The sequence below is a fragment of the Pelobates fuscus genome, chromosome 1 (genome assembly GCF_036172605.1).
Source record: "Pelobates fuscus isolate aPelFus1 chromosome 1, aPelFus1.pri, whole genome shotgun sequence".
Classification (NCBI taxonomy): domain Eukaryota; kingdom Metazoa; phylum Chordata; class Amphibia; order Anura; family Pelobatidae; genus Pelobates; species Pelobates fuscus.
In genome coordinates this window covers 354,846,395-355,134,752 of record NC_086317.1, presented here as the reverse complement: position 1 = coordinate 355,134,752, position 288,358 = coordinate 354,846,395, and the positions used below count along the sequence as shown (strand labels likewise).

General features: G+C 41.1%; 1 protein-coding gene across 7 annotated transcripts; it reads left to right on the top strand.

The window, feature by feature from the left end:
• The first annotated feature begins 46,198 nt into the window (after positions 1-46,198).
• LMO7 (LIM domain 7) lies at positions 46,199-187,970 on the top strand. Of its 7 annotated transcripts, none has more exons than XM_063425884.1 (36): positions 46,199-46,341; positions 48,486-48,560; positions 78,212-78,282; positions 94,685-94,754; positions 124,921-125,027; positions 144,091-144,121; positions 144,265-144,378; positions 146,331-146,529; positions 149,656-149,908; positions 150,172-150,360; positions 150,709-150,990; positions 151,406-151,567; positions 152,221-152,904; positions 153,543-153,572; positions 157,600-157,717; positions 159,668-159,810; positions 160,468-161,095; positions 161,750-162,016; positions 163,381-163,495; positions 164,030-164,191; positions 165,280-165,458; positions 167,221-167,278; positions 169,268-169,324; positions 172,420-172,445; positions 172,910-173,014; positions 174,486-174,578; positions 174,764-175,155; positions 175,222-175,287; positions 176,053-176,103; positions 177,123-177,175; positions 179,278-179,436; positions 180,491-180,701; positions 181,243-181,527; positions 182,878-182,986; positions 185,003-185,105; positions 187,885-187,970. In XM_063425884.1, the coding sequence occupies exons 2-36, from the start codon at positions 48,492-48,494 to the stop codon at positions 187,905-187,907; spliced, it is 5,664 nt and encodes a 1,887-aa protein (XP_063281954.1). In that variant the 5' UTR covers positions 46,199-46,341; positions 48,486-48,491; the 3' UTR covers positions 187,908-187,970. The 7 variants fall into 7 exon arrangements, with proteins under 7 accessions (XP_063281954.1, XP_063281960.1, XP_063281965.1 ...); XM_063425895.1 differs by having other exon boundaries at positions 46,200-46,341; positions 165,361-165,458; XM_063425890.1 differs by lacking the exon at positions 169,268-169,324.
• Positions 187,971-288,358: the final 100,388 nt, after the last annotated feature.

Genomic DNA, 288,358 nt, shown 5'->3' with positions numbered 1-288,358 from the left:
GTGTGTGTGTCAGTATGTGTGTGTGACAGTTACAGTGTGTGTGTGTATTGCAGTGTATGTGTGTGGGGGCAATGTTTGTGTATGTGGGGGCAATGTTTGTGTATGTGGGGGCTGTGTATGTGGGGGCTGTGTATGTGGGGGCTGTGTATGTGGGGGCAATGTTTGTGTATGTGGGGGCAGTGTATGTGTGTGGGGGCAGTATGTATCTGGGGGCAGTGTGTGTATGGGGGCAGGGGCAATGTGTGTATGGGGGGGCAGGGGCAATGTGTGTGTATGGGGGGGCAGGGGCAATGTGTGTGTATGGGGGGGCAGGGGCAATGTGTGTGTATGGGGGACAGGGGCAATGTGTGTGTATGGGGACAGGGGCAATGTGTGTGTGTGTATGGGGGGCAGGGGCAATGTGTGTGTGTGTATGGGGGGGCAGGGGCAATGTGTGTGTGTGTGTGTATGGGGGGGCAGGGGCAATGTGTGTGTGTGTGTATGGGGGGGCAGGGGCAATGTGTGTGTGTGTGTGTATGGGGGGGCAGGGGCAATGTGTGTGTGTGTGTGTATGGGGGGCAGGGGCAATGTGTGTGTGTGTGTGTATGGGGGGCAGGGGCAATGTGTGTGTGTGTGTGTATGGGGGCAGGGGCAATGTGTGTGTGTTTATGGGGGGGCAGGGGCAATGTGTGTGTGTATGGGGGGGAGGGGCAATGTGTGTGTATGATAAGGATGGGGGGGCTTATAATATGTTTTTTTTTTTAATTTAATTAAAATAAATATATTTATGTCCCCCCTCCCTTCTTACCTTTACTGTGAGGAGGGGGGGACATCTTTCTTTCCCTGGTGGTCCCAGTGGGGATTCATTGGTGGTTCCATTGTGGAGTGAACTCTAGCCCGCGCTCCAGGGCTAGAGTTCACTCTCGGGAGATTTGGAGCGTTGCCGTGGTTACCGCGGCAACGCTCCAAATCTCGCGAGAGGAGGACCCGGAGGAGCTGCTGGCTGAGCTTCCGGGTCCTCTCTCTCTCCCCTGCCGGCTGTCAGCACAGTGCCTGCGGACCGGGGAGGGAGATCTCTGATCTCCCCGGTCCGCAGGCACATTGCAGGGCTGGCACTTGGGCAATGCCAGCCCTGCACTAGCCGGCGGGGGGAGAATCTCGGGGGGGGGGCAATTGCCCCGTTGCCCCCCCCCTGGATCCGCCACTGGCTTAAAGGCACTTTACTGTAAGTATTATTGCTGTGGAACTCTGTTATACACACAGACACATCAACAATATGGAGCTCCTAGAAATGAGGAGCATTAGGATAGACAAGAGGGACAGAGGGATTTGGGCCCATCACTTTGCCTATCTCTGGTCGCACATGACGAGTACATGTTACAAAATGTTACAGACAATGGACATCCGGTGATAGGCTTAGAGTATTGTCTGATGCTCTCAGCCTATCACTGCTGCCCCTTCACTGCTTGTGGTACTAGCTCAACATAAAAAGTGCAGCAAAGAAGAGGCAGCAAATGGGACACTATTTCTGTGTTAAAGAATTTGAAAACATATAACACTAGAAATTAAAGAAGTGCCAGGGGACCATCTCAATGAAGTGGTTCGGGTTTGCGAGGGGTGTTCGTTTAATCAGTTAAACCAGTTGAAGAAAAAACAAACATTGCAACTTAAATAGAACTAGCAAAATTTATACAATTGGAAATTCAAATACCTGTCAACTTAGAGGTACCGTAAAAAAACATAAACACAATGTCTTTTCCATATGGAATATGGGTTTGTAGGTTAATTACACACTTGTCAACTATTAGCATCATCAATACACTTGGATGTCTGTAAACTTTACAAACATTAAAAAGGTGCTGCACATTACTGTTGTCACTACTTTGTTCTCAACTCGACAGAATGAGCCTATCAAGTTCGACATTGCAAGTCAACAGTAAAATCACACTTTACTCTGTTTTGAGCTGTTACTAGCAGAATAAGGTCCGCGAAATTTGGATTGCAATTGCTTTTAAAACTGTCTCCTGATACTGACTGAAAATAAACTTCATCAATGGGTTACTGGAGCTAGGTTGTAATGTAGGACACAGGCACATGTAAAAAGATGTCATTTTTTTCTACTTAAACAGCGTCAAGGACCAACAAGGTACACAAAATGTTGAGAATTATGGATTGTTAATACATCCAGATACATTTTCCCCATGTTTCATTTATATTCTTCTTGTTACTGAACACTATTTCTCGGACATTTTTTAGAAGATTTGGAGAAGCCACCAGAGGTTGCATACAAATGCAACAACGTTCTCCATTATTTAGGAACAGTTCAGCAACTACAGATGTTGCAAAGTATGCAGCTTCTCGTGGATAGAGATTCAGCAACTATGTTCCATGCACTATAATTGCTCTGATGCAAAGCATCAAAACTGCTTGTGGTTGGAGTCTCCTGATTTATCCTGTCACTCAATTGTCAGTATAGAGGCCTAAATATATCTAAAAATCTAATTTTTACATGTAACCGTGTGTGTGTTCCTATTACACTTAACACAGCCATGCATTCAAGATGCAGATTAAGGGCGCACACTGCTTACAGTTGGGTACAACTGTTACTCTCATACCCACTATGTGTTTAATTTCCAGAAAAGAACTTACAAACAGTTTATTTCTTGCTGTCATGATGAACAGGCGTCTTCTGTATCCTGTGAGCAATACTAAAAATAACATCCATCGGCGCTATAGATGACGTCCCATATCCATGGCAACACAAACATTAAAAGGCAGTGAATACACACTACAAATATTAAGTAACCCAAACTTATAGCTGCTCATATAGCCGTTATCATTCTGCTGTCCTTACCATCATAAACTGATTTATTTTGTAGGGATTTATATAAAATGTACAATCTCAGTTCTCATAAAATGTAAATTAAATAATTACTAAAGACAACTGTGTTTTATGTTGGTGTGTTGCTGTCTGGAAATGAAGATATAAAATGGTTTCATTACAGTCATGTTAATGTAGAATTAACGTTCTATTAAATGTTTTTCTGTCTCTTTTTTTCTTTTTCCTATTGTGGTCGACATTTTGCAAGCTCGTTCTTAACGAACCACAAGGTGATGTTTTGTGAAAAGAAGTCTGATACGTTTTAAGATCTCTGAAGCCTTTTTTTTTTCCCCATATATGTCTTGATTTGACATGTGTCTCCTGTTTCAACCCTTGGGTGTTTGAAGGGAATGCTCACTAATGACATCTCACTGTTGAATTTAGAAGTGTACTTAGTTTACTCGACAAAAATGCAGAACTAGAAAGAAAACTAATTATAACATCTTAAAAATGCTTCACAGTTAATTGTACATAGTTAATTGGTTTATTTTAAGACTAAACGTTAGTATTCTACAGAATTAACATATTCAAAAAAAACAACTATATGTCAGTTTGGCCCAGGCACATTAATTCCATCATACTGAAGACTTTTTATTTGAATAAGCACAACATGACAATGTGTCAGCCTCAGGTGGACTTTCTCAAGTCAGAAGTGACAAGCTGCACATACAAAGTCCAGGCACCAACACCACTTCAAATCACTGAAATTGTGCCTGCAGTAACCCTCTTAATGGGAATTGGTCTGTCTCAATTATTTTACATGATTAAAAAAAAAAATACTACATAAGAGATTTACTGATTGTCTTTAGAAAGACACAAATGCTCTTCTATGCATTTAAAATCAAACATGGTATTTTAGAGGGATGCTTTGAGTACGTCTTTTCCCAGATAACCTCTAGAGCCCAGGATGTATTGAAAAGCAAAATCTGATATTATTTTTATATTATGCATGAACACCAATTTCATACACGCACACAATATCAAATGTAGCATTCAGATACAAAAAGTGGTTACATACCGCATACTACATAGACAAAAATTTTTCTCTGATGCTTGCCTCATTACCCTGTTCACCTGTTTCGTCCCTTTGTCCCACCTTTTTCGTCCCTTTGTCCCACCTTTTTTATAGTGTCAGCCACTAAATGGCTCTGCGACTGTCCAGGAATGTTAAGTAGCGGAGGCTTTGTTACTGAATTCCTATATAGTGGAGATTTGTATTTGAGCCACTGGCAGTCCTGAGCAACCTGTTACTTACTTCCTCAGTTTAAAATGTTTATGAAAAACGAAACCTCACTTCACCCCAAGGCTGTATCATTAGTCCTCCCATGTTTTTAGTTGTCATTCCACGACTTGGTTTCCCTGCATTTGAATGTAACACCATTACTGACGTGCAAAGAAAGCAAAACATAAACAGTGTGACATTGAAAAGAACTTCAAAGGTTCAGTATTCCCACTAATTGCTTAGTGTGACCTTTCATTGTTTAATTTGTTTTCATTTTGCAGATTCTTGAATACTTCGCTGAAAAGTATAGTCACTTCAACTCCATTACCAGCTGAGACGTTTGTAATGTCTTTGTGTATTTTCAACTTATTACAGACTTTTAAAACACTATGTATGCATATCTAAGGCATGTTTCTGCTAATTAACACATAACATTTTAAATATATAACATTTTTACAAAGGTAGGAAAAAAACACACTGAATGTTTCCTATTCCACAACAGGATAGTTAAAAAAAACACCAGTACTTTCAGCATGCTCAATTGTTGAACAAATTGTGTATTTACAGTAACTAGAATTGCAAAACGTAGATCAGCTGAATTGCCAGAAGAAAACACCGAAAAAAGTTCAAAATAAATTTCAAAAAATTAATGTTTTTCTTTCTCCATTTTAAAAGCTGTGACTGGGACCAGCAGGAAGGTAAAGACACCACCATAATACTTACGCATTTTGTGCCTCAGGGGCACTTCATCAGAATGCGTAAATGCGTAAATGCGTAAGCATTATCATGATTGTGCCTTCCACCTGCCACTGGTCCTTTGAGAGTCAGATTAACCATAAGGCATTATAGGACCCAGGGCCAGTCTTGGCCCGTAACTCTGACTCTGTGTGTATGGGGTCCATCTCTGAGCTGGCATGGAGAACAACAGATCTCACTACAGAGCTATGCTCCCGCTGGTGGATCTAGAGGCAGAACATCAGGGAACAGTGTGGCCCCTATATCCTTCCTGTGCAGCAGCACTGGAAGGAAGTGATGTCATGGGCAGGCGGGGCAGGGGAAAATTTCTCCCCAGGTCGCCTAAAATTCTAGTCATACTGGCCGGACAGAGGTGGCTCTCTAATTAGGTGCGCTATGTGGCCGCCTAAGGCTTCTCGCTGACCAGGCCTTGCAGCTGCCTGACTTGCCTTAAGGCAAACTGATCCATTGGGTCCTTGGCCCTTGGCCCTTGGCCCTTGGCTTTTGGTCCGTGACTGCCAGGTTTGGGGGTTTTCACTCAGTCTGCCCTAGGTGAGAGAGACCCCAGCACAGCATAGGGTCTGCAGCTTCGCCAGCTTCACAGCTGCAGACCATGTGGTAGAAGTCTCAAGAACTCAGTCAATCAGAGCATTGCTGCAGGTTACCATGGCAATGCTCTGACACTTTGAATGAGACCTCTACCACATGGTCTGGTGGTCACCTCGGCATGCAACGGAGTAGCAAGGACCACCAGGAAGGGAGGCCACACTATCAATCTCCCACACACTTTTACCCCCAACACACTATGACCAACCCCCCACACTATCACCCCTCTACACTGTTACCACACACACTTTCACCCCCCACATACACAATGTCACCATCCCCACACACTGTCACCCTCCAACACACACACTGTCACCCCCCACACTGTCACTCACCCTACATGCTGTCATCTCACCACACCACTGGCAGCCTCTTTTACCAAGCTACACTTACATTAACCACTAAACATCCTGTCACTATCACTCCCTTCAACCATATCACACACACACTTAGCTCCCCCAATCCTGTCACACACCTTCTCTTGGACTGTCACACTCACCCCTTTCACCTTGCCACAGTGCTAGAAACACTCAGAAATACACACAGCTAGACACACATATGTATGTCTGTATTTGTCAATGTGTGTGCATCATTGTGCATGCATGTGCGTGTATAATAGTGTGTATATTGCCCAACCCAAATTTTTATTTCTGTTTGCCATAACCCCTTCACACAAGCACTAATGTATACACGACTGCCAGGCTATGCAACCACACCACAATTGTGTATAAACGATTAACATAATTGCAAATTAAATGTCTTTATTGCAAATTCATTTACTTGGCAAATTATGCCAAAACTACAGTCAGAGAGCTCACAATACAGTGGCACAGGAAGCCACAACAATCCAAGCCTTTGAATGACAAATACAGAGATCAACTCTCTGTGTCCAGTGCTGCAAGCCTGCTTTTCAATATAACTATAGCTGCTTAAACACACACACAATGCAAACCCTATGGATGGAGGTGGGAAGGGTGGCCCATAAGCTTGCCCATGGTCCATTTCATATTAAAATATGGCCCTGCACTCCTTATATGTGTATGATAGTGTGTATGGCAGTATCTATCTATGTATTTGTGTGAGTGTCTGTATCAATGTGAGCATTTATAAAGGTGAGTGTAACTGTGAATGTATGCCTCTGTGTGAGTGTAGTGTTTGCGTGAGTGCTCCAGGTTCTAGGAGTGAGTGCAAATCTGGCATCCTGTCAAGGGCCCTGGGTAATTTTAATCCGGCTCTGAGTCCAAGCCATGGTTTTTAACTTGGAACAATAAATGTGTTCATTTTTAATTTTATTTTGCACTTTCTTGGTCATTGATTTTCTTCCCTGATCTACGTTTGACAATTCTAGCTATGTATTCAGGACCTGCTACAGCTGAGTGCATTTATTGAGCGGACAGGTAAAGGGTAAATTCAGAAAAAAATAATAATATATATATATATAAGTTTACCGTAGCCATTTTTATTTAGTTTTCTCTGTAAATAGTTATTCAGCCAAATCTAATTTTCTACTGAGCTTTAAACATGGCAAATTAAGCTCCATTGAATTTATAATTTTGATTTAAGTATTTTAAACCAAAATTGCAAGATACCATTTTAAAACAAATTCCATAAGTAGAGATGGGCAGGTAAAATGTTTAATCGACATTATAAGCACAATAACTTTTAAGGAGTTCCATTTTCCTGTTGTGACGGAGCTCCCGGTACCCCAGCTGGGTACCTCCACCAAATCCGCTTCCTATCCGCTTGCAGAGACCCTGGAATGCTTCTGCTCCAATCGCCGCAGCTTAACTGGGGTCCTTCTGGTGCTTTTACACCCAACCAGGCAGCAGCTCTCCTTCCAGGCTGGTATCGTCCCCACTGACTATTCCGCAGAAGCTCTGCTTACAGTGATTATAGTTATTGCCTTTACAAAGACAACTGTGGCTCTCAGGCCTAGCTCTTTTGATTTATCCCAGGGCTAGAAGGATCCTGCAACCAACAAACAGGTCAGAAGACTCTATCACTAAGATCCCTACAAACCAACCAGGACAACATTTACAAAAGGAACTGACATACAAAACTTTACTTTTCATGAGACTAGCCCATATGATGCTCACATTAAGCTTACCGTGACAACTCAATAAAAATACAAACACTCAAATCACATTAGACAACATACAGGAACTTATAAAAAAAAAATTACATATTTATAAAGGGGTGGGAAGGACAATAATTAACACAAAACACTTCTCCTGCTTGCAGAAATAGCAATATCCAAATCAACCTGCAAATTAGCAATTCTTGCTATTCAGGTAGTGCATACAGCGGTTGCTAGATCCTTGCAACCAACAGGTGGTGCTGTACAGGATCCACAGCCCTATCCACCTAGTTGATTGCAAGCACTAGCAATACAGGAGAGCAAACTAACATTTAACACTAAACAATTACATTACACACACTCTGCACCTACAATGGGTGCAGGGTGACTAAAACATAGGAAAAGTCCCGCAGCCTACATAAATAGTCTGCCTGAAGGTCCAGGTGATGGTGACTACTGTCACACCTGTCATTCCCACTTCCTTATAGTGGGGGGTGATTTGCTAATTTCTGAGTCATTATATACTCAGCCTCACTTACCCCTCACTTACTCCTTTGTGTATTATAAGAAAATTATGCTTTACCTGATAAGATTCACATTTGTTTTTTTATGCAAAAAATAAATAATAAAAGGGATAGTGTTGTTAAAACTGGAATATACTCTTTAATCTTTTAATACATCACATTTCAGCAGTTGATTCAGTCTGTAACATGGTACCAACTTGAATTGCCAGTTTTTAAACATATGATACTCAATTGTCATCTTCTGAGCATTCTTGTAGATATCCAATCACAGTAACAGCTAATTTAACAATAAACTTTTGGATTTAGCTCACGCTGGCAGTTATGTGCCAAGAATAGCAGCCAATTTCAACCTGCCAAGCTGAGACAAAATTAACATCCGGAATTAGGAGCCAGCTATTTGACCGTCAGAACACAGAGTACATAGACAAATCTAGAATGTTTACATAACAGTAATATTGATTTATCTAGAATCTAAAATGGTCCTTATGTACCGGTACTAGAAACTCACCAATATATATGTTAGTTTGTGCATGTTTTACCATGTTAAGCTATTGGATAAAGAACCATCCGTGCAACCTTATATTTTAATTCATTGTCAAATTAGTTTTTGGTCTCTTTCTCTGTGATGATTGGTGCTCACATGTATGTGCCCAGCACCAATCACCACAGAGACAGGTTGATCTTTGGACTTGCAAGCAGTCTTTTCAAGAGCAGTACCTGAAAGTCCTTCTTTTTCATGTACTTACCAAGTGCCATTCTTGACTCTCTGATTAGCAGGCTTTATAGATGAAACTCCAGTTGTGATAAATAGTTGTGTCATTTTGTCTAATTGAAATGAAAGGCTGCAGGGACATTGCTATCGCACCACGAATACATCAGTAAGCTGAAGTCATGAAGGAGCCCATAATGACTCTTTAACACAATTATTTGAAATTTGAAACTATGTAAAGTATAACATACGTACCCCGCTAACTAACCAACTCCCCTTAAAAAAAATTAATCATTTATTGTATATGGAACTGCCACACCTCCAAAATGTGATTATCAGCCTGACATATTATCACACTAAACTGACTTGTAGCCTCCTAGCTGGCTCCACTTAGGATAGACCATGCAGAGAGCACTGCTAAACAAAATTAGGACAATGGGACAGGATTTCATGAGCAGACCTTGCAGTAGAAACTACCCTTACTTGCTTATACTATGCAAAATCTGACCTTAGTAAGGACAGCGGGTGAGTACTACATCAGTCTTAAAAAATGAAATGTTTTTACAAATTCAGGACAGTTTATAAAGTAAATACTATCTAGTAGGAATAGTGTACACATTATTATTAAAAATGGCTGGACAAAATGTCTTCCAAGTTTGTGTGGAATTAGTATGTTCACTCTTTCACCCAATGTTTAACCCCTTAGTGACCAGACTGTTTTTCAATTTTCTTACCTTAAAGGACCAGGGCTCGTTTTACGTTTCTGCGGTGTTTGTGTTTAGCTGTAATTTTCCTCTTACTCATTTACTGTACCCACACACATATTATATACTGCTTTCCTCGCCGTTAAATGGTCTTTCTAAAGATATCATTATTCTCATTATATCATATAATTTACTATAAATGATAAAATATGATGAAAAAAAACACAAATAAACACTTTTTCTAACTTTTTCTAACCCCCAAAATCTTTTACGCATCTACAACCGCCAAAAAACACACATGCTAAATACTTTCTAAATTTTGTCCTTAGTTTAGAAATACCAAATGTTAACATGTTCTTAGCTTTTATTTGCAAGTTATAGGACAATAAGTACAAGTAGCACTTTGCTATTTCCAAACCATTTTTTTTTTTTCAAAATTAACGAAAGTTAAATTTAAACACTGAAATCTGTCAGGAATCCCTGAATAACCCTTCACATGTATATATATGTTTATAACAAGACAACCTAAGGTAATAAACCTCGGGTATTTTGACTCTTTTCATGCAACCATTTTACCACCAATCTATGCCAAAAAAAAAAAAAAAAAAAAATAACTGTTGATTTGTTTTGACACACACAGCAATATAAGAGTACATGTACTGAGAACTTTAAGGGTAACTGCCCAAAGAACACCCCAATATGTGTTCAGCAACATCTCCTGAGTACAGTGATACCACCTATGCACAGGTGTGTTGGGTTCTAAGGGGCTAAAATACCTTATTTGGGAGGTGCGCATTCCAGTTTTAAAACCTGGAATTTTCACAGCTGGTCATCATGCACCCATGTCCTATTTGGGACATTTTTGAAACCAGCCAATATAATTTACCCCATTAAACCATATATTTTTGAAAAGTAGACACCCTAGGATATTTCAAATAGTGCTATTTTAACACTTTCCATGCACTTATTTAACCACCAGTCTTTGTCAAACTTTTGGATAGTAATTTTTTTATTATTTTTCACACACATTCTACTTTCGGGATGGATTCTCAGCTCCTGTTATGTGTTACTGCCAAAGAACACCCCAATATGTGTTCAGCAACATCTCCTGAGTACAGTAATACCACCTATGTATAAGTGTGTCGGGTTCTCTGGGGGCTAAAATACCTTATTTGGAGGGTGCGCATTCCAGTTTTCCAACTTGGAATTTTCACAGCTGGTCATCATGCACCCATGTCCTATTTGGGATATTTTTGAAGCCGGCCAATGTAATTTACCCCCATCAAACCACAGACTTTTGAAAAGTAGACACCCTAGGGTATTTCAAATGGTGGTATTTAACACTTTCCATGCACTAATTTTACCACCAGTCTTTGTCAAACCTTTGGGCAGTCATTTTTTGTGTTATTTATCACACACATTCTACTTTAGGCATGCATTCTCAGCTCCTGTTATGTGCTCCTGTTACTGCCAAAGAACATCCCAATATATGTTCAGCAACATCTCCTGAGTACAGTGATAGCACCTATGCATTGGTTTTGCTGTGTTGTTTGGGAGGTGCAATGCCAGCTGACGTGTTTTTCAAATTTGACATATCTTCTTTGCCTATCTTCTTTTTGGGGGCCTTTTTAGATATCCCAATTTTTTTTTGCCATTTGAAAAGTTTACACCGTAAGGTATTGTATATGGAGTGTGTTGATGTCTTTGATGCAATCATTTAGTCAAAAAATTGGAGTAAAGGTGTGGTGGTAATTTTTCAATTTTCATTTTTACACACACATTGCTTTTTGACTGTGATTTAGGAGTGAGCTGCTGGGTAGGGCCTCGCCCGATATCAGGTATCTGGTCGGTGGAGGCCCAGTTCCAATGGACCTTCCTCCAGGAGTGTAGCGATGCCTTCTGAGGTGCCATGCCATCTGGTTTGCGGCTTGGGCAGGAAATACCCGTAGCAGGTACTTGTGATGCTGGTGCCTCCGTCTCTTTAAGGTGGTGAGGTGTTTTTCAGATGGGCGCATGGCGGCGAGACAGTGCGGCGGCCATTTTAGCTTTGGAGCATCGGAGTGCGCCTTGCAGGCCTCGGTAAGGATCGCCTCGGTGCCCTCCAGTGGGGACCGGGATAACCCCCCCGGCCCAGAGGGGGGGAGGAAGGGGCCCATGAGATGCGTTCCAGAGCTGTTGTGTGGCGGTCAAGCAAGCAATTAGGCAGGATGGCGGCCATCCATCCCGCCTTTCTCGCAGAAAGGTTGCAAGCTCCAAAGTCCTGTATGGCCGTGTGGCACCAAGACTCCTGATCTCGGAGCCTGCTGTTGTGCCCACTTCAGCTCCGGCTCAGTGATCTTTCCCTCCGGCTCGAATAAAAGCTGTAAGCCTATGTTATTAGTCGAAGAGGCCTATTTCTGCAGGAGCCTCTCCCTCATGCGACCGGTCAGCATGGCGGGCAGGCCCCGCTCCCCCGATAAAAGCTTTTAAAGTAAGTTACATCTGATTAAAAGTGAAAACAAAATTCATAAAGGCTGTGTCAGTCAAAGCCTGGGGGTCTGGCAAGGGCTGCATAAACAGAAACAAAAATTATTTAGCTCCTAAATGGCAGTGGCCCCTCAACAATAAACATCCAGGCATCCTGTGAAAGTGGTCCTTGCTTTCCCGAAAACCGACTGCTCACTAATAGATTCCTGCTTGCCAATAGATACCCAGGCTTTACATAAAAATGGCTCCAGCTCACTAATACACATCCAGGTATCCCAATTAAGAGGCACCTGTTCACTAATATGCTCTATGACAACCCAATGTGGAAAGTGGCCCCTACTATGAAATAGATGTTCATGGACCCCTGGAAAGTGTCCCTTGCTTGCTAAAAGATTCACAGGCACCCCAGGAATGTGTCTCCTGCTGACCAAAACATGCCCAAGCCACCTGGAAAAATAGCCACTGCTAGCCAATAGTGTCATAGACACCCCAGGAAATTGGTCCCTGCTCACCAAACCTGACCAAAAACTCTTGAGAAAGTGGCCCTTGCTAGCCATTAGACTCCAGGGCGCGCCTGTAAATTCGGCAAAAAACTCTTTCCTAGACAAAGTGGCTTGCCTGAATACTAGTTAGGCAAAAGCCTTTTACCTAGACAAAACATGTATTAAAGTCAGATAACTTATTATAATAAAAGCTAAATAACTAATAATAGCTATTTGCCTATTCAGAGGCTTTCTGCCTAAAATCACTATTTGAATATACCTTTGTAAGAGAATTTTTAGGTCCTCCTTATGTAATGAAACTTGGCAAAAACTATTTAAATAATTTACCATTGTAATGAGAGCTCTTTGTTTACAGCAACATCTAAATTTATTGGGTGATTTATTTTGAGAAACATGTATTTTTATGGCTTATTTATTTATACATTATTTATATTGATACATGTATATATATATATATATATATATATATATATATATATATATATATATATATATAAGATAGAATTGACAGCACTCCAAGGACTTCTTCATAAAAAATAACTTTTATTGTTCCAAAATAAAATATCAACGTTTCAGTCTAGCGATTCTAGACTTTCATCAGGACATATTACACATGCATACAGCTCCTCCTTATGTACCCACACTAAGCAATCAATAAACTCACCCCTCCTGGGTCTGGACCTCCCCTCCGAGCGTCCCGGATCATTTTCGCGCCGAAAATGTCGGGCGCTATCTGATGATGTCATCGTGCGTCTTTACGCATGCGTCATGACGCTTGCGTCACGACGCTCGCGTTACTGCGCATGTGTCATTTCTGGAGCCAGTCGTTTACATTGGGTTACTATGGGGACCAGATACCAACAAACAACTACAGGCATAAGTTACACTCAAACCTCAAACAACTCCATAGATTCTGACAATTCATATCTATGTTACTTACTGCATTCAAATTAAAAACAAATTTATACTAATGGCCAGAGATTTAAACAGTCCAAGCCTAATGTATCCAAACTAGATTTGCTTAAAGGGACTATGGCATATATTATGACTATTGGACCGCATAAATTGAACAGAGCTGTCCCAGTTAACTGCTCAAAACCAACCAACTCCTTTCTTAAGTCCACCTAAACGTCCTATCTGCAGTACATATCCCGTACCACTCCATAGCCACAATATATTACACATTTACATATTTACATATTTACAGAGTCACAGATTTCCAAGTTTCATATTTCATATAACTACATAAATCTCGGCTAGTCATGCCTATTGTCTTAGTCTCCAAGGATCACCACTCCATATGCTAATCAAGAATCCTAACAAATATGTCAGTTGGAAACTATTATTGAGCCTCCATCAAGTTACTCATGCGTCCGGAATACGAACCCCGGGGTTACACTTAATAAATGAAAAAACCTTAGGGTCATCCTATATCAAGCAACCGTAGAAGAACAACACCTTTCTATCTAGACGGTGAAACCCAGAGCCATTCCCTCTGATGCATTCTGTATTCCAACATACATTTCCTATGTGGACCTACATCTTCTAGGAACAAACTCATATTCAAGGGTATATCAAAGTAAGGGTACCATGCATGTGGTTCTCAGTCATCCAACCAAGACCATCTACATTTTCTATGTACGGTCAATGGGTCCTTGTCAGGGTACCTGAGGTCTCTACCTCTAAAAGAGGTAGAGACTTAGTAGTTTATCCGTCCAAACGAGCTGTTTCCTTCGTTCCTCGCGGTTCATCCAGTCACTTAAACACCGACCGCGAGGAATCCACATCCTTTTCTAGCGGGACGCTCAATACGTGACGTCATGACGCTATCACGAGCGACCAGCCACTCAAGTGTCCGATATCCAATCGGTACTTGTCAGAGGCGTGTCTACCATCCGGAGCCAGGGTATTTAAGCTTACTTCTCACTTCAGCTCATTGCCCTGTCGTGGTTCTAGCTTGTCTAGTCACTCAGTGCTCTGGTATTCTAGTTTGCTCTATTGGTTTTGACTCGGCTTGTTGTACTACCCTGCTTATCTCTGTTATCCCTTGACCCGGCTTGTCTCTCGCTTATCTGTCTTCTCGTTCCCTCGACCTCGGCTTGTCTCTGACTATTCTCTATTACTCTCGGTACGTTAGTCCGGCCATTCTAAGGCCCGGTATACGTACCTTTCCACTCTTTGTACTCTGCGTGTTGGATCCCTGTCCCGATCCTGACATTACGACAGGGCCAATGGATCCTGCAGGTACAAACAGTCAGCTTGGTTCTTCTGATCCCAGGTTTGACGCCATGGAGCATAGGATGGATCAGATGGCTCTAGCACTACAGGCACTTTTGTCTCGTGCTAGTAACCCACCTGAGGAGACACGTACTCCTTCTATTTCTCCTGCAGTCTCAGGTCTAGAGGTAGCCACTGTAGGTGCTTCTTCCCGTATTACCCCACCAGTACGTTATGGCGGGTCACCGGAGAAGTGTCGTGGCTTTCTGAACCAGATTAGCATCCATTTCGAATTACAACCCCGCTCTTATCCTACAGATAGAGCGAAGGTTGGATTTGTTATTACTTTACTCATTGAGAAAGCTCTGAGATGGGCCAATCCTTTATGGGAGAATGATAATCCACTAGTCTATAATTATAATGCCTTTGTAGCTGCGTTTAGAAGAACTTTTGACCCTCCTGGTAGAAAGGTCAATGCAGCTAGATTACTGTTGCGCCTTAGACAGGACGATCGAACACTTGTGGATTATGCACTAGAGTTCAGGTCCTTGGCGGCAGAAGTTAAGTGGAACGAACAGGCTTATATAGATGTGTTTCTGAATGGGTTATCAGATGTAATTCTTGACGAGGTCGCTACTAGAGAACTCCCTGAGAATTTGGAGGATTTAATTTCTTTTATATCTCGTATTGATGAACGCCTAAGAGAGAGGCAGAACACTCGAGATAGGACCCGTAGACCCTCCTTTAAACTAGCGCCTACCTTTCAAAATTCTGAGTTCGAGGACTTACGTATTTCTGAACCTATGCAGATAGGCAGTACTCATCTCACAGAGAGGGAGAGACAGTACAGAAGAAGGGAGGGTTTATGTATGTATTGTGGAGTCAGAGGTCATTTACGCCTAAATTGTCCTAATCGTTCGGGAAACGCTCGCACCTAAGTTTCTCTAGAGGACAGGCCTTGGGTGTTTCTACTTTGTCCTCTATTCACAACTACAAAGAGTTCAGGCTTCTGTTACCCGTTTCTTTAAAGTGGGAAAAGGGAGTAGTCAAGACTATGGCACTAATCGATTCTGGAGCTGCTGAGAGCTTTATAGATCAGGGTTTTGCTGCCAAGCATGCTATTCCATCCCAGTTAAAAGAGACACCACTGGCTGTTGAGGCCATCGATGGTAGACCGTTACTTGAGCCTGTTATTTTCCGTGAGACCATACCGATTAACTTAACTGCTGGCATCCTACATAGAGAGGACATATCCTTACTGCTCATTTCTTCTCCGTCTATTCCCATAGTCCTGGGGTACTCCTGGTTGAGGAGACATAACCCTATTATTAATTGGGAGTCAGGGGAGATAGTTTCATGGGGACAGAATTGTCAAGAGAAATGCTTGCGGAAGGTCTCACCTCTCTGCTTAACCAACACCTCGGCTAACTCTGACAATCCTACAGAGACACAAATTCCGTCTCAGTATCTAGATTTAAAGGCAGTATTTGACAAAAAGAAAGCCGATACCTTACCCCCACACAGGTCCTTTGATTGCAAAATTAACCTACTTCCTGGTACCATGCCGCCCAGAGGTCATGTATACCCGTTATCTACGAAAGAGAACTCAGTTCTAGAGGAGTATATTCACGAAAATTTAGACAAGGGATTCATTAGGAGGTCCTCCTCTCCTGCCGGGGCTGGATTTTTTTTTGTTAAAAAGAAGGATGGTTCTTTAAGACCTTGTATTGATTATCGAGGCCTAAATAAGATAACCATTAAAAATGCCTACCCGATTCCCTTGATCACCGAACTCTTCGATCGTTTGAAGGGCTCTACAATTTTCACCAAGTTAGATCTCAGAGGGGCATATAACTTGGTGAGAATCCAGCAGGGACATGAGTGGATGACGGCATTCAATACTCGATATGGCCACTATGAATATACAGTTATGCCTTTTGGGTTATGCAATGCACCAGCTGTATTCCAGGATCTGATAAATGAGGTTCTTAGGGAATTTCAGCAAGATTGCGTCATTGTATACCTAGATGATATACTCATACATTCTAGTGAGATTGAGACTCATCACAAGCAAGTCAGGAGGGTTTTGCACAAGCTTCTCCAGCATGGCTTGTACTGCAAGTTGGAGAAATGTAGCTTTGATCAAACCCAGGTAACCTTTCTCGGCTATGTGATCTCTGGGGAGGGATTTAAGATGGATCCGGATAAGCTCCAGTCCATTCTAGAGTGGCCTTTACCCAAAGGTCTTAAAGCCGTACAGAGATTTATTGGTTTTTCTAATTATTATAGGCGCTTTATTAAGGGTTATTCTTCAATTATCGCACCTATCACCAATATGACCAAACAGGGGGCTGATACTAAGAATTGGACTACTGAAGCTCTTCTTGCGTTCAAAACTCTCAAGGAGCTTTTCGCTTCCGCTCCAATTTTAGTTCACCCCGACACTTCCCTGCCTTTTCTACTTGAGGTAGACGCATCAGAGACTGGTTTAGGTGCTGTCCTATCTCAAAGGTTGGGTGTTGATAAACCATTACATCCATGTGGATTTTTCTCTAAAAAATTGTCTGGTACAGAGAGCAGATATGACATTGGTGACAGAGAATTACTAGCGGTTATCAAGGCTTTGAAAGAGTGGAGACATTTATTGGAAGGTACATTACATCCTGTTACCATTCTAACGGACCACAAAAATTTGTCTTATATCGGAGAGGCCAAGCGTTTGTCCTCCAGGCAGGCTCGTTGGTCGTTATTTCTTACCCATTTCAATTACGTTCTGACTTACAGACCTGGGTCAAAAAATTCTAAAGCCGATGCGCTATCTCGCCAATATGAGCCTTCTGCTTCAGTTGAACCACTTTTGTCCTCCATTGTACCCAAATGCAATATTATTGCTAATACCAGTCTCAAAATCCATTCTCCGCTACTTGACCAGATCTTGAAGTCACAACATCTGGCACCCGGAAACACTCCTGAGGGAAGAAACTTTGTCCCTCCTGAACTCCAACTGGAGCTCTTACAATGTTTTCACGAAAGTAAAGTAGCTGGCCATCCTGGTATTCGCAAGACATACTCTCTGATATCCAAGGATTTCTGGTGGTCTTCACTACGAAAAGATATTGAGGAGTTCGTCGCAGCTTGTGAGACTTGTGCCAAGACTAAACAACCTCATACATCTCCTTGTGGTCTGTTACATCCCTTGGACATTCCTGAGAAACCTTGGTCCTGTTTGTCCATAGACTTTATCGTAGATTTGCCTGCTTCCAAGAGACAGACTGTTATTCTCACGGTGGTGGATAGATTTACTAAGATGGCCCATTTCGTGCCATTACCTAAACTTCCGACTTCTCCTGAATTGGCAGAGATTTTTGCGAGAGAAGTTTTTCGCCTACATGGGATTCCTTCGGAGATTGTTTCTGATAGAGGTTCTCAATTTGTCTCACGTTTCTGGAGATCCTTTTGTTCTCAAATGGGAATCAAATTGAACTTCTCCTCTGCCTATCACCCTCAGTCTAACGGAGCTGCTGAACGCACCAATCAAAAGATCGAGCAGTATCTACGTTGCTTTGTTTCCGAACACCAGGACGATTGGGTCGGTTTGATTCCTTGGGCGGAGTTCGCACACAATAACCTTGTTTGTGATTCAACTCGCTCTAGCCCTTTCTTCATGAACTATGGCTTTCATCCTTCAATTTTTCCTTCGGTTTCCTCTTCTCAGGGGATACCGTCGGTTGATGATCATGTCGCCAACCTGAAGAAATTATGGGATCAGACTCGGCAAATTCTGTTACATAATTCCTCGTTATTCAAGAAACACGCTGACAAGCATAGAAGAGCGGCTCCTGTCTTTGTTCCTGGGGATAGGGTGTGGTTGAGTACTAAGAATATTCGCCTAAAAGTTCCATCTATGAAATTTGCTCCTCGCTACATAGGTCCTTACAGGGTTCTCACTCGTATCAACCCGGTTGCGTATCGCCTTGCTCTGCCACCTGCCTTACGCATTCCTAACTCTTTTCATGTCTCCTTGTTGAAACCTCTTATTTGCAACAAATTCTCCTCTAAGGTTTCCTCACCTCGTCCTGTTCAGGTGGAGGGTCGGGAGGAGTACGAGGTCAGCTCCATCATTGATTCCAGAATTTCAAGGGGAAAATTGCAATATCTGGTCAACTGGAGGGGATATGGTCCTGAGGAGAGGAGTTGGGTACCTCAGGAGGACGTTCATGCTTCTCGCCTTCGCAGAGCATTTCACCTCCGCTTCCCATCTCGTCCCGGTTCCTTCCGCCCGGTGGGCGTATCTGAGGGGGGGGTACTGTCAGGGTACCTGAGGTCTCTACCTCTAAAAGAGGTAGAGACTTAGTAGTTTATCCGTCCAAACGAGCTGTTTCCTTCGTTCCTCGCGGTTCATCCAGTCACTTAAACACCGACCGCGAGGAATCCACGTCCTTTTCTAGCGGGACGCTCAATACGTGACGTCATGACGCTATCACGAGCGACCTGCAACTCAAGTGTCCGATATCCAATCGGTACTTGTCAGAGGCGTGTCTACCATCCGGAGCCAGGGTATTTAAGCTTACTTCTCACTTCAGCTCATTGCCCTGTCGTGGTTCTAGCTTGTCTAGTCACTCAGTGCTCTGGTATTCTAGTTTGCTCTATTGGTTTTGACTCGGCTTGTTGTACTACCCTGCTTATCTCTGTTATCCCTTGACCCGGCTTGTCTCTCGCTTATCTGTCTTCTCGTTCCCTCGACCTCGGCTTGTCTCTGACTATTCTCTATTACTCTCGGTACGTTAGTCCGGCCATTCTAAGGCCCGGTATACGTACCTTTCCACTCTTTGTACTCTGCGTGTTGGATCCCTGTCCCGATCCTGACAGTCCTTCATCGATAGCTTGCGGGACTCACAACATTAGACCCCCAACACATGTTTTACTCGTCCATCATCGGGGTGTTACTCAGTCGGCCTGTCCCCAAGGGTGGGCCTATGGGTATGTTAGCCCCCCATCTGGAGTCAGTGCAAAACTGTCTAAACTCAGATGTCTGTGGAGACCACCAGGTTGGTCAGAGAAAGACTGATAGCGAGTATTTCTCATTCAGACCTTTGGGTGTAGTTGTTTCCAAAGTCCTAATCCAATATATTTCTCTCTGTAGGAGCATCTTCTTTCTATCGCCTCCTCGTCTTGGTGGTGGTACTTGGTCAATCGCCATCAATTTAAGGGTTGTAAGGGCATGTCCAGCTTCCAAGAAATGTTTCACCACGGGCAGTTCGGAGCCATTGTCCCGGTATGCTACCCTGATGCTTGACCGGTGGTTTCTAATGCGTTCCCTCAAAGGCAGGTCCGTTTTGCCAACATAGGCCAATCCGCACGGGCATGTCAATTTGTAAATGACAAAGTCACTGGTACATGTGAGGCGATGTCTGATGGTATACTGTCTCCCCGTTAGAGGGTGTGAGAATGAGCGACCGGGGACCATGTGTCCGCAAGTGACACATCCCAAACAGCGATAGCAACCCAAATTGCTAGTCACTTTTTTGGTCTCATAGCAGTGGCGGGGATCCGTTCTGACCAAGAGATCTCTGAGGCTCTTATTCCTCTTATAGCTCATCAACGGTGGAGCTGAGAAGATATTCGGAAGTGTGGTATCGTTCCTAACTGCCCGCCAGTTGGCATTCACCGATCTCTTCAGTGCTGGGGATGCTGTATTAAAAACGGTCGGAAACACCAAGCGTTGGCTTTTGGTGTCCGATGTAATCTCCGTCTGATTGCATCTCTGCAGGGCACTGTTTAAAGTTGTTACCTTGTATCCCCGTTCCAGGAACTTCTTCCACATCGTCTGAATTTGTTCTTGAGCTCTATTGATATCTGAGTTGTTTCTGTATACCCGCAGAAATTGCGAATAAGGCAATGATGCCTTAAGCGGATTGGGATGAAAACTGTTGGCATGGAGGAGTGTATTCCGATCGGTCGATTTAGTGAATAAGGTGTATGCTATTTTGTTATTGTCTTCAATGCTCACTCTTACATCCAGGAAGTCAACAGTCGTGGGACTAGCTGTCATGGTTAACTCGATGTTAGGACTTGCCCTGTTGATCGTTGCCACCATGTCTGTAGCTGTGTCCAGGTCACCCTTGATGATGAAAAACAGGTCATCGATGTATCTCCCATACATCAGTATCACGGAATTGAATGGTGTCACTATATGTTCCATTTCGAACCTGTACATGTAGCAATTTGCGTACATGGGGGCCATCGCCGCCCCCATCGATGTCCCTGCCAGCTGACGGTACCACTTTTGCTCGAAGCGAAAGTAGTTGCAGGTTAATACTGCTTCCAGAAGTTCTATTGTGAATTCAATGGGAGGGCCTCGATAGTACGTTGATTCGGCCAATACCAGTCTCGTTGCAGCTATACCTTCCAGATGTGGAATGACGGTATATAAACTTTTAACGTCACAAGTCAGTAACATGATGGGTTCAAGAGGAAGTTCGATACTCGAAATTCGTTTTAAAAATGTAGGAGTGTCCTTCAGACATGCTGGTAAGTTGACTACTGTATCTTTCATTTGGAAGTCCAGCCATTGAGCGATCGGTTCAAGTATCCCTTGTTTCGCCGATACTATAGGTCTTCCCGGTGGTTTCTCGATGCTTTTATGTACCTTGGGTAAGGTATACAAAACGGGGGTTCTAGGGTTGCGTTGTATCATAAACTCATAGAGTTCGTTGGACAGGAAATTCGCTTCCAAGCCTCTTTTCAGTATTTTTTCAAGGTGGCTCTGCAGTTGTGCCGTCGGGTCTTTAGGAATCTGTACATAGGTATGTTGATCTGAAAGTTGGTGCAGTATCTCCTCTCTATATTGTACATAGTCCATCACCACTATGCCTCCACCCTTGTCCGCAGGCCTTATCACTATTTTATCATCATTAGATAGTGATTTGATTATGTCTCTGTCTCTAGTTGTGCAGTTGGAGTGTACCTTCCGTTGTGTTTTAAAGATCATCTTGGTTTCCTTCTCAACTGATCGGAGGAATGTTTTAATTGTGGCCTGATTTGGTAATGGGTCAAACGAGCTTGGGGGTTTAAACTTCGTTTTTTTATCCGCTTCTACCGCCGGATGGTTTTTAAAGAAATCCTTCAGCCGCATTGTGCGTCCAAATTTAAAAAGTTCAGTTTCCCATTGTAGCTGATTAGGACCTGAAGTGGGAACAAAAGACAATCCCATACTCAGTAATTTATATTCATCAGGGAGAAGTTGTCTAGACGATATATTAAATACTGGTCTTATTGTTGGGACCGTGGAGGTTTCCCTCTTGCCCCAAAAAAAGGCACTCCTACATTTTTAAAACGAATTTCGAGTATCGAACTTCCTCTTGAACCCATCATGTTACTGACTTGTGACGTTAAAAGTTTATATACCGTCATTCCACATCTGGAAGGTATAGCTGCAACGAGACTGGTATTGGCCGAATCAACGTACTATCGAGGCCCTCCCATTGAATTCACAATAGAACTTCTGGAAGCAGTATTAACCTGCAACTACTTTCGCTTCGAGCAAAAGTGGTACCGTCAGCTGGCAGGGACATCGATGGGGGCGGCGATGGCCCCCATGTACGCAAATTGCTACATGTACAGGTTCGAAATGGAACATATAGTGACACCATTCAATTCCGTGATACTGATGTATGGGAGATACATCGATGACCTGTTTTTCATCATCAAGGGTGACCTGGACACAGCTACAGACATGGTGGCAACGATCAACAGGGCAAGTCCTAACATCGAGTTAACCATGACAGCTAGTCCCACGACTGTTGACTTCCTGGATGTAAGAGTGAGCATTGAAGACAATAACAAAATAGCATACACCTTATTCACTAAATCGACCGATCGGAATACACTCCTCCATGCCAACAGTTTTCATCCCAATCCGCTTAAGGCATCATTGCCTTATTCGCAATTTCTGCGGGTATACAGAAACAACTCAGATATCAATAGAGCTCAAGAACAAATTCAGACGATGTGGAAGAAGTTCCTGGAACGGGGATACAAGGTAACAACTTTAAACAGTGCCCTGCAGAGATGCAATCAGACGGAGATTACATCGGACACCAAAAGCCAACGCTTGGTGTTTCCGACCGTTTTTAATACAGCATCCCCAGCACTGAAGAGATCGGTGAATGCCAACTGGCGGGCAGTTAGGAACGATACCACACTTCCGAATATCTTCTCAGCTCCACCGTTGATGAGCTATAAGAGGAATAAGAGCCTCAGAGATCTCTTGGTCAGAACGGATCCCCGCCACTGCTATGAGACCAAAAAAGTGACTAGCAATTTGGGTTGCTATCGCTGTTTGGGATGTGTCACTTGCGGACACATGGTCCCCGGTCGCTCATTCTCACACCCTCTAACGGGGAGACAGTATACCATCAGACATCGCCTCACATGTACCAGTGACTTTGTCATTTACAAATTGACATGCCCGTGCGGATTGGCCTATGTTAGCAAAACGGACCTGCCTTTGAGGGAACGCATTAGAAACCACCGGTCAAGCATCAGGGTAGCATACCGGGACAATGGCTCCGAACTGCCCGTGGCGAAACATTTCTTGGAAGCTGGACATGCCCTTACAACCCTTAAATTGATGGCGATTGACCAAGTACCACCACCAAGACGAGGAGGCGATAGAAAGAAGATGCTCCTACAGAGAGAAATATATTGGATTAGGACTTTGGAAACAACTACACCCAAAGGTCTGAATGAGAAATACTCGCTATCAGTCTTTCTCTGACCAACCTGGTGGTCTCCACAGACATCTGAGTTTAGACAGTTTTGCACTGACTCCAGATGGGGGGCTAACATACCCATAGGCCCACCCTTGGGGACAGGCCGACTGAGTAACACCCCGATGATGGACGAGTAAAACATGTGTTGGGGGTCTAATGTTGTGAGTCCCGCAAGCTATCGATGAAGGACCCATTGACCGTACATAGAAAATGTAGATGGTCTTGGTTGGATGACTGAGAACCACATGCATGGTACCCTTACTTTGATATACCCTTGAATATGAGTTTGTTCCTAGAAGATGTAGGTCCACATAGGAAATGTATGTTGGAATACAGAATGCATCAGAGGGAATGGCTCTGGGTTTCACCGTCTAGATAGAAAGGTGTTGTTCTTCTACGGTTGCTTGATATAGGATGACCCTAAGGTTTTTTCATTCATTAAGTGTAACCCCGGGGTTCGTATTCCGGACGCATGAGTAACTTGATGGAGGCTCAATAATAGTTTCCAACTGACATATTTGTTAGGATTCTTGATCAGCATATGGAGTGGTGATCCTTGGAGACTAAGACAATAGGCATGACTAGCCGAGATTTATGTAGTTATATGAAATATGAAACTTGGAAATCTGTGACTCTGTAAATATGTAAATATGTAAATGTGTAATATATTGTGGCTATGGAGTGGTACGGGATATGTACTGCAGATAGGACGTTTAGGTGGACTTAAGAAAGGAGTTGGTTGGTTTTGAGCAGTTAACTGGGACAGCTCTGTTCAATTTATGCGGTCCAATAGTCATAATATATGCCATAGTCCCTTTAAGCAAATCTAGTTTGGATACATTAGGCTTGGACTGTTTAAATCTCTGGCCATTAGTATAAATTTGTTTTTAATTTGAATGCAGTAAGTAACATAGATATGAATTGTCAGAATCTATGGAGTTGTTTGAGGTTTGAGTGTAACTTATGCCTGTAGTTGTTTGTTGGTATCTGGTCCCCATAGTAACCCAATGTAAACGACTGGCTCCAGAAATGACACATGCGCAGTAACGCGAGCGTCGTGACGCAAGCGTCATGACGCATGCGTAAAGACGCACGATGACATCATCAGATAGCGCCCGACATTTTCGGCGCGAAAATGATCCGGGACGCTCGGAGGGGAGGTCCAGACCCAGGAGGGGTGAGTTTATTGATTGCTTAGTGTGGGTACATAAGGAGGAGCTGTATGCATGTGTAATATGTCCTGATGAAAGTCTAGAATCGCTAGACTGAAACGTTGATATTTTATTTTGGAACAATAAAAGTTATTTTTTATGAAGAAGTCCTTGGAGTGCTGTCAATTCTATCTTCTACATTTCTGCCGAATAAGCACCGGGCATTCAATTGGAGCAAACAGTGAGTGCAGCACCTTTCGAAAAAAATTTATATATATATATATATATATATATATACACTAAAGGAAGTTCCATTTTGCAGAAAGTGGCATATGTACAGAGTTACTGTAGTGTTACTAATGAACAATTTGCGTTAACAGTTTAACTCTCATAACGCTCATCCTGCAACGGGAACCTATGTGCCTGTCTGTCCATCCATCAGATTATCTATAACTCTTTCTATTGTCTTTGTTTTTTAATTCTTGCTGAAACAGTAAAACATATGATCTTTAAAGCTGACTTTTATGTTTTTATATTTATATTATGACAGTATGAGGACAGTAATATGCAGGCTGTAATCAAAGTCTTATATTGTGCCCACTTCCATTAGACACTGGTTGGACACATCATAATTTCAGCAATTTATGATGAAGTTAACTGAGCTGCCTCAGTTTTGTGCCTCTCCTACAAGAGTAGATATGCTTCATTTTCCTGCAGCTCTTTATTTTCCTGCAGCAGACTGTCTGGGCAAGGGAGTACAAATTAGTAGAAGTGCAATTCGTTTCGGCCTGAATTTAAATTCGGATGAATTTTGGCAATTCAGACATTCTGATGCTTCCGAATGTCTGAATTACCGAAGTGACGAATTTCCGAAGTGCTGAATTTCCAAAGTGCCGAAGTGCTTCGGATTTCTGAAAAGTGGCAAAAGAGGAGAGGGAGGGAAAATTAAGGGAATGATGACAGGAATCTTACCCTAACCCTAGCCCTAACCCTATGCCTAACCTTAACCCTTACCCCAACCTTCCCCTAACCCGAGCCCGAACCCTTACCCTAAGTTTCCTCCAACCCTAACCCTACCTCTACCCCTACCAATAACACGAACCCTACTCCTACTCCTAACCCTACCCCTAACCCTTACCCCAACTTTCCTCTAACCCTACCCCTAACCCGAACCCTAACCCTTTGTCAGGGTCTTACCTGAGTTGGGAGTCTGTAGCGCAGATATGTTGCTCACCCTTGCAGATAGCCACAGGCCGAGGTGGTCAGGTAAGAATTCACCTGGCCGGTGGGTCTGTGCACGGGGGCTGTGCAGGATGCAGTACCAAATACGCAGGACAGGCAAGGACTGAACCAGCAGGATAGTCGAGGGATAGCCGAGGTCAAAGGATGCCAGAGGTCAGGAACAACGAGGAGTAGCCGAAGTCAAGGGATGCCAGAGGTCAGAATAAACGAGTCAGAAGCCGGGGTCAATAACACGAAGCAGATGAAGCAGGAACACTGGTACGAAACAGGATCACAAGATCAAAGACTTGACACTGAGCACAGGGCGAGGCTGGGTTTAAATACCCTGCTGATGACCGATCAGAGTCAGGTGAGACACAGCCAAGTCAAGGTGCAGCCCCCGGTGTAGTAGCCATGCCAGGATGAACAGGACCGGAATCAGTAGTCTCTGTGTAAAGCTGCTGTGGCTCAGAGGCAGAAAGCAGGACTAGGACTGATAAGTTCCCCGGTTCAAGTCCCCTGTTGGGAACTCCAGGAGCGACCACGTCTGGCTGTCTGTCTAACAGGTGAGAACCCTGACAGTACCCCCCCCTTTAAAAACGACCTCTGGGCGTAAGTAGGTCCTCCATTGAAACAATACACCTCTCCAGGGTCACTATCAGAATCCAATGAATCCCCATAGTCAAAGTCCTCAGCGTGGAATCCCTTAATAGCTTGGGATTTCCCAGTACCAGCTTCTGGTACGGCTGAAGAACTGTCCAGGTTTTTTAGGTTCCGGGTACAGGTGGCAAGCACTTCCACAACTTCGGCAGGAACAGTGTTCGTAGCTAACAATGCTTTTTCGAACACTTCAAGGTCTTCTTTACGGACCGTAGTGCCATTAGAAGCAATGGCACAATCCACAGGTAAATCCTTTTCAGGTGGGCAGGAAGTAGCGGTGGTACCACAGGAAGTAACTTCGCCAGTAGATGCAGACGGCTCTGGACCAGGGGGTGTAGTTTTTGCCATGGAAGCCAAGCATGGGCAAGAATAACGGCTCCCTTGTAGCTTTTTAGGCTGATATGCGGTGTACACTGGACGAAGGAAATTATTACCCAGTCGGAGAGCTGGAGGTCTAGGAGGGCGAACAGGACAAAGCGTGATGAAATGCCCTTTTTCTCCACAGTAATAACACAGACCATGGCTTCTCCTTCGGTCCCTTTCCCTGGGTGTGACTTTGCAGTGGACAAGTCCTATTTGCATAGGTTCCTCAGGGTCAAGTGGAACACAGGATACCTCTGGAGTTTTCCTGGGAACTGGATCATAAGGGGGCATCACTGGGGTGTGGTGATGGTACTCGGTTCCTTGGTTACGAAGACTCCGCGATTTTTTAGTACGTGGAGCTGGCTTGGGCATAGTGTTCTTGCATTGTGAGTCCATAGCAGTAATAAAGGATTCCCAGCTGACAAGGACAGAACTCTTCGTCTGCAACATTTGGTGAGCCCAAACTTTGATGCGTCCAGACAACAGGTTGATAGCCGCTCTGACCCTGATGAATTCTGTGGCATAAGTTCGAGGCTTTAAAGAAAACAACACCTCGCAATCCATCTTGAATGACTGAAAGGACGTGCAGCTACCATCAAATCTGTCGGGCATGATGACAAACGGTTCCGGATAAGCTGGTTCCGGGGCTGGATGTACTGCGCCTTTAAGAAATAAAATTTCTTGCTGCAGCTCCGAAACAGTCTGGGCCAGGCTGGACACTTGCTGGAGTGAGGGTGAGCACATCACTGCGGACTCCATATTGGTCAAGTCTTTATGTCAGGGTCTTACCTGAGTTGGGAGTCTGTAGCGCAGATATGTTGCTCACCCTTGCAGATAGCCACAGGCCGAGGTGGTCAGGTAAGAATTCACCTGGCCTGTGGGTCTGTGCACGGGGGCTGTGCAGGATGCAGTACCAAATACGCAGGACAGGCAAGGACTGAACCAGCAGGATAGACGAGGGATAGCCGAGGTCAAAGGATGCCAGAGGTCAGGAACAACGAGGAGTAGCCGAAGTCAAGGGATGCCAGAGGTCAGAATAAACGAGTCAGAAGCCGGGGTCAATAACACGAAGCAGGAACACTGGTACGAAACAGGATCACAAGATCAAAGACTTGACACTGAGCACAGGGCGAGGCTGGGTTTAAATACCCTGCTGATGACCGATCAGAGTCAGGTGAGACACAGCCAAGTCAAGGTGCAGCCCCCGGTGTAGTAGCCATGCCAGGATGAACAGGACCGGAATCAGTAGTCTCTGTGTAAAGCTGCTGTGGCTCAGAGGCAGAAAGCAGGACTAGGACTGATAAGTTCCCCGGTTCAAGTCCCCTGTTGGGAACTCCAGGAGCGACCACGTCTGGCTGTCTGTCTAACAGGTGAGAACCCTGACACCCTTACCCCAACTTTCTTCTAACCCTACCCCTACCAATAACTCAAACCCTACCCCTAACACTACCCCTAATCCTTACCCCAAATTTCCTCTAACCCTAACCCCCCTAGTAGGGTTAGGGGTATGGGTAGGATTAGGGGTATGGTTAGAGAATTGCTGAAGTCTCAAATTGCCGAAGTCCCGAATTTCAGAAGTGCCAAAGTGCCGAATTGCCAAAGTCCAGAAGTGCCGAACCGAACCAAATTTTTTGCCTATGCACATCCCTACAGATTAGTCTTGGTTATTATGTATAGACTGACGCACCATCATATGGGAACCTAACACCAAGCACATTATTATAATTTATATAGCACTAACATCATCTGCAGCACCTAACAATCATGGAAAGGAAAGAATTAATGGTGAAGAAGGCATTGAACAAACAAGCTTGCAATCTATGAGAATTTAAGGAAGGCAGATATATATCATCACTGTAATAAAAAGGTACTTGAGAGCAACAAGTGCCAAATACACACACCACTCCCTGTGTATCAATAAGAAATGGTAATACTTACCACATGGAATATTTGCTACATACACCTGTACATGTACAGGTGTATGTAGCAAATATTCCATGTGGTAAATTCCTATAATAACAAAAAATAGTACATAGTATAGACTGTATATACAGAAAAAAAGATGTAGAAGTGATTGAATACACTCACGGATTCCAGAGCCGTGCCAGGCTCTGTATATAATGCCCAAGGGTGCCTCAAAAGGCTATATGGAGAATCTTGAGTGATGTCCCCCAAAAGCAGGAAAAGCAGCAAATGATGATATAAAAATAAACAAATTTATTGTAAATAAAGTTTAAAAAATGACTGTGCAGGTCCCATATGGTGACACACGAAATCACAGTAATGCAGACGCGTTTCAACTCAGTCAGCGTTTTCATCAGTGCATAAAACATCCAGCTTCTGTTCCTTTTTAAATTCGCCGCTTTTCTGATTGCCGGTCACGGGGGCGGAAGTACGACTGACCTGCGTCTGATGTCACTTCCGGTATTTCGGCGCTCATTTTTCGGCTTGATTCTGTTCAATACATTTGCCCAATTGAAGCAAGGGGCTCCATATTGTAGATGGGCATCTTGCATAGCTTATAAAATGCATACATATGGACAGTAACTTATAATGTAGAAAATGACATAGTTATTTATACAAATAGCGGCAGTAGTGCAATAATGCATATGAAGGGGAAAATTAATTAATAAACAACTTGTAAGCACATAATGTCAGTTCGGTTTAATTCTGTTAGTTCATTTGCCCAAATGAAGCAAAAGGCTCCATGTTAAAAATGGGCATCTTTCATAACTTACAAGATGATAGTAACTTGTAGTATAGAAAATGACATAATTGTTTGTGCAAATAGCAACAATAATGCAATAGTGAAGAATAGTAACTTGTAGTATGCACTATTGCATTATTGTTGCTATTTGCACAAACAATTATGTCATTTTCTATACTACAAGTTACTATGCACCTGTTTTTATGTGTGAAGAGTTTGTCCTCTTTTTTTTGTTTTTAAGTTTATAATTGGCAATTTATAAATGATTCTTGTTACACCCCAACCTCCAGTGGCCAAAAACTAACCAATGTAACAGGAAGGACATGTAATGCGTGCTGAAAAGAAAAAGGGATCCACAGGATGCAGAATAATGCTGGGGTGAATTGTTCTGGGAGATCTTAACAGCTGAATATGACTTTATAGGAGGTGTTCCTCTGGAAACAAGGTTGAGAAGTTGTCACATTGCAATATACAACCAGCTATACTAAACACCATGATATTGGTTTGCAACCACAATGCCATTCCCCAGGACATTTACATCACAGACATATGTTGGGAGAACAAAACATTCTACAAGACCTGAAACATTATAAAACGAGAGTGATCATTCCATTTATAGATCTACAAGGAAACAAAAAAAACACACCATTCTACTAGGATAATATTCATTGTTACTACTTATTATTATTACTTATCTTTAAAGACCACATCATTCTATCAGATCAGGAAAATTACATTCCAATCACAAACTTACATTTAGAAATGTGAAATTTGACCAATGGAACTATAAAATCTAGTGGTAGACTTACACTGAGAATGCACCAAAATAATGTACAGTTTATTTATGCTTCTGTGAGTACAAAGTAAAGTCTTATAAGAAATATAAATTGTAAAGGAACAGCCTTCCACCATGATAATGTACACTTGACTCTCAGGTTTAAACTTAGAAAGGAGATACTGTTCTAATCTCCGAAAAAATAACTTTGAGGATATACAACACTCTACCAGTGGTACGTGCAGTCTAATTACAGATTTACATTGAAACAATTACTCATTTTACAATGTGAAAGTACATGACTGCTGACCCTCTCCCTTTTTATCTTCCGTTACCCTTCCCCCCAATAAAACACAGACAACCAAATTGTGGGTAAGGGCAACGGCCACAGCTTTTATTATTAAGCCAGCATAATTTAAACCAACTGTCAGCTGCTGGGTTTTCCCAGCAGACAGCTAACACAACAAATCTTCCAGATCCTCTTCAGCCTGAAGTCCGTCCTCAACCAGACCAGGCTGCGACTCCCCAAGCCCGTCCGGGCACTGCTCTCAGTTCCACTTGCTGTCGAAGGACAAACCGCAGCTGTGACAAAAGAAACAGAAAAGAAAACACACCAAACACAACACATATAACCATAACATATCCCGTGTTCACACCAACCCAGGGAGGGTGGGCGGGAAACAGCACTGCTAGGTTCCCTCAGCGTGCTCTCCAGTGGTCTGGTAAGTATTTCCCAGTGACCCCGGTCCAGGTTCATCCCAAACATTGTATAATTTTTTTGTCGCCATGGCAACCTCTCCGGGCAGCAGTCATGCTCCCCCCTCCTTATCCACTCCGTGGGTTGGCCTTGACTGCTGACCCTCTCCCTTTTTATCTTCCGTTACCCTTCCCCCCAATAAAACACAGACAACCAAATTGTGGGTAAGGGCAACGGCCACAGCTTTTATTATTAAGCCAGCATAATTTAAACCAACTGTCAGCTGCTGGGTTTTCCCAGCAGACAGCTAACACAACAAATCTTCCAGAGCCTCTTCAGCCTGAAGTACGTCCTCAACCAGACCAGGCTGCGACTCCCCAAGCCCATCCGGGCACTGCTCTCAGTTCCACTTGCTGGCGAAGGACAAACCGCCACCGCAGCCTCTCCCCTATCCCTGGAGAGGACTGCGTCCCCCCGAAGCCAGCGCCTGTTCAATGGCTGACTGTAATCCCAAATTAAATATATCCAGCCCAATTTCGTTTAGGTGGACCCCATCAGCCCTCATTATGTTTGCGTTGTTCCCTTCCAGCTCCACATGACGAGCCACAAAGCCACCCAGCCTACGCACAAAACGTGAAATCATCATGTTGAACCGACGCCTGCCGCGCTCCACCGCCCTGGCGTGTGGCAGCGCCCCCCAAGTCGGCCGAGGAATAACTTCGGACCACACCAGTGTGACCTCGATTCCGGCCGTATGGTCTGTGCTCAGCGCGCCTGGCCGCCCAATAAATAAAGGAGTGACCGATGATCCAAACATACCGGGGGGAACCTGAGAAGAAACAACACATCATAACTACAAACAGTCTATAACAGATGAGGACGTATATACTGTTGAAACCTGCGAGAATCCCATCGACCCATGCGCTGAATTGCAGCATCGGACAACCCTACCTGCCGCGCCTGTGTTGCTGCACCAATCCGGAAGGAGTGGGGAGAGTATCCCTTATCCTCTATGCCCAAAGCCCGCAAACTAGCCTTAAAAAAACTGGAGAACTGAGACCGAGTTAAGACTGACCCATCTGCGTGAAGCAAGAAGGACTCTGCAGCCTCCGGCCGTAAACGCGTGTATTGACCTACCAGCGCCACAGGACACCACCTACCCCCAGTAGCACCAATGCTAACCGACCTCCCCCGACCTAACTGATCTGTTTTGGACTTCCGAATGAAAACCTCCACTCCACTCTGCCCTATGTGAACGTCCCCCCTTCAAAGAGATGCCAGAGCCCTAGTCGACGCGGCCACCAACTCTCCTATCCGCAGCGCGGCGTAAAAACACAGAGAAAAGGCTACCCTGAAAAGCAGCTCTTTGAAGGAGGAGAGGCACACCGCAGAGAGAACCCCACATAGATCATCCAATAGGTGGACGGACACTGGCCGTCTACAATCAGGGACCCTTTCCTTCCTCCATCCCCGAAGCACCCTCTGGACCACAAACTCTTTTGAAAGGTCCTCCCACCCCATACAACGCATCAGGAAAGAAAGAGCCGCTAAACTACGTTCCACCGATGCCACCGAAGCTGCACGCTCGTAAGGAGGACATGAAAGCCAAAGTAGACAGCAACCTACCCTCAGAGGAGTACAAACCGAACTCTCCAGCATAGACCAGCCACCGATCCCACACTGCCCGATAGGCAGTCCACGAAGCGGGAGCCAGTGATCTCCTGAACAGGTCTGCTAGGTTCCGAAATCGAGGGTCCATAAGCACGTGGGACATACCAGACCAGCTTCCTCGGCTCCTGGAGCGACCTCACGAAAACGGTCCCACTGAAAGCGAGAAAGAGAGTCGGCAATGACATTAGACACTCCGGGAACATGGATTGCTCGGAACCAAATGTTAAATTCCAAACAACGCAGAACCAACCGGCGTAACAAAGCCAATACTGGAACCGAGCCAGATGATAAACGATTCACCACATGGACCACACTCATGTTGTCAGTGCGGAAAACCACCTGCCTGTTCGCGAGCTCCTCCTCCCACAATTCCACTGCTACCACAATAGGGAAAAGCTTGAGAAAAGTCAAGTTACGTATCAGGTCCGCCTCGCGCCATGCAGCAGGCCACGGCTCCGCACACCAACGTCCCCGAAAAAATGCCCCGAAGTCCAGGGAGCCGGAGAAATCCGTAAACAACTCCAGGGCCACATTAGATATCGCTTCTCGACGCCAAAATGTCCGACCATTGTACCCTGCGAGGAACTCACTCCAGACATTCAAATCGTCCTTGAGCTGCTTGGTAACCCGAATAAAATGATGTGGAAGACTAATGCCGACGGTACCCATAGGCATGATCCGACATGCGAAGCTCAAGTGGCCCAACAGGGATTGCATCTGACGAAGCTGCACCTTCCGCGCACCCTTCACCCGATCAACCATGGTAGTAAGGATCCCCAATTTATCACTGGGCAAGCGAAAGACCAGACTGATGGAGTCAATCTCTATACCCAGGAAGGAAATAACCGCCTTCGGGCCCTCTGTCTTGTCCTCAGCCACTGGAACCCCCAAATCTCGCATAACTGCCTTAAACTGTCCCAACAAATATTCACATCGCGAAGAGTGAGCCGGACCGACGAACAGAAAATCGTCAAGATAGTGCAAGAGGGAAGAAAAACCTGACACCTCCGATACGATCCATTCCAGCAATGAGCTAAAAACTTTTAAAATAATAACAAGAAATCGAGCAACCCATGGGGAGGCACATATCGTAGAAACATTTCCCCTGAAACTGACACCCCAACAAATGAAAACAGGAAGGGTGAACTGGGAGCAGCCGAAAGGCCGATTGAATATCAGACTTAGCCATCAGGGCCCTAGGCCCTGCTTCCCGAACGAGATCCAGAGCCCGATCAAAAGAAGCGTATCGGACCCGACTATCCTCCTTCGCAATCCCGTCGTTAACCGAAGCCCCCGCTGGAAAAGACAGGTAATGAATCAGCCGAAACACCCCCGGTTCCTTCTTAGGAACGAGGCCCAATGGGGACACCCGCAAATTATCAAACGGAGGAAAGGAAAACGGTCCCGCCATCCGTCCCAAGTCCACTTCTTTTTGCAGCTTAGCCGCCAGAATCCCTTCCTTACCCCGAATCGAGGACAAATTGTGCGCAAACGACGCCTCCCCAGACGGAGTAAATGGGATCCTAAAACCGTCGGTGAAACCTTCCCAAAGCACCCGCGCATCCCTATGCCTGGAGTACCGTGCGAGCCACGGAAGCAGTTTTACCACCCGTACCGGGGTCCTCCCCCCGAGGAGCGTCATCCTTTGATGCCGTCCTGGGGAGGGGTTTTCCTCTTCTAAAACACCGAACCGCCGGGTGAGCCCCACCACAGTGGGAACACTCATGTTTAAATCGACAACTGTTGTACCAGCTGCACTGACTCTCATTGAAGAGCCAGCAGATGCCCTTCTTGATCCCGGCCGACGCTCCACCAGGAGCGCCTGGCGGCCGAAGGAAAGGACGATGAGGCTGGACAGCACGGGGTCATGAGAAGCAACCAAAGGTTACCATCTTGCATGCCAAAATGCATGTGCGGTCGAACCGCCATTTTTTGTCTAAATTGCTGGTCGTATTTAAACCCCATAAACTTTATAAGCCCCCCAAATTAAATCCAAATAAGAAAACAACGACGGGGCCCGCTCTAGAAACCTCGTCGACAAAATACTAGCGTAAGTTGCAAATCCTTGCAACCAATTACCGAAGGTACGGGGGAGCTCCTTACCTTTTCCAATCTCCGTCGCCTCACCACGTCGCGGTCTATCAGCGGATTCCCTATCAAACAGGACTAACGATATGAGGTCCACATACTCAGCCTTCAAGATTTTCTCCCTCACCTCCAGCGACACATGCATCCCTAGGGGGGCTATGTCACACACCGTCCCCCCTGCAGTACCCTCCATAGAACCCAATGGAGGGGTCCCCGAGGGAAGCGAAGCGTCCTGCGCAGCTAAGCCAACCTGCCCTAAGCGATCTAATACTAAGCGCAGCAATTTTATGACTTCCCCTGTATTCCCTTGTTCCAGCCCAGAGACCCCCTCTGCCCCTAACCAAGCGCGTGCGCACTCCAACTCACGGTTCTGGAGCAGGGGTCTCTCCATCAGCTCCACATCCGATCCATCCGTCAATATAGGTCCTGTGGCCAGCCTGCTGGCGGCTCACCCCCATGGGAGCTCCAGATCTTCTGGGGTGGGTGTGTGGAGGGGAATCCTGCGTCCCTCCCTCCTCTGTGGCTGCAGAAGCACCTTCAGGTCTCCTGGGGTTATGAAGAAGAGGGGAATCCTGCATCCCTCTCCTCTCCCTGGTGGTCCAAAAAGGCACTGGCGAGTTCCTCTGCCGGCCTGCTTGCACCCGCTGGCCATCTCCACTTTCGGGGGCCAGCGGTGCTCCGTTCCGGAATCCCCAGATCCATCTTCACCCGGACTTCCGGGTTCGGCAGTGGCCTGTGACATCTGCGCTCCTTGACCCGCAGACGTCACGTACGCGCCACCAGCGTTCCGACGTGCGGCGCCCCGCCTCTTCCGGCGTGCGGCCGCACGCCCTGACGTCACATCCGCTGCAGCCGGAAAAGAAGGGTGAGGACTGCGCGACCTCACCTCTCCCACAGCGCCATCTTGGGATCCGCCATCTTGATGACCAGGCCCCGACCGGACCGTCCGACGCGTGGAACACCTCTCCCCGCTCCTTCTTCTTCGGGAAACCGGATTCCTCCGCAGGGGGCCAGCCTCACTCGGCCCCGGACAGGTAGTAGCTGGTGGCAAAGCCCTGGCTCTCCGCACCGGACTGGGAGACAATCTGGATGGCGGCCTGGAACGGCGGGCACGAAGTCCTCTGGTGGGCCCCGACCCCTCTTGAGACTCCTGGGTGTCTTGGACACTGTGAAGCAGCGCAGCATAGGACTCTGCGCCGTGTGTCCTCCGAAAGGCCTGCAAAATCGTGAGTAGAGCCTCTCTGGGCATGTCAGGGACATGAGCCATGATGTTAAGTTATTAACTGCAGTGGCAAAATTCTGTAACAGCAGTTTTAAAACACTAACAGCAGTTTTTTCTTTTTTAAGGTGACCAGAAACAGCACTGCTAGGTTCCCTCAGCGTGCTCTCCAGTGGTCTGGTAAGTATTTCCCAGTGACCCCGGTCCAGGTTCATCCCAAACATTGTATCAATTTTTTGTCGCCATGGCAACCTCTCCGGGCAGCAGTCATGCTCCCCCCTCCTTATCCACTCCGGGGGTTGGCCTTTCTAATGATAAACCTAGATTGTGGTAGAACAATGCTTGATATTTGCTACTGGACTGACATTCCCTTGTAGACTTGTACTGAAAAAGAACAGTGTTCAGCAACAGTCTAGTGTTACTTTATACGGTATTTCCTTGTCTCTCACCTCTATTATATTTACCCAAAAGAATGTCACATTAAAATAAATGTGGAATGTTTTCCAAATTTTCTCAGCATTTTCTCAAGCTCAGGTGAAAATGTCAAAACACTCGCACATTACTAGCTGATACCATAGAACATTATGCCTACATACATACATACATGCAAAGAGCCAAAGTGTTATTAGAAAAATATTGGGCATTTGAACGAGTAAGTCTGTATTTCAAATTTTAATGAGCCAAAAGTGGCCAGCATCGTTATTGTGTAGGAGTAAAACTTATATACTTACAATAAATGTGAATTATACCAACAGTTTTTTTCCAGGCTAATGCATTATTCTGTAAAAAAAAATATTTAGCAAGTATATCGCAGCAAAACTGTTTTAGAGCAGAGAATGATTGACACAGTACTAATTAAGTACTTAATACATTCCAAGCAAATGAAAATAAATAAATGTTGGCAAATTAATTAGTATGTTAAGAGTCATACCGTTTAATCTAATGTCAATCAAACGACAATTATCTAACAAAAATAATGATGTTGTAAAGGTCAAAAAATCATTGAGTACTGTAGTTTGGAGATTAGGGTTAAACAACAATGATAATTAAACGTGTTTCTAGCTTTAACTCTGTATTATTCATATGCAGTGTATTGCTATCATAGATTGACCACCTCAATATCAGAACTCCTTACATATATTTGACTATGCATTTTTGAATATAGAGAATCATTTCATGTTTATAAAAGACTCAGAGAGTGATCCAACCTCTTTGTGGTACACCGCACTTGGGAAATATATAAATCTATCTATTAACCCCTGAAGGACCAAACTTCTGGAATAAAAGGGAATCATGACATGTCACACATGTCATGTGTCCTTAAGGGGTTAAAGAAGATTCATTACAAAAACTGAGCAGCAATGAACTGACAACTGTAAAAATATTTCATTTTGGAAAAATCTTTATTTTACATCTTTCTTACAGCTTACGGCCTTTTTGGTCCCGAACACAAATATAAAGGTGGAAGCCTGGAGTTGTGGGAGGCACTAGGTTTGACTATTTAAAGTATTCACCTCCTCTACCCAGTAACCATAGCTTGATTGGCACAGCACGTATTCCACCCTCAACTCCCAATTTTCAAAACACTTTTCTAAACTAATTCCTTCGGCACACCTCAACCGACTTACGTATATTACCCATGTTACGTTTATTATGTTATGTTTAATTCATAGAGCTAACGGCCTTTTGTCTCTCAACCAATATATATATGCGCGCGTAATTGTAAGTAAACTTATCTGAATATATAGCCTTTAAATCCTACACTAAATGTTATTTCATATTTTTAGATAAGCTTTTCAAATCATTTTTCAAAATATTCAAATATTCAAAAAATATATTGCATATAAAAATATATCAACGTAATTAAATATTAAAATATGTCTCACAATATTAAATGATTTGCAAGCGTATCCACAAATATTAAAAATCTAGGCCAATGTATGAAAAGAACAGTTTTATAAAAAGTTGGGACTTGCTGCAACTTGAATATCTACAACCTGTGTTTTGGATTCCTTTTTGACTGTTTAAATCTTTCTCTTTGTTCAGGTGTCAGTAAAATGGTGAGATACCCATTAATTGGTTTATTTTTAAAGTTAAAAGATATTCCATTTAAAAGATTTGGAGTCCTGAAAATAGAAATGTTGACACTGATTACAGACAAAAAATACTTTGTCCTCGATTATCTGCCCAAGTTATCTGAAGATGTTTTGTCCTTGTGTGTATATATATAGCTACATTATCAGTGTAAGAAAGCATTCAATAGCTACTCATGCTGCATTTCTGCAGTAGCTCAATATCTAGAAATCTCAAAACTGCCTTTTCTCATAAATTCAACATACTTGTAAATCTTTATACAATGACTAAAGAGCAAAAATGTGTATCATGCCAAGATGGAAGGACTATTTTAGAACTTTTAATTAAACAATTTTTTTAATTTATGATCCCGCATTGGCATTAGTAACTTGGCACCCCCCCCCCCCCCCCCCCATGTTGTATTTCCTTAAAAAAAACACATCATAAATAAGTTAAAAAATAACTGCAATCCAGTGTCGGGTAAGGTTCTCCCTGCTGTCTTCCAAGTGCCGTCTGATGTCACTGCTTCCTTCTCCAAGATCCAGTCAAATGCTTTTCATAGGGAAGGACAAAGGGTTGGACTTGTAAATAAAATAAAATAAAGAAATCAGATTGCAGGTATCTTTAGTATCTTTACATGTGGGGAGACCCAGGCCGCTACAGGATTTGTGTTTGGTCAGGACCTCATACGGGATTCTGGGTTGTTTGTGCGACCAGCTGAAAGTAGTAAAGAGTGGCCTAAGCTTGGTGGAAAAGGGCTTTGGTATAGCGATGGGCAGGGTTTGAAATAAGTAGAGTATCTTAGGGAGAGTGTTCATTTTGAAAATGTTTATTCTGCAGAGCCAGGAGAAGTGCAGTTTATGCCAAGCCTGTAGGTTTTTAGAGATGGATTGGCACAGTGGTTCATAGTTCAGGCCCACTGACAAGCGTACCCCTAGGTATGTGATGGCTTTGTTCGCCCATGTGAAGGGAAATTCTGATTTTAGCCATGTACACGTATGCGGAGCAATTCGTAGTGGAAGGATTTCCTTTTTCAAGAAGTTGACTTGAAAGTTGGAAAGTTTGTTATATAAGGAGATTTCCTCCAGGAGAGGGGTTAGTGAAGTGTCAGGAGATTGTGTGGTAAAGAGAAGGTCATCTGCGAACGCTGAGATTTTATACTCTGTGTGTTGCATTTGTATACCTTTGAAGGAAAACTAGTTTTGAATCAATTAAAAAGGAAAAAATGAACAGACACTCAATGAAACAAAAAATCAAAGCCATGTTAGAAGCTTAACTTTCTTTGCCATCCTACAGTGCAAATGTACAACGATAGCTAGAAACATGCCATTTACATGAATTGCTACTTAGATAAAGGATAATAAGTAATTATTTAACTAAAGTATTAAAAATCTTCTGTGCATGCTTTGTGAACATCCTCATTTACATAATTAGTACAATCTGGATAAATTGATTTTTTTTATAGAAAGTCTACTATATAATTTAATGAAAAGTTGGAAAAATAGAGAATAGTAAAAGAGCAAAAGAAAGAAATAAGTGGCATTCAACTAAAAAAACAAAAAAACATAATATGTCTTGGGGGATAGTTACACTTGGGAATGTATCAAACAAGTTTCCATTTGCTTGCTCCATTTAAGGGGATTTTTTCCATTAATATTTAGCATGGTATTGCTACAAAATGTTTTAAGACAATCATGAACAAAACAAGTCCTCCCAACTACATACCTCTCAACTGTATTGGATTTAGAAGAACAATTTCATTTTTGGAATGCATACCTTCATTGACATTAGCAAAACATCCCCAAATGTTTATCAGAAGAACACCAATAAACATGTTTGCCCAATATAGGACAATTGTGTCCATGAGAGAGGGCACCAGCACTGCTTTGTACACTTGTACTGTTGGTTGTCTGGCCTGCATTACTATCTGCCAACGTATCAACTCACCAATTTGACATTGTTCCTTACCATGCCTCGCCCATCCTGATAGTATACTGCTCAATGTTAGGAGCTATGAAGCTTTTATCATGCCAGCTTTGTTGATATATGAGTTGAAATGCCACCAGAATTTCACAAGTAGTAGTTATTTTACCATCAGCCATTTGTCAAATGCACTAAATCCACCAGTAGGTTCAGGCCCTTCATTTCCTTACATGTAGCCCTACCCAGCATGAAAGAAGTAAAAGGAATATATTGGAATACCTCATTGATTGCTCTTTGCAATGGGGATCTGCTGATTACTTTGTAAATAATGCACAAGACACCAAGGACAGAGGAATTGCTCATAACAGAGATATTGTGAGTCAACAATTATCCCTACAATGGTTACCTTCACCAGGAGTTATTACGAGTGTGACTAATCCCCAGAATATAACATTGCTCTGTCACATGCCAGCCTCAACACCCTGTGTCCTTCACCCTCATAATCTGGGAGAATTCCTAAAAGAAGGTTCAAGCTCATACTCTGAAGAGAAAATGTCTCCATTCAAGAGGATATATCTTTACGAATTATTCACTTATTTTGATAACAAAACAAAACGTGTCCTAATCAGGTACCAAATTTTTGGTGTCAATCAGAGCCTTAGAGGGCAGTTGGACCTTCCAGTTTTAGGCCTATAACATAAATTAGTTTTTTAATGTCAGAATGGCACAGTACAGCTTCATTATGATAGGTGAAGCAATGGGTATGATTATTTGTAGCATAGTTCAGTTGGCACACTAAGGTGTTATTAATGGCACAATTAGATTTAATGGCTAGACAAAACATTTACTTGTGACAGAATTAGGAAAGATCGGTATGATATAGTAAATAGTAGCAGCACATATGACTAATTAGTGGTTAGTAGCTGTGCTATTGCATGGGTTATTTAATGGCACAGCAGAAGAGTATAATATTTCCTAGTTGTGGTATGCTAGTTAGTGATTAGATGATCTGTAAAAGTATAGGGCTAGTTAACTGCACAGCATGGGACCTTAATACAGATTTTTTATTTTAGCTGTGATACAGTATATGGTTGTTTAGTAGCATGACAATAGTGCATATTGCTAGTGAGTGGTTGGTAGTTATAATGCAGAACATGACTGGTTAGGTGCCCTGCCTGGACAGAGCAATAGAGTGTCAGAATAATGAGTAGCGCATATAGTAGCAGTGTCAAAGTAGAAAGTTTGTGAGTAACACAGTGTGAAGTATTAGTTATTCAGAACTGGATTGGATTGGTGATATCTTTGTGCAAGTGGTCAGCACATATCAGCAGTAATGTTGCAGTCTCAGAGTTGGATATCATTTGACTGATTAATAATGCAGCATAGGGACAAGCTATGGCTGAACAGCAGTGGCAGAACTGGTGGTTTCCATTTTGTAGAGCAATTTAATATTTTGCTGTTTTATTAGAGTACACTAGCTTGCCAGTAAATGCAATACATCAGGTCCAACCACATTAAAAATGTCGTTGGCCCCAACATGGTTTTAACAATTTGAGTGACTGAGCACTGAGCAATGCATTCACTGGGGGTATGCTGACAAGAGAAAACACCTTAATCATGCAGCCTTTTCATGATTTGGATGGTGTAGCTAGCTACCAATTCATTTTACCAAGTAAACCTGTTAATCTGCTTACTCAGTATCTGGCCAGAAGGTTCATTTGTAATGCAAGCATGCTATTTGGGCAATATGCTTGTTTTTATTTCTAATTTGGTTTGGGGTGAATTGACAAGAGATTCACAAATTATTGTTAATTAAAGACACAATTTAAACAATGGGATAATTAATACACTGAATATATGGCCCAGTAGCAGTGGGATAATATACTGTATATAAGACACACTAGATGTGAGATAATACATTGTATATATGGCCCAGTAGCAGCCGGATAAATGACAGTAAATATGGCCCAGTAGCAGTGAAGTAAAACACTGAATACAAGACACAGTAACAATGGATAATATAATGTATATAGGGCACAGTAGCAATAGGTTAATACAATGTAAACAGGGCACAGTAACAGTGGGATATTACAATGTATATATGGCACAGTAACAATGGATAATGCAATGTCTATAGGGCACAGTAGCAGTGGATAATATAATGGATATATGGCACTGTAACAGCGGGATATTACAATGCATATATGGCATAGTAACAATGCATAATGCAATGTCTATAGGGCACAGTAGCCGTGGGATATTACAATGTATATATGGCACAGTAACAGCGGGATATTACAATGTATACATGGCACAGTAACAGCGGGATAATACAATGTATATAAGGCACAGTAGCAGTGGATAATACAATGTATATATGGCACAGTAACAGCGGGATATTACAATGCATATATGGCATAGTAACAATGCATAATGCAATGTCTATAGGGCACAGTAGCCGTGGGATATTACAATGTATATATGGCACAGTAACAGCGGGATATTACAATGTATACATGGCACAGTAACAGCGGGATAATACAATGTATATATGGCACAGTAGCAGTGGATAATATAATGTATACAGGTCACAGTAGCAATAGGGTAATACAATGCATACAGGGCACAGTAACAGTGGATAATGCAATGTCTATAGGGCACAGTAGCAATAGGATAATACAATGTATATATGGCACAGTAACAGTGGGATATTACAATGTATATATGGCACAGTAACAGTGGGATATTACAATGTATATATGGCACACTAACAGTGGGATATTACAATGTATATTTGGCACAGTAACAATGGATAATGCAATGTCTATAGGGCACAGTAGCAGTGGATAATATAATGTATATATGGCACTGTAACAGTGGGATATTACAATGTATATATGGCACAGTAACAGCGGGATATTACAATGCATATATGGCATAGTAACAATGCATAATGCAATGTCTATAGGGCACAGTAGCCGTGGGATATTACAATGTATATATGGCACAGTAACAGTGGGATATTACAATGTATATATGGCACAGTAACAGTGGATAATATAATGTATACAGGTCACAGTAGCAATAGGGTAATACAATGCATACAGGGCACAGTAACAGTGGATAATGCAATGTCTATAGGGCACAGTAGCAATAGGATAATACAATGTATATAGGGCACAGTAACAGTGGGATATTACAATGTATATATGGCACAGTAACAGTGGGATATTACAATGTATATATGGCACAGTAACAGTGGATAATGCAATGTCTACAGGGCACAATAACGGTGAGATTATACAAGGTATAAAGTACACAGTAAAAGACAATGAAAAGGAGAATAGGGTCTCTTAATAGGGAAGTATCCAATTTGTAAGGGCCTAACCCTAATTGTGAATACAAAATATGTTCCAAAAAAGAGGAACCAGAAACGTTGGATAGCCCTTTTAAGGTAAGAGCATATAACTTAAAATAAAAAAGGCCCAAAATAACAGCTAATATAATTCTATGAACAATTCATAAAAGGAATCTAAAAGACAATACCCTCACATGTAACCTATGCTTATTTATATGGGAAAATCCTTTATTAGATGCTAGGGTAAATGTTGAGTGGTATGTCTCAAAAAATAAAATGTCTCAAAAAAGTATATAGTGCACAGTAACAGTGGATGATACAATGGATATAGGGCACAGTAACAGTGGATGATACAATGGATATAGGGCACAGTAACGGCGAGATCATACAATTCATTTAGGGTACAGTAACATTGGATAATACAATGTATATAGGGCACAGCAGCAGTGGATAATACAATGTATATAGGGCACAGTAGCAGTGGATAATACAATGTATATAGGGCACAGTAACAGTGGATAATACAATATATATAAGGCACAGTAGCAGTGGGATAATACAATGTATATAGGGCACAGTAACAGTGAATAATACAGTATATATAGGGCACAGTAGCAATGGATAATGCAATGTATATGGGGCACAGTAGCAGTGGATAATACAATGTATATAGGGCTCAGTAACAGTGGATAATGCAGTGTATATAGGGCACAATAACAGTGGATAATACAATGTATATAGGGCATAGTAACAGTGAATAATACAGTGTATATAGGGCACAGTAACAGTGGATAATACAATGGATATAGGGCACAGTAACGGTGAGATCATACAATTCATTTAGGGTACAGTAACATTGGATAATACAATGTATATAGGGCACAGCAGCAGTGGATAATACAATGTATATATGGCACAGTAGCAGTGGATAATATAATGTATACAGGTCACAGTAGCAATAGGGTAATACAATGCATACAGGGCACAGTAACAGTGGATAATGCAATGTCTATAGGGCACAGTAGCAATAGGATAATACAATGTATATAGGGCACAGTAACAGTGGGATATTACAATGTATATATGGCACAGTAACAGTGGATAATGCAATGTCTACAGGGCACAATAACGGTGAGATTATACAAGGTATAAAGTACACAGTAAAAGACAATGAAAAGGAGAATAGGGTCTCTTAATAGGGAAGTATCCAATTTGTAAGGGCCTAACCCTAATTGTGAATACAAAATATGTTCCAAAAAAGAGGAACCAGAAACGTTGGATAGCCCTTTTAAGGTAAGAGCATATAACTTAAAATAAAAAAGGCCCAAAATAACAGCTAATATAATTCTATGAACAATTCATAAAAGGAATCTAAAAGACAATACCCTCACATGTAACCTATGCTTATTTATATGGGAAAATCCTTTATTAGATGCTAGGGTAAATGTTGAGTGGTATGTCTCAAAAAATAAATGTCTCAAAAAAGTATATAGTGCACAGTAACAGTGGATGATACAATGGATATAGGGCACAGTAACAGTGGATGATACAATGGATATAGGGCACAGTAACGGCGAGATCATACAATTCATTTAGGGTACAGTAACATTGGATAATACAATGTATATAGGGCACAGCAGCAGTGGATAATACAATGTATATAGGGCACAGTAGCAGTGGATAATACAATGTATATAGGGCACAGTAACAGTGGATAATACAATATATATAAGGCACAGTAGCAGTGGGATAATACAATGTATATAGGGCACAGTAACAGTGAATAATACAGTATATATAGGGCACAGTAGCAATGGATAATGCAATGTATATGGGGCACAGTAGCAGTGGATAATACAATGTATATAGGGCTCAGTAACAGTGAATAATACAATGTATATAGGGCACAGTAGCAGTGGATAATGCAGTGTATATAGGGCACAATAACAGTGGATAATACAATGTATATAGGGCATAGTAACAGTGAATAATACAGTGTATATAGGGCACAGTAACAGTGGATAATACAATGGATATAGGGCACAGTAACGGTGAGATCATACAATTCATTTAGGGTACAGTAACATTGGATAATACAATGTATATAGGGCACAGCAGCAGTGGATAATACAATGTATATAGGGCACAGTAGCAGTGCATAATACAATGTATATAGGGCTCAGTAACAGTGGATAATACAATATATATAAGGCACAGTAGCAGTGGATAATACAATATATATAATGCACAGTAGCAGTGAGATAATACAATGTATATAGGGCACAGTAACAGTGAATAATACAATATATATAGGGCACAGTAGCAGTGGATAATACAGTGTATATAGGGCACAGTAACAGTGGATAATACAATGTATATAGGGCACAGTAGCAGTGCATAATACAATGTATATAGGGCTCAGTAACAGTGGATAATACAATATATATAAGGCACAGTAGCAGTGGATAATACAATATATATAATGCACAGTAGCAGTGAGATAATACAATGTATATAGGGCACAGTGACAGTGGATAATACAATATATATAGGGCACAGTAGCAGTGGATAATACAGTGTATATAGGGCACAGTAACAGTGGATAATACAATGTATTTAGGGCACAGTAGCAGTGGATAATACAATGTATATAGGGCACAGTAGCAGTGGATAATACAATGTATATAAGGCACAGTAGCAGTGGATAATACAGTGTATATAGGGCACAGTACCAGTGGATAATACAATGTATATAGGGCACAGTAACAGTGACCTGGAGCTGATGAGTGTAGTTGAGGGTGTGGTTTCTCTGCCTCTCTCCCAGCCCGTAGCAATCTCAGTCTCAGTAGGAGCAGCTCCGGGGGGAGGGGGATAAGTTTTTGCTGAGTTTTCTCACTCACCTGCAGCTCCAGCATAGTCTATGAGTTAATCCTGTTACTGCACACTGGGAGATTGTACACAGAGCGATACATAGAGCCAGACAGCGCTCTGACCTTCTGGGACACCGAGAGCTGGCCATCAGCAGCCACTGGGACAAGGTGAGACCTGGGTTTGGGATTACCTTAATCTGTGTACTGAGGCTGGATTCTGATTGCATTCAAGTCACTGGTCAGCAATGGGACCTTCACCAGCTCAGTGCCCATGCTGTTAAACTACTACTTTTAACTACCGTAGTTGGTAGAGTGTTGGTTTACCCTTCATCTTTATTTTTAGAGTGAACGAGACATTGTAGTTTTTTGTGTCAATTAAACATTTGAGAGTCCCTGCAATATGCAACTCACTGAGTAGCAAAGGGTTAATGTAGCTTGCGGAGTTAATAAGTTTGGGTTATGGTGAACCCCATACTGCTTAGATTGCTATATAATCCTTTTCAATACATTAATATACAAACATTACTTACTGACACTTGGTATTCCAAATATTAGATACATGTCTTTCAATGTTAGCTGAGTATCATAGGAAACACAGTCCACTGCATCTGTAGTCAGTGTTTTGTCTTATTCATTGCATTAGCTGTAAAGCTTCTATGTTTGTATTTGCTGCACACACAGACATTTTACAATTTTTGTCTTTTTTTTTTTATTATTATTTATTAACTTTTAATGAGTTACTAGACAGGTCCCATATTTTTTAGTAAGTTTTAGAATTTTCGAACTCCTTAGACTTGTACTGTTTGACTGACTATTGTACAACCCGTGAGAATGATGGCCTGTTTGGAATGCTGTGTTATTGTAACATGCTGTGTCTCTTTGTTGTGTATGGGTCTAAACATGTAGCTGTTTACTTTCGTGGTTTTAATGGCAAATTTACATTTTGTTCATAACAATAATGCTACTGTTACAATGACTTGATGTTCTCTGGTAAGCTTTCATTATACAATCCACTGCTAGAGTGGCCAGTTACAATGTATGGAGCCAAGAGGAGTGATTGTTAGTGGTTTGATAAAGATGTAACTGAGATACTGTGATTGTTATCTTAAACATTCTGGTGCTAAATTCACCTGCACTATGCTTTGCTGATATTGAAAAGGCAGCGTCTAAAATAAAACAAACCAAACATAATATTATACCTCTGAAAACAAAATTTATTTCGCGGGTTTTCTTTTCTTTTCCTTATTCTTTTGGAAGGTTTCAATATAAGGGACAAAAGTTGACTAAAATTTACTTAAGTGAAGTCATAATTGTTAACACAGTGAGGTATTTCATGTTTGTCCTTCAACCTTTGATATGTTTGAGCTGGGTGGAATGCCTTAACTGACACTTTAGTTATGGTACGTAATTTTATTTATTTTTTTAATTGCATTTTTGCTCACATATACATATAATTGATATACATGCACTTGTATTGGAATAGTGGAATATAGTTTACATATTGCAGTTAGCATTGGGTACTGTGACTGTATGGCCTTATGGTAGAACTGAATGCCATATTTGCGAAGATTATAGATTTTATGTGTACTTGTACATGATTCAATATGGTGTTTTTTTAAAAAATTTTTGTGTGCACTGTTCCTGTAATCTTTCTTGTACCTGAATTGGTTGACCTATTTTGCTTGAGAAGCTGATTGGAATTTTTCACTAAAATATGAGTTGTGAAGGGCATGGCACATTTTTAGGCCAAAATATCTAAAATGGTTAAACTATATTTACACCTCAGATATTTTTCCAGCTCAGCTAGTTTGACTATTTTTTTTTTTTTTTTTAAATACTACACAATCCTGATTGAATAACCCCAAGTTGATTATGCAATTTATCACACTTGTCTACGTTGTGGTACGAAGGTGAAGAAACATTCTATTAAGAATATAATTTTAAGGCTTCTTCGAAATATTTTATTGTTACTGTTTATAAGTTTGGCAACATAATCACCAGCTAACTTCAGTTCCCATTTTTAGTCCCAGCTCTAGCACACACAGAGTTAAATGAACTTTATAAAATTAAATCAAGGCCCTTCCTCAACCTCTTTAGTCAATTTTCTACCTTTTAATGGTGTTGCAAAAAATGTGAAAAAGCTTACTGTTCTGACTTTTAATCCATAGCAACTTGAATTTCAAGCTTTCATCTTTCTCCTTAGATCTGTGCATGTTGACATGTTCATGTAATTTATACCATGTGATACTTTTTTTTTTCTTTTTATTACGGAAGAGGCTCTAACACATGTTTGCTTATTTCTATTCCTTCAGCTTGCTATGGAGTGGAACGAAAATTCAGAAATTTCTTGCGATTTGGCGTTCTCTGAAGCGCAACGATGGGTTGAGGTGAGAGTTTTAATAATTCTTTTGTCTTGTCACTATTGATGTAACCTCTGAAGAAATTTGGGATATAAAGCTGAATTTTAACAGCTCTACCCCAAAAAGCTTTTAAAATTACAAAGCAACATTACGTTGCACTACTATATAATGTATCTACTCACACATGAAGAATTAAAAATAAAACACAAAGCAAACTTTTAAGATCTATCTGTGCTATTTCTTGTTTTTGTTTGGTTAGCTTTGCATGACATACTAAGGCACCGTGCTCTGTAACCTTGCAGCTCAATTGTCCTCAAAACAAACTAACTAGTGAAGAATTATTAGTGGGCGTGGAATTGTAAAACTAATTCATATACAAATAATCAATTTGCTTTGACTGGTAAATTGGGTAATAATCAGTTGTCATAGCATTTGAATGGTATCGTCATGTACTCTGATACTGATGTTTGCAACATTATTGCTAAGCCCCAATTATGTGAATTAGGTTTCCTTTAATTGTGTTTGTGAGCAAATTCTTCACTGCTCAGAAACCTTTGAATGCCAATAGGAATGTAGAATTGTAGAACTTTTCTTTGATTAATTACTATTATTTTCTAGACAACAGGTGTCTGCTAACTAGCTGTGATGCTTACTTTGCATTTTAACTTGCCTCAAAGTGCCTAGGGATTGTCCAGTGTAATTACCACGGGACTCTGGTTAAACCTGTCATGCCACCAAGCTCCTCAATGCTGGAGATGTTGTGTATGCATTGTGCTACTGAGTGTTGTAGAACAGATTGTTGAGCAAGAGAAGACTCTCTTGATTATTCAGGACTGAAGCAACTAATAACTATTATTAGACTCCTTGGTTACAAGTTAGTGTTTATTATATTTTGTCCAGAAGTAATGTTTTCTGATTATGTGATTGCACCAGTCCCAGCTTGTAAATTGTGTGGATTCTAAATGGACTGTTTAAAAAAAAAAAAAAAAAAAAAAAAAAAAAATAATGTCATCTTACCAAAACACTTCTCGATTAATGCAATAAAGTGCTACCATCACATGTGTAAAGATGTGAGCATATATAAAGTGTGTGTGTGTGTCTTAGTGCAATAGTATCCAGAGAGAACTAAATTGGGCAAAAAGAATAAGGGCAAATTCACCCTCATTTGGGTGTGCCTGAATACACCCCTCGCGCACACCTATGGTTAGCAGTTATAGAATGATAGCAGACTGAGGAGTTGCTGCATGTGCAAACAGATAAATGAGCTTATTAGATACTATGTCTTTAGTGCTGTTTAAGTATGTGCTTTGCAAATCTACAACATCTGTTGCATTATTTCTTTCTTTTTTCGACACCATTGTGTGTGGGTGTGTCTATGTATAGTTATACAGAGCAGAGGAGAGATATATCTATCTGGAAAGACTCCAGCCATTGTTAATATAACAAGAATGGTTTGAGTGACATAGATGTAACCTGGCAGCCAAGGAGATTGGACTGGAATGCGCATGCGTGAGCAATGATAACTTGATGACATTGTACTAGACACCGTTAGATGCCGTTAAGGATGTGTACTGTGTGCAGCGCAAATAAAACCACCCAGGTGACTCAGCCTCCCTAAAACCCATATTTGCCACTCTTTGACTTCTGGATTTTACCGAAAGTAGAAGTTTGTGAGATCACAAGGTGCCTACTTTGAAGGGTACTGAGATGTAAATGTCATGTGTACAGTGTTTCTTACATTAGAAATATCTCTATTTTTCATATTACATGGCTGAGTACTTTTCAGACAGAACTCGTATATATAAATAAAACCTCTCACTTCCAATGAAGACCGATACATGAAATCGGGAAAGTTGATGGGGATATAGTTTAGCTATAAAATGCAGGCCAGGATATTTGAGAAATTGTGGTACATCCCTTTTTCGCCTTTTTGCACATATATATATATATATATATATATATATATATATATATATATATATATATATATATATATTATACATTATATAATGTATTTGTAAGCATATGCAAAAGTGCAACATGGATGTCTATGGTGGATCCTGAGAGACCATGGGATCCACAGTTGATGATGTCTCATGATGAGACCATGCCTAAATCTTGGCTGGCTGCTGGAATTGGACAAAAGTTGACGGCAGAGATCTGTTGTTTGTCAATCTAAGGCCTTCGCTTGATAAAAAATAGTCCTTGCATTGTCTCATGGTGTCTTTGGATTTCCCTGACATTTCAATATAATTCCAATGCAATCAACATGAGTATTTCATAAAGATGAAGTCACAGTCACTTTAAGAAAATAAAAAATTTTGCTCTAGGGAGGCAGAAATTTTTTTTCCATCTCTGCTCCTAAAGCTACAGTTCTATCCTTCCTCCCGCTTTTAAATATGATGGGCTTAAAGCGTTGGACTGGGGAGTCAATCAAATCCTGATATAGATACCAAATGCGGCTCTCTTGTTGCAGATTTTTGGTGTAAATAAATTGAAATGTTTGTGGTATCTGAACTGATATCAACATATTTTTTTCTACGCAACACAGCTCTATTGATTGGTAATCTTACAGTCTGGTAATATATTTATTGATCTGGATATTTTACACGTGTCCTTATCATTGTTAAAGGCACACTATGGTCACCAAAACAATTAATAGCCGTTTTTGTGTATAGAGCATACCTCTGAAGTTTCACTGATCAATTCACTGCCATTTAGGAGGTACATCATTTTTGTTAAAGCAGCCCTTGTCACACTTACCCTGGCTGTGACTGACACGGCATGAATGAAAACAAGATGGTTTTATTTTCAATGACTAACTTTTTAAAAGTTTTTATCTCCTTCTCTGGATTTTTGGCAAACTGGGCTAATAATGCTATGTTAATATTTAGAGAAATGTGGGGTATGGTGTTTGAAGTGGGCAGTGAACAGATGGGGAGATGACCAAAGTTGGCTCTATAAAAATGGGGAAAATTCCATATTGGTATTGGACATTCGGAGCCAAGCTGGTTGAATGGGCCACATACTATATGAAACCTAGGCTTTGAAACATGAATTAATTAAAAGTGAGGTAGCCAAAACTTCGCCAGTCTGTTACTATGTCATATTTAATTGACTGATGTCTAGCAATAAGAAATAAAAACACAAAAATGATCAATGTAAACATAACATAGTGGTAAAATACCGTATACAGCACTTGTGCGGATTGGTTTGATTACATAATTAGCAATTAATGTAATGATGGGATAGACTTATTTTTTTTTTTTCCATCTTTTTTTTGTTTATGATACTTGTGGTGTTTGTCTCTATTGCAGATTTTATTTCAATTCAGTTAATTTGGAACTAGCTTGTATTTTGGTACTCTGATCATGTAAATATACTCTTTATATCAAGCAAAGAGATATTTGTTTAACCCCTTAAGGACCAAACTTCTGGAATAAAAGGGAATCATGACGTGTCAGGCACGTCATGTGTCCTTAAGGGGTTAAAAATGATCTTTCCTTTATTACCATGCTATTTTTAAGACAATAAAGCAATGTAGAGAGGTGCAGTCTGTTGACTGTTTTGTGGTCCTTTTATGATAAACGAAAAACATACTATTCATTTACTAAAGTGAGTAATCGGTCAATACCTAGTTTATCTTTCCACAGTTCATTTTCACATGAATTTATTTTATGTGCCAATCCCATGATTTTCTTTACTGTTCACACCCTGTTATTTTTAGATTTTATTTATTTTTTATTTTATTTATTTTTTTATGTGAAACTTTTAAGCTGAATCACGATATGCCATTTTATTATACTGGATTTTTCTCAGATAAGAAAAGCACATTTGGAAATATCAACTTCCATGCAATCCACCTTAAAGACTACTCAAAGTATTGATTATACTTGTGCACAGTGGAAAATTTTGGTTCAGCCTAATTATTTCGTCCAAAGGAAAGAAAACAAAAGCAAAAAAAATATATAATTGGGCTCAGACTGAATATTGTCTGTGCAAGCTATTCAGGGAAAAATGTTTGGACAAACTGGAATCTGTGTATGTATTTATACGTGTGTGTGTGTGTGTGTGTGTATATATAATATAATCACAGACATCGACCATGTTCACCCAAAGGAGGTAACTGGGTCAATGAACTACTTTGAAAAGAATCCTTTTTGGTTTTCACTTTGGGAACAGTAAAAAGTACTTTAATGAGGTTAATTCACTTCACTGCGTTACACTCGAGATAGTTATTTAACTAGTGGTTTCAGAAATTCATGTTTTTGTGGCATTGGTGTTGCTTGTACTCTGACATGTAACCGTTTGGCTAATATATTGCCCTACAGAGATTCTGCAGTTAGGAACTGTGTGGTTACATTGATGTTGGAACCCAATAACTTTATGTATCCACAATTGCAGTTTACAAGTTGGAGGGCCGATGCATCATGTGGACGTTACATATTTCTACAGTAACATGTCAGTCACAGTAGGACAGCACTTCTTTGCTCTTTCCTCTGCAAAAGTTAATTACTTCAATACCCTCATAACCACACTCTCCCGCGAACCCAAACAACTATTTCACACATTTAACTCTCTTCTTCGCCCTGCTGTTCCTACTCCATCTACTAACTTGACCACCTCAGACTTTGCAACTTACTTCACTGACAAGATCTCTACAATCAGAGAAGAGATCTCTCATCTTTCTTCTTCCCCTTACAATACTTCCCCTAACTTCCCTCCCTCTGCTGTTCTATGTTCATTCGCACCTGCTACCTTAGAAGAGGTTTCTGCTCTGATCCAGTCCTCCCACCCCACCACCTGCTCCCTAGATCCAATTCCCTTGCATCTCATCCTTACTCTGTCGTCTTCTCTTTCTCCACCTATCAGTAAAATTCTCAATCTCTCTCCTCTGGTATATTTCCATCGCCCTTCAAACATGCAACTGTAACCCCAATTCTAAAGAAGCCCAATCTTGACCGTAACTCCCCATCCAACTATTGTCCTATATCGCTACTGCCTTTTGCATCCAAGATCCTTGAAAGAATTGTGTATGCGAGATTGACAGACTTCCTCGAGTCCAACTCTCTGCTAGACCCGCTTCAGTCTGGTTTCTGCGCTAAGAATTCTGTGGAAACGGCACTGACCAAAGTATTCAATGATCTACTTGCTGCAAAATCTCGTGGTCACTACTCTATCCTAATTCTCCTTGACCTGTCTGCGGCTTTTGACACTGTTGATCATCAACAGCTTCTTTTCATCCTCCGCAATATCGGTCTACAAGATATTGCTCTCTCCTGGTGCTCCTCCTACCTCTCCCAACGCTCTTTCAGTGTTTCTTTCTCTGGCTCTGCTTATTCTCCCCAACTCCTCTCTGTTGGTGTCCCCCAAGGTTCAGTCCTTGGTCCCCTACTGTTCTCCATCTATACTGCCTCCCTTGGTAAACTCATTAGCTCCTTTGGCTTCCAATATAATTTCTATGCAGATGACACGCAAATCTACCATTCCTCTCTTGATCTCTCCCCGTCCCTCTTGACTAGTGTCTCTGACTGCCTCTCTGCTATTTCTAACTGGATGGCTGCCCACTTCCTTGAACTAAACTTGACCAAAACTGAAATTCTGGTCTTTCCTCCCTCAAGTGTTGTTACTCATGTGTCTGTTTCCCTCCAAGTTAACAGTGCTACCATCAGCTCCACCACGCAGGCTCGCTGCCTAGGTGTTCTCTTTGACTCCGACCTCTCCTTCAAGCCTCATGTTCAATCTATCGCCAAATCCTGTCATTTCCATCTCAAAAACATTGCGCGCATCTGCCACTACTTAAAGCCAGATGCGACTAAGGTGTTGGTCCATTCCACTGTCCTTTCTCGCCTTGACTACTGTAATCTGCTTCTCAGTGGTCTTATGTACTCCCAACTTGCGCTGTTACAGTCCATAATGAATGCGGCGGCGAGGCTCATCTTCCTGTCCGCCCGCACCTCCCATGCCTCACCCTTCTGTCAGTCCCTACATTGGCTTCCTATAAAATTATAGAGCTCAATTTAAAATTCTGGTTCTTGCTTTCAAATCGCTACATAATGCTGCTTCCACCTATCTATCCTCCTTTATACACCAGTATATCTCGTCTAGGCCCTTACGATCTGCTGGAGACTTACGTCTATCTTCTGTCTGTACTCCCACCTCTGATGCTCGCCTTCAAGATTTCTCGAGGGCTGCACCGTTCCTGTGGAACTCGCTTCCCTCCTCCATTCAATGGTCACTCAGTCTCCACTCCTTCAAAAAATCGTTAAAAAACCCACTTCTTCATAAAAGTGTATCAATTAAACTGTTAATAGCTCTTGACTGATTCCTCTTCTGCAACTGTCACTAGTTTAATAATATCCTTACCTTTTTGTGTCATTTTACCCTACTCCCTCTAGCATATAAGCACATTGAGAAGGGCCCTCAATCCCTCTGTTCCTGTGTGTCCAACTTGTCTGGTTACAACTACATGTCTGTTCATCCACCCATTGTAAAGCGCTGCGGAATTTGATGGCGCTATATAAATAACATAACAATAAAAATATGTAACCCCTTTTCTATACCTTATTTACACTCAGCTGGGATGTATTATTTTATTTGGATCACATTACTTATGGGGTTACCACATATTCTCTTTTTTTATTTTTATTTTTTTATTTTATGATTATCAAGTTTATCTGGTGGTGATCTAAATTATCTTTTTCGGAATCAGGTCACTGGATTGGTACTTTGTAAGTAATCTTTGGATATTATGTATGTAATACTTGTTACTTTTATCACAGATTGGATGTAACCTTTGTTTCCTTATGATGTGGCTCGATGTTCTCTAATCTTGTGAAACCTGGTCCTTTCTATCTGCATGAGTCATGTCTGCTTGAAGAGAGAGATATTATTTTTTTTTTTTACCATTTGAGGAACATGTCCATTCTATTATTATTCTATTATTTCATAATTTGGACGACCCGCTAATTGCGCACAATTTGGACAAATCATTTTGATACACAAGTCTACTAATGATTGCATTTATTATGAGCATTGCTTTTCGAAGACATAGGAAATAGCTATTGCACTGCTTTTTAGACATGATTAAAGTTTGTGCCGTTTGTATACTTAGTGGAAGAAATAGAAAATGAACAACTTTAATTGGCTCATGGTCTATGCAGATGAGATGATACCTTAAATTATTATTATAGCGTTTTTTGATAATTTTGTGCAGAGACTGGATATTGGTGACAAAACCAGGAGGTTTAAAAAAAAAAATTAGCCATTTATGGTGTAAAGTATCTTTACAAGGGGCAAGTATGTCTAGCAGATATCCATTTTATACTGCAGAACAACGGTAAGTTACCACTCCGTTGTGACGGAAACCACAAATGCCTGTGTTCAGCAACAATTGGTGTGTGTGTGTGTGTGTGATATATATTATATATATATATATATATATATATATATATATATATATATATATATATATATATATACACCGTATAAGCCGAGTTTTTCAGCACATTTTTTGTGCTGAAAAAACCCAACTCGGCTTATACTCGAGTCAGAGTCTGTATTATGGCAATTTGCATTGCCATAATACAGACCGGGGGAGAGGGGGACTGGCAGAGCTGTACTTACCTGTCCTGCAGCTCCTGTCAGCTCTCTCCTCCTCCGCGCCGTCCGTTCAGCACCTCGGTCAGCTCCCAGTGTAAGTCTCGCGAGAGCCGCCCTCTGCCAGCCCCCCTCTCTTCCCCCACTGAACTGCCAATGACACTGGACCACCATGGAAGGAGCCCCCCTCCCTGCCATATATCAAGCAGGGAGGGGGGACGAAAAAAAAATATAAAAAATAAATAAAAAAATTAATAATAATTAAATTAAATAATAAATAATAATGATACAAAAATATAATAATAAAGTAATAATTAATAAAATAATTAATAATATATCAAAATGCCCACCCCCACCAACACATACACAAACACACACTGCATCACACACACTCACACTTCATTCATATACACACTGCACTCACACACACACTGCACTCACACACACACTGCACTCACTCTCACACACACTGCACTCACTCACACACACACTGCACTCACTCACACACACACTGCACTCACTCACACACACACTGCACTCACTCACACACACACTGCACTCACTCACACACACACTGCACTCACTCACACACACACTGCACTCACTCACACACACACTGCACTCACTCACACACACTGCACTCACTCACACACACTGCACTCACTCACACACACACTGCACTCACTCACACACACACACTGCACTCACTCACGCACACACACTGCACGCGCACACACACTGCACGCGCACACACACTGCACGCGCACACACACTGCACGCGCACACACACTGCACGCGCACACACACTGCACGCGCACACACACTGCACGCGCACACACTGCACGCGCACACACACTGCACGCGCACACACACTGCACGCGCACACACACTGCACGCGCACACACACTGCACGCGCACACACACTGCACGCGCACACACACTGCACGCGCACACACACTGCACGCGCACACACACTGCACGCGCACACACACTGCACGCGCACACACACTGCACGCGCACACACACTGCACGCGCACACACACTGCACTCATACACACACTGCACTCATACACACACGCACTCATACACACACGCACTCATACACACACGCACTCATACACACACGCACTCATACACACACGCACTCATACACACACGCACTCATACACACACGCACTCATACACACACGCACTCATACACACACGCACTCATACACACACGCACTCATACACACACGCACTCATACACACACGCACTCATACACACACGCACTCATACACACACGCACTCATACACACACGCACTCATACACACACGCACTCATACACACACGCACTCATACACACACGCACTCATACACACACGCACTCATACACACACGCACTCATACACACACGCACTCATACACACACGCACTCATACACACACGCACTCATACACACACGCACTCATACACACACGCACTCATACACACACGCACTCATACACACACGCACTCATACACACACGCACTCATACACACACGCACTCATACACACACGCACTCATACACACACGCACTCATACACACACGCACTCATACACGCACTGCACTCATACACGCACTGCACTCATACACACACGCACTGCACTCATACACACACGCACTGCACTCATACACACACGCACTGCACTCATACACACACGCACTGCACTCATACACACACGCACTGCACTCATACACACACGCACTGCACTCATACACACACGCACTGCACTCATTATATACACCCACTGGAACTGCCAATGACACTGGACCACCAGGGAAGGAGCCCCCTCCCTGCCATATATCAAGCAGGGAGGGGGACGAAAAAAAAATATAAAAATAAAATAAAAAAATTAATAATAATTAAATTAAATAATAATAATACAAAAAATATAATATTAAAAAATAAAGTAATAATAATTTATCAAAATGCCCACCCCCACCAACACATACACAAACACACACTGCATCATACACACACACACACTGCACTCACACACACTGCACTCACACACACACACTGCACTCACACACACACACTGCACTCACACACACACACTGCATTCATACACACACTGCATTCATACACACACTGCACTCACACACACACTGCACTCACACACACACTGCACTCACACACACACTGCACTCACACACACACTGCACTCACACACACACTGCACTCACACACACACTGCACTCACACACACACTGCACTCACACACACACTGCACTCACACACACACTGCACTCACACACACACTGCATTCATACACACACACACACACTGCATTCATACACACACACACACTGCACTCATACACACACACACTGCACTCATACACACACACTGCACTCATACACACACGCACTGCACTCATACATACACGCACTGCACTCATACATACACGCACTGCACTCATACATACACGCACTGCACTCATACATACACGCACTGCACTCATATACACACACTGCACTCATATACACGCACTGCATTCATTATATACACACTGCATTCATTATATACACACACTGGAAATAAATATTCAATTAATATAATTTTTTAGGATCTAATTCTCTTTAGAAATTTACCAGTAGCTGCTGCATTTCCCACCCTAGTCTTATACTCGAGTCAATAAGTTTTCCCAGTTTTTTGGGGTAAAATTAGGGGCCTCGGCTTATATTCGGGTCGGCTTATACTCGAGTATATACGGTATGTATATATATATATATATATATATATAATAAACAATACACAAGATCCAGCGCACTCTCCTATCTACTAAACAGCAACTTCAATGTTGACAGACTTTATTAGTTTTCAAAAGGTTTTCTTTAAAAACACCTTATCTAGGCAAAAAATAATGGGGATTTAGTTACATTATATGATCATGCATTGCATAAGCCTGCCACAACGTCAATGTACCCCATCTTTGGCAGGTCCTGGCATGGGGTACATTGACGTTGTGGCAGGCTTATGCAATGTATGATCATATAATGTAACTAAATCCCCATTATTTTTTGCCTAGATAAGGTGTTTTTAAAGAAAACCTTTTGAAAACTAATAAAGTCTGTCAACATTGAAGTTGCTGTTTAGTAGATAGGAGAGTGCGCTGGATCTTGTGTATTGTTTATTGTATAATATGGCCCCCAGCAGCACCCCATTTAAGCATGTTCAGGTGAGTGCAGCCACCCCCCCATGTTCCATATGTATATATATATATATATATATAATTTTTTTTTAGTGCAGTGGTTCTTAACTCAAGTCCCTCTCACAAACAGTTAAGTATATAACAGTACTGTAGCTTTGCAATATGTTCTTTAATAGTAAACGTGGCAAGTGACTTAAATTATGATATATGTTGTAAAATTACTTTTTATATAAAACAATCAAATATAAAACAAAGAATTCAAAATGAATGTAAAATCTAAGGCAAAAATAGCCAACCTGAAAAGAGAGCTGGCTTTAGTGAATAATCCTGTAGGTGTGGCAGAGGTGTTCTCCGTTGCATTGGGAACAATAAACATCTATGTTTTTGGCAGTTGCTTGGGACTGTCTGAAATGTTCCTGTTCGACAACAGTTGACCATATAAAATGCCTCGAGGACTCCGTTTTGAGTCTTGATGAGAAAGCCAAGTGATCTTGCTTAACTCATGGTTAAGAGAGTGAGCTGTAATTGAAGTAAATGCAGCACAGTTATTTTTTATTTTTTGTTTTGTCACAGTTCTATATTTTTCTCTTTGTACAGGTAAAGATGATGTCAGAAAATGATCAACAAAATGTGTGTTCCTAAATTTTGTTTGTGGAACCAATAAATGTCCATTCTAGTATGGTAGATTGCTCTGTGCTATAAATTGCATAATCTCCAACATCAGCATCCCGTGAAGTGGGACCCACTGGAAATGGGAATAGATCTGCCCGAAGACCTGGCATGTCAGCCTGGCTTGCATGCACACCAGGCAGCCTGTCAATCACATGGGCTAGCCAACTGAGGGTAGTCCATGCAGGGAGCACCACTTCAGTGCTCTTTGCATGGTCTCAGTACCCAGACACACCTATGTTATGCTTTTTGGGGACACCAGGGAACAAATTCAGGAGGGCGGGATATGACCCTGAAATCGGGACTGTCCTGCTGTAATTAGGACTATAGGGAACTGAGATAAAGAGATATAATCCTGCTGGGAAGGATAGAGTTTTTAAATGTTTTACAGTTGAAGAATGTTTCAGCAGGTTTTTCACTATTTTTTTTCATTTTTATTTGTTATTGATTTGAGTTATTTATAACTACCGTAGTGTACACTGTGACTACCAGTTTCTTTTGATGATTTTTTTTATTTTTCTTCATCATCAAATCTACTCGTGCAAACATTTGTTTGGCCTTGCTCCTCTGAATCAAATATCTTTTAATTCATATCTGAACAAACTGACTAATTTTGTATTTAACTGTGAAGCCTTCTTTATTGAATAAGAATTGTTGAGTCGCACTCCACCACAGGTAAGGTATCAGATGCATCAATTGGTTTGAGCGAAATTAAAAAAAACAAAACTAATTTTTGCACAATACAATAAATAATGTGCAAAAGCGCTACATAAAGGAAATAGATGTTCCAAATAAATAAATTGCTAGCTATAAATTATGAGCAGCTTCCACACTGTAATGTGTGATTCCGCCAAAACACAAACATACTTTAAAAAAATAAATATATATATAGTAGAACAGTATATTTAAACAGTGCAATAAATGTGATGTTCACCTCTAGAAACTATTACTTATCTTATAAATTAATAATCCTGCTTATGTACCTTTTAAAAAGACCATAGATATACAAAATAGTGTAAAACCTTTATACGATGTAATATATCTAAAATGGAGCAATTACATATTCCACAGTTATAAAAACTAGCAATGAAACCTATTTGTGGAGACGTTTGGGTCTGTTAAGGCGACCACACTCCCATCTTTGTAGGTGTATATAAGGGATGTTGAAGAAGAGGGAGCAGCACCTTGATATGTTTCTGAGGCAGATGCATTCTCCGAGGTAGTATGAAATATAGAGACCGAAAGATACAGCAGACTATAGTGTAGTATGTCCCACATACAGTGGCAAAATAAGAAGTGAAAATGCACTTATAGATTTAAGCGCTAAGATAGGACAGACAGGAAAACTTGCTTCAGTAAACTGGCACTTTTACTGCAGAGTTTCTTTTAATGTTCATGCCCACCAATTCAGTATTAGTGCCCTTATTTCCAGTTCACCGGGTGAGTGTTCTGCTCACTATACCTGTATATTCCAAGTAAAAACAAATAAAATAAGAAAGTTTGGCTTCAACAAGAAAAAATTAGATTGTAGTACTGTTTTCCTGGCACTGCAGGTCCCTTCTCCCTCCCACCCCCCATCCGATGTTGCTGAAGGGGTTAAAACCCCTTCAGTGACTTGCATGTATCCATCGCCGATGTCCCTCAGCGCTGGGTCAGGGTTCGCCCACGCTCTTCCCCTGCTGACGTCATCCGGCGGGGGAGCAGTGCCGCGCACACGCGCATTAGACCTCCCCATAGTAAAGCATTGAATAATGCTTTCAATGCTTTCCTATAGGAATTTCAGCGACGCTGGAGTACCTCACATAGCATGAGGACGTCCAGCGACGCTATAGCGTCTAGTAGACAGCCACTAGAGGATGACTTAACCCTGCAAGGTAAATATTGCAGTTTATGAAACCTGCAATAATTACACTTCCAGGGTTAAGGGTAGTGGAAGTTGGCACCCAGACCACTCCAATGGGCAGAAGTGGTCTGGGTGCGTGAAGTGTCCCTTTAAATGCAATTTAAAATATACATTTTAAGCAAAATGTTTAAAATAGTTATAGAACAACCTTCAGTGAAAAAACTTAGAAGCTAACCGCATAGTCTGCTTGTTTTATCATATGCACACTTTAATAAGACCACTGATTTGAAGTAGTTATGGTGTCTGTATTCTGTGCAGCATTTCCCTATGAAATGCTTATACAGAGCTTAACGCCTCTACTGCCGAAGGTTTATCTCCACCTCCTGTAATATCATTGGGGCGTCATTAGCCAGCCCAGAACTACAGTTCCAGGCTGGGTAATATCCATTATGTTGCTGATTTATATGGCGCTGATGCTTTCAGCCAATGAATGGTGACTGCTTTAGCTATGTAGAAGCTGGATGTTTTCACAGTCAAGAGGAGAGAACCTAGGTAAAGGGGACAAATTATTGCAATACTGGGAAAGAAGGCCAGGTTTATCTTGTCATCCGAACCACTACATCCCGTTAAGATGTTTGGAGTGGCCCTTTAAAGTGCTAAATGTGATACAGACCTAGCATTCTTTTGCTTTAATAAATCAAGGATCTATTATGGGATAGCAGAGTATTGGGGTTGTATCTTTGGTAGAAATTGGACCATGAGAACTCATGGTAATGTATGGACCTTCTCTGCAAAAGGAGAGCGAAGGAGGTGAAATCATTTGTGTTGCTGGCATAATGCCGAATGAATGTTTTTGGATTCAAACCTTTCCCATAAACGGTACCTTTCAATTAAACTCCTATCTAATATTTTCTTTCTGAAATGTCTCAAATGAATCAGCAACTTCTTATTCAAAAAGTAATACAAAATAAATGAGATCCACTTGTATAAGTGAAGGGAGGCTGGTGTTAGTTTCTTGTCATTGGTGCATCCCCAATAAATAGGGAGCCACAAGGAGCTCAATTTGCTTATTTAAGTAGACATTCTATACATGTATTTTACTGTCCCTTGGAAACCCAGGGGAAAGCATGTATAATGTCAGTAAAATCACTTTCTTGGTTGTCAGTCCACCCATTCTGTATCTTTTTTGTTGTATAGCTCTCTAGACCCCTTGCCTAGCTCTTGTGTAAGAGTTATTGGCTACTAGCCCGAGTACGGAGTAGCTGCATACCATGCTGTCATGGAATGCTGTGCCTGTTAAACTTTACAATTCATATTGTTTCTGCTCTTTAATTAATACGATTAATAAGCTATCTTCCTGGTTTAGCAGAGCTCATTTGACATTCTTTTAGTACTCTTGGTTGGTGTAATGAGAGCAACAAATGTTACTTTACTTTGAAAAAGAATTTAATCATTTACAGATTGTGAAAGCATGAAGCTCTAAGGAATCTCAAACATGCCCCCCACAGAGTCACTTTACATAGATTTAAATTGGCTTTTCATTTAAAAATAAAGAAACTCTTATATGTTTCCATTCTTCCTATTGCTTCTTTTTATCATATTCTGTTTTAAGAAAATATGTAGTGGCTATTGTGCAAGGAGGCCATGAGTGCAGTCCCTCCTGGTTTTGTCAATCCAAAAATCCCCATCCCTGCAGTGCTACCAACCAAATCACTGATACTGAAGCATTTATGTTTTACTTCTTCCCTCCTACCTATATCAATTGGAGGGAATTTATTGGAGAGAATGCATCAGCTGACACTCTCAGCCAATACATGACATGAAAAGCAGACTTTTTTTTTTTTTTTTACATTGCCCTCTTTCTTACAAAGCCCAGAGCTAGTTGACCTGCCATATTGTGTTTGAGGTTAGAATGTGTGAAAACACAGATTTTATGTTCTGTTTTATGTGTCCTTGACTGAGGCAGTAATATTTAGTTACCAGGACATGCTTGATATCTTTTTATTATTTTTTTCCCAGCACATATCATTCTAAAATAACTTACTAAGCAAGTGCTCTGAAACGGAACTCTTTGTGAGGTGAAAACTGCTATAATGTGTAAGCATAGCTGAACATGAATCTGCCATTTACATGAATGTCACATGAACTAGAAAAATAAAATTGATTACATTTGTAAATGTTAAATAAAGAAGTGTCAATATTCATTCAAAATGCTTCCTTTACATTGCTAACTATAGCTAATATTGGAAAAGTGCAGGTCGGTAATAAATATAATGAGGTACAAAGTGCTTTTAGTGCCTGCAATATGCTCGACAACTATTGTTTAAGAGCACATATGTGCACCAATAAAGTCTTCCCCAACATTGACTTGATATGACCATTTCAGTGCTGTTGAGTCTTGTATGTCTTTGTTGTAGAAATAGGAAAAATTATATGCAAAATGATGGCCAAAAGTATGTGAATACCAGCTCATCAAATATCCACATCCAAAGTGATGTGCTCTAGCTGAGTCTTGTACCCCATTTCCTGCATTCATTTTGTCCACTCTTCCTTCATGGCTTTCCCCAACATGTAGCTGTTTCTTTCTTCATCTACAAGAACATTATGGAAGTAGGGTACTAGTGGGTGGTTTTAGGTTTTTCTTCTTTTTTTTTTTGGGGGGGGGGAGGGGGTTGTTGAAGTCAGAACACTGTTCAGGCCAACTTCATTTTTCCATACCAGTCTTGACGAATCATTCTGTAACCGGAAACCATCCACTTGCTGTGACAAGAATGGTCTAGATTCTTATAGCAGATCGGTGGTGACAAACCTATGCTAACAAATTCATTAGATTGCTTAACTTATTACATTGTGTTTATAAAAAAAAAAAAGGAACACTAACCTTTAGAGAGCATCAAGCCAAATGCACATTAACACATACCCTCATGTGTTTTTTGTGTGTGTTTTTAAAACTTTTTTTCTTTCTTTCTTTTTCTTTCTTTCTTTCTTTCTTTGTTGACGGGGAAACCAGAATGAATTTATAAAATGCCGATCTTTGTTCTGTAAAAGCTAAACACTTTCACTTGTATTATGAGTTGCAGGTTAATGCTGATTTGAGTAAACAATGATGCCAGCTCTGCTTATTCATGGGAACGTCAGAACTTTGGATAAAAATCTCGGCTGATTTTGTTTTGTTTTTGTTGCGAAGAGAACATATTATGTCTCTCAAAAAAATTTCTGGATATGACTCTAGCATACAAGGATAAAGTAGGATATTCCGAACACTACATTACATGTTTAATTTCCTATGTTTGATTTTGTGGACGAGCTAAATTAGTAATGACATTGGTGTTTGTTACAAAGACAATAGTTAGCTATGTGTACATACCAAAGTAGAGCAGTTTAGCAATTATATCCAATCCTTGCCAGTAGAGGTCAGGATTTCTTTGTGTATTTGTGAATTTGTTCTGAATAAATTAGGTATTGTCAGAAGGAAGGCTAGACTAAAGTATTTATCATTTAGCTTTATGTACATATGACTCATGTGAAGTAATGCTGCCGTTTGGGGAATGTCATTGCGTCTTGTCTCTTGACAGTTGCTTTTCATTTTGACAATCAAAATCCTTCTTTGTTTTTATTTCTTCATCAATGCAGGTTTGTGATGCAAATCATTGTTTGTTTTGGGACATGTTGCCAGCACATTATTTAGGAGTTGCTAGGTAAATGTCTCGCCCACCTGAGCAATTCTACATTCCAATAGATCACACAACTGTCATAATGTCAAAATCCTAACTAGAGAGATCTTCTTGTCTAAGTCCAGCTAATCACAGGTATCAACATTTTAACATTTGTTCATTCTTTGTACACTGTAATTTGTATTCATAATTTTGTAGAGATGGCCGTGATACTACATATTGTAAAAAGCAAAAGAAAATCATTCACTCATTCTTTATGAATAATTTCTAAAAAAAAAAATGGCATTATTTGTACAATGATTTTTGAGACAGACCTATATACTTGCTAAGTTAGTTGTAATCATATCTAGCATAAATAATGATAACTGGGCTCAGCAAATTCAAGGCGCAATATCGCCAAGGTGGGTCTTGTGCCTTTCATCCCTTACCTATTTTGGAGGTATTCAACTTCCTAAGAATACTGCACCTTATTGTTATAGTTCATAGAGATGTAGATGACACTGAGAAGTGTTAACACATCAGGAGTGAAGAAAAAAATAGTAACCTGTTTGTGACACTACTGAGGAATTCTATTCACTGTTGGAGTTCAGATAATGGTGGCAAGGATCAAGTGGTTTGAGACTCTGATGAGTCTAGGAATGGTGAAAGTGAAATTATAGTATACGAAAAAATGGTTTTATCATAACCTTCTGTATCCTAGAGGAATGTGGCAATCCCTGATTATTTGAATGTTCTTTAAAATTCTATCTATCGATCGATCGCAGGTGGTGCAGTTGGCGTGTGTTCCTAGGATTAAGACCTATGGAAGGAATCCATCACAAACTTTGAAAACCTGGCATGTCTGCATAAGAGGGGTTTGAGTCAATATCATGTTTTATTGGTGTTTCTTCCCACACCACCACCTCTTTATGCACTTTGGAGTTAGTCAATTGGCAATGGAAACAGAATATTTTACAGTTGTCAATACTGAAAATATATAACTTAAAATAATGGCTTCATTCAAGTGTACCGTAAAAATCACACACTGATCTGTCACGGAACCAGTGTGAAATGCTCAGAATTTTTCCAACAGAAACCATTCTCATTGGACTTTGGACAAAATAAAATGGATATATAACTTTATGACTATTTTCTGATAAGAGGCTGTAGCATTATTTTAATTGCAAGGATTATTCCTGAGCAGATCACATTTTAACAGTAGGTTATATTTAAATAACCCCTAATACTAGAGGCTTTAAACCAGCAAAAAGGTAACCAGGTTAAAGGAGAACTGTTTTATTTTATGACCTTGATTATTGACTTGTAAAATGGCATATGGCAATTGTAAACACAGTTTAGCGAACAAGTCACATGTATTGTTAGCGTGTATTAAACGAGTACATTTTAAAGTGAATGAAACTCTCAACCATTTACTATAGTCCTGCATAGGTCTTTTCTGTAAAAATAATTGGAGTCTACTGCAGGAGAAGCTGGCTTGGGACTCCGGTAAGTTGTCAAATCCTACTAAAATGACTTGGCTACTTACTATGGGATGTCCCCAAGGTACTCCAGGCACTATAACCACTCAAAGAAATGTGAATATAAAATAAAAATAAAAACATTGGATTCTTAGTTTGTTTTTTACATTAAAGTATTTTTTTTGTGTGTGTGTTTTATGTACCTTAAATTGGCTTACTTTTATGTATGCTAGAGGAAATGTAACTGAGAAGGTACCATTAGCTCCTAGGGACACTATAGTCACCTGAACAACTTAACCCCTTAAGGACACATGACATGTCTGACACGTCATGATTCCCTTTTATTCCAGAAGTTTGGTCCTTAAGGGGCAGTTTTGGTGTTTAGAACATGCCCCTGCAGCCTCACTGCTCAATCCTCTGCCATTTAGGAGTTAAATCCCTTTGTTTATGAACCCTAGTCACACCTCCCTGCATGTGACTTGCACAGCCTTCCATAAACACCTCCTGTAAAGAGAGCCCTATTTAGGCTTTCTTTATTGCAAGTTCTGTTTTAATTAAGATTTTCTTATCCCCTGCTATGTTAATAGCTTGCTAGACCCTGCAAGAGCCTCCTGTATGTGATTAAAGTTCAATTTAGAGATTGAGATACAATTATTTAAGGTAAATTACATCTGTTTGAAAGTGAAACCAGTTTTATTTTTCATGCAGGCCCTGTCAATCATGGCCAGGGGAGGTGTGACTAGGGCTGCATAAACAGAAACAAAGTGATTTAACTCCTAAATGACAGTGAATTGAGCAGTGAAATTGCAGGGGAATGATCTATACACTAAAACTGCTTTATTTAGCTAAAGTAATTTAGGGGACTATAGTGTTCCTTTAAGGATGGAGGCAACTGTCCATATTCTGAACATTTTTTTTGAATGAGTGGAGACTGGGTAAAAGTCTAACGGAGAAAGGAAGGGAGTTCCACAGAAAAGGTGCAGCCCTGGAGAAGTCTTGGAGGCGAGCATCAGATGTGGGAATACCGGACAGAGGATAGATGTAGGTCTTTGGCAGAGCGCAGGGGCCTCGATACTTGTGTAATAAGGAGGATAGGTAGGTTGGAGCAGCATTATGTAGGGGCTTGTAAACAAGCACCAGAATCTTAAATTGAGCCCTATATCTAACTGGAAGCCAATGTAGGGACTGACAGAGTGGGAAGGCGTGGGAGGTGCGTACGGACAGGAAAATGAGTCTCGCCGCCGCATTCATTATAGATTGAAGCGGTGCAGTCTTGAACCACATAAGACCACTGAGAAGGGGATTACAGTAGTCAAGGCGAGAAAGAACTGCATAGACCAGCACCTTAGCTGCGTCTGGTGTTAAGGGCGGATGTTTTTTAAATAGAAGCGGCAGGATTTGGCGATCTGCATGACTTCACAGTATGCCTTTGTATGTAACCGTCCCAGCTCTCCATCCAGATGACATGAATACGTGACTTACACGAACTGTACACCGAGCCTAACCCTACACTATCCAGAATACTAACTCTGAGGGATTACCTCTGCTGACATCAGTAGAAGGATTTCCTAGCCGACACAGCAGACAGCGCACGGAGCATCATATCCTGGGTGATGGCTGCATGAGAGGGAGATCTCCAGTCCACCTGTTGATCGCTCAGCCACTGGGATTTCAGCAGATTTCTGGGCTGTATGCAGCACTAACTTTAAGTGCTGCATACAATTTATTTGTTAGTCTAGGACCACTTAATATGGCCCCCGCTTACAGAGTGGAGCCTCGGGTATCAATTCCATTGGTCTCCCTCGCTACAGTATTAAAGCCCACTATTGTGATGGATTGGAAAATCTGAACGTCCTTAAGGGATTAAACCAGTGCATGACTTTCCGAAGGATCCTGAATGCCATTTGAATGACAGATGAACCAGTTGACCTCACAAGTAGGGAACACTCATTATAGCAGGAAGTGACAAACTAACCTTTTATTTGCATTTTAAGATTTAAATTAAAGGACTTAGACTATAAAGAAATAAGTTTTAAAATATAATTACCGTAAATCTTTTCAGATTATTAGTAATATTATTGTACTTCTTATCATTTTTAATCTATAGTTATGAAAAGAGCAGAACAGAGTAAAGTCAATCCCCGGGTTTGAAATAAAATATACAAATGTTTACTATCAGTCACAAGAAAATGTTACCTGTACAGTCATTGTCCGCATGAATGACATATTTTTATTTGTTTGGCATATCTATTGTCACGGATTACTGGAAATTTCCATCGTTTGCAAAGTCATGATAAACTACTTTTCACTTTCATTTATTTTGTATTTCAAGGCAGCTGTATAGATGATTAGATGAAATGACTTATTGGATAAGAAAAACATTAATTAAATTGCTAAACTGACAGTGTTGATGGGCAGAAATCTATGTGGCATCATGAAGCAGAAGGGGGAAAAAAAATTCAACGTGTCTAAAGCAGGATTGTCAAAATGCAGCCCTCATAGCTGCTAGAGCATTATGGGAGTTGCAATCAAATGTTTGTTTAGTACAAATATAACAAGATTTTGAGAAACCTCTACCATGGAACATGAGCATAGATGTGTATGACCTACACATTGCACATACGTGATAAAAGTGGCGATTTTGCCTTTTGATTCAAGAACATCAGCAGGGATCTCCGTTTTGTCTCTTGCTGCCATTATGTTCTTTTCTTTATTTTCTCCCTTTTTTTCAATTCTTTATTTAAGTCGTGACACATAATAAAAGCAGAGCAGTCATACATTGTCGTGGCTTGCGCAGAAGCCGATATAGTCCATGTGCTCAAATGTACTTTGTGTGCGTGACGAGTGTGCACTGGACTGAACCTTTTTATAGAACATATGGAAAACATAGGTACCAATAAGGGTTGCATTGTTGGTGTTAGCCCTGGACATCTACTGGGGCCGTTGCGTGTTGTCTGTGGTACAGTTTTTGAGAAACTACTCTGCTTTTCTTAGGTGAGTTTTTACAGAACCCCTTTCTTTTGGCAGTAAATACTAAATAGCTTGTTCACAGAGGAAAAGAGTGGCCGAATGAAGAAAAGTATGTTGGCTCTCTCTAATTGTCTTCTTGGAACCATTTCCCAGTATAGCGCTATGTTTTTTTTCTTTCTTTCTTTTCTTTCTTTCCTCTGGGCGTGTATTGATTCTATACGGGTAGCAGAGTTGAGGTATGAACTCTGTTCACCTCCCTACCCTCCCCCTCCCTGTCATTTAGGCTGTTTAATGAGGTTTTTTCTTTATGTATGTATGTATGTATGTAAGAATGTATGTGTGTATGTATGTGTGTGTGTGTGTGTGTATATATATGTATATATATATATATATGATTCCAGTAGAGAGCACTCAGGAGTCTTTCAAGGTAAATCTAATCTGTTGCTTTATTGAGCAATTACAAATTCACACAACGTTCCAGTCGACGTTTCAGTCTGTAAAAGACTTGAAAAAAGTATTTTACAGACTGAAACGTCGACTGGAACGTTATGTGAATTTGTAATTGCTCAATAAAGCAACAGATGAAATTTACATTGAAAAACTCCTGAGTGCTCTCTACTGGTATCGTATACAATTTGGTTGGAGACAGCACCAGAGCATTAAAAGACCGGGAGCATTGAGTGCTGGGACGTGTGTGTGTGTATATGTATATATATATATATATATATCTATATCTATATCTATATATATATATATATATATATATATATATCTTTCCAGTTTTGGAATAAAATTGTGTTCTTAATATTTTGATTTTTATTTTAAAGGGACCTTTGTGTTTTATGGGCTTTGGAGCAAAACATTAGTGTTTTTCCCGAGTTGTATCTATTGTTGTGGGTTATCCCTTTAACACACCATTTTGCCCCATGAGTGAACTAAATTTCTTATGGACATGGAGTAAGCTAAACGTACAGACCTAAGTAACAACAAATAGACTTTCCATGTACCAGTCATTAGGGTGGCCGGGCTAGCAGTAGAAGAGTCAGAATGCCAAGGTCAAGGACAGGAGAGATACTGATAAATGCTTAAACTAGCCAAGGTCAAACGTTACAGAGATCAATAGAAACACATAAATAGTCAATATCCGATGCTAGGAAAAGGATACACAAGGAACATGCTCTTGGGTTACTAGAACCACAACAAGACAACATGGAGAGGTAAGTGTTTATATAGGCAGCACTTAATTTCTACTAGCCCACATCATAGTGGAATTCCTTATGATTGGTGGGTGATAGAAAACCATTTTTTGACTGTATGAAAATGTCATAGTTCTGTGCCATATTCAGTCTGGCAAATTTTCTTGTCGGACCGGAATTTTGTCGCCCATAACATCCCGTGGCGTCACTGAAAACACTGGGGGGACTGGTTAAGAGACATGTGTTACTGACAAACCACTTTTTTTTTTTTTCTCTATGAACCTTGAATACTTTACAATTGTGAAATATGATGGTTATCACGTTGCCAAAATATCTAAGTCAGATTTTTTTTTTTCCTTTAATTTCCAATGTCAACTCTGTCTGCCCATCAAACTTTTTATACATTTCCTCGTAACTATGATGCACAATGCCCTGGGAAGTCAGAGTTGTTGTTTTTGTTTTTTTTTGTTTTTAAACAGGAGATGGAAAAATATATATATTTTTTTTTTATAAATTCTTTATTTTGTCGTGCAATAGGGTTAACAGACAAGCCTGCGGTGCCACGATAGCAACTCAGGCAGTTCATAGCTCATATTGTCATGAAAGAGTTGCGTTGCACATTTTTTTTTAAACAGGTTATAAACATTTGGTCAGCAGGAACAAGTCAAGCCTTGTGGTAGTTACGTTTAGACCATATTAATAATATATGATTTTAGCAAGCTTGGCTAAATAGTGAGATCGCTAGTCGTCGCTTAACAGTGCTAATTTAGTATTGTCTATATAGGTAACAGGTTTGTACTTTATAATATGCTAAACAGTTTTAAACAGATTGTCACGTTGGCCTCCAACACATTCTAAGTAATTTATGGTCTGCAATTGCGAAATAAATGAACATTGGCACATTGCTCACTGTTTGGTTAGCTGAACGAAAAACATTACAAGGTAGAAGGGATTAAAGGGAGTAAATTGTTAAAGAGTAGTGTTATCCTGCTGGCTAGTGAAAACAACCCACAGCCTGCATCGGGCCATATTGCTTCACTATTAATGAGTGTAAAAGTTTGGTTGCTGTATTCACACGAGGAGAGAAAGCAGCATGACTTTTACAATATATATTAGGTTGAACTGGGCTAGGTTTGCATGACTGTGGATATAACTAGACATGGTATAAAGCCTTTGTACTTCGAGTAAGCTTAGCTTTGTAAATTGTTCATAACTTGAGGCAGACAGTTTAGCTTGTAGTGGGCAGCTCCCATTACGAGTGAACAAGTCCCTCTGTAGGCTATTCTTCACCCTATGCCGTTTCTACCGGGTCCCCGGTGCCAGTAGCGTAGGTCCTTCATGGTCTGGACCAGATTGGTGGCTGGTATATAGCTCGCTGTGTCCTCTTCAAGGCACCTCCCGTGTTGTTTCAGCGGCCCTTTAATGAGTGGGAAGTGGAGGGGGAGTCTTGCTGCAGTTGCTTGTACCTTAGATCGGCGTCGTGTAGGTGCTCGACTCGCAGGTGTCTTTGTCTGTACTCCCCTCCGCCTGAGTTTCGGTGTTCCCGCTGGTTTCGTCGTAGGTTTCCTGGCAGGGAGGCGCACATGGGGGTGCCGCCCGCTTGGAGCCCTAGCCGTTGGAGGGGACTGGGTGCTCGCGGGCCTCATGTGTGGTGTGGGGGGTGGGGGGTGGGGGGTGGGGGGTGTTACGGGGCTCTGTGAGGTGATTTTCTCTGCTTTCTTTGTGTTCCCTATTGTGAGATCGGCCGCCTCTCCAGGGTTCACCAGGCCACAGGTCAATCATCCTGCTCTCCGGGATTGTGTCCACCTGCAGGTCGCTATTGTCGCTCATATTGAGCTCCGGTACCGCCAGGGAAAGTAATCCGCCGTCTTGGTGTGTTTTTCCTTCGCGTTTCTGGGCAGAAATCCTCATTTTTGTTCAGAGTGGCCTGGAGCTCATACGATACACGTCTGCCCAGCATGTCAGTCAGGCCCCGCCCCCTGGAAAACATATTTTTTAAGTGTATACTTGCCCAGTTACATTTTTGTTTAGAAATTCTTCATTATTTATTCTACATGCATTTGCAAAGGTGTTTATTAAGGAATGCATCTTGCCAGCCTGCACTGCAGGACTTTGTTCAGCGATTTGGTTTATTACCAATGAAACTATTTGAGGCATTTTTATGATCTCTTACTGACTTCACACAAGTGAGTTTTCTATGGCTTTATGACTCGAATCATTTTCACCTTCCAAATTAACGTCAAACCATACAAAACGTCAACTAATCGTTTCACTGACTTTTTAACTACAATGAATTACAATGCCATGATTACTAAATCATGTCAGGCTAATTGTTAGATGAGAGGCAGTGCTTAGAGCAGGGCCTGCAAATGATTGTTTTATTCTTATCTTGCTGCAGAACAACTCCCTGTAAATCTGTTTGAGAACCTTTCTCAGAATGCTTTTCAACTCTTATTTTTTTTTCTGAGTAAGTTATTGACTATTGCTGTGTGATCCATTGTGTATATGTAATTATTTATTGTTCATCTGCAAAATGAAAAGGATTCATTTTTGGTTCCATTGTAAAGGGTATTCATTTTAAAATGCTCATAAGTCCATCAACTACTCCTATGGTACACTAATAAGACGACAAGCAGAGTATTCAGGGAGTTGTTTGTTTTCCTCTGTATAGCATCAGGAAATAGTCCTACTAATCTGGTACTTATGAGAGATGGATGGAACAACATGTGTTCTTCCTTGCCAGTATTGCCTTTCATTACCAAGTTGAGATGCATTCCCAGGTCCCAAAAAACCCCAAACCAACTATTGAGTCAAACTAATAAATATAAATACAGCACTCAGACACAATCTTTGTGTCAGGAAAATAATACAAATAAAGATTTCATATACAGAGTGGTGCATTACCAAAAAATACATTAAATTTAACATATAGTAGTCCATATATCTGACATGGTTAAATTAATCTATTATACACATATCCTCTATATTGATCTATAGTGATATCAGTGGTTCATAAAGAGTCCGGTGGATCCATGGCTGTATGGCTGTGGTTCCACTCCAATGGTAGCAGTAGTCAATGCAAAAAATGCAGAACTAAAAATGAGAAAAATACAAAAATGAAAAAATAATAGTGGAACAATAAATATTGGAGCAAAAAATAATATATTTAACAGTCTCTCAATCTGATGGGAATTTTTTTTTTTTTTTTTTTTTAAAGACCGTGTTTACTGCAAAAAGCCTGCAGAGACTGACTATGCTCACCAGAAAAATACAATAAGCTGTAGTTGTTTTGGTGACTATAGTGTCCACTTATACACTCAGGCACACCTACAATATGGAGCTCTTAGAAAAGTGGGACAATAGGATAGAAAATACGGATAGAGGGTTTACTTACAAAATAATGTAAATATTGCAGCACTAAGTGCAAAAGGGACACACACACACAGACCACTTCAATGAGCTAAGGTGGTCTGGGTGCCTACATTGTCTCTTTAAATAAGGACAGTTGGGCGATATGCCCTTGTTGCCAGCTTTTAGGTGAAATACACCACAAGTAGATTTGCAAATGCCTTAGAGGTCTGTTCCTATTACAAAAGAATCAATTTTGCTTAGTGCTTCCCAATTCCTTCATATGTCCATTTGAGTATTCATAAGGATGTGGTAACTGCAGTGACTATATAACAAGGGGTATGAGAAACCAGACTTTAGAGTGGATAGATGTGCTCCTCCTCCTTGGTTGATCAGGGATTAAGGTGAAGGTAACATTGCAACATAAGTTATAAACATTATTTCAAAATGCTTACAGTGAGCCCTACCTATTTTTTTTTTTTAGTGTTTATATTTGAGTCATAATAGGCATTCTTTGGCAGTCATAACCTATTCACCTTTATCGGTTTAATTGGGAATTGTAGCGTGATCAGCGTAAAGGCACAGAAATGCAACCAAACCGGTGGAGAGCATTTTTTTTATTTTTCATAAATCTTTTCTTGTAATTCACACCCTGAAGGAAGTATTTGTTAATGGGCAGGACAGATGGCCGTGAAGAAATAATTTCAGGATCATCTGGTTTATAAGCCAAAAATACACTTTTATCGCTTGTTGTAGTAGGATTTAGTACAGTATTTTCATATTTTTTTTTTTTTTTTTAATCCTTTGGCCATTGAAATACTGCACAGGATTAAATGTTAATGTTTCATGGTATTCAGTACTTTAAGTAGTCTCATTACCGTTGGAATGCTAGGTTTGAGGTTTCAGAAAGGTGGTGAGTCTACAAAGCCCAAATGCCTTACTGTGGTGTCAATACGGCTTCTCAGCCCTGTAGATATTCTGTCACACTTACTATGGTATGCATGTGGAGTTGCTCATCAACATTTAAAAAAAAAATTAAAAAATTCTGGTGTTCCAAAGAAACAAAAATTGGATATCAGATGGGGACAGCTGCTCCCGAGTCCCGATCTAGATGATCTTAATGTCATGGTAATATAGCGATAGATTCTTATTACAATCTAAAAATGGAGTAAACTGGTAAATGTGTACTCTACACCTTTTATTACCACAGTGTGTTGTGTTTGTGCTGATTACAGGTGTAGCTGTCATTAGAACTCATTAGGCGTGTTTAGATTATTATGCTAACAGCTGTATTGTCCCAGGCACTTGAATGCTTGAGACGAGACACAAAGCTAATGATTTAAAAACAAAACACAGAAAAAATTAATCTCAGCCTTTCCCTTCGTCCGTGCTGTGTGACGGTAAGGGTGCTACGCCTTTAGGATTAGATAAGGCGGGAACGTACATATTTTCCATCACATTATGTTCCCTACCACTTGTTCCTTTTGCTCACAAAGTAGTACGGCTTGTTGAGTGCATTATTGCAGAACAAAAATATGCGTGTCTGTCAATTGGCAGACAGTGGACACGACTTTAATGTATTTGTTTTATACACATGGTTTGTACACGTAACAATGCATACGCATGTTTTTAATTTTCTACGTATGAAAAGTCCTATATATGTAGAATCCTATATTTAGCTCTTCTTTCTCTACGTAGGGTGTGTACTGCTATGTGTGAGGGGCTAGACTTTTAAAGCGTAAAGGTCTTTCCAGTTGAAAATGATTAGCTCATTTCTCTATAATCACTGTAATTGTTAACCCTGAAGTGCCAGAAGTGTCTGATGCATTGTTTTTGCTATGAGTTTTGCACACTTCTGAGACAAACAGGGTTGAGTGGATGGTGCTCTCCGTATGCATTCCCACTCTTAATGTGTTTTTTTTTTCTCTGAAATGAGAGAGTATTATGATATTGATTGCTGCTTTTGCAAAATACTTACCTTGGCAAGTCTATAGCTTGGCTGTCAAGCATATTTACACTGCAAATATTATTTAGATTGCACCAACATATTCTACATTTATAGAATGGGGATAATTGACAAACTCGTACATGACACAAAATATTGATGTAGCCATTTTGATAGAATAAGAGGCATATCAACAATAGTTGTTGTGGAGCCTGTCCACAAACGATTCATAAAATATGTGTGTGAAAATGAATGATCAATTGCACAACGCTAAACCTGTCAATGTTTCATGCTTTTGCTATCCCACCTGATGTCTCATACGTGTTTTTGCACACCTCCCAAGTGTCCCTATTTAGGAGGGACAGTCTCTAATTTTGGCCCAAACCACTCTGTCCCTCTTTTCTATCCTAATGTCCCTCTTTGCTAGAATCTCCATACTCCATATTGCTGGTGTCTGCGAGTGTAACAGTTCCACAGCAATAATGTTTTTTTTTTTTTTTTTTTTTTTTAAACTATCGGTATATGGCACTGTGCTTTTTTTTAATCTTTTATAGTACCTATTTTTAAAAAAAACAGTTAGGGCTAGGTTCATTCAATGTTTTGGTAGCACTATCACAATAATAGGGGCTTGGCAGCAAGGATTCCTACAACCTTGTATAGAGAAAACATGCAAAGAAAAACAAAAGGTGGTGAACTGCGCTTTTAAACGAGGCTAACTAGGAAGTTATGTGATTTGAAGAGCAAGCATAATATATACGAATAAATATATACATACACTTGGTAATATCAGAACGTAGCGGGAATGTATTTTAACAATAAAAAAAATCCAGACAAATAGTGCATTATGTAACTTCAAATAAGCCTAAATCAATGCAAATGCAAAGGAACACTCACAATTTAGAGAGCTATGAAGAGCTCTGCTTGTATTAGCATGGGCTGTACAATCCCATCTTTGAAAATGTTAAAGGCAGGACGAGTCAATGTTCTCAGCATCAAGTAATGGTGGTAGTATATAAAAGAAATAAAAAAAAAAAAAAAAGTTGCACCAAATAGTGCAATATATAGGGATATCAGTGAAAGAAAGAAAAATAGCCCTACTTACACAAACCAGAGCAAATACTCTGGTGGTATGGATTATCCAATGGTTCTGAGGACCATTGTAATAAACGCCAAGATTAAATGTCTTCAGAACCCCATGCATCATTACCCATTATTACTGGGTGAAATTGCATGGATGACATCACCCTTCTCGCAGTACAGGTTCTAAAAAATATTCTGCCCATTGAAAGAACAGGCAGATCATGTAAAATGTGTATAAATGTTTGGTGTGTGTGTGTACATACCTTCCTTTCTCATATAGGGCTGAAATAGAATGCCACAGCAGGGCATACATTCAGATTTTTGCAAACATACCAGTAGGTGTTAAATGGAAATACATACTTTAATAAAAAAGTAAACATTTGTCACTTGCCTTAATGAATATAGCAGATTAACCGAGGAATGGAAAAAAAAATTCAACTGAATTTCAAGCACTTCTAAAATATCTGTTCCTATTTTCACAATGTTCAATTGTAATGAGGTTTATGTTTAAAAATACCTAAAATATGTAGAAAAATAAAGAACTCACAGCGTTGGTTGTTTAAGCAGGTAAGACATTAAACATCCTTTGTAGACCAAATAATTTTTAGCTGCCATAATTTTTTTTCCATTTTGTTATGTAGTATTGTATTTACTTTAGGAGTTGTCTTGTTATATTGAAACACATTCATTTTTTTTTTTGTTCCATTCCTCAATAGGAAGTTACTGGCAAAAGCTTTGGAAACAAGGACTTTCGCTCAGCTCTGGCAAATGGTGTGCTATTATGCGAGTAAGTAGCTATTTATTTCAATTTTAACTAAGATTGATATCTGCGTTGCTCCATCCTGTTTGTGTTTTGTATACTTCCTTTGTGTATGTGTGTATTTTTGAGCTGTGCTATGATTTACTTTTCATGAATAGTTATTATATATTTGTAACCTGCAGTGATACAGCTTTAGAACGCCGATTTTGGTTGATTAACTGAAAACGCATACAGGGTTAGTCACTAAAGTCCAAAAGGCCTTGTACCAAATTGGGCAAAACCAACCGGATGCGTATGAGGCCATTCGGACTGCAAAATCCGGGCAATATTCATGCTATTCAACAATGCCAGGATTTTGCAAATCAAGTCCTGAACTAGCCTGAGTTTGGGCTGGATTTCTTCTGGACATTAAAGGACCACTATAGGCACCCAGACCACTTCAGCTCAATAAAGTGGTCTGGGTGCCAGGTCCTTCTAGTTTTAACCCCTAGCTGAAAACATAGCAGTTTCAGAGAAACTGCTATGTTTCACTGAGGGTTAATACAGCCTCTAGTGGCTGTCTCACTGACCGCTGCTAGAGGTGCTTTTGCGATTCTCACTGTGAAAAGCACAGTGAGAGGACACTGGACGTCCAGAGGAAAGCATTGAGTAATGCTTTCCTATGGGCTGTTTGAATGCACGCACGTCTCTTGCCGCGCATGCGCATTCGGAGCTGATGTTGGCACGGGGAGGAGAGGTCACCAGCACCGAGGGAGCCCGGCGCTGGAGAAATGTAAGTGGTTGAAGGGGTTTCAACCCCTTCAGCCCAGCGGGAGGGGGCCCCTGAGGGTGGGGGGGACCTAATGACCCTATAGTGCCAGGAAAACAAGTTTTGCTTTCCTGGCCCTATAGTGGTCCTTTAACACCACCACACAAATCTAAATCAAATAAGTCATATTCGGCCTGGATTTTAAAAAACAAATGGGAAAAAAAACTCAGTCAGGAGTCAAATAGTTAAACTCTCAGTGGCACAAGGGCTAATAATGCGCAGGCTGGCCAGTGCTTGCTGTTAATCTGCCACAGTAAAAAAGTAAGAATAAATAAAACCCATAGGGTCAATAAGACCTCCACATTACTACAAGGAAGGTGCTTCACCTCCCATGCATCAGGTGGAGGCATATTTTTTATTTTTATTTATTAATTCCTAACTTGTTTAAATGGGCTAGACAGCATGCTGTTATCAAATTATACACAGAAGATTAAAACTATATACTTGGTCTATGCAATGCACAGCTTTATAACTGAAATATTTGTATTTAATCGAATATGTGTACTTACTGAGAGTCCCTTGAAATGTGTGACAATACAGATTTATTACAAGACTCAATAAACATTTGACAGGTTCTTGGGCAGTCCCATGGGTATTTAATGACGACATGCCTTCCGTTTGCCATTTGTGCAAAGTGTCATGTTTTAAGAATGTAGTCTCCCCCATCCTTCCTCACTACATACCTAACTATAATCCATCCTAGAGATATGATTGTAGTAAATTGACACCTAAATGAAATAGAATGATCAATTACACTAGGCTAAACCTGTCACTGTTTCATGCTTTTGCTATCCCAACTGATGTCTCATAAGTGTTTTTAAATTATGTATTTTAAGTAAGAGTAACTGTTTTCAAAGTAAACCTACCATTATTATTTAAACAAACAAACAAAAAAAAAAAAAACTGTGTACAGGTACACTTTAAAGCCTGTTAAATTTAGGTTTCCTTAATATAAAAGGTTATTTATAACATTCAATTCTGGTGCAAAGTTCTAAAAGTGGAGAAATCGTCAGGATCACTCCGTTGGTTTCCATGGTGAGTGCTCCACTGATGGAATTTCAGGATTTTTTTTTTTTTTTTTTTTTTATATAAACCATGTCTGTTGTTTTGATCCACAAGTAAAAAGCTCAATCTATATGCTCAATAACACTTGAATTCATAAACTGCCCCATTAAATAATACGCAATTTCTCTAGGTATGTAACCGCTAAATGCAAGTTCATTAAATTTAGGAAGCAATATATGTGAGTTCTGTGTTGAACTTTAGGGGTCCACAGTGGAATTAGACCCGGTGAGTTGTTCTTGATTTGGGTTAAATCGTCTGTTTCAAACTATAAAGCCCGATGAACATTTGCTAAAATCTGTCTGTCTCTGTCTTACACCAGCTTACCTCTCTAAGAATAACCACGTGAATGTAACATTGAAGATGTTTTCACATAACACTTGAAAGGACTTTTTGTCTGTAAAGTTAGCAGAAGTTAAAGAAAGTAGTATATATCAAAACTTTAAGCATAAAGGGGGCCCGTGTATCCATGACCTGGAACCGCTTCAGAAAACATTACTTCAAGAAACACTATAATGTTAGGAATACAAATGTGTATTCCTAATATTATGGTGCCATGTTGGCCCCCACCTGCAGGAAGTAAAAGAGGTATTGTCTTACCTTTTCTCCCTCACAATGCTGGTCTCTGCTAGGAAGCTCCGCCTCCTTGGCTGAGATCATAGCAATCGATAATCTCGGTCAATCCAAAGCTTTCCTATATGAAAGCATTGGGAGACTAGTTCTCATGTGAGACAAAATGCTGCACTTCGTCAATCAGATGGTCTCTCTGAGGTTTATTTTATTTCATCGGAAGCGCATCTAGTGTCTGAGTGATGGCTACCAGATTTGTTTAAACACCATATGGTTAAAACAGGAGGCTTCACTGAGATGAAGTGGTTTGGGTTACTATAGTACCAGTGTAATGGTTAATAAATAATGGTTTCTGCTAAATATGTAAGAAGCATGTACATTAGTTCTTTTGAGCACACCTTAAAGCATTAAAAGCTGAATCATTACCATGCAGCCACACCAAATATGTAGGGCAAGGATCGAACCTTGTGTACAAATTCCTCCACTATTCATTGGCTGTCATTTCATTCTTTTGGAATTCATTAACATTTATCTCTAGAATGTAAGCTCATTGAGCTCGGCCCTCCACCCCCTCTGTTCCTATACGTCCAGTTGTCTGGCTACAATTACAGGTCTGTTAGTCCACCCGTTGTACAGCGCTACGGAATCTGATCGCACTACATAAATAATACAATTATAATAATTTATGTAACTAGTATCAACATATGCAGTTCTTAAAACGGTTATTGAAAGGGGTGACTGTACTCTGCATGACCGAGCTGGGCAAAAGGTAGATCCCCAGATGTTGTAGACCTAAGAGTGTCATCATGCTTTGCCCGACTTATGATCACAAAGCAACAAGAAGATTGTACTTTCATAACCTCTTTTGGATGTACCTTTGACCCATCTCCACCTTCTGATCTTAAGTCATGTTTTACAAAAATACATTGGTTAACTTTTTTTTTTTTTTTTTTAGAATTACAAACACATTGTTTTGCAGTGAGTTGTGCATTCATCGAACACTCAAAGGGTTTAACTATTCAGCATTAATCAATTTTCATATTTTTTAAAGGGACCCTATAGGTACCCAGACCACTTTGGCTCATTGAAGTGATCTGGGTGCAGGGTATCAGTCCCACTTAGTTCTGCAATTTTAAAGAAACTCCATAATTACATTGCAGTACTAGGACTGCCTCTAGTGGCTATTAGTGATGTCGCGAACATAAAATCTTCGGTTGGCGAACGCGAACTTCCGCAAATATTCGCGAACGGGCGAACCGCCATAGACTTCAATAGGCAGGCAAATTTTAAAATCCACATGGACTCTTTCTGGCCACAATAGTGATGGAAAAGTTGTTTCAAGGGGACTAACACCTGGACTGTGGCATGCCGGAGGGGGATCCATGGCAAAACTCCCATGGAAAATTACATAGTTGATGCAGAGTCTGGTTTTAATCCATAAAGCGCATAAATCACCTAACATTCCTAAATTGTTTGTAATAACGTGCTTTAAAACATCAGGTATGATGTTGTATCGATCAGGTAGTGTAAGGGTTATGCCCGCTTCACAGTGACAGACCAAACTCCCCGTTTAACGCACCGCAAACAACCACAAACGGTCCATTTGCACAACAGCAAACTCCCCATTTGCACAAGGTTGGATACCAAACTAGCTATGTCCCGTTCCTTGTCCTCACTGATGTAATTGAAGGTCTCTTCCTCCACCCAGCCACGTACAACACCAAGGGTCCCCGAAAGGTGACAACAAGCCCCCTGGGACGACTGCTGTGTTTGGTCTTCCACCTCCTGTGTTATGTTTATGTTCAACTCCCTGCAGATTCTGGAACTTTCTGCAGGAGTGTGAATGAGCTCTTGCATCCTGCCAGCAGAAGGAAGAGAAAGCCATTGCCATTGCTTTTCTGCTGCTGTCCTACATTCTGCTGGATCTCTCTGGAAATATCTGCAGTTACAGAAGTCACTCAAAGGTACTGTCTCCAGAGATTGCTTCAGGATTCTCCCTTATAACTGTACCTGGGCGCTACCTACACTTAAGGGCCCCAACGTAGTGCACATAATTTACCTGCAGGTACCTAGAAGTTTAATTGTTCAGATGTAGTTATTAATGTTGATAAGAAGTTTTTTTTGTCTGCATTCCTGCTGCTAAAGACTCTTGTGACTGTGTTTAACATTAGCCAGGAACTGCGTTGTTATATGTGGCTGTTATGTGTATCCCTTTGACCACAATACAGTGTTTATTCCCATATCTGTATTTATTTCATGTCTCTGAGGTATTAAGTGGAGGGTACTCATCTACTCAGTGGGGTGGGTTCCCCATAAATAGAAGTTGCACTGCGTCAGAACGAGATGTCCCGATCTCCCAACTATAGCGGAGGCTCTGGATCCCTGTCAGCCACAGAAGAAGGTGTAACTGCTGCTAGCTACGGCTTGTTGCCAGGAGCAGGGCAAAAAAGGGTTACAGGGTTACAATGGCATCGATTTTAGGAAGCGGGAGATGGAAAAAGATGCTTGGTCGGTCCTCCTACTTCAAATTTGGGGCACTGCACATGCAATCTAATGTGCCACCAGATAGGAGTGGTGTGTTAAGTAGTACTATTCTTATCAGTTTAATCCCAATGTCACGACTACTAGTGTGGTCCAGCACGCAGAAACTATGTAAACATATACATAGGCAAGAAAAGGAAAATAAAAGGACAGAGCGTAAACCGGACCTTAGAATGGCCGGACTAATACGCTAGAGACAGAGAATGGTCAAAGGGAAAGCCGAGGTCAAGGAAGCCAGAAAATACACAAAACCGTTTACACAAGCCAAGTCAGGGAAACCAGAATTCAGAATAACCAGGGAAAAGCCAAGATCAGGATACCAGGACATCAGATTCACAATGATAAAGCACTCTCAGGAAACCAGGAACAGGAAAACACGACAGGGCAAGGTACTGGGGTGAGCTAGGGATTTAAATATCACGCGGCGGGCCGGCAGCCGCGACACCCTGTTACGTCCCCCTCATCAGGCCTTTTTTAGTCGAATGTATCGCCCACTGTCAGTCCCTTTGGGATCCATCCCTCATTCATCTTAATAAAGGTGAGGTAATCTAGACTTTTTTGACCTAGGCGACTTCTCTTCTCAGTAACAATACCTCCTGCTGCACTGAAGGTCCTTTCTGACAGGACACTTGAAGCGGGGCAGGCCAGAAGTTCTATTGCAAATTGGGATAGCTCAGGCCACAGGTCAAGCCTGCACACCCAGTAGTGAAGGGGTTCATCGCTCCTCAGAGTGTCGATATCTGCAGTTAAGGCAAGGTAGTCTGCTACCTGTCGGTCGAGTCGCTCTCTGAGGGTGGACCCCGAAGGGCTGTGGCGATGCGTAGGACTTAAAAAGCTCTGCATGTCCTCCATCAACAACACGTCTGTAAAGCGTCCTGTCCTTGCTGGCGTGGTCGTGGGAGGAGGAAGATTACTTTCACCTCTTCCCCTGTTAGATTCCCGTTGTGCTGTGACATCACCCTTATACGCTGTGTAAAGCATACTTTTTAATTGATTTTGGAACTGCTGCATCCTTTCCGACTTGTGGTAATTCGGTAACATTTCAGGCACTTACTGCTAATACCGGGGGTCTAGTAGCGTGGACACCCAGTACAGGTCGTTCTCCTTCAGCCTTTTTATACGAGGGTCCCTCAACAGGCACGACAGCATGAAAGACCCCATTTGCACAAGGTTGGATGCCGAGCTACTCATGTCCTGTTCCTCGTCCTCAGTGATCTCTCTGAAGGTATGTTCTTCCCCCCAGCCACGTACAACACCACGGATACCAGATAGGTGACAACGAGCACCCTGGGATGCCTGTTGTGGTTGGTCTTCCTCCTCCTCCTCAAAGCCACATTCCTCCTCTGACTCATCTTCCTCACAATCCTCTTCCAGCGTTGCCGCAGGTCCAGCAAGCGATGCTGATAAGGCTGTTTCTGGTGGTGATGGTGACCACAACTCTTCACGCTCATCTGCGGCCTGATCCAGCACTCTTCTGGAAGAAAACAAATGGTATGATGCCGCTGATGGTGCCTTCGGTGCGACTGACTAGGTTTGTCACCTCCTCAAAAGGACACATGAGCGTCCAGTAGCGTGGCAAAAAAATTCCCAGCTCCGCAGAGGCTGTCCTAGCACCCCGGTCATACAAATACTCTAACGGCTTTTTCTTGTTAGAGCAGGCGGTCGAACATTAGGAGTGTTGAATTCCAACGTGTCGGGCTGTCGCAAATCAAGTGCCTCACTGGCATGTTTCACCGCTGGATATCGGAAAAGTGCTCCATGGCCACACACCTTCCTGGCCTGCTTCAGGACGTCCTGTAAGCCTGGGTACTTATGCACAAAGCGTTGTACGATCAGATTACACACATGTGCCATGCACGGCACATGTGTCAACTTGCCCAGATGCAATGCCGCCAACAAATTTATTCCGTTGTCACAAACCACTTTGCCGATCTCCAGTTGGTGCGGAGTCAGCCACTGGTCCACCTGTGCGTTCAGGGCGGACAGCAGTGCTGGTCCGGTGTGACACTCTTTGCTTCCAGTCAAGTCAACCCCAAGACGGTGTGACACTGCCGTATCCGGGATGTGGAACAGTACCTGAGGAGCTGGGGGGGGTGCCGTTGATGTGGAGCAAGACGCAGCAGAAGAGGACTCAGCTGAGAAGGTTATGGAAGAGGATGGAGTAGGAGGAGTAGAGGAGGTGGCAGCAGGCCTGCCTGCAAGTCGTGGCGGTGTCACCAACTCCTCTGCAGAGCCATGCATTCCATGCTTGGCAGCCGTCAGCAGGTTTACCCAATGTGCAGTGTAGGTGATATACCTGCCCTGACCATGCTTTGCAGACCAGGTATCAGTGGTCAGATGGACCCTTGCCCCAACACTGTGTGCCAGACATGCCATTACTTCCTTTTGCACAATCGAGTACAGGTTGGGGATTGCCTTTTGTGCAAATAAATTTCGGCCGGGTACCTTCCACTGCGGTGTTCCAATAGCTACAAATTTTTTGAACGCCTCAGACTCCACCAGCTTGTATGGTAAAAGCTGGCGGGCTAGGAGTTCAGTCAAGCCAGCAGTCAGATGCCGGGAAAGGGACATTGGCTTCTTACGCTCAAACATGTCCTTGACAGACAACTGACTGTGGGCAGATGAGCAGGAACTGCTTAAGGCGAGAGACGGAGGGGCGGATGGTTGCGAGGGGGCAAGGAGGACAGCCGTGGTTGACGTTGCTGAAGATGCTGGACCAGGAGGAGGATGGCGGCTTTGAGTTTGTGTGCTGCTTGTACTCATGTGTTGATCCCATAGGCATTTGTGATGTGTGATCATGTGCCTTCGCAAAGCAGTTGTACCTAGGTGGGTGTTGGACTTCCCACGACTCAGTTTCTTTTGGCACAGGTTGCAAATGGCATCGCTGTTGTCAGAGCTGAGCTGAGCTCTGCAATGACGGCATTCTGGTGGTGGCAACAGCATGCGTTGATTGGCGTGCTGTCTGGCTGACCCCGGGTGCCGATGCATGCTGTCTGACTGTGCCACTAGCTCCTTGCGACGACCTCCCCCTGCTTCCAACTCGTCTCCTCCTCCTCCTCTCTGTCTCCCCATCTGAACTTTCCCCCTGTTCTTCTTCTCTTCTAGCGGGCACCCACGTGACATCCACGGACGCATCGTCATCATCAACCGCTTCACTTGTATCTGTCAACTCAGCAAAGGAAGCAGCAGTGGGTACAACATCATCATCACACCGTACGTGTGTAATGCTGCCTGACTGAGACATATCCCTGCCATCTACATCCTCTGGCAATAATGGTTGCGCATCACTCATTTCTTCCAACTGATGTGTAAATAACTCCTCTGACATACCAAGTGAAGCGGCTGTGGTGCTAGTGTTGGTGGCGGCAGGCGGGTGAGTGGTATCTTGAGAGGTGCCCGAAGCTAAGCTGGAAGAGGATGGTGCGTCAAGGTTCCGAGCGGAAGCTGTAGAAGATTGGGTGTCCTGTGTTAGCCAGTCAACCATGTCCTCAGAACTTTCCAAGTTCAGTGTACGTGGCCTCTGAACACTGGGCATTATTCTAGGGCCAAAGGGAATCACCGCACCACGACCACGACGGCCCCTGCGGGGTGGCATGCCTCTGCCTGTCATTTTTTTCCGATTAGTGGTACTATGCGTGCAAGCTACTGTGACAAAAGATATGAGTGGCACTGTGCACTGGCAGAAGTTGGCAGAGTAGACGCTGTAGGCCTGCCACACTCTTCCAGACAACTAACTGCTATTCAATCTATTACAGTCATTTTTTTTTTTTAAATGTACACTACTGTTACACCAGATATGAGTTGCACTGGTGTGACACTGTGCCCTGGCAGGCCCTGAAACGCACACGCGTGAAGGACTGTTATTATATTACAGTCAAAAAAGTTTTTGTTTTTTTTAAATGCAAGCTATTGTGACACCAGTGAGTGAGTAGTGGTACTGGGCAAGTGGGCACAGTATATGCTGTGAGCCTGACACACAGGCTGACAGGCAGGCAACTGAAATTACATTACACAGAAAAAAAAAAAAAGCAGACTGATGTTCTAGCCCTAAAAAGGGCTTTTTGGGGTGCTATCCTTACAGCAGAGATCAGCTGAGTCCTTCAGGACTGTACTGGACACTGAATACACTAGCCTAGCTATCGATTTCCCTATCAAATCAGCAGCAGCTACACTGTCCCTCCTCTCACTAAGAATGCAGCTTCACAATGAATCTAAAATGGATGCTGTCCAGGAGGTGGGAGGGTCTGGGAGGGAGGGTCTGCTGCTGATTGGCTGGAATGTGTCTGCTGACTGTGAGGTACAGGGTCAAAGTTTACTCAATGATGACGAATAGGGGCGGACCGAACAGCGCATATGTTCGCCATCCGTGGCGAACGCGAACAATCGATGTTCGCCAGGAACTATTCGCCAGCGAACCATTCGGGACATCACTAGTGGCTATTAATCTGTACAAGGCAGTGGGACCCGAGACGGCTCTAACGTGTTAGGAATATAACTTTGTATTCCTTACACTATAGAATCCCTTTAATGTTTTTGCCAGACAAACACTGCAACCCAATTACTTGATTTTTCAACTGCTGTTTTGAATCCCAGTGTATTAAGGCCCATTATAACTCAGTCACACATCTGCTAGACTTGCCCTTGATTAACACAATATATGATGCTTGTTTTTTCCTGCTATGGGACAATTTATTTGGGAGTTTGCTGCTTCCAAATTTCTGCGTCTTCACTTTTTCCCCTCTTCTTTTCTTGCATTTGGGTTTGTATTTTTATGTGCATGATTTCCTTTTTCTTTCTTTCGTATTATATGCTCGATTGTCTTCTTCCTTACTTTTCAAAAATGTATGCATTGTAGGGCTTCCCATTGTAGTGTCTTTCATACAGCTAATTCACCACTAAGGTAGGGGTTTTAAATCTCCATATTCCAACATTGTGTTTATCATTAATATATATGTACACAAAAATTTAATCTACAAATTCAAAACTGTAATTTTGTTCTAGTAAGTATTTTTGAAAGATGCCTTTCTACCATGGATAAAAACACCTAAATGTGCTATTTCTCATATTTCCATTTCGAGTTATGTATGAATTCAGAAGGTGCAATACTCTTTCTTGTAAGACAAAACCACTCACTGCAATATCTTCTTAATTCAAAGAAAAACTGCCATGGTGGATTAATTGTGTACTTGCTTTAGATAAAATTAATTTGAACACGTTATATTTTCAGTCGGTAAGAAAGACTCACAAGAACTGAAACTCCAGCATAACCTAAACAAATATAAGGATACCATTAAAAATCGTAAACACAAAAAATTCATCAGGGACAATTTGGACTATAAAAACGGGAGGGTGTACAGGAAGTTCAATAGAAAAGCTGTACGCACAGACTCTGACTAATACTCGACTTCGGAGTACGAAACCTCCGACACGGACACGGATAGTTCAAATACTAGTTCAGTACCCCCCAATACCACCCAAACGAGAGGTATTTTGAAAAAAGGGGTGGCTTTTTTAGGCCAAAACCCCCGAGAGGGGGAACCCCAATCACAATACAGGCAAACACGTTACAGGGGGAGGGCACGCAAACGGTATTAAAATCTAATAACAAAGTCATCAATCTCTCTGATAAGACACTCACTGAATCCCAGATCCAGATTCTTGCAAGAGGTTTATCCTTCGTCCCTGTCCCCGCATTCAATAAATTTGAATGGATAAAGGACATTCACCTCTTTGGGCGACGTTTGGCCCTTCACAAATTTTTTCTTATAGAGAAAGAGAAACGAGCTAAGGATCTTGGTTTTAGTATGAGAGAATACCAGTGCCTGAATGACCTAGTGTCCCTACTTGATGAGAATGATGGCCCCGAGATGCTTCCCTACACCGATTTACGAACTAAAAGTAGGTTTACCCCTAATATCAAAGAGTACAGGAACATTGACATGTTCGTAGACTCCACCTGTAAGATGATACAAGATCTCAGGATGGACTCCCTTGAACCTCGACCACACAGTAACCTTTCAAGGCTTGAATGGCAGGCCCTTAGTGAGCTACAGGGTGATGAAGACATTATCATTAAGCCAGCAGACAAGGGGGGTAACATTGTGGTACAAAATAAAATACAGTATATACAAATGACCCAAAATATACTGAAAGACACTACCACTTATAAAAAACTATCAACAGACCCCTCAGTCAAATTCCAATCACTTCTGAAAAGCCTGTTGGATAAGGCCTTTGATGAAGGGGTTTTGGGGAAGGATGAATACTCATTTATCTATGTAAAATGTCCTACCGTGTCAACTTTCTACTGTTTACCGAAGGTTCACAAACAGTATGAGAACCTGACAGGTAGACCCATTGTGTCCGGCTCCAATAACCTAACATGTAAAGCAAGCATCTATATTGATAAGATCCTTCGTCCCTACGTAGAGAAACTACCATCGTATCTTAAGGATACCAAAGATACCCTCAAATACCTAGCATCCATTACCCTTCCTAAAGATGCCATCCTGTGCAGCTTGGATGTGGAGGCGTTGTACTCTTCGATTCCACACTCTCTTGGAATAAGACACACTAAGCATTATTTGGAGACCCGTGGCTCCAGACATCAACGTCACACATCCTTCGTACTGGACTTGCTACAATTTGTCCTGTCCCATAACTTCTTCCTGTTTGATGGCCAGTACTACCACCAGGTGCAGGGAACAGCTATGGGCACGTCTTGTGCTCCATCATATGCCAACCTGCACCTGGGGTGGTGGGAGGAGAATGTGGTCTTTAGGGACTCAAACAGCGCTTACACCCAATTCATCGGTATGTGGAAGAGATACATAGATGACGTCCTAGTGGTCTGGACGGGCACAAGGGATCTCTTCACACTGTTTGTGGAGAGCCTAAACTCCAATGACCTCAATCTGAGGTTCACAATGGAGATAGGAGGCTCTTCCCTGAACTTCCTTGACTGCACATTTAGTACTACCCCTGAGCACACAATTGAAACAACCCTATACAGGAAACCTACATCCACCAACACTATGCTGAGATGGGAAAGTCATCACCCGACTACATTAAAGAGAGGTATTCCTGTAGGACAGTATCTCCGACTCAGGCGGAACTGTTCAAACCTGGAGGAGTTCATTACTCAGGCCAAAGTCCTCAGACTTAGGTTCAAGGAAAGGGGTTATCCTAATCGCTGTCTGAAGCAGGCTTACCAGAGGGCCCTACACAGCGATAGATCGGACCTTCTTCAAGACAAAGTGACTCTCAATGAGCAAGCGCCGATCCGCTGTATTGCGAATTTCGACTCAGGCTGGGATCAGGCGAAAAAGATATTAGGGAGGTTTTGGCCACTGATATCACAAGATCCCCACTTCAAAGGTGCAGTCACCCCCTATGTATCCCTTACAGCAAGGCGAGGGAAAAACCTTAAGGAGACACTGGTACCAAGCCATTTATCCTCTGGGAAATCCGGGGGCAACTGGCTATCTTTACAGGGCACGTACAAATGTGGCAAGTGTGTGGCATGCAGCTACATCTGTAGAGACTCCAAACATCTCAAGGACTCATGTGATCAAATAGCCTGCAGTGTTAAGCATTTTTTTAATTGCTGCACCAAAGGAATAGTATATCTCCTGATATGCACGTGCGGTCTCAGGTATGTGGGCAAAACAATCCGCCCCTTCAAGAGACGCATTATGGAGCATATACACTCCGTGAGAAATCTGAGGGATACCCCTGTGGCAAGACACATAAGAAGCCAACACTCTGGTGATTCCAAAGGAGTGAGGTTCGCAGGTATTGAAAAGGTGACTGTAGGCCGTAGAGGAGGGGACTTGGATCAGATTTTGCTCAAAAGAGAGTGCTTCTGGATCTACAGATTTAAAACTTTGGCCCCCAATGGATTAAATGAGGGATTTACATTTACTCCCTTTATTGACAAATAAACCACACCAAGATCATCATTTTATGATCAAACCATATATGTACATATTTTTTCTTTATTATGACTGTATATACTTTAGTTATCGTTATTATTATTTCCATTTGGTATGCTCATCCTTTTCTGTAGCATCAGGGGTCCATCTTAATCCTCTGCGCATACAGGCAAGCACCCCCCTACATGCGTGAATTCACTCTATATCTGCAATTATAGGGAGAGGGACATCCACGAACCCAATAGACAGTCATCGGTAATTCCACCTGGCTGTCTACTCCAGTGGATGCGCCGTGTGGTTACCACTGCCCTGGTCCCAACGCTAATATAATACTTATTAACGGCTCACGCTAGCCAGTAAGTGACTGGGCCAAACGGTAGTGTTATGTCCACCTTTCCCTCCCTTCACGCTGCAACACTGTGACTCATAGCAGTCACAGCAGCCACTTTACCTATTGCCGTACTGAACCTTGGGTTTATCCTAACATAGGAGTTACTACTATTGGTCCTACGATTTCCCCCATCACGATCCCATTTTCTTTACGATATGGGGTGGGCACTTGAGGGGTTAATCAGGCCTCATTATCATAACCCAATCACATCACAGCACGTCATGAGGGGGAGAGGCTTGTCTGAATCCAGCCATTTTTGGCGCGGACACTTTAGTACACGCCCATAGATTATGGGCTATTTAAGGAGCCCCCTGAGCTCGCATACCATTTTGGCTAAGCCTCCGAAGAAGGCGCAGATAGAGGCGCCGAAACACGTGTCAGGCAGGCAGGGAGGTTATCCAGTGCCTTTGCTCTCGGCAAAGATTCAGTTAGAAATTAAGGGTGTTTTCCACGAGTGATACTGGCAAGCTGATTTATGAGATAGTCACCTTAAAGGCAGTAAGAGGGAAAGGACGTATGGGGCTGGGGTGGGGAACTCTGCACAGCACAGTTGATTCTCTCTCTCCCACAGTTCTGTTCCCTATGCCACTGGAGGCTAGGCTCTGATTACCTGATCACTGTCACAGCAACATTGTGTATATATCCTGGACAGTGAGTTATCACATTTTTTAAACACCTTTTTCTGTTTTTCTCTATTGCTTTGCTTGAGGCAAAGTTTTAGTTAGCAATGAAGGTTTGACTCCACGAGATATACTAGTAGTCTGGATTGTGAGACAGTCACCCCCAAGGCAGCAAGGCTGAAGGGACGTAGGGGGTTGAGGTGGGGAATTTTGTTCAGAACAGTTTTATTCTCTCTCTCCCACAGTTCCGTTCCCCTTGCCACTGGAGGTTAGGCTATAAACAACCAGATCACTGTCTCAGCTACACTGTATTTATTTTGGACAGTGTGTTATCACTTAGTATACAAATCTCGTTTAGCTATTCCCATTGCTATAGCCCTCTCCTGAGTACGCAGGCCATTTGCTACTCCATGTACCCGCATTGACCCCGGTTTGGTGGATTCGACTTTTGGGTACCGACTGGGGGGTGCTACACAGTATTACTGAATCCGAGTTACTAGTGCACTTGAGAATTATTTTTTCACGTTGGGGGGATCATTGAAGTGTCCTCCAGGGAACTGAATTTGGGTACACTCCACCTCATCCAACGTGTGTGTGATATTTTTCTCTAGTATAACCTCCCATATATTTGTTTTATATATATTTTTTTCTTTTTGTTTATCGCTTATTTGCGATCTCATCATAGGCCACTATACCTTTTTATACAGCATTCATTAAAGGTTACGCTTTACCCTCTGTACATATGCATAGATCCCCACAAGGGGGCGCCCAATTTTTTCTGACCCACCAGGTCTGCTTCTTTATTCGTTATATTTTCAGGAAGCCGTATTTAAACTATATTCCAGAGTTATAAAAATGAATCCATTTGCTCCACGCATGAAGCTCCAGGGCTGTGTTTTTATTACTATTTTGTAGAGTAATGATTAATTAGTTATATTATTTCAAGTAGCTCCCCAGAACATGGTTGGTGAGGGGGGGGTTATTGAGGCACCGAACAGTGCATTTGGAAACACTGTGTGTAACACAAAAAACTAAATCAACTGTAGAACTGAAAACGTGAACCAAAAAGCATTATAAACAGTTTGATAGGAATCACAGGGTGAGACAACTGCTGGCAGGCCAGTCACTGTATTGAGGTCTCTGAAGGATTGCCTCTCGGAGACGCTCAATCAAGCAGGTGGACCCTCTAAGGGATCCCAGTTCGTCGGTCTAGTCGCAGGCAGGGCAGTGGTCCACTCACTGAATGTGGCTGATAGCCCCAACTTTTGCAGTGTGGATGGTATCTCCAAAGCGTCCTTGCCTTTGATCGTGCCGGTGTCCCTTGTAATCAACAGGCAATGTGATGATCCCCATTTGTATTGTAGCTTATTAGCTGCAAGTTCCTTAGTGAGTGGCCACAATGACCTGCGCCAGTCTAGGGTGGTTCTGGACAAGTCAGGATAAAAGGCCAGGGAGTGTCCCCCAAAGCGCAGAGGAGGCTTGCTGCGGATTACCGCCATGAACGCCAATCTGTCTTGGGTCTGTTGGAATCAGACTATAATGTCACTGCTTGACCCAGGGTTGCTGGAGGACTGTTTTGGTGTCCTGTACCACCCATCAAGAGGCATCAGCTTGGCTTGCTTTACAGAAAAGTGGTAAGTAATCTGTGAAAGAAGTGCGGTATTTCTGCTGCCTCAACGGTTTCATGCATTCTGACATTCTTCCAGCACCCCCTGTCTTCCATGGTGGTTATGTGCTCCTGAGTCAGTCTGGGAGCGGTGTAGGGTCTACATCCCCTGCTCCAGCTTCTCAATCTGTTTCTCATGTGCAGCAGTATTCACCTCTGCATTGGTGACGCGAGCTGTGACACCGTTGATCACATCTCTGAACTGACCAATGTCGGCCTCAATATTTATGCGGAGCTCATCCAACTGTCCCCTCTGGGGATTTTGCTTCAGGCTGACTGTGTGGTATTTGCCAGCTTGTGGCCCCATGTCACGGTCCTCCAGGAAGGATGTTTCACTTGAGGATCGGGAGCGCCCGATGGATGGCGACTCCATGACAGGCCACTGAGCAGCTTGTCGCCTCCACAAGAGATCGCCGATAACGGCGGTTGCGGGAGGTTTGTCCGCCCCAATGTCGTGAGGAAGGCTACAGCCTGGATCAGTAAAGATAAGGGTCGGTATAACCTGCTTCTTGGTCGGTTTTCCTGCGTGTTGGCTCAGAGCCAAGTAAAACTGCGTCCTGCTAGCATGGCCGCTGGCTCCGCCCCCTGGAAATGTGCATTTCTTTCCCTTACAAGAGCATTTCTTTATTCTCCAGAATACAACAGATGGATTGTATATCTTTGTACGCTTTTCTTCTTGAGAGCTTGTTGACATGATCTTATTGTTCAATTTTGACTTAATTTAGTTATGTTCATAATATTTTTATGCACATTGTAAATCTATGCTGCATTTAAAGTTTCAAAGTATACACATTTTAGAGATGGCTTTCACTAATTGTCCTCCCATGTATTTTTCAGTTTAATTAACAAGATCAAACCTGGAATCATCAAGAAGATCAATCGCTTGTCCACCCCCATTGCTGGCTTGGTAAGGAATTATAGCAACCATTTATATGTCCATGTGAGACCTTGTTACCTTTTGGAATAGTGGAGTCTACTGCTTACTATTTCTGTGTTACATCCTTTACACCAAATTCTTTTCAGCATTGCAAATGTTAGCTTTTCATAAATAGTTTAGTATTTTTCCTATAGAACCATACTGAAGTAACTGAGCTTCGTATATAATTTTATTTCTTCCTATTGGACAATAATAGAAAAAAGGTGCATTATATTCATAGTAATCAAATATTTCACTGTAAAAGCATGTTGATTTAAAAAAAACAAAACCATAAAATAAAATGACACTAACTGTAAAAAAATAAATTAAAAAAATCATGAATTAGTTCTGAAATATCTTTTTCTGAAAATATGATCCTGTTAGAAATACAAAGTGACCCCCCCCCCCCCCCCCCCCCCACACACACACCAAGGTAGTAGAACATTTCTGTGAAACAATCTGCAGGCAAGCCTCTGTTTAAAAAGTCCCTCCCAACTTCAAATTGAAAAACACACAGCTCTGTTAAAGGTAAAACCAATACCAATTGTGGCGCCCTGTATTCTGGTATTGGTTTTACCTTTAACAGAGCTGTGTGTTTCTTCACTAAATACTGACTTTTTTATTTTTATTTTCTTTAAAGGGATACCATAATCACCTAAACAACTTTACCTTAATGAAGCAGTTTTAGTGTATAGATCATGCCTCTCCGGTTACACTGCTCAATTCGCTGCCATTTAGGAGTTAAATTACATTTGTTTCTGTTTATGCAGCCCCAACCACACCTCCACTGACTGTGACTGTCACCGCTTGCATGAAAAAAAACAGGTTTCACTTTCAATCAGATGTAATTTATCTTAAACAATTATCTCTTGCTCTGTAATTTGAACTCTAATCACATACAGAAGGCTCTGGCAGGGTCTAGCAAGCAACTAACATAACAGGGGATAAGGAAATCTAAATTAAGCAGAACTTGCAATAAAGGAAGGATAAACTTTTTAGATGACTTTTTACAGGAAGTGTTTAGGAAGGCTGGGCAAGTAACATGCAGGGAGGTGTGACTAGGGTTCATAAACAAAGTGATTTAACTCCTAAATGGCAGAGAATTAAGTGGTGAGACTGCAGGGGTATGATCTATACACCAAAACTACTTTTTCGTTACTATAACTGCATTTGGCACAATTCTTCTGCATTTGGTGGTTTGCTATATTAACCAATAACTAACTGCCAACAGAATTGAATCCAATTGCACGGATATTGTGTTGTAACTGTATTTCTCTGTTACAATAAAGAGGAAAAAAAGTACCACAGATGTAAGAACCCCATTTGCATACCTGCCAACTCTGGTGTCCTGCGAAGTGGGACGCCGATAGGCGGGTGTTCAAGGAGGCGCCAATGATATGAAAATTGGGTAGGATGGAAAGTCTGGTCTTTGTGTGAATAGAAAAGTAAGGGCTTCCCAAAGAAATAAGCTGTGACTGCAGTTTTCTGTTGATGCCATTGATACAGAGACTAAATGTGGTTGCAGGGTGACTGCTGTCATGAATATGTTTATATATTTCTCAAGGCCACCCAACAGTATGCTTGTGTGTAAAACACACACCAAAAAAAACAAAGATTTTTAATAATTGGTTTTTATTATCAATAAAATGTCTCAAAATGTAATCTAAAACTATAATTTCTTAATCCCTCACACATGCACATTAGCAAAAGTGACAAAATAAAAAAAACTAAAACCGTAATTTATCTGGAGTACATTTATGCCAAGTTTTACACAAGTGGTAAATGATGGATGGAGCTCCCGATATGAGTTCAGCATGACTACAATTACAACATATGATTTCCAAGCCACATGTCCTTAATGACCTTAATAGAGCAAAGTTCCTCTTTTATCTACACTAAATAGGTTAGCGGTGAAATTTGATAAATATCTATATATTCATCTATATATTCATCTCTTCATCTCACAACTCATGCAGTCACAAGCATGCATATACCCAATCTAAACATAATAAGATTGGACAAGATACTCCATTCTTTTTTTATTCTTAAATATTTAACTGTGCATGTATTACATTTATTGTTATTTAGGTGTACTTTATCCTTACTTAGGGTATTGAAAACTCTTCTATTACAGCTCAAAACCCATCATTATATGACACAGATTATGTCCTACTTTTGTAAACATAAATACATTAGCTCAGACTCAGAAAGATGTTTATCAACTGGGGTTAGAGTTGACAAGAAAAATAAATACATTTCCCCTTCCATCGTACTCGTGAGACAGTAATTCACTTTTTTAGATTTCATTATAGGAATTAAATCTGCCTCTTCGTGCAGCAATGTCTGATAAACATTACTCCTTTCCCCTGCATTCAAATATATTCTGTGCATTAAAGGAACCTCATATGTAAAAGAGGAAAAACTTTAATGGCAGGAATTGCCCAACTCACCTGGGCCAGTGCAATGTTCAACTTCTGTAACAGTAATATTTGCATTGTGCTAGCAGAATCATAGATTACATTAATATTGTTGTTATTGACATTTACATGGCGTCAGCTTGCTAGGTGCTTTCAAATTCTGTACTCGGCAATGTAGTTAGAAATACAGTGATTGCTTTGCATCCTATTATTCTTAGTATTTATATAGCACCAACATTTTTCGCAGCACTTTACAATTATACAATGTGTTATTTAACAAAGCATAATTGATCTACACAAATAATATTGACATATACAAGGAGAAGCATATCAAACGGCTAGTGTGGAAGAACAATGTTCTAATGTTCATTTCTGGTAACCGCATATATCTCGAGGATACTTTTACAATGTCATAGTTGCTTGTCTGCTGTATGTTAAAACCATAGGCATTTTACATTTTTTTTTTTTTTGTGGATTCTACATTGGTAATGGCTAAATGACTCCACAAACGTGCTTGCTGAGCATTGTGTTCCGTCTTACTCAAGAGCATTGTGTAGAAGGTGCCTGTGTAATGTCCGCAGAAGGAAGTTCTGAAACTTTGGGCAACAGATAACACACAAGCAGATTGTTTTTTGGCCTGATCTCCTCCCTTGCACATTGTAGACTGAGAAGTTGCTGAATGATTGTTTGCATTTACTTAATAGCTCTCATGTTTTTCCAGATAATTTTTTTTTTCTGCCCTGAATTGTTTTTTTTTTTTTTGTTTTTTTTTTAATTAATATAGGGCTATCTTCTATATGTTCTGGTTGTATATAAATTAACATTTTGGGGTATCTTTTATTAAGTGATACAAAATGAAAATAACTTTCAATGCAATGGCAGTTGCTCCACTTTCAGGATTTTTTTCTGTATTGCTGGACTTTATAAATAACTTGCATTGTTAAGATTTATCTGCTTACGATAACAAATGAGATCAAAATACAAAATAAACCAACAAAACCCTAAATGGGTATTCATCAACGTGGCACTCTTTTCTTTAGGAGAATATATTCAACTTTTATCATTATTATGATATTGGAGGAGAACAAAACAAGCACGTGCATTTTTTTGTATAGTGCATCAATTTCTTCCTTTCATGGTAGTGCTGCTAAAAGCACAAAAAACAAAAACACCAAAAAGAAAACCGCTTGTGGTTTATGGTGTTGATTTAGCCTGGCTTTTCTTTAAAAAATCCTGTAAGAACAAGTTCCTATTAATTGTATCTGGTTTTATCATTACATATCTAGATACAGACAGATCATTGTCTTTAATAGTGATGTCGCGAACATAACATTTTCGGTACGCGAACTATCGCAAACGTTCGCGAACTGCCATAGACTTATATGGGCAGGCAAATTTTAAAACCCACAGGGACTCTTTCTGGCCACAATAGTGATGGAAAAGTTGTTTCAAGGGGACTAACACCTGGACTGTGGCATGCCGGAGGGGGATCCATGGCAAAACTCCCATGGAAAATTACACAGTTGATGCAGAGTCTGGTTTTAATCCATAAAGGGCAGAAATCACCTAACATTCCTAAATCACAATGGATATGGATTGACACCTGACATGACATATTGACACCTTGACATATGGATTGACACCTGTCCTCAGAGCCCCTGATACACACTGACACAGAGCAGAATAGGGACTATTCCACCTATATAGGGTCACTTGGCAGATATGGATTGACACCTGTCCTCAGAGACCCTAATACACACTGACACAGAGCAGAATAGGGACTGTTCCACCTACATAGGGTCACTTGGCAGATATGGATTGACACCTGTTCTCAAAGACCCTAATACACACTGACACAGAGCAGAATAGGGAATATTCACTAAATGCCAAACATTGTTATACAGGGGAATATTCGGTAAATAAGGATAAGGGGGGGGGGGGGACCTACTGTCCTGCCCCCACCCCTGCGCGGTGGGTGGGGGCCATAAATCACAATGTGGGGGGGACCTACTGTCCTCCCGCCCACCCGTGAGCAGTGGGTGGGGGCCATAAAAATAATGAGGGGGGGGGGACCTACTGTATGATGTTGTATCGATCAGGTAGTGTAAGGGTTACGCCCGCTTCACAGTGACAGACCAAACTCCCCATTTAACGCACCGCAAACAACCGCAAACAGTCCATTTGCACAACGCAAACTCCCCATTTGCGTTGGATACCAAGCTAGCCATGTCCGTTCCTTGTCCTCACTGATGTAATTGAAGGTCTCTTCCTCCACCCAACCACGTACAACACCAAGGGTCCCTGAAAGGTGACAACAAGCCCCCTGAGACGCCTGCTGTGTTTGGTCTTCCACCTCCTCAAAGCCACCTTCCTCCTCTGACTCCTCTTCTTCAGACTCCTCTCTCTGCGTTGCCTCTCTCTGCGTTATTATAAGGTGTGTTAAGTAGTACTATTCTTTATCAGTTTAATCCCTGTTACGAGTAGAGGACTATTTCCTTGTTTTGCCAAACCCCTTCAAAGATGGAAAAAGCGGTATGAGTGGAAGAAACGAGGAAATGTGGTCAGGTGGTGGTGCCAGCCCCACCGAGGGCTTGTACCCAGGTATGCTAATAAACTGAAAAAAGAAAAAAATCTGCCAATAAGGAGATCCAAAACTGGCATAGGAAAAGGTTAGACAACTATAATAAAGTGATACCTACAAATCCTAGTGAGCATAGGTGTATAATAGAGGGAGAAAGGGAAAGCAGAGTAATGCTTCCTAATACCGTGGTTAGTACCCTTTGTTAAAGTAAATTCAGTAATGGACAAAAGTCTTTATTGTATCATTTATAAATAACAAACGGATACTATACTCATTCCCCTATAGTGGCTAATTGTGTAATAATGGTAATACTATTACCTATTATATAATATTGACAGGGACAAGGAAATTCACGCAAGTCAACCGGCATTCAGAGCTAAAATACAGCAGCGTGTGGACCATGTTTAGCCCAAGGCAGCTCATCTCATCAGGTCTTTTTTAGTCAAATGTATCGCCCACTGTCACTCCCTTCAGGATCCATCCCTCATTCATCTTAATAAAGGTGAGGTAATCTAGACTTTTTTGACCTAGGCAACTTCTCTTCTCAGTGACAATACCTCCTGCTGCACTGAAGGTCCTTTCTGACAGGACACTTGAAGCGGGGCAGGCCAGAAGTTCTATCGCAAATTGTGATAGCTCAGGCCACAGGTCAAGCCTGCACACCCAGTAGTCAATGGGTTCATCGCTCCTCAGAGTGTCGATATCTGCAGTTAAGGCGAGGTAGTCTGCTACCTGTCGGTCGAGTCGCTCTCTGAGGGTGGATCCCGAAGGGCTGTGGCGATGCGTAGGACTTAAGCTCCGCATGTCCTCCATCAACAGCACATCTGTAAAGCGTCCTGTCCTTGCCGGCGTGGTCGTGGGAGTAGGAGGATTACTTTCACCTCTTCCCCTGTTAGATTCCCGTCGTGCTGTGACATCACCCTTATACGCTGTGTAAAGCATACTTTTTAATTTATTTTGCAAATGCTGCATCCTTTCCGACTTGTTGTAATTTGGTAACATTTCAGCCACTTGCTGCTTATACCGGGGGTCTAGTAGCGTGGAAACCCAGTACAGGTCGTTCTCCTTCAGCCTTTTTTATTTATTTTTTTTAATTCTTTATTTTATTGTGCAGTTGGTGTACAGAGTACTTTTGCCACGCCACGACAGCGGGACAAAGCAAATGCTAGCATACATTTTATGACAATGACATGGCATTCAAATTTCTTGCACATTTTTAGTTATTTATGCATTGGAACAGTATCAAACACTAAACATTTAAGGGTATAACTATGCTTCATTCCGGTTAAACATTCCGGTTATTAGAGTGTGGGGATTGTAGTAGCTGGAGTTTAGCATGCCTATATGACTAATAAGTGGGTTCAGAGGTAATTTGGCACTCAAGCTTGAGAACCCGTGGTATATGGGTAGTGGTGAATATATTAGGTTGCAGAATACAAGTAGGATACAGGCTTTCAATTAGTAGCCCAGTTTGTAGTTGTAGAAAAGAACAGTGTAAAATCAAACAAAACATGTTAGTTAACAAAGGTTGCACATTAGTATCAGCTATGGGCACATATCAAAGCATGAGCACGTTTCACTTATCGGCATTTAGTGGGTGTGGGAACATATCTCCCTGTGGTGTGTTTCAAGTCTCTCTCGTGCATGGAGTGTCCCTGTGCTCTGCCCGCTAGGCTAGCGGTTTCTTCCCAGGTCGTTCAACCCACTCCTCTCGCAGGCCACGCCGGGGTTATCTCTGCGTGGCTTCTGCCTTCCAGTTCAAGGGCCTGCTGTAGCTTGTATCCCAGTGGGTGCGTTGGAAGGTTGGCGTGGTGGCGCTGGGTCCGCTCAGATCCTCCAGCCCGGGTTGTCACGGGGGTCACTCCCCTGTGTCTTCGGGTCCCCTGGCCTGTTTTGGCGGGACCGTGGGCCCTCCGGGGCTCCGCTCTCCCGAAGCCCCCGCGGGTATGAGGACGGTGGGTCGGATTTTGGTTCCGTGTGACTCCCTGCCCAGAAGGAGGTTTGTGGGTCTGAGCAGTTGCTTGTGATCTCTGCTTCGCGTGTAAGGTTGCACGACATCTTTGGTGCTGTGGGCGCTTGGGTTGCTTTGCAGCGGCCATTTTATGTCCTCCTCGTGTTTGCTTTGGTGGACTGGTTCTAGCCTTTTCAGCCTGTTGTTGCAGGCGTCTTTCGATCTTATGCCAAAATGCCGTGAAGATTGCATCCAGCCTTGCTGTGTAGTCAGCGTGGTCTGTGTGGCTCTCGGCTGGCTTCTCCGTGCTCACCCTGGTCTGCTTAGGTTCTGTGCCTACTGAAGGCCCAGGGGCACTCCGAAGATGCTGGGTTCTACGCTTTATTACGGGGTTTTTCGTCCCCATCGAGGACCGGGATATCCCCCGCCGGTCCATAGGGGGGGTCGCAGGGCTGATCGGGTTGTCGCTTGTGAGCGTGTCCCCAGTCGGGGGATCGGCCGCCTCCCCCAGACATCAGGTGCCGCTCTTGAGTAGGCCGCATGGCCGGTTCAGGTGTTTGCGCGGCTTTTCGGGTCCAGACAGGTATCAACTTGTACCCCGTTCGATCTAATGTCTCTCTCCGAGCACCGTGTGGAGCTTGCATAGTGCCTTTTGTTTATATTTAGTGTATTTTGCTTGTCGGTGCTGGAGCTCTCAACAATCATGACCGGCCATCTTGGCTGTCAGGCCCCGCCCCCCTCCTTCAGCCTTTTTATACGAGGGTCCCTCAACCGGCACAACAGCATGAAAGACCCCATTTGCACAAGGTTGGATGCCGAGCTACTCATTTCCCGTTCCTCCTCCTCAGTGATCTCAAGGAAGGTATGTTCTTCCCCCCCAGCCACGTACAACACCACGGGTACCAGATAGGTGACAACGAGCACCCTGGGATGCCTGTTGTGGTTGGTCTTCCTCCTCCTCCTCAAAGCCACATTCCTCCTCTTCCTCACAATCCTCTTCCAGCGTTGCCGCAGGTCCAGCAAGCGATGCTGATAAGGCTGTTTCTGGTGGTGATGGTGACCACAACTCTTCCTCTTCCTCTTCACGCTCATCTACAGCCTGATCCAGCACTCTTCGCAGGGCACGGTCCAGGAAGAAAACAAATGGTATGATGTCGCTGATGGTGCCTTCGGTGCGACTGACTAGGTTTGTCACCTCCTCAAAAGGACGCATGAGCATACAGGCATTGCGCATGAGTGTCCAGTAACGTGGCAAAAAAATTCCCAGCTCCCCAGAGGCTGTCCAAGCACACCGGTCATACAAATATTCATTAACGGCTTTTTCTTGTTGGAGCAGGCGGTCGAACATTAGGAGTGTTGAATTCCAACGTGTCGGGCTGTCGCAAATCAAGCGCCTCACTGGCATGTTGTTTCGCCGCTGGATATCGGAAAAGTGCGCCATGACCGTGTAGGAACGCCTGAAATGGCCATACACCTTCCTGGCCTTTAGGACGTCCTGTAAGCCTGTGTACTTATGCACAAAGTGTTGTACGATCAGATTACACACATTTGCCATGCACGGCACATGTGTCAACTTGCCCAACTTCAATGGCGCCAACAAATTTGTTCCGTTGTCACAAACCACTTTGCCGATATCCAGTTGCTGCGGAGTCACCTGTGCGTTCAGGGCAGACAGGAGTGCTTGTCCGGTGTGACTCTCTGCTTTCAAGCAAGTCAAACCCAAGACGGCGTGACACCGCCGTATCCGGGATGTGGAATAGTACCTGGGGAGCTGGGGGGGTGCCGTTGATGTGGAGCAAGACGCAGCAGCAGAAGAGGACTCAGCCAAGGAGGTTATGGAAGAGGATGGAGCAGGAGGAGTAGAGGAGGTGGCAGCAGGCCTGCCTGCAAGTCGTGGCGGTGTCACCAACTCCTCTGCAGAGCCACGCATTCCATGCTTGGTAGCCGTCAGCAGGTTTACCCAATGCGCAGTGTAGGTGATATACCTGCCCTGACCATGCTTTGCAGACCAGGTATCAGTGGTCAGATGGACCCTTGCCCCAACACTGTGTGCCAGACATGCCATTACTTCCTTTTGCACAATCGAGTACAGGTTGGGGATTGCCTTTTGTGCAAATAAATTTCGTCCGGGTACCTTCCACTGCGGTGTCCCAATAGCTACACATTTTTTGAACGCCTCAGACTCCACCAGCTTGTATGGTAAAAGCTGGCGGGCTAATAGTTCAGATAAGCCAGCTGTCAGATGCTGGGAAAGGGAGTGACTTTCTGACATTGGCTTCTTACGCTCAAACATGTCCTTGACAGACACCTGACTGTGGGCAGATGAGCGGGAACTGCTCAAGGCGAGAGACGGAGTGGCGGATGGTTGAGAGGGGGCAAGGAGGACAGCAGTGTTTGACGTGGCTGAAGATGCTGGACCAGGAGGAGGATGGCGGCTTTGAGTTTGTGTGCTGCTTGTACTCATGTGTTGATCCCATAGGCATTTGTGATGTGCGATCATGTGCCTACACAAAGCAGTTGTACCTAGGTGGGTGTTGGACTTCCCACGACTCAGTTTCTTTTGGCACAGGTTGCAAATGGCATCGCTGTTGTCAGAGGCAGACACACAAAAAAAATGCCACACTGCTGAGCTCTGCAATGACGGCATTCTGGTGGTGGACACAGCATGCGTTGATTGGCGTGCTGTCGGGCTGACCCCAGGTGCCGATGCATGCTGTCTGACTGTGCCACTAGCTCCTTGCGACGACCTCCCCCTGCTTCCAACTCATCTCCTCCTCCTCTCTGTCTCCCCATCTGAACTTTCGCCCTGTTCTTCTTCTTGCTGAGCGGGCACCCACGTGACATCCATGGACGCATCGTCATCATCAACCGCTTCACTTGTATCTGACAACTCAGCAAAGGAAGCAGCAGCGGGTACAACATCATCATCATTACAACGTACGTCCATGTGTGTAATGCTGCCTGCCTGAGACATATCCCTGTTATCTACATCCTCTGGCAATAATGGTTGCGCATCACTCATTTCTTCAAACGGATGTGTAAATAACTCCTCTGACAGGTAAAGTGAAGCGGCTGTGGTGCTAGTGTTGGTGGTGGCAGGCGGGTGAGTGGTATCTTGAGAGGTGCCCGAAGCTAAGCTGGAGGAGGATGGTGCGTCAAGGTTCCGAGCGGAAGCTGTAGAAGATTGGGTGTCCTGTGTTAGCCAGTCAACCATGTCCTCAGAACTTTCCAAGTTCAGTGTACGTGGCTTCTGAAAACTGGGCATTATTCTAGGGCAAAAGGGAATCACAGCACCACGACCACGACGGCCCCTGCGGGGCCTGTCATTTTTTTTTTGGATTAGTGGTACTATGCGTGCAAGCTACTGTGAGACCAGATATGAGTGGCAATGTGCACTGGCAGAGGTTGGCAGAGTACACGCTGTTGGCCTGACACACAGACGCTTGCAGACAACTAACTGCTATTCAATCTACTACAGTGACTTTTTTTTTTGTTTTTAAATGCAAGCTATTGTGACACCAGATATGAGTGGTGGCACTGGGCAAGTGGGCACAATATCCACTGTGAGCCTGACACAGAAGCTGGCAGGCAGGCAACTGCAAATAGATTACACAGGGAAAAAAAAGCAGACTGATGTTCTAGCCCTAAAAAGGGCTTTTTGGGGTGCTGTCCTTACAGCATAGATCAGATGAGTAATTCAGGACTGTAGTGGACACTGAATACACTAGCCTAGCTATCCATTTCCCTATCAAATGAGCAGCAGCTACACTTTCCCTCCTCTATCTAAGAATGCAGCTTCAGAATGAATCTAAAATGGATGCTGTACAGGAGGTGGGAGGGTCTGGAAGGGAGGGTCTGCTGCTGATTGGCTGGAATGTGTCTGCTGACTGTGAGGCACAGGATCAAAGTTTACTCAATGATGACTAATAGGGGGCGGATTGAAACGCGCATGTGTTCGCCAGCCGTGGCGAACGCGAATACGCTATGTTCGCCAGGAACTATTCGCCAGCGAACAGTTCGGTACATCACTAGTCTTTAAATCAGAGGGCTCAAACTCGAGTTACCTGAAGGCCAGTAGAGTAGAGTAGAGTAGAAAGGGGCTGGGCCCTAGTGCAAGAATGTTTTGGCCTCCCTCTATCTCAAGAATGGACAAAAGTTAGATCGCCATCTGTCGTACAATTCCCATAATGTTTTGCCAGCTGTGGATCTACCATTTGTCCATGCTTGCAGGGTTGTATTGATCACCAAGCAGTATTTGCGTGTTTTAATGCAAGCATGTTTTTATATGGAGTATGTGTGTGTGAATGTAGGAACATGTGTGTTTTTCTGTACTGTATTCGCTATTTGAAAGCAGCGGTTTACTTGTGTGTTGTGTTTGCATTTGAATGTAGAGGTGTGTCTGTATGTAGTGTTGACATTTGAATGAAGGGGTTAATTTGAATGCTTAGATGTATGCAAATATACACAGTGACACACGTCCAGATACAAACACACATGCATTGACACATCTAGATATACAGACTTAACACACATACACAAGTACAGACATGCAGATACAGACACACACACATCCAGATGCACAGATACACACATACAGTTACACAACAACACACGCAGATACAGAGACACCCAGAATGACACACATTGAGATACACTGACACACATACATATCCTACCTTTAGGGTGCAAGAAGGGGGCTTCCCTTAGCGTGTAGACCCGCCTCTGCTGAAGGCCACTAGTCAAAACATTTTCCTGCACAGAGGCCACTGATCCTTACTTTTCAATGCCCAGACACACACTCACAGATACACAGGTAGGCATAAATACACCAGGGCTACTAGAGATTGCCCTCTGGCTGGAAGTTTGAGAGCCTTGCTCTAAGTGATCTACAAAGTGTAAAGTTATGTAGCATTCCTTATTGGAAGGTTTGTTGACATATTTACACAGTGGTTTATAATAGCCAGCTGTTGAACAATTTAGCAAAGTTTAGCAATATTCTGATAGTCCCTAAATCATTCTCTGATGGTCACTCTTTGTACTCTTGCCATATGCTAAAGAAACCTAATTTCAGCACGTGTGGGCAACAAATGACTCAACTTTTTCCAGCCCATGAAGCATTCGGCTATGACTAAAATGATATTCTGATGGTTCATGAAACTACTTAAGTCAAAATCCTTAAACATAGTTTGCTGGGAAGTGGATTACTCTTTAATTAATGAAACCATAAAGATGACATTTTCTGAATAACAATGTTCTTGGGTCTTGATGTTCCTTGAATAGTTGTGCCGTTATGTGCTTCTCTAATTATCTGAAATGAAACTCTATTTTGAACTAACACCAGTGCTGCACACAGCGTGTGTTTACATTAAAAAGCCTGCAGAGACAGGCTATAGACACCAGAACCACTACATTAAGCTGCAGTGGTTCTGGGAACTATAGTGTCCCTTAAGTGTGAGGTAAATTAAAGATTAGTGTCACTAATAATATACTAGATTGCCTACAACCAGATGAGGATGATGGGCTCTGGCTGTAGTTTGGCTCCACTGGTCTGATGTAGAACAGGATCTCTGGAGGCTGTTTGTAACTGTGGTCAAACAAGTCAATGTTCTGGGTGAAAGAGAGCGTTTGTGGGGTAGGATAGGGGCTGAGTCCTACCAGCCCCTTTGTGCTTCTTCCCCCCCCTTCCTCAGCCTCTCTTGTCTCTTACTGCTCTCCCCTGTCCCACTGTGCCTTAGTGCTCTCCCCTGTCCCTTAGTGATCTCCCTGACGCCTTTCCTATAGTGCTCTCTCCTCCACTCCCTCTTGTCACTTGGTGCTCCCCCATCCCTTAGTGCTCTCTCCTACCTCCCCTCCCCCATAGAGCTCTCTCCTCCCCCTTAGTGGTCTCCCCTCTCCCCTCCCCCCTTAGTGGTCTCCCCTTTCCCCTCCCCCCTCCCCCTTAGTGGTCTCCCCCCTCCCCTCCCCCTTAGTGGTCTCCCCCTCCCCTCCCCCTTAGTGGTCTCCCCCCTCCCCTCCCCCTTAGTGGTCTCCCCCCTCCCCTCCCCCTTAGTGGTCTCCCCTCCCCCTTAGTGGTCTCCCCTCTCCCCTCCCCCTTAGTGGTCTCCCCTCTCCCCTCCCCCTTAGTGGTCTCCCCTCCCCCTTAGTGGTCTCCCCTCCCCCTTAGTGGTCTCCCCTCTCCCCTAGTGGTCTCTCCTCTCCCCTCCCCCTTAGTGGTCTCTCCTCTCCCCTCCCCCTTAGTGGTCTCTCCTCTCCCCTCCCCCTTAGTGGTCTCTCCTCTCCCCTCCCCTTTAGTTGTCTCCCCTCCCCCTTAGTGGTCTCCCCTCTCCCCTCTCCCCTTAGTGGTCTCCCCTCTCCCTTAGTGGTCTCCCCTCTCCCTTAGTGGTCTCCCCTCTCCCTTAGTGGTCTCCCCTCTCCCTTAGTGGTCTCCCCTCTCCCTTAGTGGTCTCCCCCTCCCCTCCCCCTTAGTGGTCTCCCCCCTCCCCTCCCCCTTAGTGGTCTCCCCCCTCCCCTCCCCCTTAGTGGTCTCCCCCCTCCCCTCCCCCTTAGTGGTCTCCCCCCTCCCCTCCCCCTTAGTGGTCTCCCCTCCCCCTTAGTGGTCTCCCCTCTCCCCTCCCCCTTAGTGGTCTCCCCTCCCCCTTAGTGGTCTCCCCTCCCCCTTAGTGGTCTCCCCTCTCCCCTAGTGGTCTCTCCTCTCCCCTCCCCCTTAGTGGTCTCTCCTCTCCCCTCCCCCTTAGTGGTCTCTCCTCTCCCCTCCCCCTTAGTGGTCTCTCCTCTCCCCTCCCCCTTAGTGGTCTCTCCTCTCCCCTCCCCTTTAGTTGTCTCTCCTCTCCCCTCCCCTTTAGTTGTCTCCCCTCCCCCTTAGTGGTCTCCCCTCTCCCCTCTCCCCTTAGTGGTCTCCCCTCCCCCTTAGTGGTCTCCCCTCTCCCTTAGTGGTCTCCCCTCTCCCTTAGTGGTCTCCCCTCTCCCTTAGTGGTCTCCCCTCTCCCTTAGTGGTCTCCCCTCTCCCTTAGTGGTCTCCCCTCTCCCTTAGTGGTCTCCCCTCTCCCTTAGTGGTCTCCCCTCTCCCTTAGTGGTCTCCCCTCTCCCTTAGTGGTCTCCCCTCTCCCTTAGTGGTCTCCCCTCTCCCTTAGTGGTCTCCCCTCTCCCTTAGTGGTCTCCCCTCTCCCTTAGTGGTCTCCCCTCTCCCTTAGTGGTCTCCCCTCTCCCTTAGTGGTCTCCCCTCTCCCTTAGTGGTCTCCCCTCTCCCTTAGTGGTCTCCCCTCTCCCTTAGTGGTCTCCCCTCTCCCTTAGTGGTCTCCCCTCTCCCTTAGTGGTCTCCCCTCTCCCTTAGTGGTCTCCCCTCTCCCTTAGTGGTCTCCCCTCTCCCTTAGTGGTCTCCCCTCTCCCTTAGTGGTCTCCCCTCTCCCTTAGTGGTCTCCCCTCTCCCTTAGTGGTCTCCCCTCTCCCTTAGTGGTCTCCCCTCTCCCTTAGTGGTCTCCCCTCTCCCTTAGTGGTCTCCCCTCTCCCTTAGTGGTCTCCCCTCTCCCTTAGTGGTCTCCCCTCTCCCTTAGTGGTCTCCCCTCTCCCTTAGTGGTCTCCCCTCTCCCTTAGTGGTCTCCCCTCTCCCTTAGTGGTCTCCCCTCTCCCCTCCCCCTTAGTGGTCTCTCCTCTCCCCTCCCCCTTAGTGGTCTCTCCTCTCCCCTCCCCCTTAGTGGTCTCTCCTCTCCCTTCCCCCTTAGTGGTCTCTCCTCTCCCCTCCCCCTTAGTGGTCTCTCCTCTCCCCTCCCCTTTAGTGGTCTCTCCTCTCCCCTCCCCTTTAGTTGTCTCTCCTCACCCTTAGTGGTCTCTCCTCCACCCCCCATCCTTCCCTAGTGGTCTCTCCTCCACCCCACTCCCTCGCTTAGTGGTCTCTCCTCCACCCCCTAAACTCCTAGTGGTCTCTCCTCCACCCCCTTCCCTCCCTTAGGGGTCTCTCCTCACCCCCTCTTCCCTCCCTTAGGGTTCTCTCCCCCCCTCCTTAGTGGTATCTCCTCACCCTTAGTGGTCTCTCCTCCACCCCCATCCTTCCCTAGTGGTCTCTCCTCCACCCCCTCCCTCGCTTAGTGGTCTCTCCTCCACCCCCTCCCTCGCTTAGTGGTCTCTCCTCCACCCCACTCCCTCGCTTAGTGGTCTCTCCTCCACCCCCTAAACTCCTAGTGGTCTCTCCTCTACCCCCTAAACTCCTAGTGGTCTCTCCTCCACCCCCTTCCCTCCCTTAGGGGTCTCTCCACACCCCCCCTTCCCTCCCTTAGGGGTCTCTCCACACCCCCCCTTCCCTCCCTTAGGGGTCTCTCCACACCCCCCTTCCCTCCCTTAGGGGTCTCTCCACACACCCCTTCCCTCCCTTAGGGGTCTCTCCACACACCCCTTCCCTCCCTTAGGGGTCTCTCCACACCCCCCTTCCCTCCCTTAGGGGTCTCTCCTCTCCCTCCCTTAGGGGTCTCTCCTCACCCCCTCTTCCCTCCCTTAGGGTTCTCTCCCCCCTCCTTAGTGGTCTCTCCTCTCCCCCCCTCCTTAGTGGTCTCTCCTCTCCCTTCCCCCTTAGTGGTCTCTCCTCTCCCTTCCCCCTTAGTGGTCTCTCCTCTCCCCTCCCCCTTAGGGGTCTCTCCTCTCCCCTCCCCCTTAGGGGTCTCTCCTCTCCCCTCCCCCTTAGGGGTCTCTCCTCTCCCCTCCCCCTTAGGGGTCTCTCCTCTCCCCTCCCCCTTAGGGGTCTCTCCTCTCCCCTCCCCCTTAGGGGTCTCTCCTCTCCCCTCCCCCTTAGGGGTCTCTCCTCTCCCCTCCCCCTTAGGGGTCTCTCCTCTCCCCTCCCCCTTAGTGGTGTCTCCTCTCCCCTCCCCCTTAGTGGTGTCTCTTCTCCCCTCCCCCTTAGTGGTGTCTCTTCTCCCCTCCCCCTTAGTGGTGTCTCTTCTCCCCTCCCCCTTAGTGGTGTCTCTTCTCCCCTCCCCCTTAGTGGTGTCTCTTCTCCCCTCACCCTTAGTGGTGTCTCTTCTCCCCTCACCCTTAGTGGTGTCTCTTCTCCCCTCACCCTTAGTGGTGTCTCTTCTCCCCTCACCCTTAGTGGTGTCTCTTCTCCCCTCACCCTTAGTGGTGTCTCTTCTCCCCCAATCCTTTCCTTAGTGGTCTCTCCTCTCCCCCAATCCTTTCCTTAGTGGTGTCTCCTCTCCCCCAATCCTTTCCTTAGTGGTCTCTCCTCTCCCCCAATCCTTTCCTTAGTGGTCTCTCCTCTCCCCCAATCCTTTCCTTAGTGGTCTCTCCTCTCCCCCAATCCTTTCCTTAGTGGTCTCTCCTCTCCCCCAATCCTTTCCTTAGTGGTCTCTCCTCTCCCCCAATCCTTTCCTTAGTGGCCTCTCCTCTCCCCAATCCTTTCCTTAGTGGCCTCTCCTCTCCCCCAATCCTTTCCTTAGTGGCCTCTCCTCTCCCCCAATCCTTTCCTTAGTGGCCTCTCCTCTCCCCCAATCCTTTCCTTAGTGGCCTCTCCTCTCCCCCAATCCTTTCCTTAGTGGTCTCTCCTCCATCCCCATCCTTCCCTAGTGTTTTCTCTCCTCCACCCACCTTCCATCCCTTGGTGGTCTCTCCTCCACCCACCTTCCATCCCTTGGTGGTCTCTCCTCCACCCACCTTCCATCCCTTGGTGGTCTCTCCTCCACCCACCTTCCATCCCTTGGTGGTCTCTCCTCCACCCACCTTCCATCCCTTGGTGGTCTCTCCTCCACCCACCTTCCATCCCTTGGTGGTCTCTCCCCTCCCCCAATCCTTTCCTAGTGGTCTCTCCCCCGACCCTCTCCTTCCCTGTGTAGCATGGTCGAGATTCAGTCCGGTCTGCGGTACAGGAGTTTGTTTCAGTGAGCACTTCCTGTAAGTCTGGCCGGGTACAGGAAACTGATGCTCCTGTACTGCAGACTGGACCGGAGCTCGGCCATGCTACACTGAGAGACTGACGGGAGGGAGCGCTGTGCGCTTTCCTCATGGACGCACCAGCCCGGGCAGTGCTGCAGCCGCCTCAGGCTCTCTATAGCATGAGGGGGCCGGTGCTCCTGGCAGCGCCCCATCCTAACGGGCGCCCTAGATGACTGCCTAGGTTGCTTTTAGGAAGCGCCAGCCCTGAGCTGCTCGGTCACACCTTTTTGTAGAATCTATAGCATTGCAGTTAGTAGTATGAACAACTGAGATGAGTTTCTCAGTTTTTAACCCCGTTACTGTAAAGTTGTCCTTCGTTTAATTGATCGCATGTGGCACTGTGTGCCTAAAAAGAAAATGTATGAGTGCAGACAAAAAAAACCCAAAAATCTTTTTAAAACCCAGCAAAACATTTTCACGTTCTGTAAATGACTGTTTTTTAATGGTTCAACTGCTTTTAAGATCATTTTAAATGCATTATCAAGCTTACCTACTATTGAGTTCCTTTACACGAATGGATTTTCCTGTAGTTTAAGCTGCCCTTCCCTCTTCTGGGTCTTTTACCAATTCTAAAACAATTTAAGAAGGTGAACAGCTATCGGAGATGGGCAGTAGGTTTAGTAACAGTATCTCAAATTTATAAACTTTTCTTTATTTTTATGAATGGTGCATAGGCTGAGACATTCCATAGCTACTCCCTCTCTTAATGGGAACTATACAATTGTTTACCCACATACAGTGTGTCTTTGGCAAGGGTGAAAGAGTGTGTCTTTGTGGAAGGGGGAAAGAGGTGTACATAATGGTTGGGGGTGGGAAGATTAGACACAAAGAGTAGCTAGCGGGAAGACAGAGACCCACAAAGGGGCTGGGTGGAAGAAAGACACAAGGGGGCTGTGGACGAAAGAGACCCACAAAGTTAGCAATTTTTGCTTTGGGTGGGGGGTTGCAAGTAGCTGGTCTTACCTATAGAGCAAAATAGTCTTGAATCAACCCTAGGTGCAACTTGCCCCTGGCACATAATTGCTAATAATGAAACACTGAAACACTGCACATACTGAATCCTACCACTAAGACCACTTCAAGTTATTGAAGTGGTCATGGTGGTTGAAGTAAATATTTAATGTAGCTGGCATTACGCGAACAAAACAATAGACTGGACACCTACATACCTGCAATGGGTGTGTGTTACCCGTGTGCCTTTTTTCCTAATAAGGATTGGTAGTTCTAACTACACCCAGGTGCTGAAGGTTGCAGATTTTACAGTATGCATACCTGTATATATTTATCTTGATGTGTTGCTAGGAGACTGTACGTGGCAGTAACCTCCTGTAAATTCCAAGAGCAAGATTCTGCCTCAATGTTACATTAATTGGGTTGAACTTTATTTGCTTTAACTGCAGTATGGCATTAATTTCTCACATAGATGAACATAGGATAGTATAGTACTAGAGTATTGTGCGTGTGTCTCTCCATTCCCTTCAATTATTTTTTCAATCCTCACTCTTAGCCAATGTGCAAAGCTCTGCAGTTAGCACTAGAATAGAACAATGATCTCTCTTACTCTTGTACTGTAATTGAACAGGAATCAATTTGCCTGTTGATCTATACACTCTTATTCACATACAAACTGCCTCCAAACGTGCAAAGTTTGATACATCCAGACCTGGTTGAGCTCTGTGGCCTAATGAGGTACTGTGATAGATAATTATAAATGTTACTGTCGCTGTATTAAGAAATTATTTGCTAGGCATTTAATCCTTGCTATAGGGTATTTGCGTTTCCCTCTGTATTTACTATTGGTTTTTTTTTTACAAGTTTTTTCTGTTTAATACTTGGATTATATTGTGTTAATTTATTGTGAGCCTATTTAATTATGATTACCAAAACCTGAATCCATGCTATAGGACTTTAGACTGTCTAGAGCCAAATGTCACTTTCCCCCATAATCCAAGCATTTATTGTACGGATCAGACAAGTGACTTGAACCTATGGGCGTGACTGCATTGAAGCAATCTGATATGGCATTTATACTGCCTGACTATGATTTATAAAATTCTTCTTCATGTGAAGTGTTATGGTTAATCCAGACTTCACATTGAGTTTGTATCTTTTTAAGTCACAAGTATCCTTGACTTTTTGTTTAATGCTTTTGGCATTTACACGTGGTGGGTGGTTTCAATAAATCTGGTCTTCTTTAAAAATATACCTGTCCTTTTTCTTGGACTTTCTATATAGTACCGAGATCGGTGTGAAGCTTCCAGTCCACCACTGCCAGGGAACCCCAAGTAAGTTACTACTTACCCTGGGCGGGTGCCAGGGCACTCCAGGCACCATAGTCACTACATCTCGCTTTAAGACACGGTGGGGGAGATTCAAAAGTGTTTTGATTTACTCTCCTTTTGCCAGGACTGTGTGGGACTCCTTGCAGCTTGCTCTGTCCTGGTCCACCCCTTGGTTGAGATTTTGATCTGATGATCTGCTTTCCCATTGGAGGCTATCGCGCACAAGCTGCAAAATGCCCCACTGCGCCAATTAGCATCTCTATGGGGAACGTTCAGTGCCTCCATGCAGAGTGAGCAAGGAGACACTAAACATCGCAGCACTAACCAGGAAGCAATGCTGTCTGAGTGACTGCCACTTAATGTCTCCCTAGGCAGTAATGTAAACACAGCCTTTTCTCTGAAAAGGCTGTGTTTACATTAAAATGCCTGCAGGGATAAGCAGTAGACACCAGAACAAAGAAATTAAGCTGTAGTTGTTCTGGTGACTATAGTGCCCCTTTAATTCCAGTGTTACTGAATGTTTGTGAGCTTGAGTAAAAGCTGAATTGTCTAGGTATGTGCATGAAACAACTATAATATACAATACTTGTAATGTATTTTAACATGACAAACTTTGGAAATTATAATTTTAAGTGTTTTTTTTTTTTTTTTTTTCTTTTGTACTTTCTGGTTTCTAGCAGATTTATTTGATAAACTATGAATTGGAGCCAATTTAAATCAAAATTTTATTATGAATTACACATTTTATCAGCCTCAAAATGATGAATGACTAGAAGCTGAAAGCAAAATACTTAAATAAAAATATCTTGAAAGATAATACATCTGGAGCCTTATCCATGAAGTTTTCTCCACTTAAATAGAATGTGTTTCATGCAGCAAACTTAAATGTATAAATATAACCAGAACAGTCAAAGCAGAAGTAGATTTTTGTTTTGTATATGTTGAGTCTGAATCCTGACCTTTAACCCAAATGGAATACTGTACCATGACCTGAAGGGAGCAGTTCTTGCAAGATTGTCCAGAAATATCAATGTCTTTATGTGGGTCCTAAATAGCCTGAGGTCAAATACCTCCAAGCCCATGTGCAGGTTTTAGCAACCACGTGAAACATCTGGTTGAAGTCATTGCTGTTGAAGGAGGTTCTGCAAGTTCCTAAAATTAATTGGGGTAGGATTTGGAAGAAGATTAGATCACATTGTTAATAAAAGAGTGATATGTGAAAGTGTCAGAAATGTGTACTCGCCACTGGCAGCATCACATAGTAGTTCAGTGTATTGTTTGGCATCTTGCAGGTTCTCAGGATAACGTTTGCATTACATAATCTGTAAACTCACACCATCATTACCGATATTCTAGGAGTGCCTTAATGACTGCGTGGTGGCACATTGTGTGGAAGACTCGCATGTATATTTCAGTTTCACATTATATTACATTGTATTATCATTCCATTAACTCTTCATGCTTATACTTTGAAGGATGTCCTCTTTGACTTTCTAAGAAATCTGGTCTATTACAGTAAAATTTGAGTTTTAGAGAAACCGTACAGGGCTTAGCTTCCTGACCTTTCTATGAATTAGAAGCACACCCAATGATTGTAGTTATGTCTAGGTAGCTCTCCCTGTATCATCAGACCCAAAATGTGTGAGCATCAAGGCAAATGCTGTTCAGACTTCTTCAATGCCTTTCTCTAGCATGTTGGTACTAACTGTGCAACTTATGGCACTAGAAAAAGTGCAGAGGCGGGCTACAAAATTAATAAAAGGAATAGAACATATCAGCTATGAAGAAAGGTTAACAAATGTAAACCTCTTTAGTTTAGAAAAACGTCACCTCAGAGGGGATATGATAACATTATACAAATATATCCAGGCCAATACAAACCATTGTCTGGAAATCTATTCACAAACAGGACTTTACATAGGACATGAGGTCATGCATTTAGACTGGAAGAAAGAAGATTTAGTCTAAGGCAAAAGAAAGGGTTTTTTACTGTAAGCACAATAAGGATATGAAATTCTCTGCCTGAAGAAGTGGATTTATCAGAGTCCGTACAGATGTTCAAACAGCAACTAGATGCATACTTGCAAAAACAGAATATTCAAGGATATAATCTTTCAATGTAGGGTAAATGCTTCTTGATTCAATGATAAATCTGACTGCCATTCTGGGGTCAAGAGGGATTTCTTTTCCCCTAGTTTGTTGCAAAATTTTAAGTGCTTCAAACTGGGTTTATTGCCATCTTTTGGATCGACCGCAAAAAATAAACGCGAAGAAGGCAACTTAATGGACACATGTCTCTGAGTATCCCTGATTTGGAGTTGCACCTATGGCAGCAAAGGGGTTAAACTCTGTATGTGCAGCAATCCAAAATAAAATGCTGCATAATCTCTGAAGTGGTCATAGTGCTTGAAGTAACCATTTAAGGAGGAAATGCCTTTGGCTACTCTCTACATCTGTCCAAGAACATATCTCTAGTGGCTGCCAAACATTGCTCATACACATTATAAAACTAAAGAAATAGAAACTATGAATAAAAATATTTATTTTTCCCTCCTCTGTTGTGTTGGTTACAGAGGCGTAACTAGAAACTAGAAAACCACAGGGCCCGGGTTTGAAAATTGCCCTGGTGCGCCCCCCCATACGTCTACCCTCCCAAACCCCCATACGTTTACCCTCCCCCTCCCATACGTTGCCCCCCACACACATGAAAACATATACAGAGACACATATATACAGACACACACACACATTATTATTAATATTGACATTTATATAGCGCCAACAGATTCTGTAGCGTTTTACAATATTAGAGGGGGGATTTAACTATAAATAGGACAATTACAAGAAAACTTACAGGAACTATCGGTTGAAGAGGGCCCTGCTCAAACAAGCTTACAGTCTATAGGAGGTGAGGTATAAAACACATTAGGACAGGAAATAGCAATCAAGGTGGGGGTGAAGCAGAGCTGGAGGAGAGAGCAGAGTGCTGACCTTTAGGAGAGAGCAAGAGACCGGTATGTGAGGTATATACAAAATATTTTAGTCACCCTCCTGTTTCCTACCTTTAGATGCAGGAGGGTGCCTTCCCTGGGGTCCTGTGGTGGCTCAGCCTGATGAAAGTCACAGTCCCCACTCTGACTCCCTCCTCTCCTTCTTCCCACGTGGCTCCCGGGTGGCCTGGTCGCGATTTTAAAGCGCATGGGCCACCCGATGGGCCCCTTCACTGCGGCTTCGGTGGTTTACCGTGCGGCCAGGGCCGCAACACATGGTGGTGGGCACCACGGTCCACAAGGCGACGGGCCCCCTGGAGTGACGGGCCTGGTCGCAACTGCGACCCCTGTGACCGCGTTAGTTCTGCCACTGGTTGTTTGGGTGGTCTTTAGATTATATGCAGATAGTGATATGTGTTTATATTTATTCACATCCATTCTGTTGACTTAAAAAAAAAAAACAAAAAAAAACAACAAAACGTCTTTTAGAGAGCTTGTTATCTGATAATTAAGATATAGTTTTAAAAAATAAAATAAATTTAAAGCAGTATAATCAGGTGTTGGAAGAAATACTCTTGATTACTTTTCTTTATTATTTACGGACACTTCTAGTTTTCTGTGTCGTGTAAAATCTGTTTTGTGTCCGTCCTCAATGTGGAATGCCTGATATGTAATATGTCTATATCTACTCCTCTTTGTATTATCTGAACTATTTTTAAACATGCTTACTCTAAAAGGGATGCTTTTAAATACTGAAGTTTCTTGCCTCACCCATTGCATTATGATGAATAAGTACTGTGATGAAAGGATCATATTTTAGATGCTCGTCACTCCTTTAAGATCTTGACATTTGAGAAATACGAATATTACGATTTCAGCTAAAGTATGCTATCAACCGGTACAATATTCAGTCCCTTATATTGGCTGGCAGTCTAGGCATGTTTATCTAGGCAAAAAAATATCAAAAATAAACTCAAGCTAAATAAAATTAAAGCTCCTCCATGCATTTTTTTTTATGCAAAGTATCATAACATATTTTTAACCATTAATTAGTTAAATTCTGTAGGACTTTACATTTGGGAGATACTGTATGTAACGGACCGTTTTACTTACAAGAGGATAAAAAAACGTTTAGGCGATAATCCCCTTTCCCATAGACCAGAAACTACTGCAAGCACCAATCTCCCGAACGGCAATCTGTGCGAATTCACCAACTCCCGAACTGGAAACACACGAACTTTGGAATCAGCCGAACAGGAAAAGCATACAATCCGCTTACACTCCTGGCAGTCAGCATACAATCCAATTCCCCCAAAAACGAGACGACACGACACATCGGTTTGAGGGTCAAGCAGAATCTGAGGTGCTGGCACACCCAGCCTGGTTTTTATTACAGTTGTTGCAAATACAGGTCCGCCCACAGGGAGGTATAAAACAACCAATCACATCACAGTTACATCCCACATATTCCCTCCCCTTATCCTGAGAGGAAACTCAATTACACATACAGTTAAAACATACTTTCTACCCAACTTTCATAACTCTAAAACGATACATCACATTCACATAAAAATACATATCCACAATCAATCCATTCAGGGGAACGACATATTAAAAAAATGGCATGAATCAGACCAGGGGTTCAAAAGTTAGTAAAGTATCTTTTAAAAACCCCTGCCAGCATGGCTTTCCGGCTCAGACCGGTTTTACAGAGCCCTCTCTCCTGGAGACAATGGAGAAGTAATCCAATTACCTCCCAGGACAGAGACAAGACTCCATTATGCACATGGGGAGACACAGACAGTAAAACACTTTAAAATACATAAAGTCCCCTTTTACACATAACACACAGACATTTCACATATCCCCAGATAGCTGGGATCTGAGCGCACAAAACTACCGAATAGCGCTCAGATCCTATTCACACAGTTCAATTGCCATGGAGCTAAAGTCTTTCCCATAGTCTTTCATTATATGAATAGGCTCCATGGCATAGCTATCTGGGGTATCACCGCTCACACAGGGCAAGTACCGAATGACCCCACTGTATTTAAAGGGCCAGAATGAGTGACATGCACTCTGTTAGGGCCGAATACGGTTTTTTTTTAACCCCTTAAGGACCAAACTTCTGGAATAAAAGGGAATCATGACATGTCACACATGTCATGTGTCCTTAAAGGGTTAAAGGGCCCAATCTCCCAGGGCCATAGTCCAAAGGCAGCAGGCTGGCAACCAGGCTTCTCCAGTTCATAGTGGCAAGGTTGGTTTCGCCACACCGTACAGTAGAACCAATGACATGTCACTATACAAAGATTTGAGTAGTCCATCTCTAGGGACCATTCCATGTCAGCCGACTCCGTTAAGGTGCATGATGGCACCAAAAGATTTGGTTTGGCTACAAAGGTACTGCAAAACAAACAGTACAAAACTCCAATGCCTGCAGTAAAGTAAACAAATCGGTTTGCATGAGATTTATGATCTAGACTTCTCAAACCAGTTCCATTTTCTAATAGAAGCATTTTTAGAATGTTCATAGTTCTTGTGAGTTAGTTCAAAACAGATGCTCCTTTAGTAGTAGAACCCTATGCTAAGAATATGTGGCAACACAATGAAAAGGTTGTTGCTTTTACAGGAACTCTTTAGTGTTAGGAATACAGACATGTATTCCAGACACTATAGTGCAGGTGGATCTTTTTAGATGACCTTCCCTACTCCGATGGTCCTGAAAAGGTGATTTTATTCTCCTTTTCTCACAAGCCGAGTGGGTCTCACCATGGCTGACCTCTCCTCCATGGCTGAGATCATCAATGAAAGCGCTGCAAGACTATTGCACATGTGCGGAACAATGCCACTCCGCGCCAGTCAGCCTCTCTGCAGAGCGTGGAGACGCAGGACTGACATAGGAAGCGCCTCCAGTGACTGCCACTAGAGGTGTAGCTAGGCTGCAATGTAAACACTGCCTTTTCTATGAAAAGGCAGCATTTACATTTACATGTCTGCAGGGACGTACTACAGACACCATTGTAAACTGCATTGATTCTGGTGACTAGTGTTCCTTTAAGAGTATACTAGTAGATCTGCAGATTCCAGAACTTGCTAATTTGGAACCTCTTTGCCAGCTTCAGGGAGCGAGGTCATTGTAAACCTCTTCTAAAATCTGTTCCTGCTTTTTATATAGTACACAACTTGCATATCAAAAAGAGATATATGGTCCTCAAAAAAATATGAAAAAAAAACTATTCAACTAGGAAAGTAGCCTTTCCTTTAACACTGCAACAGAATTCTCCCTTGAGACAAACCAGAGCAGCGGGTGTTGTGCTTGAAAGGCAGTTTGTCAGAATATGTTTTGTCAATGCAGTTCTCTCAGGTGTGAAAGTAAGCCTTTCTGTTTGTCTTTTAATGACGTACTGCTTTATAGGTTCCATTGCATACCAGTAGAACATTTCTGTGTCTGACACAATACATGAATCACATCTGGTGGAATTTATGAGCTGTCATGAAAATATGACTTGTGCATCCCTTGTTTGGTAATGAATTGCCGGTTGACCAGTTGCATAGATCACTTTGACATTTTCGTAGACCTTTAACCTGTCCTGTTCCCTACTATTTAGTTGTACTTCAGTATCCAGTTTAATTAAAAGCTTTAGTAGTTTTGTTTATTTTTTTTCAATTGATGTCAAGTTGTGAGGTTAATTTCATTGAGTCAAGCTATACTTTAAAGCAAAACATAATGCATGTTTTTATTTATTTTCACAGATTTTATCTGTGCTATAAGCCGTTGTCAGGCTGTGACTTCCACTACGCTCCCAGAGCGGAATGTTTTGTACGTTGCTGTAACTTTTTTAAACAGTTCTCAGCTGCAGTGAAAGGCAAAACATTCACGTGTAAATAAAAAGGAGACCTATAGGATAAATATAAATTCACATTTTTGCAAGAAGTGCTCTTTGATTTTTCTTGGTGTGTGCTCCTATCACTTATTTATTTTTAAAGCAAGTAATCTCAGCATTTCAAATGTTATCTTCCATAGAAGTAGCTAGATAAGACAAACTAGGTGTTGCATGGCTTGTTCTCATTTGTATGACCTGTATCAAGTTTCTAGTTGTGTCCTGAATAGATTCCTATGCATTTTATTGATTGTTCCAACATTCCTCCTCTCAGTCCTGTTTTTGTAGCGCACAAACAAAGCAAGCAATACTAATCGTGCTGTGTTTCACACTAAACTGCAGAGCTTAGTGATGGGAATATCCAAAGTGGGCCTTATATTGGCCTATAATATACACTATTTGCTCATGTACTAATGGGTAGGCACTTAAATGGAATATGCACACATTACATTTAATTATTATATATTGGTTGTATTAAAGAGGCTTCACAAAGTTTATGAATTAAGCATGGATAGGATTATAGGAAGAGAACTATTTAAAAAAAAAAAAAAACATGCAGTCTTAAGAGCATTGGAGCAACTCTTCACGTGGACTTTAATCTGACATTTGAGTACCCACTGGGGAAATAGATTTTTAAAATGTCTAATGTGTTTGGGTGATGAATTTAGTAAAGTGTGTAAACGTGGGAGATGGCAATGGTATTGTAAAAGCGACCCTTATGCTCAGGGCCGGCCTTAAGCCGTTAGGCGCTCTGTGTGAAACATCTTGTGTAGGGGATTTAGTAAATTAATAATGATTTTAAAATATTAATTACGCACACATACACACACACACACACACACACAGTTACAGGCAGACAATTACAAACACACACAGGTACAGATGGACAGTCACGTACATACAGCCACATATACAGTGTCTCACACACTGTTACATGAAGACAGCCACACACACTCTTACATGCAGACAGCCACACACACCGTTACATGCACACAGGCAGACACACACACACACACACACACACACACTCGCACATAGTTACCTCTGTTCATTATGGAGGTGGAAGTAGTGCAGCTCCTGGATTCTGGTTGTTGGGAAAGCAGGGACGCCTTCCTACTTCCCATGCAGCAATTAACTGGAACTTCTAGCCCACCCTCACCATCAGTTTGCACCGTCCCTGCTGCACGCTAAACCCCGCCGCCTTTTTTTTTTTTTTTTAATCCCGGGAGGAGAATAATAAAATCCTCCACCCGGGTAGCCGGCGATCTTCTCCATGGTGCCCTGTGCAGCCACACAGCTCGCACACCCCTAAGGCCGGCCCTGCTAATGCTTATAGTAGATTACATTAGAAGACATAGTACAAAATGGCTTCCAGAGCTTTGCATCGATTACACAGAAGTTGCATAGAAGCCCAGGTTATTATATGATCTTGTAAACCAAGCTTGAACTACCAATTTGAAATCTTAAAATTGTAAAAGTGGTAAAAAAAAAAACTTGAATAATTCAAGTTTGTAGGGGAGTAAAGGTTTTGAGAAAGGTGAGATTTCTTACCTAAGCTCCTCATCAATACGCCATATTGGTTATGGAACACTAATGTGTTAGGAATACAAACCTGTATTCCTTCTGCTTTAGTGTCCCTGTCTTTTGGTAGGATATTCCCCTCACCTGCTGTTCGGCATAAAAATAGTGAATTAATGGTATTTGCTTATCTTTTTCCAGCGCTGCTTACATTTTCTTCTCCTGATGTATCACTGAGGGGACATGGCCTCCTCTAGAGTTAGTCCAGATCAGTGCTCCACATAAAGGAGCATTGGGGACTAGATGAGCATGCGTGGTGAATGCATTTGAATAAATAAATGCTTTCCTAGTCTACGGGAGCTGCAGTTATGTGACTGATATTTACTTGGTTACTAAAGCAGGAAGTACCTCTTGTGGCTGTCAGGAAGTCAGCCCCTGGAGGAGTATTTACCCCTGTATTGTAAACATTGCAGTTTCTAAAAATTGCAATGTTTTACATTGTAGGATTATACTTACAGGGCCACAGCACCCAGGCCCTTCATTGTGATGAAGGGGCCCACGTGACTTTAGTGATCCTTTTTAAAATCCATCCTCCCCCTTTCTAATACATTAAAATAATGAAAAAAGACTAAAGCAGGAAATGGCTCAACCAGTTTAGTTGAATAAAGTCCAAGCACATCCTTTTAAACCCCTGTGATTGATCCATATTATCTCACGGGAGTTGGAAGACCTTGAATCAGTAACTTATAAATGAAGCTCAATCAGAGTCATTAATGTGCCATTTTATTTCTTCTTTCTGGACATTAATACACATGCATCTAGTTTTTACATAATTGATAAATGTATTCTCACATCTATTGACTTCTATTAAACATGAAAGTATAGAACATGTAGGGATTATTGTCTCACCAGTCTGCTGGCAATGTCAATGGCAATATTTTAAACCATTTTGAATGGATTGACAGAGAACAAAAATCACTAGCTAGCGCTCCATATCGCAAATGTGAACGTTACATTTTCAATTTAACAATATCAGTTACGTCACATTAAAGGGATCCTATAGTACCAGAAAAACAAAGCCGCTTTCCTGGCACTATAGGGCTAATAAGTCCCCACCCCCCTCCCTTGCTCCTGAAGGGGTTAAACCCCTTCAGCCACCCACTTACCTGAAACCAGCAGTCAGGCTCTGCCCACGCTCCTCCCTCGCCGATGTCAGCTGGTGGGGAAGACTGAATGCACATGCGCGGCAATGCCCACGCGCGCTTTAGACCTAATGCTTTCCTATAGGGAAAATCTGATGCCGGAAGTCTGTGAGGACATCCAGCGTCCGATAACAGACCTAAAGTCCGTTTGGATTCCGGGAAGGCTTCTAGTGGCTGTCTGGTAGACAGCCACTGAGGGCAGACTTAGAGCTGCCATGTAAACATTGCTGTTCTCTGGAAGTGCAATGTTTTACATTGCAGCACTAAGTGCAAAAGGCTCACAGCACCCAGACCACTTCAATTAGCTGAAGTGGTCTGGGTGCCTACAGTGTCACTTTAATTTGCTTCAGCTGGCATGCCCATTAAATGAATCCCATACAAACTTTGAACAAGAACTGCATGATTATTGTATCAATCCTGTTTGTGTTTTTTTTTGTTTTTTTTTTTAAGCTATATCAGTTCATCCATGGGGAAAAAAATAGATGATGATTGAAATCTTGCTAAAGCAAAGATGTTGGGTCACTTTTTTTCAAACATACCCTAAAAATGTGGCAAATGTATTTTTCTGCCCTTCAACTGCATCTCCAATCATCAATATATTACATTTGTTTGCAACCATAACAGCTGGTGGTGCCATCCCACCTCACCATATGAACCAGTCACCATTGGAATACACACCCAACTAAATGAACCAGTACATCTGAATACAGTCCAGCCTCAGTAAATGAACCAGCACAGTGCCCATACAGTTCTATTTTGCTCAATGATTGCATAAAGCAACCATTGCTCTTTTTATAGCTTGGGCTATGCTTAGCTGAAGCAGCCTGTATTCAACAGGTGCAGTCAGTCTGCAAGTAACCACTCCTGAACTATTTTCTTTCTCTTACACTGGCAGATCTCTATTTTTGCCCTTTTTTCCCTCCTCCCTCTCATTTTTTTTTCTATACATATTTTTTGACAGCCAAACCTAAATTCCAGGTGCACACACCACCCTTTTTCTGCAATCATAGAAACAGAACGTTTCCTCCTCCTTTCTCTCGGTCGCCTATGCCTGCACTGGCAATAGTTTCTGGGTGGGTCAATGTCATTAGCTAGAGTTATTTTTAAAGACCTAAGAGGTGAGGTTTGTCGTGCAAAGGCAGAAAGAGGGCGTTTGTTTGCAGAACTGACATCAAAGTGTACTTTTCTCCCTGTGGAGTACAGCAGGTAATAACTGCAGCGTCACATACTGCTCAGTGTCTGCCTACTGTTAATGAAATATACTATATTATATCTCAGTGGTTGTTTTTTTTTTTTTTTTTTTCTGCTTCTCTGTTTTTGTTGGACTTTGGAGTTTTGGACTTCGATAAGCAATCATGATTTTTTTTTTTTTGAGCTGTTAAACTAAGCAATCACTTTTTTCCACTTGTCTTCACAGGATAATATCAATGTTTTTCTGCGCGGCTGCGAGAAACTTGGATTAAAAGAGGCTCAACTTTTTCATCCTGGGGATCTTCAAGACTTATCTAATAGAGTCACTGTCAAGTAAGTCCACTTCGTCTGAAGATTAAACTATATTGTTTGTGGAGCTTAGCAGCCTAAATGGAATATTGAGCAATCAGTACTTTGTTGGTAAGGGACAAAGCAAGCAGAATCTGCGTTACCAGGACTAAATCGGTATACAGGTCTAATCCCCATTCTGAATGAGGAGCCTGCCGCAGTGTTCTGAAGTGGTTAAATGGTTCTGTATGAGTTGAGCAAATTCCATAAAATGACTTAAGTGTCATTTTCATGGTTACAAATAAAACAATTTGTCATTGAATCAGAACACTAAAAACATTTTTCTAGGAGTTAAGGTAATACAATTGTTACTGTATACCCATTTATCATTAAAGCAAAGCTTTCTACATCTGCATTCTGCGTGTGCCAAAGAACTGTATGTATAAGGGCATTATAAAACCTGTATTTACCAATGTTCTGACCCGGCGATCTTTCAAATGTGTAACGCTTTATAACATTGCTGTCGTCATCTGCCAAGTGCGATAACCAGTGGTTTTAATATGGTGTAAATAGTTCTATCCTGCCCTCGATGGACACACGAACATATCACCAGCGTTTAAAGTGTGCTTTTCATGCCACATGGTGTCAATCCTTCATATATGCCAAATGTCTCAGAATTTAAAAAGTTAATATGCTGTGGATATCAAATAAAATCCAAAAGCAAAGTATAAGTGCGTAATTACATTTGCTCACACATGATTTAATACATCTATTTCTTTGTGTGTTTGCAAGTGTGGTTGCCTAATTGACAAAATGCACCCACTCATTAAAAAAGAAAAACAAAACAGTTTAGTGTGTACACTTGCTTTGGCTTTCTATTGCACAATACGAAGAGCATTAGTTAAATAAACAGTGCTTTGATGTCCACAAATTGACTGACGAGAGTTTCCAGTATTTTGTGAATTGTGCTACCTGTGCTCTGGCAGAGATTTTCATTTCATTTATATCAAGGTTATCAGAATACGGAGCCATATTATGAGCAACGTATAGTTGGTAACACCATTGTTGCAAATGGCATGTATAGATTTAATGAGTAGTCTCTCAAATTAATGCCTTTTTTTTGGAATAGAGGTATAACGTAATAATTTATTATTGTGGCGAATAGAAATCTGAATGAAAAGAGTTAATTATTGGTTTTCAATGTATTACAATCCATTGTTCAGTGAATAAGCCGAAAGCATTTTTTTTTTACACATGTAAAATAAGCAGCACAGAGCCTAAAAAAATTGCTTATGAACCTTGTGCAGAATACTTTCCCATCATCTAGTACTGAAGCAAGAGATTTCAGTTAAATCCAGACGTGACATTAAGAGTGCTTTCTCCATCCTAGTGTATAATTATGACTGTTTTAGAAAGTTCATGTTTTGACAGGTCAGATGGTATGTGTTGTACTTATTATATGCACGGTGTATAATCTTGGTTTAAAAACAAAAGTTTCCTGTAATAAACAATTATGCATTTTATTTTGCATATTGTACTTTTCTTAAATATTTTAACTCTCTTAAACTACTGCCTGCAGAGCATTATTGAACTCACAATAGCAATATATTTCTGGATTGTTTTTGGATTGATTGTATAGATGCACCTGGCTGCCTTATTCATGGACACCGCTTTGCCTTAAACTGTTTACCATTCTTTTTACTATTTGATTACGGATGTATACACGTTCAGAATTTGTGTATCAAGCATTATGTTTGAACAATGCTACAGATATGGTAAATGGTTGCCTTGTGTGGCTGAGCCAATGATGCCTTAAAAGTGTTCAATGCCAGTGGAAGGATACTTAGCAGTGTGTGTTTACGTTTGCTGTGTGATAGTACTGTAAAAGTTGGACAAATCAATCATCAGGGGCGTATTGACAGTTACAGCAGATGCTGTTGTGACTGACAGGACCAGGTGTAGCCTATGGGATATAGCCATGTCGTTTGCTTATAATGGCTACCAGCTATAAGAGGTAAATGAAGTTTGAATCTTAGGTAAATTATGCATATATTGTGGTTTTCAGTGTTTAGAGTATATCTACTTATAAACCATAAGTTAACAAAAATTAAAGAAACTAAACACCAGGAAGTTTAATGCCTATATGGAAGTGAGTATGGTGAGTGCATGAGCTATAAATGCTAAGCTGACCGACTGTGTGGTAATAATGGTTCATATGACATTGGGAAGGCTAATTTCAGAGGCCTCAGATCCTGCTTGGCCATCTTAGTTGTGACTAATGTGGTTGTGTAATACTGAGTAATGGTAGATTAAAGTGTTTATTCAATGGAAGGCTGTCTGAGCAGACAGATATTCTAACCGGTCCAAGGTCAGTGGCATGCAAATATGGTCATCACTATAATGTCTTTATACTGCTTCTATGCAAGTAGGAATTTCCACGTCATACTAGCTTATGGCTTTGTAGGCACACCTTGATCCTCATAGTATCACTTTGTATATTACCACCTTAATTATTGTTACTGTGTATATGATTAACTGTCTGGTACATGGCTTCCCAATAGCAATGCCTAACATGTACCTATAGCACATCACTGCCTAAATGTCTTCATTGTTATTGATATAGAATGTTCGTGGTGCATGTACTTTTTGGTGTGTGTGTGTGTGTGTGTGTGTGTGTTTGTGGAATAAATCCTGAATAACATACACTGCTCAGCCACAAACAGCCTACTTTAGAAGGAGATTAAAACCAGACAGGCACTACGTAAGCTTACTACCCATCTCTGACTGTCTGCAGCTTGACTGTGCGTTTAACGAGGATGCATCATTGTATATTACAAGCATATTATAATCAAAGTGACCTGCATTAGAATAATTTACCCATACAGACTGTAGATAGACATGTAGTGATCTATGAAAACTGTGTTACTGTGTGCAGCTTGGCTGTGTGTTGAATAAAGCAGTGTTCCTGTGTAATTCCAAGTGAGCAGAGGAAAACTGCCATATGGGCCAAACATTACACCCTTGGATAGTTAAATGAATATAACAGAGTGAGTGGGGAAATCCTCGGGTTACTGTTGTTTTGTTAATCACTGTGGGAACTTATCTTGACTTTGTCTGGACTAGGTACATAAGTACAGTTTTGAAGAAATAGAGGTAAAAAGAACACTCTGAGCACCAAACCTACAGCTCCAGGTAGTGGTTATTGTGACCAGAGTGCCATGATGCCCTCTGCACCCTATTTTAAGTGGTCAAACTGTTTTTGAATGGTTTGACTTCCTAACTGAGGTCCAATGGGTCCCCAGACCTGGAAGTTCTTAAGCAGGAGTTTTTTTATTAGAAGTAAAGCTGTAGTGGTTATGGTGCTGTAGTGTTCCTTTAAGCTTATGCATTTAATCCACAACCTAACTACATGCATTTGGAGAACAGACAGTTCTCCATAGTAAGTGAATGCCTGGGTATTTTCTTTAGCAGAGCTGTGTAGCTACACTGATAAGGATATGTTTTTAAAATGGGGACATGGCTAAGGATACAGATCTATGGTGCAGCTTTCTTGCAAACATGTATTTGTTTTGCAAAAACTACTGAGATTTGAGCAAGCAAATTAGTGAAGCCAAAATCTATCAAATAACTACAGTTGTGTTGGTGTCCAGAGTGTACCTTTAATATTAAAGGGATTATCGCATTAGGAATGTAAACATGTATTCCAAATGCGATTTGTATCCCAACCAGGGGTATAACTAGGAATCACAGGACTCCGGTGCATGAATCCTTGCTCCCCCTAAGCAACACACCTGAGTGGGATGTGTGTGGTGGCTGAGTGATTGTGCGGGGCTGGCTGAGTTTGACTAAGTCTAAGTCTTTGGCTGGTCATCAGTGCAACAGTGACAAGGATCAAGAGGACAGTCTGTCGCTCAGATATGGCATTAGAATCTATTTGCCACTTGCACACATGTCTAATGTTGAGGATTTCCTTGACAGGTAGGGGAGGGACCATATTATTAAAGAGCTTCACATTAAAAGCTATACATTTACTAGCATTTCTGCCAGCACAATGTACAGATGGAATTGAATGCTGTTTAATATTCATTTATTTTATATACACTTTAATATAATACATGCATGTGCACATACACAGTGTGTATGTAAATACAGTACATATAGACATACAAACACACATATATACATATTGCTACAAATCACATGAATTGAGCAAAACTGGTTTTAAACAAACGTTTTCATTGTGTGCTTGTTTAAAAGGAGAGCATTCTCTACGACAGTGCTCCAACTCTTTGGCTGAGACCATCAGTGTAGATGATCTCAGAGTCCGATAATTAAATGTTTCTCTATACTGAAACATTGGGAGATTAGTGCACATGTGTGGCAAAAATGCTACGCTGGGCTGCACCAATAAAATCGTCTTTATGAGATCATCTGATCGAATAGTTGAGTTTAACTTGGCTGTTTAGAGGAAAGCACCTCTAGTAGTGGTCAGGAGTACAGCCACTCATGTTAAACCTGTAATGTAGACATTGTTGTTCCTACATAGTGGCAATGTTTTCAGCTGCACAGCTAAACATTCTGGGATATGGAACCCAGACCACTTCATTAATGCTCTTTAATGACAATAAATCTGTTACAGCCATGACCACAGGGAATCAGAAACATGTGTTGAAGCCTAGGATGCAGTGTTGACCAAGCAATGTGCTAGAGTTAAAACCTTGGCTCTTTGAATGGCCATCCTGTCCAACTCTGTACTGGTATATAAGGCCTAAAGCTCATAAATAAGTTGCAAGAAATGCATGGAACATTTTTTTTTCCTTCTTCACAGACTTGTGTGGAAATTAGATTATATAATGGCTTTCTGTAGACAGGCACATTTCTGTTTCAGATCTTAATTTCAAATGATCAGTTTCATTTCTAACTAACCTGCGTCCTCTGCCTGTCCAAACAAGGTCAAATTGAAATGGCCCACTTATAAAGATACCGAATAGGCTGAAAGTGGATATACAACTGTTATGGGTCCCCCAGATGGTCCAGGAGAGACTCATTAAAATGCTAACAAACATGTCTCCTCAGTTTAGCTTTTAAGACACCGTTTAGAAGGTAGATCCAAAACATAGTAAAACTTACAATAGTGCTGTATTCTAGATTTTCCAAAACCGATGGAAAAAGGAATCCGACATTTTGGTACACATTTATAAAAGGTGACACACTTGAGACTATGTACATTTATTTACTTTATAAATATAGTGCTATAATAGATGCTCATTGCAACTGTTGAAAATGCATACAGCCATGTACCGCTTCAATAGAAATGGTTTTATTGGTCTTGCAATTTATTATGAAGACTTTCAAAAGGGGCCAATTATTTTGAATTCCATAAGCTAGGTTAAGCATCCTAAAGATTGTAGCAAATACAATGTGTTTGTTTAATTGTATAGATATATATGTTGGGATCCAATTAAAGTTGGGCGTAACAGGTCCACATTACATATAACAATGTTTAGGTTTCATTTGATAGGTTTTGTTTTGTCATCACAATTTAAATTCCTTCTTACATTGCAGCATATGTTCAGTTGTCAAGAGCCTTGTGGAGGCAGGACAGTATTTAGTAACAAACTTAATTAAATATTTGTGTTTTGTTTCTGTGATCTGATTTCCAAATTAACCTAAATGAGCTGTTTTGCTTGTCTATCATATTATTCCTAAACTATTAAGTAGTTTGCCAGTTGCCGAAGCATAGTACTGAAATATAAACTTTTTCACCACTTTTTTTTTTTTTTCTTTGCTTTACTCTTTGGTATTTCTAGTTTGTGTTATTTGTGTAATAGTTTTGGAAAACTTAAGTTAAAAACAAACAATGCATTTAGTAAAATTATTAAAATATGCCCATATCTTATTTCTGATTTATTAATAAAAAAAGGAAAAACATGATGGCTAAATAATATTAGTAACTTTGGACATGCTTGTTTTAGGAAGTTAGACATTCCTGCCTATGAAGTTGTGCTCTGTGAAACTTTATAGAAATTCCGATTGAGTCTGGGATAAAAATATGCCAGCCCCTAGTTAGATTTAGAAAGCACTCCAACTCAGATGGTGCCGTCCATCACTTATGAGATTTTGGCATTGCTTTCCTTCTCCATTTCCGTTTCTCCTAAAATCCATTTTGATTCTGAGACCGAGATGTCAGGGGATCACTGTAAAGAGGCATCGCTTTTTTTTTAAATATATATATATTTTTCTTGCAACTGTATAGGTAAAACGTATATGTAATTCAGTTGACTGCAAAGATGTGTAAACTAATAATTGCTAGTGGCCGTAGTATTAAAGATGTAACATGCTACCAATAACTGGAATGCCAATGACATGTCATAATGAGGTATGTGTATAGTAATAATGTATCACTAGACCAATAGATGCTTATGAGATATTATGTTTTATACCATTTTATTATACATTTAACCTTCTGTTCGTTTTGCAGCTTTGTTTGAAATTGCTAAGGGAAAAGTTCCACTTTTGCATTAACAATATCCGCTTCATTGTTATTTTAATGTCAATATTGCTAATGTGAAAATAAAACGTCTGGCTTAGAAATTCTGGCAAGTTGGTGCATGTAGTGTTTATGGTGCCTAAACTGCTTCTTTAAATATACATGCAAGCATTGGGGATTTGCTTTTCCTGCCATGTATCCATGTATATTATGGAAAATTGATGGCAGAACAATTAGGAAGGAAAATTAGATATACTTTAAATATGGGGTCTTCTGATATTGGCTACTCAACAAATCATATAAAAGCGAAACAAAAAATCATATTATGCAAATATTTAAAACTAGAGTTAACTGCATGTTTGACTGAAAAGAATAACATATTATATTGTGCAGTTATGAAGCTTAATAACTTTTAGATACATACAATTGAACATTCTCTTTTTATATATTTTCTTTTTAAGTTGAAGCCTGTCACGCTCTTTAGATATAGGGACTGTCTGAAGAGCATTGTGTTTTGTCCGCCAACTCCTAGACTATTTTTAGGATTTCCTCCACCCTTGCTGATTTCAGCTTCATAACTGGCTTCACTGTCGAAGGGACACATAAAAGCAGTTTTTGTTACATTTACCAAATGCAAACAAACAACTAGAATGAACAATTCAAATACAGTTATGTAGTTTGACTTCAATTTTGAAGGGGGCACTATAGTGGTTATGGTGCATGGAGTGTTCATTTCATTCAAAGTGTTTTGGTTTCTTACCTGGGATCAGTGGCGGAACTACCACTGATGCAGCTGCACTGTGGCCCGCCCGCTTTGGGGGCCCATCAGCTGCCTCATGCACTTGGGGTCACCCGTTTGGTATTTCTGACAAGCATCTGTAGTATTGGCTGGATGGGAGGACATGACAGCCTGTCACGTCCTCCCAGCTTCACACAGAGAGCGCCGTGCAGGCAACAGAGGCAAAATGGGTAGATAGGAACAAGAGAGAGGTGCTGCAGATCCTGCACTCATCCGGCTAGAAGCAGGTCCCCAAACAAGCCACCCTCCTGCACAAAAAGGTGGGTGGCTGCAAATATAAAACTTACGACTTGTATTTGTATGTGGCAGTGTATGTTTGTATGTACATACATCCAAGTAATCAAACACCAACACCACAAGCAAACACAAATATTACATACAAACACAAATATTACATACAAACACAAACCTGCATTTAAACTCCAAAATTATATACAAATACACCACTTGATTCAAACACCAATAGTACACACACGTACAACCACATTTAACAGCCAATGTTACATCCAAACAAACCCCTGCAATCAACACAAACAAATTACATACAAACACACCCCTGTATTAAACACCTGCAATCAAACACCAAAAACTACACACAAAAGCACACCTGTATTTAAAAGACAGCTCTACATAGAAACACACCTCTGCATTGAAACACAAACCCTAAAACACAAGTACACCACTGCATTCCAATGGCAACAGTACATACACATACTTCATGCAAAAACATGCTTACATTCAACGCACAAACACTGCTCACAAATACAATCCTGCAAGAGTTGTCAAATGGTAGATCCCCAGCTGCCAGAGCATCATTGGAATTGTACAACAGATGGGCACCTTTTGTCCACTCTTGCACTAGAGGGGGGGCCCAAAAAATCTTTTTGCACCAGTCCCTCTCTACATAGCTTTGACACTGCGTAGGATACACCTAGTAATGCTCCCTAAATCTCTGCAGTCTCCAGAGCCAACCTCGCCCTTCAGTGCAAGGTCTGTTTATTGACTAAGAGCATCAGTTGATCATTTTCAGTTAATTATCTAAACACTGCCTTGCCTGGCTTAGCTCCGATGAAGGCTCCACTATAGGCTATAGTGGAGGCAGGAATTGACAATATTGGACCCCACGTAAGAACTCAAACTATTTTAAAACTATTCAAATACTTACATTGAATGGGGGCAGCAAGGAACTCCTTGCATCATTTTACTGCTTGAAGTGTTCCTTTAAGGATCAAAACCTAATAATTGTTCAAATATATGAGAATTGTGAGCCGTTAAATGACACCTGAGTATCCTATTTCCACTGTTTGCCTTTTTCTACAATACTAAAATGTGTGTGTACATATATGGAGAAAATCTCATACTTAAAACCATTTTTTTCAAGAGTGTTTGATAGGATACTGTGTCAGAATATTTGTGAATACTTGCTCTATTATAGTAGTACATTGTGGCACAACCTGATCTTGTTTTGTTCCCGTATAGCCTTATAGCCTTTTGCAGGTGGAACAGAACTCTCAGACAGTGAGTCTTGTGTATAGCGGTGAGAACTCTGGGCCCTTCTGAAACTGAGCACTGATGGTAGCTTGCAGTGAAGTGTAAAGTGACACCTGCAGAATGCTTTAGAATGTTGTGGGAATGTATAAACTAAAAGTAGCTTGAGATGTGAAAGTTGAGCATGTTGAAATCGCGCACACTGGATTAAAGCTTACGACAAACGATATGCTTCTGGATTTGCTCATTCCATCATCACTTGATGGATCTGATTTAGCTTAAAGCAAAAAATGTGTAAACTACTTCAAAACATACGTATTTCTACACAACAGGAAACAAAACGCTGGAGAATTACACTAAATCCAGACTTGGCCTTTGGGTAATTTACTGTAACATGATGACATGTTCTTGTGAATCTATTAATTGTACTCACACATTGAGGAAACATTTTCAACCTAGCTCAACACCTTGTCATGCATTGTTTTGCTATTGATTAGTATTACACAGAGAAGACTAAGCGTGTGTGTGTGTGTATATATATATATATATATATATATATATATATATATATATATATATATTATGCAATGCACCACAACTTGTACCATGTTGAATTATCCATTTAATTAACTTTTTTTCAGAAAGGTGTAAAACGTGACTTGAATTACCATTAATTCAGATTTTATAATTTTTCATTCCAATGTGTTTTTAATGCTGAATATGTCGCGGGCAGTCTATCCCCCTTGCTGCTTGGGCTAATAGATATTAGTGAACGGCAGTGATTGGCTGAGAGCGTCAGATGACCACTCTTGGCTTATCGGTCATACCATTTATGGTGCCTAAACTGCTTCTTTAAATATACATGCAAGCATTGGGGATTTGCTTTTGGAGGCTAAGGAAGTCTTTTTTTGTCTTTGTCATTCCTCCAGTGGTGCTGGGTTGTGAGTGGCCAGGTACCCTCATTCACTGTTAAACTGCTCATAAATGGTTTAACATTGAATAGAGGGACTGTGTTGGGAAATAGCTTATTCAAAGAGATTAAATGTTTATAGTGTCTACAGTGTCCCTTTTTTAATTTTTTTTTTAAAATTATTTATGGAGCATACATATATGACAACTGTTAAGAATCTATCCCTTTACATTTTTATTGACAGGGAATTGATGTCAAATATGTAATACGTTTATTGTGAGCAGTTGCTTGGAGTTTACCAAATGTGATGTGCCCATTATACCCCATGAGGATTAAAATTTTGGTCATAGTGATGAGGGATAAGAAGCACAGGTTTAGACCTATTGATTGAAGTCGTAAAAAATGAAAATTTCTATTACTAGTTGAATAGTTCTTTCTTTAGTAATACATGCTGGTTTAACCCATGTTCTACAACACTGTTTGAAGATTTCATTATTATGTTTACATTTCGAGCAGTAGTGTCACTCCCCATCAAGTTTTGGCATCTTTAAGTACTAAAATGGCTTCTATAACAGTAACTATTTAGCCAAAGGAGACAAACATTATCTTTAAGAAAAAACAAAGAAAAGGGTAGTCATGGGTAGTCTAAAAAAACAATAGCATGCATAGACATATTTGTATACAGATAAATGGATATCTATCTATCTATCTATCTATCTATCTATCTATCTATCGTATTGTATTCTTACATTAAAGCATTGGCATTAGTTCTAACACATTTTTGAATGTTCTGCATAGCTGTAATTGAACGCTCTAAGCACTATTGTCACTTTTTCTCCTTAAAGTGACACTTCTTGTTCTGTTCGGTAACTGCAGGTGTTACTAAATGTTGCACAGCCATAAACTATTGCAACACTCTACATGGCGAGTATGTGATGCTTATCTATGTGCACACCATGACCTAAAGAAAATAAAGGTACAAATGATTCATTGCTGTTCTGTTATACAGCATCATGTATGTTTTTTTATATATTTTTTTATATGGTTAGTAAGCTTCTATTATTAAGCTGCCTTTTATGAATCATCAAATTAGTTTTGCTTGACGAGTGTTTAAAAAATGTACAAAACCTGTCCTGAATCTAACAATTCACAATGTGTGTGAGGTTGCATTAACAATGGTGGTTGTTCTGTGAAACCTTCAGGTAATGTCTTACAAAGACTTTTACAGGGGCAAGTTTACCCACCAAAATTTCATGAATTGTTATTGGTTGATAGGGTAAAATACGCACTTTTAGGCCTATTGGTCAATGTGTTTGGTCATATAGGATTTAGATTGTCATATTTGTGTAAATACATTTTTATCTCCATTTTCTCCCCAGAATACCATAGTTTGGCAGTGCTTCTGCTTTTGTTTTCGGGAAAATTAAAAAAAAATATATACATTTTTGTGAGGGTTTACCAGCACAAACTGCCTCTGACATGCACTTTTATCCTTATGAATACATTAGCCATCTATGACTTTTGTCACTCGGAAAATAATAGACGTAATCTTTTTTTCTGAATGGGGGGTTGCCCCTAGTGAATAAATTCACTTACAATGTACAAAAAATAAAAAGGATTTTCAGGAGGAGTAGGAAGAAGTAGATAGTATCCTATGGAGTGGAGCCCTTAGTGGGCTTTAAATAGATCATAATACCTCACAAAGAAAGAGACCACCCGTTGGTGGGGTATATAAAACTTAGGTTTTAGCTATTGTATAACATTTATTAAAAGTTAACACCCAAAACTATATGCAGTATATACAATAAAAACAAAACACAAGACGTAGGAAGATATGGGGTGAAGGGAATTGTCTTCTAAACAGTGCTTAGTTTTTTTTTTTTTTTATTGTAAATATTGCACATAGTTTTGTTGTATATAGTACACATAGTTTTGGGTGTTTGGTTTTAGTTATTGTCTAACATTTATTAAAAGTTGTTTTATATACCCCACCCCGAGGGTGGTCTCTTTCTTTGTGAGGTATTATGATCTATTTAAAACCCACTTGCGGCTCCTACTCCATAGGATACTATTTACTCCTTCTTACTCCTCCTGAAATTCCGGTTTATTTTTTATCTGTGACTTCTGTTTACATTTCTTGTTGGCTGTTTTTTAGAGGAAAGTATCACATGCAGTTTGGAAGGTTGTTTGTTGTTGTTCAAATGGAGTCCTAAGTTACATGAAGTTGGTGAAAAGATTTAATTGAATTTGTTGCTCCAGTGAGAAACCAGTCTTGAAATTGTTTTGTCACACCCTAGCCAACACCTGAGATAATGAGAATTGTGAGATTACTTAGTCATTTCACCATAAACCCGTTGTTATACATTTAATTGATATAAACATGTTTGACATTATATGGGAAGAGAGACTAGTGATATTGAGGAGACTCAAGTAAACCATGTTTTGTTAAAACAAGTTCTCGCAGGTGGATCCATACAGAACTACAATTCTTTACTGCATGGTTGTGTTAATAAAAAGTATGGGATGGAATGCAAAATTATCAAAGCACTGTCTATTTATTTAATTATTGGGGGGAATGTGTGGAAGACCTAGGGCAGGAAGAAATCAATTTTTTTCTTGCCAAACAAATCATGTTGTTTTCAAATGAGCATCTCGCCCACAAAGCCAATGGGCCTTTAGGTCAATTTGTATGTGATGCCCTCTGTTGTGGTGAAACTGCCAGTAAATGTAGTTTGAAAGATATAACAGATTTCCATTGAGATAGATATATATATATATATATATATATATTCAAACTAAATCCAGCACGCTCTCATCCACTAAACAGCAATGTAGTAGTTTTATTTAAAAAAACACCTCACCTATGCAAAAAATAATGGGGGGTGGGGAGGGTTCAGGTACAGTATACGATCATACATGGCATAAGCCTGCCACAACGTCGATGTACCCCATTCTTAGCAGGTCCTACTCTAGCAACCTAGTGCAACTTAAAAATTGAGCTAATGCACAGACAATTTTTTTTTAAATACCGTATATAATATATTGTCTGTGCATTAGCTACATTTTTACCCAGAGTACATTGTCATTAATACACTGAACTATAGTCACCAAGTGTTACTTCTTAGGTGCATATACGTATGTGCTAGCAAATGTATTGTGAGTTTCTTTGAGAATAGACATGTGCTGCAGACACACTTGGTCAAGCAAATCAAGCTCAACAGAAAGCTAGTAAGTGAGCTGTGCATTAACTGTACATTAATCCAAATCATTATTTACATTTCAGTACATTTTTATTATGCCACTCAAATGGCTATTAAAATGTACGTTTTGCCATGACTCAATGTTTGATGACTCCATTACAGTTTGATGACTCAAATACAATGGCATATCCTATACCTTGAGTGCAAAAATGTTAACAAACACCATCTTTTTTTGTTTTTGTTTTCTTTTGCTTTTCCTGTTTTTTTCCTATTCAATGCTATTCTAGAATAACCCAGCTACTCTTATACACATTCACCACTAATTTTATGAAGTACTATTGATCTGATTAACCTTTTTATTAGTATTCTGAGCATCCTACCCGTGTAAGTTCACTCATCTTTGTGACTTGTGAGAACACCTATAAAATAAAATATAATCATACGCTTTTTCATGTCCTGTCTAACCTTATAATTTCCCTTTCTGAGCCTTCCTATCTCTTACACTGTATTACAGCTGCTTATATATATTTGTTTTCCTTTCTTTCACTTTTTTCAGCGGGCTATAATACTAAATACTTTTCTTTACATTCAATATCAGACTTTCATTTTGCACTTTTCTGTTTGAATAGAATCAGGCCAATAAAGCAACTCCAAAATTGGAAGAATCTAAAACATTTTTTTCTAGTTTGCATTTTTTTCTTAAATATTTTGTAATATATTTAAATGCTTTTTTTTGTTTTTAAATGTTTTTTGTGTGTTTTTTGTTGTGTGTTTTTTTTTTTTTTTTAAGCAAAATGCCAGGTCAATAGGTAACCAGATGTGTTGATAACTTGCTAGAGTTATACAAATGTAAATAGAATAACTGGTTTAATGCTTGTGTTTTTAGATAAAATCTGATAAGTTTACTGATATGCCCTTGTCATCACAAAGACCAACAGCGCTTCTGAAAATATCTCGATTTTAGTTTCACTTTACCTTCCTTTGCAAATAAACAAACCAACCAAAACGAACCTGTTCAGCAGAGTGTCAGAATAGAATATACTATTAAGCTTTATGTCAAACATGACAGACCTGGTGAAGTATGTTTAAGGCAAGCATATGGATTGCCTGTATTTGAGCTGCAGAGGTGCGTCTCCAAGTGTCTTTTTAAGGTTGTTAAAGTGAGCATTGGTTTATTTCTTCAAGTGGCCAACAAGATGGATAAGAGAGGATTGTTCTCAGCAAAAAATTAGCCCATATGCAGATGTTAAAAAAAAAAAAAAAAAAAAAAAAAAAAAAAGAGCCACCTGCTCATTAGGCCTTCACCATAGGAAAGCATTGAAACAATGCTTCCCTATGTGGATTTTGAGGATGCTGGACAAAGCATGCAAAGCATGAGGACATCCAGAATCTTTTCATGGTCTCAAACTCTAAGAGGCAGTCTTAACTCTGCAATGTAAACCTTGCAGTATCTCTGAAACTGCAATGCGTGATCATGCAAGGCTACGGAGGATATGGACACTGCACTCAGTCTACTTCAATGAGATGAAGTGGCCTTGGTGCCTTTAGTGTCCCTTTAGTGTACAAACATCAGTAGTATGCAAGTTGGGCAATCCTAATTTAGAAATGACTGAATCCAAATTTATTTTTTACTCATTTTTAAAATGCATGCTATTTTTTTTTCTTTGCTATAAATGTCCTGTGTCTGGGTGGAAGTGACTTGAGTGAGAATTAACCAATGTATCTTACATACCAAGGGTTAGAGGTACGTAACCAAAATAATGACATTATTCTACACAAAATAAACTTACTCCCGTAGTTTTGCAAGGTCCTATCTGTAAAAAAAAAATCCCACATGGTAGCAATAACATTCAGAAACAGAGTAAAAACTAAGTTTTCGTTTTACTATGAATTTACCTACTGAACAATGTTAGACCAAAGCCTCTTGACAATGCATGATTTGGGGAGCCTGCTGTGGGGCTAAGCTTCTTCCTCACAAGTTATGAAGAACAGGAAACATGAAAACAATTTTGTTTGGATGGAACTCCAAAAAATATTACTATAATACTTCTCCGCTGGCTTATTAAAATTAAGTATAAGGTGGTAGTCACAAAAGTGAAGCATTTTTTCTTTTTTCCTAATACAAGGAATATTGTATGTATGTACATTACAACACATTATTTAAGTTTTTCATTTAGGGTTAGTTCCCAGATAAAATATATAAAAATGCCCTTGTGATTCCAAATCATTGTACTTGGCATGTAAAAAAAAGTATCTGTGATTGTTAAATGTATGTTTTTGACTAAATTTCAGTAATTAACATTGTGTACATGTTCTATATTTTGTCACCAATTCCCAGGGATCCCTCAATCAGAATTACTTATTTTATAAATATTATGAGTTTTTTTTTGAAGTCTTACAGTTTTTTTTTGTTTTTTTTTAATAGTTTAGGGTGCATGTAGTTGGTATATCTGACACATAACAAGGGTCCTAGATTTGACACACACACTCTGCAGAGATTGGGCGATTGCTGAACCTGGTTCTTAAGAAATAGTGTTGCTTAAATTGACATCTTTGGTAAGCAGTGTATTTTACAAGGGATTCTGGGTATTATATTGGGCACATTTTTGGAGGACATCGGATATGTTTATATTTTGTGAGAGTTACAATAACTTGTTACCAGTCAGTTATTAATTTACTTATTGTGTGAAGCAGGCTCTGACAAATATGAATGGATCGGATGGAGACACAAAGTGACAATTATTAACGCTTTATGTGTAATTTATACATCGTCTCATTATTACATATTGTGCAGTGTTTTCTCAATCAAGCCAAGAGTGTTCGTTGGTTTCCTGTATATGTCTGGTTTGGTTAGTAGCTCAATGTAGATTAATTTATGTGTGATTACTGGCTTCAGCTCAGGCCAACATTCTTCCATGCAGTATGTATGTGTTAACTGATGCTGTTTTGGAGACCACCTCTGTCTGGAGTGTGTATTTTTACAGTCTAGTTGCATGTTTTGATTTAATATTTATTTTAGATTTCAAACTTGAAAGGAATTGTACTTAATGTTTTCATGACTGATATTCATGTTGTGTCATGTAATTCTGGCTAAACACAATGCTAAGCCACAAATGTTTTAAAGAACAGGTATTTTTAGAAAGGGGAAAATATATATTTGGAACATGGTCAAAGTAAATTCAGTTCAATGTCTAACTTTTCACATTTTATATTCTATTTTGGAACTCTGGGCTGTCCCCCTTTTACCTTTACTGCCGTGTTCTTATTGTAGTTGTGTCGCGGACTCAGCAAATTGTCTTGTCCATTCAAAAGATAATTTTTTCGAACTATTGGACTCCAGGCTCTAAGATGTATTAGGCTTAATATTAATGTGTACTTATAACTTTACCGGCTTGCTTAGTAGTTTTCTCTTTTAAAGGGGAACAACCTTAGCATTGTATGTGTTTTTCATTAGTTTTCATTCTGAATTAAGCTGATTTTTTTTTTTTTTTTTAGTAACAATTATAACTTTCAGTACAGAGACTTACAGTTAAAATTCCTTACAAATGTAGCTTTATAGATAAATATAAATCAAACCTATAACTTAGACCAGAGATTTCTCAATCTTTTTGATACCGTGGTTTAGAACATAATATAAATTAGAGGAATTAATTTTTGTTAATAGGCATTGGTTTAACAGATAAAGAAGGGGAAACAAAGTATCTTTACACTATATTAACCTAATTTGCATATACTCTTCATACTCTATTCATTTTATTTGTATTAAAGTAAGACGTCCTCAAATTGTTGTCCAGTGAACAATGATTTCTTTATTTTAGAAGTATTCACTAGAGTACTAGCAAACCTAAATTTGTGTGTAATGTATGTAAATTTGTTTGTATTTATAATACACATACATGTTGATAGTTACCTAATTTAAGAATATGTTGTACCATATTATACATTTAAACATACAGTAAATACCAGACAAACATAATCTGCCCCTCTCCCCTTCTCGAAGGGATTTTTAGGCTTGTAGAAGATTTAATGGTTTCAGGACAATTCTTCTGAAATGTAGTTTGACTTGCTTCTTTTTTGTAGTGTTTGCGTAAAAAAAGTAAATTGTTGTACGTGAACCAAGATTTCTGTGGTGAAGGCAGCTGGACTGGGCGTAATGCCCAGTAGTGTGTCAGTTGTAGTTGGTGAGAGGTGAAAAGCACATTTTGGATTCAGGAATTAACCAGTGTAGCTCTAATAAAATATTACATAGTGCGGTCATAAATGGTTGTGCAGTGAACGAAAGTCATAACGCTGCATTAAGAATTGAGTACTAAAGGGTCCAATCAGAAAAGTATATGCTCTTCTAACCAAATAGCAATATGATAAAACATGGACCTCTAGTTGTCAAACCAGTACTATTTTAGTAAATATTGGGAATAGTTTGAGTTTCTTCGAGTGGCAAAATATAGCCATAGCTACCTAATAACTTTCAGGTTAGTGTAGATCTGATGATTTCAAGGCAGCATTATTTTTTCGAAATCCCTGTTTTTGTGAATATTTGCATTGGTTGGTTTTAGATTATACTGGTAGACAAGTAGCAGTTTTATGGCAACTGTTTTCACGGACAAGTATTGGAATGTGTCACTTGGCAACTAAATGGGTAACAAACTCGAACACATTCCAATCCCCCAGCAAGAGGTCCAGGAGCTGTACATGTGGTTTTACACAATGCTGCTACTGACTGCAAAATAAATGTTTATTGTGCATTGTATGTGTTTCATTTGATTTCAGATACATGCATAGAATGCAGTGCTCTAGGGAAACCAAACAAACTGTCCTGTTCCTGTATGCAGTACGTGTAACTTCAGTCACAAATTATCATTCTGATTTTTGCCATTAACCCCTTAAGGACCAAACTTCTGGAATAAAATGGAATAATGACGTGTCACACACGTCATGTGTCCTTAAGGGGTTAATGTGTCACTGTCATTGTAGCTGAATAATAGAAGAGTTAGCTTGTTTTTTTTTTATTTTTTTATTAAACGTATTTAGATTTGATCTGCTTAAATAAAGTATTTATTAATGCATCATATTTATATTGGAAATTGGAAGTGTCACTGTTTTGTTGTTTTGTACATTGTTTTGGGAGGTATGGCAAATGGTTGGTTTGTCAGTTTTTTTCCCTGCATCTGTTGCTTTAATGCAACGCCCAAAATTCAACTAATTCTGGTATATTATTTCCAGTAACCATAGAAGGCAAAAAGTTGTACAGCCTGCCCTGACTCAATCTCTAGTTTTATTGGACGTTGGGTGAAAGCTCTGGTGATGTTTCATGAATCTTTATCTTGTAAACTAATACTGCAGAGCATATAAACAACTGCAACCCAGGACAAAAACACCAAAGTGAGATTGTGTGTGTGTCTATAATTTGTGTTGGTCACGTCACATAAAGGTTAGTAGCGTTGACAAATGCTATGTTTAGGTCCCATATGTACTTCAATATCATGTATGCTCTGTAGTTTGGAACTCTTTTTTTGTCTGATGAAGATGTTACTAGTTATTTTACAGCCGTGCTACGGAATAATTGATGCCTTCTAAATAATTATAATACCCACCAACTGCTTTGCTATAATCGACATATGAGCATTTTTAATACGTTCTATGATTTGTTGTTCTCTTGTGTTTGCCAGTGCAAGCCATAACAACCTTGTTTGTTACACTGTAAAATGCACACCCAAATGTTGGCTTTACCATCCGTTTTGTATCATTATTTAAATAGTTTTTGCTTGGAGGATCTCCCCTGTAATAGGATTGTGTCTACAAATTTGTGATACTTTTACTTAGGCATCTGGTAGTAGCAGTTGGATGCTTTGGAAATCACAACTCCCAAACCCTGATTACTACTCTACCAAACATCTCCTTTCAGTGAACATGAAAGACATACCCACCCATCCAGGGACACAGCTGCTGCTTCTTAATAGAAACCAAAAAAATGATCTATTCATCTTTATGATTATATTGTGCGAAAAAGCTGTTATATGCATTATTTTTTTTGCGTGAAATCACTGAAAGTTCTGACTTGATGAGACATGTCTGGATCAGGTTATGCTTCTCTGTCACAGTAGTCCCATGTAATGTAACTACCTGTATTTAATTTTATATGTTTGCACGTGTTACTTTTTTGTTCCACTTGCAGTTTAAATGTTTGTTTATTGTGTTTTTTTTATCTCCGTTATTTATAGGCCAGAAGAGACCAACCGGAGATTAAAAAATGTGAGTATATATGTGTGTTTTAACTGACAAACCGTGTGTGTCTGTTTGTCTGCTTGTGTTTTGTATTAACGTAAGCCTGTATGCAAATATATATGAGTTTACCTTCAACATTTTTATGTTTCTTTCTGCATTTGTTCTGTTAGGTTCTGATCACCATATATTGGCTTGGAAGAAAGGCACAGAGTTTACCATATTATGATGGTGTATACCTTAACCTAAAAGCTTTTGAAGGTTTATTGGGACAAACACTTACAAAGGTAAGAAATGCTACGTAGTAATTTACACTACGTAACACTACAAATGCTACGTAGTAATTTACATACAAACTCTCTAAACGACTGCCTAGAATGGAAAAGAGGGAATCCATATTGAGACTGTTTATGAGAATGTCCCTTAACGAAAAATGAAGCGGTTAGTTTGGGGATTTCTGCACAATCTCATAACCAACACAAAAAGTCAGACATGGATTGTGATATTAAAATTGGATTTGTAATGTATATTAAATTCAGTGCTATCCCGAAACAACCTAGCATACAATGTAAACTTCCTGCTATCCCATGATGCTTTGCCTGTACATGATCTTTGGGAGAAAAGCCACCTCTCGTGTTATTGAGAAGCATTATGTTGATACTTTATTTTTTTTACATACTTGCCTTCATTTCACGCCTGGGGTTAGAGAAAAGGGAGGACTCTTGCCACCTCAAAGGTGACCGTTTATCCTGCATTGTAGGAGCATTGTAGAAAAGCTCGATATGAAAAGCACCACCTATCTCTCTCCATAAGTGGAAATAGTTGCTTTGAGTTAAACGTGTTACATTTACATGTTCATTTCATAAAATAAGAAATACGTTGACAAAGAAATTGGCAGAACGCTTATTGGTAAGAATGTTCCCTGCATGGTTTGCAGGCAAAGGGTTAAACATGCTACTAATTCCCTTTCTCTACTGCTAGGTAGGAAGGGTGAGGCTGTAGCCGCCAGCAAATTATACAAGTGTCAAAGTCCAATCTTTGCGTATAATAGAAATATCCTTATCTGTGTTATTACTGTCGGTGACACATCACATTTTTACTGTATGATAAATACATATGTATAAACCCATATTGCATAATATGAAATGTGTGTACACATGCATACACCCACCCATCCAATGCAGTCAACCGATCTCATACTGTATGACTGAAGACTGAAACCATTAGATAATAGGGAAACTGTAAACCAAAAAAGTTCAAATTTGAATTAATCATTCGTAAAGAATGCACTTGATTGAAAAATAATTTCTCGGAATAGATGACAATTAAATATTCATATTTACTTGTCATTAGTAGACTAGCTCCCTGCTTAGTCATGCAGGCTGCAACATTACAGTATCCAAAAATAACCATGATGAATATATTAAAGAACAAGACTATGGTGTGGTATGTAACTCCCTTCCATCTGCTGAATCTGGAATAAACTCTTAAGGGTGGGTCCATGTCTTTTGCAGATCATTATTGCGTTCCCAACCAATGACCGTCTGTGTTCCAACTCCCTATTTATTTGTTCTGCATGTCATGAGTCAATTGTAATAACTATATTGTTACTGAGCATTTGTTTCTCATTTTTTAGCAATTAAAATAAGTTATTTAAAAAAAAAAAAAAAATATATATATATATATATATATATTTTAATCTAGATATTTATTGCTGTATCTGCCCATCACTTTGGTTTTGGAGTGCTCACAGAACAGCAACACTCTAAACATTCCAGTCTGCCACTTGTAGACAAACGAAAAGTACTTCATTACTTCTTTTGACAATTAAGTGGGACATTAATAAATAAAAATTGTTTGCCATCATTCTGTTTGATAAATGCTGCTAAACACTTTCAGTAGGTTTTAGAGTAATTATCCACACTTCTGGGAGAAGTAATTTTGAATGAAAGCATTACTTAGAAATTCATGTATAAACTGTGAGATGAGGCACAATTAAATCATTTTTTTTTTTTTTTTTTTTTTTATAATATACCACACCTAAATGAGGATCAAATATGTTTTATTTCAGCCCTCTAGTTTCATTTAAAAGCCTGATGATTGCTGTAATTAAGCTTATTTTACAGATTACCTTAGTATATACAGATTCCTAATTCAGGTTTAGTGGTAGAAATTATGTAAGAATATGCATTTAGCAATGGTCTAATTTGTATTTTGTCTATTGTCCTTTTTTAATTAGGCACTAGAGGACTCCAGCACATTGAAAAAGAGTGGTCGAGACAGTGGTTGTGGTGATTTGTGGTATAGTGAGAGAGGAGAAAATCACTCTCCTGGTACTGTGCATAGACGAGACGATTCCTGGGATAGCTTGGACTCCTTTGGTTCCAGGTCCTACACAAGTTTTTCATCAGATACAACCATCAAAGGGAGTAGCGAGGGTATGTTTGTCATAAAAGTTAATGCAGTTCTGTTGTGGTTGTGGTTTTCTCTTTTTCTAATTCGCATTTTGATTAAAGAATCTTGGTAATTAAAAAAAAAAACAAAAAAAAAAAAACATTTACACATTGAGCTAGCAAACATCCTGGCTAATAATGCAAAACATGTATTTATATACCACCTATTTAAATTTTTTGTAACTCTAAGCTGTCATATAAAAGACTAGAAATGTGACACCTGCTTTCACTCATTGTGTTGAAGATTTGGGGGGCTAGGAAAAAACAATGCAAGTCAAAACTGTGTTTCTCAACCATTACTACCTTTATCCTCCTGATTTTGTATCAAATTCCATCATATTTCAAAACATCCTCACCCACCTTTCTTAGTATATTTCATATGATCTCATTGCTTTGTGACTTCTGTGTTTCCCACCTAGATGCCTGTTCTGTGTTTCCTTACCCTTGTTGCAAATATAAACACAGCCTCTAGTCCAGTTTTTAAGATCACCAAGTATCCTGACTAAGATAAGAAGCTTTATGATGATAAAATAAAAATTAGATTTTTGGCTCTGAGCTAGTTAAGATGGTTCCTTTCCATAACAATCATCCTGAATTCATATGCAACTGATATAAAGGAGAATTATTCATTTGGAAAGGTGTCTGGTTGAAATAGATGAGAACCCATTAGCCCAGTGTTGTATTTGGTCCAGAGAGCCATCATGCTTATCCAAGTGAGCTCATCTCAGGAAATATCATATTTTGTTTGGAGGCTGGACTCAACTACACTGAAAAATTGTCAAATGTATTTAAAGTCATGTTCCTTTTTTCCTGGTATCTTTTTGTAGCTTTCATGTTTCAGGGAAACACAGTTTTGATCATAAATCTATTTACGGTGTTTCAATATCTTGATTAAATATCATACTTTTTTTTTTCCCTTAGGCAATAAAATCTCAGAATTCTAAGTTGCTGATTAAAAAATAAATAAAAAAATCACAAATTAGGTTTCCCCTGGATCTGGGGTCCCTTGCCTTACCTTCCCTCTCTTTTCATGTCTCTTCTCTCTCTTTCTCGGTGTAGTCTGCTGTCCTTTGGTTGGTTTGAATGTATACAATTCTACAATTCTGACCTGCCATCTGCTTAACCCCTTAAAGGACCAAACTTCTGGAATAAAAGGGAATCATGACATGTCACACATGTCATGTGTCCTTAAGGGGTTAAACAAAGCCTAAGAAACCCCAAAGAACCCCCTCATATTATACATTTATTTTGGCCATTAATCTTGCATATCAATATCTATTACATTGTTTCGGAACAGTACTACCATGTTTATGGTAGATTTTGGATGCAGATTCACTTTAAAGTGAAAGTTTTTTTAATTTTTTTTTACATTTTTTTATTCTATATGTAAAAAACAAGTGCTGAGATAATATTTTGAATCTTGTAACATAACATTTTGTTAAGCAGTCAATGCATGTGATGTGCTTGGAGCAGCATTGACTTTCTTGTATTTGTCACCTTGTGACAGTTTGGCCACAATATTTTATCGACTTTAACAATCTTGCAACCCATAAATTTAGTGTTTCTTCGTCTATAGGACTTTTTTTTTTTTTTCTTAAGAGCAAATCAAGAAATAAAAAATAATGAAAACATTTGGGCAGGGTATCGATGCAAATATTTAGTTGTCTTAGAAATTGATATTCTTTATAATCTTCATGGGCATATTCTAGAGTCCTGTTACTTACATGTAACAATGTTAACATTGTCATTATTACCATATTGAAACTTTGTTCTGTGGGTATTTTCTTGATCAAAGGCCATTTGATATTCACGGTCATGTTAAAGAAAATGTCCCAAAAACGAGTGATCTCCAAAGGAAAAGGAAGGGACCGCACTCATTCAGAGGATCCAGCGGGTGCTTAACTGACCCTGGGCCAGCACAACCCTTACAAATAATACATCCAAAGAGAGGCTTCAATCACTCACTGAGCGCAAATGTTAAGCAGGTTTATTGAAATATTACATATACAGCAACGGTTTACATTACACAAAGAGTTTAAAATGTTGATGTATGCATGAAGGTTCAATAAATCTGTTTAACATTTGAGCCCAGTGAGTGCCTGAAGCCTCTCTTGGAAATACCCCAAATGAGCGATGTCCTGTAGACTAATAAAATGCAACCATTTGAAGTAGAGCTAGATCTTCATGATCTTGTGTGACCCAGGATTATGTTTCAAATATGTAAATTAAGATCACAACGTTGGCTTCATACAGTCATTTATTTAGGTCAGTGTTATTATGAAATATCATATGTCTGTTAAATTAATATTTTGTTTGTGATCTTCAAAAAGGAGTGAATTGAAAAAAGTTAAAGAAATCAAAATTGTATTCGTGACACTGTTCTCTAACGCGTTTTTCATATTAAAGGAACACTCCACTTGAAAACATTTTAATTTTAAATTTTTATTAACAATTTAGTCAATATACCACCACTGAAAACATGCATGCGTTTAAAAATATTCTTCTTTGTCATTGGGGGTATATCCAAAAAACAGTTGCTGATTACATCTACAGTTTTTGCAAGCTCTCCCCTTCTTCGCCAGCTCAGACATTCACTGACTGTCCAATTACAGACTTCCCAATGCTGCCCTGGAAAGTCTTTGCAAGGCAAGGTTCCCTGAGCAATTGCCTGACTCTTGAGTTGAGCTACACTGAACTAAACAACCAGGAAGTTACAGGATGGCTTGTCTGACTGACTGCCAAATGGATGTTACAAGGTTATATTAGAACAGTGGCAATTTCTATTGAAATCTGCACTTTTTGTTAAGTGAAAAGAGACACTCTTCATACATAAAGCACTTCTGCAGCTAAGGTGCTTTTGGTGTGTGGAGTGTTCCTTTAATAGTTGGGTTCTTTTAGACCTCTGGGGCAATGGAAACAATTAAACAGCATGTATCTACTTGTTTTAGAGGCCGGGGGAAATAAATCTATGATTTAGAAGTTTAGGGTAATAAATCTGTTATGGGAATGGAAAGGTTAAATTTCTTTATTAGTTAATGTATAATGTAGTCATCTAGTAGGTTTAGTTTTGAGGTTATTTGTTCATTATCTCTCCCATCATGTTCTCTGCAGGTGGAGAAAGTGACACAGAGTCTGAAGTCACTGACAAAATGCAGGATCCAACCAAAAATGATATGTCTTATCGGAGGGTCTTAACTGTGGAGCCCAAAGCCACTTCAACCTTTAATCAGTTTCTACCAAGTAAAGCTAAAGCACCCACTTACATGCCAGCACCACTTCGGAAAAAGAAGATAGACAGGAATGAAGACAATAGAAGGAGCTGGGCAAGCCCTGTATTTACAGAGTCGGATGGCACATTCTCCAGGTATTCCTTGTTTCTGTAAAAATATTCCTTCAGTTGGCTTAGGGATTGCTTTTTTTTTTTTTTTTTTTTTTTTTTTTAAGGTAAATTTGGCCCACACCCAATTTGTTTTTCCTTTTATATTGTTTCAATTGGCATTCTAATTTTATTTTTGCAGTTAGGCGACTGTCATTAGAGCTGAAGCGATGTTGGTGGGTGTACGTTTGTTTTATATGTTAGTTGTATTATTAAATAGATCACTGTGCTAAACCCCCATTTCCGAACAGTTCGGACTCTGAAGATGACAAGAAGTTACCAGACTTAGTACTCGATGATTTAGCAAAAAGAAAATATCATGTGGGCAGCAGGTCTTCCAAACCTGTTGCCTCTGATCAACTTTCCATTCCTCAATCTGGCACTCAAACTCCTTCTGTAAAAGATGTTGATCAAGAAAACTCGCGTAAAGAACCATGCAGGTTTGAATAGCTGAACTACGATCAATGGAATGTTTTGCTAATTTTCAAAGAGTGTTACCTGTTTGAATTTGCACGAAATATTTACAATCTGCTTCTCATTGGAATCTTACCAAGGATATACAAAGCATGTCTTTTTAATGCTATTTCTCATTATTTAGTGCTAAATATAAAGAACATGTTATTGGTAAAACAAATTACAGCAAAAACTAAAAGTAGTGATTGTTTTCCAAAAGGAAATCTTGAAATCCTGTTTAACAAATGTTTTGTGTGGCTTCATTAAAAGCATGTTGAGCATGCTGTAAAATAATAAAAGAAGCTTGCTAACTCATTGGCTGTCTCCTACATTAGCCTGAAAGCAAATGTGAGGATGCAAAAAGAAACCGAATCAATGGATCGTTATGAGTACTCCACATTATCTTCAGATGAAGATGAGGACAATGGTAGAGGCTTTCCAAATCTTGTGAAGGATGATCTATATGTCAGAAAGGTCAACTTATCTGCTCAACAATTAAAGCCTTCTGTTTGTTTTGAAAATGTGGGCCGAAACGTGCAGTTGGATATACCACATCAAAAAGTAATTCGAACAAGCGCTTGTACTAGACCATGGTACAATGAGTTTCAGGGATTCAGGTTGGTCCTCATACACTGACTGTTGTATCCAGGAAGAGTTTCAAAATCAAATGCCAATTTCCATCATTATCAGTTATATAAATACTAATATTTATGCCATCACCTATGATTTTTTACATAATGTAATCGAACTAAAAAATATAAATTTTGTCTGAATGCATTGGGGTTAGTAACATTTAAAAAATATATATACATTTTACCACTTATTAATATTATCCTAACCTTCTTTAAAGTGATTTCTTTTCTTTTCTATTCTATTCTATTCTATTATACAAATGCCCATGTTATCACACATTCTAAAAAGTAGGTCTTCCAAAGATAACATGAATGATCCATCTTCCTTCTCTCCTTCTGTGTTATATATTTTTTTTCCTTTTCAATATTCTAACTTTGTTTTTAACTAATTACTCTGCAGTAAGCATCCCAAAGAAGACTTTTTAACAACATTTAATCTTGGATCAACCAGTAAGGTTAAAAGTGATGTGGAATTGAGCAGAGAACTAATATCTGAATTTGAAACGCTCTCCAAAAACAAAAAGGACATTGAGGGAGGTGACACATCAGAGTCAAAACCAAGGTTGATAAAGTAGCATGATTTGCATGACCGTGTTCATGTTAAAGCTGACATCTTTAGGTTATCATTTATTTAATAGGCCTTAATGTATGTCCTAATTTCCCCTTATCATACATTCAAAAATGGAAATTACTAATATATGTGTAATGTTAACACTGGCTTACACAGCGATAGAAGGGCAAGTGCATTGAATTTGGCACAGTTCTCTGTCCGTTTTCATACCATAACAAATATTTAGTGGATCAACCAATTGCATTCTAGATTCACATAGCCCCAATGGCCCCCAAGAATATTTATTATTTTTATTATAACACAGAATACAATCCAGATAGAAATATGCACAGAAGAGGTTTTGGGCTCGAAGCATTTCTTGACAGCTATCACATAACCTCTCCTTCCTTTGACATTTGAACCACAAAACACCTTGATCAACCATATTGGAATGCGTATCCACACCTGACAATTTGTAGAAACCCCAACAAACAAACATGCTTTACATGATGTTTAAACCATGTGCATGTTACAGCTTTTAATGGTTTTACAAATTGTATTAAAACATTGCTGCGATGTGATTTCACTTTCAGTAGCATTTCTCATATCAAGTTTTCTTTCTTTTCTTTCTTTTCTTTCTTTTCTTTCCTACCTGGGGTTTGTAGTCAGTTTGTTTTGCTTCAAGCACTACAAAAATTAGCTTCCGATGCACTAGATTCTGAAAGTATACCCAAACCAGATCCCACAGCAGGTCCAAGAGTTGTAAATTCTCAGTCACATGTACAAACTGATCTTGTGGATGACCATTCAAGTCCTTTACCAAACCTTGAAAATGATGATTTGTTTGCGAGGAAGACAGGAACTTTTCATCTCAACCAAGTCATTAATCTTGGAACACCTTTAACTCAAGTATGGGAAATTGAGAAAGACATAGTACTGCAAGCAAACCAGGATGAATCTGAAATTCCAGATTTGTTAAAGGATGATATGATTGTTCGGAGAGTTCAGACAGAGCCAAAAGAGATTCATGTCTCGGGTGCTCCTGATAATTACAATCCAGTACCTTTTCCAGAACCATGGACTCTACCAGAAAAGTTGCAGTCAAAGTTTCTTTGTGAGGTGAAGAAAACTCCAGAATCTAAGACAAGAGAAAACTGTGGCAGAGTGATCAACTCATCCGAAAAATCTAAGAAAGATGACATGTTAACTAGAAAAATTAACTTATCGCATCAATCCAAAAAGCCAAAAGACTTTACTCCTGGGCCTTGTAATGAAGAAGATCTAAAAAAGTGGGAGGACATTAGAGAGGCCAGTAAAATTAGGCACAAGAAACGGCAATTGGTTCAAAGGTCAGAATGTGTTCCTTTACACATATCTTGGAATGATGGTGTTTTTGTGGTCTGTAAGCTTGATATTTTTGGACTGACCTGCATGTATCCCATAAATGTAAATAATTATGGAGAACAGGCCCTCCAAGAGTGTGATTGGGTGCAGACACAAAAAGTTATCTTCATATAAACTCTATAACCGTGATATACAATAATTAGGTTGCAACACCAAATGTCACCTGAAAGGAGGTTTACTCCACCAGGGTGGGTTTGGCAATGTTTTGACCCATCATGGTCTATTTGAAGCCAGGCCCTGACATTAAGTTGTACTGAATGCTACTTGAGACAGACCTTTTTTGGTTTTATGTGTTTAAAAAATAAAATAAAAAATACTAGTCTGCAATTTTTATTAAGAGCATATTGGTAAGCACATTCTCTATAAAGCAACTTCTAAAAAAGGTTCTGCATGTTTGGTTTTATTTTTAAGCTTCTGACTTTACTTGGGTGCCATTTATTTGTATGGTTTGTTACCGAGATCTATTTTAAACACAATAGTGGGAAGTTAAATCTGCATGAATACATTGTATGCTGTTATTTATTTAAAATTACAATTATATTGTAGAGAAAATATACAAACACTTTTGTTTCTGATTTCTCAGACTGATGGAAAAGCTATCCATTAACAGTGGGTAAGTCTGCTTTCTGCCGACGCAAGTAACCTATTGCTTTAGCAGCATGTATTCGCTGCAATGCCACACAGCATGGCATTATGGGATGCCAGTGTCCTTAGACATGCATGCTGCTTTAGAGTATTGTGCATGACTACATCACTAGAAATAACAAGTCTTTTCTGTTCTAATATACATCCTGGCTTAGTTTTACTTGGCTGTTTGTTTTGGCTTTAACATTGTAATGCTGCCGTGAAAACCTAAGACAAATAGGAAATGCCATCAAGCTCCTAATGTTAAAATTACATACATTTAACTCCTTTATGGATGCACAGATTTTGTGACATTATTGTGAGTCGAATGTGCGTCTTGTCCAATGGTGTACTGTATTGCTAAGAAATTATACTAAATCATTTGTATTTGTGATATACACGTGTGTGTGTGTGTGTGTTGTAAGTATTCTCTGGGTGCCTAGTTTGTAATTTTAAATGAGACCAGGGCTCCTTAACCCCTTAAGGACACATGACCGAAATATTCCGTCATGGTTCCCTTTTATTCCTGAAGTTGTGTCCTTAAGGGGTTAATAAACTTTCTATATGAAAAGTAAGTGAAGCATATAAATTGGCTCGGGTAGTTTTGTATTATTTGCTGAAGTTATGTTTAGATAAAATATGCAGTGTTATGAAAGTGCTTCTCAAGTGTAGACCATAGACTGCCCACCGTATCCAAATGGGGCACATGTAATACTAATTACCCCCTCATGATAGTTGCCTTACCTGGCCAATCATGATGTAACACTCATTTGTTGGTTCGTTTTTTTTTAAATATTGTGCATGAAAAAGATTGAAGGTCTCATCCTGATTCAAATTCTGAAATTAAATTTATATGCTGTATAATGCGGTCAGTCTTACTCCATAGCTTCACTCTAAAAAATGTGCTGAATTTTCTGTAACTTGCTTCGTAAGATTACATTGGGTCCCATATTTTATTTATTGGTACAGTGGTGATAAATATTTAGAGTATGGGCACATCGACAGACGTGTGTGCCTAGTAGTACAGAATAATGTTCAAAACCATTAACTTCAATAAAAGGTAAATGCAGGCTTAATTTAATGTAATTTCTTTGGAATGATGCCTTACATTAGTAAAAGTTGTTCAGCAAGGCACCTTGTATTGATCTGGCATTGCTGAAAGAACGCCTTGTTAATTAACCTTGTTTCTTGGCAGCACAATGATATATTGAAGAGCAGTCGTCTGAACATTGACTCATTGGCATAAAGCTGGGGTATCCGTTTGCATTGTGATAAGCAGGCAATGCCCTGCGGAGGATGCAAAATAACAAACTAGCTCTTAGAATGCTTAATATTCTTTCCGTTCATGCAAACTTGAGCAAATATATTCTCTAGCATAAGTATTCTATATAGATATTGATATCTTGATATGATGTGCTATTTATAGACATAAATGTGGGTCTGGCTTTTGTATCACTTTTAGGGTAAGCATGCTGATATTTTTAAGGAGATGTATTTTCATTAATTTGACTTTTTGGAGATGCAGTATGCAATGCAAGCACTTGCAGCCAACCCACATTTCAATATAATCTGTGTAAAAAAACATGTCTGTGCTTATTTTATTAGCATTTTTATGCAAGTCTGTTCACTGTGCCAGCTTTTAGCCAAGGTATCTGCGAAACAGGTGGCGAATGTTCATCACAATATTAAATACCACTTAAAATTATTATTTTTACAAAACTCACTTGAGCTTGTCTTGTGATAGTATATCCAATTGGCTGGTTACAACGTTTGAATGTAGAAGAATGTTTTAAACTATTCACTTTCACTAACTGCTCTTTTTTAAATTTTCTTTGTGCTGGAGCTGCACATACATGTATTGGGCATTAAAAGGTAAAAAGCAATTCTTCAATGTTTCTCAGGCTAATACTACTACTTTATCAAATAGTATTTATTCACGTTGAGACTTCAGGTGGGTCAGTCATGTGGATTCTTAGGAATATATTGAGTATTTAACCCGCTGTGTGGTATATTAAGCATGCTGGTGTCCTAATTTTGCATGACAAATTCTGCACGCGTATTTAGTTTAAAACTAAAGAAACAAGTGTGTAGAGACGATGTAATATAATATCCAAATAAACACAGTTCAGAATGCAGTATGTTAAATACCTGAAAGTGAAGTGCGCACAAGTGGCTTAGAAAAGATGCAGTTTTCAGATTTTTTACATTCCGTTTGTGAGAAGAATACATTTCCTGTTCCAACAAAACTTTCTTCTTAAAGAGCCCCTACTGACTACTGTACCTACAAAGTATTGAATATAACGTACCTGTACACTGTAGTTAGGGCTAATAGTATTCATATTTAATGTGCAACAGAAGCAAAAATAACCAGGTCTAATATAAAGCTTTCACCATGTTCGCGTCAACCATGGGGAAAAAAAATGAGTGTACCTGAATGCTGAAACTTGCAGAGTATTTTTGTACAGGATATTACTTTTTGAATTCATTTTTTATTCTGTTTGTACAATCTCTGTGTCCCTTGTTTAACAATCTGAGCTGTGATAAAGGGTTACTCAAGACACCATGACCACTTCAGTAATTTGAAATGGTCATAGTGCCTGGTGTCTGTGTATGTACAGCGTTTCATCATTAACTCCATGTCAAACTGCATACTGTATATACTAGTGTATACGTAGAGAAATTTTAGTCGTAAACTTCGTTGCAGAGTCGACTTATCCACGGTACCTGCTAGTTTTGAGTATGCAGAGTGTTAACTTATGGAGATCTAGATACAAGTATATGGTGTGATACGCCTGGAGTCAATCATACACCGACCATGATTTAGTATACAGTGCAGCGATTGCTGCTATCATCGCAGCTGATGACGGCTGCCTATCGCTACCCTTTCCACGTCACTATTGCAGCGGTGGCTCTAGTGAGTCGCAAGCAGGATCACTAGCCACATGTGCCTGCCGCGTTCAGGCATGGTCAACTAATCGCTCTGGGGTTGGGTGTGTGCACTGAGATGCAGAGAAGTAGGTACCATAACTGTTTGATTATTCCAGGATCTTTATCTAGGTAAAATCTGACAAAATTATAAAAATCACAGAATTTCATAGCCCGAAGTTTTACCCTCGACTTATCCACCAGTCATAGCATATTTCACAATTGTTGGTCAAAAAGCTGAACTCTACTTATAGACGAGATTGACCTATAGACTAGTATATACGGTAAGTAAAGTGTCACTGGGTCTCAGTCAATTAGTGGCTGTGGTTTCGCAAGATCACCAGGGAGCATTGGAGCCCAGAGTTGACCTTCTGTGAAACGTCTTACTGAGATTAATTCCTCTGTTACCAGAGGTGTAACGACTCCTGTGTGGTAGTGTCACTAGGGTGTCATCATCCAGTTTCTAAACTAGATTTCCTGGCTGACTAATGTCAATTCTGTGCAGCTCTCAATGTCTTAATCCTGCTTCAGAGGTGCTTAAACTGTTTGTCCCAGCAGGCAACCTGACCTGGGTACGCCAAGCATCATAAACATGACAGCTGTAGAAGGAACATTTTAGTGCATTTGTTACCATGTTTCTACAAGTTTGCACACTTTCACGGCACTAGACTTTCAAGAAGTATAGTTAGTTTGCCATTTATTCTGTACATCCAAACTGACTCAAAGTTTGGTGACTTTACATACTTCTGTGCTGATGTCTGTTTTTCATTACTTTTCAAATGTTTAAATCATTTGGGTTATTCGAGAAATAAATGTTTGATAACCAAGTTGAAAGGTAAATTTTGGTACTTAAAAATAAATATGTGAAATACATTAACAGTAATGTGTTCTATGCATGGTTCTTTCTGCTTCTCATCACACTTGCATGATATGTTGTTTTGAATTATTAGAAGTCATTTTTACCTGCTTTTGAGCTTGCATGGTTACATTCCTTTTGGCTTTTTTTTTTTTTTTTTTTCCTTTTATCTTGAGTAGCAACTGCACAGATTAAAAACAAGAAGAAATATATATTTTTTTCAATTCTAATACAGGAGCAAATCGGTAGAAAGCATCAGTGCAGAAGAGCTCCAAAATCTCAGACAAATGCGCTTTGAAGAGATGCAGAAAATAAAAAGTGAGATACAGGAACAAGATCAAAAATGGCAAGATGTAAGTAGTCCATATTTGTTTTAGATATATATATATATATATTTGTTTTTGTGTGTTATCTTGTTTGAGTCCTGTATACGACACACCTTTTCATAATGTGTCGTACTGCTGTGCTGTTCTTGTGAATGGTTTAGTTAAGGCTGCTTTACACTTTCAGATACTTGGTTCTGGATTATTAACTGTGTTTGTCTTGATCCCTTAAGTTTTAGATGTTGTGTCTAGACCAGAAATGTCTGATTTACTCAGCCTTACACATTTGGTGGCTGTAAATTCCCGCTAGCTGTTTGTATGGCTGATTCTTCCATTCATATCATCTATATAACAATGCTGTTTTTTGGTGTATATAAAATAAAGGTGATTGGCAGCTTTTTTTCACTGATTATTAAATGCTATGCTTCGTCTGCTGCCATAATCTCTACTTTTGGTCTACTGGGAGCAAGTCTTGGTTATTTTATAGAGAAATCTTAAGGCATTATGAGGGTATGCACCAGGATTGTTCTTGAATTAAAAAGTGAATATTACTGGTTCATGGAGTACATTTTAAGGAACACTATTGTGTTAGGAATAAAAAACTGTATTCCTAATACTATAGTGACCCTCTGCCCCCTTCCTCCCTCTCTGGTGGCTAGTAAAGGGTTAAATAATCCTTTTTTTTTTTTTTTTTTTTTTTTTACTTTCCTGATTCCAGCGCTGATGTCCCTTGGTGCTAGGTCAGGCTCCTCTTCCTCCATCATCAGCTGATACCTAAAGAAGGGTGTATCTAAAGAGCATGTGTTGCACACGCTTTAAAGTTTCCTCAAAGTAAAGCTTTGAATCAATTATTTCCTATGGAGATTTAGAAGGATGTTCAGGGTCATTTCATGGACTCAAACTTCGTGAAAGACCAGGAAGCGCCTCTAGTGACTGTCTGGTAGACCGCCATTAGAGGCAGACGTAACCCTGCAATATAAACATTGCATTTTCTAAAATGACAATGACATTGCATCCATACCACTTCAATAAGATGAAGTGGTCTGACCGGGTCCTATAGTGTCCCTTTAATTTTATCCATTAAGTAAACTGCAATTACTTATTTTTAAAGTCTCTGCTAGGTTTAACTTAAATCCATAGTTAAAATATAAGACATGTTTGGTCACATAGAGATTAAGATTGGCACACAGAGGAAATAAATGAGGGACAGAGAAGACAATTCAGGCCAGTGTTAGAGTGTACCTGGGAATTCCTGGTGCACTCCAAGAGTAGAATTGGTGCTTTAGTTTGTCTCCTACATAAAAGCTACTGTTCATGCACTTTCATACCTCCGCTTTGCAAATAGTCAGCTGTTGGGTTCTTTTAACAGGTTTCTAATAAAGTGCCCCAAAAAAATTTTTTTTTTTTTTTTTTTTTTTTTTTTTTTGCACTAGCCGCAATTTACTATTCTAGTAGCAAGTTGTTAAATCTTAAGTGTCTACAAATATTTACACAGATTGGAACCATTTTAATATGTTTCATGATCTCCAGTACAATTCAATGTTATGCATTTATTAACATGCTAGTTTGGGACTGTGATATTAGTATGCAGATTGTTTTGCAATCTCAGAAGCACAAATTTATTTTTATGGTCAAAGAACAGAAATGTAAAATGAGCTCAAACGTTTATTTAAACGGTGTATTTTATACCTCACAGTTCTAATTTCATGACCCCTTTGAACAATTTCTAATAATTCAAAAACCTTAATCTCTTCCATTGCATATTAAATAGTGTTCACTTCGTCCAAAGAACATTCTGACTTCTGTTTCCCCCCACTTTCTGTTTGGTCTATTAATTTGTTTACTTTTCCCCCCTCATAATATCTGAAACAGTGCAGAAAGTGCCTCCTAAAATGATGTACACTGCTTTTAGAATGTTAGAACTTTAAACCTAAACATTGACGGCAGCTGATAATTGGATTTTTATTACATTTGGTGTAGGACCTTGCAAAATGGAAAAATCGTCGGAAAAGCTTCACTTCAGACCTTCAGAAAAAAAAGGAAGAACGAGAAGAGCTGGAGAAAATTGTGAATGAGGCCCCTGAAAGGACATACAAAACATTCAGAAAAATGCGCCAGGAGAGGTAAGGGTCAATCTCATCTCAGCCATCAATCGCGTTTTAAAGCAAAACAAATTAACATTCTGAACTTGTACCCAAAAATATAGTCCTTGATTTTAATTAGTTCTTATATTTATACAACAATAATTTTAGAAATTATTTGGGGAAATCATAACATTTACTCAGATACATGTGCATTGCTGCAGTACATAACGTAGCATGGCATTGTCTCTAATGCATTGCTATGTTTGAAATATTCAAATGTCTTGTCATGCCAAGCTTTTCTTATCAGTTTCTATAGACTTCCATGAGTTAGTGGAAGGGAAATCGCAGAACTGAGATCATTACAAAGTTGCATATCTCTAAGATGCAAAATTACCTTTTTAAATGGAAAAACAGTCTGTCAGCAATTGCTACCAATATACTCCAAATAACACAGTGGGTGAGTCTCATGGTGGGTGATCTGCTTTTGTGACAATTTCTCTTTCGGCTGATCGTGCTGCAATCTTCATTCTGGCATGAGTAAAGTTACTACTAGGTTCACTCAAGTAAATTAGTGATTTTTTTTTTTCTTTATTGCAGTTTTTGTATTTACCTGGCATTGAATAAAATATTGCTTTTTGCTGTGTGTATGTTGTATGTGTGTAAATAAAATATATTTTTTCCTTTCTTTATTTTAAGAGAGAACAGAGAGCTTGATAATTCAAACCATGATCACAGAAGATTGTATTCCTCAAATGATGATATTTTTGATGATTCAAAGACTACATCAAGGGCAGCTCTAGAAAAAAGTTATACTATAGATACTCCTTATACAATGACCGTGCAAAGTACTGTGTACTCCACTCAGAATTCCCAGAAACAAGAAGAAAAAACAACGCAACCAGAGTCCCTCTCCAAATCCACTGATGACTCTGACAAAGATACCACCTTCTGGAGTAAGCAAGGAAGCACAGTACAAAGTTCTCAACAGTCTGACAACACTGAAACAAATCACCCTAAGGGATTGCTGGAAAAAAGTTACACAATTGATGTCGGTACACCTTATAAAACTAAAGTCACTACTACTACTTACTCAGTAAAAAGTCCTGAAAACCAAGCATATTCTCCTCCTGCTGAACCAAGCAGACGGTCAGACACGCCACAGTCGTACAGCTCACTAAATGCAGAAACCAGGCCAGTTATCCCCTCTGCTTCTCTGCCAAGAAGTTACCAGAAAACTGATACATCAAGATTGTCTTCTGTGATCACCCCAAGACCTTTTGGTATCCACTCAAAAGGAATCACTCCACTCTACAAATCCTTCACTGTAAGAAATGCACATTTTATGTTCTTTGGAATGTTTTTATTCACTATGTTTTATCCACTTTGGCCTTATTCTAAACATCTAACGAACACCAGGTTTTCCTCCATGTTTCTGCTACACAATCTTGTACTAAATAATATTGTCAAATAAAGATAAACTGACATGAATTTTTGATAAAATACACACCTGTCAGGGCCATCTTTAATGTCAATGGGGTCCTGGAATACCTCTGGTTGCTGGTCTTCTGTTTAGTTGTTGCTTTTTCCTTTTTCTTATCTCTCCATGATTCCCATCTTCTGTGCCAACAACCGCTATACCTAGAGCAAAATAACAATTTGGAAACACGGCCAACACAAATCATTTATTTTTCCTAAATTTTTTATTTTGGTGTTGTAAAGATACTTCCTAGTACTTGAGCACACATTATATTGGGTATAAATTCTGCATGCTGTATACCACTAAGTAGTCACATCGCATCAGTAGTCATATTGGACTTCAGTGATTATAAATTTGGAATCACAGGAATCATTCATTCTAAAAATAAACATGATCGTAGTGTAGTAGTTGAGAATTAGTGTATAAATTGAGGTTCTTCTACTAAAGCAAGCCTTTATTGATAATAAAAATAATGCTACTTAATATATATTTTTGTTTTAGCTGGATGATTCTCGAAAGTACAATGGGGATACTACAAGGAAGGATTCCACATTCAATACATATTTCAAAGTTGATAGACCCAGCAGTTCTGGCCAAAGTGAAGAGGATGATTTAGACGATAATAATGAATACTTTCCGAAAAGCTCTTCTACAAAGCCCATCCTATCGGCAAATCAGCAGGAGAAGCCTTCCCTTGCGGAATCAGTCTCCGTCATATCTTCTGTTGTATCTAAAGGCTTACAACAAGCCAAGAGCCCAGACACACTAGTAAGTTAAGACTTGCACTCATACACTTTGACCAATTTCAAAGTTTCAGCTAGTTTATAATGTCATGCCTTTCATGGCACCAAGTTTTTTCCCACGGGAGTACTCCCTACACATGTGTAACTGAAAATAAATTAAACCGCACATATTGCTTTGTAGCAATACATTAATATACATAAGATGAATGTGTTGCAACTCTACAAAAATAGTCTAATTACTACGCTACTTGCATACAAAACTTAAAGACTGAAATAAGTTTGCCTTATTTCGCAATACATGGTTTCATGAACAAAACACAATATTGTCATCTGACAGTCTACTTGAGAAGCTCTTATATGTGTGTTCTGCGTGTTTAACTGTTCAGGGAACACAGTTTGCAAGTAGAAAAATGTTAGGATGGCCAGAATATGAAAAGGGAAACAATAAAATAAAATATTGCTTAATGGTGAACAACATTGCTCTGTTGGGTTTGGTTTTGTACCTAAAACACTCAATGAACTATGACCATTTGGGTGATTCAAGGTGGGCATTGTGCCTGTAATCTGCATTTGCAGCATTTTACCTCCTCTGCTGCTGGAGGTGTAATTGGTTCTCAGCCAATAAATGTTGACTTGTTGCAGTGTTTGCCTTTTTTTGTGTGTGTGTGTGTGTGGTTTTTCTTTTAATCTTAACATGTCTTGAACTACACAAAAGACTGAGATTTTTAATTTGAAGTAAGCTTTTGTAACAATAAGAGAAAAACAAACAAAAATAAAATAACCCCCAAAAACCCTGGCACATGCATGAATCTTAGCTTGTCTCCCTACACATATGAAAACTAAGGCCATATTTTTCGGTTTGTGTACAAGATTCCTTTTATTTATTGTGTAGAATAAGCACATTCCACAGCAAATAAATTAAATGTCCCTCACTCCTCCCCACCCCCCATTACAGAATGTGTGTGCTCCCCCCCCTATTATTTTTCCTTATAATGCAGATAATCAGCTTTGTACTAGTTCATTTTCACTGTGTTAGAAAATATTTAAAATGAATACATTTCAACAATGGGAGCAAGTATTACCAAGTTGGAGTGGCTTTACCTTTCATTTGAACATTATTGAATAAGCATTTAGCGTGAATTATTTTTGCTCATCTTACTACACAAATGAGCAAGGTTCCTATTCTCTAGATTCAATGCACCAAGAATGAATGGAATTATATGACCTGCACGGCTAGAGAAATGTATCCAGGACCTCTTTCATGGCTGTGGCGTGTCAGTGGATAATTAAAGCATATATTGTGTGCAGCCTCTCTTTCTTGGTGGATAGATTTTCTTTTCTTTGTAGGTCAATGATACTGGATACTCAAGTGTTTGTATTTTTTTCCAGGAGCAGTACAGTGACATGAGGATCAGCATTAACCAGAAACCTGGGAGCAGTCACGACTTTGGGTTTAAAACAAATTGGAATAGCATTGGGGTTTTTGTAACTTCTATTGATGCAGGTACTTTAGCAATTTTTATTTGTGTGATTTCATAGGTTGTGTGTTTAGTTTTCAGTACTGTTCCATTTTGATCATAATGGGATCATCTGCTTCGTATTCAGAGGATTAATGTTTCTAGGGTACCTTATTGAATATCCTTAGTAGTTTGTGGTTACTATTAACAAGTTATTTATTTTAAATATATTGCATTGATATCGTACACACACAAAAATTTTTTTTATCTCTATATGTATGTAAAACACATTTTTTGTTTGTGTGTTTATTATATATGAAAGTGCTCCCCTTTACATGCTTGCATCATAAAATTGCTGTTTGACGTTTCGGTTCATATAGTAAATGTTTATTAAGACCATGATAAATATACTCTCACTGAACTCCGCTATGATTGTGGTTAGGCGTTTTTCCATGAATAAAGTGTAACCTATTACAGATGCTGTGTGTGTGTGTAGAGTATCAAGTAGCGAAGTGGTTCATTACTTCATATGGTGCCTTTGCTGCAATTTGTATATGTTCTCTTTGCTTGCTGTTTTGCAGGGAGTCCAGCAGAATTCTCTCAGTTGCATGTAGATGATGAAATTCTATCCCTTAACGGCTCAAAGGTTTCGTCCATGGACTATAGTGAATGGAGGGAAGCCATGGATAATGCTCTAGAAACCGGAAACCTAACAATAGATGTCAGACGACATGGCAAAGATGGTGAGTTCCACAGGCAGTCTTATTAAGGATGTTAATGCAGGATGTACCAGCGAGAGAAACAGGTGGCTATTCTGATATTTACTTGGTGCTGTTATGAAAGCTGCAATTACACAACAAACTGCGCTGGCACTAAATTGGCACTACTTGTACTAGCAAAGGTCCCGTTCATGGTCGTGCTCCGTGTTTTATTTCATAGTCTTCTAAAGTAAAAGGTAAAATAAATATTTACTTGATTTCATCAAACGTGAGCCTCTGAAAAATAAAGCCAAAAAAAAAGTGCTTTTTGCATATTTTATTCCACATATACTTTGGCCTCTGCAAACGGTTAATTCATTGTATGATTGTAAATGTAGCAAGAAATATATATATATATATATATATATATATATATATATATATATATATATATATATATATATATACACATTATTATTATTAATAATATTATATTTAATTTATACCACCGCCCCTCCAAATCTAGTATTGGTGCCTGTCAGTATTTTTCTTTAAAGAAGTTGCTGCTTCAAAACACCATATTTGATAAATAACCATATATCCGTGTCCCATCTCAAAGGTGACAGTATCTAACAATGCATTTTACTAGCTACACGCAGCAGGCTCAAGCATACAGATGTCCATAGAAAGATCTAAATCTAGATTTATCAACATCCAATGATATATATTGATGTATAGCTGTGTATAAATATGTACCTACTGCTATATGCACTAACATTCCTGGTGGAGAAGAACTTTTTAGTTATCTTCTATATAACCAACTTACATGAGACTTTTATTAACTGCTCTTTATATAACAAGTTATGGTTTTAGTTTATTCTTCATCTTGTGAAATTCTGGTTATCATCTATCTCTTTCTAGTAGCTGTGGAAGTAGAATTTGCATGTTAACTGCTGTATTAGTGCATGTCTGGGAAGGTGGTCTTTTTGCTTAAATTTAACCAAGTGCTTATGTCTGTTTCTTTCATCACTTTTTGTGTGTGTTGTCCCATGTTTGTATTTGTATTTTGTATTCTGTATGCTCACTTTCACACTTCGTTGTTTGTGTTGCTGTATTTGTTACTTACCAATCAGTCTGGTGCAGAGACCCACCTTCCCTGCCATACAAAAGCCATAAAACACTCAATCTCACCAGTATGGATCCCAAACTTTTAGGTTCTGTTGAAAATAAGTGGATTGATGCAAGTTCTGGATATAGTTCTACCAGATCTTCAAATATGACAGTGGGAAGTGACGCACCTGACTCTGGAAAAGTAAGTTAATTTGTTTTTATTTTATCTTTTTACCCCAAACCAATCAAACTGCAATACTTAGGTTAACAGGTGTAAAAATAAATGTAAAGAACGTTTATAGGGTTTTCTGTTCTGTTTAAGCCAATAAATAGCTAATACAATGAGTATTTTTGCTATTACACAATACACCATACATTTCTTTAAATTACAGCATTTTCTCCTGGTTCACATTTGATGAGATGAAAGAGTACATTGGCCGTTTAAATACTGGTCATCCACTAAATGAGTAGGTGTTGATGCCCAACCCTCTCTGTTAATACCTCCTTACTGTCCCAGATTTGGTGGGACAGTCCCAGCATCACAGATTTGTTCCCTGGTGACCTACATCTGGGTACACTAGAAAAATTTTCTTCGCAAGCACAGCGCGAGTACATCATTAGATATGCTTGCTCTGTGCAAAATGCTGTCAGAGCATTCAGCCCATCCAAGAGAGATTCAACAGTGCATTGCTGACCAGAGAGACTCCATGTCAGCCTGACATGCATTTACATGTATCACTGTTTGGGCAGGCCTGCTCCTCTTGACATAAAGGCTTGCATATACTACTTTGGCCCTTTTTTGGTTTTATATCCTGCAATGATGGCTTGGTATATCCATTGTCTTGTAGTGATGGACCTTGAGCAATCATTAGAGAGAAACACAGCACTGGTTAGGAATGGAACAAGTCCATCCACCAGGTTGTGATGGTGGAGAGATACAATGGGGCCTAATCCCTAGAAATGCAAAGAAAAAATAGGACTAATGGGTTGCAGATTAAAGACAATCTGCCTCCCAAAAAGACCATGTATCCTTATGTGAAAAAAGCTACTCTGCAATAATAAATATAAAAGTGGAGCGCAGAGAGCAAAAAACGAAAAACTCTTTATTAATCCCTCTTGGGGGAGAAACACACAGATACTAGACGAACAAGTAATAAAATTAGGATCTAATAGGATAGAATCGACTAGTCCAAAAATAATAGTAATATGGTCAGAAGAAATGCTATAAGTATGTGTGTGGCAGAAATAGTAGCAAATAACTATGACCAAAATGGGGGAGATACATTAAATGTAGCAAACTGAAGATCTCTAAATACAAAAGTAAATAAACTCTATAATTAGAACAAAGAGTATATCAAGTGCATAACAAATATATATGTGCAAAGATCTACCAGAATACGTTTGCAACATTGCAGGCCTGCAGTCTCAATAGCCAGCAATATAAATGTTCAACAGACTGTCTAAGCAGCTGTAGGAGATTTGGGGGAAGGAGTCCCTGGTATCATGCTGGTAATGTTCTACATAATGTAGTTTGTAGGATTGGAATGGATAAAGGTTAAATATGGTCACACTACGTCAAACATTAAGGACCAAGGAGAATAGTCTTGCCCCATCAAGGAGATCTTCATATACACATTCTGTGCTGTGCATGATTTTGCGAGTTGTTTATTACATTAGCTTTCAAGCAGTTTGTACAGTTATGGGATTTTACCAATTATTCTGCTTGAGGGAAAATATCTCCACAGACAGTTATATTTTCATAGAACTAATTCATGTTTTTTAAAATGTTGTTGAACATTTTTTTTTTCTTTAAAAAAAAAAGAAAAAAAATCTGTATGTTTTTCCTGAGATTAGTCATTGATTTTTGTAGAACCCATTTAGACTTGCTATTGCAAATCCCTATTCTATAAAGGAAACGTTCCAGTGAAAACTCACAAGTTGAAATCTGTTCTATGTTTTCTTAGCTCAAGGAAACCAGGCAGGTGAATGGGATTCAAGATGAGCCTAGTTTGAAGCAAAAAGGTAATATTGTTTTTCTTATTTCTATCCATTGTACTTCCAGGCTTTCCTCATTCTTATGGAATGTGTGACCATCCTGTGATTAATATATGTGGGAATGCTTTCTTTAATTCCGACTTCACTCCTAACAAAGCATACACATTATGATGTGTTATTACATTTTGCATTTGTCACGCAATGCAGGGAGGGCACAACATGCCAAGGCTGGCCTCAAAAGAGCCAATTTCTTCTGTTTGAGGTGCTTTTCATATGAGGGAATCCAAGTCATACAGCAGGTATTTTGCCACATAGATCGTTATAGACTATTCCCTTGCAGATCATCATATGCGATCATGCAAATTATGTAATGGCAGCACTAATTCTGAATATTTAACTTCCTTTAAGTCCTGGCTCATTTTAAAGCTTTGAGAGCAAGGCATGCAAAAAGAAACCACGTTTAAAATGCAGATGTAAAAAGTGTTTTGGGCATAACAGGATTGCTCGTATATCCTACATCAGAACCAGAGGCTCAAAAAAAACTAGCATTGTGGTCAAAGTCTGAAGTGGGATAGGTATGGAAATATGAATGTTTTAAAATATATATTAATCTATAAATTTCCATTCTTCTAGAACCCTCCCTACCCCCCCTTCTTATAAATAATGAAACTTTTTTATATGAATGGCATGTTTCATTGAACCCTCAATTAAAAATGATAAAGGTGAAAAAAGTCGGCAAATTTTAAGCTTGAATTTTTTTTTTAAATTTATTTAGATAATGTCATTGTCTTTATTTAAAATGGCGATTCAGCTTGGCAGCCCTTTAGCTTGGAAACCAGCATCCTTTATCATGTGTACTTTGTTTAAATATCTAATGAGTTTGAAGTACAAACAACTGATACTCTCCATAAGGAGCAGTCAGGTGGATCCTGTTTCTTTTGCAGACAGACCAGGGCACCTCATTTTCATCCACTGTTATATTCTCACACAGACGTGCGTACTCTCTCCGTTTCTGTTTTATTAGATGTTTTCCATGTCTAATTAAGACAGTGGGTGCTTTTTAAGGTGTACTGTGCATTGTGCTCTTCTGTTGCACAATAAACATTAAAGCATTAAGATCTGTTCTCACTCTCCTGTCTGCGATTGGCTGTTTTGCTATTATCCGTGTGTAACCATGGCATGTAAAACATTGAGTAATTCTATTCATCCGTCACATAAAGATTAATTGTCTTAGACTTTCTAGTTGCACATATGTAGAAGTTGTAGAATTTAGAAATTTTGTCGAACCAGATGTTTCATATAACAAGTCACTTGTATGCCTTTCCACAATAATACTGCGGTCTCAACTTCTTAATAAAAAGGGTCACATATTCAGCCCATTTTAAAATTCTCCGAGGTCTTCACTCGTGGACCAGGGTAACCATATACAGAAGATTTGTAATCAAAGGTGGCTACTTGTGTTACATATTTAAAAAAAAAAAAATACAAATGGTCATTGATACGGTACACCAGAACACACCTTTTATATATCATGCATGTCATAGTATGACAATTTTTTTTTATTCTACACAAATATTTCTTAAAAACAAACTAACAAAAAACAACTTATTTAAAAAAAAAAAAAAAAGCAGTCCTGCTTTAAACCAAGAATGATACTCTAAATGCTTGTTTTGACATGTTTGCTGCTATGGAACATGTGTGCATGCTATTTTTTACATGTATATTTGTATCTGTGCTGAATTTTTGTAATGGCCATTGTGGATAAACATCACAGTTCTAAAAGTGGAATGTTTACGATGGCAACCAGTGTAATATTCTTGCTAATTGTTCCACTTTCTGCCCAGAATTGATCCTTGTAAAATTCCCCCAATGTTTAACATATTTACTAAACATTGATGTTTTTTGGAACCTTCCAGCCAGTTGGAACATGGAATAATGGAGCAAGTTTTTTGGTTTAATAATATTAACACATTAATTAACTGGGATTTGGTTGTGTTTTTGTATTTTTTCAATTAGAATCTGAGCCAATTTCTTTGAAAAACTATAAAAGGAGGTCCCAGTTTTTTGAGCAAGGTAACCACCACGATCCTATAAATGCTCTAACGCTGGGCTTTCCCTTGGTTCATTCAAGACTAACAATGGTGTTGGGTTCTAAGCCACTGCTACCATCTGGCAATACAACATAACCCATGCTTTCTTTCCTCAGGGTCAGCTGCTTTATCTTACAGTTCATGGGTCTACTTATGTGGTAAAGGGTCTTCTTTTGTGTGATAACTGGTTTTCTAGTAAAATATTGCTGAGTAACCTTCACCTCTTTGAGAGAAAAGACTATGGCAGCCGAACCTTAGAGATTTACACAAATACATTGATAAATAGTACCATACGTATCAGATCTTACCGTTTAAATATTTCAATAGGTTGGTATTTGATATTCTTTAATGGCATTCTTATGCAGAGTACAGTACTTCATAAAATGTAGTGATTAAACATAGGAAGGGATACTGCTGATATATAATCAAACATACTTGTAGAAAAAGTAGAGAACCCTTGCCTGTAAACTTTAATCTAACATTTGTAGCACACTTGTAGCACTTTTTAATTCTTTATTTAAAAGACAGGAGAAAGGCACATTACATTCAGTCAAAATGGATATTACAGATCAGTGTAGCAGTTACATACAAAGTGCTATGCAAGATAACAGTTGCGTTTATAATCTCAATTGCTGGGGGAGCATGAAAAACCTAACTAATACCACTGATGCAGAAGTTATTACAGGGACCAGCCTGCAAAAGTGAAAAGAAAAACTAGACAAACCTCCATACCCTACATTTTTAACTTTTAACTCCATTTATGTTAAACCAATGTTTGAAGAAAGACTCTGGGCATCAAAACCACTGTGAACCATAATGGAGGGGGCAGAGATTACCAGCAGACCCCAGGTATAAAGTCAAACCATTCAATATTCAGAGGGAGGGTTGCGCCGAGGCACTTTTGGCACCATAACCACTAAATCAAGTTAAAGTCGCAATAGGGCTTGAAGTGGTTCTAAAAAAGTGTCCCATTAAAATAATAATAAAAATATAAAAGATTAAGTGGGATTTGAAATCCATTAAAACTCTTTATTGGAGTTTATTATTTTACTACTTTTTCTGATAGAAACGTTTTTGCTCCTCTTCCCCACCTCGAACGCTAGGGGACTTTTGAAATGGAAATGTGAAGAATGAAGAAAAATGTCACTTTTAAGATCACTTTATTAACTACAATTAAATTAATGATGGAATTTAACTGTCACATTTCAGAACACTTTGATAAATATCCCCCATTGTGTTCACATTTAGCTAGAAGCAGTGACTTGTCATGCATTGGTTAGCTGTAAATGAATGTTAATTATTACAGTTTTGTAGTGTTTTCTTTCACATGACTATTAAGTCAGTGTGGGAACTTCGTAAAAAATTCATATTAATTTTAATTAATCTTTAATGGAAAGGCATTTTTTTCTTTAATTAGCAAATGGGGTATTTTTTTCTCTAATCCTATTTAATGGCTTCGTTTGTTTTGTCTGTACAGAATCTTGGTTTAGTGTCAACTTATTTATTCAAGCTTACATATATCAATAGTTTCTATAAGGTCTTGCATTTTCCAACAATAGCTTATTTAAGGCTATGGTTCTCTTGGTGGTTGCATAGCTTTTTCTGTGTCATGCATGTTGTGACTCCTCAGTATAACTAACATGCATGTTTTTTTTGTGAAGTCTTTGCTTTGTGCTCTGTCCTTGTTGTAACACTTTCCTACTGTACTCACTGGAACACACAACTGTTTAATTCCTTATTTTTCTTGTGGGATGCATCTTAAAGTCACAGATAAATATTAACAGATAATAAAATATTTATTGTTAACAGTTCCTGGCAACATCGGTCCTGCATGCTTCTGTAAACTATGGTTCCCATGATGCTCTGTCCTCATCTTAGCATACAAAGAATCATGGGAGTACTAGTTCTCAGGGGCTGCAGTGCTGTATATTGCCTACATCTGAATATTATATATTATGAATAAATGAAGATGAGATTATTCTTTATCCTGGAATTTACATTTTAGTTTTTTGTTTATAAAGTAACCTTTCTAGTTATCTTGCTAATGTTATTTTGCAGACCTTAAATATAATGCAACATAATATTTTACAGGAAAAGCATATAAAAAGAGAAAACGTCTAATGGATTTACATGTTAGTTTCACTGTGCCTGTCAGTTCAGCTTTATTATTCATATAGTAGATTACAGTATACAATGCTCACTCAACAGTTTGTGTGTGTTTATTTAAAGGAACACTATAGTCACCTAAATTACTTTAGCTAAATAAAGCAGTTTTAGTGTATAGATCATTCCCCTGCAATTTCACTGCTCAGTTCACTGTCATTTAGGAGTTAAATCACTTTGTGTCTGTTTATGCAGCCCTAGCCACACCTCCCCTGGCTATGATTGACAGAGCCTGCATGAAAAAAAACTGGTTTCACTTTCAAACAGATGTAATTTACCTTAAATAATTGTATCTCAATCTCTAAATTGAACTTTAATCACATACAGGAGGCTCTTGCAGGGTCTAGAAAGCTATTAACATAGCAGGGGATAAGAAAATCTCAATTAAACAAAACTTGCAATAAAGAAAGCCTAAATAGGGCTCTCTTTACAGGAAGTGTTTATGGAAGGCTGTGCAAGTCACATGCAGGGAGGTGTGACTAGGGTTCATAAACAAAGGGATTTAACTCCTAAATGGCAGAGGATTGAGCAGTGAGGCTGCAGGGGCATGTTCTATACACCAAAACTGCTTCATTAAGCTAAAGTTGTTCAGGTGACTATAGTGTCCCTTTAACTAATAGTGGTTGTTCCCGATGTTTTAGTTTAACCTAAGTCAGGATCGTTTGCCTTATATTTTTCTTTCATTTGTTTAAAAATATAGAATAAATCAATAGCCAACCTTAGGGGTGTAAACTATTTAATGTCTGCAAATTATTTTAGTAGTGAGCTGATGGTTTATCTGTTTAGATATTCACCTCTATATTTAGGCATTATGTATAGTTTTTGAATGATCTATTCTTTTTGAAAAGTCTTTAGAACAAATCAAATTTTATCAGGCATTTTATTCCCTTGTGCTTGTCTTCTTTTTCTTAACAGGAAGTACAGATTCGACAGTGCCTGATGTGAGTAGATATTCTTCATCTGTAATATATTTCCTTCTCTCCACTTCCTCTATATGTATCACAGACTCAAAAATAAGTAGTAGTTTCCATATGGAATGTATCCTGTTGCAATTTAGGGGAGAGGGGAGATTTATCAAGGCAAAAATAGGTACTATTTTTTGGACAAAATACTAAATTAGGAACAGTCACCATGGAAACCAATGGAATCTCTTTCAACAATTGGCACTTGACACAGAACATGATCTTTCCTGTCTTGGTAAATCTCACTCATTGTGATTAACATGGAAATGTATGGAACTTATTTAATAGAAGGTTTATATGTTGTTAGGACCTTCTATCGCTATATATTATGGATTTATTTTTTAAATATTTAGAGATTTTTTTATTTTTTTTATTTACTAACCTGGTATTGCCTGTCTGAGCGGTAGGTATGCATGATATGTTAATGTAATCTATATTATCAGATGCCGGTGCCGACAATTAATGCTTCAGCAAGATGGTCATGGGATCCAGAAGAGGAAAGGAAGCGCCAGGAAAAATGGCTCCAGGAACAAGAGCAAAAGCTGCAGGTAACTAGTTTTAAATGTTCCACCATAGATGTAACCTTGTGGAATACTGTTGTTGAGCTATGAAAACCTGCCAGCTATAAGTCTACCACACTGTAAACTTAATCCTTTTTAACTTCATCTGCTTTTTTTCCCCCTTCACCTCGAGTCCCAGGAAATCCCTGAGACCAGTGAGGAGACAGAAACATACAAGGAGCACACCATGCTCCATCTGGTGCCCTAACAATGTTCGTATTCAAGCCATTGAGTATTAAGAGTTGACTTTTTACATGGGGTCTGCCAGGCACCACTTTCTACCTTTCTGCAGCTACATCACAGCCAGAAACTCTCCACTCTGAGCTAAGCTCATTGGATTGAGAGCAATCATGTGATGCAGCAGGGCTTGGCTTTACTCTTATAGGAGGCAAAAAGTGGTGCGAAGCAGTCCACAAGGGGTGAAGTCAAACTGTTAACAAACCATGTGACTAGTCACATTGGGCGGGCGTGCCTGGGCATCTTTGCACCATAACCACTGAAGCATGCTAAAGTGCATCTGGTATTCAGTGTGTTCCTTTAATGTATTCATAATGCACAAATGCTGGCAATTATAATTGTCCATCAGATTTCTGCTTTTGATTTGGAATTTAGGGATTTGCAGCTGAGACACATGTCTGAAATTGGTCTGCCCCTTGCCCCTAGAGTTCCACATTGTTTTCAGTGGGAGTGTTGTACATATTCTGTAAACCCCAACTGTAGTGTAAAAAATATATGCCTATTAGGCTCATGTGCACTTGCTTTCATTTATTTTTTTTAACAATCTTTTCATCAATATATATTGTGATCGATTTTTTTTTTTTTAAATAAAAGTTTATTGAAGATTGCAATCAGTACAGATAAGTTTAGTAGCTACATCATTTAGTTTTGTGTCATCGATATAACATCTAAAGGCGTGAGTCACTGTAATGGTACTGCAAATCAATCGTCCAGTTTGGATTAGTGTAAGAGGAGGAAGGCGGAAGATGGAAGATCCACCGTTTCTATGTTGCCACTGTAGAGTCGGCGGTCAATAATTAAGGTGTTTGCACGTTCAACCCAGTGGGTGGATGTTTATGGTATTATGAGCTTGGTTCTACGTATTGGTGTAAGTGAGTAATAGCAGTAACCATAGCAAAGAATTAAATTTTTTACTTTTCATGGTTTATAATAAGAAGGGAAAATTAAATGACAGCTCCACTTTAAGGATTTCCCAATTTTTGTATGTGATGTAAATTATTTTAATAAAGAATGTTTTTTATTTCCTTGAATAAAGGTCCTGCTGCATATATCATGCACACATTTTGTAGTTTAATAGCAAGGGGAAATAAATTAGATGTCATAGGCATATTTTAGCATTTACTAAAACCACTACATGTTCTGTTTCTCTGGCACTATAAAACATTGACATTTAGTCTCCTTCAGACACATGGGTGAACCTCATTTCTTATCTTCTCTCCAGGAAAAATACAGACTTGAACAAGAGAAACTTCGAGAGGAATGGGAACGAGCTCAACAAGAAGCAGAAACCGTAAACACTGCTCGGTTTGATGAGGTTTGATAATGTTTATATCTATGGGGAATATTATGTGAAACACTTTTTATTTGTTACAGTTGATTTTTGTGACATGGTACTCACATTTCATAAGCTGTTGCAAAATATCTTCAAATCTCATTGACCAAAAGTAGAATACTATACAATTGAATTTCCACATTTTATAACTTATGTCTGTTTAACAGGAACAACCCATTCTACGCTCTGACAACAGTGTGTCTATTACTTCGAACACTCCCATGTCTTCCTACTGGAGGACAGGTGGATCTGAAGCATCCGATGATTTACTGAGCAGTGAAGGAGAAGAGACCTCGCAGGATGCAAAGCAAGAAGAAGAAAGGTGGAGTTATTTGGCAGCTCAGCAGCGTCTAGAAGAAGACCAAAAGCGGCGCCAGGCTGAGGAGGAGAGCAGGCGGCGCCAGGCTGAGGAGGAGAGCAGGCGGCGCCAGGCTGAGGAGGAGAGCAGGCGGCGCCAGGCTGAGGAGGAGAGCAGGCGGCGCCAGGCTGAGGAGAATGAGAGAAAACGCAGGCAAGAAGAGGAACAGATTAGACTACAGAGAGCTGAGAAAGAGGAACAGATTAGACTACAGAGAGCTGAGAAAGAGGAACAGATTAGACTACAGAGAGCTGAGAAAGAGGAACGCGAACGGAGGGAAGATGAGCAGCGTAGACAGGAAGAGAATGAAAAAGCCCAAAGATCATACTTGAGGTGTGTTTTATAGAGGTTTCATCACATTGTGGAATATGTAGTTGAATTGACTACACTTAGAAGATGAACAGTTTTTTTTTTTTTTTTTTTTTTTAATTTTGGATGTATTTATTGCAGACTGTCATTTTTGCAAACGTTTGTCCCCGGCTTATCTTTGCGTATTACAAATTTGTTAGACTCTTAACGGCAATGCTCCCAGCCAGTCTGAATGTTATAAGTAAAATTGGTGGTGATTTCAACATTCTTTTTGCAATGCAAGCAAAACTACCAGTGGAGATAAGTCTTGGAGCATACTCGGTGTGTATATTGTGCATGCTCACAGTTCTTTTCACATATTGTGAAAACCATTCCATGATAAACCTATGGTTTACTCTCACTTTAAAAATATTATGTTAAATTATTTGTGGCACCTTCTTTTTTTGAAGTGGGAGTGAGCAAACTAATGAAACAAGGCTCGGTGAAATGAGTTACTCTGTTCTGTAAATGTCTGTGCTGTATCATTCATCTAGGATATTTTGGTAGATAACTGCTTACCTAAATACTTAAAACCATATCCATGTTCAATAAATACACAATTTATATACAAATGAATATGGTATTGAAGACTACATTTTTATTGTTTTGCCTATATTATTTCTACCCAGCTCCAGTGCAGATCTTTTATGAGAACAATACTGATTAGTTATGAAGGAAACTAATTTGCACAAAATAATTACAAGGGTGATGTTTAATAAAGTATTTTTTTTTTTTTCTTTTTTTATGTAGAACTAATAATTCAAGGTTTTCCATGAATTTTGATGAGCCGGATAATAACAGGTAGGTTGATTAACTGCTCAACATCCTGAAGTTGACTAAATTATTACCATAAATTTAAAAAGGTTGCTTTAAAGAAACACTATAGTCACCAGAACCCCTACAGTGGTTCCAGTGTCTAACATGTCCCTGCAGTGTTAGCATGATAAACACTGCCTTTCCAGAGAAAAAGCCTAGGGACACTTCCAGTGGCAGTCATTCAGACAGCTGCTAGAGGTGCTTCCTAGTCCAGTGCTGCACAATAAAGTAAGTCGTTGACATGTGGCAATATGGTGATTTTAAATAATGGGACCCCCAGAATATCTCTCGGAGACCTGCCAAAAAAAGGCTGTCTGTGAAATGTCCCTTGAAACATTTAAACAAAGTCACTTTATGTTAACATAATGAGAATGTATGGCAAAATATATATTGGACATAATACCGATTTATTCCAACCAAAAACATCTCTGTGCGATGTATGGTCCTAAATGTATAATACGTAGCAAATCAAATTGTTAAAATGTCCTTTATTTTCATGTCCCTATTTAGTCTTTTAACAGTTGTTGCCATGACCACGTATATAAAGCAATCACGGGGCAGTGCAATATGCTATCAGAATGTTATTTGTATGGTGGTAGCAGATATGCACAAATGGAGATGAAAGTGCTCTCTCATCGAAGCCGATGTAAAATTATACTAGATTAGCTAGAAGTTCAAGATAGCTATTGAATCATAGACGTATTACTGAATTTGCTGTTGTGTACCAGATCATGAAATGCAGGTAAAAATACGGTACAATTTATCATTTAATTTATAGACTATAATTGCTGGGTTTTTAATTATTTCCTGAAAAAGTGATATAAATTTGCTTATTTTCATACAGCTTATTATGCACACAAAAAGCTAATATAAGAGACATATTTATCATAAACTAGTTCCAGTGAAGCTATTTGAAAGGGAATATGCCCACCACCAGTTTTAAAACCAAAACATGTTTGTTATGCATGATTTCCCTTGTAATATTTTTTTATGTGTATTTATAGAAATAAAGTAAAAAATGTTTCCAGTTCAATGGATTATGCTGCCCAAGGAAATGGTAAGAGACCTCTCAATTGTATTTGTAATTCATGGCACTGCTATTATTTGAAGCAATAGTTATCAGAATGTCCCTGTACTCTGTGAAAGAAGAATTGTTCTAGCACATGATACATATTTGAATTCATGGTTTCAAACAAGATGACTCTCTCACTTGGCTGTCGTTTCTTAATGTGAGAATGCAGGTTTGAGCTCCGACTGTACAGAGAGGTGCTGCTTCACTGTCATTCTTAGGTCTAAATCTCCATTATAGTTTGAAATGTACAGGCAAACTCTAATGATGTCATCTAGAGCAATCAGTTGATGCTGCTAGTGTTTTTCAACAAAAAAAGTGTATAGTAAAATTCTGAATGTTCTTATTCATTTACTTTATAAAACAAAATACTGCAGTTAGGGTCAAGGTGAGGGCAATTTTGGCCTCTGTCGGGAATCTGTTTCATCCCTTTTCTCATAGGAGCAATTTCTTCACTGCACATGTCCAGCCTTCTTTCATCATGAGGTTCTCTTCTCAGAGAAACTTGACATTTTGACCGTCACTCTATCAAGCATTCTAGCAGACCCCTCTACAATGTCTTCTGGGGTCCATTTATATCTTAATAGGTCCCTGGGCATTCACTCTAGTAGAGACCATTGCATTATTTGTTTAAAGTAACATTATCTTCACATGGAGCTCTTCAGCTTAACTCTTTGTGATCGTGACTTTGGTATACATGATCTCTTCCTCTTAACCGCGTTGAGAATGCTTAACAGAACAAGAACGAGACTCAATGTTACTAACTCCAACATTCCTAATCGTGTAATACAAAATTAAAAAATGAATACCTGTACAATAACATGTTATAGCAGCCTTTCAAAACCCTTTTACACATATATAGCACATATCCGTGAGATTTCCTTTTTTGTTCAAACATCGTTGTAAGGCTTACACCAACTCCTTTGTGTAAAATGCTCTATTGAGCACTATGGAGACCGTAAAGTCAATTATCCAGATTTCTCTGTTATCAGTAAAGTAGGTTTATTTTTTATTTTTAAAAATTTGTAAATATAATGTTTATTAATTTTCAAGAAACACTAGGTTACGTTATGAAAGGAAGGGACACACAGGTCCCGACTGTCACGTTTAATAAACTTTAGGTGCTGAATGAAAACATGGGAGACTCGCAGGTCTCCGATGATAGTGTTCAAGCGAAAATGGGAGACGCACAGGTCTCAACGTTCGTATATAACAAGACATTAACAGGACAGGTCCAAAAATATGAAATATGCATCTTACATTGAAAGATTCTTGTAAGCTAGGAGTTTGCGGTCTTTTGCCTTGAACAGGTAGTCATGTAGGGAAGAGTTGTGTGAGGAGGAGGGAAGAAAAAAAGAAAACAAAAAAAGGGAGGGAGCGGGGAACGGTTTCTGCACAGTCAGGTAGTCTGTCATGGTGGTGGGGCTTATCCCTGGGTTGGAGTTTGTGCCATTTTATATAGGGGTCATGTGTTTTTTTTTTTTTTTTTATGGATCCGCACTGTACATGATTCAAGGGTTTCATTGGGCCGGCAATTTTATCTTTCTGCCATCATGGACGATGAGTAAGATGGCATTACCATCCTCAAACGCTTGGTCAAGAATCTATGGAAAGCACATGAGGCATAATTTTAATTGCTTGGCAAAATGAAAGTTCAGGTAAAACAAACGAGCTAGTAAAAGTGCTGTCCCTTTAATTAATGGAACATTTCCCTCTGTTTGGCTTCATCATTTATTATGTTCACCAGGCAGTGTAAAGCTGAGCATTATTGTAGCAGTTTTCTTAAATTCTGCTATGCATTAAATGGTAACACTGTAATCTAATGGGCTAGATATTATACAAGCTAATATGCCAATCATGTAATAGAGCTTATAGGTTCTCCAGCAAAAAGGAAAAATAATTTGTGCACTGAGATAAATGTCATAATTTGATCCATGCAGTATGAATATTTTTATGAATGTATAAATAGGTACACAGACTGCAAACGTTAGTGATGACCGAGGGGAGAACGGGTTCATTGCTTATAAATAACATATTCTCAATGGCAAGCATTTTTGCATTGAATGCTTAATTTACTGCATCCAATATAGGTGGTTTTAAAAAGCCATCATATGGTTTTGCTAACTGGGTAACTGAAGAGGAACAAAAAAGGCCAAGCACGAAGACACAGCCAATACGTCCATCCTCTCAGATAGAGACCCAGAGAAGACAAATCCTTGGTCAAATGAGACATGCTGACCCCTACAGAGGTGGGAGCATAGCTTTGCTGCTCTGCTTCCTTAAATCACAAAATTAAATGAATCCATGCCTTCTGCACAAAATGTCCAGCCACTTCTTGCGATCATTGTTTAACTGGACCAATGTAATTTTTTTTGTTTTTGCATTTTGCTTGCACTGTATGTTGTACTCGTACAAAGCTAGGCCTTGAAATGAAAAAAAAATCTGAAACTTAAGACATGATTTTTAAATCTGTATCCACTAAATCGAATTATTTAATGATTTGTCTCTTATGTGCCATTTAATCTGATAACATTTTCAAATTCATAATTTATCCAAGAATGAATATAGAGCACTCAAAATGGCAGTGGCTTTAAGTATTTCAATTTGAATATGTTTTATAAGAATGGGTTAAAAAAAAAACAACAACAAAAAAGCTGGCTATTAACAATACAGCCAGAGCAAATTAGACTTAAAAATAAATAAATTAAAACAAAAATACAAAGTCAAGAATGTATAAACAGTAAAACACTTCATAATATCAATAGGGTATTTCTTTTAATACAAATCCATTATTCAGATATTTTTGTTTATATACTTATGGGAAAATATTTTTGGCCATGTTGGACAAAAAAATATTTTTTTTTTATTTTTGTTGCTGACTGAATTATTTCTTTGCTCCTGGAATGCAGTATTGTGGCTGTGAATGCATTATGTCCAATATCTGTGCAGTATCCATTACAGGAAGAGAATGCTTGCTGCAGCCACTTCATTATACCATTAATATAACCCTACTTAAAATGCCAACCGTGGGGATTGTGTTTTCTAGACTATCTCAAGTATTCTGAAAAGTCACAAGGAGATATTTTTCCAGTAAGCACGATTACAAATTTCAATAAAACCTTTATTGGCAATTATCAAGTGCTCCATATTTATTTTATTTTTTGTATGTATGCTACTTTTGGAGATTCAAAATCTTTCGCTATACGTTCTGTGTCAAGTCTTTTTAGATGTATGTCTGCTTTGTGCAACCCAGATTCCAGTCTCTTTTTTGCAAAATCAGTAAACCATCTATGTTCACTGTAGGTGAGCAGGATTCCAGCAGCCCTTGGAATTTAAGGGAGTCACCAGACCGGTCTTCCAAGACGCAGACAGACAGTAATGCAGAGGTGGAGAGGCAGCGAATCATTCAGGAAATGAGAAAGAAAGCCCCTGTTAATAATGACAACAGCTGGATCAGGCAGCGCAGCTCTAGCGTTACAAAGGATACATCCTCTGTTCCAAGTTTTATGAGAAGGTATGTAACCATTGCAGTTGTATTGTTCTTCGCAAGTATGTGAAATATTTTTGTTGTAATTATATGCTTGAAAAGAGCTTATATTTTGTGATTTTTTTTTTTTTTTTTTACATTTCTGTGATCTAATGCATTTTAGAAGTTTGTGGCTCAAAGGTATATCTAGAAGTATGTTTGACAGTGGTTTCGACAGTGCTATTCTTAAGATTGAGTTAATGAGTCTGGGCTCATGTGAGAAGATCTTGAAAATGGACAAACTCACTGATTCATTCTCAAACCATGGTCTCCTGGTGAAGAATTCAGAAGCGTATCCTCTGGGGACAGTTCAGTTTGTCATACTCCTATGTTCTAACTATATCTATGCTGGCCACCTTATATACCAATATGGCACTCTGTCACCACATAACTGTTCCCAATGTAAGTTGTCTAACCAGTGAGGGGAAAGAGAGAAAAAAAATCCTGTGAAATATTAGTTGTGGTGTGTTGTGTGTTGAGTTTTGGCATCCAGATTCTTGCTGACTTTTTTTTTTTTCTTTGTTCTCAGAGGGGAATCATTAGATAACTTGGACTCTGCTTCGGGGTCTCTACGACCAACTTCATGGGCACATCAGTCATCCTCGTATAGTTCTTTGTCTTCTAGTCAAGAGTTCAGTCGTCCTTCTCAAGTTGTTTCCACCTCCAACCGGACCTTTCTGCGCAACCCGTCATCTAGCTTGCCACAATCATCATCCGGCTCAGTCAAGAGTGCATCTGTATCTCAATCCTCAACTGCACCCTCTACCTTGCCTAGGACACAGACTTCATCTCCATCCAATCAAACACGCAACAAGTAAGTAAATCTGCAAGATAGAAATTATAGGTCACGCCAAAAACACTGAGAAGATATAATAAAACCAAAAATAGGAACAGAAATACAAATAAGAAAAATGGTGAAAATAACACCGCAAGGTGCTAAAGCTAGTAGAAACACAGTTTGTACTTACATATATCAATCAAGATAAAATAGAGATAAGTCCTAATAATAAATGGGCAAATAGAGGGCCAGGTCCACTTGTAGGAACTTGAGTGTAGTGGTGATCTATACAGGTAGAGCTGAAGAGTGGTCAATTTATCTTGTTCCAAATGGAGATATGCAGATAAAAGGGAAACAATTCCAATAGTGCAGACTGCAACTTAAGCTTGTGTAGAAATAAAAACTTCAAAGCAGGAAGGTATTGGACTCACCTATTTGGGAGCTTGGACTAGCTCAGGTATAATTCGCATTCAGTGGCGTCAATCCCCCACTGGTAGGATGTAGGTGTTATTGAGTAGAAGAGGTCCTCAGTGTAAAGGAAAAATAACACAAATATATTGCTCACTGTATAAATATTACAGCAGAAAGTAATATAAACCTAGAATACTCACATTTAAGTGAGCAGAATGTGCTGCTCACTTTTATAGTGTAGGTGGTATAATCCCCACCTGGGATTCTTGAACAAGAGAGTAATTGGATGTAATGGATGACCAGGTTCAAAAATAAAAGAAAATCTTAAAATTGAAAATAAAATGAAACTTAGGGATAAAATAAAAGGTATATGGCAACTGCAGAATAATAGCCAATATTCCTTTAGTAGTATGTTAAAAAGTAATTAAAATTAGCCAAAACGTGTTTCGCCACACAGGGCTTTATCAACTGGCAATTTAAAACACAGACCTGGGACAGAATGGTGTGTATATATAGGCAATAAATCAATTAACAGTTTAAAATTTTATTTTATTTGAGTAAAGGGACAGCATTTATCAACCAGAACCACTATATTAGAATGTAGTGGTGTTGGTGCTTAGAGTAGCCTTTTAAGAACAATATGCTCCATGTAGATGTCCATGGTAAAAAAAAAAGATAAAAACCTGAGGGAATTAGTTGTGCTAGGAGAGTTTTCCTTTAACTTTTGAGCTACTGCTCAGTATTGAGAATTAACCGCTGACTTCATAAGTGAAATTTGTTTCTGGTGATTGAATAAACCAAAGAAAAAATCTTTTATTTATCATGTTCTTGGATGATGTTTCAGAATGTCTTATCTTAATGCTTCTTTCTCCATAAAGAATGCATGATTTTAGTTAACGTTTTGATCGCTGTTGCATTCCAGAACATTATCAGACTTGAAAGAAGGGCTCAGGCATGTTCTTATTCTGTATCTAGGTCAGTGAGTGGAAAGAAATTGTGCTCATACTGTAATAACAGTTTGGGCAAAGGAGCCGCCATGATCATCGAATCACTTGGTCTTTGTTTTCATTTACATTGTTTTAAGGTGAGAGACTGAGGATCTGTAGAGGTATCCTCCGATTACACTATTGCCATGGTTGTGGGTAATCACACTAACCCTGATGTGTGTCAGGCATTATTCCATGAAACAAACTGCAGATCTATTGCTTATGCAAATACGTGAAGTTGCTCTTGCAATTTTTTTATAAAAAGGTTTTAATTAAAACTCCAATATGTAGCTAATGTTTTAGAGATCCTGTGGACAGAATTAGTAGTTTTGGATAGCACAGTACTTTTTTAGCCCTATAATGCTGACAGGTAGGAAATACAGGGTCAGAATCGTGAAATCCCTTTAATGCTTGTTTTCTAACATCTCCTAAAGATCCAGACTTAGATTAATAAAGACAGGGTTTATTTTTGTTAACTTATTTTCCAGTGGTGTTGATGCAAGGTATGGAAATGTCTAATTGTGGTTTACAAATCCTGGAACCTGCCTACCTGCTCAAACCTGTCATGGCGGATATAACAGTCCTCTTTTTAACCTGTTAAATTATGCCTACTCTATAGGACAGTGATGGCGAACCTTTTTGAGCCCGAGTGCCCAAACCGCAATATATGCCAACTTTTTTTTCCTCAAAGTGCCAACACTGCAATTAAACCTGAATACTGAGGTTTAAGTTTAGAAAAAACAACTTGTACAGTTGTCCGAACTAATTAACAACTTTTGTTTTAAAAGAACACAACAGAGAGTTCAATGATACAGATTTTAAATAATGATATAAATAGATAAAATTCTGCTTATATTTATTAGTATCTCCAACAAATGCAATACATACACACAGACTGCAGAACACATTCTCACACCATCCGCTAAATACATACACACACCGTCCGCTAAACCTTTGGTGAAGGGGGGGGGGGGGACAGGACACACCCATCCCTGGTAGTCCGGTGGTAAGTTTGTTTCTGGCAGCTAGGAAGCAGCTCTTCTGTCCTCCTGCGCGATGCTGTGTGCAGCGTTGCCATGGTAACGCGCGGCAACGCTCCACACAGCATCGCGCGGGAGGACAGGGGAGCTGCTTGCTAGAGCCCTCCCCCTGCCTCCTGACCCGGAAGCAGAGTAGGCGCCTGCCATTTCGGGGAGGCAGGTGCCTACTCTGCAGACAGCCAGCAGCCCCCTCTCTCCCGGCGACCTATGGCCGCGTGCCAACAAAGCGGGCCCGGCATGCCACCGGTTCGCCATCACTGCTATAGTAGAATCACAAAATGGCTGCACATGCTTGATAATGAATAGAACATGTTATTGCAGTAACTGCTAAACATGTCACTTTGCATTTATACATTTCCCATGATGCACATGAGCATTAGGGCACAAGGTTCAAGGCAGGTTACCAGTTTACTCCCCCATTCAATTTACTCTTCATATAGTGATGGCGAAAGGGGCCAGGCATTACAAAGCTTCTGGTTCCCTAGCTTGAATGTGTTTTTTCATCATATGGTTACTCCTACTATGCTACTGGCATATGGTGGTGACATTTAAATTACCAAGTAAGTGAGAGATGTTGATCGCATAATCAGAAGTAAACTGAAAACATTAATATTAGGACAGTTGGCGTAACTCAAGGGATAAGTGCTACCCCTCTTGCCTCAACCTGCAGACACTGGAGCAGTATGCTCTTCTTGCAAGTTATGTAGTTATAAAGTGTTTACTTTAGTTTTATTTTTGTGTTCTAAACAAAATTTTGCCTTTTATTTTAGTTGTTTCATGGAATATGCCTCTCCCACTCCTGTTTGTTTGGTGCCAAATTATCATTATTGTTATTATTTTTTTAGGTTGTTCGTCTGCTGGTGGCTTGTGCAGAATTTTCCACCTAATTTACTCCCTTTTGCTTTTTAGCTTGCATAAATCAATAATAAAACGGCTAACATGTCTTCTGCCTATTGCACTATTGGTTACACACTGGCTTTGCTTTCCTCGTTAGTGATCAGAAGCTTTGCAGCATAAAGTCCATCGATACAATAGGTTCTGTTTTTAACTCCTTTTTTTTATGTTTATAAACAGTGTATTGCTTGTGAAGCAGACCTCGGAGGTTCACAATCTGGAGCTGAAGTCCGAATCCGTAACAATGATCTCTACTGCAACACTTGCTACATCAAATTCAAATGTAAGCGTGTGATGCAAGTTCAGTCTCAAAAGTTACATCATCTTAATATAAAGCTGAAATATATATCTGATGAATATAATAACCATTCCATCAAGTTTTGAAAGGAAATATGTTTACAAGTACATGTAAATAAAAATGAGAAACTAATTTCCATGATCATTCAGCCATATACATTCACCTTGGGTTCAACAGTGTTTGAAAACTGGCAGTCTCTATGGTTTTCCATGCTTCACTCCCTGCACAGAAACGCGGAAGACCATAGAGATTGTCAGTTGTCAAACAGTGTTTGACCCCGGTTTTCAAACATTGCATGTGCTCCCTGTCATATACTAAAGGTAGGGATTAGTTTTTCTAATTTTTACATTAAAAAAAATATATTTTCATTCAAAACTTGATGATAAAAAATATTTTTGAGGTAACCGTTGTCCTTTAAGTAATCAAATCAGAATAGGGCTCCACATCGATTAATGAAAGCATATATCTTGGTATGACTTTTTATGTAGAAGCTCCCTGGGTTCAACATAAAGTGCTGGTTGGCCCCCTTCTTGCTCTCCCCCAAATACCGCATATCACAATCCTACTTGCTGAACTTCTCATTTTTGGTGGATTTCCCCATGTCTGCTACTATTTCTCCTCACTCACTTAAATATTCACTGGCAGTTCAGTATAAGTAAGATGGTATTGGTGGAGTGATATCATACCCCCTCCTCCCACAATGGAATTCCCGGAGTTGGTCTGTATATCCATAGCGGATACCCAGGCCAGTTCCACTACCCCATAAACAAGAGGGGATTTTATATAGTGGTCTGGAAGTAGTCGGGAAGATGGTGCCACCTACTGCTAATACTGCTTGGATGAGCCCACACTGTATGGATAACATATCCTATTGTGCCGCCCGGGACTAGTGTAACCACCTGGAGTCCTGTAGGGCTTACTATGCATGGCATGAAGAAGCCGTTTGCGCTTACAAATATAATGGTGGCCCTTGTCAATCTAAATTGCAAACTAACCAAAATGAATTGTCTTGACTTATTTTGAAATTACTGGCTTCATGTATTCGTCCCTTAGGAATATATATTTTAACACAATGCGCATTCAGATGTTGATCTCTTTACCAAAGTTATTAATCCAATAAAGGTATTTATTTATTTTTTATTTTTCCTATTACTCCATCGCTTTTGGTATCTATTTTAAATACAGATGGATAGGAATGGTTACAATAATTGCATATAGATAGATTCTATAATGTTTGTGTACACAGTCTCTTATTTTTAGCCTTTGTATAAATTGTACGAAGACCCTTTCACAAGCTAAATCATTAGTGTGGAACCATTTTCAAAATTCTGTTGCGTGCAACAGCTAATTAAATGTGGTAAAGTGTTTATTACAGATTATACCGTAATGCGAGAAGTTTTTAATGAGTTGAACTTTACTCTCATTGAAAGCTGCAAAATAAATTGTTTACTGTGTGAACACATCCTGTTGTACAATATCCATCTTAAAAGGCAGAAAACAATTGTTTTGCTCTATTAGATCAGTAATCCCAATACTTTGTAAGAAATGTTTCGATTAACCCTCTTTCACCGCAAATTAGTTTGTATAAAAAACAAGCCAGCAAGCAAACCAATTATATGAAACCTTTACGAAAAAGCAAGCTCGGTACCAGTCCTAATACCCTAGTATAGATTGCCGGTCTAGTAGTAGACGTAAGATGCCTTATTAAATAAAGAGCAAAAAAACTTTTAAATGATTTTATTAAATCCCTAACTGGATAAATAAGAAAAATATAAATAAAACCGTGTGAATAGAAGGTGCAAAGAAAAAGGAAAAACAAAATATTAAAATATGACTAACTGCTGGAGCCTAGTGATGTTATCCAAAAAAGTTAAACCTCCACTTTTGGTGAAGATGCAGACTGAATTAACCCTGATATAATGTTGCAAAGGATTGCAACAAAATAAATACTGGTGAGGACGTCCAGCGATGCTCTAGCACAGGTTTTCTGTGCTATGATCCAAGAAGTGCCCTCTAGTGGCTGTCTAGTAGACAGCCACTAGAGGTGGAGTTAACCCTGCAAGTTAATTATTGCAGTTTATAAAAAAAAACTGCAATAATTACACTTGCAGGGTTAAGAGTAGTGGGAGTTGGCACCCAGACCACTTCAATGGACAGAAGTCGTCTGGGTGCCTGGAGTGTCCCTTTAAGAGGACCATCTTATAGGTAGTTGGGTTAATCCTGTTGCCATTCTGCAGCCATTTTAGGTAATACCGTAGTTTAAATAATTGCGCACATAAAGTAAATACATTTGCCTGGCTGGAACCAGGCACCTCTTTTATATAAAACCTTGGAAGTTGCTATGACAGCCTGTACTTATGCCTGTAATGTGTGTACAGAGACCTATCTACCTCACTACTGTTCAGAGTAGATGCTTGTCTTAATTTGTCTATAATGTGTCTCACATGTGAGTGAGGAGAGGAGCTGGACGTGAGGAGAAAGCAAGTGGAGAGCTGTATAATTTTTTGTATTGTGTTTCAATGCTGACGCTATATCTATCAGTGCTACACGTACACACACTGTTCACAGATGCTGCTGCACACATACCATTCTTTGATTGAGCTGCATATACCATGGTATGGTTACATGAATGAATGGACTAGAATGCAAACGTCAGCTGAGTTGGTTTTAATAGATATTTATTTAAAGTAGATTTTATGTTGATATTAGTTCACAGAAAATATGGGTTAAATTATATTCTCTTTTGCATATGCTCTTTTAACAGCTGGACATCCCACAGCAATGTGAAGATCCTATTATTGTGGAGGCACTCCTACAAATCGCCGAGGAAGATGGATCAGATCCGGATGTGAATGTGTGCTATCTATAGCTATTTGTGAGCAATCTCACAGAGCATAGCAATTGCCTTTTTTTTTTTGCTTGAATGACTTTTCATTGTGTTGTATTTATAAGGTAATCATACTTTCAGTGTTCTGAATTTCTGAGTTCAGTATGTATAAAGTCCTCTTTTATTAAGTCATTTTGAAATATTTTTGAGTCTCCTTCAATTGTTGAGCTTTCAGTGGAATCTGAAGAAGGTATTTTGTTAAAGAAAGTAAAAAATATATATTTAAGGAATCGATCCAAGTTAATTATACATGCATTTTTTTTTCTATCTTTTCCCTCTATAGCAATAGTAGGTCTGCAGAACAAAATGACATTAAATTGAAATGCACTCAGACTTTGTATGTTTGGTACTTTACCAAGTGAAGCATTAAACCTGCTTTTTGGCGAGGGATAGGCTTGATGCAAATTCTGACTATGTTTAATGCTATAAAATTGTTTGTGCAGAAATCTATCAGGGAAAAGAGGTTTCCATTAAATGTTTTTGAAAAACGTTGTTGAAAGTTTTTTTTGTTTTTTGTTTTTTCCAAAACAAAACATTTCTGTAACTAAAAAAAAAAATTATAATCTGATTTCTTTTGTAAATAAATTTATTGTGACTGCATTTGAGTGAGATGTTTATTTCCAATATTAAGTAAATGTTATTGAAGCTGTTACTGGAGTGAGTAGTGAAGATCCAGTTGAAATAAAAAAAAGCACACAGTTATCGCTGCAGCTCATATTTTGAGTATTTAAGAAAGATAGAATCAATCACAGTGCTTTCTGCAGGGTCTACCCTCACTGGGCTGGCCTAATGTAAGCAGCTGACCTGCCAGTAAAGGAGGAAGACATGTCCGTTTCAGGAAGGGGGGGAGCCGGTGATTGTGTCACTGGCAGGCACCCTTTACTTTTCTCCCACTAGTGTCCTGAATCTACTGTGTTGTGTCTTTTGGAACGTGATGCTTAAAAAAACTTGACAAAAGGCAGAGCTTCCTCTGTCAGGCTTTGTCAGTTCAATCAGCCATCACTAGAAACATCTGTGGGGGTCATGCTGCCTCCCACAGCTCCTGAGAGTTAGATCCATGGGATCTTCTATAGACATCAGTCTAGTACACGCAAAGCAAGCTGTAGAAAGAAGATGGCGTCACATGCAGCGGCAGACACATGCAGCAACCTAAACCAGGACATTTTCAGATGGAGCCAAGCACCTGTGCATCCAGATAGCTGTAAACCACTATTCATTTAGATTTCCCCTCAGTTTGTGTGTTGAGAGCTGGTGCAGCCAATGTGGTGGCCACATTGAAACTGTTGGCAGTCTGTACATCGTCAAAGTTAGCAGCTGGCTAAAAGCAGGGAGGAGTGAGGGAACACTGTAAGTCTTTCACAACTGCCCCTTCACAGTTCCCAGTACAGTGTGACCACAAATTGCATCTTTAATGTGTCTCTTGCAGGCGCCAACTATTGCACTGAAGCATCAATCCCCAGTCTCAACCAGGTGGTATCTGGCACCAAGACATTAGCAGCAGATCATTTACGTCCTGCAAGATGGTGTCTCTATGTATAGGATTTGATTTAGCAACTGAGGAAAGGGTTTTAGGGGTGATTTCTGATTAGTAAAAGGTAGACAGACAATGTAATAGAGCAGCAGGAAATGCTAGCAGAATGCTTGGTTGTATAGGGAGAGGTATTAGCAGTAGAAAGAGGGATGTTCTCATGCCATTGTACAGAACACTGGTGAGACCTCTGTAATGGACCGTTTCACTTACAAGAGGATAAAACCCAGTTTAGGCGATATGCCCCTTTCTGAGAGACAGGCACAGCTACTGCAGAACACCACACTCCCGAACTGGATACAAAATAGCACTCCAAACTGGAACCTCACGAATAGCTGCTAGCAGACGAACAGGAAAAGCAGACATCAGCTTACACTCCTAGCAATCAATCTCCAACAGCATACAGTGAATCCCCCCAAGAACGAGACAAGGCTCCGTGTTGAGGGTCAAGCAGTGGTCTGAGGTGCTGGGGCACCCAGCCTGGTTTTTATTACATGAGTACACATACAGGCCACACCCAGGGGGAGGCATAAAATAACCAATAGTATCACGGGTGCAACCCACACATCCCCTCCCCTTAGTGTGACACATAATCCCATTATACATACAGTAAAAATACAGTTTCCACACATACTCTGTAACTTTAAAACCATACATCACATTCACATAAAAATACATATCCTCAATCAATCCATTCAGGGGAACAACATATTAAAAAATGGCATGAATCAGACCAGGGGTTCAAAAGTTAGTAAAAGTATCTCTTGTTCCCCCTGGCTGGCAGAAAAAACTTCCCCACAATGCATCCTGGTTTCCTCCCTTCTGCCCTGGAGATAATTGGAGAAGTAATCCAATTATCCAGGACTAGAGGCAGACTCCATTAACCACATGGTTGCAAAACGACATAAAACACTTTAAAATACATAAAGTCACATTTTATACATTAAACACAGACATGTAACATATCCCCAGATAGCTCAGGTCTGCGTGCACATTATTAGGTGAATGGCACGCAGACCACACAAATACAGTTTAATTGCCATGGAGCCAAAGTCTTTCCCATAGTCTTTGATTATATGAATAGGCTCCATGGCATAGCTATCTGGGGGGTATCACTGCTCACACAGGGCAAGTACCGAATGGCCCCACTGTATTTAAAGGGCCAGAATGAGTGACATGCACTCTGTTAGGGCCGAATACTGTTTTTAAAGGGCCCAATCTCCCAGGGACCATAATCACATGGCAAGAGGCTGGCAAGCAGTCCTCTCCAGGCCCAAGTGGCGAAGGGCACTTCGTCACAACCTCACTTGGAGTATTGTATGCAGTACTGGAGATCACATATTCAGAAGGATATTGATACTTTAGAGAGAGTTCATAGAAGGGCTTTTAACCCCTTAAGGACCAAACTTCTGGATTAAAAGGGAATCATGACATGTCACATATGTCATGTGTCCTTAAGGGGTTAAACTGGTTCATGGATTGCAGGATAAAACTTACCAGGAAAGGTTAAAGGATCTTAACATGTATAGGTTGGAAGAAAGACGAGACAGGGAGGATATGATAGAAACATTTAAATACATAAAGGGAATCAACACTGTAAAGGAGGAGACTATATTTAAAAGAAGAAAAATTACCATAACAAGAGGACATAGTCTTAAAGTAGAGGGACAAAGGTTTAAAAATAATATCAGGAAGTATTAATTTACTGAGAGGGTAGTGGATGCATGGAATAGCCTTCCAGTTGAAGTGGTAGAGGTTAACACAGTAAAGGAGTTTAAGCATGTGTGGATGGGATAGGCATAAGGCTATCCGAACTATAAGATATGGGCAGGGACTAATGAAAGTATTTAGAAAATTGGGCAGACTCGATGGGCCAAATGGTTCCTTTCTGCCGACACATTCTATGTTTCTATATCCCACAGATGCCCAATCAGATTTAAATCTGGGGAATTTTAGAGGCTTTAGAGACTTGAACACTTTGTCATGTTCCTCAAACCATTCCTGAACAATATTTGCAGTGTGACAGGGTGCATTATCCTCCTGAAAGATGACAATTACAAGAAAACTTACAGGAACGATAAGTTGAAGTGGACCCTGATCAAACGATCTTACAGTCTATCGGAAGTGGGGTATAAAACACATTAGGACAGGAAATGGCAATCGAATAAGGTGGGAGTGAAGCAGAGCTGGAGGAGAGAGTAGAGTACTTCCCTTTAGGAGAGAGCAAGAGAAAGGTATGTAAGGTAGAGCTTACTCTTGGAGGTCATAAGCTAAAGATATGGGTTTTAAGGCACTTCCTAAATGATTGAAGACTAGGGGAGAGTCAGATGGCAGAAGGAAGGCTATTCCATAGGAAGGGAGCCACCCACGATAAATCCTGTAAGCGTGAGTTGGCTGTACAGGTGTGAGTAATGGACAGGAGAAGTCACAGGCAGAGCGGAGAGACAGAGCAGTGCATACCTATGGATCTGTGAAGAGAGATGAGGGGCTAAAATTGTTAAGTGCTTTATAGGTATGGGTTAGCACTTTGACTCCTATTGGAAACAGGAAGCCAATGTAAGGACTGACCGAGGGGTGAGGTGTTCGAGGACTGACAAGAGAGGAAAATCAGTCTGGCGGCAGCATTCATTACAGACTGTAGTGGACCAACACAGCTTTTGGGAATACCAATTAGGAGAGGGTTACAATAATCCATGCGGGAAATTACTAGAGCATGGACAAGCTCCTTGGTAGCATCTTGCGTAAGAAAGGAGCGGATACAGACTATGTTTTTAAGATGGAATCTACAGGATTTGGCAACATACTGGATGTATGTTTCAAAGGTGAGGCCAGAATTAAGTATGATGCCAAGACAGCGCACTTGCAGGGATGGACTTATGTGAATACCACTAATTTGAAGGGAGAGCGAAAGAAGAGGATCAGTGTTAGGAGGAGGAAAGACCAGGAGCTCCGTTTTAGAGAGATTGAGTTTCAGAAAGCGGGAGGACATCCAGTCAGAGATGGAAGAAAGGCAAGCAGTGACACGTTGCAGGACAGCAGGGAAAAGGTCCGGGGAGGAGAGAGATATCTGGTTGTCATCAGCGTACAGGTGGTAGTGGAATCCAAAAGAGGTAATAAGTTTGCCAAGAGATGCAGTATAAAGGGGACCAAGAACAGAGCCTTGGGGGACTCCAACTGAGACAGAATGAGGGGAGGAGGTATCATTAGAAAAGGAGACACTGAATGAGCGTTGGGAGAGATAAGAGGAAAACCATGAGAGGACAGAGACCTAGTGTGACGAAGTGCCCTTAGCCACTTGTGCCTGGAGGGGACTACTGGCTAGCCTCTTGCCTTCCAACTATGGCCCCTGTGCTGATAGCTGTATTTTCCCCTGCAGAAAGGTTTATTTGTGTATTTCTGCCGGGGCGTTCGGAACTTTCAGTATGTGAGTAGTGCTACCCCAGATAGCTATGCCATGGAGCCTATTCGTGTAACAAAAGACTATGGAAAAGACTTTGGCTCCATGGCGATTGAACTCTATGTAGGTGATCTGAGCGCCATTTGGTAATAATGTGCGCTCAGATCTAAGCTATCTGAGAATATGTTGCATGTATATGTTTTATGTAGTAATTGTAACATTGTGTAATTTTATGTCTTTTTGTAACCATGTGGTTAGTGGAGTCTTGCCTCTGTCCTGGGAGATAATTTGATTACTTCCCAATTATCTCCAGGATAGAGAGGAGGGATTGTGATATCACTGTGGGAGTGTTTTGTTTGTATTGTCTGTGATTGGCTAATATCCAATATGTGTCCCATTGTTCCATCAGGTCCCCTAGGGGAGTGTCCACGTGGTGGACACTTGCATAAATTCCTGGCAGGTAGCACTCAATAAACCAGAACTACTTGATCATTTCTTGAAGCCTTGGCTCATGCTTGGGGGATGGGATAACTACACTCTTGGGAATTGCTATATCACAATACTCCCCTGAGTATAAGCTCTTGTAAGAGCTTGTTCCTGGTTCCTGCTCTCTGGATATAGGAGAGGTCTACCCACCGGAAGCTGGATACTGGCCTTGTGTCCAGGGTGGGTGAAGGACGGCGAGACCCCGGCGCAGCTGCATCGCTGGAAGTGGGGTCTGCAGTGCTGATGGTGTCGGTTGGAGTCCTCGGCAAGCACTAGGAGCATCGATTGGCAGAGGTACTTGGTGATGTCATAGTCACTGGGTATTGCCACATCCACCAACACTGCATTCTTCTGTTTCTTGTCTACCACCACAATGTCAGGTTGGTTGGCTGTTGCTTGCTTGTCTGTCTGGATCTGAATGTCCCATAGGATCTTAGTACCAATATGTTGTTTTTCTAAGGATGCTTTAGCTAACTGTCAGCCACATCAGAAACCACAGGTAGCCCGCAGGAATACAGATTGAATTATTTTTCCTGCCCTCCTCTCCCACCTGCCTGTTACGATGTATATGAAAGTACAGATCTTGGGATGAAGACAAAAATGCTTGTGTAAGAAACTGTTTATCTAGTATTTTAGTCCAAAACATAGTATTAAATTACATTATTCTATTACTTTTTTTTACTCAAGCATTTTGATCTCTATTTATTAATCATTTTCCAAATGCTTTAATACTGTTTTAAAAAAAAAAAAAATATATATATATATATATCTATATATATATATATATATATATCTATAGAAGTCACCATTAAAGTATGTGGACATGTTTGTAGATAAATTGCTTGGAAAGTTTTTCTAACAATAGTAAATAAGATTATCGGGACCCCCCCAAAATGAAATAAAACTTTTTTACTTACATTAATTCCTTCAACGTGCGGGGCTCGACGCATGTGCCCTGTCTCCGCTGGCTGAGATTATAATTATTAATAACATCAGCCAATCCAATGCTTCCCCGTAGGGAAGCATTGAGGGACTTAGTGACCATGTGGAGCAATCACCTTGTGCAACCAATCAGCATCTCTATAGAAAACATTCAGCATTCCCATGCAGAGTGTGGGAACGTTGAACAGTGGTCCTGCAATCCAAGAAGTCTCTCTAGTGACTGTCCAAAAGACAGCCGCTAGAGGTGACTTTAGGCTGCAATGTAAATACTGCCTTAACTCAGAAAAGGCAACGTTTATACTATTGAGTCTTCAGGGACATCAAGCTGATGGAGTTCTGGTGCCTATAGTGTGGCTTTAAGCACATCCAATGCAAAGTTATATTGTACTGCTCTGTGTTTGTTTTAAGAGCAAGTATGATTGCTCTCTATCTTATAAACCAACCACACTGTATTAAATGTCTAAACTATATTGTGGTATAGTTAGAAATGGCTTGGCATAGGCTACATACAAAAAAAATGATACAGTAGTAAGCCAACATATTTTGGAAAGCCAAGTGTTATTAGACTGAAAAATATTTGCTGACAATCTTGACTTAACCACAAAAGTGACCAAAATTCCATCAGTAGAGCAACAATCCCCATGATGCTTTAATATTTGTGGTACTTGTAGTTCTGCAGTGTGTAAAACACATTTTTTTTTGGCATCCACTGCTAAAACATTTACAAGACGAGCATCCTAAAATGATTGTTAAAGACATGTTTGGAGGTTATCAACAGGGCCGGACTGGGGATACAAAGCAGCCCTGGAAAAAAAAAATCTATGCCAGCCCCATAAGTTATTGCGCCATATATTGTCGCATGTAATATGTAAGGATATGTCTTGCCACCCCAGATGATTGAGTTTTTATATATATATATATATATATATATATATATATATATATATAGCTTTTTCTAATATAAAATATTGGTCCTTTCAGAGTAAAACATTTAATTATACAGTAAGCATACTCACATGCAGACACAGACAATCTCACTGACACACACAAGCTCATTGATACACAGCCTCATAGACAAACAATTTCACTAATATACATAAGCTCATTGACATAAAAACACAAGCTCACTCACTAGTAGGCACACACACATGCAAGCAAGCTCACTCACTAGCATGCGCACACACACACAGCTTAATGTAGTGGTTCTGGTGTCTATAGCCTGTCCCTGCAGGCTTTTGAATGTAAACACTGACTTTTCAGAGAAAAGGCAGTGTTTACATTGCTTCCTAGTGACACCTCTAGTGACAGACACTCAGACGGTCACTAGAGGCGCTTCCTGTGTCAGTGCGGATTGGCTGAGATCATCAAGCTTGATGATCTTAGTCATAGAGGCAGAGACCCGCACGACGTTGGAAAAAAAAGTGAGTAAAACACGACTGACACACACACACACACCATGACACAGACAGACACACACACACACACACACACCGTGACACAGACAGACAGACATACATACAAACCATGTTACAGACACACCATGACACAGACACACACGCCATGACACAGACAGACACACACACACACACACACACCATGACACAGACAGACAGACACACACCATGACACAGACATACAGACACACACCATGACACAGACAGACAGACAGACAGACAGACACACACACCATGACACAGACAGACAGACAGACACACACACACACACACACACACAGCATGACACAGACAGACACACACACAGCATGACACAGACACTTGTTGCTACCTGTGTGGGTGGGCTGACTAATAGGTGTCCTGCGGCCGCATGGAGAGCTTGGATGGCGGCCGCAGGGGAAGCTCTTCTGGCCGCTGGGGGAGCAGGCTGTTCTGTCTCTGCTCCCCCTCCCTCGCGCGCTAGAAATAGACCGGGGCCGGAATATGACGTCATATTCCGGCCCCGGTCTCATTAAGCTTCACGCGAGAGAGGGGGGGAGCAGAGACAGAACAGCCTGCTTCCCCTGCGGCCGCCATCCAAGCTCTCCATGCGGCCGCAGGACACCCACATGTCTCCCCGGCCCCAGGTGCTGACGGCCCACCGGGAAATTTCCCGGTATCCCGGTGGGCCAGTCCGGCCCTGGTTATCAAAATATAAAATACCATGATATATTTTTAGGAAATGTGTTCATCATAAAGTTTAAGATTACTCTGAGTTAAGACTTTTCATGGGGAATGTCGAAGAATTGCCAAAATCAGTGTCTATTGGCTGTTTGTGGTACTTGTGGCTAGATTCCCAGCATTATTCATGCTCTTTGCTCATTTTAATAGGCACTTATAATATAATCTGCTTTTCATATAAAATTTTTATTAATATTACATTGCTATTTCAGGTGTTGAAAAATTATTAGTGTATGTATAAAATTCCTGTTTTCATCTATTCTATTCCTCTGTATGTTTGTACCAGAGATATGGATGCATTTTATAACTGATTTTGAAACATGTAATTTATTGACGTGTTTTGCCATTTTAACAGATGCAGATGTTAGTAGTTATATACATTACATTTAAAAGGATCAATGTGGGTATTGGTCACTGACTTGGGATCCAGACGTGTTCTGCTATATGGTTTGTTCCTTCTTCCTCTGTTAATAGAACAATTGGCACCTTTCAGACAGGTATCAAAACCTCTGCCTGTTCTCCTCCCAGGTAGGTCCTGATACCTCCAATGCCTTTACAAAGGGGCTTGCAACTCACAGGCCTAGCTTTTTCCACTGACTTTGCACATACACTTTTTGCTCTCAAGCCAACTCTTTACCTTCATATTTGCAATACCAGGGAGAAGTGCAGTCCGAAAGCAGAACATAAAACTACCATATAGTACATAATTTCCACCCAAATGACCATAACATTAGACTTAAGGTAACATACTCAATACAATACATGAAACAGTCATATGGGGAATCATACAGGCAACCACATACAACAATAAAATATAACTGTAACAAAGGAGGTAGGGGTGTTAGGGGAACATAGACAATACAAATTATACTATTCTGTATGCATTACCATTATATGCAAATGTGGGCAAAACATGTTAACTAGGAGCGTACATCAAATTGATGGTTATGTGACACACATTTCCACTTAGATAATTGTAGATCCCTTACAGTGACCCCTCCTTCGTTTAATGGACTGGCAGACTGGACTAAGTTTATAAGGTCCTTTTCAATTATGACATGGGCAGTTAAGTTGTTCATGATGCCCAGTTCCATTTCATGGCCTCCAATGCCCCAATCAATGTTTACTTAGCTGTGGGCAATGTGTGTTCCTCCTGCTACCTGGAAAGTCACATTATGCCTTGCCTGGAGGTGGGACTGAATTCATAGGAGGTTAATTAAAATCAAGGTAGCTCCTCGGACAAGTCCTCAGTCCTTGGAAAATTTGGCTGTTCACCAGTAAAAAATATTGGTAGCTTCGGAAACCTCTCTGGTAGCTGTGTGTGGAAACAGGTCTGAGCTTGTACACAGACTTGGGCTCTGATTGCAATCTTATCTGAGCTGTGGTGTGGGACATTCTATGCAGTTTTTTTTTTAAGGTATCCTACTTGGCTACACCAGTAGAACATATAATCCAGGCGTTCTACTAGAGGGAACGTTCTGGACAGTTGTGTGGTAACAGGCATTGACACAGCCCTGGTCAAGGAACTGCAGATAGATGGAGTCTGCGGTGCAACTGGTTGCGCTGCAGATGATATCCTTGTGCCCTTAGTCCATATATTGAACTGGCTACTTGGGGAGGACTTTGGTCTCTCATCAAGTCACAGATCACTGAAGCCATGCTCTTAAAAAAAATTCTCTAGAGCAATAAGCTGGAGTTCCTCCATCACTGTGGACCAGTTTTAGACTACTCTGTATAGTCTGTATGCATATTCACCACTAGAGTCATGCTCCGTTTTTCACAAACCTCAGAACTTCTGCCAATAGGCTCCTAAAGACAGCCTGGTAGGCTTTGGTAGCACAGCCAGTAAGTAACCCAGTCTTCTAGGTCATTTTCATTTAGGATATACTGCCACTCAAAATCTTACAGGTATCCATAGATGTACTCAAAATGCATTGAAGGGTAGTTTCTTTCTCCTGCTGCCAGTAGCACTCTGTGGGGATCCAGCTCCCTCTTGTCTATTTTCTATATCTGCTAGTCTTAGCTGATGGGCCTGCTCCTTATCACAGTCCTTGATCTTGACTAGCAGTTTGGTGACCTCTGCTGTCACATGCCTCACCACTTTCTGAAAAGTTTGAAAGGGATATATCTAATCCCTTGTGTGTGTTCTGCTTTTAGGGATCCCTTGCATGGGTTCTTCCCTGACTTGGTGAAGAATTTGATAATCATATGATCAGGAGTCATAAATACCTTTTTGAAGTATATTAGTCCTTTGGCATTCAGCCTGTAGTTTGATTATTTTTGTCTTTTCAATTATTTTCGTACCCGTTTTCTAAGTATTTTAAGATGTGTACCTGGGGTCCATTCAGATGAGTGTGGGTATTTACTATGACTCAGATCAAAGAGTGGGTTAGTTATGGCATCACATAAAGCAATATCAGTTGCATCTGAGTCTGGGTTCTCTAAGAGTGACTGTGATTCAGAGTTTTCCCTTGAGGAAAAAAGTCAGGCTTTTTTCTACGAATAGCTTTCCATGCTTTTTTTTTTTCCCCTCTTGTCTACACTAGAGTGTGTTTTTGCCACCCATTTTGATACTGTGTTGATAATGTGATTTAATAAAATATTGACACTTTCTTGTTTAAGAGTATTTAGGAAGTGTAAAATGATTGTCGATACATTACCTTTGGTTTTCGGTAGCTTCCCACATTTGTTTTAAGCCTTTACCTCATTGCCTAGATGTATCCTCAGTCGATCAGATATATCTGAATGTGACGAGACCAATCTCGCCACATTGCATTGGAGGAGCCTGGTTGCCCGCCTGCTGCCTTTGGATTATGGACCGGCAGCTAAAGGGTTAATTTTACTGTGCAGAAAGATTTATTCTTCCCTTTCTGCACAGCCGTTCGGTAGATGCTATCTACCGAACAAACAGCCTGTTTGCAACCTCCCCAGAGCCGTGGGAAGCCGACCGGCGCCGTTAATTGGCCACCCAGGAGCTGGAGTGTGCTGCCAATTTACCTGGGTGATTGTTACTGGGTGGCCGCTGTTACACTTAGCGGCCGCTAGGTGGCGGTGTTCTGGAGCTCCCCAGGCAGCCAGCGCTTTTCTGCCCGGCTTTCATGCACCAAACCCGGACACTTTTACGTGCAGGCACCGCTGAACTTCCAGCCCCTGGTTCTAATTCGTATGGATTAAACGAATGCATGTAAATTCAGGAGTTTGTATATGTGAATGTTAACCCAGATAGCACAGCCATGGAGCCAATTTGTGTAATTAAAGACTTTGGCTCCATGGCAATTAAACTGTATTCGTGTGGTCTGAGTGCCATTCACCTAATAATGTGCACTCAGACCTGAGCTATCTGGGGATATGTGACATGTCTGTGTTTTATGTATAAAATGTGTCTTTATGTATTTTAAAGTGATAGTCTGTCTTTGTGTCCCCACGTGTGTAATGGAGTTTTGCCTTTGTCCTGGGAGATAATTGAATTACTTCTCCAGGGCAGAGAGGAGGAAGCCAGGATGCATTGTGGGGATGTTTTACTGCTGTATGTATGTAATTGGTACTTGTCTGTCCGTTGTTACAGTCTAACATTTCTATTAATGGATTAATTTAAAATATTTTGAAAGTAGTCCTCACTTAACTATTCCATATCACCTGCTGTATCAGTATGTGCAGGGTCATTAACAGTCTTTTTGACTGGTATTTACCTGCCATGGAATGAGCAGAAAATATTATATTGTAAAAACGAGGGTGTTCGTATTATTATAAAATTATAATATAAAGACAGCTAAACTCCAGAAATACAGAATGATTGTGCGTAGTTATGAATTATTAGAAACAATGTATCTATGCCAGAAAAAAATATTAATCAGGAAGAACAGATCTCGAGAGAATGGCTGCTGCACACAAGATAATAAAAGGGGAAACAAATGCTACCACGAACAATGCGACGGAAGACATTATGAATAAGCATTGATGTACATTAGAGGAACCAACACTACAAACTTGAGTCACCCCCTCAGAATAATCAAGGACCAGGAAAACTGTAACAAAATTATCATACACAATAGTAGTCTATAATAAAGAGTGACAATGCACAGAAATACAAGTCATTATACTTAACTTTCCTATGAGCAGCATAGAAAGAGGGAGATCCGTTGGGGGTCATCCTACTTATAGACTGTGTTGTTTGCTGACTGACTGTGCATGTTTGTTTGGCTAGATTCTTATTTTTTTTTTAATTCTTTATTTGTGATCCAGCATGAGAGAAAAATAATCATATAACAAAAGAGACATAGCAGATCAGACAATCGCCACTATTATCATGTATTAGTACAGTATAATACATCTCAGGTTGGCTCGGCAGGGGAGCTGAGGATTTTATGGTTTTGCGTAACTAATTATTTTATGGTTTTTAAACTATAGTTTTGTGATGTGTCATCACTTGTGCTGTACCTGTTGTGGGTCCAAGGCATAGTAGGGAGTTACGTGAACCAGCAAGAGCTAAAAGGAAAAGTGAATAGGTAACAGGACTAGGGTACATATTCAATGTGGGATTCCATTGAAAATATTACGTGACCTTCGCGTGGTGAACGAGAAGCCAATTGTCCCATGGGGGTGCAGCGCAAGCTATTGATAGACTTCGGGGTAACAAGCCATAAGCCCTACATTAAGAGTAAAAGTACACCTCCAGTCTTTTTCATGGTTTGTTTCCGTGACTGCTGCAGTCTTGGAGGTGAGGGAGGGAAGGAGGAGAGTGCCGGGAGCCCCAAGGACATATTTGGCTTTAGAGTGGGTTAAGAGCAGTATGGGTCTTTTTTTGTTGTTGTTCGTTATGAGAATAAGTAAAATAAGGGTTCCTAACATATGTAAAACTAACTTCAAACTGCTTTCAACATTAGTCCCTGTTTAGAGAGAAAATTGTAGTACATGAGAAAGTTACTTGTTTCAAATAGTTGCAGCCAAATACATGTCAGTTCCTGCCCCCCTGGGTACAAACGGTATGACCTTCGCTGGGTCCCATTTGTTCGTCGCTGTGGTCGGTTCCCAACAGCCTGGGACCTGCAAGGAGTCCCCCGGCAGATTGGGTGTGCTCAGCAGAGCAGTTGCTCCCTGCAGATCTAAGACAGAGTACACAGTGTTCGCCTTGTATGATGGGCAGAGCCCGAGGCAAGCATCAGCAGTATCTAACCTTGTGCTGCTGGAGCAGTGTAATAAATGGCCGAAGGGACCTCCGCCATTGTCAAGTGTTTCCTGACAGGTCTGAGTAGAAGGAGACAAATGCAGAAAGAAAAGTCCTGCGCTCAACTCCCATCACTACTGGGCGGCTGCAATGACTACAGTACACATCAGCCCCAATACATAGTAAAAACCAAAGAAAAACATGTTACTTGCGCTCTATCCTTTATCCCTATGTATTTTTAAAACAAATGGAGGTCTTTTAGTTACCTCCAATGGCCATGAGAGGATTGAGCCCACCTGCCCCATCAAGGCAGACCCCCCTAGGTGGGTCCTAACTCTAACCATTCACCTTGCCTCCTTGGGCCTCTGGCAAAAATCTCTGAGACAGAAAGGGGTATTTTTTTTATATACACCCCTATACATTATTAACCCTTAATAGGGAACACATGGGATGGGCGGCTGCATTGTAACAAGGCTGAGTAATACAAAAATTGGATACAAATGCAGAAAGAAAAGTCCTGCGCTCAACTCCCATCACTACTGGGCGGCTGCAATGACTACAGTACACATCAGCCCCAATACATAGTAAAAACCAAAGAAAAACATGTTACTTGCGCTCTATCCTTTATCCCTATGTATTTTTTAAACAAATGTAAGTCTTTTAGTTACCTCCAATGGCCATGAGAGGATTGAGCCTTCTGAGTAGAAGGAGAGCCTCATGCTTTCAAAGTCATAGCTAGTAGTTCATTTGTGAGCTCTCAGCACTGCTATCTTGTCCGCAGAGCCGTGGAACCTCACTACCATGTTCCTGGGGGTCGACTCCGGTGCACTTTGTGGTTTTGGGACCCTAAAGACTGCGTCCAGGGTAATGATCTTAACTAGGCACCAGCAGAGATCCAAGTAAACTGCATGAGGTGTGGGAGTTCTGTAGTGGGGACATCCTCCGGTATCCCTGCAACCTTCAAATGGTTGCCTTGCCGCTAGTCCTCAAGCGATGCGAATCACTGTTCATACTTTGTTCCCTGTATCTTGAGCACCAGCACTTCAGTTTGTAGTACCACAATGGATTGCGTGTGTTTGTTGGTGGAGGCCTCCACCACCCCTATGCAGCCTGTCAGGCATCAGAATAACTATAGTTTAGTTTAGTAGTTAATGCGAAATCCTACAGTATTCTTGGCCCCAAAACCCCAGGGAAAGTGGCGTCTCATCTTGAACTTGAAGGGTGTAAACTCATAGAAACATAGAATGTGACGGCAGATAAGAACCATTCGGCCCATTTAAAATATAATATTTTCAGTCTTTAGATTTAATACTTCAGTAGTTCAATTTAAGAATTTTCTCCAGCTGTGCAAAAATGCCTTAAATAGACATGGGGGGGGGGAAAAAGACACGTAAATTACTAATTTAGATTTGTTTCTCAATATGTGCTTTTGACATAAAATAACATTTGCGAGTCAGAATTGTTTTTAATTTTTCTGAAAAGAAATAACTAGGTCTTACTTCTTTGCTAAGACCATGTATGACTTAATGCTGCATTTACTAGTTTCGTCCATCTCAGTTGCAGGTCCTTTGTATTCCATTTTAAACAATAGCAATAGCCAAGCCTCAATAGCAAGCCAGTAACCAACCTCATGCTGATGAGTTGCATTAGCAACGAAAAAGCTATCCATGAGTCAGGGCTGGATTGAGAACCCAGTGGTCTTGATGCTGACAATTATGATGGGCCTAATTACATACCGTATATACTCGAGTATAAGCCGAGTTTTTCAGCACATTTTTTGTGCTGACAAACCCCAACTCGGCTTATACTCGAGTCAGAGTCTGTATTATGGCAATTTGCATTGCCATAATACAGACAGGGGGGAGAGGGGTGCTGGCAGAGCTGTACTTACCTTTCCTGCAGCTCCTGTCAGCTCTCTCCTCCTCCGCGCCGTCCGTTCAGCACCTCGGTCAGCTCCCAGTGTAAGTCTCGCGAGAGCCGCGGCTCTCGCGAGACTTACACTGGGAGCTGACAGAGGGAGCTGCACAGACCGCGCGGAGGAGGAGAGAGCTGACAGGAGCTGCAGGAAAGGTAAGTACAGCTCTGCAAGCACCCCTCTCCCCCCCATTGAACTACCAATGACACTGGACCACCAGGGAAGGAGCCCCCCTCCCTGGCCAGCTAGCAAGCAGGGAGGGGGGACGAAAAAAAAAAAGATTAATTAATTAATAATAATTAAATAATAAATAATACAAAAAAAATTATAATATAAAAAAATAAAAAATAAATAATAATTAATAATATATCAAATGCCCACCCCCACCAACACATACACAAACACACACTGCATCACACACTCACACTTCATTCATATACACACACTGCACTCACACACACACTGCACTCACACACACTGCACTCACACACACTGCACTCATACACACACACTGCACTCATACACACTGCACTCATACACACACACTGCATTCATTATATACACACACTGGAAATAAATATTCAATTAATATATACGCACACACTGCACTCATACACACACACTGCACTCATACACACGCACACACTGCACTCATACGCACACTGCACTCATACGCACACACTGCATTCATTATATACACACACTGGAAATAAATATTCAATTAATATATACACACACACACTGCACTCACACTGCACTCATACACACGCACACACTGCACTCATACACACGCACACTGCACTCATACGCACACTGCATTCATACGCACACACTGCATTCATTATATACACACACTGTAAATAAATATTCAATTAATATAATTTTTTTAGGATCTAATTTTATTTAGAAATTTACCAGTAGCTGCTGCATTTCCCACCCTAGTCTTATACTCGAGTCAATACGTTTTCCCAGTTTTTTGGGGTAAAAGTGAAGCTGGATTTTGCTGGGGGATCGGGGTAAAAGGGTGGACCATTGAAGTGAATTACGTAACCAGAACCGCCCAGAGACACAAACATAACCAAAAAGTGGGCGTGTCTGCACAACAAATTAGGTAGTCAGTGTGAATGGCGTATGAAAGGCTGCCTGCCACTCATGCAAGATGAACGCACGTCAGGCTGCCTGCCAATCATGCAGGATGCCCAACCAAGGGCATACTGTGCAGACAGCACCCTGAGCTTGGAATAAATGCATCTAATGATGCACTAGCTCTATGTTCTCTAAGGACTGTCCCCTAGCACTCGTTATTCCACTCCTCTCCTAACCTTCTTACTAGAAGGCAGAAGCTCCTGTTATACAGTCTGAGACAGAGGAAAAGTGTATGTAGTGAGTGTAGACTGAGAGAGCAAGAGCATTTGCATAGTGCACAAAGTCAGCTTTACCTTAACTAATTTCATTGTCATCCAGTCCACACCAGTTTTGTTCCCCTACATCCTTTTTAAGTTTCCATATTTAAGCAAGAGCATGTGAATAGTGTAAAAAAAATATATAAATATTTTTTTCTTTTAATAATTAATGGGCCTATTCTTTAGGCATGGGTCTGGAGCTGCAGCTCCATCAACCCCTATTTTAATCCAGCCCTGCCACGAGTGGTTCACTGGCTTTGCATCTATTTCAAAGCTGTTGTATACAGCAAACACTAATGCCAAGAAATCCATGTTTAAAATGGAATAATGAGGCACAAATGTGATGCTTTGTTGAACTAATTTGCATATGCCACCCAGAATCCATTGAGTAGTAACATCACTGCAAATGTAAGATTTCTGTGGGAAAGGCAAGTCTTATGTATTAACTATCCACTGACTTCTGGTGGAAGGCAGTGGTAACAGCGCTGCACTGTAGACCTGCCTCCATGAGTTAGAATCCCCTGTACATCAAGAGCCCAAGCACTGTCAGTCACTAGTATCTGCTGTATATTCACACGCTTTCTACAGAAACACGTGGATCAAGTACCCATATTCCTTTCTTGGATTTGACATGATGTCTAGGAGATGTGAAGATTTTTTATTACACTATTAACTAAAATGCTCTTAGGTTGCAATCCACGTGCTTCAGTGTATATGTGCCTGATCCATCCCTGGAGTCAAAGCCCAGACTTCTAAGATACTTACTGTGCATGGCAAATATACAAAGCTAAGCAAACCTGACTCTGGCTCAAACTGGTATGGGAGACCTATCTATGCTGATACCAATTCAAATCAGATGATATGCTGATGATAAGTGATAGTGATGAAGAATTCTCAAACAGGGCTGCAGGCTCATGTGCAAAGCCCATTCACAGTTAAAATATGAGTCACTCTCCATATCATGATTTAATTGACATTATAGTCATTTTTCAGCATATATACCACTTTTTTTGCCTGCTGGGCATTTAGGGGCTGCTAGTCCCAGTTCAGGTGTATTAACACAGTATTGCATTGCCTAAAGGGTTGGCGTCTGGGGGTCCTACCCCTCATGTTACCCTGAATATTTACAGATAATTAGGGGACTCTACCCAAACACAGGGGTCCCTTATTACTCGTTCAGACGCAACCCAGGATCCTTCCAATTGTCCTATCGCTCGGGTCGTCGAGAGGCCTGACTTGACCTCCTCTGATCTCCCGGGCTCTGGTGGATTGCGGAGAACATCTCCAGCTTTCCTCAGGCTACCAACGGTCATCCTGGACCCCGCGCGCACACATGGGGTCCGGGCGGTCAGTTGGTAGTTCCCATCATATTTTCCGTAGGTTGCTTTTTCTCACCATCCCTCTCTGTTATTAACGATGGACACGGCCCATGGCTGTATACTAATCCATCTTCCATCGGTCTGGTTTATTGCCAGTTAATTCAAACTCAGGTGTGCGATTCAGAGAAAGGTCTCGTGGCCAGTGAGAGACCCACCTCAGGATCTCAGTCTTATGCTGATATTAGTGAACGGCGTACCCCTGCAGTTGGTCACCCTGAATCTCTAAATGACTCTTGTTTGGATTACAAGAGGGTGCGACCTTCCATCACCTCAATCCGAGAATGATATTTTACTTTCACGAACAGAGCGAACCCCTCTCATATACGGAACCGGACACTGATCTGTTATTAGAGGGCGCGGCCCTCCCTCAACCTCAGCCCGTTACTGAGCTGGATACAGAGGTCATGTTTTGAGTGACACATTCTCATAGAGAGAACCGGTCACGGAGGTAGACTTTACTGTCTGGTTATTAACGGGTGTGGCCTGCTCAACCAGACATTGACACAGAGTTCGGTACACTCAACGCACTACGGTGACGTCCATTTGTTCATCACACAGTCTTGTACCTGTACAGGACAACAATGACTGCATAGAGGGGCGTCCCTCCTGCATTCAAATAGATCTTACGACCGTGCTACCGATTTCGTTATAGAGGGCTGCCTGATCATGCAGGATACATATTTAGACTGGATCCCTCTATTTCACCTTCTGTAATGCATCTACTGGATTCGGACCACTGTACACCACACGATAAATACTCACAGAGGTATAACGGGGGGAGACTCCCGCTTATTTACACACACTCCTGGAGACGGTACGGCTAACGGATGAGCCTCAGGTATACAAGAGTGCAGGTTTTGGTATATTCTGCCCTAAATAAAACAGATAATTGCATTCTGTTTTAGATATCTGGACCATTGCCAACAAACTGCACAGACAGTTTTTTCCCAGATCAAGATGACATGAGATACTGAGACCTTCATGGGGCAAATGGGCACTGCATTGCTCGTGTAACAAGACTAGGGAAGGCCCTCTACCCGGTCTGCAGGTACTCCGTACGCATGGAAAGTCCGTAAACCCCGGTTGACTTGAGTTCCCTGGTCATTACAATCTCGGGATAAGATGACAGGACTGCCCCTTCTCCTCTGAACGTATATCTGGGGAACATGGTTCAGAGGTGGAGGGCCTTCCATCTATACTCTACATCCCTCACGGGAGCCGTCTTGGTTTGGTTTCTCACTAACCCACCTTTTTCATCTACCATTGAGAAGCCCTACGAGACTCTATAGAGGAATCCGGGGTGCCCTGACTCCTGCACGGACGTCAGAGTCGGGTCGCATCCTACCGCTGGGTTGTAGCAGACTCAGGATGTGTAGCAGACTCAAATAGGGCTGCCGACATTCTCAATCGAGACATCACATGATTCGGACGGTTGAAGCTAGACCCTTGTTTTTTTTCGTTATATCTGCTCTCTGGAGTCAATTGTTGTGAGCTCGGGGAACTTTACTCCTTGCCTGCATATTGGAGGACACTATGTGTTTGTGGGACTCTAAGCTCAGAAGGGAGGTATCCCTCTATAGGGAGACCTTGACTTCGGTTATGTCACGATTCAGGGAACCCAACACGCTAACACACACACACACACAGAAAAGGTGCAGTACCGGACCTTAGAGTGGCACACACAGACACGGGCTAAGCACACACAGAATAGTCAGGAGACAAGCCGAGTAAGGGGAACCAGAAGACTGGATAACGAGAAACAAGCCGAGGTCAAAGGGTAGGAGAAAGTCACAAAGTCAGATTAACAAGCCAGAGAGTACGTAACCAGAAAACACAAGTTCGGTATCAATACTAGCAAGCAAAGACCACAACAGGGCAGGGAGGAACAGGAAAGGTAAGTATTTAAACCATCAGGTTAATTCTGATTGGATAATTTCCAATCAGAATTAACAATCACACGTGGGAGATATCTAAACCTCCCACTGTGATTGAGGCACTGTGCCTTTAACGCCGGGTCAGGTGACTGACCCCGGCGTGTCATATCTTGGGCGGCCTGCATGCTGCCGCTGGGGGACGTGGAGGAAGACGCAGGCGGCATCCGAGGCTGGAGGGATGCCGCTCGCCGAACCCATGTGGAGGAGGGGACCGCGGACGGCTGGAGGGTGAGTACTGCGAGCGGAGTGCAGCCTCCCCTCGCAGCCGCCCGCGGGATCCCGACAGGTTATCGAACTCACATTCCTGGGTCCCTTGACCTGGGGCCTACTCTGGGAGATACGCGCCCGGACAGTCAGGAGTGCAGGGACCTAGGGGTATCACTATGTTATACCCTATCTTATAGGTGGCATGTAGACCAGGAACCCCTACACGAATTGTGACAGGTTGGGCATGGAACAGGATCGTACTACGGTTAAGCGGATTATTTCACTCTCTCACTACAGCACGTGAGGACTCTTCGCTGTTATGCAGATCCCAATCAACATTGGGTTCCGTACATCATATCACTCTTAGACTACTACATATCTGGATGGAAATCTCAACTCAGGTTTACGTTTCCCATCCTCTGAATATTTCCGGGATTCACTATCCCCAGAAAAGTCGACCACCGTTCCACCAAGCAAGTTCAGTTGGGACCCTGATTGGACGTCCCTTGTGGGGAGTTCCTTCTCTACTGCAGTCGCGGGTTGCACAGTCCATTTGGAATACTGGATTCACTTAGGATACGGCTAGTTTGACGCTCTCTTGCCTGCTTTATAAATGTATTCTCGGATGAGAATACCCACCGGGTAGGTCATGAGGGAACGAAAAGACCCTATTGAGTTCTATGACGGAATTGGTGGTAGGCTTAGACGCATTACTTGAAGTTGGAGTTTACCTGCAAGGCCACATTGCCTGTTAACCCTGGCACGATCTGAGGAGCCACCGTCCACATCAAAAGTCGAGACCGGGTAGCAGTTTCTTCTCACGGCCCTAAGTCTGCAAATGACCTTCGACAGTTTACACCTACAGGAAAATAGCAGCTCAGGGACCGGCTGCTAGGAAACAGGTCGCAACCCCACGTACAATGGGTCTAACAGCGGATAGTGTTTTCCCGCATTTGAGGTGCCTCGACAGCTGGCATCTTCATCGATCCGTCTTCTGTCACTCCTCGCAGTTGGAAGGTCCGTTTACGATGGCTCTAGTAACTTCCGGATTAGGTACCAGCGAAACAATCAGCGTTGGATTCGTTGACTGAGCGTTAAAACAGCAAATACCAAGCCTCCTGTCATGTTATAAAATTGTAGATTATGCTAGCTTTAGTGTACCTATAATCTTAATTTTATTAATGACAGGAGGCGAGTATTTCCCACCCTTTCGTATCCCTCCCTTGTTTAATTTTATAGTTTGGGTTCATCAGGTACGTATGCAACTCTGCTTGTTGTCTCTGCTACCTGTCACTTGTTCTTATGTCTATTTTTTCATAAGTAGGGTTGGGATCTATGCAGGCTTTGGTATTTTGGGTTGCTACATTGGGTATGTACATGTTTATTCAGAGTACATTTCATTGGATAATCAACCTGTTCGATTCTGTTTTTCTCTTGTTTCAGTTTACAGTCCATCAACGCTATCTGGTTCGGCAGCTCTTTTCAGATGGTGGACATTGTTGTATTCATCGTATCTAGGACTTTGTTTCTTCCCCATTATGTTTTCTGCCTTGTGATCTGTTTTGTCGCAGCTTGAAAGAGGAAATTATGCATGGGGAGAGGAGTTTTATAGTACCTAACTTTTTTCTGATTGGTTGTTTTCAGTGCTGCTGTGGAGTTCTAGTAAAGAGAGACTTAAGCAAATACTCGCCTCCTGTCATTAATAAAATTAAGATTATAGGTACACTAAAGCTAGCATAATCTACAATTATCTCCATAGAAAAGTACATTTTATAGAAAATTAAAGAAAAATGTCAAAGTCTACATTTAATACATTTGGGGCAAGGGTTTTTCAAAAGATAGACCCAATACATTTCTTTTTGGCCTATGATTTTTTTGACATTGCCACCTCTCCATGAAATTTTACATTTCTGGATACCAATGTATTTTAGATGTTTAGGGGTTTTATCATGGGTGTTTTGATACTGAATGATTTTGGTATCCTCTGATTATATTTTAACAGTGTTCAGCTAGTCTGTTTTCTAAACACCTAGTTGTCATTCCAACGTACTGGAGGCCACATGGGCTTTCCAGTAGATATATAACATTTTTGGTATTGCAGCATATGAGGTCTTTTATGGGGTATGTTTTTTTAAAAACTTTTAGATTTAGATAAAAATGATAAGGATTGGTTGGAGGTGGTTTTAGTGTAATTTTTGGTTAAAATAGATCTAAAACTAGGAGCACCTTTAACCCCTTAAGGACCAAACTTCTGGAATAAAAGGGAATCATGACATGTCACACATGTCATGTGTCCTTAAGGGGTTAAAAAGTTGGGTTTATTTGGGATAAATTAGGGAGTGGGAGTGTTGTCTTGTTTTAAAGTGTGCCAGTGTTTTTTTAATGATTTTTTTCATATTGTGACTATTGTTATTAAAACTAAAAATGATCAGCATAAAAGAGGAATCTTTGTAATTTTTAACTTTATATTCTATAAGAAGTCTGATCTATTTTTTGTTTGACTGCTGTCAAGGTTATCTGGGGAATAATTTTTATTGATACATTTTTATTTAAGAGTAAGGGCTTGTTCATTGAAATCTTCGTCATTGGAGCAATTTCTACGGAGGCATAAGAATTGGCTTTTGGGTATACTCGTTAACCATGATTTGTGTTGACAGCTGGATTGGTCCATAATAGTGTTAGCACAGAAAAAAAAATGTTTTAGTATTAATTGTGCCATTATGAATAAAAATTTATAAGTCTAAAAAGTTAATACTACTGCTGCTGAATTCTGAGGTTAAAATGATACTGTTGTTGTTTGCATGTAAGATGGGTTAAAAAGGATTTCAGGGAATCTTCTGAGCCTTTCCAGATTTAAAAAAAAAAAGTAATCTACATAGCGGAAATAGGCAACCAGGTTTGCCTGCCAAGCATGGTCACCCCAAATGGCTTCTGTTTCTCAATAAGCCTTAAAAAGGTTTGCATAGCTTGGGGCAAATCTGGTCCCCATAGCCGTGCCTTGTTTTTGGCTATAAAAGGAATCTAAAAACCAAAAATAGTTGTTTTTTAAAATAATATGTATAGCTTCTATGATAAAATCTATTTGTGCATTGGGGATAATGTTTTCTGAATTTAATAATTTTAAGACTGCTTTGCATCCTTTTTCTGTGGGGGATGATGGTGTATAATGATTGGACATTGCATGTTACTAAAATATAATCTGTTTGCCATATGAAATTGTTTAAAAAGCGAAGGAGGGTCATGGAGTCTTTGAGATATTATTTAATTTTTTTGACTGAGGGTTGTAGAATGATATCTATGTATTCTTAGAGATTGGATATGGCAGAATTTATACCGGAAACTATGGGTCTACCTAGGGGATTTTGGTTCATTTTTGTGTATTTTTGGTAGAAAATAGATGACAGGGATTTTGGTGTAAAGTACACGTATATAATTTAATTCTTTTTTTTTGTTAAAATGTTAGATTCAAAACCTTTTTAAAAAAAAAGAAAAAAAAGGGTAAAATATTTTAATGGTAGCAGTGGGATCATGTGATAGTTTTTCGTAGATTTTGGGGTCATTAAGTTGTTTGAAAGCCTCTTCTACATAAATGATTTTCGAGAGTATAACTAGACCCCGCCTTTGTGGCTTGTTTTATGACAATACTGTCATATTCTTGGAGTTCTTTGAGGGTCAATCGTTCACTATGGGTTGAATTATGATGTTGGTGTTTATGTTTCTTAATGTTCTCAAGGTCTTTTTGAACGAATTTTTTGAAAACCTTGAGTGGGCCTGACTTGAGGCAAGCTGGGTAAAAGTTAGAGCTTTTCTTTCAATGGGTAGTGATTATTTTAGGCTCCTCTACGGACTTTGCAGGTGGATGGTTGGGGATAAAAGGAGCATCTGTAGAAATTGTTTTTTCTTAAAAGAACCTCTTAAGTGTCGCTTTTCTAACACATTTATTAACATCTAAAAAATCTTGGAAGGGTTGAAAAGGGTTAGTGGGGGCAAATTTGAGGCCTTTGCTTAAAACAGAGATATGTGTGGAAGATAAACCATTTTGTGACAAATGAAAAATTCCTAATGATTTTTTGTCAGGGGGCTTATTGTCTGTCCAATCTTTCTCTTTTGTAGTCTTGTGCCTCCTCTACCTCCTCTATACTTAGATTTCTCTTTTTTGTTCTTGATGGGTATGGTGTTTAGGGAGGGGCGTTGGTGTTTGGATGTATCTCTAAAAAAATGATCTTAATTTTAAATTTCTAGGTCTATAGAGAGGAGTTGTTATCTGTTTTGGTGACTGTAATTAGTAAGGGAATGTTGGTGGTCATTGTTCTTGTATGTGTATTACAACCTTTGGGGTCTGGGAGGAGTGTCATGGTGAGTTCTTCTGTGAGTAGGTGAATAATTAGTGAGAAGTGGTTTTCTGTACGTAGGATAATTTTGGTATTGCGGTGTGACTGTATGCAATTCCTAGGGATATAATCTGAGGTTCTTATTGTTCGTTGGGGCGATTGGTGATTTTTATTGTGATGTGTATTGCCCTGATAATGGTAATAGGATCTGTTGGAAGGTGGGTGCGAGATGTGGTGATGGTATCTATTGAAATGGTTGTAGTTAGAATGGCTATTAGAAGTGTGTGTTCTAGGTTGGTTTTGGTAGTTGGAACTGGAGTGATATCTGTGGTGTATTTTTTGTTGAGATGATAAGTTCTTACTTGATGTTTAGCGTAATCTTGTGTATCTCAAATATATTTCTTTATTTTGATGTGTTTAGTGTCCATTTCAACCTTTTCTATTTTGTTATTATTTTAGTTATTTAGTTATTTTACACTTTACTAGAGTTAGCCATTTTACTCTTTTTTTCTACATTTTTATTATCACTACTACTTTATTTGGATTTTATTTTATTTTGCCTCATACTGCCTGGCACCTGCTTTTTATCTCCCGTGAGTACTACTCCAAAGACATCCTTGGTGGGGATTATACCACCCATGCCTGATACATAGAGCACTCCATCTGCTCTGACAAATGTGAGTACGTTTCCATTTATCCTTACTCCTGGCATTTCATTCAGTGAGGACTATTGTTGTTTCTATTTATATTTATGGTCCACATACAGCAAAGACTTAATTCTCAAGTATCCTTGCAAGTGGGGATTGTACCACTGTATGCCATTTATACTGGAGCTAGTTACAGCTTTATAAAACGTGAGTAGGACTAGATCGTTTTCCTTTCATTTCCCCCTGTAAGAACATACAGGGGAATATTCCTTTCTGTTATTTCATACGGACTCCACTGTTGAACCCACCATGCTACGCCCATTGAGGCATTATCCAGACACTTGGTAGAAAACTACGTCTGATAAGTGCATATCTACATTATCTCTTGGACTTGTTTTACCATTTTGGACTTTTAACTATATATTTGATTATCTATTATATAATACATACTGTATATATCACTGAACAAATCAAAACTGTGGCGCTACCCCTAGCTCTTTCTTTTTTCCTGTGTTTTATTTTACTAGGTATATAGTAGTACTACATTAATAGCATATTGGTTCCAACATACTTGTTTTTTTTTTTTTTTTTTGTTTTTAAGAAATATCCTTTAATGTCAGACAATTGAGCCCAAACCTCCACTGTCATAAATCTCAATAGCAGTCTGCCTGTCTTGTTATTAAATCAACCAGTCCCATATGAAACTCTGACAGCCTCAAGAGATTTGTGTATACGTAGTATGTTCTTAAAGACAACAAATGCCACGTTTCTGAGCAGCATTTGATTAAATAAATACCTGATTAGTGCTTTTGATGAATGGATTATTTTTTTAACACACTATCCTAGTTATTGCTCTTTTAAGAGTGGATTATTGCTTTCTGAGATATTATTCAGCATCCTGTGGTGCCAATATTGGTCTAAATCTCCTTTGGCCGCTTCTCACATTACAGTACAAAGGTAATGTGAATCTAACTCCAAGCTGAAATAAAGATAAACAGCAGGTATTTAAAACCGTTCAACACTGTGAATGGACATATTGCTTCCAACAATTATTGTTACAGTAACTTCAAGTTATTCTAACAGTATAAACAAAAAATAAGTACATGCATTCGACATCAAATAGGAAAACCAGACCATTAACCCTATGTGGGCAGCCGTGTGTACATTTGAGTAGTATGTTATAGTAGGCTGTAGTGTCCAGCTAGGATAAGTGAGACTCCCTCCAGCAGATAAGTGAGACTTGTATGAGAATGGGTCGCTATATGGTGTGTGGGGGGGGGGGTGTTGTCTTATCCATTACCAAGGTAAAATACCTCTAGGAGCACAGGGATGTAGAGGGTGTGTAGTGTATGGCACCCCAATTTAAATCCCCTGTTTGGCACTTCGTGGGCAAAAAGGTAATTAGGGAGCGATAAAGTAAATTATTGGAACAGTTGAGCTATGCATTAAAAACAAATAAAAACAATAAAAAACGGAAAACATCTTCAGTAGAAGGAGTATAGATAATTCAGTGGTGAAAAATAGCAGTCCCGGAGACTTAATGGCCAATTCTAGTCGGTGCTTCAAGTGATCTCTCTGCGCCATAGGTCACTGTTTTGGATGGGGAGTGAACTCCTTGACCCTGTCACTACTACCTAGTTATGACTTGACGATTGTGGTCATGGCTTCTATCGACTGAGACTACAGCCTGCAGGATATCCCCTAATGAGATCCTCTACTTTGTGTTATATTATAGGGATTTATGATATATGCTGGTGTGGTGACAGAGTCTGTTTTTTCTATACTGGACCCTGTTTAGACAGCACTTTTTCTAAACAAATTTGTTTCCTCTATCTCTTATCTCCCTATCCTTTCGATTTAACTTCTGCTAGACTAACGGAATATAAGGAGTTTTTTCACTGCTGGAAGCTAATACTTAATAAGGGATTCTCTGGAAGAGGTTACTTAAGTTCATTTTTCCCTATTTTTGATTCATAAGGGGGAGACCCCCTGCTGTTTGTTTGACTGTAATTAACTACTAACAGGCTGGACTTCCTTGGTATATACTTTTTTGTCAATGTGTTCAACTGTTTCATATAATTATACAATAGTTGCACTGCTCTGATATATTGTGATATATTTGTCTATACAAGGAAAATACCTGAATACTTTACCAGCTAGATCTGTAGTCTCTAGTCTTTGTTTTAATTTTCACCATTTAGGGTGTGTGAGTGTGTTGGAGACTTAAATTATTATTATTATTATTATTTTGTTTCAATAAAGGTTGTCAGTTTTTAAGCTACTATTACTTGATATTCATTTGGGGGTAGAAGTGGTGAGGAGAAATACCCCGGTTACACGAGGAGCTCTCTTCATCACTTTCTCTGTCTTCTCTATATATCTAGGGTTATGCCCTTTACTACCCCTGTAACCCTTTCACTTCCTGACAGAGTTTTCTTTGGCCGGTAGTTTATTGTACCCTGTCAGGGTCCAACTAAGACAGATCCGATCCGCTTGTCACTGCGGGCCAAGTCAGGGCCTGCCTTGCGTAGGTGTCATGCTTCTGATAAGGTCAGATATGAGACTGAAACTAGGGTTAACTTCAGGGTTTTTATTTGTGATCTTAGACATGAATTGTCTTGAAAAACAATATGAGTAGCAGTACTGAAAGGAAGTGAAATGAAGACAAAGGGGGAAATTAAATTTACAGGTGAGTATTAGTGATGTCGCGAACACAAAATTTTCGGTTCGCGAACGGCGGACGCAAACGTTCGCGAACCGGGCGAACCGCCATTGACTTCAATGGGCAGGCAAATTTTAAAACCCACAGGGACTCTTTCTGGCCACAATAGTGATGGAAAAGTTATTTCAAGGGGACTAACACCTGGACTGTGGCATGCCGGAGGGGGATCCATGGCAAAACTCCCATTGAAAATTACACAGTTGATGCAGAGTCTGGTTTTAATCCATAAAGGGCATAAATCACCTAACATTCCTAAATCACAATGGATATGGATTGACACCAGACATATTGACACCTTGACATATGGATTGACACCTGTCCTCAGAGACCCTGGTACACACTGACACAGAGCAGAATAGGGACTGTTCCCCCTACATAGGGTCACTTGGCAGATATGGATTGACACCTATCCTAAGGATCCCTGATACACACTGACACAGAGCAGAATAGGGACTGTTCCCCCTACATAGGGTCACTTGGCAGATATGGATTGACACCTATCCTAAGGATCCCTGATACACACTGACACAGAGCAGAATAGGGACTGTTCCCCCTACATAGGGTCACTTGGCAGATATGGATTGACACCTGTCCTCAGGGACCCTGATACACACTGGGGGGGGGGGAACCTACTGTCCTCCCCCCGCCCCCACCCCTGCGTGGTGGGTGGGGCCATAAAATAATGAGGGGGGACCTACTGTCCTCCCCCCTACCCCCACCCCTGCGCGGTGGGTGTGGGCCATAAATCACAATGGGGAGAGGACCTATTGTCCTCCCCCGCCCCCACCCCTGGGGGCTATAAAAATAATGAGGGGGGGACCTACTGTCCTCCCCCCCAGCCCCCACCCCTGTGCAGTGGGTGGGGCCATAAATCACAATGGGGGAGGACCTACTGTCCTCCCCCCACCCCCACTCCTGCGCGGTGGGTGGGGGCCATAAAAATAATGAGGGGGGGACCTACTGTCCTCCCCCCAGCCCCCATCCCTGCACGTTGGGTGGGGGCCATAAAAATAATTAGGGGGGGGACCTACTGTCCTCCCCCCCTTGCCCCCACCCCTGAGCGGTGGGTGGGGGCCCTAAAAAAAACAATAAGGGGGGACCTACTGTCCCCCCCCAAGCCCCCACCCCTAAATAAAAATCCCCCCCCCTAATCAAAGGTGACTAGGGGTCCCCAAGCCCCTAGTCACCCACCCCCCCCACCCAAAAAAAAGTTACCCCCTACCTACCCCCCTCACCCTAAAAAATAGTGAAGGGGGAATAAAATAACTAACCTGTAAAGAAAAATTCAGCTTACCATTTGACGTCTTCTTTTTTCTAAAATCTTCTTTTTTCAGCCACAAAAAAGGCCAAATAAAAAGCCATAAGAACCGACGCAATTAAAAAAAACAAAAACGAGCGCAAAAAAAATAATCCATCTTCACCCATGGAGGGCTCCGCGCAGACTGAGCTCTGCAGGGCGGGGGAAGGCTTAAAAAGCCATGCCACGCCCTGCAATTAGGCTAAGAACACTCTGATTGGCTGGTTTAAGCCAATGAGAGTGCTCTTTGTCATTTTACACAGCGTGGGAAAATTCCAAAGAACTTTCCCACGCTGTGTAAAATGACACAGAACACTCTGATTGGTTAGATTCCAAGCCCACCAATCAGAGTTCTCTTTGTCATTTTACACAGCGTGGGAAAATTCCAAAGAAATTTCCCACGCTGTGTAAAATGACACAGAACACTCTGATTGGTTAGATTCCAAGCCCACCAATCAGAGTTCTCTTTGTCATTTTACACAGCGTGGGAAAATTCCAAAGAACTTTCCCACGCTGTGTAAAATGACACAAAGCACTGTGATTGGTGTGCTTGGAATCTAACTAATCAGAGTGCCCTGTGTCATTTTACACAGCGTGGGAAAGTTCTTTGGAATTTTCCCACGCTGTGTAAAATGACAAAGAGCACTCTGATTGGCTTAAACCAGCCAATCAGAGTGTTCTTAGCCTAATTGCAGGACGTGGCAAGGCTTTATAAGCCTTCCCCCGCCCTGCAAAGCTCAGTCTGCGCGGAGTCCTCCATGGGTGAAGATGGATTTTTTTTTATCCCCCCTTCACTATTTTTTAGGGTGAGGGGGGTAGGTAGGGGGTAACTTTTTTGGGGGTGGGTGACTAGGGGCTTGGGGACCCCTAGTCACCTTTGATTGGGGGGGAATTTTTATTTAGGGCCCCCACCCACCACTAAAGGGTGGGGACTGGGGGTGGGACAGTAGGTCCCCACCTTATTGTTTTTTTTAGGGCCCCCACCCACCGCTCAGGGGTGGGGGCCAGGGGGAGGACAGTAGGTCCCCCCTCATTATTTTTATGGCCCCCCACCCACTGCGCAGGGGTGGGGGCCGGGGGGAGGACAGTAGGTCCCCCCTCATTATTTTTATGGCCCCACCCACCATGCAGGGGTGGGGGCGGGGGCGGGGGATGACAGTAGGTCCTCCCCCATTGTGATTTATGGCCCCCACCCACCGCGCAGGGGTGGGGGCCAGGGGGGAGCACAGTAGGTCCCCCACTCATTATTTTTACGGCCCCCACCCACCGCGCAGGGGTGGGGGTGGGGGAGGACTGTAGGTCCTCCCCCCATTGTGATTTATGGCCCCCACCCACCGTGCAGGGGTGGGGGCCGGGGGGAGGACAGTAGGTCCCCCCCTCATTATTTCTATGGCCCCCACCCACCATGCAGGGGTGGGGGTGGGGGGGACAGTAGGTCCCCCCCAGTGTGTATCAGGGTCCCTGAGGATAGGTGTCAATCCATATCTGCCAAGTGACGCTATGTAGGGGGAACAGTCCCTATTCTGCTCTGTGTCAGTGTGTATCAGGGATCCTTAGGATAGGTGTCAATCCATATCTGCCAAGTATGTAGGGGGAACAGTCCCTATTCTGCTCTGTGTCAGTGTGTGTCAGGGATCCTTAGGATAGGTGTCAATCCACATCTGCCAAGTGACCCTATGTAGGAGGAACAGTCCCTATTCTGCTCTGTGTCATGGTCTGGGGGAGTATCTGCAGTAATACAGAGTGTCTGGAGCGAGTATCTGCAGTAACACATGGTGTCTGGAGGGAGTATCTGCTGTAACACAGGGTGTCTGGAGGGAGTATCTGCTGTAACACAGGGTGTCTGGAGGGAGTATCTGCAGTAACACATTGGCAGTTTTGTGCCCAGTTTTCACCCTTAATTTTGCTGTTTTTTACCAGCTTAGTCAGAGCTCTGTCTTATGTGACCTGTCTACTGCTCAGTCTGCTCCGCCCCCCTTCAAGTTAGTCTTTTATGCTTTTTTTTTTTTTTTTTTACATGATATTCTACACCTGTGTTAAAGGGACACTCCGGGAACTATAACCATTATACATTATTGTAGTGCTCATGGTATTTGTATGAAATTTCTTATTTTTTTGTCTCAACACTTCAGGAATCCACAGTTCATTCCTGTTGATGATATATGGCATACGGTGCATAATTTCCAGTTTCAGCAGATTAGTCTGTCATTTGTTTAAATCCCCAATGAATGCACATTTGATTGAAATGTTGAACCTTTACATTTGTGGTCGGCTAATATCGTATAGTGAAATACCTTGTGATTGGAATTAAGCCGGTGTGGTGTGCCGGAACCGACGTAGGGGGTAGGCCTGTAAAAGAGGGCCTCCCCAAATGAGAGGTGGGTGGGGTGAACAGCGTGCGTACGGCAAGGTAGGAATGGGGGAGTAGCGTTTATATAGGAACGCTTAACTCCTCCCACAAATACAGGCCTTACGGCCTTAAACTTGTGTCGGCTAATATTGTATAGTGAAATACCTTGTGATTGGAATTAAGTCGGTGTGGTGTGCCGGAACCGACGTAGGGGGTAGGCCTGTAAAAGAGGGCAAAAGGAAATGCAAGAAAACACACTTATAGCACTATAATTATCATAAAATCTGTTCGCCTTACTTCTTAATCGTTAGGAATGTTCCTGTATAATGTATCTGACTTCTAGTGACTCTAATTATGTGTACCGGCATACTGCTACTGGATGCCATGCTTATTGAAAGGATGTGCTAAATAGGAGCCGGTGGTCCCAACCTACTCTAACGCCAGGAGTATGAAAGTAGAACCGTATTTAGAAGTAGTTAGGGAATGATTAGTATGTCAAGTGTCTTGATTGCCTGGTTTGAATGTTGGCGTGACATGATGTAGTGTTTGTACCTTCTTAAATCTTCCTTGAGGAGACATGATTTGCCAGTCTGATTAGTTGTGATCGTAGAGTTGTAGGGTTCCGGAACCTTTGTACGGTTGCCGGCACATAGATTTAAGACCTGGTTGTGTGGGGAGGATGCTGTTTGTGGAGTCTGATACTGCCCACAATTCCCATCTGTGGACGTACGTTACTGTAGAGTAATAAACCAATATTATCTTTTGATATTTTTAAGACGGGGTATGGTTTGAAAGGCTTGTCAGAACGTGTTATTGTATGTCAGTTCGGTATAGTGCGATCGTGTTGTACGAAGGTTTGAATAAAAGGTAGCAAAAAAGCAGAATAGACTACAATTGTACAGTATACCCGTGAACGTAGTGTACCACTGAGTTCTGTAATAATGTCACATTCTGTCGTACGTATTCTCAGTGCAAATGAAAAACGCTATAGGCGATCACTTGTTGTCGAGTCCCAATAGCCGGGCAACCGTAATAGGAGGTAAAAATGCAGATTACGAAATGCGGAAAGTAACCGTGATGACAAGGAATTGGGCGTTGTAAGACGGGTGAGGTACTAGGCCAATTGACTGTTGAAACAGATAGAAATAAGGGCTGTGCCTGTTGGAAATATGAAATAAATAGTCCAAATAAAAAAATGGAAGGATAAAAAGAGAAAGTCTTATCTAAATGTTTCTGGTGCAGTCGTCTAATACGGCAATATTCGGTCCGGAACAGTTATCCTTTGTTTAATTCTTCCTTATGAATCCACTCATATGTAAGAGACAAAGGGTATATAAAGGAAGCCAGATAGTGCAGTATGTTTAAAAATAGAGGAAATAAAAAATATAAAAACTCTTGAATGCAAACTCACATTTTACAGAGCTAAAACCTGCTCTGGTATGAAGGGCGTACAGCGGTATGATCCCCGCTTATGGGATGTGTAGTAGGTATCCTTCGTCTATGGTGTGTTTTCTCCGTTCTTGGTACGACAAACACTCGGGTAGAGAGAGACAACCAATAGTGTACACTGGATATAAAACTAGTGCATAAAATAAAGGAATAAAATGGGTACTCACAAGAGGGGAGCAGATCAACTGCTCCCTTTAAGTAGCGCTGGTGGTATTATCCCCACCTAGGATTGCTTGGAGTCTGGAGTGATGATAAAATGCCAGGTAAAAAGTAGATGAATGTGTATTTAAAGATACAATTAAAAGTAACAGAATATACTTTAATATTAAAAAATACACTATTATAACCATAAACGCGTTTCGCCAACACGGCGTTATCAATATGGGGGAAAGGACTTGATACCTGGCAAAGGAAACTTTAAATAGCAAGCACAATACTTTGAAATTGGCGCCAAAAATTAGGCAACCAATCACAGCAAAGGTTAAGATTAATGTAATAAAATGTTAAAAACAGAGTAAATTCAATATGACAGGATAAAAGAGCATAATAACAGCATAAATATACAAGTGCATATGAAAAACGAGCTGATAATACGATAAAACGATAAAATATAGCTCGGTCACGTGACCGGCATGAATAAACAGGGGGATGCTGGGAACTGTAGTAAGACGCCGGCTAGCACTGACTGTTGACCAGGAATCCCTAACGGTTATGTGGATGCTTCCACCCAGGATAGTGGTTTAAGTGTACAAATTGGGAGTTGGTCGGAACCAGGCGGATGAACTCATAACCCAATTCGAGCTCTATTGACTCCCTCTACCCGGCCCGGACTGCAATGCCGAAGGACCTTCTAATCCTGTTTCCGACAGTCTGTGAACCATCTACCCAAAGGTGGAGAAGGTGAATGATTGTACTGAATATGATGCGGACTGCCATGCAGTCGGCCTAACTGAGTCGAGCTGGTGTTCTCCAAGTTAGACAGACAATTATTGAAGGTCTGAAGCGTAGCCAGAATGGAGTTTAGGTCTCCTGTAATGTCTGAGATTCCTCCTTGTGAGCTGGACGCCAAGACAGAATTGTCAGTGTCCAACTCGGTGGTTGCGTTAGGGAGGGATGGTCCTTGTCCGATGTTGCCTTTTTAGGACATACTGAAAAAGAATACCATAACAACAATGAACTGAAGAACAACAATACGGTTAAGCAATATAGAACTGGCTGGCTAACTAGTGCAGAAGCGAAAAGCTCTCTACCCCGTGACAAGTGAGGCCCTGCTAGTTGCCAAGTGGCTGGTGAGAGGCTCTACCTATGATTTGGGCATAGGGCTCGAGCCACTAGCGGGGTGGCGGCCTCTCGGTGACAGTAAAAGATCAAAAACGTGTGGCCGTGTCAGGTGAGGCCCTAACTATAACCCCGATAGGTGGGTGAATGTGAGGCTCTAACTATGATTTGGGCTGAGGGGCGAAATCTACGTGTTGAGATTGGGGGGTTGGCCTCGCGGGACCAGCTCCGTTGTACCACTAAGGCCAGCTCCTAACCCTAGATAGCCAGTTCTCTGACCCTAGACGGGGGCTTGATAAGGGGATAACGCAACGTGTTTGGAGAACCCAAGTTGTGGTTTGTGATGGGTACCAGGAGATTCCCAGTTGGAGAAAGAGAAAAAGGGGGGGGGGGGGAAGGAGGAAGAAAGAAGAGGAAAAAAACTGTTGGCGAGGGAGAGGAAAGAAAGAAAATTATATGCAGTATATCGCAGTTCTTGGAGATATAGCTGATAGTACAGTATACTTAGATCCTTTTCCCGAAGGGAGATGTATGAGGCGTTGTGCCAAGAAAGCGGGGTAGTACCTGATGGAGAGAGGAGGGTGAAATCAGCAAGGTAGTGAGTAACAAACCGATTGTTACGGATAGTGAGTATGAAAGAACGTATGACGAGTTGTCGAGTGTAGCCGTGGCCTGACGAGGCAAGGCAGGTATCAAGCCCCCGTACCCCAATACCCCATCGTGTAACAACGTGGCATTGTCGAGGCAGTTGTTTGAAATGTGAACGAAAACTTAATTGTACCTGATAGAAACAGGCGACAATAGCGAACTAGCGATTGTCTAATGATAACAAATGACAATATGCAACATTAATAGTAATTCAGTGAAATCTGATAGATAAAATAATCCAACAAATACAGCGTTTAATTTGGTAGATTAACTTGACCCAATAAAACAGTACATGCATAGTGTCAGACATTGAGTAGTATTACACGGGATGCACAAATGTAGATACCCCATTAATAAACCTGAAAACAGAACGTGATGTTAGGCACATTTAAAAAAGGAATGCTCTCCCGCCAACGTAGTAATTGCATTATGTCAAAACTTATGCAAAGGAAATAGGCAATATGCATGGTTAAAAATAGGATGATTGTCTACAGATAGAAAGTACGAATAAACGTACGACGTGTTATTGAGTAGAGCCGTGGCCTGTCGAGGCAAGGCGGGAATCAGCAGACGGTAATAGGCAGGTTCCATATAACTTGTACTTATATACCCATAATTAATTACCAGAAATAGTACATAATGAAATGAGCAACGATGTTAAAGATTCACACTGCCTAGCCGGATGGAACAATAAATGCATGATACAATAGATTGGCTGGAATACTGGAAAGGAACTAGGTATAGCTGGTGTGACAAGTGTCCGTTTGTTTAGCATTAGTAATTCCCCTAAGGGGACCCTTAAATTTATAGTGCTTAAAACATGATAGTATTGATGGAGGGAAAATGATGAAGTAATGAAAAGGTGTTTAAAGGTAGTTCAGCCAACGCCACATTGCTTCTAAAGCGTCACAGATTGATGCATAATTAACCATAAATACATAACCTGCTTGCTTAGGTTTATAGGTTTATGCAGTTAGTGATTTTGACAGTAGATGGCAGCACGAATTACTGTGTAAGTGAATGCCCGAGTTCGTGCCTATTGATTCGTGAGTATTTGTGCAGAGTGCTTGGTGTTGTCGAAAGGGGCTGCAAAGTGGGCTGTAGAGGAGAGGAACATGGTCGAAAAATAGTTAATTGGTGAAGTGAGTCCTGTTCCTGCCCGGGTCGTGGCTGCGGGTGAGTGCAGAGTTAAAAAGAAAATAGTGACTGAATTAATTGGAAAATACATTATTTAAGAAGTCCAATGGTGACCCTGTTAATCCCTGCGTTGGCACATAGAGATGAACAATGTACCCCCTCCTCTGACCTCTCCAAATGGTAAAAAGTTAAGATAAAAATAGAAAGAAAAAAAATACCTCTTTTCCATTGCCAATGCCAAGTTCTCTCCTTAGCTTGATGGAGAGAGGAGGGTGAAATCAGCAAGGTAGTGAGTAACAAACCGATTGTTACGGATAGTGAGTATGAAAGAACGTATGACGAGTTGTCGAGTGTAGCCGTGGCCTGACGAGGCAAGGCAGGTATCAAGCCCCCGTACCCCAATACCCCATCGTGTAACAACGTGGCATTGTCGAGGCAGTTGTTTGAAATGTGAACGAAAACTTAATTGTACCTGATAGAAACAGGCGACAATAGCGAACTAGCGATTGTCTAATGATAACAAATGACAATATGCAACATTAATAGTAATTCAGTGAAATCTGATAGATAAAATAATCCAACAAATACAGCGTTTAATTTGGTAGATTAACTTGACCCAATAAAACAGTACATGCATAGTGTCAGACATTGAGTAGTATTACACGGGATGCACAAATGTAGATACCCCATTAATAAACCTGAAAACAGAACGTGATGTTAGGCACATTTAAAAAAGGAATGCTCTCCCGCCAACGTAGTAATTGCATTATGTCAAAACTTATGCAAAGGAAATAGGCAATATGCATGGTTAAAAATAGGATGATTGTCTACAGATAGAAAGTACGAATAAACGTACGACGTGTTATTGAGTAGAGCCGTGGCCTGTCGAGGCAAGGCGGGAATCAGCAGACGGTAATAGGCAGGTTCCATATAACTTGTACTTATATACCCATAATTAATTACCAGAAATAGTACATAATGAAATGAGCAACGATGTTAAAGATTCACACTGCCTAGCCGGATGGAACAATAAATGCATGATACAATAGATTGGCTGGAATACTGGAAAGGAACTAGGTATAGCTGGTGTGACAAGTGTCCGTTTGTTTAGCATTAGTAATTCCCCTAAGGGGACCCTTAAATTTATAGTGCTTAAAACATGATAGTATTGATGGAGGGAAAATGATGAAGTAATGAAAAGGTGTTTAAAGGTAGTTCAGCCAACGCCACATTGCTTCTAAAGCGTCACAGATTGATGCATAATTAACCATAAATACATAACCTGCTTGCTTAGGTTTATAGGTTTATGCAGTTAGTGATTTTGACAGTAGATGGCAGCACGAATTACTGTGTAAGTGAATGCCCGAGTTCGTGCCTATTGATTCGTGAGTATTTGTGCAGAGTGCTTGGTGTTGTCGAAAGGGGCTGCAAAGTGGGCTGTAGAGGAGAGGAACATGGTCGAAAAATAGTTAATTGGTGAAGTGAGTCCTGTTCCTGCCCGGGTCGTGGCTGCGGGTGAGTGCAGAGTTAAAAAGAAAATAGTGACTGAATTAATTGGAAAATACATTATTTAAGAAGTCCAATGGTGACCCTGTTAATCCCTGCGTTGGCACATAGAGATGAACAATGTACCCCCTCCTCTGACCTCTCCAAATGGTAAAAAGTTAAGATAAAAATAGAAAGAAAAAAAATACCTCTTTTCCATTGCCAATGCCAAGTTCTCTCCTTAGCTTGATCCTCCTCATCTGACATCATTCCCCCTTGCCAGAGCTGAAAGGAGGGGTAGGCCCAGATTAGCCACTGGACAAATAGGGCAAATAAACAATGGGCCATGATGGCCATGGGTTGAGGTTGACACTGCAGATAAAAGGATTTTACTGGCAGGTCCCTTTAGGGTCAGCTCTTCAATAGTGAAAAGGCTCTCAGCCAGGGGAGAGATCAAAGATCTCCCTCATTGGCCATCCTAATGCCGAGGAGGAGGAGGGAGAATCATAGGTAGGGCCTCACCTGTCACGTGTCAAGTTTTTCGCCTCGGCACTAGTCAGCAAGCTTGATCTTCCTCCCCACCCCCTACTATATTAATCATTATTCCTTTTACAAGAATCGATGACCTGCCCTTGGAAGAAGTACCCAGCACTCCAGCCAGGCCTGGGTTCCCAGAAGTATCCCTCACCCCCTCTACCCCAGGTCCCTGAGATCATGGACTATTCCTAAAATTTCAGCAGAACTAAGACACAGGGGCATTCCTTTTCCAGCCACTGCCAGGAAGGCTGAGCTTTATAGACTGTTGACAGCTCAGGCCAGTGACCCCAGGCCTGGCACAAGCTTGCAAGGACCGTCTAGCAGCACCTCTGAAGCTACTCAGGAAACCCTTACAGCCATACTGGCTAACCTCCAGACCCTGAATAATAGGCTCTCTAAGGTGGAATCAACCATTGCCACTCCAGGTGACTTACCAGGCCCTTCAGGTCCTCCCCTGGTAATCCCTAACCTGCTGAGTAGCACCCTCCTCCCCCTCCCCCCACCCGCCACCACTACTCCATATGTTTCACCGGCTCACTCTGTCCCAGCATCCATTAAAAAAGAAATACTGAACGGGAAGGATGTTAATTTAGTTTCCCTTCTCATCGCCTCACAGGATATTTTAGAAAACAGAGCCTATAACTACAGGGACATTTCTGTGGTGTTAAAAACAAGAGACCCACGACTCAACAAGAAATCATCTATCCTGCAATTTGTCATCACCTTCGGGATCTATAGAGAAGTAATCTGTTCAGTGTATTCGCATAGAAGGAAGGAACTAGATCTATACATGCACAAAGTGGTGGATCTAGTCATCAAGTACGGGGTGTCCTCTTTCTATGATTACCACAAGTCTGTGTCGGCCAAGGCAGCAACTCATCTGGCCCAATTTAAAGGATCACTCTAGGGTCAGGAATACATATTTGTGTTCCTGACCCTATAGTGTTAAAACCACCATCTAGCCCACCCGGGCCCCTCATGCCTCCATAAATATAGCAACATCTTACTGTATTCAAGCCAGAAGCTGTAACTCTGCATGCTGTTTGCCTAAAAAAAACAAGCAGTCTGCTGACATCATCAGAAGTGGTGGCCTGATCCAATCACAATGCTTTCACATAGGATTGGCTGAGACTGACAAGGAGGCAGATCAGGGGCAGAAACAGCATGATTCAAACACAGCCCTGGCTATAGTCAGAATTGAGTGGTGCCAGATGGACACGGGGTTGCTCTGCCGACACTTTGCCGGATTGAGACCCCCGTCCTGTGCTGCTTGTATTTCTACGTCCCATTCCACAGATTTGTGCCCTTGTGAGGCAGACCCTTCCTCTTCTCACCACTCCTTCACCTCACACATTAGGCAAGAAGGTGGGCAGAGGGACAAGCCGGGCAGACCCATTGCGTTTCTGGGCAAGGCGCAGGTGTGCAACAATTTTAATGCTAGCGCATGCTGCTTCAGCGCATGCAGGTCGTTGCACGTCTGCTCCATTTGTTTCAGAGCTCACACTAAGGCCATGTGCCCAGCCATACTTTCCCCAAAGAAATGACTGACTGAGGTTAATATAGATGTCGTGGCCTACTATCTCCGTTTTCACCCAGCCAGGCATTTAGTGGAATTTTTGGTGACAGGGTTTCCACACGGGCCTCATTGCCATCCCCACAGGCACACTGGAATGCCGAAATCTGCTGTCAGCCTCTAATGAGCCTCTCACGATGTCCATGGAAACTCAGGCAGGTTTCATGATTGGCCCTTTTGCAGTACCCACCTTCTCATCCTGGCGTACAAACCCCATCGGGGTAGCTGTACACATACACCAATAAAAAACGCTTGATAATTGACCTGTCAGTCCCTCATTCTTCGCACACCCCCAGCATAAACTCTCTCATACCCGCTGAGGAGTTTTCGTTACAGTATGCAAAAATTGACGACACTATGCAAGCCTTTATCTTAGCAGGCAGCAAGGCATGGCTGAGTAAAACTGACATCACAAATGCCTTCAAGCTTTTACTTATTCACCCCTCACTATGGCACTTACACAGTGTTAAATGGAGGGGCAGGTACTATTTTTCTACCCGGCTCACTTTTGGGTGTAGAAGCAGCCCTAAGCTTTTTGACATATTCGCGGAAACCCTCTGCTGGCTGCTCATCAATGTAGTCAGATGTCTGTCAGTGATTCACTACTTATATGATTTTTTGTTGGTAGAAACTGGCTCCCACACACCTAGAAGCATTCACAGCACCACAGCCCTCTTCACAGCACTAGGGGTGCCCCTGTCACCAAGCAAAACACTCGGACCCGCCACAAAACTAGTCTTTCTAGGCATCGCTTTGGACACAGAGTTATTTCAAGCTAGCCTACCACGGGAAAAATTGGTCCGCATTAGAGACAAAGTCAGTTTGTGCCTGTGGAGTGATACGTGCACCAGAAAGGGACTCCAGTCTTTATTGGGGTCCCTTAGCGTCCTTATGCAGATCATTCCTCAGGGCAGATCATTAATCTTTAGGCTACTGTGTCAACTACATGGGGTGCCCGACTCCTGCACAATTACCTTAAACGATCCGGCCAGGGCAGATTTTCTCATGTGGAGGAACTTCTTCTTTTTTTTTTTTTTTTACATTTTTATACATCCTTTATTAAGGTATTGGAATTAAATTATACTGCATACATATAATGTATTTCACAATCCTGATGCCAGATAAACTGTTAAAGAAGTGTAATAAAATACCTCCCTGTATGTATGGTTTGCTTGGATGTAAATTGGACAAGACAGGGCAATGACGGATCCCTGAACCACAGTGAGTGACCTGAACGGTTACGCACATTGATGATGTAATCAGAATAAATTGAGAGATTTAGCATTTTGTTTTTTTTTGCCTATGAAAAAAATTTAAACTTTATTATAGTTAACACAATAGAGGTGGGAATGATCGTGTTAATTCAGAAACAGAAATACTGAAAATAATGTATTATTGTCAGTTGTCATTTTTCTTTTTTTTAAGTCCATTTGCGTGCTCTGAATGGGGGTTGGTTTTCTCTTGTGTTTTCTTTGTTTTTGAATGTTGTCTTTTATCTTTGTTATTGTTTTTTTTTTTTTTTTTATTCTTTATTTTTCATGTGCTCAGATTAACAACAGGCGTGCAGAGCCACGACAGCTTCTGCACACATTTTCATAACAGTTTGCAGTGTAGACAGCACATATTTTTATACATATTTTTTTTATATATATGTGTAAAGGATAATCAGCACTCCCAGGTTTTGTAGAAAAACAAACTTCTATTTACAGTGTTGCTTGCTGTCCTGATGAAAGTTCCCTAGAGGAACTGAAACGTTGACATTTCGGAATAAATAGAAGTTTGTTTTTCTACAAAACCTGGGAGTGCTGATTATCCTTTACACATATTGAATAGTGCAATCGAGCACCGGGTCATTAATATTGTAAGTAGGAGTGCAAGGTTTTTCCCCTTTTTTCTATATATATATATATATATATATATATATATATATATATATATGACATGATGAATACAGGTAGTTAAACATAAAGATAGTAGCGTTTAGCATGCTAGAGTGAACGTGCATTTGTCTTGACTAGTAGCGCTGAAGTATGTATGTCCAAGATATTGCATCACTAGTAACGACAGCTATAATGGTAGGATATATGTTGCACATTATGAATTATTTATGCAGGCTTAATAAACAGCATATTGAAGCTAAAGTACAGTAACAGTTAACACTTTTTGCAATGGCATCTGGGGAGTTAATATTGCTGTGGTCTGGGGGACAAGCGTGAACTTAGTACTGTCACTAATGAGAACACCTGAGGTCCCCTGTGGCTTTAATCTAGTAAGTGGTTTACAGTATCGTAGGGAATCTATGCCAGGTAAAGACAGTGTTATTTAAGATAGAGGCACAAGACTTATGCAGGATCTCTGATTGCTAAGTATTCTCAGCATAACAGGGGTATTTAAATTAAATAAAGGCTCTATGCTAACAATTTAGGCTGGGGATGATTCACTTCAGTCAAATAAAATACATACAATAAATGCAAGACTATAATATAGTAGTGAGTAATATGTTGGTTGTAGCTTGCCGGGTTGTTGCTTGGTTGTTGCTTGCCGGGTTTAATAGGATTCTCCAGTGCCTGTGAGCGGGTGAGCTTTTGTAGTGTCCGGTCAATGGGAGAGAGAGTCTCTGCCTGACAAGCAGGGTAACCGGCTGTGGGCAGCGCTCTGCAACAGTCCAGTCTGCCTTAGCCCATGCCCTTCCTGGAAGCCTTGTCTGTATACCTGGGACAATGACTCGGTTGTCTGAATAGTGTGTCCGCCATCCCTCTTCTCGAGTGTAAGGGCCCAGTTGTCGGGCTTGTTTGTTCGCGTTGGTGCTGGGATGCTGGTGGGTAATCTGGGTATGATCTGCTATTGGCTGCTCGTTGTGCAATTGCCCACGCTGGTCGGACACCGCCTGGGCAGGCCTGCCGGTCCTTTACGTGTCCTGGTTTGTGTTGAGGCTTGAGGGTGGCTGTCTGTTTCTCCCGTAACACAGCTGTTGCAGTCTGGCTCATTCGCGGTGGTTTTCTCGTTGGCGGGAGAAAACCATTTTCTGGCATGCTTGTTTAGGCGTGGAGCCTGTTTGAGGTAAGCTTAAGAGGCACTGCCAGCGTTAGTTTCTGAGCCGGGTCGCTTGTAGCGGCTTGCCACTCACCAATTTTCCTCCAGAAAGCCTCAAAAAGTGCGTCGATTCGCTTTAGAGTCTCTGTTAACTGTGTAGAGCCTCGTGTAAGTGAGGCAGCGTTGTCCGCCATTTTGGAGGCCCCAACTCCCGCCTTGTTTGGTAGGGTCGCAGGCTTGGTCGTGGGGCATGGAGTCAGCGCTTCTCCTCCGGGCGGGGACCGGGATCTCCCCCACCAGTCCATAGGGGGGGGGGGGAGTGTTTCATTGTCGCTTGCGGCTGTTTGCACTCGGCGGGGAAGTGGCCGTCTTCCCTCGCCACCTCCCAAGGTAGGCCCCATGCTGCCGTTTTGGTGTCCGGTCTTCCCGGTCGTCGGGTTTGGTCTCACCGGGTTCCAGTAGGTGACCCCCATGTCATGTGCTCCTTTGTAGGAGGATTGTGGCATTACAGCTTGAGTAATTGGCAGATGTTTGGCTCTTGTGGCAGGAGCTCCTATAGAGCACGTCCAGCCAGCTTGCCAGTCAGGCTCCGCCCCGTGGAGGAACTTATTGTCCGAGTGGAATGGTGTCTACCTGTTCATTCCCCCGCTATCTGATCAATCTCCCACAATTTACACAGATGCAGCAGCACACACCCGGTTTGCCGCAATATTCGGCAACCACTGGTCTAAGGATAACTGGCTCACTGAGACAGATACCTTGTTGCCCTTTAGAGAAACGTCCTTCTTGTTTTGAGAATTACCCCATCGTGGTGGCTGCTCATACATGGGGTCATCTATAGACCGGCAAGGCCGTCAAATGCTGCTCTGACAATTCAGCAGCCTGTGAAATCATAAACAAGGGGCGGTCCTCCTCTTTAACCATCCTGAGGTTGGTACGCAAGCTGACTTGGCTAGCAGCACCTGCTCAGTTTCACCTTGTCTGCGAACACATTCCTGATATTCGTAACACAGCTGCTGATGCTCTTTCCCGCTCTCATTTTCAATGTTCTTCCAGGTACTCCCTACTGCCCACCACCTACCATCCAGGATACCACCATTTCATGGTTACTAATGGACTGACTGAACTACGCTCAATCACTCACGCACCACGCACTCTCACCCAACACCACTACCACTTACGCTAAGGCACTGACCATTTTTAACAAGTTCTCTGTCGAGTTTCACTAACAAGGAGATTTCTCTCTTAAAACCATTGTTAGCTTTTGTCTCCTTCTGTCATTTACACCTCAAATTATCTCACAACACCAGTAAGCTTTATCTCACAGGGGTACAGCACCACGTTCTCAACAACTTTCCCAAATCACAAACCTTTTCTAGCATCATACCCAATTAAGAATATCCTTAAAGGTATTCATACAGGGAGTGCAGAATTATTAGGCAAGTTGTATTTTTGAGGATTAATTTTATTATTGAACAACAACCATGTTCTCAATGAACCCAAAAAACTCATTAATATCAAAGCTGAATATTTTTGGAAGTAGTTTTTAGTTTGTTTTTAGTTATAGCTATTTTAGGGGGATATCTGTGTGTGCAGGTGACTATTACTGTGCATAATTATTAGGCAACTTAACAAAAAACAAATATATACCCATTTCAATTATTTATTTTTACCAGTGAAACCAATATAACATCTCAACATTCACAAATATACATTTCTGACATTCAAAAACATAACAAAAACAAATCAGTTACCAATATAGCCACCTTTCTTTGCAAGGACACTCAAAAGCCTGCCATCCATGGATTCTGTCAGTGTTTTGATCTGTTCACCATCAACATTGCGGGCAGCAGCAACCACAGCCTCCCAGACACTGTTCAGAGAGGTGTACTGTTTTCCCTCCTTGTAAATCTCACATTTGATGATGGACCACAGGTTCTCAATGGGGTTCAGATCAGGTGAACAAGGAGGCCATGTCATTAGATTTTCTTCTTTTATACCCTTTCTTGCCAGCCACGCTGTGGAGTACTTGGGTGCGTGTGATGGAGCATTGTCCTGCATGAAAATCATGTTTTTCTTGAAGGATGCAGACTTCTTCCTGTACCACTGCTTGAAGAAGGTGTCTTCCAGAAACTGGCAGTAGGACTGGGAGTTGAGCTTGACTCCATCCTCAACCCGAAAAGGCCCCACAAGCTCATCTTTGATGATACCAGCCCAAACAGTACTCCACCTCCACCTTGCTGGCGTCTGAGTCGGACTGGAGCTCTCTGCCCTTTACCAATCCATCCATCTGGCCCATCAAGACTCACTCTCATTTCATCAGTCCATAAAACCTTAGAAAAATCAGTCTTGACATATTTCTTGGCCCAGTCTTGACGTTTCAGCTTGTGTGTCTTGTTCAGTGGTGGTCGTCTTTCAGCCTTTCTTACCTTGGCCATGTCTCTGAGTATTACACACCTTGTGCTTTTGGGCACTCCAGTGATGTTACAGCTCTGAAATATGGCCAAACTGGTGGCAAGTGGCATCTTGGCAGCTGCACGCTTGACTTTTCTCAGTTCATGGGCAGTTATTTTGCGCCTTGGTTTCTCCACACGCTTCTTGCGACCCTCTTGACTATTTTGAATGAAACGCTTGATTGTTCGATGATCACGCTTCAGAAGCTTTGCAATTTTAAGAGTGCTGCATCCCTCTGCAAGATATCTCACTATTTTTGACTTTTCTGAGCCTGTCGTTTGACCCATTTTGCCAAAGGAAAGGAAGTTGCCTAATAATTATGCACACCTGATATAGGGTGTTGATGTCATTAGACCACACCCCTTCTCATTACAGAGATGCACATCACCTAATATGCTTAATTGGTAGTAGGCTTTCGAGCCTATACAGCTTGGAGTAAGACAACATGCATAAAGAGGATGATGTGGTCAAAATACACATTTGCCTAATAATTCTGCACTCCCTGTAGTCACAGTCCCCCCTGCAACTAGCAGATTGCCCATCGATGGGCCTATCTTTAGACTACTCAGCGACCTCCTAGACAAATCCCCTTTCGATTTTCAGACAAACTCTGTTATCAAAGCCGCCATTTTTGTCGCTTTCTATGGCTTTCTCAGACCTAGTGAGTTTACTGTTGTTCGCCAGTTAGATACCACTTTAAGTCTAAAGCTTTCTCACTTAAAGAAATCAATGATCATTACGTCCTTTCGTTACTTTCGACCAAAACAAACCACACCAATCATCTCACTACCATTCCACTACCATTCATCTCTTCCCTACCAGGCATGCCTGGAGCCCACTTAAAGTACCTAACAATTTCCTAAAATCTCACCACATGCACTCGCCTGACACTGCACTACTACTACTCCAAGGGAACCCTCTCACCACAGCTAAGTTCACGTCTCATGTCAAAACTCTGCTGTTAAGGTTAGGCTACAATCCTGCTTCCTTCTCCAGTCACTTCACATCCACATTATCAAGAGACTGGGCCGCTGGAAATGTTCAATTTACAATACTTATATACCACGACCGGAGAAAGAACTAAGACAAGCATTTAGATGTCTAGCATTATAACAAGCAGTAAAATGTGTTTTTTTGCATCCTCCTTTTTGCCCACTTTTATTACAGGCCTACTCGTTCGTTGGTTTCGGCACACCTCAACCAACTATGCATCTTCTTATACATTCCATAACCTATTAAATTCCTAGCACAAGTTAAAAGGCCATTAGGCCTGAATTTGTGGGAGGAGTTGTGTCCCCTACTTAAACTCTCAGCCCCTACTCACCTCTGCCGTTCAAACTGATTGACCCCACCCACCTGCACCCATCAATTATCACCTTTGTAGGCCCTCTTTTATTACAGGCCTACTCGTTTGTTGGTTTTGGCACACCTCAACCAACTATGCATCTTCTTATACATTCCATAACCTATTAAATTCCAAGCCCATATATATATATATATATATATATATATATATATATATGTGTGTGTGTATATATATATATATATATATATATATATATAGGAAAGATGAAAAAGGGCTTGCACTCACGGTCTTGTAGAATAGAATGAGGTTCTTTATTAGAATAAACGTTTTAGTCCCCCACAGGGACTTTCATCAGGATCAAGTTATCAAACAAGATTAAAAAAAAATACATTTATTTAGGGACAAGTAAAGGTAGAAACTTTAGGAAACTCTGCCCCCAATGTTGACACGGTGCGTGTATGTGCGTAATTCTGCCCCTTAAACATGATGCGGCGGAGTACCAGAAGTTTTTAAGTAAAAAACCTCTCACAAAATGAATAAAAGCCTACGTGATCTATTGGTTCATACTGACCCTACAGGCAGCTATCAACAAGATAAAATAATTCAAGTATGAAGCAACACTAGATGTTTGGTGTGTGTAACCTGTGGGCATATCATACCGACACGTACACTAAGCCACCCACACTCAGGAAAAATTTACCGTATTAAACACACTTTAACTATATCTATAGATTAGCTATAATACAATCTACAATCAATTTTCCTTAGATCTCGAAGGTATTCTGACACTTTACATTACATCCATGTTTTATTATCCACTTTCCAGTAGTTGTTTAGTACTTTAAATAATCATGCACATAGTATTTTGCATTTCATCACGGACCCTAGCATTTTAAATATCTGAATGCACTTTACTGAAATATTACAGCACTTTAATAAAAATATTCCTTTCCCATACACTCTTCAGCCCCAGTACTCCCAAATACACCTACTGCTGCATCTCCTCACACACATCCTACAGCCCGTATCCTCCCAAACACAAAGATAAAAGCCACAACGTCCTTATCCCCACATATCCCCACAAACAGTCAACACAATAAGCAGCCTTCACACCCACACACCCACACCCTCTTCCAACCCTGTCCCACTTATCACCTAACCACTCATCTTACAATATACACCATTCAAAAACACCACAAAAAGGAAAACATTAACGCGTTCAATGGAATTCACCAAACCTTTTCATATATATGTTATTTTGATGGAGCAAGGAGGGTAAATCTGGCAAAGCATCTATACAAAACACAAGTTAAAATAGAACCTGCACACCAAGGGACTTCAAAGTCTTGTTTTGAAGCCGTGCTGCTAGAAGGATGCGGTTTCCTGCTTTACCCAGTGTCAATTTATTGTATTAAATAAAACATGAATAATAAAACAAAAACCATTTTCTAGTTAGATTATTAGAATGTTATGTCTTAAACACTGGAGAATATGAAAGATACAGAAAAAGTGTATTTATTTTAGTTTTATTTTTTGTGCGTTAATGTTTTTGTTCAAATACAGTTTCATTACTAATCACTAGATGGCACTGCTTAGATAGAATAGACTTTCAATATGTTAATGGTGAATAGGATCTGCTAATTCCTGATATTAGATTCACAATGAACTTGTGTGTTAATCATGCATTTAAAAGACAATCTGAGAAATATGACCCCTTCATATAGCTTTGTATTTAAGATGCAAACGATATGCAGACAAACAGTCTTCATAATGATCTCAAAGGAAATAAAAAATCCTCTTCAGAGGCTAAATATATTATTCTCATTTTTGTATTTGCATATTTATGTTTTAAAATGTGATTTATTAAGCTTAGAATCAAGATTTACTTTTGAAAAACTTTCAATATGGAATCTGGAAAGCAGTGTAAGCGTCTGTTTTTTTTTTTTTGTGTGTGAATGTCATAAATGTGCTTTGTGTTTTTACTTTTCAGCAGGGCCAGATTAAGAGCCCAGTGGGCCTGGTGCTGACAATTATGATGGGCCTATTTACAGAATCTTATCTACCAAAAACACAAACAATCATACCTCCCAAGCATCATGTATCTGATGGAGATGGTGTTGGAGGGAAACTCAAAGGATGCAGCTATCCGAAAACACATACCCTATGCTAATCTCTCTCTAATTTAGGCTTTCATATTTCAAGTAAATCCATATTCCCTAATAGCAGTGTCCAGTGAAGTAGGAAGTCAATGTGCAAGGTAAAAGAGTGTGCCACTGGCGCGAATCACGCGACCAGACCTGCCAAAAAGGGTGAACATGCCCAAAACGGGGGCATGTCTGTCCAAAGAATTGGAAGGTCAGCCTGGCATGAATGCATGTCAGGCTGCCTGCCAATCATGCACGCTGTCCAACTAAGGGCATACTATGCAGGCAGCACCCTGAGCTTGACATAAATGCATTAAATGATGTGCCTACTACATGCTTTCTGAGGACTGTCCCCTAGCACTCACATGTCCACTTGTCTCCTTATCTTCTTACTAGCAGGCAGAAGCTCCTGAGCCAGAGAAAAGGTGTATGTAGTGAGTGTAGAAGAAAGGGGACATGCCACAGTGTTAGAGAGACCAATGTCTGCATTACCTAAACTAATTTTAATGTCAGCCCATGCATCCCTCTTAAGCTTCCAAACTTAAAGGGACACTATAGTCACCAGAACAACTACAGCTTATTGCATTTGTTCTGGTAAGTAGAATCATTCCCTCCAGGCTTTTTGCAGTAAACACTGTCTTTTCAGAGAAAATAACTCTGATATCCACTCCTTAGATGGCTGCTAGAGGTGCCTCCTGGGGCAGTACTGCCTAGTGTGCAGCACTGTCATTCAGTGTCTCCACCCTTTGCATGCAGAACTTTCCTCATAGAGATGCATTGATTCAATTTATCTATCTTCATAATGAGATGATGATTGACCAGGGCTATGTTTGACTTGTGCTGGCTTTGCCCCTGATCTCCCTAGTTGACAGTCTCAGCCAATCCTAAGGGGAAGCATTGTAATTTGCTCAGACCACCACTTCTGATGATGTCAGAAGACAGAGTCAGTTCAGAGGCAGACAGGGACAGAGCCAGCAGCTGCAGACTTGAATACAAGTAAGAGTTTACAACATTTAGGGAGGCAAGATGGGTCAGGGGGGCTAAATAGTGGTTTTAACATAATAAGGTTAGAAATACATGATTGTGTTCCTGACCCTATATTGTTCCTTTAAGCAAGAGTATGAAAAGAGTAGTTAGGGTTGCCACCTTTCTTGGAAAAAAATACCAGCCTTATACATTTGTATAATTAATTAGTTATGCGTGACATCACATGATGCAAGGAGTGACATAAGAGAAAATTCTGTAAAATCACCAACAAACTACTCACAGTTTGATTCTGCTGTATAGATGGACTGCTCCCAGTGGGGTCTCCCTTTCTCCCAGTGTCTCAGTCTCGTAAGTCACCCAGTCTCTCAGTGTCCCTATGTATCACAGTGTCAGTGTCCCCATGTCGCCCAGTCCCCTAGTCTCCCAGTGTCTCAGTGTTCCCATTTCTTCCAGTGTCCCCATGTCTCACTGTGTCCCCATGTCACTGAGAGACCCGGGGACACTGAGACACTTGGGGACACTGGGAGACATGGGGCACTGAGACACTTGGGGACACCGGGAGACATGGAGACACTGAGTCACTAGGGACACTGGGAGACATAGGGAAACTGGGAGCCATGGGACACTGAGACACAAGGGACACTGAGACATGGGGACACAGACACTGGGAGACTAGGGGACACTGAGAGACCATTTCTCCCAGTGTCCCCAAGTGTCTCAGTGTCCCCAGGTCTCCCAGCATCCCCTAGTGTCTGTGTCCCCTAGTTTCTCAGTGTCCCTTAGTGTCTAGTTTCTTAGTGTCCCCATGCTGCCTTTCCCCCATCCCTCACTTACTTGAGCTGTAGAGCTGCTGTGTGGACTCTCTGTGCTGTGTAGCTGCTCCCCCGCGGATCAGTGAGTAGAGAGAGGCAGGGATATGCTGTAACTTCCTATCCCTGCCTCTCTCCACACACAGTGACCCCTACTGGCCGGTGCTGGTATTGCCGAGTCATTTCCGTTTATACTGAGAAAAATACCTGCATTTGTATTGCCGGTATTACTGCAATACTGGTACTGGACAGGCAGCCTCAAATACCAGCTGTGCCAGTAAAATACCAGTCAGGTATTTTTTTAATTTTTTTTTAAATGGGCCTGGGCCTGGAGCTGCAGCTCCATCAGCCCCTATGTTAATCCGGCCCTGCTTTGCAGTCATTATCTGTGACTATTTTAACTTTGCCATTGTTTATCATTAAAATATATATTGTGTAGACTCTGTGTGTAGTATTGTAATGCATACGTACAAGCATTACCTCTTTTCATTGCAAATAGCAGAAGTGGTCATGGTGGTTGGAGTAACTCTTTAAATACATGTCTCGTGGTTGCCTTCCTGACAGTCACTAGAGGTGCTTCTTCTTCCAGATCTGATTGAAACTCGTCCTGAATTTAAATGCGATGGTAATTGGGGCATACCCTATGCATTTCTCAGTAGTGATGACGCTGTAAACACCAAAATATACACAAAATACAGATTAAGGAGCAGCGCACACAAAAAAATACAGTTTAAAAATTGACAAGGCTACTTTATATCTTAATATCACCTATCTGAAAAAACAACCATGAGCATTCAGTACCACCATATGGCTATATTGTGTTAAGAGATTAACATGCTAACTGAAATACTTACAGCATAAACTGCTTTTACAGTCTCTCCTCAAATATATGCATTCCTGTAGTAACTGCATTGTATTTCTAATCTTGAGAAAGTACATTGATTGCATTGTACGGAGTCCTTCATAATTCTGTGTGAGTCTATGCACCAATATACTGTTGCTGTAGGAATATTTTAAAATGAAAATAATAAAGAAGAATGTTTTTTGTTCAAGAATGTTCAACAGTATGAGCGTCTGAGTCAGTACACTGTATCTGTATTTTATTGATTTTAGCTTAATTTGTGCAATTCACAATTGTGTAATGTTTTGTGAATAAACCCCTCAATGTCCTGGCTGATATTGTGCTTACCAGAGCAAAATGCAAATCTGTACATAATCCTGACTTTTTGTGCAGGTGCTGCCACTGTGATTAGGGGCCCACTCTGTACAGTTCATCCAATGTGTGATGGTTTTTAATGCATAGTATGGAATCGCCAAGCATGTAGAATGGTCTTTAAAAAAATTGATCTTCCTGTTGAAATATCTAGCATATGCATTTTCATTTAAAAGGTTCAATGCAACGTGTCTCATCAAATCCTTTCCCATTTGAGATATGAAAATGATTACTTGACATTAGTGTTTATTACTGTTAAATGGAAGAACACTACAACTCAAAGAATCTACAAGTGCTAATCAATAAATGGCAAGATAAATGGTGATATTTTTTTTTCATCATTTGCATATACCAATGCTTCAAACAATTAACTTGAAATGTACGGCATGATTTTTCCATTTCTTTTCTGTAACTAATGCAGAGTAATTTACATTAATGTCTGTGCACATTCACAGACATTAACCTTCCCATGAATAAATATGATTTCATGCTCTTAACTATAGGAGATATAACATTGGTGACTGTTTAGTATTGCAGGCTTCCAGCAATCAAGGAAAGAATTGCTTGAGAAATTAAGCAGAATGAAAGTAGTTAGCATGTTGAAGGTCAAAGTCAAAGAAAATCTTGATTTAAAAGTTTGACGATTGCTTTGACTAGGTTTTGGCGTAAAACAAAAGCTTTGCTAAAATTACTCTGGCATAGTATATCTCCATAGACTGTGCTAAAACACCAGCTATCTGGAGGGAAAGGGATAGAGTTGCCATAATCACCATGTTATCCTGGACACCCAAAATGTTGTCATGGTAATGGTTGGCACATGAAAACTGCTGCCCTGTTTCGTGTAGAACTGACATGCTATGAATGGTGGCTGGTAACATTTTAAGATAGTGGGGTGCTAGACTCCAAAACCTTCCCTGAAAATCCTACCTCACCCCCTGGCAGCAGTAGAGAAACATGCTGCAGTGATTTTTTTCCAGTGCAATGTTTAGAGAGCTGTGTGATTACTGGAAGTGTGGAAATGACTCTTACAACTCATCATTTTCTTTGGAAGCATGATAGACTTCCTTGTAAACTGCTGTGTAGCCATCTCAATATAATCTATCATTCCAACATTCATTTCATAAACATGTTCCTTTTGGGAGTTACATATGTAGGTTATTCAATTACCATTTCTAAATCCATTTTAACATCACAGATAATTAGATAGATCTGTGGGAATAATCTAATTCACAGACTTCTTATCCTTAAGGGAAAAGCCGGAGAATGAATTTGTCAGTCTTAGGTCAAGCTTGTGTGTGCTCTGTTAAAGCTAAATTGACAGTTGAGAATTGTTCATGTAGCTGTATGAAGGCAGTTGTAGAGTCAGTAGAAGGTAAAGTCAGACATAGATAGAATGTCAGGGAGTGAGAATAGAATAAAATTTCAATTCCCAACAAACTGTGGATTGCAAATGTCCATATCATCTGACAAAATAATGAGATCGCCTCTACTTCTTAAAAATAGGATGGAATAACCCAACATTTTAAAAAATCCCCCCCCCCCCCCCCCCAACCTGCTAAGTTCTATCTTACTGGCTAAATAAGAACATGGTAAGGATAAAATGAAATAATATTTTTAGAAAAAGATTGTTTAGAAAAAAATGCATTAAAAGTATATATACACATTTGAATGAATTATTTTGTAAATGCAGGAATTGAACGGAGTTGCACGGTCAGAGAGGATTTACTGTGAAGCTTAAATATATCTAAACACAGAAGAGAGCTGCTGTTTTTGCAGTGGAGGTTAGGCTTTTGATGGAAGAGGGCTTCCACTACCAAGATAATAGTATTGTACCCCTAGGAGTTAGGGAGACCCACGATGAGGTCTACAGTTACATGGCTCCAAGACTGAGAGGGAACATGAAGTGGCTGTAATAAACCAGCTGTTTTGGTTATGTTCCCTTTAGTGTGTGCACAGATAAAGCAGGAACTGACATAGCTGAGATGTTAGGGCCACCAGAAGACATGTCTATTTTTTTATTTTCTGTTTGTTTGCCCTTCATGGCCAGAAACAAGGGAATTATGAAAAACCTTGTGACGTACATATGCTGTCTTATGGGACAGAGGGAAGCCAGGATGTGATCATTTGCGTGATTGTGGGAGTGGCTGCTTTGATATCATTTAGGAGATATCTGATGACCCCTAAGAAATGGTGGTTGTGGTATGGATTTAGGTTTTAGGTCTTTAGAGGCCGTTAAGCGAGAAAGGACATCTGCTTTTTTGAATCTGGATGGTAGGTGATGAAAAACAGACTGGAAAAAGAAAAGTGCCTATTGAGCTTGGGGTGGTTGAGACTCTTGCCAGTGCAGAAATGCTCCATCAGTGCACACTGATAGGATGATTGGCTTCTTCCAACAAATGACTACATTCCTCAAAGGCTCTATTTATAGCCAATAATTATTTATCTCCCACATCATAGGTCTGTTCTGTGTCATTTCACCTGCATGAATAAAAGGCAAGGGCATGTAGATATTCCTCTTCATCATGGCTCTGGTAGCCCTATTAGACACATCCATCGCTTAATTTAGTAATGATACCTGCAAACATGCAATCAGAAGAACAAGGCATGGTTAAAGTAATCAGAGACACAAGCCATTACACAAGCCATGAAAAAAAAAAATAATAACTTACTAGACTCAACAATACCACACTGACATTACAGGTGCCTGAAAGGCTCATTAGACAGTGGCAGCAAAAAAGTACTGTGTGTGAGCTTTCTATAGGGAATAAGGGCATGTTGTAGACTGCAATATCAGCCCTCGGCTCAATTTACAATTCAGATGCTTGTGTTTTCAAACAGACAACTGTATTTATAATATATAAACATGTAAGTCACATACAGTGTTATTATTATGTATATTATGCTGGCAGTCTGTACAAATATTCTTTACTTATTTTATAGTTTTTGTGCTATCAAAATAAAGTCCTTCTAAAAAAGAAACTAAACAAACAAAAATAAAACCCTCAAAATCTTTCTACGGAACTGTAAGCTAATATATTATTTACTATACCATGTCTCTTATTACCTTACGTTATTTACACCTGATGAAGAACTAAATAAAACGTCATCTTTATTTATACCTGAATTTGTGTATTTAAAACATAGATGCTTAATGAAGACTTCACATAAACATTTACTAACCATATCAGCTGTTCAGGAAGAACAAACATATAAATAAATGTACATATGGTTTAGGACACCAAGGAAGCTATTAAAAAGTGTTTTAGGGTTTGGGGGGGGAAATGGTGCACAACGTAGTGGAATGCTTAAGAATAACAATTCAAAAACAAAGATGCCCAGAACAAAAAACATTTATTGCACAGTAAAATATAATATAAAAAAACACATTTAATTTACCATTATGCAATGTTTGAAAGATTAGTATTTACACAACAAGTTATGACTCCCAAATAGTTAAAAGAGTGTGGGACGAAGTAAATGTAGAAAAGCATAGAGTATACAAATACCTGACAGATGAATAGAAAAATGGAGGAATAAAGACAGAATAATAATGTGAACGTAAAGAAAATGTTAGAGAAAAAAAAAAACCTGCTATTAAATATAATTTTAAAATTTTTCCTATGGGAAACATTGGATTGGCTAAGATTGTCAATTCTGATGATCTCAGCCAAGGAGGTAGGGAGCGGAGCCATACGCCCCGCTGGCTTAACAGCATCTCCTCATGGAGATACATTAAATCAATGTATCTTTAGGAGGAATGTTCATCTCAATTCAGAGTGTGAAGAAGCTAAGTGAATGCCACTAGAGGTGTACCTAAAGAGCAATGTAAACACTGCGTGTTTATATTAAAATACAATACCTGCAAGGATGAACTATACTTACCAGAACAACTACATTAAAGGAGCACTCCACACCCATATAGCTGAATAGCTCTGTGGAAGTGGAATATCCATTTAAAATCCCCATTTATAAAAGTGCCAATTTCACTGTGAAATTTGCACTTTTATATCTGAAAATAGAAACGCCTCCCCAGCTGTCAATTAAACACTTCCTACTTCTAATAGAGCGTGCCTACCTTACAATATTGGCTGCAATGGTGCAATCACCGGGTGACAGGCAGGAGGGGAAGCACCTGTCTTCCATCCTTGTGTCAGAACCTCCCTCCCCCCTCCCCTTTTGTGTCAGAGCCTCCCTCCTCCCCTGCCTGCTAACCTTGTAGCTGCCGATCTGTGGGTAGAGGATATTTAGTCTCCTCTACCCAGACTGACAGGAAGTGTTCTCACTTCCTATCAGTCTGGGTAGAGAAAACTAAAGATCTTCAACCCACAGATTGGCAATAGTGATGCACTGAACTGTTCGCCGGCGAGTAGTTCCCGGCGAACATAGCGTGTTCGCGTTCCTCACGGCGGGCGAACACATGCGCGGTTTGATCCGCCCCCTATTCGTCATCATTGACTAAACTTTGACCCTGTGCCTCACAGTCAGCAGACACATTCAAGCCAATCAGCAGCAGACCCTCCCTTCCAGACCCTCCCACCTCCTGTACAGCATCCATTTTAGATTCATTCTGAAGCTGCATTCTTAGATAGAGAGGAGGGAAAGTGTAGCTTCTGCTCATTTGATAGGGAAATGTATAGCTAGGCTAGTGTATTCAGTGTCCACTACAGTCCTGGAGGACTCATCTGATCTCTGCTGTAAGGACAGTACCCCAAAAAGCCCTTTTTAGGGTTAGAACATCAGTCTGCTTTTTTTTTTTTGTGGAATCTAATTGCAGTTGCCTGCCTGCCTGCCTGCCTGCCAGCTTCTGTGTCAGGCTCACAGTGGATACTGTGCCCACTTGCCCAGTGCCACCACTCATATCTGGTGTCACAATAGCTTGCATTTAAAAACAAAAAATATTTTTTCACTGGAATAGATTAATTAGCAGTTAGTTGCCTGCAAGCGTCTGTGTGTCAGGCCAACAGCGTGTACTCTGCCAGTGTGCACAGTGCCACTCATATCTGGTGGCACAATAGCGTGCATTTAAAAACTCACAAACTTTTTTTCACTGTAATAGATTGAATAGCAGTTAGTTGTCTGCAAGCGTCTGTGTGTCATGCTCACAGTGGACACTGTGCCCACTTGCCCAGTGCCACCACTCATATCTGGTGTCACAATAGCTTGCATTTAAAAACAATTTCTTTTTTTTAACTGTAATAGATTAATTAGCAGTTAGTTGTCTGCAAGCGCCTGTGTGTCAGGCCAACAGCGTGTACTCTGCCAGTGTGCACAGTGCCACTCATATCTGGTGGCACAATAGCGTGCATTTAAAAACCCACAAACTTTTTTTTCACTGTAATAGATTGAATAGCAGTTAGTTGTCTGCAAGCGTCTGTGTGTCAGGCTCACAGTGGATACTGTGCCCACTTGCCCAGTGCCACCACTCATATTTGGTGTCACAATAGCGTGCATTTAAAAACAATAAAACTTTTTTTCACTGTTATAGATTGAATAGCAGTTAGTTGTCTGCAAGCGTCTGTGTGTCAGGCCAACAGCGTGTACTCTGCCAGTGCACAGTGCCACTCATATCTGGTGTCACAATAGCGTGCATTTAAAAACAAAAAACTTTTTTCACTGTTATAGATTGAATAGCAGTTAGTTGTCTGCAAGCGTCTGTGTGTCAGGCCAACAGCGTGTACTCTGTCAGTGCACAGTGCCACTCATATCTGGTGGCACAATAGCGTGCATTTAAAAACAAAAAACTTTTTTCACTGTTATAGATTGAATAGCAGTTAGTTGTCTGCAAGCGTCTGTGTGTCAGGCCAACAGCGTGTACTCTGCCAACCTCTGCCAGTGCACATTGCCACTCATATCTGGTGTCACAATAGCGTGCATTTAAAACCCAAAAACTTTTTTCACTGTTATAGATTGAATAGCAGTTACTTGTCTTCAAGCGGGTGTGTCAGGCCTACAGCGTGTACTCTGCCAACCTCTGCCACTGCACAGTGCCACTCATATCTGGTCTCACAGTGCACGCATAGTACCACTAATCCAAAAAAAATGACAGGCAGAGGCACGCCACCCCGCAGGGGCCATCGTGGTCGTGGTGCTGTGATTCCCTTTTGCCCTAGAATAATGCCCAGTTTTCAGAGGCCACATAACCTGAACTTGAAAAGTTCTGAGGACATAGTTGACTGGCTAACACAGGACACCCAATCTTCTACAGCTTCCGCTCGGAACCTTGACGCACCATCCTCCTCCAGCTTAGCTTCGGGCACCTCTCAAGATACCACTCACCCGCCTGCCGCCACCACCAACACTAGCACCACAGCCGCTTCAGTTGGTATGTCAGAAGAGTTCTTTACACATCCGTTTGAAGAAATGAGTGATGCGCAACCATTATTGCCAGAGGATGTAGATAACAGGGATATGTCTCAGGCAGGCAGCATTACACACATGGACGTACGGTGCGATGATGATGATGTTGTACCCGCTGCTGCTTCCTTTGCTGAGTTGTCAGATACCATTGAAGCGGTTTATGATGACGATGCGTCCATGGATGTCACGTGGGTGCCCACTCGGCAAGAAGAAGAACAGGGCGAAAGTTCAGATGGGGAGACAGAGAGGAGGAGGAGGAGACGAGTTGGAAGCAGGGGGAGGTCGTCGCAAGGAGCTAGTGGCACAGTCAGACAGCACGCCAATCAACGCATGCTGTGTCCACCACCAGAATGCCGTCATTGCAGAGCTCAGCAGTGTGACATTTTTTTTGTGTGTCTGCCTCTGACAACAGCGATGCCATTTGCAACCTGTGCCAAAAGAAACTGAGTCGTGGGAAGTCCAACACCCACCTAGGTACAACTGCTTTGCGTAGGCTCATGATCGCACATCACAAACGCCTATGGGATCAACACATGAGTACAAGCAGCACACAAACTCAAAGCCGCCATCCTCCTCCTGGTCCAGCATCTTCAGCCACGTCAACCACTGCTGTCCTCCTTGCCCCCTCTCAACCATCCGCCACTCCGTCTCTCACCTTGAGCAGTTCCCGCTCATCTGCCCACAGTCCGGTGTCTGTCAAGGACATGTTTGAGCGTAAGAAGCCAATGTCAGAAAGTCACCCCCTTGCCCAGCGTCTGACAGCTGGCTTGTCTGAACTATTAGCCCGCCAGCTTTTACCATACAAGCTGGTGGAGTCTGAGGTGTTCAAAAAAAATTGTGGCTAATGGGATACCGCAGTGGAAGGTACCCGGACGAAATTTCTTTGCACAAAAGACAATCCCCAACCTGTACTTGATTGTGCAAAAGTAAGTAATGGCATGTCTGGCACACAGTGTTGGGGCAAGGGTCCATCTGACCACTGATACCTGGTCTGCAAAGCATGGTCAGGGCAGGTATATCATGGAATGTGTGGCCCTGCAGAGGAGTTGGTGACACCGCCACGACTTGCAGGCAGGCCTGCTGCCACCTCCTCTACTCCTCCTACTCCATCCTCTTCCATAACCTCCTCGGCTGAGTCCTCTTCTGCTGATGCGTCTTGCTCCACATCAACGGCACCCCCCCAGCTCCCCAGGTACTCTTCCACATCCCGGATACGGCAGTGTCATGCTGTCTTGGGTTTTACTTGCTTGAAAGCAGAGAATCACACCGGACAAGCACTCCTGTCCGCCCTGAACGCACAGGTGTAAAAGTGGCTGACTCCGCAGCAACTGGATATCGGCAAAGTGGTTTGTGACAACGGAACAAATTTGTTGGCGGCATTGAAGTTGGGCAAGTTGACACATGTGCCGTGCATGGCACATGTGTGTAATCTGATTGTACAACGCTTTGTGCATAAGTACACAGGCTTACAGGACGTCCTGAAGCAGGCCAGGAAGGTGTGTGGCCATTTCAGGCATTCCTACACGGCCATGGCGCACTTTGCAGATATCCAGCGGCGAAACAACATGCCAGTGAGGCGCTTGATTTGCGACAGCCCGACACGTTGGAATTCAACACTCCTAATGTTCGACCGCCTGCTCCAACAAGATAAAGCCATTAATGAATATTTGTATGACCGGTGTGCTTGGACAGCCTCTGGGGAGCTGGGAATTTTTTTGCCACGTTACTGGACGCTCATGCATCCTTTTGAGGAGATGACAAACCTAGTCAGTCGCACCGAAGGCACCATCAGCGACATCATACCATTTGTTTTCTTCCTGGAGCGTGCCCTGCGAAGAGTGTTGGATCAGGCCGTAGATGAGCGTGAAGAGGAAGAGGTAGAGTTGTAGTCACCATCACCACCAGAAACAGCCTTATCAGCATCGCTTGCTGGACCTGCGGCAACGCTGGAAAAGGATTGTGAGGAAGAGGAGTCAGAGGAGGAATGTGGCTTTGAGGAGGAGGAGGAAGACCAACCACAACAGGCATCCCAGGGTGCTCGTTGTCACCTATCTGGTACCCGTGGTGTTGTACATGGCTGGGGGGAAGAACATACCTTCATTGAGATCACTGAGGAGGAGGAACGGGAAATGAGTAGCTCTGCATCCAATCTTGTGCAAATGGGGTCTTTCACGCTGTCGTGCCTGTTGAGGGACCCTCGTATAAAAAGGCTGAAGGAGAATGACCTGTACTGGGTGTCCACGCTACTAGATCCCCGGTATAAGCAGAAAGTGGCTCAAATGTTACCAAATTACAACAAGTCGGAAAGGATGCAGCATTTGCAAAATCAATTAAAAAGTATGCTTTACACAGCGTATAAGGGTGATGTCACAGCACAACAGGAATCTAACAGGGGAAGAGGTGAAAGTAATCCTCCTCCTCCTACGACCACGCCGGCAAGGACAGGATGCTTTAAAGACGTGTTGTTGATGGAGGACATGCAGAGCTTTTTAAGTCCTACGCATCGCCACAGCCCTTCGGGATCCACCCTCAGAGAACAACTCGACCCACAGGTAGCAGACTACCTCGCCTTAACTGCAGATATCGACACTCTGAGGAGCGATGAACCCCTTGACTACTGGGTGTGCAGGCTTGACCTGTGGCCTGAGCTATCCCAATTTGCGATAGAACTTCTGGCCTGCCCCGCTTCAAGTGTCCTGTCAGAAAGGACCTTCAGTGCAGCAGGAGGTATTGTCACTGAGAAGAGAAGTCGCCTAGGTCTAGATTACCTCACCTTTATTAAGATGAATGAGGGATGGATCCCGAAGGGACTGACAGTGGGCGATACATTCGACTAAAAAAGGCCTGATGAGATGAGCTGCCTTGGGCTAAAAATGGTGACCCTATGTAGGAGGAACAGTCCCTATTCTGGTCTGTGTCTGTGTGTATCAGGGTCCCTGAGGACAGGTGTCAATCCATATCTGCCAAGTGACCCTATGTAGGGGGAACAGTCCCTATTCTGCTCTGCGTCAGTGTGTATCAGGAACTCTGAGGACAGGTGTCAATCCATATCTGCGAAGTGACCCTATCTAGGAGGAACAGTCCCTATTCTGCTCTGTGTCAGTGTGTATCAGGGTCCCTGAGGACAGGTGTCAATCCATATCTGCCAAGTGACCCTATGTAGGGGGAACAGTCCATATTCTGCTCTGTGTCAGCGTGTATCAGGATCTCTGAGGACAGGTGTCAATCCATATCTGCCAATTGACCCTATGTAGGAGGAACAGTCCCTATTCTGCTCTGTGTCAGTGTGTATCAGGGTCCCTGAGGACAGGTGTCAATCCATATCTGCCAATTGACCCTATGTAGAGGGAACAGTCCCTATTCTGCTCTGTGTCAGTGTGTATCAGGGTCCCCGAGGACAGGTGTCAATCCATATCTGCCAAGTGACCCTATGTAGGGGGAACAGTCCCTATTCTGCTCTGTGTCAGTGTGCATCAGGGTCCCTGAGGACAGGTTTAAATCCATATCTGCCAAGTGACCCTATGTAGGGGGAACAGTCCCTATTCTGCTCTGTGTCAGTGTGTATCATGGTCCCTGAGGACAGGTGTCAATCCATATCTGCCAAGTGCACCCTATGTAGGGGGAACAGTCCCTATTCTGATCTGTGTCAGTGTGTATCAGGGTCCCTGAGGACAGGTGTCAATCCATATCTGCCAAGTGACCCTATGTAGGGGGAACAGTCCCTATTCTGCTCTGTGTCAGTGTGTATCATGGTCCCTGAGGACAGGTGTCAATCCATATCTGCCAAGTGACCCTATGTAGGGGGAACAGTCCCTATTCTTCTCTGTGTCAGTGTGTATCAGGGTCCCTGAGGACAGGTGTCAATCCATATCTGCCAAGTGACCCTATGTAGTGGGAGCAGTCCCTATTCTGCTCTGTGTCAGTGTGTATCAGGGTCCCTGAGGACAGGTGTCAATCCATATCTGCCAAGTGACCCTATGTAGGGGGAACAGTCCCTATTCTGCTCTGTGTCAGTGTGTATCAGGGTCCCTGAGGACAGGTGTCAATCCATACCTGCCAAGTGACCCTATGTAGGGGGAACAGTCCCTATTCTGCTCTGTGTCAGTGTGTATCAGGGTCCCTGAGGACAGGTGTTAATCCATATCTGCCAAGTGACCCCATGTAGGGGAAACAGTCCCTATTCTTCTCTGTGTCAGTGTGTATCAGGGTCTTTGAGGACAGGTGTCAATCCATATGTCAAGGTGTCAATATGTCATATGTCAGGTGTCAATCCATATCCATTGTGATTTAGGAATGTTAGGTTATTTATGGCCTTTATGGATTAAAACCAGACTCTGCATCAACTGTGTAATTTTCCATGGATTCCCCTCCGGCATGCCACAGTCCAGGTGTTAGTCCCCTTGAAACAACTTTTCCATCACTATTGTGGCCAGAAAGAGTCCCTGTGGGTTATAAAATTCGGTTCGCCTGGTTCGCCGTTTGCGAACTGAAAATTTTATGTTCGCGACATCACTATTTGGCAACTAAAACTCAGCAGGGGATGGAGGCTTTGACACAGAGGGAGACTTTGGCACAGGGAGGGGAGGGAGGCTATGACACAGGGAGGGGCAGGAGGAGGGAGGATTTTACACAGGAAGGGAGTTTTGACACAGAGAGGGGAGGGTAGGGGGGTGGGATGGGGTTAGGACACAAGATAGGATTGAGGAGGGACACCTGAAATAGAATGGAACAGAAGCTTCTCTGTGAAGTGACTTCTTGAAAGCCAATAATTCTTACCAATATTTTTCTTCCTATTTCTTGAATCTTCATATCTATATATTTTACTTTACAGCCTTTCTCCAATAAATTTCCTTCAATAATTTTTGCTTGCTAGTGATAAACTTCAGTATCTGAACAATTTATGCAAATTCTCAACAGTTGGCTGCTAGGATTGCTTTTTTTTTTAGCCAACTATTGTAATTACAACTGGATAGTTCAATAAAAGTATTGGCAGTTTTAAGTTCTCAATTTTTTTTATATAAATAGTGGGTTCCAAACACTGTACACTTTCCCGACTTATTGACAAGTCCAATTTAATATCCAACCATCCATATTAAGGTGTTGTAATAAAGTATTAAGGGATTTCCCATTCCATATTAATATAATTTTTTATAGAATACCAGGTTACGTGAACAGTCACCCAAACCAAGGACAAACTTAATTCGCACAATGCCATAAAAAGGTTATCACAGTTGGGTGCGAACCTGGTCCCCATAGCATTCCTCCTCGTTTGGAAGAAGAACTGTCTGTCAAAACATAAACTAATTGGTCAAAATGTATTTAATTCTTGCTAGAATAGTCAATCTGTGGATTGCTAAATTATCTAGATTCTTCTAGATAATGTTTTATAGCCAATCAACCTTTATTGTAGGGTACCTGTACTATAGGGGGAATTTACATCACATGTGGCCAAAATATAGTTATCCTGACATTTAATATTTGAAAGAATTTGGAATATATGTAAGATGTCTTTAAGGTAGTCTGTATTCATTGTAACTGTAGGTTGAAGGAGTAAGTCAATATAATGTGAAAGTGGTACTTGTGCACAAATTATTGGGTTAGCAGGAAGATGATTTAAGTTTTTATGTATTTTGGACAATTGATGAACAACTGGGATCTACACAGATACAAACACTGCCACACATACAGATGCACAGATATACATATACAGACACACATACACAGACACACAAAAAAGGCACACATACAGGACATTTTTTTTACAGGACAATTTTAGGCACCCTTTAGTTTTCTATCTTTAGGGTACATAAAGGTGGCTTCTGCTGGCTGGGGCTTTTATGAGTTAGTGGCATGCTCTTCTGGTCTGCCCCCTCCTTTCCCTCTAGCGCGGCACAGTCTCTTTTATTTGAAAAGAGAGACAGGCTCTCACTTCTTCCCAGGGCTGATATGACAGGGACCCAGTTGAACTGGTAAAGTACCACAGCCCACGACCAGGCCCTTGATGACACATGTCCATCGGGTGGCCAATGCACTTAAAACCTGAGGGCCCCACTAGTTCTACCATTATGGAAGATTTTCCCGCACCCCTGGGGGAACAGGTTTGTACTACTGTGCGTTGCAATTAAACAGCCCCCACAATTTTGGAGAGGTGACAATTTTTATCACCACAATAAGAAATAAGATGAATATACGAGCGGGATACTTTGATCCCTAAAGGACTTAATCTGGATTTATGAGTTGTCATTTTTTTATGAATTCACTGTTGTTTTTTTTCCTTCTTTTTGTTCATCCTCTCTCCTCAGGGATCTACGTTGGCCTTTTTGTATTGCATATCAGGAGTTAAGTAGTAACTATTTTTTTTTTATGAGACTCTTCATGATATGTCCTTCAAATGTCATACTTTTTAAATGTTTCTTATTCTCATGTCTGTTATATCAATATTTTATGTTTTCGTATATGTCTATATTTCTACTGTTGTAGTTCCTACCGAATGATTGGAATTGACTGATTTATTGTTTAATCTGATTGATCCTTGTATAATGAATGTAGGTATGTATGGTTACTTACCTGTTGATTTATTGCCAACTGAGGAAGCCTCAGGTGATAGAAAAGATAACTGTCATGTGTGGAAAAAGGTTGTTGAGCTTCAAAAAATAAGTAGCTATAAGAAATTGAAGAAAGCAATGAAAGTGCCAATTTCCACCATCAGGGACATAGTTAAGAAGTTCCACTCAACTGGAAATGTTATGAATCAACCTGAAAGAGGACATGTGTCTATTTTAGCTCTACGTTCTGTGAAGAGGATGGTTCCAGGGGCCAAAAAAGCAACAAGGATCACAGCTGAAGAATTGCAGAAGTTAGTTGTCTCTTTGATCAGAAAGCCCTCTAATACTACAATCCAACATTACCTAGATAACCACATGTTGTTTTGAAGGGTTTCAAGAAAAAGAAAAACCTCTGCTCTCATACCAAAAACAAAAACCTCTTCAGCATCTTTAGTTTTCCAGACACTACTGAAACTTCAAATAGGATCAGGTTCTGTGGTCAGATAAAACTACAATAGAACGTTTTGTCAATAAATACCAGAGGTGGGTTTGGTGCACACAGAGACAATTTTTCACAGCTTTATTTGCTAATATTTACCACGGTGCTGATATTAGTGGAGAGCACTGTAAATTATGATATATTACAACAATATAAATGTCAGGTCTGGCTACTAATATTGGGAGTCACACTCTCATATTACAGACGTACTTGGAGGGCATGTACTTTACAAGGAATAATAGCACATATGATGTCACAATCTGATCACTTGAGAGATAATGATATATATATATATATATATATATATATATAGGTATATATTTCTAATATTGTGCTTCGTCTTTAGAAACATTTGCCATATCCGTTATGAATGTTTTTCTTTTATATCAGATATAGTTTGAAGATCATTTCTTTCCAGTACATTTCCCGCATGTTGCAAATTAGGTTTTAGTGATAAAGTCTGCATTTTTATAATTTTCACTTCTATTAAAACCATCAGCCTGTTCTTATGTCATTTGCTGAGCAGGGTGGCATGTGCCTGTGTGTGGGAGTAGGAAAAAGTAAGAAGAGGGAAGGAAGACAATTATCTACATATAAAGCCAAACCAAATATAGATACAACCATCTCAGAAGCACAATATAAGCATAGCAGGGGTACAGTGCCACAGTGTGTCTATAGAAGTGACAGCCGTGGGTTCTTTTGTCGCTAGCAAATGACTGCGGAAAACAATCAATCACGTAAGGTGTAGGGAAAACAAAACAAACCTACAGTTATAGAACTAAAACAGAAGCACAATAATAAAAATATATTTCATTTGTTTTTCCATAGAAAGATTTCCAATAACAAGGGGGCATAGAAATTGAATATTCAAAAATTTTATATTAAACTTCACAGTATGAAAATATTATAAAAACAACAAAGACAATAATCAGATGTACAGTTACATAAGTAGACTTGTTTTTCCAAATATTACGATCTAAATAAACTATTTGTAAAATCTTTGACTTTGAAATTGTGCTTTCATTTCAGAACCTTGTCATATTAGCATGGTTAGGTTTCATGCTGTGATTTAATGTATTTCTTGACTGGTTAAACCTGTTTACACGCTGCTTACATTGTGCAGCATATGTAGTGCGCTAGATTAATCAATTAGTGGTTATACTAGGTTGAGGTTGTGGGAGTCAGGTTAGATACTAGGCTATATGTTATAGGTTTTAGAACAATAGAATAATCTAGCTGTCATTGGCGTTAAGGGACATAGCACATACCATAATTTTAGCAAAGTCTCACCTGGTGTACAATGTTAAGGAAGAACTCCAAAAACATACATCTTTGTTTCAATGTGTAATTTAGTTTTGTGTTAGTTACACTGAGTGTTTTATTTTAATAATTACTCCATAGTCCCACCCTTTATGTATTTTTATCAAAGCAGGCAGTGTTTCCCTTATAAGTCAGAAAAACATACTGTTGTGCACGATATCACAACTACTGTAAACTGACATACAATAGAAATCCTTCTTGTGTCCATAAAGCTCTGCTTGTAGGATACGTTTAGGAGTGTTATAAAAGGTAATTATGATTGGCTGAGTAACTTCCTGCTTTGGTGAGAGATCAACAGAATCTGCCTAGCACTGCAATTTTAAAATGTTACAGATGTGTCAACTTTGGGAGGATTAAGGTGTGGTCAGTAAGTGGATGTACCTATGACAGACAGTGTCACAGACAATAATAGCAAGATGATATTCAGCACTGGTACAGTCCAAAGGGCAGCTAGGTCACCAAATCCAGGGTCTCTCCTGTCCGATAGAGAAGAAGGTAAATTGTAATTGTATTTTCTCTTTTACTTATATAATCAGAGAGAGACCACCAGCACCTATATCCCAGAGTGGGGATCATACCCTTTACGCCATACCTGTGGAGCCACTCTCTTGGCTCAAGAACATGAGAGTGCACATGTTTTACACATGTTCTGGAGTCTAAAGAGGTATGGCATGAAGTGGTATGATGATCTATATTTTTTATAGTGATCTGGTACATTGCACTATCTATATCTGATTTCTCCTATATATCTTCAAGATAAGTTGCATCCACAATAACCACCTATGGAGTCTGTACTCCACCATACTCTCCGGCGGAGATTATTCTGTCCAAGAGTCTAAGTTGGAGCTGTACCTTACTCCTATAAAGTGTTAGTTTATTAAATTGTATTTACCCTCACATTACTGTGTTTTTTTAACGTACTTCACTTTTATTTTCCTATTTCTCCTCATTTCTGTGGTGATATATACACACTCCAAGGACATTCCAGGCACTGCACCTCCCTCTTAGTGTCACAGACAATGTCCCCGCCTAAAAAGAGGGGCATGTCACCCTGGCGTGTATGTGCACCAGGATGACACACCTTATACTGTGCTCTGTCAGCTGACACACTAAGCCAATCAGTAGCTAGGCGTTAATAAAAATAGCTGCATAAACAGAAACAAAAGTGATTTAACTTCTAAATGGCAAATAATTGAGCAGTGAGGTAGCAGGGGCCAGATCAATACACCAAAACCACTTAATTTAGCTAAAGTTGTTTTGTTGTTTAGTGTATTGATTTCAGCTGTACAATGCACATATGTAAACAGTCTGTTGCTATCTTTAAAGCCATATGAAAGCTCTTTGCAGGTGCTGTACACCTACGGGAACTGCTCTGGCTTATCACTGTTTAAGATTCTGCAAAGAGGTGAAATACTAAGGCAGCCTTTTGGGACTTTAGAATATTACTTTTGTACCCTGAATCAATATATTATCGGAAAAAAGCATTTGGCATAATTTATAAGTATGTATAGCTAAGTTATTAGTATATTGTGATCTAAAAAGTCCCGTTGAGTAGTGCTTTATTGGTAATATTTTGCTTATATTCAAATTACACATTGTATATCCATTATAATAAACACGTTATTGTACATGCAGTGTAATGCAAGCTTTATTGCATTCCTTGTATTCTAATGTGATTTACTTGATATCAATAATGTCCATGGCCGCTAGCTATTACATATATGATCATGCCAGCTAACAAAGCGTTTCTTATTAGAAAACAGATATTGGTAATTCACAGTTCTCTTGTCTTCAGTCATAGAACAGCAGTTGCAATTTAATCAGCAAATATATTTTCCTTCCAAATCACATCTCATACCGAGTTGATGTACATAATATCATTTTTCAGCTAGCAGGTTGACTATTGGCATTTGATTCCCACAGAGGCTAAATTACAGTATGTGTATTGAATGCCTTCATTAAGTACATGTCTTAGTCTTTGGGCCTTTACCCATCTGGTGTCTCACATTGTGGAATTGGAACTGAGCAAGAGTACAGCTGCTTCAAACCTTTGGAACAGGATCTCAGAAGATTAGTCACCCACTGGCACCAAATACGCATGCTGTTCTCTCAGCTTGGGGGTGCATCATTGGAATTAATCTAAAGCTTCAGCACTGCTGAGAAATGATTACAGCTCAGATTGACTGAAAACAAATTTCGATCTGTAGCAGTATGTACTAGAAGTGTATTGTACTGTTTGTAAGGATTTATGTGTTAGAAATAAACAAATGCACAACTTTGATAATATATGCATCAATAAATGCAAGCTTTTTCAAAATATATATAATTTATCACATTTTCTCAATTTAAATCATATTTTATTCTAGAATATATTATTATTTTGCAGGTCTTATGTAAACCAATCACAGCTAAATTGTCACACTATACCTATTTTGGGTCTAATCAAGACTCTATTATTATTATTGTTTTTTTTTATATATAATTCAGGGTCTCTGGAACCAGTAAAATTGTTCGATTACGCTGATATGGGATCTGTGATAAAAATCAGGTGGCCAAGAACAAATCACAAACATAGACTAGCTGGTCTTTGCAGGGTTTGGATTCACAGTTTCCTCTAGCATTTCTGCATACAAAGGGACCTTAACATAACTCTAACCAGTACCAGTACCAGTAGTAAAGTAGAACCTACATATACCATGTGGGCAGCGTAATTTTAGTAACAGCTGAAGATTTAGTTGTGGTTTTGTAAAGCTGGGGACAAAGTCTCACCCCTTTTTTTTTTTCAATTTACAATTCAATGTGTAGGAGTGTGTACAAGAGTTTTGGTGGTCTTGCGATGGCCCTGGAGGAGAGTATTAGATTGTGAGAGAAGTGAGGCAAGTCAATATGGTGGCACCACAAGCGTTAATGACAAAGCCTCATGGCCAAATCATACTTATCCATTGCAAAAATATTGAATTAATAATAAATGTTTGGGTGCTTGAAAACTGGACAAACTGCATCCATAAATCTTTCACCATGATCTGCTCACCACAATTACCTATCATGGATGCATCTATGCTTCTAATATTATACCCTCAGTATATAGTACATATGCGTGTACAAACGTTGTTGTTTTTTGTACAAGCAAAGCAAATTGTTATCATCAGGAAACAGTTGAAAGATAAATGAGAAATGAAACCAGGATACTGATAAAATATTTTTGCAAGCCTCAGATTACTGTGTTTTTCCAACGAAGCATAAGTCATATCATGTAATCTTATGAAGAATAACCAGAACAGAAGCAGCAGAATAAAAAAACAGTTGTTTTAAAATGCAAAAATGTGATTCTGAATTTGTAAGTAGTATAAAGGAAAATAAACATCAACTTTTGGGAGCGGATGTTACAAAGTGAGTGAGAGGCTAGAATGATGGAAATAGAAGACTCATAAGTCATGCTTGGAATTTTTTTTTTTTTTTAATGTGGCAAGTAAGGCCCAATTTATTCTACATGTAGACCTGTTAACCTGTAATCATTTAACGCTGAAAACAAAAAAAACTATATACATTTTCCATTTTTCTAGATGAAAAAAAAGACCTTCAAGGAAAAACATTGCTGTACGATTACTACTAGCTACCAGTCCATCTAAAGTTTTTTTGTTTGTTTTTTACATTGGTCATGGTTACATTGGTCATTACTGCTAAACAGGTATTTTCCTCTACACATTTACTAAAGTACAGCATGCCTGCACTCAGCAGCCCTGAACAGATGCTTAAATCTTTTGCAAAGTGATAAAATATAAAACGGTTCTGGAGTCTACAGGGCTCACATTACCAGACAGTTCCAGTGATTTGCCCCTGCTTACCCATGCCACATCCCAACATAATTGTCAAGAACTAGAAAAGCTTCAATTTCTGGGGAAATTGTGTGAAGTGTTCTTGCCTCCACCAGTAGTCTACAACTGGAGTTGGCGGAGTAACTGTGTGGAGTGGCTTGAGTAGCTGTTGTGTGGTTGGAGTGGCTGGAGTAACTGTGGAAAGGTTGGACTGGGCAGAGTAACTTTATGAAACATTGATTAGCTGTATTGTTGTAAAATTGGATGTTACTGTTTTTCTGTTACAGGTATAACAAATTGGCTAACATGGAAATATATTTATTAAATGTGATAGTGCTCACTTTTGTGTTATCAAAACTGTAGGAATGACAGCAGTTTAAAGAATGTGTTTCATCTAGCAGCCTCTGTGTTTCAGAACGCTCTACTGGCTGCTCACACACCTGGGTTCCTATGGCAACTCACTGTACAGCAAGGGCAGACAAAGGCGGTTAAAAACAAACTGCTCCAAATTGCTCACTTCACTGGCGGTTGCCATCTTCAAACGGTCGTAGTTTTAAAAACTTTAAATCCTACAGCGAAGAGCTTTATATTATGAGAATCACAAGACCCTGAAAATATTAAAAATGAAGGCACAGTTGCAGTTTAGAATTTGCCCTTCAAATTTGAGGTGGCTAGAGTGGAGTTTTAATGAATGTCAATGGACGGCGTGAGTTGCAAACAAATGGTCATATTGTGAAAACTATCAGGACTATGGCATAGCCGTGGACATTTTTAGCGGTAGCAGGGATAGCTGAAAGTTTTGATATAAGATTTGTGTGGGTGGGCTTGAAAATGAGGGAGTGGTGGCAGTTTAGAAATCAAGTCCTGATTTTTCAGCTCACACTCTAGCTTTTGTCAGCTCCCACTCTAGTTTTGAACATTTTGCTATTCATTCCTATGGGACCAATTTCGCCACAAAAATGACGATATTTCATGAACCATTCGGCAAAATGTTCCACAAAGTAACAGCACACCGATCGGGAACAATCCGCAAGTTTCGGTATATTACTGGCTATGTAGTGTAAAAACTGTGGGAGGAATTAGGGTGGTAAATTTGGCTATAATAATAATAATAATAATAATATATATGTGAGATAATAGTAAGTGGTCTTGCCATGCAAGAACACTTAATAATATAAATGTGAAATAATAGTAAGTGGTCTTGCCATGCAAGAACACTTAATGACAGTGTCAATTACATGCCGAACCAAAGGGATTGTTGTGATTTAACTTTCAATCAATGTAATACATTTATATATATATTTATTTATTTACACATACCAAGAGAGCTGCTAACATTGCCCAATAGCTGAAATCTCTACAAACAGTATCACTAATAAAAATGTTTAAACAATAGCACACATGTTTGTAACAACTCTTCAATCAGAGAAGAGATCTATTATCTCTGTCCTTTTCATACCAATACCAACCCCACTCCATTTGCTCTAAACTCATTTGTACCTGCCACAGCAGAAGAGGTCTCCACTTTGCTCTGGTCTTCCCGCCCCACCGCCTGTTCCTTCAATCCTATTCATTCGCATCTCATTCACACTTTGTCTACTTCTCTTGCTCTGCCTCTCATTAAAATATTTAATATCTCCCTCTCCTCTGGCATATTTGACCTTTCAAACATGCAATCATAACCCAGATTCTGGAAAAGCCTAACCTTGACCCTAACTCCCCATTCAGCTCCTGCCCTATCTCATCACTACCATTTGCCTCCAAGATCTTTAAAACGTTGTGTATGCAAGACTGACCAACTTCCTCGAATCCAACTCTCTGCTTGACTAGATTCAGTTGTTGCTGTAAAATCTTGTGGTCACTATTCTATCTTAATTCTCCTGTTTTTTTATTTGATTCATGTCAGAGTTTAGTGAATAACCAGTGAAGTAATCATTTCATAGGGTGGTTTGGGTTAGGTTTACGGGTGGGGTTGGGGTTAGGGTCAGGGGTAGGGTAAGGATTGGGGGTAGGGTTGGGGGGTAGAGTTAGGGGTAGGGTTAGAGATATGGGTAGGGGTTAGGCTTAGGGAATTGCCTAAGTCCCGAATAGTGGAAGTCCCAAATTTCAGAAGTGCCGAACTAAACTGAAGTGCCGAAGTCTCGAATTGCCGAAGTGCCGAACCGAACCAAATTTTTTGCCCATGCACATCCCTAATAAACATAAAATTGTTTATCCAAATTTGGATTCGGCCATCAGACCATTTCCTCAAAGAAGTGAATATGAGCCAGGAAGAAACAGTGTTCAAAACATTCCTTTGGTTCATCCGCAAAATATTTTCTTGCCACCTCTTGTTAATCTTGGCTTAATAAAGAACTTTGTGAAAGCGATGATGAAAGCTAATTCTGCAGGATTTCAATACTTGATTAAGAAATTTCCAAAGATCAGTGCAGCAAAATTGAAGGAAGGAATCTTTGTTGGGCCCCATATTCATGAATGTTTTGAAAGGCACAAACTTCAGGTTTTTACATGGGTTTGTGAAAACTTTCTGGGCAACCATAAGTCTTCCATCTATGAAGCTGGCATTCAAAAGTTGCTCGACACATTTCAAAAAATGGGATGTCGTATGTCTTTGAAATTGCATTTTTTACATTTGCACCTCAATTTTTTCCCTGAAAATCTCGGAGCAGTGAGTGATGAGCAAGGCGAACGATTTCATCAAGACATTCAACTGATGGATAATCGCTACCAAGGTTTATGAAATTAAAGCATGATGGCAGATTACTGTTGGATGCTGTATCGTGATGAACCAGATAAAGTGTACAAAAGAAAATCATATTTACTACGATTTTGATGTTTAATTGTAAAAGTGGTGGAATATTGATTAAAGTGATGAAAAATGTTAATGATATATGTAAGTTACAAATATAATGGATGCACTTTGATACAATTCTATTCCCTGCACATTTCTGAAATATACCTAAAATCTATCAAACCCAAAGGATGATCGCATTTCACAAACCAGACGTGATACAACAAAAGTGAATCCATATTTAGAATCAGGAGGAAAAATAGATCTATAAAAATGTTTTTGTTTATGATGAGAGAAAAAAGTTTTATTTTGTTGACCTGTGTAATTAGTGTCAAGGCGAATTAACAGGTAAACATTATGTTTCATGTATTTTTCATTGTTACTGAGTACTGAGCTTGGAAGGGTAATATTTTTAATAAGTTGCCCAGGTAATATAATTTATTATTATTCCATTGATTTTTACTGCATTTTAAGGTCTGGATATCTATTTAATTGTTTCTGTTATCGCTGCTAGTACACTATTAATCCACCACTTAGTATACCATTCCCTTTGTATTTTATTTCTTCTATTTATTTATTTGTGTCTGCCCCCTTTTTTCATTCTCCTTGAATTTTACACCTACTTACTAGTCCTTTTAGCCACCTAGCACTAGATCCCCTCATTTTACTATTTTTTAGTACATAATCACACCCCATCCTTCCCCCCCATTATATTATTTATATATTTTCACTCTTTTTACATCTTCATATATTTATCTATTTTTATACTTCCCACACATAGGTCCTACGTTCCTTCTACATTATTTTACTAGATTTTTCCATTCTGCACTTATGAATATAATTGATTGTGCTGCTCATTTTCTTTCCACCATAGACTTGGTATTTTATCTCCTGGTATGCTTAGGCCTTTGCACCTATATCCATTTAATAAGGCACAACCTGACCAATTCCATGTAGAGATGCACAGATTATCATGCAATTGGGCAAAGTATGAATCGGTATGAATCAGATGAGAAAGCCTTTCTATTTTCCCAAACTTTCTAACCAGTTTGTGGCATAGGGGCCTTGTGACCCTTCCCACTATCTAACAAACACACCACCACCACAAACAGGATGAAGGAAGAGTGCAGTCCATGTGTGTGGGCTGTCATGCTTACTAGAGGTTTCTGGCACATCTGCTCATTTTTTAATACTCTGTCCACTGGAAGCTCACTTGTCTTTAGGGAGTCCACTTTTTGGATGCTATTCATCATTATTTTTGGCATTTATATAGCACCAACATAATGTGCAGCAATTTATATAATAACAATTGAGCCAGAGGGATTCATACCTACATATTTAAACCTCCATTCTCTGTGTTTGAGGTGGGAATAAGAGAGTCAGGTAACAATGTAAATTCCCATTTTTCTATTACTTTCTTATTTTGGGGGATTTAGACTCTTTAAAGCCATCATCGGTACAGGCTGTATGTGACTGCAATTTGTTTTACTAAGTCCTTGGTGTTCCATCTATTAGGAAGGAAGCAATCATAGATCCATGGGTGAGTTAATATCTGTATACACCAACATCTGTTACCATTTAGTGAGGTTAGATCACTAGTACAGAGTAGGGCCACTGACTCAGGTTGTCCAAAAATTCTTGATTTATGTGTATGCTTTATATCAAATGTTGTGTCCTAGGTGTAGCTGCAAGACTCACCATAAACACAGCCTTCTTTATTCTATCAACCGTTTACGTCTCCTATCTTTGCGAATTCCAGGGTTTTCTAATCCTATAAGTTACAGAACGGTATGGTCCCCGATGCTCTAGTGCAAGATCTTGATCTCAAGTGAGAAGAAAGAAAATTGATCCCCATCAAAATAAATGTTCAAAGATTGACTGAAATATAACCTAAAAAAACATGCAGTTATTATATTTGATTCTGTTAATATTATCATTATTATTGTTATTAAATAATATTTTAGCAATAAAATAAGCAATTTCCAATGATGCTTTGTATGGGGAGCAATGACATTTTGTCAGCCAAGGCCCAGCACTCCCTCATTATTTTACTTTTCACACTAAAACCACTTCTGCTTGAATGACATTTCACATTTCACGTACCATAGCATTGTGGGGACTTTGATGATTGTGACACTGTAAAACTTGATGAGTAATCTAAGTGAATAATCTTTACATTGCTTTAACTATAAATAGAGAAAATGTCAATCTGCCTGTTTGGGTATGTGTGAAGGTCTTCCTATTTTTATACATTTGGGATAATGATCTCAACATAAGCAGAATAGTTTTAGACATTTTTTCTTGCAGACAGTAAGCAGAAGATGTGGTATTATACGTGGACTAAAGGTCATTATATAGCTTCAGGGGAACTTGCACAGCAGCATCTCTCTGTAGCAACAGCGGCATGAATGCATTTCAAATAATTGTAACATCATTGGATTTTCTTGTGTGCTTATTGCTGAGTGCTCTTCAATGTTAATCTCTTTGTAAGTGTCCAAGATTTCATTGCCTTGATAAAGCACTCTTATTTTGTGAATATGATAGCGTTCTAACTAATTGGCATACATTAATATGACCGTGTTGGCATATGGTTTGGCGGAGGTACTGTTGTTTGATTATAGTTGAACCTTGATTACTGCTTCTTTCTCCACTGACTGGGGGTCCTCTTCTGTAGGTCTGTCTTCTCTGGCAATGGCTGGGTAATGCCTAATTCTGGTTTTATGAAATCCAAAGTGTATCTCGTTTCTATATCTAGTTGTATTTATTGTTATATAGAGCAATAAGTAGCATATGCTATCAATGCTTATTTTATTCTTTGGATAGAATGCTACAAATTGAATATTTTTCTGTACCTACAAAAGCAGATATTTCTGGTAAACTGCATTACCTGCAACATAAAAAATACACAGATGGGTCAGCTCTTTGCAACACAGAAAAGTAAACAGCAAGACAGCAACCCTAAAAGGGGATCCCTCTCAACCCTTTAGGATAATAAAAGACAGAAAAGGGCTGTGCCACATATAAAATAAAGTAAAATTAGAACAAAACTACTATGAGTCTTGTTCCAGCTGTGCAAACAGTCACATATGAAAGTATCTCTTATTAAAAGAGTAAGTTCAGCTGTAGTTCCTAGATTCTTTTTCGCTTGGGGGATGTGGAAGGTCTGGGTGTCTTTGGTAATAGTTTCTGGGTAACGTTTTGACCAGTTCTTGGGAAATGGTGGCAACAGCTGGTCTCAGTTCGGGGTTTCTGTACGAAAAACCACACAATATATCCGAATGCTTTTACATAGCGAATGCTCACCCCATTCGGTAGTTCATATCTCCTGAATGCCGTTCATATAGGTGGTTGGGAACTGGGACGGGCAGCAGTTTCATCTTCACCGGTGTTTGCGGGAGTGCCTAGCTGAAATGGTTCCAGGCACTCGACAGCCAGATACTGCTGCTTGCGTTCGGGAGACAAAATGGTCGCCATCCATTCTGTCGACCAAATGCGTTCGGTTACATGAAATGGCGATCCCAGGGGAGCGTTCATTAATTGTTTCCATTGTGATTTCGTACTTGGTCTTCCATGTTCTAATGGGGTGCTGGGGTCGTCCTTGTTCAGGAACCGAACTAAGTGAGTTCCAACAACTATGCGAAAAGGGAATAGTACCGATCCAAGTGATGGGGTATTCCTTCCCAATAGGCTGTAATTGTCAAGCTGTTACTGCAGCTGAATTGAAGATTTTTTTCCAAATCTGCTATTTTGCCCTAAATTATGCCATTCAGATTTTCACTTCCTGCAATTTAAAGTTTAGTGAATATCTGTGTGAGTAATGTGAGCACTGAAACATTGACTTCATTGTTTGTTATTTAGACTGTTCTAATAAACACAGCTATTGAGTGTTCATTTTCTATTAGCTCTGTATTCGGAGATGCTAGCACCAGGACATTAAATACTGAGGGGGGGACCTACAGTAGGTCCCCCCCTCATTATTTTTATGGCCCCCACCCACCGCGCAGGGGTAGGGGCGGGGGGAGGACAGTAGGTCCCCCCCATTGTGATTTATGGCCCCCACCCACCGTGTAGGGGTGGGGGCCAGGGGGGAGGACAGTAGGTCCCCCCTCATTATTTTTATGGCCCCCACCCACCGCGCAGGGGTGGGGGCTGGGGGGGAGGACAGTAGGTCCCCCATCATTATTTTTATGGCCCCCACCCACCGCGCAGGGATGGAGGTGGGGGGAGGACAGTAGGTCCCCCCATTGTGATTTATGGCCTCCACCCACCACGCAGGGGTGGGGGCCGGGGGGGAGGACAGTAGGTCCCCCCCCAGTGTGTATCAGGGTCCCTGTGGACAGGTGTCAATCCATATCTGCCAAGTGACCCTATGTATGGGGAATAGTCCCTATTCTGCTCTGTGTCAGTGTGTATCAGGGATCCTTAGGATAGGTGTCAATCCATATCTGCCAAGTGACCCTATGTAGGGGGAACAGTCCCTATTCTGCTCTGTGTCAGTGTGTATCAAGGTCTCTGAGGACAGGTGTCAATCCATATGTCAAGGTGTCAATATGTCATATGTCAGGTGTCAATCCATATCCATTGCGATTTAGGAATGTTAGGTGATTTATGCCCTTTATGGATTAAAACCAGACTCAACTGTGTAATTTTCCATGGGAGTTTTGCCATGGATCCCCCTCCGGCATGCCACAGTCCAGGTGTTAGTCCCCTTGAAACAACTTTTCCATCACTATTGTGGGCAGAAAGAGTCCTTGTGGTTTTTAAAATTCGCCTGCCCATTGAAGTCTATGGCGGTTCGCCGGTTCGCGAACATTTGCGGAAGTTCGCGTTCGCCGTTTGCGAACCGAAAATGTTATGTTCACGACATCACTATTCGTAAATAGGGTACGAGTGTCGACATGCATATCCTTTGTCAGTGAGAACACAATGTTTGAAGGAATAGGTCATATTATCTTTGGGAAAAATATAGTCCCCTGTGTATTTAGGTGCCCACCAGGTTAAATTCTTGGCAAAGAGATCATAAACTGGTACTGGTAATGTGTTAAATTGACAAGGTAATTTAACATCCTTTGATGATGTATGATACAGTGTAAAATAGCATGAGCATGAAAAATGTGAAACATTACCAGTTAACCATTCATTGCATTTAGTGGATTGGGGTTTTAGAAGTAACCATTCATTATCTGTGAGGTTAAGCATTCCTCTAATCTTCTCTAGTTTAGGAATCATTAGTGTGTCTTCTAATGCTGATCTTTGTTGTTGCATCCATGAATACCTGATGGCACAAGTACTCCAGTTACTTAGACCTCTAGTGAATTTCATAGTTGCAACAGTTACATTATCTAAATAATTATACATTGATTTATCTCAATCCAATCCTGTAACCTGTGATTTAGCAACAGTTGGAGCCCAGTTTGCAGTAGCATGGAAACCAGTCCCTATATGCATGCTAGCCGTGTTTAACTTATTCTTGAGGGTCTCCATGTCTATGCTATTTAGTATACCCATAGTGGTTCCAGCACCTCCTAACAGTGTGTCATACCATTCCCTTTTCTGCCTTTTCTGCCGCAAACAGTCCATTTCCAAAACCGCAAACTCCCCATTTGCACAAGGTTGGATACCAAGCTAGCCATGTCCCGTTCCTTGTCCTCACTGATGTCATTGAAGGTCTCTTCCTCCACCCAGCCACATACAACACCAAGGGTCCCCGAAAGATGACAACAAGCCCCCTGTTACGCCTGCTGTGTTTGGTCTTCCACCTCCTCAAAGCCACCTTCCTCCTCTGACTCCTCTTCTTCAGACTCTTCTCTCTGTGTTGCCTCTCTCTGCGTTATTATAAGGTGTGTTAACTTAGTAGTACTATTCTCATCAGTTTAATACCTGTTGCGTCTCCTATCAGTGGATGTGTATATGGCAGCGATTTTTGGAACAGGGAGATGGAAGAAGATGCTTGGTCGGTCCTCCTACTTCAAATTTGGGGCACTGCGCGTGCAATCTAATGTGCCACCAGATAGGAGTGGTGTGTTTAGTACTATTCTTATCAGTTTAATACCTGTTGCGTCTCCTATCAGTGGATGTGTATATGGCAGTGATTTTTGGAACAGGGAGATGGAAGAAGATGCTTGGTCGGTCCTCCTACTTCAAATTTGGGGCACTGCGCGTGCAATCTAATGTGCCACCAGATAGGAGTGGTGTGTTTAGTACTATTCTTATCAGTTTAATACCTGTTGCGTCTCCTATCAGTGGACATGTATATGGCAGCGATTTTTGGAACAGGGAGATGGAAGAAGATGCTTGGTCGGTCCTCCTACTTCAAATTTGGGGCACTGCGCGTGCAATCTAATGTGCCACCAGATAGGAGTGGTGTGTTTAGTACTATTCTTATCAGTTTAATATCTGTTGCGTCTCCTATCAGTGGACGTGTATATGGCAGCGATTTTAGGAACCGCACATCTGGGACCCGAGCAAGGTCACCTCATTCAACAGGCTACAACATTTGTCCCTGGAAACCTAGCCTGGACATCATGCACAACTTAAATGGAAAACGGGACTAACAGGTCAACCGTGCTTACGGAGACTCTCAGGTCATTGATCGTGTCAAGAGGAGTGGAACAACTTCAAAAAAAGATTACTGCCAAACTCTTAAAAAAAAGTGGAAACTGCTGCTGCCGAAAATTCCAATACCTGACTAGAACGCTACAGATCCCATTACCCAATGCGTACTTGCGATGTCTACAAACGACTCTCACTAGCTTCGTGTGGGCACACAAAAAAATCAGGGTAGCCACTAGCATACTCACCAAACCCCTAGAGCAGGGAGGGCTAGGACTACCAGAGGTGACAACCTACTATAGGGCAGCACTGATGACCACCGCCCTGCAGGCACACGCATCCCACAACACACCACAATGGGTGGACATGGAATCAACGTGGGCTTGCCCCAAGGGCCTTAGGTACTTATTCTGGGTCCAACATAGACATCGCACTAAACTACCAGACACACCGGCCACTACCGCAATCCTGCTGAAAACCTGGGATACGATTAAACCACAATTAGGTTATACATATTAATGGGCGCTGGCCACACCACTATATTGCATACACATGATGAATCCCACATTTGACCATCGACTATGGACCGAGCGACGATGCACGTTGGTTAGACACCTCTATAATCAAGGACAGCTGAGACAATTCCCCGACCTGCAACAGAGTTACGATTTGCCACAAAGAGCGATATTCTCCTACCTACAACTAAAGGGAGTACTGACAAACTCCACTATCCTGACAACCCCGACCCACACGCGTTGTATAGAGAAAGCATGCGAATCTAGAACAATGCCCAAGAAACCACTTTCACTTATGTATGCAATTCTAAATAATCCTACCCAACAGCCACCACCGCAGCTAGACAAATTCAGAGAGGCATGGCATAAGGATTTGAGTACAGTCTTCTCAGAAGAACAATGTAACCAAGCCTTCATAGCCCATAAAGGTAGATCCAGATGCGCATCCCACCTAGAGCTAATGCGCAAGATACAATATAGGTGGTACTTGGTACCGACTAGACTAGCGACCATATATCCCAACACCTCAAGACTTTGTTGGAGATGTTTAATAGAGTAGGGCACAATGCTCCACATCTGCTGGGCCTGCTCGGCCATCAGAGGATACTGGAAGGCAGTTGAGGGGGTGATACAAGGGGCACTGGTCACGAGAACCGACCTGAGACCAGAAAATGCCCTACTCTTCATCTCGATTGACCCATTCCCAAAAGCACATGCCGACCTGTGAGACCAGATATGAGTGGCAATGTGCAATGGCAGAGGTCTGCAGAGTACACGCTGTAGGCCTGACACACCCGCTTGAAGACAACTAACTGCTATTCAATCTATAACAGTGAAAAAAAAATTATGTTTTTAAATGCATGCTATTGTGACACCAGAAATAAGTGGCAATGTGCACTGGCAGAGGTTGGCAGAGTACACGCTGTAGGCCTGACACACCCGCTTGAAGACAACTAACTGCTATTCAATCTATAACAGTGAAAAAAGTTTTTTGTTTTTAAATGCACGCTATTGTGACACCAGATATGAGTGGCAAAGTGGACTGGCAGGGGTGTGTGTCCGGCAGCCAACCAAGATGGACGTGTGAGCCCGGAGCTCCTCGTGGCGCCCGCCTGAATACCGCCGCTAATCCGCACATCCCGCTCACCGCACTCACCTAATGGGTCGCACAAGGAAGCCCACTGACACGGGAGGCACCCCGAGGCCCACGGGTCCGGGGGGGGACAACACGATCCGGTCCTACCTACAATCCACGGCCCGCGCACGATCGCCGCGACCGGAAATGGAGGCCGCAAACCAAGCACCGGACTCCACTCCATCCACCCCGGCCAGGCACTCACCAGCACCCTCCTTTGCATCAGAGCCTCAGATGCCGCCGGAGGATGGATGGAGGGAGATACTACCTAACCTCCTCACAAAGGCAGACTTCGAGGCCCTCTCTGACCGCCTGGGCCGCGTGGTACGCGAGGAGGTGGCCCAGCTCCGTGTGGACATGGCAAAAATGGAGGCACGCATGTCTGTGACAGAGGCAGAGTCCAAAGCCCTCAGGACTGACCTGGAACACACCACCACAGCGGTCACCAGCCAAGAAGCTGATATGGCATACCTCACCACGTGGATAGATGACCTGGACAACCGCGGCCGCAGGCTGAACCTACGTGTCCGCGGGGTGAGAGAGGGAGGCCCGTCTGAAAACATCCCTGACATGCTGCGGCAAATATTTACACAGGTACTGGGGGGTCAACAAATACCCAGAATAGGCCTAGTTAGGGCACACAGAGCTCTGAGACCCCTGCCAGCCCCAGAAGACCAACCCAGGGATATCATATGCTGCCTGGATAACTACCAGCTAAAGGAGGAGATATTGCGCACGGCCCGCCGCATGGGCACCATACGCCTAGAGGGGCAAAATATATCCATCTACCAAGATTTGTCCCGCTATACACTACAAGCAAGAAGAGCCTTACGCCCGGTGACCTCTGCCCTACAACAAGCAGGGATCCGTTCTCCTTGACAGCAAGACAGGGCCCAGATCAGCTAACATTGAGGAAACCGGAAAAAGTCCCAAGCTTTCTGCGCACCCTAGGCCTCCCGCCAATACAAGTACCCGACTGGCTCACAAGATCGTTCCTCCAGCAACCAGCAGGACCGCAGCAACAACGCAGACTGGACCAAAACCCTCAAGGGCCCCAGCACCAACGCTGACGTGACTGGAACCAAGGCCAAGCAAGGCGTGAGCGGTAAACTACCCATCAAACAGCCTGGGGGGACCCAAGGGCTACAGCGAGAACGCACCGAACTGTGAGTAACAATAATGGGGACACACATAGAAAAAAGCGAGAAGGTTTGGGGTGGGAGAGGGGCTAACGGGGGGTCCGAGGGGACTAACGCACTGCTCCACACGCAACCAAGTGCCAGAAGGGGGGGAACTGGACGCTTGGGGAGGGGGACAAGTGAATGGGCCAGGCCACAGGGCCAGAACGGTTGACGGCAGACTCGCACATGGTACCCAAGCTCTAAGAAACCACACGGCAATATGTATGGTCGCAGGAATCCACACACAAGCCAAGCCACACCACAGGAGGGGGTGAAAGGGGATGGGGGCAGGGTGGGAAGGGCATGAGCTGAGTAAGCACTAAATGAGAAAACTGATGGCAGAACACACACTGAAGGAAGGGGGAGGGAAGGGGGTGAAGGGGAGGGAATAATTGCATTAACTAATAGCAAAAAAAAAAAAAAAAAAACATAATAAAAAAAAAAAAATTAAAAAAAAAATACAAAATAAATAAATAAATAAAAATATTTTAAAGTATAGATAATGATTGGGACGACAGGGACGTAGATGACAAAGGGGAGGGAAAGGGGGGGGAGGGGGAGAGAGGGGAACATAACAATTTAAATGTCCACCCCAGGACACCCATGAACAGCTTGAACAGGGCAGGCGAGGGGGGGGGGGGATAGAGAACCTCAGGCAGCACGTGCAGCTGGAGGGAAGCGAGAACTAACCAGACGTAATGCCGACTGGAAGATGTATCTTGAACCTGGTGTATACACTATGTCAAAAGTATAGGATGCTGAACACGCACTACACCAGACACGCGCACTAAGCGCCGCAACACACCCAGCCACGGCACCAGCTTACTCCATAGACTGACACACGCACCCGCTCGATACACAAGCCTCCCAAGCGATATGACACAGAGGCACACTGAACCACAACGGAGGTACAAACTGCCCCACCGCGACCCTAGATCCCAAACCACCAGTAACAGAGACGCTAACCAGCAAGAGCAATGGTACCCCAGATACGGCCCCCCGTGACTAACCAACCCGAGTCCCCATCGAACCAAAGGGACCTACCAAACCACCGAGGCACACAACCAACTCCCCCAAACTACCACAAGGCCCATAACATCTAGGTCCCCCCAGTAGAGCCGCGCACACAATGAGACAGACGGAACGACCAACACGCCAGAGTGCCATAGGGCATCTACACAAAAGCACCAACATGCACGGAACACACCAAACGACCCACTTACATACTGCAGAGAGAGAATGAGCGGATGCACAACCTCACAGCCACCGATGAGACGGGAAACCACACTCCAAACCCAACACCGGAACTCTAACACCTATACAGACCCAGCTGGGCGACCTCCGACACATTGCCCGACACCCCCATAGGAATAGGACACACGGCCCCCTTAGTGGAAGGGGACGCGTACACCCCAGAGTCGACACGGTCCCTCCAACAGGCCGGACACACAGTCGAACCAACGGGATAATTGTCCATTACCCTATACAGACACTGACCTCCATAGGCAGTGCACACACACACAGGGCAGGTAAATAACACACACACAAACACAACTACACAACGCACCCCACACAGACACGTGCAAGCCCAACACTCCCACCACCTCCCTTCCTCCCCCACCCCCTGCCATACCCACCAGTCCCCTGTGGCCGTCCACGGGATGCGGGCCCCGGGACCGAGTGGATTTGCGCGGGAGGACCTGAACATCGTCTCGAACAACGTACACGGACTGAACATCAGGGAGAAATGGACGAGACTACTACGAGACTTGAAACACTACAAGGCGTCGGTAGCCTTCCTGCAGGAGACCCACTTTCAAGAGGGCAGAGCACCGGCCCTGAAAGACCGCAACTTCCAGGTGGGATACTTCAGCAACAACCCCGACAAGCGCACGCAGGGAGTAGGCATTCTCTTCTCCAGACTTGTCCCCTACACTGAGAAAGCCACCATCAGCTGCAACCAAGGTAGATACATATTCACCAAAGGCACAATCCTGGATCAAACATACACATTAGCCAACGTGTATGCCCCGAACACAAAACAACACCAATTCCTAGGACGCACGCTGAACACCTTGATGAAATTCACAGAAGGCACTCTAATAATCGGAGGAGACCTGAACCTGGCGCTACACCCGGACCAAGACTCCTCATCCCCACAGAACGCAACCCCGCACAACAAGTACGCGAACACACTGCGCCTCCTCCACCACCACCAATTAGCAGACTGCTGGCGGGCTATGCACCCTACGATCCGCGATTACACCTTCTACTCAAGGACCCACTCAACTTACACCAGGCTCGACTACTTCCTCACGCCGCACCGAAACTTGACCTTACTCACCAGTGCAGAGATCTTGCCGATGACATGGTCAGACCATTGCCCGATCCGCTTACGGCTCCAGTCACCACTGTTCAGACCCAGACAAATGTCGTGGCGGCTGAATGAATCACTTCTATCAGACAAGACGGTGGTAGATAAAATCAGCAACTCCATACGGACATACTTTGAGGTAAACGAGACAGACGACGTGACGCCGCTGACATGTTGGGAGGCACACAAAACAGTGATACGCCAGATCATCGCACTCAGCGCATCCCGCAAGAAGGCAGCGACACAAGAGATCCTTGACCTCAGCCAAGACATAGCAACCCTAGAAGCTAGACACAAACGCACTCTGGACGCGACAACGTACAGGGACCTGGTGGCCAAACGAGACCAACTCACCACACACCTCAACCGTTGATACAATGCTCATACCAACACTACAAACACATGATACACGAACACGGAGACAAGTGCGGGAGGCTACTAGCGAACCTCCTCAAACACCGCAAAACCCAACTCTACATTCTGAAAATCAAGGACACAAGACAGCAACTCAGACACCGACCAGACCACATATCCACAGCGTTCCGAGCATACTACCAGAACCTGTATAACCTCCGCTGAACTGCCCCAGGAACTTCGCGGGCGAGCATAACTGAAAACATTCGAGACTACTTGAACTCCGCAAACGTGCCTGACATAGGCGACGCAGCACGAGAAGCGCTGGAAGCACCCATAACGCCAGAAGACATAGCGTATGCCATCAAGAGAGCGAAAACCGGCAGAGCACCAGGACCAGATGGCCTCCCCCTCCAGTATTACAAAACATTTACACTAGACACGACACCGAAGCTCCTGAAGGCACTAAATTCCATCCAAGATGGGGCCTTACCGACGGCCCAATTCACTTCGGCCAACATTACCCTGCTCCCGAAAGAGGGGAAGGACCCAACACTGTGCCCCAGTTATCGCCCGATATCAGTACTTAACACGGACCTTAAGCTTCTCGCTAGTATCCTCGCAACCCGGCTGGCGCCACTGCTCCCCGAATCAATCCACCCAGACCAAACGGGTTTCATCCCAGGTAGAGAAGTACGGGACAACACCATCAGAGCCCTGAACATCATAGCTCACGTCAAAACACAACGGACACCAGTGCTACTCCTGTCAACTGACGCGGAAAAAGCGTTCGACAGGGTAGACTGGGACATGATGTTCGCCACCCTACGACAATTCGGCATAGGGGCAAGATACCTCACCTGGGTGACGGCACTCTACACTCACCCGACGGCAAGGATCAGGATAAATGGCGCATTATCAGACCCGTTCCACATCCTCAACGGGACCAGGCAAGGCTGCCCACTCTCGCCCTTATTGTTTGCAATGACACTGGAGCCCTTCCTCAATAGGATCCGACAGAACGCAGATATACAAGGAATGAGGATTGGACACTCGCACCATAAAATCCTGGCCTACGCGGACGACCTCCTGTTCGTGGTCACGAACCCGGAGACCTCCCTCCGGGCCATACAGGGGGAATTTGAATAATACGGCTGACTATCGAACCTCCAAATCAACTACTCAAAGTCGGAGATCTTAAATTTAAACATCAACCACGCACTGAGTGCCACGATCCGGAGACAACACCCATATCGCTGGTGTGACCACCGGATGAGATACCTGGGGGTCTGGCTCACGCCCAACCCAGCAGATCTATACACACACAATTACCTCCCCATGCTAAAAAAGGCAATGGAGGAACTGCACAAATGGAACTCCTACTACATATCATGGCTAGGAAGGGTAAATGCGGTCAAAATGACGCTGCTTCCCAAACTACTATTCATATTTCAAACAGTCCCGATAACAGCCCCACCAACCTTCTTCAAGACACTGAAAACGGAAGTCCGTAAATTCATATGGAAGGGCAAGTCTCTCCGGGTAGCGCACGCCCAACTAATCCTCCCCAAACTCCGCAGGGGACTGGCACAGCCAGACTTTGAAAAGTACTATCACGCGGCACACCTCACGAGAATCATCAGTTGGACGGTGGCCAGCGGCACGAAACCATGGACCCAACTAGAGTCAGACACGACCAACTGCGACCTCAGAACACTACCTTGGATCCCGAAAGAAGCATACAAACATAAACACATCAACAACCCATTTGTGGCGGCCACCATGCGAGTCTGGCACGGACAAGGCACAAGGCAATACCTAACGACGGACCTAGGCCCAGTCCTCCCCTTGAAAGGCAACCCAGATTTCCCGGCAGGGGACATGGGCCCAACCCCATACCCATAGGGCACAAGCCAATCATCCGCATGAAGGATGTCCTTCGGAACCCCTTCGACATCCGACCGCTGAACGAACTATTCCCGGATAGACCGCATACATTTGCGCAAAACGAAGCCTCTGCGCAGGCAACTAAATGTTGTGTTTGATGTAATGAGTAAAAAGCCTCTGCGTAGGCAACTGTATGTTGTGATGGATGTAATGAGTAAACGCCTCTGCGCAGGCAACTGCATATACAGATTGACGCAAAGAGAAACATGCCTCTGCGCAGGCAACCGAACGTAATGATTGAATGCAATTGAAACCCACGCTTATGACATGATACCAATAAAAATATTTAAAACAAAGTGGACTGGCAGAGGTTGGCAGAGGACACGCTGAAGGCCTGACACCCGCTTTAAGGACACTGACTGCTATTAGCTTACAGTGAAAAACTTTTTTTCTTTGTAAAGGCACGCTATAGAGACACCAGATATGAGTGGCAAAGTACACTTGCAGAGGTTGGCAGAGCACACGCTGAAGGACTGACACCCGCTTTAAGGACACTGACTGCTATTAGCTTAAAGTGAAAAACTTTTTTTTCTTTGTAAAGGCACGCTATAGAGACACCAGATATGAGTGGCAAAGTACACTTGCAGAGGTTGGCAGAGCACACGCTGAAGGCCTGACACCCGCTTTAAGGACACTGACTGCTATTAGCTTACAGTGAAAAACGTTTTTTCTTTGTAAAGGCACGCTATAGAGACACCAGATATGAGTGGCAAAGTACACTTGCAGAGGTTGGCAGAGCACACGCTGAAGGCCTGACACCCAGACGCTTGCAGACAACTAACTGCTATTAGCTTACAGTGAAAAACTTTTTTTCTTTGTAAAGGCACGCTATAGAGACACCAGATATCAGTGGCAAAGTACACTGGCAGAGGTTGGCAGAGTACACTCTGAAGGCCTGACACCCAGACGCTTGCAGACAACTAACTGCTATTCAATCTATTACAGTGAAAAATTTGTTTTTCTTTTTAAATGTCAAGCTTAAGCTATTGTGACACCAGATATGAGTGGTGGCACTGGGCAAGTGGGCACAGTATCCACCGTGAGCCTGACACAGAAGCTGTCAGACAACTAACTGCTATTCAAGCAGTCAGGACACTGACTGCTATTAGCTTACAGTGAAAAACTTTTTTTTCTTTGTAAAGGCACGCTATAGAGACACCAGATATAAGTGGCAAAGTACACTTGCAGAGGTTGGCAGAGCACACGTGGAAGGCCTGACACCCGCTTTAAGGACACTGACTGCTATTTGCTTACAGTGAAAAACTTTTTTTCTTTGTAAAGGCACGCTATAGAGACACCAGATATGAGTGGCAAAGTACACTTGCAGAGGTTGGCAGAGCACACGCTGAAGGCCTGACACCCAGACGCTTGCAGACAACTAACTGCTATTGAACCACAAGCAGAAGTGGGATACGGCTGTACAGTCTATGGGGGGAACATACAAGGAAAAAAAAACAATAGTGTGATACAGTATATACAGTGAAAATGTGCGCTTAAATGGATGCACTCACGAGATAGTGGAGATAAAAGAGCATTCAAGGTGCCTCCCCAGGAAATATGGGGGGATGCTGGTATCCTTTGGTAATGTCGAGCAGCCAAATGGGACACAGGACTCCAGGTGAGTAATAGTAGAAAATATTCGTAGTTTTATTTTCTTTAAAAGGTGATACAACACCAAGCAGATAAAGTATAAAAGTGCAGCAGTAGGTCCAACGCGTTTCGTTCAACACAGGAACTTCATCAGGGACCGCACAATAAAAGAAATCAACAGCAATATTGCAGATTGTAAAAAAATACACATCCTACTCACCCTAACAATAATCACTATAAATAGGGCTAATCCCAATGTCCCATTGGTCCTAAGTGTGGGGGTGTCCTCCAGGCTGCTCTCCATTGGTCCAGGGATGGTGTCATCCAGCTGATTCTGTTTTCGGCATTTCGGTGTCCAGAAAACGAGCGCGTTTTTTTCATACACCGGAACCGGAATTAGACATTTTCTTTCACTTCCGCGTTCCACATGCGTTCCACGTGCGTTCCACATGCGTTCCAAGGGCAGTCCGCACATGCTCAGTGAATATTACACAACTATCTTAATCGGAAACATCCTAATGCATTTAAAAAAAGCCCCTAGAGGCTCAAAAACATAACTAAAGGTGCAATTAATCTCTAGAAAGAGAAAAAGATGAATTAATATATGATATGCAAACATAATTAATTACTTTAGTGAACTTAAACGGTTTAAAAGGTTTATTTTAAAGTGACAAGCACCTTATCTCCAAAAACCTGTTTAAAGTAATAGATTCCTCTGTGAATCTGTAGAGGTGACAAACACCTATTACAGAATTATCCAAGTGACTCATACCTAATAGGCTAGAAAGGTGAAAAACATAACCAATAAATTTTACAAATGTTCCCTGAATATTATTAGTTAAGGACATTATAAATACCTAATTAGTACACATAACTGTATAATATGAACTACACTAATTATTATTATTATTTCATATGTGTTATCTTGATCTATTTTTTATCTTATTTGTATTATTTGATTTCATACATATATACCGAAAATAGATTGTTCTCATTGTCTTATATCCTCAAAAGAAAGAGGGAGAAAAAATTATCCTCAGGCCAGAGGGAATCCACATCGACTTGTCCCTAATATCCTGTATCATTGATCCACTGGTACTCCTTTGTCTGAAAGAAAAGGTACTCCTTTTTCTGAAAGAAATTATAAAGAAGAGAGTAATCGTAACGATTACTCCAAAAAGCACACCAGATCTATCCCAATGTTTAAACCTCTGGGTTCCAAGGTCTTTAACTTGTGTATCCAGAAGGTTTCCCTCTGGGATAGCTTCTTAACTCTTTCTCCCCCCCACCAGTAGGGCAGAACATGCTCAATCCCCATACATCGAAAATCTTTAAATGAAAAAGAAGGACAGCTGGAGCAGTGGGCGGGAACTGAATGGGTTACAAGTCCCTTACGTATGTTGTTTAGGTGTTCCAAAATTCTAACTTTTAAAATACGTTGTGTACATCCCACATACTGTTTGCCACACGGACACTGCAGTAAGTATACTACATGGTCCGTGTGGCAACTAATCGGTGATTTAATCCCAAAAAATTCTCCAGTTACAGAACTGCCGAATTCCTTGGTTCTTTCCATATGGGCAGTGGTGCAGGCTTTGCAGCTGTTGCATCCTCTAAAGCAACCTAAGTCGGAGGGTCCATTAGATCTGTTGGTTCTAATAGCATAGCTGGGCGCTAGCATGTTCTTTAGGTTCTTATTTCGCTTAAAAATCACTGTTGGACGTTCAGATAGAGAACTGCCCAAAATGGGGTCCTGTTGTAAGATAGGCCAGAATTCAGTTAAACTTCTTTTTATCTTAAGGTGATCGGTGTTGTATTGTGTTACAAAGGAGGATCTGAAATTACCATTCCCTCCTGTCCCCGGCGGTTTATCCTCCAAAAGGCGGCTTCGTTCTAAAGAGCCTATGGAACGGATCTCTTTCTCTAGGGTATTTTTGTTATAACCCCTTGCACGTAATTTATTCTTTATATGTGTGGACTGGGTATGGAAATCATGTGGACGGGAACAATTGCGCTTAAGTCTGGTAAACTGGCTACGCGCTATGCCTTTAAGCCACGGTTTGTGGTGGCAGCTACGTTGGTGAACGAAACCATTGCCATCCGTTGGCTTAAAGAAACATTTAGTATGGATTTGGCCCTGATCACAGAAAATTTCGAGGTCCAAAAAATGGATCCTACTCTTGTTCCACTCAGGAGTAAACACAAGGTTGAACAAGTTGGAATTTAGATAATGAACATAATCTGAAAAGCTGTTAGAGGACCCTTTCCAGATGACGACCACATCGTCAATATAACGCCGCCAGAGCACCAGGCTCTCCCTCCAGTCATGCCCAGACCATACGAAAAGTTCTTCCCATCTCCGCATGTAGGTGTTGGCATAACTGGGGGCGAACCTGGTGCCCATGGGGTGCCTGTTATCTGGAGATAATGTTGATCGTTAAAAAAGAAAAAATTATGTTCTAATATAAACTTGACCGAAGTCAATATGAAATCCCTCTGGCCTGAGGACAAGTCCAAATCCTGGGACACATAGTGATCAAGAGCTTCCAGCCCCAAACGGTGATTGATTACCGTATATAGAGACGTCACGTCCAGCGTGGCCCAACTGTAGTCGGATTCCCATTCTATACTCTCCAATTCTTGGAGAAAGGACTTAGTGTCGCGTATATAGGAGGGGGCCCCCTGGGCATATTTTTGGAGAAACGAATCCATATATGCTGATAGATTGGCAGTGAGAGAGTTCACTCCACTAATGATAGGACGACCTGGTGGATCAGGGAGGCGTTTGTGGGTTTTAGGAAGAAAATAGAATATTGGAATTACTGGATTTTTTTGAAACAAGAAGTCAAAATTCTTTTGCGATATAATTCCGCTATCCCTGGCTTTGATCAAAATTTCTTTCAGTTTTAAGTTATACATCAGGGTGGGATTATTTTGTAATTTGATGTAGGTCTTCCTATCCCCCAAGATGTTAAGGGACTCCTTCAGATAGTAGGAGGCTGTCATCAACACTATTCCTCCTCCCTTATCGGCCTCCCTGATCACCAGGTCCTCTCTTTCCATAAGATGTTGTAAAGTGTCCTTCTCCTTCTTAGTTAAATTAAAAGGGGATGAACCTCTCTTTCTTTCGAGAGTAATGGATTGAAAAGCCTGGTCCACCATATGCTCAAAGGTCTCCAAGAATGGACCCTTACTTTGAACGGGAAAAAAATGGGACCTAGGTTGAAACTTATAATTCTCTTTTGTATCTACACTATTAACATCACCCTCAATATTAGGTGGGTGTAGAAGAAAGTGCCTTTTAATAGTTAAGGAGCGGATGAACTTTTTAAGGTCTATATACAGATTGAAATCATTAGCCATTTTATTAGGGGCAAACTTCATCCCTTTTGAAAGTAAATCTATTTCATCTGATGTGAGAGGAATACCAGTTAAATTAAAGATACCTTTACCTCTTTCTTCCACATCGCGGGAAGAAAAGGAGTTAGAACTTGAATCTAGTCCTCTGTTCTCACCCTCTTGTGAGGGGAGTCTTGATACAGGGGAGTGAACCTGTTGGGATGCTCCCAAGTTTCGGTTCTGGGGCGAAAATAATTTGTGATGGTTTTCTCTTTTGGACCTCTCGGTCTCCCCTGAAAATTTATCTCCTGTTCATTGACTTGTTTTGAGGTCCTCAATTTGTCCGATTGATTATATAGAGGCTGGGTCTGAAATCTAGTATTCACCACTCTGTCTGGTGTATGCCTCCGAGGGGGCGTGGGTCTCTGTCCACTCCTCGAATAGGGGTGGTTAGCAGAACGGCCAGCCCTCGGTGCATTACTAGCCCTATAATGGGCAATAGATCTCGAATTACTTCGTGTTCTGCTTGAAGGAGTAGTATGGGTATTTCTAAGAGGAATGTAACGTGATTTTTTTCTTGTTAGTTTATTACGAGTGGAAAAATTATTGGTCAATTTATCCTCCTTATCCCTACTATACTTCCTATTTTTTGTTTCAGCAATATTCTCATCAAGTTTTTTAATATTAGTTTGCAAGATTTCATCCCTCTCTTTAAAGTCCCTATCCTCAGTATCAATGGGAGGACTAGATTCAAGTTCAATTAGTTCATTTTCCAATTTATTTTGTATTTCTTTGGAGTGTCTAATTATAAGTTGAATTAACTGAAAGGAACAATTCGTGAGGATTTCATCCCATTCTTGTAAAAAAAGGTCATCCTCCAACCCAAAGGCCGGTGTTTTATCTATTCTCAGACCCCGTGGGATTAAACCTTCCTTGAGATAATTTTCTAGGTAGGCTATCTCCCACCATTTTTTTGTTTCGGCCGTTAGTAGCCTCTCTTTTTTCTTAAAGAACTCATCTAGCCCTTTAAGTGGCTGTGGTTTATCCCACTCTCTAAACATTGCCTCAAATCTTCTCCTGCGGCTATTTTGTAAATTAGACAGAAAATTCACATTTGTGGCCATAATCAATGCAATCAATATCAGATATGTGTACCAAGAAGAAAAGGTGGATATAACAAACAAAAAAAAACAAAACAACTACGTTGTTAAGTGTTAAATATCAAATTACTTAACTCCAATCAGTCTGTAGCCTCCCAAGATCGTTATCCACCCAAAACGATCATATATATGTATAGAACCACAAGCAGAAGTGGGATACGGCTGTACAGTCTATGGGGGGAACATACAAGGAACAAAAAACAATAGTGTGATACAGTATATACAGTGAAAATGTGCGCTTAAATGGATGCACTCACGAGATAGTGGAGATAAAAGAGCATTCAAGGTGCCTCCCCAGGAAATATGGGGGGATGCTGGTATCCTTTGGTAATGTCGAGCAGCCAAATGGGACACAGGACTCCAGGTGAGTAATAGTAGAAAATATTCGTAGTTTTATTTTCTTTAAAAGGTGATACAACACCAAGCAGATAAAGTATAAAAGTGCAGCAGTAGGTCCAACGCGTTTCGTTCAACACAGGAACTTCATCAGGGACCGCACAATTAAAGAAATCAACAGCAATATTGCAGATTGTAAAAAAATACACATCCTACTCACCCTAACAATAATCACTATAAATAGGGCTAATCCCAATGTCCCATTGGTCCTAAATGTGGGGGTGTCCTCCAGGCTGCTCTCCATTGGTCCAGGGATGGTGTCATCCAGCTGATTCTGTTTTCGGCATTTCGGTGTCCAGAAAACGAGCGCGTTTTTTTCATACGCCGGAACCGGAAGTAGACGTTTTCTTTCACTTCCGCGTTCCACATGCGTTCCACGTGCGTTCCACATGCGTTCCAAGGGCAGTCCGCACATGCTCAGTGAATATTACACAACTATCTTAATCGGAAACATCCTAATGCATTTAAAAAAAGCCCCTAGAGGCTCAAAAACATAACTAAAGGTGCAATTAATCTCTAGAAAGAGAAAAAGATGAATTAATATATGATATGCAAACATAATTAATTACTTTAGTGAACTTAAACTTGTCATGTGACAAAATTAAACATTATACATATGGTATCTGCAGTTCTATGGAAATAGCAAACACAGGCCTGACACCCGCTTTAAGGAAACTGACTGCTATTAGCTTACAGTGAAAAACTTTTTTTCTTTGTAAAGGCACGCTATAGAGACACCAGATATGAGTGGCAAAGTACACTGGCAGAGGTTGGCAGAGTACACGCTGAAGGCCTGACACCCAGACGCTTGCAGACAACTAACTGCTATTCAATCTATTACAGTGAAAAAATGTGTTTTTCTTTTTAAATGTCAAGCTTAAGCTATTGTGACACCAGATATGAGTGGTGGCACTGGGCAAGTGGGCACAGTATCCACTGAGAGCCTGACACAGAAGCTGGCAGACAACTAACTGCTATTCAAGCAGTCAGGACACTGACTGCTATTAGCTTACAGTGAAAAACTTTTTTTTCTTTGTAAAGGCACGCTATAGAGACACCAGATATGAGTGGCAAAGTACACTTGCAGAGGTTGGCAGAGCACACGCTGAAGGCCTGACACCCGCTTTAAGGACACTGACTACTATTAGCTTACAGTGAAAAACTTTTTTCTTTGTAAAGGCACGCTATAGAGACACCAGATATGAGTGGCAAAGTACACTGGCAGAGGTTGGCAGAGAACACGCTGAAGGCCTGACACCCAGACGCTTGCAGACAACTAACTGCTATTCAATCTATTACAGTGAAAAAATTTGTTTTTCTTTTTAAATGTCAAGCTTAAGCTATTGTGACACCAGATATGAGTGGTGGCACTGGGCAAGTGGGCACAGTATCCACTGTGAGCCTGACACAGAAGCTGGCAGACAACTAACTGCTATTCAATCTATTACAGTGGAAAAAAAATGTTCTTTTTAAATGTCAAGCTTAAGCTATTGTGACACCAGATATGAGTGGTGGCACTGGGCAAGCGGGCACAGTATCCACTGTGAGCCGACACAGAAGCTGGCAGGCAGGCAACTGCAATTAGATTACACAGGAAAAAAATCAGACTGATGTTCTAGCCCTAGAAAGGGCTTTTTGGGGTGCTGTTCTTACAGCAGAGATCAGATGAGTCCTTCATGACTGTAGTGGACACTGAATACCCTAGCCTAGCTATCAATTTCCCTATCTAATGAGCAGCAGCTACACTTTCCCTCCTCTATCTAAGAATGCAGCTTCAGAATGAATCTAAAATGGATGCTGTACAGGAGGTGGGAGGGTCTGGAAGGGAGGGTTTGCTGCTAATTTGCTGGAATGTGTCTGCTGACCGTGAGGCACAGGGTCAAAGTTTGCTCAATGATGACGAATAGGGGGCGGATCGAACCGCGCATGTGTTCGCCCGCCGTGGCGAATGCAAACACGCTATGTTCGCCAGGAACTATTCGCCAGCGAACAGTTCGGTACATCACTACGTGCAAGTAATGGTGGCTCCCAAAATACCAAGAAGATCCCTTCCCAGCAAATTAACAGGACATTTAGGTGTTATACGAAAAGGGTGCACAGTAGAAGAACCATTAAGAGGACAGAAAACAGACAGTGGTGGTGTGACAAAAGTGGGTGTTGACACTCCATTAATACCCAATGAAGGTGTAGATTTTTTCCTTGTCCCCTGATAATAGGTGTCACAGAGACTGGAACACGTAGCTCCAGTATCTACCAAAAATGGCAATGATCTACCTTCTATGACCAGAATGCAAAAAGGCTGATCATTATTAGTAGAGGACAAAAGTGGAAAAGTTGGAGTGTCACCTTCAAGGCATCCCTATTGGGGCCATGGGATGTTATTGGTGTGCTGGTCAGTGGTACCTGTGAATGGCCCTAGTGCAGTTTGGGCTTGCTGGAGAGAGGGGGAGGGGGAAGTGCTGGTCAGTGGTGTTGGGAGTGGGCCTGGTGTTGTTCTTGCCTACCGGGCATATTTTCAGAATTGTGGGGTTGTTGGGGCTGCTGGGGTTTCCTGGGGTGTGGACACTCATTCCTCCAGTGGCCATTCTGCCCACAGTTTAAACAAGTGTTCCTGTCTATTCCTCCTTGGTTACCCCTGCCCCTATAACCCTGATTTCCCTGTCTCCATCACCTTGCCCCTCTTTGAGCACCCCTTCCACGGCTCTATGTGCTCCATCCCATCCTCTCTCTTGGGCCTGTGTAGGTGGACAGTGTTGCAATCCCTGAGCATAATAAGCAACCTTACTTCCTGAATCTTTTCTTAAGTCAAAACAACCTGCATTTTCCTTTTCTATAACCTTGGTAAGAAAATCTGAGCCACCCAAATTGGCCCAGTCTGAAATCAATTGTTTCACAAGCAAAGAATACTGTGGCAACATATTACCAAGGCATGACTGTATTTTAAGGAGATCCATATCATCTCCAGACTTCAAACCTGCCTCATCCTTCCAACATTTGTAAAATCTTTTTACAAAAATACCAATCTCTTCCTTTGCACCTTGCTTACATGCCAAAGCAGTGGATATAGACTGCTTATTCTTCCATAATCTCAACATTTCAACTTCCACCTCATTCCACATTTTAGCACATCCTGCCTCTCCAAATCCAGTACCGTTATCTGTCTCATTGATAGAGGGTACCTGAGACAAATCCCAACCAGAATCTGAGTCATACCCTAATATTCCATTTATAATTAACTTTATGTCTATCTGTGTCATGTTCTGTCCTAAGCACATTCTTTTCAGATACATTAGGCATGCAGAGGCATTAGTACGGGGGTTTGGGGCACCTTGAATAATGTCCTTGAGTACTAACTGATTACCAACAGACATGAATGGAGCAGTAAGATCAGCACCTTCTAATTCTGGCATCTCTACATCATCATCATCTTGCTTATGTACATATGTTTTTAACATCTTGCCACTTTTAAGTTTAATTCCCGTTTGTACTGTTAATTTAATTGTACCGGGAGGTGACGGTGGATATTCTATATCAGAATCTGGTGTATGATTCCTGTAATTGCTGTGATTGCTGTGATTGTGAATTAACAGCTGCAGCAATACAAATATCTTCTATATCATCCTTTGAGGGGGCATTAGGTAAAGCAGGATACATTGCTTTATAGGGAGGTGGGAGTTGTGGTTGGGCATGGCCGGGGGCTGATTGGGTAGGGGGCACAATTGGTGGTGGATATAGATTCTCAGGAGGGGCTTCTATGGGAAAGCGGATGGTATTACTGTCAACAGTTCCCTTTCTCTTAGCCAGGTCTTTCTTAGCTCCCTTTAAAACCTTTCCTGTTACACTACAAAGAAACCAATGAGGGGCTATCTGCAACCAATTTTCACCTCCTGCTTTCATATATTCCTTATCCCAATCTGGATCAGGACCATACCATGGCCATGACTTCCTATCTGCCAAACACAATCCTCGAATCATATTCATATGGAAATCATCATTAGCCCCACACCTGGGAAAATGATCAGATGACTTCATAGTCTCTGTCCATCCTGCTAAATTTGACACAAAGAGGATAGTAAGAAATCCTCCTTGTGCTCCACCTCTAGTAACATAATTTAGACATGACTCCCCTGGGTGAGGTAAAGGGTGAGGAATAGACTGTTTATTTCCCAAATTTCTGGCTCAGGGTAGAGACACTACCTACTTACCAATATTGTGTCTCTACTTAACAAGCAAAATAAACACAAAACAGATACAAGGTGACCAGAGAAATGAGAAGTTTGGGTTATTCTAGATCTATAAACCGTGTTCCGTAGAACACCTATAGTCTTAATAAACTAGAGACTCCTTTATAGTCTCACAACCTGTATCTCCCTGAGATACCCTGTATCTATCTTAGATACTAACCTGGGTTACCAAGAACCCTATACTAGACCAACTGTCCAGTAAAAAACGGAGACCTATTTACAGTCTCAATATAACTAGAGCCCTTACACCTTTCCTATCTTCTGGATACAGTCTTACTAAACCAAAGGGGGTCATAGACAATCAGCGTCAAATAAGACACAAAAAGGCTACTTACCGCAATGGTTTTGCTGATCCATCCCACTTCTGACACCAAGCTGAAAGGGTTAATGCTGTCCTGGACTCAACTCCCCTCGGTTCTCGATCCTCTGTTCACCACATCAATTGACGGGAGAAACTTGCTCAGCAAATAACAGACAGACACGAAAAAGGTGCTTGACAAGTTCTCAATTTGTATTACTTTGAAGCTAGCATTTATACAGTTTGTTACATGAGCCGTGAGATATGCCATACAGACAGTAAGATTTATTGCTTCCTTGTAGTACATACTAGTCTGACAATAGAAAGATAAGCATTTGAATAAAGTCTGGGGAAGAACATCCTGAAATCGGAATGGGCAAGACATCCTGAGATTTAGCAATGTCGCACATCCTCTAGAAGGAAGACCCCAAATTGTATAAGTCTGCCACAGTCAGCATAATTAGCAATGTCACACATTCTCTAGAAGGAAGGCCCTATTGTTTAAGTATTGCCACAGTTAGCATAATTATGTCATGCATTATTTTGAAACATACAAAGCAAAAAGAGTTTAACTGTTTAATATCCTTTCAGTCAGCAATAAGGACTATAAACCTTATAAAAGCATAAAATACATATGAACAAGAAAAGTTAACTATTTCATATTCCTACAATAATAAACACAGGTTACTGGCTATGGGGGGATAATGTATAATAAACACAGGTTACTCGCTATGGGGAGGATAATGTATAATAAACACAGGTTACTGGCTATGGGGGGATAATGTATAATAAACACAGGTTACTGGCTATGGGGGATAATGTATAATAAACACAGGTTACTGGCTATGGAGGATAATGTATAATAAACACAAACACAAAAAAAAAAAAAGAACGTAATCCCAAAATATTATTCATATAATTTATATATATGCGGCCCCTGGTTTGTTGTTCTAAATCCAGATTTTCTTTTCTTTCCTTTTCTTTTCCCTTCCTTTCTTTTTTCATTACATGCATCTTATTGTATCCGCTAGCCAAATTGTTTTCTTTTTTTTTTTTTCCCTCTTTTCCTCTTTCCAATCCTTGACTTAGCCTCTGGAGAAGGATACAAAAAACAAAAACAACACATTGACCCATATAAACAAACTCCCTACACTCTACAGAATAGAATTCCAAAACTTCTGTGGCTTACTTATATGATTTTGAGCATATTGGAGCCAACTTTTCTTTAGCGTCACTAGTGATATATGTCTTGGAATTCTGGCATGGCTTAGTAAACTCCTTACTGTGCTCACTGATAGATCAGTGTATGTTACCACCAAGTCTTGCTGCAGGTCTTTTGCAGTCACTTGAGAGTTTTTCACAACCTGCCTTCTCAGAAATCTGGTTGCATCCATTGATAGCTCCTTTTTCTGCCCATCCAGGTAGTGTAACATTCAGTGCCTTCACTATCTTTTTTTATATCCTGTTCCTTGTTAGTGAAGGGCGATGATCTCTTCTTTTAACTTTGTAAACCATTCTTTTGACTTAGCCATATTTCTAACATGCAGTCAAATGTGACATTCAACAAACCACTAGCCAGTTTAGGTATTTCAAGTGTTCCAGCTAGTGCAACTAATAAAGCCCTTGATTGGTTGCATCAGGTGTGCTTGAGACAACACTTGTTTTGCATATTTGTGCCATTGTTAAGGATTCTATCCAGAGGGTTGAATCATTTTGAGACTGGCAAAAACTTTATAAAAGTTGCATTTTCATTTGAATCTGGAGAAACCACTTGGGTTGAGCTATTTTAATTGGTTTTGTTTGATTTGTTCATTGTAAACAGCTGAAAAGCTGTACATTTTGACAACAAATCTGATTATCATTGGGGGTTGAATAATTTTGATTACAAATGTATATTAAAGGCACATGCAGAGACCAGTCCTTGAGTAAAAAAAATTAAACAAATGAACCGTTTTAGTTTATTTTTTTAGTTTAATTTTTTACAGTTGAGTAAAGTATTTTTTATTAGAA

Coding starts and splice junctions, on each gene's coding strand:
- LMO7 (XM_063425884.1), top strand. CDS start 48,492: ATGGAGTGGAACGAAAATTCAGAAATTTCTTGCGATTTGGCGTTCTCT. Junction 161,096..161,749: donor CACTCTACAAATCCTTCACT/GTAAGAAATGCA, acceptor TTTTTGTTTTAG/CTGGATGATTCTCGAAAGTA. Junction 175,288..176,052: donor GCCCAAAGATCATACTTGAG/GTGTGTTTTATA, acceptor TTTTTTATGTAG/AACTAATAATTCAAGGTTTT.